Below are 288,358 nucleotides of genomic sequence, written 5' to 3' on the forward strand. Positions count from 1 at the left end.
GTACCTCCTTAGCCATGAAAGCCAGCTGGGTGACTTTAAGCCGATCACCAGGAGATGGTGAGTTCTAGTACCTCCTTAGCCATGAAAGCCAGCTGGGTGACTTTAAGCCGATCACCAGGAGATGGTGAGTTCTAGTACCTCCTTAGCCATGAAAGCCAGCTGGGTGACTTTAAGCCGATCACCAGGAGATGGTGAGTTCTAGTACCTCCTTAGCCATGAAAGCCAGCTGGGTGATTTTAAGCCGATCACCAGGAGATGGTGAGTTCTAGTACCTCCTTAACCATGAAAGCCAGCTGGGTGACTTTAAGCCGATCACCAGGAGATGGTGAGTTCTAGTACCTCCTTAGCCATGAAAGCCAGCTGGGTGATTTTAAGCCGATCACCAGGAGATGGTGAGTTCTAGTACCTCCTTAACCATGAAAGCCAGCTGGGTGATTTTAAGCCGATCACCAGGAGATGGTGAGTTCTAGTACCTCCTTAACCATGAAAGCCAGCTGGGTGATTTTAAGCCGATCACCAGGAGATGGTGAGTTCTAGTACCTCCTTAACCATGAAAGCCAGCTGGGTGACTTTAAGCCGATCACCAGGAGATGGTGAGTTCTAGTACCTTCTTAGCCATGAAAGCCAGCTGGGTGATTTTAAGCCGATCACCAGGAGATGGTGAGTTCTAGTACCTCCTTAGCCATGAAAGCCAGCTGGGTGATTTTAAGCCGATCACCAGGAGATGGTGAGTTCTAGTACCTTTTTAGCCATGAAAGCCAGCTGGGTGATTTTAAGCCGATCACCAGGAGATGGTGAGTTCTAGTACCTCCTTAGCCATGAAAGCCAGCTGGGTGATTTTAAGCCAATCACCAGGAGATGGTGAGTTCTAGTACCTCCTTAACCATGAAAGCCAGCTGGGTGACTTTAAGCCGATCACCAGGAGATGGTGAGTTCTAGTACCTCCTTAACCATGAAAGCCAGCTGGGTGACTTTAAGCCGATCACCAGGAGATGGTGAGTTCTAGTACCTCCTTAGCCATGAAAGCCAGCTGGGTGATTTTAAGCCGATCACCAGGAGATGGTGAGTTCTAGTACCTCCTTAACCATGAAAGCCAGCTGGGTGACTTTAAGCCGATCACCAGGAGATGGTGAGTTCTAGTACCTCCTTAGCCATGAAAGCCAGCTGGGTGATTTTAAGCCGATCACCAGGAGATGGTGAGTTCTAGTACCTACTTAACCATGAAAGCCAGCTGGGTGATTTTAAGCCGATCACCAGGAGATGGTGAGTTCTAGTACCTCCTTAACCATGAAAGCCAGCTGGGTGATTTTAAGCCGATCACCAGGAGATGGTGAGTTCTAGTACCTCCTTAACTATGAAAGCCAGCTGGGTGACTTTAAGCCGATCACCAGGAGATGGTGAGTTCTAGTACCTCCTTAGCCATGAAAGCCAGCTGGGTGATTTTAAGCCGATCACCAGGAGATGGTGAGTTCTAGTACCTGCTTAACCATGAAAGCCAGCTGGGTGATTTTAAGCCGATCACCAGGAGATGGTGAGTTCTAGTACCTCCTTAGCCATGAAAGCCAGCTGGGTGACTTTAGGCTAGTCCTTCTCTCTCTGCCCAATCCACCTCACAGAGTTGTTGTTGTTGTAGGGAAAATAGGAATAGGAAGGTGTGTTGGATATGTTCTGCTGCCTTGAGTTTTTTTGTAAAAATAATAAAAAGGCGGGATACAAATAAATTCATGAAAATAAAAGGAGCACAGTGGCTCGAGTGGTTAGGATGCTGGGTTGGAGATTAAAAAGCCTGGGTTCAAGACACGCTGATTAATTGTTCTCACTGTCAGGACATTTCTCCTTAATTTGAGATTGGCTTTCCTCCTTCATTAGTTTCAAGGAGAAAAACCAAATCCTCTTCAGTAAACTGAGAGAGGGAACTTGGAGGCCTAGTGGACAATCACTTACATATGAGCCAGCCGTGTGCAGCAGCTGCCAAAAAAGACAACACAATTCTAGGCTGCATAAACAGAGGGATGGAATCAAGATCACGTGAAATGTTAGTAACACTTTATAATGCCTTGCTAAGACCACACTTGGAATACTGCATCCAATTTTGGTCGCCACGATGTAAAAAAGTTGTGGAGATTCTAGAAAAGAGTGCAGAGAAGAGCAACGAAGATGATTAGGGGGCTGGAGGCTAAAACATATGAAGAACGGTTGCAGGAACTGGGTATGTCTAGTTTAATGAAAAGAAGGACCAGGGGAGACATGATAGCAGTCTTGCAATATCTCAGGGGCTGCCACAAAGAAGAGGGAGTCAAGCTATTCTCCAAAGCACCTGAGGGCAGGACAAGAAGCAATAGGTGGAAACTAATCAAAGAGAGAAGCAACCTAGAACTAAGGAGAAATTTCCTGACTGTTAGAACAATTAATCAGTGGAACAACTTGCCTCCAGAAGTTGTGAATGCTCCAATACTGAAAATTTTTAAGAAGAGATTGGACAACCATTCGTCTGAACTGTTACAGGGTTTCAGAGGTGGGTTCTAAATTTTTTTACTACCGGTTCTGTGGGTGTGGCTGATTTTGTGGGCGTGGTTTGATGGTCACGTGACAATTCTTTAGGATTTAGCAGAGGTACTGGTCTACCAGGCTTTTAACTGCTTGCAGAGCTGTACTGGTCTACCCATTTGTTCTTGGAGGCACCGGTCTACCCATTTGTTTTTTGAGCGCACTGGTCTACCACCACACTGCCTTTTAACACTGATCAGCTGTAGGGCGGCCCTTTGAAGCCCCGCGGCAAGAGTTTAAACAGTTTTTTTCCTTCTAGCCGATCAGCTGGGACTCGGGATGGGAGGCAGCGAATAGATTGGGGGCGGGGCCAAATAAAAGGTAAGAATAACACGGGGGGGGGGCGCGGGAGGACCCAGCTCCTGAACAAAGAGAACCGGTTTGGTGACGTCATATCATCACCGCTACCGGCTCAGCCGAACCGGGCCGAACCGGGAGGAACCCACCACTGCAGGTTTTCCTGCCTAAGCAGGGGGTTGGACTAGAAGACCTCCAAGGTCCCTTCCAACTCTGTTATTCCATTCCACTCCACTCCACTCCACTCCACTCCACTCCATTCCATTCCATTCCATTCCATTCTATTCTATTCTATTCTACTGTATTCTGTTCCTATTCCTATTCCATCCCATTCCATTCCAGATATTAGACAGATGCTGGAATGTGTCTTTTGTCCACGAAGATGTGCAAGCCACAGTATTCTCTGCGACACTCTGTAAGAAGCCAAAGTTGGACTCTGAAGAAGCAGGATGGGAAAACGAGGGAGGCCTTTGAATTGTGTTGATTCGTGAGATAGTGTGCAAATTCTGCAGACAGACATGGGTGCTCTTTTGGGTGTGTGTTTCTGTTGCGTTTGTCTGCGTGGGTGTTTCACCCTGCCTCCCTCCCTTCTTCTCACTTTGATCGCCCAAGGAAAAGCACAATCTTTGCACCTTTTGTCCCTCTGTGGGTTTTTACGCAGCGGCAGGGCTGAACATGTTTATCACTCCTGGAGCATCCCTGCCGCTTGGTTTATCTCTCCGAGCTTGGCGCTGAATTGGCGGATAGCTTTTCCCACCCTTCAGTCGCTTCATCCTTTCCCCCTCTGCTCCTCAGCTGACTCAGCTCGGGCGCCTTGCTGAGAGAGAACCACGTGGGAACGGGCCAGAGAAGGCCTGACTCTGCTCCCCACAGCACTTGGAAGTGTTAGACATCAACTCTTTAACTCCAGAAACTCTTCGTCTCTCATCGGGTTTTTTTTTTTTTAATATGCAAAAAGACAACCGAAAAATTAAGAGCTCACCTACAGCTCAAAGCTATATATTGGATAACCATTTGTCTGAAGTGGTGTAGGATTTCCTGCCTAAGCAGGGGGTTGGACTAGAAGATTGCTTAACGCATTGTAAGCCGCCCTGAGTCTCCGGAGAAGGGCGGCATATAAATCAAATTAAAAAAAAAAAAAAAGATCTCCAAGGCCCCTTCCAACTTTGTTGTTCTGTTCTGTTCTGTTCTGTTCTGTTCTGTTCTGTTCTGTACTGTACTGTACTGTACTGTTCTGTTCTGTTGTTCTGTTCTGTTCTACTCTACTCTACTCTACTCTACTCTACTCTATTCTATTCCCTACTCTACTCTACTCTACTCTACTCTACTCTACTCTACTCCCTATTCTATTCTACCCTACTCTACTCTACTCTACTCTACTCTACTCTATTCCGTATTCTACTCTACTCTACTCTACTCTACTCTACTCTATTCCATATTCTATTCTATTCTACTCTACTCTACTCTATTCTACTCTATTCCGTATTCTACTCTACTCTACTCTACTCTACTCTACTCTACTCTATTCCGTATTCTATTCTATTCTATTCTATTCTATTCTATTCTATTCTATTCTATTCTATTCTATTCTATTCTATTCTATTCTACTCTACTCTACTCTATTCTATTCCCTACTCTACTCTACTCTACTCTACTCTACTCTACTCCCTATTCTATTCTACCCTACTCTACTCTACTCTACTCTACTCTATTCCGTATTCTACTCTACTCTACTCTACTCTACTCTACTCTACTCTACTCTACTCTATTCCATATTCTATTCTATTCTACTCTACTCTACTCTATTCTACTCTATTCTACTCTATTCCGTATTCTACTCTACTCTACTCTACTCTACTCTACTCTATTCTGTACTGTTATTCCATTCCATTCGGTTCCATTCCATATTCTATTCTATTCTATATTCTCTTCTATCCCATCCCATCCCATTCCAATTTCCCTCACAGGTTATGCATGCAACTGAATTGTTATTTAATAACAGGAAACAAATCAAAAACGTAGCAATGGATATCAACATTCCTGTATCTCTAAATACAGGGAGTCCTTGACTTACAGCCTTTCACTTAGTGACCATTCAAAGTTATAACGGCACTGAAAAAAAGTGACTTAAACAAACGACTCGTTTGCCGACAGAAATTCGGGCCTCACTTGCCATCGTGAGTCGAGGACTACCTGTACCCTTCTGATCATTTGAGGAGGAAGGCGTGCTGAATATGTTTGCCACCTTGAATTATTTGTAAAAATAATTCCGCGCCTCCGCTGTTTTGCTTACCAGGGCTGCCTTAGCAGGTAAGCAGCTGAGCTTCAAATTACTGTATTTTGAACGCTGTGCGCAAGCGCGTTAGGCACACGCACAAAGCACGTGCTCACAGAACTGGTTATTAAACTGGTTGGAGTCCACCACTGTGTCAGCGTTCCAATTTATGATCTCCTCCAGCGCTGACATGAATGAGAGAGGGAGAAGCTTTGCTTTAATGCTGAGATGAACTTTTATCTAGTTTCCTGCTCCTTAGTAGATAGCGTTACCTGGGAGATAGAGGGAGGGGGGAATTCCTGTGAATAGAAAGTGCCTGGGACGGAGAGATGGATCTGCACGATGGCCAATGAGACATTGGGGTTGAAGAACGGAAAGGGAGGGGTTTGGAAGGAGGTGTAGTTTTGGCTGCACAAGAGTTCAGGGATGACGTTGTTTCTATTCTTAAATAAAGAAAAGATTCATTAGAGACTTTGCGTTTGAGAATGAAGTTTATTTAAGATAGCACCGAAACGTGATACACTGATTGTGACCCACCCAGAGTCCTTTGCTAAGATGAGCAGCTAAAGAAATCAATCAATCAAACAAACAAACAGGAAAGAGAAAAGAAGGACTAGATGTGACATGATAGCAGTATTCCAGTATTTGAGGGGCTGCCACAAAGAAGAGGGGGTCAACGTATTCTCCAAAGCACCAGAAGGCAGGACAAGAAGCAATGGATGGAAACTACCGTATTTTTCAGAGTATAAGACGCTCCGGATTATAAACGCACCTACCTTTTTTGGGGAGGAAAACAAGAAAAAGAAATCTGCCTCTGCCTCCCAGCAATTGTGCCTCGTTGCAGCAAACAAACAGCCTGCTTTACTTTCATTTTCAGCATAGCTTGATTAGCACAAGAAAAAATAAAATCTGCTCCCAGCAATTTACCCTCATTGCAGCAAGCAGCAGAGGCCCCAGCAAAACAGCTGAGAGCAAAAACAGCTGAGAGTTGGGAGGCCGATTCAATCAACTTGTGCTAATTAGGCTGTGCTGAAGCTGAAATGGGCTGTTTCTGCTTGCTGCAAGGAGGTAAATTTGTTGGGAGGCAGAGGCCAAAGGGTGGGGGCCAGTGGGTGGACGGGGCTACTTTCGGTGTATAAAACGCACCCAAATTTTCACCCCCTTTTAGTGGGGGGAAAGGTGCGTCTTATACTCTGAAAAATACGGTAATCAAGGAGAGAAGCAACCTGGAATTAAGAAGAAACTTCCTGACAGAACAATTAAGCAGTGGAACACCTTGCCTTCAGAAGTTGTGAGTGCTCTATCACTGGAGATTTTTAAGTCTATACCATTAAGTCTGAAATGGTATAGGGTTTCTTGCATGAGCAAGGAGTTGGACTAGAAGACGTCTGAGGTCTATTCAATCAGCTCTATTCTGATTGAAACAAATAAATTCAGCTTCTTTACATGATTCTTAAATTCTAGCATACCACTTCTGGAGGAAAGGTAGGGAAAAGAAAAGAAAAAGAAGCATTGACTTCTGAGTGCAACCTCTGTTGCAGTAGAATAAGGCATTCGCATCAAATCACAGCTTTTTGCTTTTCCATAATACTATGAACAAGTCATTTTTATAATGATAGAATAGAATAGAATAACAGAGTTGGAAGGGACCTTGGAGGTCTTCTAGTCCAACCCCCTGCCCAGGCAGGAAACCCTACACCACTTCAGACAAATGGTTATCCAACATCTTAAAAATTTCCAGTGTTGGAGCATTGACAACTTCTGGAGGCAAGTTGTTCCACTGATTAATTGTTCTAACTGTCAGGAAATTTCTCCTTAGTTCTAAGTTGTTTTTCTCCTTGATTAGTTTCCACCCATTGCTTCTTGTCCTGCCTTCAGGTGCTTTGAAGAATAGTTTGACTCCCTCTTCTTTGTGGCAGCCCCTGAGATATTGGAACACTGCTATCATGTCTCCTCTAGTCCTTCTCTTCATCAAACTAGACATACCCAGTTCCTGCAACCGTTCTTCATATGTTTTAGCCTCCAGTCCCCAAATCATCTTTGTTGCTCTTCTCTGCACACTTTCAAGAGTCTCAACATCTTTTTTACATCATGGCGACCAAAACTGAATGCAGTATTCCAAGTGTGGCCTTCCCAAGGCATTATAAAGTGGTATTAACACTTCACGTGATCTTGATTCTATCCCTCTGTTTATGAAGCCCAGAACTGTGTTGGCTTTTTTGGCAGCTGCTGCACACGGATGGCTCATATCTAAATGGTTGTCCACTAGGACTCCAAGATCCCTCTCACAGTTACTACTATTGAGCAAGGTACCACATATATGGTAGCTGTGCATTTTGTTTTTCTTCCCTAAATGTAGAACCTTGCTTTTTTCAGACTTTTTTCACTGTTGATTAGACTGATCTATCGGTCTAATCTGTAAAACCCAAAGTCAGAGTTGCATTCTTTTCCACATCAAGCAAGAAGCTCAGAAGTGGTTTCCACATGGAAACAAAAGTATTTATGTTCTTTTCTTTAATCAAAGTAGTCAATTTTGCCATTTCAGCCAACTCCATCAACTTCTGCAACCATTCGTCCATGCTAGGAATCGAAGTGTCCTTCCATTTTTGCACAGACAATAGTCTTGCTGCAGTCAACTGATTTTTTAAGCAGTCTACAAGCTTGTAAAAAAAAAACCCACCCAAAAGCCCTTGTAATCTAGCATCCTGACTCACCCTAGGGATAAGCAACTGTCTTTGGGGAACACACAAGCACAGACAGAGCAACAATCCTGCTGTCGATGACTCAGGGATAATCAAAAGCGATCAAAATAGCTTAATCTCCAGCAAATGCACCCAGATCTTTTAAAACTGCATAAATAGGTTTCCCAACTTTGCTTTTACCCTTTCAATTCCAGACTTCAGCTGTGCACTTTGTTCTCCGTCACACTTAGAAAAGCTTAGAAATACGAAAAGTTATTCAAGTTCTAGCTTTGTGCAAACTCTTGGAAGACCCAGGAAGCTGTCGGTTGGACACCAAAAAGGCAGGTCCAAAAGTGAGGACTGTGGAAAGTTTTAAAACTCCTTTAAAGGTGCAGGAAATGCGATGGTCTTAGAGATGAAGTAAACTACAAAGAAGAGGAAGTCAATTTATTTTCCAAAGCACCAGAAGGCAAGGCAAGAAGAAATGGTTGGAAACTAGCCAAGGAGAGAAGCAACTTAGAACAAAGGAGAAAGATATGAAGAACAATTGGAGGAATTTGGTATGGCTAGTCTAATGAAAAGAAGGACTAGGGGGGGCATGATAGCAGTGTTCCAATATCTGAGGGGCTGCCAGAAAGAAGAGGAGGTCAACCAGAGGTGGGTTTCAGCAGGTTCTGACCAGTTCTGGAGAACCGGTAGCGGAAATTTTGAGTAGTTCGGAAAACCGATAGTAAAAATTCTGACTGGCCCCACCCCCATCTATTCTCTGCCTCCCGAGTCCCAGCTGATCAGGAGGGAATGGAGATTTTACAGTATCCTTCCCCTGGAGTGGGTGGGAATGGAGATTTTACAGAATCCTTCCTCTGCCACGCCCACCAAGCCACGCCACACGCACCAAGCCATGCCCACAGAACCGGTAGTAAAAAAATTTGAAACCCACCACTGAGGTCAACCTATTTGTTGTGGCCCACCAGTGGCCAGCAGAGCTGGCAGCAGAGTCGGACAGTGAAGAGGTTGGGGAGGAACATGGGCCAGTCCTGGAGTCTGGGGAAGGCTCAGACGAGGGCTCTGCGTCGAGGCAGAGAGGGGGCCAAGGCCTTCGGGCAGTTATCAGCTGCCTTCGGAGCTAGACAGCAGTGAGGCAGAGGAACAGCTGGAGCCTGTTCCCGGTGTGCGCATGCGCAGAGCTGCCAAAAGAAAAGAACAGCTAAGAAATCAGGGTTGATTTGGGAGTAAGGCCACAAGTGGATGATGAATGGCCCCTCCCAGAGGGAATAAAAGAGGAGCAAAAGGGGAGTGGGCTTTCAGTTGTTCGGTTCAGGAGTGTGAAGATCTGTCCGTGAATCTCAGAGACGCTGTGCCAAGTCTTTCCTTGCACAGCACTGCGTTTGGAAAATATTTACATGGCCTCTCTCCAAGGTAGATAAGGTCTGTGGTCATAAATTCACCTTTGAAAGACTGTTTGCCAGGTCTTTGGTGAAGGTGAATGAGAGGAATTCACATCTATTTAATAAAAGGGGTTTTGTTGGGACCAGGATTCTGCTCAGTTCTTTTTGGGGAATCCTAGGTGAGAATACAATTCTCCAAAGCACCAGAAGGCAAGACAAGAAATAATGGATGGAAACTAACCAAGGAGAGAAGCAAACTAGATGTAAAGAGAAATTTCCTGACAGTTAGAACAATTAATCAGTGGAACAGCTTGCCTCCAGAAGTTGTAGGTGCTCCATCACTGGAAGCTTTTAAGAAGAGATTGGACAATCATTTGTCTGAAATGGTATAGGGACTCCTGCTTGAACAGGGGATTGGACTAGAAGATCTCCAAGATCCCTTCCAATTATGATGATGTTCTATATTTTAAGCTATTTGCCTTGGTCTGCTCTTTAGAGGGGAGCAAAGCTGTTAGGTTTAAAAGAAGGGATTTCATTGTACAATGAAAGGGACGTGGTGACTCAGTGGCTAAGATGCTCAGCTTGTCGATCGAAAGGTCGGCAGTTCAGCGGTTCGAATCCCTAGTGCCGCGTAACGGAGTGAGCTCTCATTACTTGTCCCAGTTTCTGCCAACCTAGCAGTTCGAAAGCCGGTAAAAAATGCAAGTAGAAAAATAGGGACCACATCGGTGGGAAGGTAACAGTGTTCCGTGTGCCTTTGGCATTTAGTCATGCTGGTCACATGACCACGAAGACATCTTCGGACAATGCTGGCTCTTTTTGGCTTTGATACGGAGATGAGCACCGCCCCCTAGAGTCAGGAACGACTAGCACATATGCGCGAGGGAAACTTTTACGTTTACCTTAATTGCACAATTCCATTACAGAAGGATCAAAAAGCATGGAAAAGGTCAATTCATCTCCCATTGTAAAAGTTTTGATTTCAAGAACTGTCTGAAAAGAGACAGTTGGGGCAAAATCAAGCAGACAAATAAGATAAATTTGTTTTAAACGCTCGGTCTCAAAATTCAAAGCGTTGTTGTTGTGTTCAGAGGTAACCATTCTACAGAAACAAGAGATTTCCTGCTGAGGCCAAGCATAAATTTTAATTATATGAGGTTTAACTGTATTTTAAAAAAGCAAAGAGTTCATTAACACTAAACCGTACAAGTCAATCTCACCCTTAAAACCTTGGTTGTAAAATGGAAGGAAATAAATGCAGATTCAAACATCAACATAGAATAGTTTCTAAGTGAATTTGTAGGGTTTTGGAGTTGTTGTTATTGTTTTTTTTGCATTTTGAGAATGATTTTATTCATATTTTGTTTCATATTAAAATAATTATATTAATATTAATAATTAAATTCCTTTCATTTCACTCTAAATTTCCTCAAGATTTCAACCTTATCCCCTGAGTCGGTACAAATGAATTCTTACTTTAGAACAATCCTCTGTGAAGGAATATGTAGGGTTTACTTCTGGGTAGAACCGCCATAAATTCTTGAGGAGAACACAAACAGTGCACAGGTATTCCTCAATTTACAACCATTTACTTAGTGACCATTCAAAGTTGCAACAGCATTGAAAAAGTGGGTTATGATCACTTTTTCAGACTTATGACCGTTGCAGCCTCCCCATGGTCTCGTGAATAAAATTCAGTTGCTTGACAACTGACTCATATTTATGACAGTTGCAGTGTCCCCCTCATGTGACCCCCTTTTAAGACCTTCTGACAAGCAAAGTCAAGGGGAAGCCAGATTCACTTAACAACCGTGTCACTAATTGAACAAATTCAGTGGTTCACTTAATTGTGGCAAGAAAGGTCATAACTCACTTAATAGCAACAAATTTGGGGCTCAGTTGTGGTTGTAAGTTGAGAATTACCCCTATTATGTTGAAACAAATGCTTGTACTTTTTGTTGCCCCTCTGGGTGACTCAAATGGCTAATGCTCTTGGCATTCTTTGCAGCTGTAAAAACCACAAACAGGAATAAAAAATGAAGGCAATAATACAGCGGAGAAACATGAATGAAAAATAGAAAACAGTGATGTGAGGTAGGAAAAGTGGAGATGAATTGTTTTCAGTGACGGAAAAGATTCTGTTCGATGCAATGAAGGCACCAAGCTGATCTTCTGAGGGAAAGGCATTGCAAATCAGAGAAGTGCTAAGAAAAAAGGCCTTCCTAAGATTATATTTATATATATATATATATTTGTTTTCTGAGGTTTTCGCGGGTGTTTGTATGTAGGTCTTTGGTTATTCGGGTCTTCTCCCACATAAAATTGGAAGTGTCTTGGTGACGTTTCGACGAAGTCTCATTTGTCATCTTCAGGCTGGTGTTTTTGGCTTCGTGCTTCTAGGAGCAAGCTTGTGCTCCTAGAAGCACGAAGCCTAAAACACCAGCCTGAAGATGACGAATGAAACTTCGTCGAAATGTCACCAAGACACTTCCAATTTTACGCAGGAGAAGACCCGAATAACCAAAGACCATATATATATATATATATATATATACACATTGTGCCCAGAGAGAGAAATATCTGCCTCTAGCTAGGATTGAACTCACAGCCTCCTGATTGTGAGGCAACAGCTCCACCTCTAGGCCACAGCACCATTCCTTTGCAAAGATAAAACCCCAGTACAAAAACCAATAATTCCTCACCCCCTGATGACAAGATCAAACACTTGATGGGTTCCGTACCACCCTGGGATCTCCAGGCCTGCTGGCCAAGCCATGTCTCAAGGATCTTTTTTGGAAGAGCGTCAAGGTGGGGACCAATCTTATCTCCACAGCGATGGTGTTCCACAGGAAGGGATCCACCATAGAGAAGGCCCTTCTTCTCGGTCTCACCAGATGGACTTCCTTCTCACCAGATGGACAACCAGTTCAATATGAGCCAGCAGTGTGCAGCGGCAGCCAACAAAGCCAATGCTATCCTAAATTGCATTAACAGAGGGATACAATCAAGATCAAGGGAGGTACTAATACCACTCTATAAAGCCTTAGTAAGACCACACCTAGAGTACTGCATCCAGTTTGGTCATCCCACTATAAAAAAGATCTTGAGACCACTGGTGGGTTTCAAATTTTTTTACTACCGGTTCTGTGGGTGTGGTTTGGTGGGCGTGGCATGGCTTGGTGGGCGTGGTAGGAGAAGGATTCTGTAAAAGAGCCTTGGTACTACAGGGGTTTAAGGCACCCTGTTATTAAGCTTATTAAGACCAGCTGCCTGCAATTACTGCAGGGTTCGAATCTCGCCAAGGCTCAAGGTTGACTCAGCCTTCCATCCTTTCTAAGGTAGGTGAAATGAGGACCCAGTTTGTGGGGGCAATAAGCTGACTTTGTATAAATATACAAAAGGATGAAGGCTATTGCTGAGCACATTGTAAGCCGCCCTGAGTCTTCGGAGAAGGGCGGCATATAAATCAAAAATTAAAAAAAAAAAAAAAAAAATTAAAAAAAAAAAATCTCCATTCCCTCCCCACTCCAGGGAAAGGTTACTGCAAAATCCCCATTTCCTCCCAATCAGCTGGGACTCGGAGGCAGAGAATAGATGGGAGCGGGGCCGGTCAGAGGTGGTATTTACCGGTTCTCCAAACTACTCAAAATTTCCGCTACCGGTTCTCCAGAACTGGTCAGAACCTGCTGAATATCACTTCTGGTTGAGACTCCAGAAAGAGTGCAGAGAAGAGCAACCAAGATGATGAGGGGACTGGAGACTAAAACATATGAAGAACGGTTGCAGGAACTGGGCCTGGCTAGTCTAGTGAAGAGAAGGACCAGGGGAGACATGATTGCCGTCTTCCAATACTTGAGGGGCTGCCACACAGAGGAGGGGGTCAAGCTGTTTTCCAAAGCACCTGAAGGCCAGACAAGGGACAATGGATGGAAACTGACCAAGGAGAGATTCAACCTAGAAATGAGAAGGAACTTTCTGACAGTGAGAACAATCAACCCATGGAACAGAAGTTGCCTTCGGAAGTTGTGGGAGCTTCAGTACTTGAGACTTGCAAGAAAAGATTGGACTGCCATTTGTCAGAAATGGTGTAGGGTCTCCTGCTTGATGACCTATAAGGTACCTTCCAACTCTGTTAATTCGTTATCCTTCAGAGAGGAGTCCTATAACATCCCCTGTCTTCCTGCTCTGGTGGGTCACATTGATATGGCTGGGCAAAGAACAACAGAAGATCTTGAGGCTGGAACAAGCTGAGGCCACATCTAATCTGGAACTCATGTGTCATGTGGTGGCCAAACAGATGCATCCAGAAAAGAAACAATGGTGGACAAATGGACACTCGGCCTCTTCTGCAGCTATTCCCTAGCAGCTGATCTTCAAGGCAGGCCATCTGTGGTTTTATAGGGTGTGTGTGTGTGTAAACAGCCATCAAGTTGAATAGCCTCTTCTCCAGACAACATCTGTTGCCTCTTGCTGGGAATCTTGAGATATTTCATAGCACCAATTGGTCCCATCACACACTGCAGTACTTCCTTCTGTTGTCCTGTTACTTAGCTTCCCCCCCCATTCTATCAATGCTGACCAATGCTGTAAGAAAATCCATGGAACATATTACCATCTATGGTGGACATGCCCGGCAGCAAAGAAATTTTGGACAAATATAAAGAACTGGCTAGAAAAAATAACAGACCAACCAGGGGTGGGTTCTAAATTTTTTTACTACTGGTTTTGAGGGCGTGGCTTATTTTGTGGGTGTGGCTTGATGGTCATGTGACAATTATTTAGGATTTAGCAGAGGTACTGGTCTACGAGGCTTTTAACTGCTTGCAGAGCTGTATCAATCTACCCATTTATTTTTTGCAGGCACTGGTCTACCCATTTATTTTATTTTATTTATTTGTTTTTTTAAATTTGATTTATATGCCGGCCTTCTCCGGAGACTCAGGGCGGCTTACAATGTGCTCAGCAATAGCCTTCATCCTTTTGTATATTTATACAAAGTCAGCTTATTGCCCCCACAACTGGGTCCTCAATTTACCTACCTTAGAAAGGATGGAAGGCTGAGTCAACCTTGAGCCTTGGCGAGATTCGAACCTGCAGTAATTGCAGGCAACTGGTCTTAATAACCAGCTTAATAACAGGGTGCCTTAGACCACTGTACTACCAAGGCTCTTGGCCACTGAGATCAACCAATAGAAAGAAAACTGGAAACATTTTTACTAGGAATATTCACGAGAACATACACCAAAGAAATAAAATATCTGATTTTATACATCATAACAGCGGCATAAATAACATATGCACAAAAATTGCTTAACGCATTGTAAGCTGCCCTGAGTCTCCAGAAAAGGGCGGCATATAAATCAAACCAATAAATAAATAAATAAATAAAAAATGGAAACAAGAAGAAATACCAACAGATGAAGAAGTGATAAAAAAATTTTTTAGAATGTGCTGAGATGGACAAGTTAACAAAAGTTATTAAAGAAAAGGAGGAGACAGATTATTATATAATTTGGAATAAATGGTATGAATGGCTTGAGACCAGAAATTAAAAATAACATAAACAGGGGAGAAAGCAAAATGTAAAATATATATACAATAAATATACAAAAATGTATAAAATTAAGGTTACTAGGGTTAGAAAATACATTGTAACCAAACAAAAAGGGGATAAAGAAGAAAATGAAATAATATGAGAGATATGGGGGGGAAGATATAGAAAGGAAAGAAGACCACGAAGAAAAGAGGATATATTTATATGTTGTATGTTATGTTTTTGTCATACTGTGTCATAATAAAATAATAATTTTTTTAAAAAAATGCTGACCAATACTTTGAGATCCATTATTATCAAATGAATAACACCGTATATCTGTAGAAAAGCAGGAAGAATCGGGAGAGTATATCAATGGAGGGAGGGAGGGAGACTCCAGGATGTTGGCTTGCAAGGGAGATGGATATAGAGCAGTGTTTCTCAAATTCAGTGATTTAAAGATCCGTGCACATCAACTTAAATTGATCAAATTTAAGTTGATGTGCACGTAAATCAAATTAAAAAAAAAAAAAACCTCCCAGAAATCCATGGGGTTGGGGCAGTGGTGAAATCCAATTTTTTTTCCTACCGGTTCTGTGGGCATGGCTTGATGGGCGTGGCAGGGGAAGGATACTGCAAAATCCCCATTCCTGCCCCGCTCCAGGGGAAGGATACTGCAAAATCCCCATTCCCTCCTCACTCCTGGGGGAAGGATATCGCAAAATCTCCATTCCCACCCCACTCTGGGGCCAGCCAGAGGTGATATTTGCCGGTTCTCCGAACTACTCAAAATTTCCACTGCCAGTTTTTCCGAACTGCTCAAAATTTCTGCTACGGGTTCTTCAGAACCTGTCAGAACCTGCTGGATTTCATCCCTGGGGTTGGGGGAATTCTGGGAGTTGAAGTCCATGCATCAATTAAACAGTGCTCTAGACCAGGGGTCTCCAAGCTTTGCAGCTTTAAGACTTGTGGACTTCAAGTCCCAGAACTCTTTGGGGTTGGGGGAATTCTGGGAGTTGAAGTCCATGCCTCATTAAACAGTGCTGTAGACCAGGGATCTGCAGCTTTGGCAAGTTTAAGACTTGTGGACTTCAACTCCCAGAGTTCCTCAGCCAGAACCCACCCCTGCTGCAAGCCCTGGAGTTTTAAGTTATATACCTTTGATAGAAAAGGATAAACAGCCCTGAATTTAGAAAGTCAGTCAGTCAGTCAGTCAGTCAGTCAGTCAGTCAGTCAGACAGTCTCTCACTCACTTTCTCTTGCTCACTCGCTTTACCTCTCTCTTTTTCTCTCTAACCCTCTCTTTCTCTCTCCCTCTCCTCTCTCCCTCCCTCCACCTTCTTCTTCTTCTTCCTCTTTCTCACTCTTTCTCCTTCCTTTGCACTCCCAACCACCTCCCTCCCTCTCTCTCTCCCTCCCTCTCTCTCCCCCTCCCTCCCTGAATAGCCTGATCTGAGCAGAGGCAGAGGGCTGAAATTTTTAGCTCTCTGGGGTGTGAAAAGAAAGTAGACATATGAAAGCTAGCCAAGGCTTAACAGATCTTTTTTCTTATGTTTTGGTGCCAAATATATATATATATATTATATATATATATATATATGTAAAATAGAACCTCTGAATTTTCAAAGTTTCTCAGTCAGCTTTGGTGGCCTGATCAGTAGGGTTTAGGAGGAGAATTTAGACTTGGCCAACTATAGTTGATTGAAAGGAAAGCTAATTAGCGTTGGACCTTACAACAAGAGAGAATGTCTCAGAAAGCACTTGTCGGGAAGAAATCAGCTAATCCTTTTTGGCTGTGTCATTTTAGGAATAAGAGTTCACCTGGAAGAGAGCCTAAATCCCATCATCAAGAAAGGAAATGGCGGACTGATTCTGTCGTGATTAGGAACCAACTATTAATGTCTCCAACCCAAACAATCCATGGCCCATCATAACTTCTGCATGTATTAGATAGGTCTTCCTATCTAATTATAAGCAAGGGTTGGGATCCACCCCATAAATTGGGATTCCCCTACAAGCCCCTGGCTTCAGCCTTCCCCATTGAAAGTGTTGGAAGAAATGTCCATCTGGGTTCAGTTCCAAGTGGGGAGAAAGATACTGGAAACATGGGGACTGCTTGGAAAGATGGTTTAATGGTGGACAGGACCACATGGTTTTGAGGTCCTGGGCAAAAAGGCAGATGGGTGAGAGAGAGATTTATACCCTTTGTTGGGCTTTGAATTTGAGTTTGTATTCTGATTGGTTGTCAGACTCCCATGGGGCCATGCAGGGGTAACTTTATAGGTTGTCTTTTGAGTCGCAGGCTTGGTTGAGCCTTGCTGGGTGATGCAATCTCCGCAGGTGCCATGTGGTGAGTTCTGTTGCTAGATGGGTAGAGGGCTAATCCTACCTTTGTTGGATCTTGGGTGAGGGCCTTTGCTTATGAATAGACCTAGCCGTCTCTTTATCTCTTAAGTGCTGACATCTGCTGTGGGCTATTGAGAATGTAGGGGCTATTAAGAGTGAGTCTGCTTCCTGCCTAAAAACATGTTTCTCCCTTTCTCATCCAGGGAGGTATAATATTCTGCCTTTTTAATATTTCCTAGAATATTTCATTTTCCTAAGAGAGGGGTGGGTGCTAACTTCCTACAAAAGGTATCAGGTTCCCTCCAGATGAATTGTCTAGTCTAGTGAATAGAAGGATTAGGGATGACACGAGAGCAGGCTTCCAATATTTGAGTGGCCACCCCAAAGAAGTTCCTTCCAGATGAATTGGTAAATCCTGCCTTAGCCACAAAAGGCAGCTGGGTGGCATTGGACCAATGACCAGGAGAGGGTGAGTTCTAGTCCCACCTTAGTCAGTAAAGCCAGCTGGATGACATGGCCAGGAGAGGGTGAGTTCTAGTCCCACCTTAGATATAAAAGCCAGCTGGGTGACTTTGGGCCAGTCCCTTTCTCTCAACCCGCCCCACCTCACAGACTTATTGTTGGGTGGAAAATTAGAAAGAAGAAAGAGTATTGTATTTGACTTATTTATAAAAGTAATAAAAGCAAGCAAGAAAAAAAGAACCAAAGAAAAAGAGAAAAGAAAAGAAAAAGAAAAAAAAGAAAGAGAAAGAGAAAGAAAGAAAGAGTGAAAGGTGGATTAAAGGTGGATTAAAAATCTTATCAATAAATAGAATAAATATTTAAGCCAAAAACATTCCCCTCCCTTTAGAACAGAACTGAACAGAACACAGAACAGAACAGAACAGAACAGAGTAGCAGAGTTGGAAGGGACCTTGGAGGTCTTCTAGTCCAACCCCCTGCTTAGACAGGAAACCCTATACCACTTCAGACAAATGGTTATCCAACATCTTCTTTAAAACTTCCAGTGTTGGAGCATTCACAACTTCTGGTGGCAAGTTGTTCCACTGGTTAATTGTTCTGTCAGGAGATTTCTTTGGTTCATTTCCTTTTGGTGACAAACCCATAATGTTCTTGAGGACAACCCAACAGTTGGGGTTACAAAAGTCTGGTTTCGGGGTGGGTGGGGTGGGGTTGAGGTGGGAGGGGAGACTCTTCTCACAGACCCCCCCATTTCCTTTAATTTCTGATACCAGTTGGAGAAAGGAGAAGGCCGGGAAGCCAAGCAGCCCGCCAGGGTGTCTCATCCTGCCCCACGGGGGAGGGGGGGGGCCTGGCAGGGCGGAATAGTTTCTCCTTTTGCAACAGCTGCAGGTTTAGGAGCCTTTATTCCAAGGTCTCAGCCCCAGAGAGAGAAATTTGATTCCGAATTGCAAGGAGTCTCTTGGAAATCTGTTCCAGCCAGAGATCCACTTTCAGCGGCAGAAAGGCTGCTCTGTGGAAGCTTTCTATTTGCTCTTTGTATTCGCCTGGAGAAGCTGCTGCTCCTTGAAATATGAGACACTTTTGACTGACTGACACTCTCTCTCTCTCTCTCTCTCTCTCTCTCTCCCCCTCCCAATCTCCTCCTCCTCCTCTTCTTCTTCTTCTCCTCCTCCTTTCTTCTTCCTCTTCCTCCTCCTCCTCCTCCTTCTTCTCCTCTTTGTCTTCTTCTCCCAATTCTTCCTCCTCCTCTTCTTCTTCCTCCTTTACTTTCTTCTTCCTTCCTTTCTCATTCTTTTTCTCATTCTCTTTTTCTGTCTTGTTCTGTCTTCTCCTCTCTCATTCTTTAATTCTCTTTCTCTCTCTTTCTCTCTCCCCACCCCATCTCTCTTTTTCTCTCTGTCTCATACACACACACACACACACACACACACACACACACACACACACCAGTGGTGGGTTTCAAATTTTTTTACTACCAGTTCTGTGGGCGTGGCTTGGTGGGCGTGGCTTGGTGGGCATGGCAGGGGAAGGATACTGTAAGATCTCCATTCCCTCCCCAATCCAGAGGAAGGTTATTGCAAAATCCCCATTTCCTCCCTATCAGCTGGGACTCAGGAAGCAGAGAATAGATGGGGGCGGGGCCAGGGGTGAAATGCTCCTGGTTTGGACCAGATCGCCTGATCCGGTAGCAATGGCGGCGGGTGGTTTGGAGAACCGGTAGCAAAAATCCCTGCCCCCCTCCCCATGCCCAGCTGAGCTGCACGATCATCAGAGGCTTTTTTTTTTTTTTACTTTAAAAAGCATTTTTTCTACAACTTCCGTGGAAAAAATGCTTTTACGCGTGGCTCAGCTGGGATCGTCAGAGCCTTTTCAAAGCATTTTTTTCTGCAACCTCTTCCGCGGAATACTGTATACTTGCATGGCCCTATCTTGGCTTGATATGAAGGCACAGCCCCATTCTTGGAAGGGAAATGGTTCTCTATTCACAACCACAATTTCGGGCACCTGAATTTCCATTGCTCTGCAAGGAGTCTATGGGGATTCTCCGTCATCCAGGTCGTGGTTGTCCCAAAAGTAATTTTTCAGGACGCAACTGGACTTCCTTGTTTTTTCTTTTGAAGACATTTCTCTTCTCATCCAAGAAGCTTCCTCAACTCTGGATAGTGAGGAATGGAAAGATTTATCCTCCTTGCAGACAGTAGCTGGTTGTTAGGAAATTGTTATTACCCAACTAGTTGGTCAGGAAATATATAAACCAACATTGTGTGTTTGTAACTAAATGTATTATGTAGCTTTAAAAACTGTGTTGCATCATCCTGCATCCTGATTGGCTGAGCTCTATAGCCAATGTACTTAAGGAGAGCTGAATTATGGTTTGTGTGGACACTACACCATTTTACCTGCTGATATGCTGTAACTCTATATTTGATCTCTCTGCATGATCATTGCTTGATCATGGTTATTTATTGCTTCTCTAATATTTATTGACTGTTTTTATATTGAACTGTGTTCCTGAATGAAACTAAAGAAGATCTGTTTTTATTGTATTTTTCTACAACTGGTAAGAAGACTTTATATCCCGGTCACGGCCGTCAAGAGCACTTGACGGCCGTGACCGGGAGGATTTTTCATCAGGTCCACCTGATCCGCCAGTTGCGTCCCTTATTAGATTGGGACTCCCTACACACAGTCACTCATGCCCTCGTCATCTCTCGTCTGGACTATTGTAACGCTCTCTACATGGGGCTCCCCTTGAGGTGCACTCGGAGGCTCCAACTGGTGCAGAGTGCGGCCGCGCTGGTGGTTATGGGAGCAACATGGAACTCCCATGTAACACCTCTCCTGCGCGAGCTGCACTGGCTCCCGGTGGTCTTCCGAGTGCGCTTCAAGGTTCTGGTTATCACCTTTAAAGCGCTCCATGGCTTAGGACCTGGTTATCTACGGGACCGCCTGCTACCACCAATAGCCTCCCACCGGCCAGTACGCTCCCATAGAGAGGGGCTCCTCCGGGTGCCGTCGGCCAAACAATGTCGACTGGCGGCCCCTAGGGGGAGAGCCTTCTCTGTGGGGGCACCTACGATCTGGAACGAGCTCCCCCCGGTGATACGGAGGATCCCGGATCTGCGCACCTTCCGTCGCGCGCTTAAAACATTTTTATTTCATCAAGCTGGCCTGGCCTAAATCTTCTCCCCTTTTAAATATAATTTTTAAATACAAATTTTAATCTGTTTAAATTATGGGGTATTTTAAATTCAGCCAAATTATTTAATTCGTTTCTAATCTATTTTAAATTTTTGTATCTCTGTGTTTTATCTTCTGGCTGCTCACCGCCCTGAGTCCTTCGGGAGAAGGGCGGTATAGAAATTTAATAAAATAAAATAAATAAAATAAAAATCCCTGGACTGATCTTTATCTCACTTTATATGTGTATGACTTGGAATGTTTTTCGGACTATGATTTTGCTTTTTCCCTAAAAGTAAAATATTATCAAAACCCAGTTTGTTTGTATGTGAACTGTTATTATCCACAATCATTCTCAGACGTTTTTGTGCGTAAACGCAAAGGGTACTCTGCTCAGTAACCCACAACATCGGTTATTAGCTAGAATATCCTTAACACTGGTCATTTGCATTCTTTTTTAGAGAGTCGTTGAGGCTACTTGGAGATTTTGTCTGTGTCCTCAGGGTCACATACGTAGTGCAAGTGGTTTCTGTAGTCTGCAATTTTTCTGGAAATCCGTTCATACTCTGTTAAGGATATTGTTGTTGTGTCACCAACCAGCAGAGTGTAGAGCACAGAGAAACGTTGCTGAGAGCAATGAATAAGAGATGTGCAAACTGGTTTATCAAAAGTTTATAGTGAAAACACAATCTCATAGTCTTTAAATCAATCCAAGTCTTTGCCAGTTAAATCAGTCCAGTGATACAAAAACTCTTCTTACCACACAAACAGTAGTTGGTTAGAATAACAAACTCACTCTGGTTCATTTTTCTACAACCTCTTCCGACGAAAAAATGTTTTTAAAAGTAAAAAAAAAAAGCCTCTGATGATCGCGCGGCTCAGCTAGGATCATCAGAGGCTTTTCAAAGCATTTTTTTCTGCAACCTCTTTGGCTGATCCCAGATGAGTTGCCTGATCGGCAGAGGCTTTTCAAAGCATTAGAAAAAATGCTTTGAAAAGTAAAAAAAAAAAAAAAAAAAAAAAAAGTTGGCCACGCCCACCCAGTCACATTATCCCCCCACCAAGCCACGCCCACAGAACTGGTAGTAACAAATTTTACATTTCACCCCTGTGCAAGGTAGTTGTTGGCAGCGTATCTGATGATCTTTTTTTGCCACAGTTGTTAAGTGAATCACTGCGGTTGTTAAGTGGATCATGCAGTTGTTAAGTGAATCATGTGGTTGTTAAGCAAATCCGGCTCCCTCCTCTGACTTTGCTTGTCGGAAGCTGGCTGGGAAAGTCACTGATGGTGCCCGCAAAACACAGATTTTCATTATCACATCATAACGATCTATCTGATCTGCCGAATTAGCCAACGTCGGGGGGAAAAAAATCGGCCAACTATCTTTGGATGGATTGAATGAGTTTATACATGTTTGATTATTTCTGTTTGTGTTGAATTTCTCAATTTCCTGGCTAGGGCAAAGCAATGAAAAAACTGTTGCAATGCTTTTTTCCTTTCTTTCTTTTTTTTTAATAAAGATGATTCTCAAAAAAAAAAAGCCAAGCTGATATTTTTATATTCCACAGCTACAGAAGGAATTTTTTCACCTGTTATTAATAACTGACAAATTTGGAGATGGAAATATAATTGAAACGCTGGAAAGAACCCTTCCAGAGAAAAAAGCAGAGAAGGAAGGGGGGAAAAAATCCATTTCTAATTAAAACTCTTTTTTGGAATTCCAAGGAGTCAAAATTATAATTACTGGTCCTGGAAGCTGTCCAGACATTAATAGAGTCCCTTTAACCTTGGAGAAACCTTACAGGAGATTTAAAAAAAAATATGTGCAGTTTAGACATTGGGAATTTAGATGCATTGCAGAAAGTAAAGTTTCTCTTTGAGTTTGAAGAGGGGAGAAATTTTGAACGAGTCTTGGTGCAAGGTCTAGAGTTAGAGCCAGAGGATAATATTACAAGTAATTCTCAACTTATGTCCAGTCACTTAGCAACCGTTTGAAATTACGACGGATCTCCCTGGAGCTATTTAAGATCTAGATTTGAAGCTCTGATGGTTCTCCCTCACTGGTGGCATGCTGCTGGTTTAACAACCGGTTCGGTGAGCGCACTCTTTGCGCGCGGCGCGCATGTGCCTAAGGCGCTTGCCTACAGCGCTGAAAATGGAGTATTTAGAAGCTCAGCTGCTTACCTTCCAAATCAGCAACGGTAAGTAGAACAGCGAGGGTGGGGGGAAATCAGCTGTGTTGCACGATTGAGATGAACTACAAAGCAAGAAATAAAGGACAGGATAGAGTCGGGGCGGGTAGGCGGGGCCAACTGATCATCAGAGCTACTGGTTTGTGTAAACTGGTCCGAACCGGCTGAATTCCACCTCTTTTCTCCCCGCTGTCACGTGACTGCATTTTGGGAGCTGGGCAATCACACTTTGGCAAAACTGCAAAGAAGAGCAACTAAGATGATTAAAGGCCTGGAGACTCAACCATATGAAGAATGTTTGCAGGAATTGGGTTTGGCCAGTCGAGAGAAAAGAAGGACTAGGGGGGACATGATAGAGCAGTGATGGCTAACCTTTTTGACATCACGTGCCAGGAAGGGGGGGGCGGGGGAGGTTCGCGGGCACGCGTACCCACACCCATAATTCTATGCGCCCCACCCTGCACGTGTGACTCCCCCTCCCGCTCCTAGCACGCAATGGCCCGGTAGGCCCGTTTTTCTTTCTCACCTGGCTCCAGATCCTCTCTATGCATCTGGGAAGGGCGAAAACAGCCTTCCCCACCCCCTCGGAGGCCCCCCAGAGGCCCAAAACAGTCCGTTTCCCAACTTCTGGTTAGACAGGAAGTGACTTTTTTGCTGTCCCCAGCCTCCAGAGACTCTGACGCATGTGTGCCGGAGCTGAGCTGGCGTGCCAGGCAACATGGCTCTACATGCTGCCTGTGGCATGCGTGCCATAGGTTCACCATCACGGGTATAGGACTTATGGAGGCCTTAGCTCACACTACATTGTATTTTTTAGAAGTGCGGAAATGTGAGTAAATACGTAGGTGTTAATCAGATCTTCTGTACATATAAACTGTAATTAGATAAATGTAATTTTGAGCAAGATTAAATAAAATTGCTTGCTCTGGGCTTCCTCATTGCTTTTTCTATGTTTTGGCAACTTTGAGGAGGATAAATTCCATCTTTGGAAAAAGCAACCCGAAAACGTTGCCTCTGGCTTCATCAACAGAAAAACAGTCAATGTGGTTACTGAATTAATCCATTTTCTGAGTTCGCACAATACTTTCCCCTGAATCTTGAACTAATGAAGCAGGTTGAATTCACAAGCTGCAAAAAGACCGATCAAAGATAATACCAATTTTACCATGGGCTGAAAATACAACTGCAAAACCTTTCATGGATGTTCAGGTAGACCTCGGCTTATGACCGTGATGGAGCCGAAAATTTGCTTGGCTGAGCGAGACAGTTGTTAAGTGAGTTTTGCCCCCATTTCTTGCCACAGTTGTTAAGCGAATCTGGCTTCCTCACTGAATTTGCTTGTCAGAAGGTTGGCAAAGGGGGTTGCGAAACTCCGGGACCCTGCAACCGTCCGAAAGGAGAAGGGCGGTATAGAAATTTGAATAATAAATAAATAAATAAATAAATAAATAAATAAATAAATAAATAAATATGAAAACGTCTGAATTTGGATCATGTGACCATGGGGATGCTGCAATTGCTGGAAGCGTGAAAAATGACAATAAGTCACTTTTTTCACTATTGTTGTAACTGTGAACGGTCACTAAACAAATGGTTGCAAGCAGTGATGGGATTCAGCTGGTTCAGGCCGGTTCAGGAGAACCGGTAGTTAAATGGCTGGCTGGCCCCTCCCCTCCCCGCCCCTTCCAGGAGTCCCCACGTGCCCCATTTTGGCTCCCAGGTAAGTGCAGGAAGACCTACTAGGCCCAAAATCGGGTACAGGGGGATGCGGCCCAGCCCTCCACAGCCTGTTTTTGCTCCCACGAGGCTGCAGAAAGGCCTACTAGGCCCAAAATGGGGTATGGGGGGTCCGGCGCAGCCCCCGCGCAACCTGTTTTTGCTCCCAGGAAGCTGCAGGGAGGCCTACTAGGCCCAAAACAGGGTACAGGGGGTCCAGCGCAGCCCCCCCCCACGGCCTGTTTTTGCTCCCTGGAGGTTGCAGGGAGGCCTACTAGGCCCAAAATGGGGCACGGGGGATCCGGTGCCCCTCCCCGTGGCCTGTTTTTGCTCCCAGGAGGTTGCAGAGAGGCCTACTAGGCCCAAAATGGAGTATGGGGGGTGCGGCACAGTGCGCGCCCCCCCCCGTGGCCCATTTTTGCTCCCAGGAGATTGCAGGGAGGCCTACTAGGCCAAAAATGGGGCACGGGGGGGTGACGGATCCCACTCGAGGCCTGTTTTTGCTCCCAGGGGGGTGCAGGAGGCAGAGTGCTACCTGTTACATTCCTTAGCCACAACCACCATTGCCATGCCCACCTAGCCGGTCATAAGGGCAGAGAATCGGTTGTTAAATTATTTCAATCCCACCACTGGTTGCAAGTCAAGGACTACCTATAGTTACGTAGGCCATGTTATCTGTGTGTGTGTTTTCACCTTTCTGATTCTAGGGCAATCCAAAAGATACTCAGTCTCTACCTGATCCCCATCAGCTTTCAATTCTGCTTTTCCCACAAGCTATTTATTGCTCTGGTAAAAGAACAGATCTTTTTGGTTTCACTTTGATGGTAGCTTTTCATCATAACCTTTGGGCAAAACATAAGATACTAGTATGGCTTTATTTTATGAAGTGCTTTGGATAGGAAGGCCCTGTAAAAAATGAACTCATTTTTTAAGGGAATTCCGGGGAAGGATAAAGTGAGAGTGTTTAGAAATGGCAAGGATGCAAGAGGAACATGGGTATAAGATAGGGATGTTCCCAACCATAGTTTAGTAAATCTAGAGTCACTCAGCTCAGCTTAATTGAAGTCAAGTCAGCTTACCTCAGCTCAGCTAAACTGAAGACAGCTCCACTCAAGCCAAGTCAACTCAGATCAATTCAGCTCAGCTCAGCTCAATTCAAGACAGTTTAGCTCAAGCCAAGTCAACTTAACTCAGTTCAAGCCAAGTCAGCTCAGCTCAGCTCAACTCAAGAGAGCTCAGCTCAAGCCAAGTCAGTTCAGCTCAACTCAACTCAAGAGAGCTCAGCTCAAGCCAAGTCAGTTCAGCTCAACTCAACTCAAGAGAGCTCAGCTCAGCTCAACTCAAGAGAGCTCAGCTCAAGCCAAGTCAGTTCAGCTCAACTCAACTCAAGAGAACTCAGCTCAAGCCAAGTCAGTTCAACTCAACTTAACTCAAGAGAACTCAGCTCAAGCCAAATCAACTCAACTCAGCTCAGCTCAAGTCAACTCAGGACAACTCTCAGCTCAGCTCAACTCAAGTCAGCTCAACTCAGCTTAGTTCAGCTGAATTCAATTCAACTGAACTCAACTCAGCTCAAGGAGCTCAAACCAAGTCAGCATAGCTCAGCTCAATTCTACTCAAGACAGTTTATCTCAAGCCAAGTCAATTTATCTCAGCTCAACTCAACTCAAGACAGCTCAGTTCAGTGCAGTTCAGCTCAATTCAATTAAACTCAACTCAACTCAACTCAAGTCAGCTCAACTCAGCTTAGTTCAGCTCAATTCAATTCAATTCAACTCAACTCAAGGAGCTCAAGCCAAGTCAGCTCACCTCACCTGAACTCAAGACAGTTTAGCTCAAGCCAAGTCAACTTAGCTCAGCTCAGCTCAACTCAACTCAACTCAACTCAATTCAAGAGAGCTCAACTCAGTTCATCTCAATTCATCTCAACTCAGCTCAGCTCAAGTCAACTCAGGACAACTCTCAGCTCAGCTCAAGTCAGCATAACTCAAGTCAGCTCAGCTCAAGTCAGCTCAGTTCAGTTCAGCTCAATTCAATTCAATTCAACTGAACTCAACTCAGCTCAAGGAGCTCAAACCAAGTCAGCATAGCTCAGCTCAACTCTACTCAAGACAGTTTATTTCAAGCCAAGTCAACCTATCTCAGATCAACTCAACTCAAGACAGCTCAGTTCAGTGCAGTTCAGCTCAATTCAATTCAATTCATCTCATCTCAACTCAACTCAAGGCAGCTCAAGTCAAGTCAGGTCAGGTCAGCCAATTCAGCTCAGCTCAACTCAATGCATTTCAACTCAGCTCCTCTGCCTGCCTGTGCATTCTTAAAACCAGACAAGAAAGCTACAATGTTAGCCGTAAAATTAGCTTAGTGTGGTTTAAGGAGGAAATGTGTGCGGTTAAATCAAATTGATTTGTGGAAGACAAAACAGTGGGATAAGACCACTTAAATCATGGCTGAGGGTGAGATAAAGACAGCATCACAAGCAGGGGGTTAACACTGAATTCTCCAAATTGTAGAGGCAATGTTGGAACACTGCAAGTGAGGGGAAGTCATTGCCATGTCTGGAGCCAAATCCTACTTAACAAATTGCTGTCGCAATACAGCAATTTAATCCGTGAGTATGCAAGGGCTACAGAAGACAAAATGGGTGGGAGTGGGGTCTAATTTTAACCGATCTCTGTTCCTTTGGCATTTGACTGCAGCTGCAAGCAATGTCGAGGGATCTTATTGCACAGATAGAACGATGCACAGCTGGGAAGGAAGGGAGGAAGACACAAGCGGACGGGTGTCTTAAAGAAACCCAAGAAAACTGACGCTGTCACAAGTGGGCATCTGGACTTGCCAAGAGGCTTGGGTTCCAGCAGTTGGCCACAAATGCGGGAGCGGTCTCCCCAGCTCCAGTCAAACCAGCATGTGCCATGAAGCATCAGAGGAGAGAAGCAAATGTCCCACTGCATAGGAAGCAGCTGCCAAGAAGGCTGAGAAGTTAGTATGGAATCAAGGTCATGTGAAGTGTTAGTACGTCTACCATGCTTCCCCGAAAATAAGACCCTGTCTTATATTTTTTGAACCCTGAAATAAGTGCTTGGCCTTATTTTCAGGGAGATCTTCTTATTTTGGGGCGCGTGGAGCAAGACGGGGCTCCACTTGCCGTCTTACCTGATTTCCAGTCTGTTATTTTGTTCTGTTCTGGCCCAAAGCACAGCAGTGCAATGGTGGCCCAGAGTTTAGTCTTTGCTGGAGGGGGTGTTAGAGATGCTCCTATTCAAGAAGGCCCACGGTGCCATTGGTTTGCTTGCAAAGAGAACTGCTGAAGGAACTGCAGGGAAGAAGATGGAGACAACTTTGGCCTCGTTGCCCAGCATTTGCTTGTTCCACTTTGAGTTAAAAAAAGCAAGGTCTCTTTGCAGTCAACTGTGAGTCAGTGGATTTCATGGATACCCTCAGTGACTTGGGGAAAACAGGTTGGCTGCTATTCAGCTTTGTCCATGTCAGAGGAGGGAAGATGTGGGTATTGACAATGGAGACCTTTGCCATTGAAATTGCATGAGAGAACAGGAGGGAAGCCCGAGAGGAACTCTGAAAGCCAATTGCCCCGCCCACTTTTAAAAGTAGGTGTAGCTCCGAAGAACCGCTCCCCGTTGAATGGGGCCTCATTCCTTGAACCAACACCCATGGCCTCCATTGTCAATGGGAAACTTTCCTTCATCTCTTCCTCCATCCCTATTTCTCCCTTCCTTCCTTCCTTTCTCCATCCCTCTTTCTCCTTCCTTCCTTCCTTCCTTCCTTCCTTCCTTCCTTCCTTCCTTCCTTCCTTCCTTCCTTCCTTCCTTCCTTCCTTCCTTCCTTCCTCCGTCCCTCCATCCCTCTTCCTCCTTCTTTCCTTCGTCCCTCCCTCTCCCTTTCTCCTTCCTTCTCCTTCCCACTGCCTTCTGTAGGAAGTTAGCACCCACCCGTCTCCTAGAAGAATGAAACATTCTAGGAAATATTAAAAAGGCAGAATATTATACCTCCCTGGGTGAGAAAGGGAGAAACATGTTTTTTAGGCAGGAAGCAGACTCACTCTTAATAGCTCCCACACTCTCAATAGCCCATAGCAGATGTCAGTACTTAAGAGATAAAGAGATAGCTAGGTTATTCATAAGCAAATGTTCTCACCCAAGATCCAACAAAGGTAGGATCTACCCATCTAGCAACAGAACTCACCACATGGCACCTGGGGAGATTGCATAACCCAGCAAGGCTCAACCATGGCTGAAAATAGAATAGGATAAAATAACAGAGTTGGAAGGGACCTTGGAGGTCTTCTAGTCCAACCCCCTGCTTAGGCAGGAAAACCTACACCACTTCAGACAAATGGTTATCCAATATCTTCCAATGTTGGAGCATTCACAACTTCTGGAGCAGTGGTGAAATTCAAAATTTTTTACCACTGGTTCTGTGGGTGCGGCTTGGTGGGCGTGGCAGGGGAAGGATACTGCAAAATCTCCATTCCCAACCCACTCTGGGGCCAGCCAAAGGTGATATGTGCCGGTTCTCCAAACTACTCAAAATTTCTGCTACCGATTCTCCAAAACTTGTCAGAACCTGCTGGATTTCACCCCTGTTCTGGAGGCAAGTAGTTCCATTGATTAATTGTTCTCACTGTCAGGAAATTTCTCCTTAGTTCTAAGTATAAATATAGGACTCCAAAGCTACTTAGTACAGCCTGAGTCTGTGTGGAGAGTGCAAATCACACATCAAGTTTCATTCCTTTTTCCAACCACCAGACCCCCTCCCACCTCCTACCCCCACCCCCCAAAAAAATCAGATAGAAGCAGACACAAGGAACGTTTGAGGCGACCTCTCTCTCTTCTTTCCATCCGAATAACAATGGGCATATGGAAGGCGCTGAAGACAATCAGCTTGGCAACTTCACAAAGAGCCACCTGCTTTTGCAGGCAATAAAACTACACTTTTGAGGAAAGGACATTTCTAGGAGGTCAATAAGTCACGCTGAAGGAAGGAGAAGGGTGAAGGCGAAGAGACTTTTGAGAACTTTCTGGGTGCACTTCAAAGAATCCACAATGGCCAGCTTGTAAACGAGAAGGAATTTAAACCCTTTTAACCCCCACCCCAATTATTGAACCTCCTGGACAGCCTTAGTGGAGAGAAAGAGAGAGAGAGAGAGAGAGAGAGAGAGAGAGAGAGAGAGAGAGAGAGAAGCATTTTGAGTGTTTTAGCAAAATTATATGACGGGAAATGATCACAAAGCACGGGGGTCAAATAACAAAATTAAAATTCCCCTGATTCATTTGCTTTGCCTTTGGGGCATCAAAATCTTTTTTTTTAAAGTATCCCTATGCTAACATTTAATAATTTTAATAAAATTATTAAAAATAATTTTAAAAGGCTCGAGAGATATATTTTAGAATCCACTGTAGGAACTGTTCAAAAATGAAATATAAGTAGTCCTTATGACCACAACTGAGCCTCAAATTTCTATTCCTAAACAAGGGCAGTTGTTAAATGCATTTTGCCCTGTTTCACAACATTTTTTTTGTCACGGTTATTAAGCGAATCACTGAAGCTGTTAAACAAATTTGGCTTCCCGCCCCATTAACTTTACCGATCAGAAGCCAGCTGGGAAAGTCATAAAAGGGGATCACGTGACCCCGGGATACTTCAAAGGTCATAAGTGTGAAAAACAGAAATAAGCAATGGTGGGATTCAGCCAGTTCGAACCTATTCATGAGAACCGGTTGTTAACTTTCTAAGCAGTTCGGAGAACCGGTTGTTGGAAGAAATCTCATTTTGTTTTTTTTCACTTTAGGGAGCTAATCCTGTAAGGAAGGCAGGAAGGAAATATTCTGGTGTTGTTTCTAGCCTAATCTTTATTGCCGTGCTTACAGAAACTGCCCCTGGGCTAACTCTTATTACATTGTAACAGCTAAGGCAAAGCGCCCATTGACGTGAGTGATGTTGAGTTGGCCACGCCCACATGGTCACATGACCACTGAGCCACGCCTACCCAGCTGGTCATTAGGGCAGAGAACCGGTTGTTAAATTATTTGAATCCCACCACTGGACATAAGTCACTTTTTTTCAGTGCCATTGTAACTTTGAATGGTCACTAAACAAACTGTTGTAAGGCAAGGACCACCTGTAAAAAGGAAGAAAACTCTATGATGGGAAGATACTATGGGAAGTCATTTAGATCCAAACAATCTAAGTTATTAATTAATTACCTAGGTGGGCTGGATATGGGTATTTGCAGAAGGTATGCTGCACTCATAATTGACTGAGTTAATTATGACGATGCAAATACAAGATTGGACAACCTAAATTTCAGAGCAGTTCTGGGTACAGGTGGTCCTCGAGTTACAACCAAAATTGAGACCCTCATTTATGGTGCTAAATGAGAAATTTGTTGTGAGTTTTGCTCCATTTTACAACTTTTCCCACTACATTTGTTAAGTGAATTGCTTCTGTTCTTAAATTAGTAACCTGGTTGTTAAGTGAAGCAGGTTTCCCCATTGACTTTGCTTGTCAGGAGGTCACAAAAGATTGTCACATGACCCCAGGACACTGCAACAGTCATATATGCGAGTCAGTTATCAAGTAACCGAATGTAAATCACGTGATCGTGGGGATGGTGCAATGGTCATAAGTGTGAAAAAGTCATTTGGGTGCCATTGTAACTTCAAATGGTCACTAACTGAATTGACTCTCTATTTGCTTTATGATAAAAAGATTTGATTTCAAGCTGCACTTGCATAATTGGTTAGAATTAACTGTGATTATTGTATTGTGTGAACTGAGGCTGTTTGATTCGTTTATTGTTCAATGCATTGTGTGAACCCAGAACATGGGTTAAATTCAGGAAGCAGCTTAAGTGTTGTGTTGTTGTTGTTGTTGTTGTTGTTATTCTCTTTTATTCATTAAAAATGAAACTCAGTCAACTGGACATTCAAAAATGCGTCACAAATACCATTGACTGGTGCTAATGGTTGATACGGGTTGCTGCCAGCGTCCTAGGTATCAACCAAGTACCTTCTTAAAATATATGATGTTCCGATTAGAGCAGTTTTTTGCAGTTCTGCTGGTGTTATTGCAGGAAACCGCAATTTCTTGAAGTGTTTTGTGAAATTCTTGGACATGGTACCAAGTGCCCCGATGACAATGGGTATCACTGTTACATGTTTCATCCATAGCCGTGTAGTTTCTATGGCCAGGTCGCGATATTTCATGATTTTTTCCAATTCTTTTTCTTTGACTGGTGAATAATAATAATAATAATAATAATAATAATAATAATAATAATAATAATAAGCATTAGCATCATCACTAACGTAATGAACACTGTTGTAAATATTTTGATTACTATTTCCAAAAACTATTTGTACCCAGATAACACACTGTTTAAATTGAAAATGGAATTTTTATATGTTTTATATGTTATAAAATAAAAAACTTGATGGGAAAAAAAAAGACTTGTGGACTTCAACTCCCACAATTCTGGGAGTTGAAGTCCACAAGTTAAAGTCCACAAGTCTTAAAGTTGAAAAAAAGTGTAGTGTATATGGAGTTAAAAAATAATAATACTCACTCTACACTATTTATTGCAATACCTTGCCACTGATTCAGTAAAGACAACTGAACTTTGATAACAGCCAAAACATTCAAGGTAAGATTAAAGCCATTTGCACAAATACAATGCTTGTTGCATGAAATAAAGTAACTACTAATTGGAATAGTAGCGTTTTTATTTTAGTCATTGTCCAGGACCAAAGAGCATTCAATAATAAAATTAAAGCTGGTTGATTTGATAATAATCTACATACTAAGAGAAATGTTAAAGATTGAAGATAATAGCAGAAATTTTAAAAACATGATACCAGTATTGTTAAATTTGTAAGATTATGAAAATAAGAGTGAACACAGTGCAGTATAGATTTATATAATTTGGATGTTAATGTATGAAATTATATGAAATAACTAAGATAGTTAAAAATAGTTAACATGAAATATACCATCATTATCTTATTACATTCTACACCCATAATATTGATATAGTAATTATGTAAAATCTATAAAGGCATGGTCTAAAATAAAGCAGTACTTGTATAGAAAGGAATGGCAATAATGAAAAGGCTAAATAACAAAAATAACACAAATGTAAATGAAGAAATAACAATTTATAGTAATAACAATAATAGATAAATTCTTCAATTAACCAGCCATGGACCCTTGTTCAAAAGTTTGCTATTCTGAAATTCTGGCTCTATATACACAGCAGACTAAACTAGGTCATGAAACATAAATGTGTATTTTGTGAACTAGCACAAGTGACCCACTTAACAAACCCAGAGTGGGTTAGATTTAGCTTCAAATAGACCTGGTTTTGTTTTATGAATAAATGTGTCTCTCCCATCACCCATTATTATGGATTTACAGTAGTGGACTATCCTCATTAAGGAGAGCGATGCAAAGTCCTAGAGTGGTCTAATTTTCATGGGTTGCCTCTCTGATTACTCTTTCTTTCCTTGGTAGTCTTCACTTCATTCAGGGATGAAACCCAGCTTGGTGTTGTGGTGAAGGTGCTGGACCAGTGGTCACCAACCAGTGGTCCATGGACCACTGGTGTTCCACGAGAAAATTTTGGGCCAATCACCAGGAGATGGTGAGTTCTAGTCCCGCCTTAGGCACGAACGCTGGCTGATTTTGGGCCAATCACCAGGGGGTGGTGAGTTCTAGTCCCGCCTTAGGCACGAACGCTGGCTGATTTTGGGCCAATCACCAGGGGGTGGTGAGTTCTAGTCCCGCCTTAGGCACGAACGCTGGCTGATTTTGGCCCAATCACCAGGAGGTGGTGAGTTCTAGTCCCGCCTTAGGCACGAACGCTGGCTGATTTTGGGCCAATCACCAGGAGATGGTGAGTTCTAGTCCCGCCTTAGGCACGAACGCTGGCTGATTTTGGGCCAATCACCAGGAGATGGTGAGTTCTAGTCCCGCCTTAGGCACGAACGCTGGCTGATTTTGGGCCAATCACCAGGAGATGGTGAGTTCTAGTCCTGCCTTAGGCACACAAAACCAACTGGGTAACTCAGGGATGATCATTCTCTCTCAGCCCAACCCAAAGGGTTATTGTGAGGAAAATAGAAGGCAGAAGCATTTGGTATGTGCACTACGCTTTTCATTTTATTTTTGAGTTGCACAAAAGAAAAGACAGGATATAAATCTAGTAATAAATATATTTAGTAATAAAGGCAATCATTACAATATCTATTAATAAAGGCTGCCCAGAGTTCCCTTGCAGGGGAGATGGGCAGCATAAAAATTTAATTAAAAAAGAATAAGTAAACCCCAGCTACATGGAAGGATTTAAAAGTGCAGAAAAAAGTACATATAATTTCTACTTCCAATTATATTTTTGAAAAAAAATAAAATATTATTCATCTGACAGCCTTCTTTGCAGCAAGGATAGGAAAATGGCCAGAATTAACTGTTTGTGTCATATCCGATACCAGTGATGGGAAAGTGGGATCCTGTGTGTTGTATTTATTTTTTTTTTATTTATTAATCGAACTTCTATACCGCCCTTCTCCTTTCGGACTCAGGGCGGTGATCAGCCAAAATAAAAACATTTATATATAACATTACAGTTAAAAATAGATTTAAAATAATTACATAAATTTGACCCGTAATTTAAAACTTGTCAATATAAAATCCGTATCAAAATTTTAAAACCAACTATAAAATCAAGACAGACCGGCTAACCGAAAAAAGTAAGTTTTTAGGACCCGACGAAAAGTCCGGAGGTTGGAGATCACTCGTATCTCTGGGGGTAGATTGTTCCAAAGGGTAGGTGCCACCACAGAGAAGGCTCTCCTCCTGGAGGTCGCCAGCCGACATTGTCTGGCTGACGGCACCCTGAGGAGGCCCTCTCTGTGGGAGCGAACCGGCCGGTGGGAGGCAATTGGTGGCAGAAGACGGTCCCGTAAGTACCCCGGCCCTAAGCCATGGAGCGCTTTAAAGGTGGTCACCAACACCTTGAAGCACACCCGGAAGTCCACCGGAAGCCAATGCAGCTTGCGCAGGAGAGGAGTCACATGGGAGCGCCCAGTTGCTCCCATAATCCCCCGCGCAGCCGCATTCTGCACCAGTTGGAGCCTCCGGGTGTACCCCAAGGGGAGCCCCATGTAGAGAGCATATGAGGGCAGTTTGTATGGAAGAGCCCTTAATAAGGCCATAGCTTCTTTGTACAGATAGCCCTCGACTTACAACAGTTCATTTAGCGACCAAAGTCACGACACTGGAAAAAGTGACTTATATGACAGTTTTTCACCCTTATGACCTTTGCAGCATCCCCACAGTCACGTGATCAAAATTCAGACACTCGGCAACTGACTCATAGTTATGACGGTTGCAGTGCCCCCGGGGTCATGTGATTCTCTTTTGCGACCTTCCAACGAGCAAAGTTAAGGGGGAAGCCAGATTCACTTAACAACCGTGTTACTAACTTAACAACTGTAGTGATTCAGAACTGTGGCAAGAAAGACAGTAAAATGCGGCAAAACTCACTTCACAACTATCTCGCTTAGAAAAACAGAATTTTGGCTTTAATCATGGTCATAAGTCGAGGACTGCCCTGTATGTTGCGTGAAGGCAGTTTGTGTTGAAGAACCCTTAAAGAGGCCATAACTTCTCTGTAACTCCATAACTTCTAAGAGTTTAGGCATATCCTTTCCTTTCTTGGCCTCAAACCTTTTGGTGAAATCTGGTGTAAAAAAGGATCAAGAAGTTTGTCAGCTATTCAAAGTTTGAAACTGCACAAATTTGAGGGAGTTGGGGGAAAAGAACAAAAGTTTTAGTAACAGGGACGAATAGTCCCCCCTTCCCAAATGGAGACAACCAAAATCTGGCCCTCAGGTTGGAAAACACATTACTCCTCGACTTACGACCACAATTGTTTCAGCCCAGCATTTCTTGTGGTTCAGCGAGACATTTGTTAAGCGGCTTTTGCCCCATTTTACGACCCTTCTTACCACGGTGGTTAAGTGTGAATCGGAGTCCCCATCGACTTTGTCTGTCAGAAGGTCGCAAAAAGGGGATCACATGACCCTCTCCCGGGGGAGCGGGGAACACGGGATGGACAGACATTGCAACCATCATAATGATAAGTCGGTCACCGCATGTCCGAATTTCGATCATATGACCGTGGGGATGCTGAAATGGTCCCAAGGATGAAGAAAAAAACAAAAAACCCACCTGTCCTGAGTGACACGTTTCAGGGGCCATTTGTTACTTTGAACCAGCGGTGAAATCCAATTTTTTTTACTACTGGTTCTGTGGGCATGGCTTGGTGGGTGTGACGGGGAAGGATACTGCAAAATCCCCATTCCCTCCCCACTTCAGAGACCAGCCAGAGGGGGCATTTTCAGAACCGCTCAAAATTTCCACTACCGGTTCTCCAGAACCTGTCAGAACCTGCTGGATTTCACCCCTGCTTTGAACGGTTCCTAAAACGGACTGTTGTAAGACGAGGACTACCTGTAAGGGTAAGCCCCCGCCCCATTTTTTTTTGCATCCCCATTGTTCCCCCCCCAAACCCCTTCCCAGGTTTTGCAATCCCTGCCTCCTGAGGGAATCAGTCACTCCTCTTTTCCACGCTGGCTTTTTTGTCTTCGCTTGTGGGAATGTGCTTTTCTTCCATAATCCCTTCCTCGCGGCGCCCTTTGCCACCCCACGCCCGCCCACCCCCACACGCGCGACCCCAACCCTCCCCCTCCACGCTCATTTCCCCCAAGCCACGTCTGGCCGGCCCCACGGCGGCCTCGCTTTTTTCCCACGGCGCGGCTGCTTTCGCCTCTCCTCCTCACGTCCAGGGCAACCCCTGAGGCGCACCTTTTGCGCCTCGCCCCGAGACGAGGGGACGGACGGACGACGCTACACTCCTCGCCCACACTCCCCCCCCACCCAAGACTCCTCCGCCGGCTGAGGCAGGAGTCCGGCAGCCGCTCGGCTCGCCCTTCTTTCCGCGCGGCCGCTGCGCCCTGGCGCGTCCGTCAGAGGCAAGCAGCAGCAGCTGCTGCCACCGCCGCCACCACAGGGTCTCTCGCCTCAGCGGCCTCCCGCATCTGCCGGCCTCTTATTCCCCTCCCCATCCTCCGCCTTCTCCCACTCCCACGGTGGGCGGAGCCCCCCTCCCCACAGCGCCTCCCTGATTGGCTCTCTCTCTCTCTCTCTCTTTCTCTCTCTATCCCCCACCCCCGCCAGCAGACCCGGGTGGGGAGGCCGGGGGGCGCGCGCGCGGGCGGGGGCGCGCGGGGGGCGACGCAGCAGCCCTCGCTCGACGCCGAGCCCCGGCTGTCATTGGCTGCCGTCCCCTTTGTGAGGCGAGCAGCTGCGGGCTCAGCTCCACATTTGAATGTATCGAGGGGAGCGGCGAGGAACCATTTCCATGGGCCAGCTGTCTTCCCGGAGCCTGCCGCCGCCTCCTCCTCCTCCTCCATCATCACCATCATCGCCGCCTCCACCGCCGCCGCCGCCGGAGCAGCCGAGCGCAACCTTCCCACCGTCGCCGGAGACGGCCGCCTCCAGCCGGGGCTAGCTAAGGAGGAGAAGAACCCCCCGAGCGGGCGATCAAAGCCCCTCCGGGCACCGCCTCGCCTCGCCCGCTGCTACCGCCTGCCCGCCGCCTGCCCAGGATGGTTTTGGTTCACGTCGGCTATCTTGTTCTTCCAGTGTTCTCTGTGCGAAACAGAGGTATCTCTCTCTCTCTCTCTCTCTCTCTCTTTATCGTGGCTTTGCTTGGCGAGCCTCCTCCGCAAGACCGGCGGACGGGGTTGGGCTCGGTGGGCAGCAGGGGTCGTGTGAACCGCTTTCCTTGAGGGTCAAGACGGGGAGAGAAGAGAAGGGAGATCGGGGAGGGCAGAAAAAGAAAGAAAGAAAGAAAGAGGGAGGGAGGGAGGGAGGGGGGGGAAGAGGCAGCGGACGCGTGTCTTCCTTGGCCGAGGCGAGGGGTCCCGCGGAAGGAACAATACGCCCCCTCCTCCCCATCAGTGCGAGCGGGAGAGGAAGGAAAGCAGGACAAAAGGTGGGAAGGGGGTCGGGGAGGAGGAGGAGAGCGAGCCGAGGGTGATGAAGAAGAAGATGATGAAGATGATGATGATGATGGGGTGGGTGGGTGGGTGAACATAAGTCTCCCTAATGTTGCCGGGCATTGAAAGAGAGAGAGAGATCGAGGCGGGGCAGAGGAAGGGGGAATCTAACAACAATCCCTAGATCGCTGGGGTGTGTGTGTGTGTGGGGGGGGTCGCTTTGGGGGGGGGTCTCCTTCTGGGTCGAGAAGAATGGGTAGCCCCTCCCTCTCCCCCTCCTCGGGTTAGCTCCATTTTCTCTCTCTCTCTCCCGGTGAACCCCTCCCCTCCTGCTTTCTCTCCCCCCCCACCCCCACCCCCTCCGCTTAACAATAATAGCTCCCTGCCTTGCCAGGAAGGCTCGATCCTTTCTCTAACGACCCAGATCGTTCACCAGCTTCTTAGTTTGGGAGGTGGGGGGGGAGGCGGAGTTGTTTTGGGGGAAGAGGGTCGCGAGCGGGCGTTTCTTACCTGCTTGCTCCCTTGAACCGGGAAGGGGGGGGGGTTGTTCCGTGCCAGGAATAGGGGGCGCCTCCCGAGTCCCGACGCTGGATCCGGATCTCCCCCCCTTTCGGAATCCGCCTTTGCAATGGGGTTGAAGCGTCTCTCTTACCTATCTCTCTCCCCACCCCCCACTTTCTTCCCCCCCTTGTGAACTCTGCTTAACCCCCCCCCACTTCCCCGCCCGGGAAGCTATTTTTATATTGGCTTCTCCAGCGAATTTGATTCCTTGGGAGGGGGGGCGGGAGGCGGAGGTGGGGAGGGGGTTTCCAGGCTCTGCCCCTCCTCTTTTCGTGCCGGTTATGGTTTGCTACCGAGGTGCGTTTTCTTGCCCCCCCCCCTCCCTCCCTCCCTCCCAACGCCTTCCCTCCCTGTGGAATTTCCGCCTGGCCAACCACACACACAATTTGCGCTGCTGCGCCTTTTAATCCGAGATGCACCACAGTTGCCTCCAGAAATCCTAAACCTCTGGGTTAAAGAGGGACGGCCAGCCTTGGTCTCTCTCTCTCTCTCTCTCACTCTCTTTTTTTTTAAAAAAAAATTATTATTATTATTATTCCAAGTGACTTTTAATATGGGATGTGTATCTGTGCATATTTCAACCCCCCCACCTCCTCTCCCCCCCCCCATATATTTCTCAGTTCCACCCATTTCCCCCATAAGCGACACAAAGGACTGGGAGAGGCTTTTAAATCCTCCTCCCTCCTATTTTGCTCTTTATTTTTTCCTTCTTTTTTTTCTCCCCATCCTTTTAGTTTCTTTTCCGTCCCGATCCAAAATGCATTTGGCTCTTCATCATTCTTTCCTTTCCTTCCCCACCCCCACCCCCTCCTTGAGATTTTCTGGAGTGGATCGACTGCAACCCACTCACACCAGACCTTTTAACCTTTTAAATTTAAGAAGCCAGTAGTAGATGTTGCTTTTACTGCACCCAGCCTTGGAGGCTCGTTTCCACCCAGGTGGCGGGGTGGAAGTGCAGGCACCAAACCCCTAAGTAGAAGAAAGCTTTAAATCCAGGAGCAGAATTTTGCCCCTTCTCTTCACCTGGGTTTAACTCACCTGTGTCAACCCTCTTTCCTTTCTCTGGTCTCGGCTCAAGGTGGTCCTTTTAAAGACATCCGTGTCAGCTGGAACTCTAAAGACCCCCTGCCCCAGCATTGCCACAATTCTCTGCAATTCTCTCTTTCCACAACCCCCCCCCCATCTCTGCCCTCCTCCTCCTCCTCCCCTCTCCCCCACTGTACCATGTGTAACATAACTGCTTAATTTTGCACATCGTGGCATTATGCTTTCTTGAACTGCAGCCTCCTTTAGTGTGATGATGGGACGGTGGGGGCATTTTCTGCATCGATCCAACTTGGTTGTATTTTTTTTTTTTTGGTTCCTTTTATTGGTTTGATTTATTTATTGAGTTTTTTTTTTCCCTTCATTGTGTAGATCCGTGAATGGTCCACTTTCTGCCATGTGCCCTGTAGTTCTCTGGCTCTGCATTTTAGCTCTAATTGTTGACACCTCTTCTTTAACCATTTCCTGTACCCATCTGAGGAACGCACTGGCATTTTAAGTAGAAGTATCCTCTTTCTCTTCTCTTGCAGACCCTAACAGGCAAGGGGGTGGTGGGGGTGGGAAGGGGTTGGGCAGGAAAGCAAACTTGAATTGATAAAGGCTTTTAAAACAGGGGGAGTCAATTTTTGCAATTTTGATCTTCCTCGTGTGGCTTAGAAGTGGGAGAATAAAGGCTAAAGATTAAACCCAAAGCCACTTCTTCAACTATTGGTTTGGTCAAAAATAAATAACAATGAAGGTCTAATGTGAGATATATTGGTAAAGAGATTGTGACCTTCATCACAAACATGTTTTTCCCCCCTTTTTAAAAGAAATAAATAAACAAACAAACGGGCAGGATGTAATTTCAGAACGAGTAATTGTAAAGAAAGAGGGGATAAAAATTCTGCGGTGTTCTGCTTTCTTCCTTTTTTTAATAAAAATAAAATAAATTGCTTTTGTTTTCGGAAGAGCTCTCTGCTCTTTGGGTTTTGTTTAAGTACAGAACACACCCACTGAGAAGGCATTGGGGGCATAGGATTAGCCCAGTCTCTGTGAGAGAGGATACTGACACTTAAAAACTGAAGCCCTTAAATCACCAAGCTTCTTGTGAAAAGAAAAGGAAAAAAAAATAATAATAATAGCAGACAGATCTGATTGTTCAATCATGTTTCTCTTTAGCTGTCATTGTTTTATAGATTAGGGAAAAGGAAAAAAAAAAAAAAACCAGGCCATTTTCAATATAGCTTGTAGTTTTATAACGCCATTTTTTGTATCTTCATCCTGTTTAGAGAAATACATTTGCACTGTAAATTCCTGTTCAGTGGATTCATTTTGCTTTCATTGTGGTGCTCGCTTTGATCAACAGGACACAAAATTTCTCCCGCTTCAGACCCCTATGATTGTTTCCTCTTCCCCGGGGATGGACAATAGCTTTCCAGAAATTAAAGAAATCCTGACTCTTAAAAAAAAGAAGAAGAAAGAATTGGATTTACAACATGGCCATTAAGAGCAGGCATACTGTGTCACTTGTGCCAAGCTTCATTTAAATTTATTTCCCCCCTGATAACAGGAAAGCAAGCTTTCCCGAGTGCACACAAAAGGATACCGCATCTTTGCACACCGCATATGACATATGAATGCCGCACACACACACACACACAGCCTCAGGGGTGGGGTGGGGGGCACAATAGCATCTTTTCCAACAATTGGACTTGTAATATTTTTCTCTTAGAAAGCTGGTTTCAAGGAGACCTCCTGGCTCATTTGGTCCCTTGCTTTCCAGCCCCCCCCCAAATTCAGCACCAACTATTTGACTGTCGCTCTAATTCAAACCAGTGATATTTGGGGCTCCACGGAGGCCGCATTGAGGGTGGGGTGACGCAGGGCAGGGAATCCCACCCACCCCTGGCCTAAAAGAGGCTAGAGAAAGTGGATATAACGCTTTGAGCAAAATGATTTTCCATTCAACAGGGATAACATTTCTTCCTGCTGTGCTGAATTTTTTACTTCCTGTTCTTATTTTGTGGGTAAATTTTTTTCTGTATCCAGATATTCTTTGGTTGTGTATCTCTTCCTTTTTTCTTGTACTAAAACTTGAAGCATGGTCTGTATGTTTTTTACATTACCTAGTTTTTTCCTCCTGATTGTAAAATCTCTTTTGTAGAGACATACTTGCTGAAATGTAATGTGCCATAAGCCTTATACATCTACTCATTTTTATGCTGCTTCTGTTTTGTTGCCTCTTCACACGGCATGGTCGGGGGGGGCCTCCCCGTTGCCTTTTGTATTGTGTGCATGACAACATTGTTACGACACAGTTCCACTAATACTAATATACAATCTCTCAATAAAGAACTAGTTTTCCTATATTAATCCTAGTGTGCTTTTTCTATTGCTGTTTCCCCTCATTTATCGTTGTATTCCTGCTGTTTTAGATTATTTTTCCCCCTCCCTCGCTTTCCCATTTAGCCTTACCTCCTCTCCCATTTGAGTGAATGAAAATACATTTTCCCTTTTTTTGAGGGGTGTTAACATTCTCTATCCCATGGCTGTGAGCTCTCAGCTTTCTCAATACACATCCTATATTATGATTGGGGGGAGGGGGCGTGTGTGGGTTATTTTCTCCCTGCACAGGGGTGGCTGTATCCAGGCTGAACTACGGATTTTCTATTTCTGCACATAAAAAGAACATTAAAAACACACACGTCCCAACGCCTCTTTGGGGAAAGCAAGAGTTTGGCATCCCTGTTTAAAGGTTTTCCATGTTTTATTGAGCCTCAAAGCAAGATGGGGAAGCAGATAATCAAAAGGGGGGTCAGGAAAGGAACCCGTGACATGTAGGTAGTCCTCGACTTCACCACCACGATCGAGGCCCAACATTTCTGTTCAGCGCGACCGTGGCCAAGCGAATTTTTGCTCCGTTTTGCAACCTTCCTTGGCCACGGCTGTTAAGCAAATGACCTGCAGTTGTTAAGCTAAGTAGCATGGTTGTTAAGCAAATCTGGCTTCAGAAGGTCGCAAAAGGGGATCACTTCGCCCCCCACCCCGCGCGGGACATTGCAACCGTCGTAAAAACGAACCAGTGGCCAAGGGTCTGAATTTTGATCCCGTGACCACGGGGGTTGCTGCAGCTGTAGTTGTTAAGTGGGGAAAAACGATCGTAAGTTGTTTTTCTCGGTGCCGTTGTAACTTTGGACGGTCACTAACACGGATGGTTGTAAGCCGAGGACTCCCGGTATGGAACGGACATGGAGGCATGGGCCCTTGGTTTTTCTCCCATGTCCCTGAGATTTCCTTTATAGTTTAATTGGGGGTAGCGGGGTGGGCCCAACCCTATGAAGCCATGAAGAGGGGTGGTTTTGGTGGGAGAGAAGGGCATATGTGCATGCACATTAAATGTGCATAGAGACAAACATACACGGATGATGCTGGGGAAGAAATACGCAGCTTTTGACTGGTTCTCCAAAGCCTACTGCAGAACCGATAGCTCAGATTCCTCTGGAAATGAATTCCGTCGCTTCTCCACGAGGCTCATTTCCATAAAAACAGGCGACATTCGTAGAAGAGGGGACCCTCAAATAAGGCACTTGGGGGCCCCAAGAACCTCTGGATGCTTCCATTTTTTTAAGGTTTCATTTTGCTAAATGAAATGGTGGTCCTTGACTCACAATGGGGCCCAACATTATATGTTGCTAAGTGAGAAATTCGTAAAGTGAGCTTTGCCCCCCCAGATTTACGACTTTCCTCGCCACGTTTGTTATGAGGAATTGCTGCCGTTGTTAAATGAGTAATCCGGTTGTTAAATGAATCTGGCTTTCCCCGTTGTCAGAAGGTCGCAAAAGAGGGATCGCATGACCCGGGGATGCTGCAACGGTCATAAGTGTGACAAGTGGTCACGAGTCACTTTTTTCAGTGCCGTTGTAACTTCCAATGGTCACTAAATGAACTGTCATAAGTTGAGGACAACTTGTAAAAGCTGTAGGGTATACCTTTACACCCCTAACCACCTCTCTCTCTCTTTTTTTTTCTTTCCCTTTCCCTCTCTCCTCTCTTTCTCTTTCCCCCTCTTTCCCTTTCCCCTTCTCTCTCTTTCTTTTCTTTCTTTCTTTCTCTTTCTTTCTCTTTCCCTCTCTTTCCCTTTCCCCTTCTTTCTTTGTCTTTCTTCCTTTTTTTTCTTCCTTTCTTTTTCTTTCTTTTTTCTTTTTTCTTTCTTTCTCTTTCGCTCTCTTTCCCTTCCCCTTCTCTCTCTCTTCTTTCTTTTCTTTCTTTTTCTTTCTTTCTTTTTCTTTCTTTCTCTCTCCCTCTCTTTCTTTCTTTCTTTCTTTCTTTCTTTCTTTCTTTCTTTCTTTCTTTCTTTCTTTCTTTCTTTCTTTCTTTCTTTCTCTTTCCCTCTCTTTCCCTTTCCCTCTCCTCTCTCTCAACTTCCATACAAGTGGGATCAAGAAGCCACATTCACATTAGCATCCGCTCAAATGTGCTTTGATTGACTGCCTTCCTTGGGTGCAAATTCTGGTGAGTCAAGGGGAGGCAGGCACAAACATGGTTAAATTTAGGTCAGTACTTAAAACTAGCTGCATAAATGAAGGGCTTTCTGGGGGAATCCTGGCCAGCATCTCCTATGTCAGGGACCATTGTCCTCCTGGTGGAGCACTTTTTCCATGGATCTGAGCGGTGACCGCAATTTTTTCTTATTTGACCATCCACAAGGCACTTGGCTGCCCTTTCTCCCTTCCCAAATGAAGTTTCTGCTTGCCATCTGTCTCTCACAACCCCCATGGCTTAGATCCAGTGGTGGGATTCAGCCAGTTCGCACCTATTCGGGAGAACCGGTTGTTAACTTTCTAAGCAGTTCGGAGAACCAGTTGCTGGAAGAAATCTTATTTTCTTTTTTCCCACTTTACAGGGCTAATCCTGTAAGGAAGGCAGGAAGGAAACATTCTGGTGGTGTTTCTAGCCTAATCTTTATTGCCCTTCTTACAGAAACTGCCTCTCTGGTTAACCCTTATTACATTGTAACAGCTAAGGCGAAGTGCCCATCAATGCGAATGACGTTGAGTTGGCAATGCCCACCCGGTCACATGACCACCGAGCCACGCCTACCCAGCTGGTCATAGGGGCAGAGAACCGGTTGTTAAATTATTTGAATCCCACCACTGCTTAGATCTCAGCCCAAACCAAACAGCATCATCACACATGTCAGTTTGCATGTAGTGGGCAAGAGAGAACATGCATGCCTCTGTCTGAGAATGGAGGGATCTGGTCACCTTTTGATGAGGTGTGTCTTTTTTTCCTTCTTTAGTTCCTTCTTCCTTTCCACATTCTCCCACCTCCTCTGTTTGTCTCCTCCTTCCATTCTCTCAAGAGGAATAATTTTCCTTGTGAGGGAGGGCGGGAGAACGATAAAACTATATAGCAAGCCACTCAGCCCAAACCTATTAGATCCCGGATCCTGGCCAAAAGAAAATATATAACCCTGTAGCAGCTGTTTCCCCCCTCCTCTCCGCCACCCTGCTTTGCAAGGGTTCCCGTTCAAAGAACCAGAGTTTCACGGCATCGTCACTCACGCAACCATGTCCAAATTTGGTCCCAGAGATTAATGTTCACACAGGTAAAAAAAAAAAAACTTCGATCTTTTTAATGCCTCAAAAAGTAGTTTTTCGGTGCTCTACTAAAGTCCAAAATCTTCTGGGTTAATGGGATGCCTTGCTCAATTGTTTGCTCAATCAGCTGCGTCCTCTGGTTATTGTCGCGTCTGCCTTCCAAAGCCGCCTAAGGAAGGTCCAGGCGCATCCATATCACATCGTGCCATTAAATAATCTTCATCTCATTGAGAAGGTATTCAGTTCCAGGACCTGCTGTTACCTCGGGACAGGGGTCTCCAGCATTGGCAACTTGTGGACTTCAAGTCCCAGAATTCCCCAGCTAGGTTTTCAGTCAGGGAATTCTGATCCTGGCAACTTTAGGAATAGTGGACTTCAACGCCCAAAATTCCCTGAGTTCCTTAATTGAAAACTTGGCTGGGGAATTCTGGGAGTTGAAGTCTACCAGTCCTAAAGTTGCCAGGGTCAGAATTCCCTGACTGAAAACCTGGTTTCTGGGAATTCTGGGAGTTGAAGTCCACTAGTCCTAAAGTTGCCAGGGTCAGAATTCCCTGACTGAAAACCTGGTTTCTGGGAATTCTGGGAGTTGAAGTCCACTAGTCCTAAAGTTGCCAGGGTCAGAATTCCCTGACTGAAAACCTGGTTTCTGGGAATTCTGGGAGTTGAAGTCCACTAGTCTTAAAGTTGCCAGGGTCAGAATTCCCTGACTGAAAACCTGGTTTCTGGGAATTCTGGGAGTTGAAGTCCACTTGTCCTAAAGTTGCCAGGGTCAGAATTCCCTGACTGAAAACCTGGTTTCTGGGAATTCTGGGAGTTGAAGTCCACTAGTCCTAAAGTTGCCAGGGTCAGAATTCCCTGACTGAAAACCTGGTTTCTGGGAATTCTGGGAGTTGAAGTCCACTAGTCCTAAAGTTGCCAGGGTCAGAATTCCCTGACTGAAAACCTGGTTTCTGGGAATTCTGGGAGTTGAAGTCCACTAGTCCTAAAGTTGCCAGGGTCAGAATTCCCTGACTGAAAACCTGGTTTCTGGGAATTCTGGGAGTTGAAGTCCACTTGTCCTAAAGTTGCCAGGGTCAGAATTCCCTGACTGAAAACCTGGTTTCTGGGAATTCTGGGAGTTGAAGTCCACTAGTCCTAAAGTTGCCAGGGTCAGAATTCCCTGACTGAAAACCTGGTTTCTGGGAATTCTGGGAGTTGAAGTCCACTAGTCCTAAAGTTGCCAGGGTCAGAATTCCCTGACTGAAAACCTGGTTTCTGGGAATTCTGGGAGTTGAAGTCCACTTGTCCTAAAGTTGCCAGGGTCAGAATTCCCTGACTGAAAACCTGGTTTCTGGGAATTCTGGGAGTTGAAGTCTACAAGTCTTAAAGTTGCCAAGGTTGGAGACCCCTGCCTTGGCAGATGATGAACTGATTGTCCTCCTACTGACCCCAGAACTTGTGAACACAGGTGTTCCTTCACTTAACGACCGCAAATTTCTGTGGTTAAGCAAAACCATTTTTAGGTGAATTTTGCCCCGTTTTGTGACGTTAATGAAGCATGGCTCCCCCTGTTGACTTTGCTCAGGGGTGTCAAACTCAAGGCCTGTGGGATGCGGCCCACCGGATGTTTAGATCTGGCCCGTAGGACCGCCTTGGAAACAGTGAAGGACCGGCCCGTGGTGCCTCTGCCAGTGAAAATGGACGCTCGGGAAGGCCGCGAGTGCCCCTTCCCCGAGCTCCATTTTCACTATAAGAGGTCTAGCAAAACAAGCTAAAAACAAAACACAAAAGGAGAAATTTTTCCCCTTTTGCATCTGAGCATCCAAGAAGGGACAGGAAAGGAGAAAGGGAAAGAGGAAAGACAAAAGAAAAAGAAGGAATGATGAGAAGAGAGCAAGGAAGGAAAAAGAAGGGAAGGAAGAAGACAGGAGAATGAAGGGGGAAGGAAAAAAAAGAGAAGGAAGGAAGGAAGGAGGATTGGTTGGAAGGAAGAAGGGAAGGAGGGAGAGAGGAAGGAAAGGAAGGAGGGAAGGAAGGAAGGAAGGAAGGAAGGAAGGAAGGAAGGAAGGAAGGAAGGAAGGAAGGAAATGATAATGAAAGTGAGGGGGGTCTGAGGAAAATCCTCTCTTGGCACTTTGCCACCACAGGGGCCCCCTCACGAGTGACGTCGAGCTGGCCACGCCCATCCTGGCCACGCCCCCCCCCAAAGTCAGATACAACCCTGATGCGGCCCTCAATGAAATTGAGTTTGACACCCCTGACTTTGGCTGGTCAGAAGGTCGCAATATTCCGGGACACTGCCACTGTCATAAATACGAGTCAGTTGCCAGGCGTCGGAATTCTGACCAGGTGACTACGGTGGATGCCGCAGGGGTTGTAAGTGGTGAAAGGTAAGTGTGTAAGGTCCATAAGTCACTTTTTACAGTGCCGTTGGCACTTCGAAACGGTCCCTAAAGGAACTTGTTGTAAGTCGAGGACCACCTGTGCTTTCTGAGGGAAAAAGGTATCTCGGCAGGATGCAAAGCAGAGGCGGGGGTAACCGTGGCCCTTTTGTGACTTCTGGACTTCAATTCCCAGAATTCTCGAGCCTGAGGTAAAGGATCATGCCACGTTTATCTGGATAGAGTTTCTCTAAGCCACGGTTTTCTCTCAGCCACCGGTTCTAGATTCTCTTCCACGTACTAGCCACGGATGTGAATCCTGGTTGATGAAAGGTAAAAGCAACACGGAGAGCACTGTCCCATCACCATGTTCATTATGGAAGGACAAAACCACAGACCGGTTGGAAAAATTTAAGTACCGGCAATCTTGGATTTACCACCATTCATTTAGTGACCGTTCCAAGTTGCAACGGCACTGAAAAAAGTGACTTATGGCCATCGTTCACACTTACGACCGTTGCAATCATCCACATGGTCACGTGATCAAAATTTGGATGCTTGGCCACTGAGTCATGTTTATGACGGTTGCTCTCACGGGTTCCCCTTTTGCGAACTTCGGACAAGCAAAGTCAACGGGGAAGCCAGATTCACTTCATAATTTCCCTTGCCTTTGCTTGTCCGAAGGTCACAGTGATTCGCTTAACGGCCGCAGCAAGGAAGGTCATAAAATGAGGCAAAATATCACCGAACAACTGTCTTTGTTTAGCAACAGAAATTTGGGGCTCCGCTGTGGTCGCAAGTCGAGGACTACCTGTAGGGCAAAATGTTCATGTCTTGTTTTGAAGATCGGTTATGCTAGATCGCTGGTCTGACAGCTGGAAAGGAGACCAAGCGTGCGGAAAGCTCAGTCCTTATTATATGACGGTCCCATCCCATCCCATCTTCCGCCGAAGGCCCAACCACATTTAAATCAAGGGGGATGGTTGAAAAAGCTTTATCCTATTATCGGGATAGGTTTTTAATTCTCTCTCTTTCTCTCTCTGTCTCTCTCTCTCTCCCTCTCCCTCCCTCCCTCTCTCTCTCTCTCTCTCTCTCTCTCTCTCTCTCTGCCTGACTAGGTGGCTCAGTGGCTAAGACACTGAGCTTGTCGATCAGAAAGGTCGGCAGTTCGGCGGTTCGAATCCTTAGTACAGGTCTCCTGCGTGAGCAGGGGGTTGGACTAGATGACCTCCAAAGTCCCTTCCAACTCTGTTACTGTTACCTTTCTCTCTCTCTCTTCTGTCCCACACTTCCTAATTCTAGTTAGTAATTTAAGACCAATTCTGTGCCCTTCCTCGGATTTCCTAATCTTTGCAACTTAAAGTCCTTTTTTCCCCCAGAAGCTCTACCAAGAAGGCAGAAGAATTTATTTTTTATTTTATTTTATTTTATTTTATTTTATTTTATTTTATTTTATTTTATTTTATTTTATTTTATTTTATTTTATTTTATTATTTTATTTTATTTTATTTTATTTTATTTTATTTTATTTTGTCAAGTACATATTAGATAATAAATATAAGTATAAGCATGAATTTGAATACATAAAACGAATACCATTAAAGGGAGCATTTTTGTAAACAAAATAGACCCCGATATATATCTTTTTTCCCCCTTGCCCTAAAAAAAAAAATAATCACACTGGCTTAGCAACCACATGACTTTAGGCAGAGGGAAAAATATATAGGTGACGATGCTTTAGGAATAACTCACCCTCAAGAAGATGCGGTCAAAAAAAAACAAAAATCCCCCACAACCACCCAAAAACACAGCAGCGTTGCGAAAACACAGAATCCTGGGCGAACTGTACCGTCAGGATTTCCAGAGATGTGAAAAAAGTGTCACAACAAAAAGAGATGAGCTAAGGTCTGATTGGTATCTTTTATAGCCCATTAAAGGCTTGGGAGTGTTGGCATGTTCTCAAACAATCAACATGAGTGATACAAATACAGCATTCGGTGGAATTATTTGGTGCAATATGCATAGTGATCGCATTCCCGTGGTCTTTGTGTGTGTGTGAATTACCCTTTCCGCCCCCCTCCCCCCATTTCAAAGCTGGACGTGGCTGAGGCTTCACTGGTTTTCCTTCAGATAACCACCTCCACTATTCTGACACAACGCAGGAAGTCCTCGATTTACAACAGTTCGCTTAGGGACCATTCGAAGTTATAGAACAGCCCTGAAAAAAGTGGCTTACGCAGTGGTGAAATCAATTTTTTTTTTTTTACTACCGGTCCTGTGGGTGTGGCTTGGTGGGCGTGGCAGGGGAAGGATACTGCAAAAACTCCATTCCCTCCCCACTCCTGGGGGAAGGATACTGCAAAATCCCCATTCCCATCCCACTTGGGGGCCAGCCAGAGGTGGTATTTGCCAGTTCTCCAAACTAGGGGTGAAATGCTCCCGGTTAGGACCGGATCACCTGATCCGGTAGTGATGGCGGCAGGTGATTTGAAGAACCGGTAGCAAAAATCCTGCGGGGGCCCCCCCCCAATACCCAGCTGAGCCGCGTGATCATCAGAGGCTGTTTTTTTTTTTTACTTTTAAAAGCATTTTTTCTACAACCTCTTCCACCGAAAAAATGCTTTTAAAAGTAAAAAAAAAAAAAAGCCTCTGATGATCGCACCACTCAGCTGGGATCATCAGAGGCTTTTCAAAGCATTTTTTTCTGCAACCTCTTCGGCCAAAGAGGTGGTTAAAAAGATGCTTTGAAAAGCCTCTGACGATCCCAGCTGAGTTGCCTGATCGGCAGAGGCTTTTCAAAGCATTTTTTTGCAATCTCTTCGGCGGAAGGGGTTGTAGAAAAAATGCTTTGAAAAGTAAAAAAATAAAAAAAGTTGGCCACGCCCACCTAGTCACATTACCCCCACCCCCACCAAGCCACGCCCACAGAACCGGTAGTAACAAATTTTACATTTCACCCCTGCTCCAAACTACTCATAATTTCCACTACTGGTTCTCAGAACTGCTCAAAATTTCCGCTACCAGTTCTCCAGAACCTGTCAGAACCTGTTGGATTTCACCCCTGAGCTAATGACTGTTTTTTACACTTAGGACCGCTGCAGGTCACGTGATCAAAATTCGGACAATTTGGCAACTGGCATATACTTTTAAGACAGTTGCCCTGTCCCTGGGTCATGGAATCACCTTTAAGACGCTTGGCAACGGACTCATATTTATGACGGTTGGAGCCTCCCAGGATCAACTTTTGAGACCTTCCGACCAGCAGAGTCAACGGGGGAAGCCAGATTCACTTAACAACCATGTCACTAACTTGAGGTTGTAAAATAGGGCAAAACTCACTTAACAAATGTCTTCAGTAGCAGAAAAAAAATATTTGGGGCTCAATTGTCGTTTCAGCTGTATAATTGCACCCATTGCAATGCAGATAGCTCTCAACCAGCGGTGGGTTTCCAATATTCTTACCACCAGTTTGCCGTGCGCGCCTTCTGTGCATGCTCCTGGTCTCGAAAACGTGTCTAAATAGGATGTCATAGAGCCTGGGCGATCTCTGCTACCATTTTGCCCGAATCAGTACGAACCGGTTGAATACCACCTCTTCTCTCAACATAGAACCACAATTGAACCCAAAATTCCTGTTGCTAAGCGAGACACTTGTGAAGCGAGTGTTGTCCCATTTTACGCCCTTTCTTGCCACCGTTGTTAAGTGAATCACTGCAGTCATTAAGTTAGTAACATGGTTGTTAAGTGAATCTGACTTCCCTGTTGATTTTTTGCTGGTCGCAAAAGGGGATCACGTGATCCTGGAACACTCATAAACCGTCATAAATATGAGTCAGTTGCCAACCGTCTTCATTTGATCACGTGATCCTGGGGATGCTGCAACGATCCTAAGTGTGAAAAACAGTCATAAAGTCACTTTTTTCAGTGCCACTGTAACTTCGAACAGTCGCTAAATGAACCTGTTGTAAGTCAAGGACTACCTATGTATGACATTGGCTTTAGGCCCTAATCTCCATAGGTTGAGCTTTTAACCAACATTACAAATATAAAATCGACCAACTATGCAAATATAAACCTGACAATTTAAGGGCAATGGATAGGGAGACCCATACACATATATTTATGAATGAGGGTGTAAGTTCTAAAGACTTTAGAGTGAAAAGAAATGGGTTTAATGCAGTGGTGGGTTCCTCCCGGTTCGGTCCGGTTCGGCTGAGCCGGTAGCGGTGACGATATGACGTCACCAAACCGGTTCTCCCCCCCACCCTTCCCATGTTATTCTTACCTTTTATTTGCCCCCACCCCCAATCTATTGCTGCCTCCTGAGTCCCAGTTGATGACTAGAGGGGAAAAAAACTGTTTAAACTCTTGCCGCAGGACTTCAAAGGGCCGCCCTACAGCTGATCAGTGTTAAAAGCAAACAAATGAGTCGGGTCGTAAGTGCGAGGACCTTCCAGAAATGACTCTGACCAGCTAGCCACGCCCACCTAGTCACATGACCTCCAAGCCACACCCACGAAATAAGTCACGCCCGCAGAACCGGTAGTAAAAAAATTTAGAACCCACCCCTGGTTTAATGGTTAGAGAAAGGAACTCATAGAGTGAAATCAATGCTTTTTAAAATGAATGAGCTGGAAGGGATCTTGGAGGCCATGTAGTCTAGCCCCCTGCTCAAGCAGGAGAGCCTATATGATTTCAGATAAATGATTATCTAGACTCTTCTTAAAAACAGCCAGTGATGGAGCGCTCACGATTTCTGGAGGCAAGTGGTTCCACTGGTTAATTGTCCTCACTGTTAGGAAGTTTCTCCTTAGTTCTAAGTTGCTTCTCTCCTGGATTAGTTTCCATCCATTGTTTCTTGTCCTGCCCTCAGGTGCTTTGGAGAATAATTTGTTTATCTTCATAATTAGAATAACAGAATAGCAGAGTTAGAAGGGACCTTGGAGGTCTTCTAGTCCAACCCCCTGCTTAAGCAGGAGACCCTATCCAGTGATGGCTAACCTTTTGGCTGTTGCGTGCCAAAAGCGGGGGAAGCACGAGGAGTTGCGCATGTGCAGGCCCGCACCCATAATTCAATGCCCTGCGCCCCCCCGTGCATGCACGCATGGACCCCCGCGCTCCCCCCACTTTTGGAACACGATGGCAAAAACGTTACTGGTGGGCCCGGTAGGCCCATTTTTCACCCTTCCCAGGTTCCAGAGCCTTTCCAGGAGCCTGGGGAGGGCAAAAACAGCCTCCCTCACCCCACCCCACCCCCGAGGTGCTCCAGAGGCCGGAAACGGCCCATTTCCCAACTTCTGGTAGGACCGGAAGACCCGAAAATTAGCTGGCCGGTGCACGCATACGCGCTGGAGCTGAGCTAAGGCAACGCTCACATCAGAGGTGGGTTTCAGCAGGTTCTGACCAGTTCTGGAGAACCGGTAGTGGAAATTTTGAGTAGTTCAGAGAACCAGTAGTAAAAATTCTGACTGGCCCGCCTCCAATCTATTCTCTGCCTCCCAAATCCCAGCTGATCGGAAGGAAATGGGGATTTTGCAGTAACCTTCCCCTGGAGTAGGATGGAAATGGAGATTTTACAGTATCCTTCCCCTGCCATGCCCACCAAGCCATGCCATGCCCACCAAGCCATGCCACGCCCACAAAGCCACACCCACAGAACCAGTAGTAAAAATTTTTTGAAACCCACCACTGCCTCATGTGTCCACAAATATGGCACCACGTGCCACCCGTGGCACATGTGCCATAGGTTTCCATATCACGGCTATCATTTCAGACAAATGATTATCCAATCTCTTCTTAAGTACAGTTCTTCCAGTGATGGAGCATCCACAATTTCTGGAGGCAAGTAGTTCCACCGATGAATTGTTCTAACTGTCAGAAAATTTATCCTTAGTTCTAGGTTGCTTCTCTCCTTGATTAGTTTCCATCCATTGCTTCTTATTTTGCCTTCGAGGTGCTTTGGAGAATAGGTTGACCCCCCCTCTTCTTTGTGGCAGCCCCAAATAGATGCATATTTTCACTATTTTCCCCCGAGTGTGAACTTCTTTCTTGGTGCGAAACGTAGGTGAGCTCGATGTAGGTAGGCCTTTTGAATTGTGTATTTATTTCTCGCTTGGTATGAACGATGTGGAGCTGGAAAGATTTGTGATATAAATAGATGTGGTTTTTCTGATGGATGCTTTATTTTCCCTGCTGCCAATGGAGCCTTTCCCCCCCCCACCCGCCACTGTCTCGGGGCACAACATTGTGAGGGCACAACCTCATTGTGCCCTGAACTGCAGTGGGAATTATATGATCATAGATCATTTGTGAGGAACATTTTCCATTGCTGAGTTGTAAATCATAGATACATAAATCTTATCAAGACACTCGGTTGAGTGTAGTGATCCAAGGAACAGGACTGGAGACTAGGAGACACTGAGTTCTAGTTCTGCCTTAGGCGCAGAGCCAGCGGGGTGACCTTGGGCCAGTCACTCTGTCTCAGCCCTAAGATGAAGGCAAGGGCAACCACTTGAGAAAAATAGTGCATGGATTTACCTACAGTATGTAGTAGCCAAAGTGGACTCGAAGGAGCTGTATACAGGTAACCCTCGACTTACGATCACCATAGAGTGCCAAATTTACGTTGTTAAGTGAGACATCCGATAAATTTTTGCTTAGTGCATTGTAAGCCGCCCTGAGTCTCCGGAGAAGGGCGGCATTTAAATCAAATTAAAAAAAAAAAGAATTTTGCCCCGTTTTATGACCTTTCAAGCCACCGTTGTTAAAAGCGAATCAGTGCAGTTGTTAAGTGAGTCACACGGTTGTTAAGGAAAATCTGGCTTCCCCGTCGACTTTGCTCATCAGAAGGTCACAAAAGGGGAATCACTTGATCCCGGGACGCTACAACCGTCATAACTATGAGTCAGTTGCCAAGGATCCAAATTTTAATCACGTGACCACGGGGAAGTTGCAACGGTCGTAAGTGTGAAAAACGGTCATCAGTCACTTTTTGCAGTGCCGTTGTAACTTCGAACGGTCACTAAACAGACCACAATGGAGCCCGAAATTTCCACTGTTAAGCAAGACAGCTGTCACGTAAGTTGTGTCCCATTTTATGACCTTTCCTGCCACAGTTGTTAAGTGAATCATGCAGTTGTTAAGTGAATCTGGCTTCCACCATTGACTTTATTTGTCAAAAGCCAGCTGGGAAGGAGGCAAAAGGCAATGACATGACCCCGGGACACTGCAATGACCATAAATACATGTCAGTTGCAAACTGTTTGAATTTTGATCATATGCCTTATAAGCATGCATGATCTGTCAAATCTTGCCGGAGATGAAGCTGGCAACTACTTTGTATTGCAGTAAATGCTTGAGTTGGTTGCACCCCTTGAGCCAGAGTTATGGGGGGAAAGGCAAATGATGAGATATAAAGCGGAAGTGAGGTTGTCTCTTGTAGGGAAGGAAGGAAGGAAGGAAGAAAGGAAGGGAGGGAGGGAGGAAGGGAGGAAAGGATGGAGAAGGAGGGAAGGAAGGAAGGAAAGAAAGAAAAAAGGAAAGAAAAAAGAGGGAGGGAGGAAGGAGAAAGAAAGAAAGAAAGAGAGTAATGGAGGAAAGGATGGAGAAGGAGAGAAGGAGGGAAAGAAAGAAAAAAGGAAAGAAAAAAGAAAGAAAGAGGGAGGGAAGGAGGAAGCAAGCAAGGAAAGGAGGGAAGGAAGGAAGGATAGAGAAGAAGGGAAGGAAGGAAGGGGAGGAGAGAAGGAAAGAAAGAAAAAAGAAAGAAAGGGAGGGAGGGAGCAAGCAAGAAGCAAAGAAAGGAGGAAAGGAGTAAAAGAAGGAAGGAGAGAGAAGAAGGGAAGGAAGGAAGGAAGGGGAGGAGAGAAGGAAAGAAAGAAAAAAGAAGGAAAGAAAAAAGAAAGAAAGAGGGAGGGAGGAAGCAAGCAAGGAAAGGAGGAAAGAAGGAAGATAGAGAAGGAGGAAAGGGGAGGAGAGAAGGAAGGAAAGAGAGAGAAAGAAAGAAAGAAGAGGAAAAAAGAAAGAAAGAAAAAGAAAAGAAAAGAAAGGCTCCCTCCCACCATCACTCACAAAGGGTCTTGGATTTACATTAAAAATAATAATTAGGTGATCTGCAGGTCTAGATTTAAACAGGAGTTAATAATCACCCATGGAAGGAAAAGGTAAATTCATTTCTCCATTGCAAGGAAGTGTCAGGTGAGCCGTGCTCCTCGGCTGTTAGGACATTGGCTCTCTCTCTTTTTCTGCTTTTAAATCTTTCCGTGGAAGCTGCCTTGAAGGCCTCTCCTTCGACAGCCTTTCAAAGAAAACCGGTCCTCTCTAAAATAAGGCACACGGCCAACCTAGTTAAAGCAAGATCTCAAGGAAGCGCCTGGGTTCGCAAGAGAAGTGACAGCTGCTAGGAAGAGTCCAACAAGTGCAGATGGGCTTTTTTCCAACAGAAAAGCTCTTAACGAAGTCCCCCCTCCTTGCTGTAGAAAAAAATGACTTTTGATTAAGCCAGAAGCAAGAAGATGCAAAAATTATGGCCATGCAAGGGATGCTTCGGTACCAGTGATGGGTACCATGAGCCCTAGATCCAATCTTTCATGAAATTGGGCAGCAAAACGTGAAAATTCAATGGCATCTAGTTCAGGGGTGCTATTCAGCAGGTTCTGACAGGTTCTGGAGAACCGGTAGTGGAAATTTGGAGTAGTTTGGAGAACCGGGGCAAATACCACCTCCGGATGGTCCCAGAGTGGGGAGGGAATGGGGATTTTGCAATATCCTTCCCCCAGGAGTGCGGTGGGAATGGGGATTTTGTAATGTCCTTCCCCCAGGAATGGGATGGGAATGGGGATTTTGCAATATTCTTCCCCCAGCAGTGGGGAGGGAATGGGGATTTTGCAATATCCTTCCCCCAGCAGTGGGGAGGGAATGGGGATTTTGCAATATTCTTCCCCTGCCATGCCCACCAAGCCATGCCTACCAAGCCACACCAAGCCACGCCCACAGAACCGGTAGTAAAAAAAATTGAATTCCACCACTAACCTAGTTCCTTTTTAGAAATAAGAAGCAAAATAGGGGAAGATTCCCTCATTTAGAGAGAGAGAGAGAGAGAGAGAGAGCAGTGGCATCATTTCCATATGAATAGAATAGAATAGAATAGAATAGAATAGAATAGAATAGAATAGAATAGAATAGAATAGAATAGAATAGAATAGAATAGAATAACAGAGTTGGAAGGGACCTTGGAGGTCTTCTAGTCCAACCCCCTGCTTAGGCAAGAAACCCTACACCACTTCAGACAAATGGTTATCCAACATCTTCTTAAAAATTTCCAGTATTGGAATATTAACAACTTCTGGAGGCAAGATGTTCCACGGATTAATTGTTCTAACTGTCAGGAAATTCCTCCTTAGTTCTAGGTTGCTTCTCTCCTTGATTAGTTTCCATCCGTTGCTTCTTGTCCTGCCTTCAGGTGCTTTGGAGAATAGCTTGACTCCCTCTTCTTTGGGGCAGCTCCTGAGATATTCCTGCAATCCTTTTTTCTTAAGCAGGCGCTCCTGGGTGCAAAACAAATTATTTGTTTTTGTTGTAGGAGGCAGATTAAAATACAGGTAGTCCTTGATTTACAACAGCTCATTTAGTGACCGTTCAACGTTGCAACGGCACTGAAAAAAATGACTTAGGACCGTTTTCCACACTTACGACCGTTGCAGCCTCCCCATGGTCACATGATCAAAACTCAGGTGCTTGGCAACTGACTCACATTTATGACGGTTGCAGGATCCCAGGGTCCGGTGATTCCCCTCTTGCGACCTTCTGACAAGCAAGGTGAATGGGGGAAACCAGATTCACTTAACGTCTGTGTTTCTAACTTAACCACCGCAGCATTTTCACTTAACGACGGTGGCACAAAAGGTCGTAAAAGGGCGCAAAACTCACTTAACAAATATTTTGCTTAGCGTCAGAAAGTTTGGGCTCAATTGTGTAAGTCGAGGATATATAAAATTTAAATTTTTCAAGGATCTCAAGACCTTCCACCATGGAGAGATATCACACACACACACACACACACACTCAGTCCAAAAACTGGGGTGTCAGACACTTAATTTTTGCAAGCTTAATTGTGGTGTCGACTTTACTGAAACAGGGACTTAGAAAATTGCGGTTGCTAAAGGTGTGTAAAAGATTTTGAAGGGGAAATGTCTCAACTCCCAAATGACTCAGTTTAGCCTTGGTACAGGCATTCATTCTGTCTTGGAAGGAGTCAAACTTTGACGCAGGTTCACCAGTCCCACCTAGAGCAGTTGGATTCAAGGCAGTGGTGGGTTCTTCCCAGTTCGGCCCGGTTCTCCCAAGCCGGTAGCAGTGACGATATGACATCACCAAAGCGGTTCTGCCCCCCCGCCCTCCCCGCATTATTCTTACCTTTTATTTGGCCCCACCCCCAATCTATTGCTGCCTCCTGAGTCCCAGCTGACGGCTAGAGGGAAAAAGACTGTTTAAACTCTTGCCATGGGGCTTCAAAGGGCCGCCCTACAGCTGATCAGTGTTAAAAGAAAACAAATGAGTGCCTGCAAAAATACATGAGTAGATCAGTGCCTGCAAAAATAAGTGGGTAGATCAGTGCCTGCAAAAATACATGAGTAGATCAGCGCCTGCAAAAATAAATGGGTAGATTGGTACAGCTCTGCAAGCAGTTAAAAGTCTGGTAGACCACTACCTCTGCTAAATCCTAAATAATTGTCACATGACCATCAAGCCACACCCACAAAATAAGCCACGCCCACAGAACCGGCAGTAAAAATAATTAGAACCCACCCCTGCCGGAAACGGTCTGCTTCCCGACTTACGGTGGGCCCAGAAGGCCCCAAAATCAGCTGGCCGGTATGCGCATGCATGGTGGAGCTGAGCTAGGGCAAAGTTCATGTGCCCACAGATATGGCTCCGTGTGCCACCTGTGGCATGTGTGCCATAGGTTCGCCATCATAGCCCTATACCATTTCAGACAAACGGTTATCCAATCTCTTTGTAAAAACTTCCAGTGTTGGAGCATTCACAACTTCTGGAGGCAAATCATTCCACCGATTAATTGTTCTAACTGTCAGGAAATTTCTCCTCAGTTCTAGGTTGCTTCTCTCCTTGGTTAGTTTCCACCCATTGCTTCTTGTCCTGCCCTCAGGTGCTTTGGAGAATAGCTGGACTCCCTCTTCTTTGTGGCAGCCCCTGAGATATTGGAAGACTGCTATCATGTCTCCTCTAGTCCTTCTCTTCATCAAACTAGACAGACACAGTTCCTGCAACCGTTCTTTGTATGTTTTAGCCTCCAGTCCCCTAATCATCTTTGCTGCTCTTCTCTGCACTCTTTCAAGAATCTCAACATCTTTTTTACATCATGGCGACCAAAACTGGATGCAGTATTCCAAGTGTGGCCTTACCAAGGCATTATAAAGTGTTATTAACACTTCACATGATCTTGATTCTATCCCTCTGTTTATGCAGCCCAGAACTGTGTTGGCTTTTTTGGCAGCTGCTGCACATGGCTGGCTCATATTTAAGTGATTGTCCACTAGGACTCCAAGATCCCTCTCACAATTACTACTATTGAGCAAGGTATCACATATACTGTACCTGTGCATTTGGTTTTTCTTCCCTAAATGTAGATCTTGGAGTCCTCGTGGACAATCACTTAAATATGATCTAGCCATGGGCTGCAGCTGCCAAAAAAGCCAACATAGTTCTAGGCTGCATAAACAAAGGGATATGTTTATGAAGTGTTAATACAGCTTTATAAGGCCTTGGAATACCGCATTCAGTTTTGGTCTCCACTATATATAAAAAAAGATGTTGAGAGCAGGGGTGGGTTCTAAATTTTTTTACTACCGGTTCTGTGGGCGTGGCTTATTGTGTGGATGTGGCTTGGATGTCATGTGACTAGGTGGGCGTGGCTAGCTGGTCAGATTCATTTCTGGAAGGTCCTCGCACTTACGACCAGTCCTCGCACTTAACGACCCGACTCATTTGTTTGCTTTTGACACTGATCAGCTGTAGGACGGCCCTTTGAAGCCCCACGGCAAGAGTTTAAACAGTTTTTTTCCCTCTAGTCATCAGCTGGGACTCAGGAGGCAGCAATAGATTGAGGGTGGGACCAAATAAAAGGTAAGAATAACGTGGGGGGGTGGGGAGGTGGGGAGAACCGGTTCGGTGACGTCATATCATCACCGCTACCGGCTCGGCCGAACCGGACCAAACCGGGAGGAACCCACCACTGGTTGAGAGTGTGCAGAGAAAAGCTACACAAAAAAGATCGGGGGGCTGGAGGATAAAACATGAAGAACAATTGCAGGAATTGTGGTGTGTCTCGTTTAACGAAAAGAAGGACATGATAGCAGTGACACGATAGCAATGTTCTAATATTTGAGGGGTTTCCACAAAGAAGAGAACCTATTTTCCAAAGCACCTGAAGTCAGAATGAGAAACAATGGATAGAAACTAATCAAGGAGTGGACCAACCTAGAATTAAGGAGAAATTTCACGACAGAATAAGTAGCCAGTGGAAGAGCTTGCCTTCAGAACAGTGGTGTGTTGCCCCCAGTTCAGGCCGGTTCGCAAGAACCGGTAGGTTGCGATCCCATTGCAAACCGGTAGTAAAGGTAAGTAGAACCCACCCCTGCTTCAGAAGTTGTGGGTGTGCCATCACTAGAGACTTTTTAGAAGAGACGGGGCAGCCACTTGTCTGGACCAGTATAGGGTCTCCTGCTTGAGCAGGGGGTTGGACTAGAAGACCTCCAAGGTTCCTCCCAACTCTGTTATTCTGTAATGCATAAGTCCCTGCAGTTTTCTTGCCAAAAAAACTTTCAGTAGTTTGCCATTGCTTCCTTCCTAGGGCTAAGAGAGAGGGACAGACCCAAGGCAGTGGTGGGATTCAGCCGGTTCAGGCCAGTTTGGGCAAACCGGCTGTTAAATTGCTGGCTGGGCCCTCCCCTCCCCACCCTGCCCCTTCCAGGAGTCTCCACGCACCCCGTTTTGGCTCCCAGGTAAGTGCACAGAGACCTACTAGGCCCAAAACTGGGCGCAGAGGGTGTCCCCCCGCCCCGCAGCCCGTTTTTGCTCTCAGGAAGCTGCAGAGAGGCCTACTAGGCCCAAAATGCGGTGCGGGGGGTGCGGTGCCCCCCTGCAGCCTGTTTTTGCTCACAGGGGGGTGCAGGAGGCCGAGTGCTGTCTGTCACACCCCTGGCCACGCCCACCATGGCCACACCCACCCAGCCTGTCATTAGGGTAGACCACCGGTTGTTAAATTATTTGAATCCCACCACTGGCCCAAGGTCTCCTGAAGGCAAGACAGGAAGCAATGAATGGAAACTAATCAAGGAGAAAACCAATCTAAAAATAAGGAGAAATTTCCTGACAGTGGGAACAATTAATCAGTGGAACAGCTTGCTTCCAGAAGTTGTGGGTGAACACTGGAGGTTTTACAGAAGAGATATCAACAGCCATTTGTCCAAAATGGTGCAGGGTCTCCTGCTTGAACAGGGGGTGGACTAGAAGACCTCAAAGATCCCTTCCAGCCCTGTGATTCTGTTGAAATTGGAGGAAAGTGTTGCAAAACCGGTGACAGTGAAATACATCCGCTTCCAGGAACAATGACGCTTCTAAGCAGGAAGGGACATAAGTCAGAGCAGAAACCGTAATCTGCATTAGTAAATCATTGTTAAAGAACTCTGGTGGGGAAATGATGCATTGGAAGAAAAGTGACATCATGCACATGGATTGGAAAATGTGTTAGGCAGCATTAAGAAGGTTGAAGTCGGAAAAGCAACTTTAATTACGGACTTTTCTGCTCTTCAGTTGCCCATTTGCTAATTCTAATGGCCAAGATCCCTCCTTTCCAGTTCTTCATCTGTATGATGGACATCAACTGGAAGTCCTTTCAACTGAATAGGGCATGGAGGATATATTCTATTTCAGGGGTCCCCAAACTTGGTGACTTGAAGACTTGTGGGCTTCAGCTGGCTGGGGAATTCTGGGAGTTGAAGTCCACAAGTCTTCAAGTCACCAAGTTTGGAGACCCCTGCTCCATTTCATTGGAAAGACTTCTAGTTATTTCTCCAGTTTATGGATTACTTGGGAGCATCAGGTCCCCTGTGACTTTATTTACATCACATGCTAAACCATCTCAGCTTTTTCTGGTGTTTGCTGAGCAAACCCAGCCCATGAATTTTATAAGCCACATTTTAGAGCTCAGTCAAGTTGAATCCTAACCAATTTGTGGCTTGGTCATGAAAGAGAACTTGACTTGATGGGTGAAGGTTCCCCATGAATGCTGGACTAGCTTGGCCTTCAGATGGTTCCAACAGATCTCTTTGTGGTTTCCACTGAGAAGATGGGAAACATTGAGTGGACAATCTGGTGTCCACTCAATGTTTTGAGATTATTGGTCCCAGAATTCCCAGCCAAACTCTGCTGGGTGAGAATTCTGGGCAGCACATTCTCAAATTCTTTGGTAGGACCATAAGACGAATAAGGTTGGAATAGACTGATAATGAAGTTCATTTTTGTGGCTCACTGAACTGTTTATTTTGTGCTAGATGCTACTGTATTAAGTTATGAAACTAACCCTCCTTTCATGCAGAAACAAACATCCTTTGGATTTTTAACCTATATTTGTCTGAATGATGGGAACCAACATGGTCCAAAATACAGTAGTGGCCAAAATTGTGGAAACCTTTTGGGAAAAGTATATTTTCTAAAACTAGCTAATAACACCACTTTTTTGGGGGGAGTAGTACCATAAAATTATATATCAATGGAAAGATAATTGAATCAAGAATGTAATGCAATAACTTTTATGGAGGATTTGCTATTAGAATAGCAGTTACAGTATAAAGAAGAAAAGTGAAACACGGAGAAAAAATGAGATATACAAAAATGATCACCATAGAAAAAACGAGATATGCAACAATGATCACGTCAGTTAATACTTAGCTGGGTAAGCTTTAGCATCAATTACGGCCTTACAATGTCTTCCCATGGAGTGAACCAAGTCTTTTAGTTCTGCAGCTGTTATAATGTGAAACCAAGATTGAAGGATGGCTTCTATTAACTGGGTTTTATTGCTGGGTCGCTTCTGACTAACAAGTTTCTTTAGTCGGCTAAAATTCATAGATTTTCAATTGGATTAAGGTCTGGGCTATTCCCAGGCATTCCAGCAGTGGAATAGGATTATCTTGAAACTCCAAAGAAAAGTGGTGTTATTAGCCATCATACCTCAAAAATACACTTTTCCAAAAAGGTTTCCACAATTTTGGCCACTGCTGTATGTTCTTCCTGTCTCCTGTCCACAGAAAGGGGCAAGAACGTGATTCACGAGGAAAGGCGTAGTGCAGTCTTGCAACATAAGTGAATCAGAATAGAGCTGAAAGGGAACTTGGAGGTCATGTAGTCTAGCCCCCTGCTCAAGAAGGAGAACCTATACTATTTGAGATAAGTGATTATCTAGACTCTTCTTTAAAACATCCAGTGATGGAGTGCCCACAATTTTTGGAGGCGAGCTATTCCACTGGTTATTTGTCCTCACTGTTAGGAAGTTTCTCCTTAGTTCCAGGTTGCTTCTCTCCTTGATTAGTTTCCATCCATTGTTTCTTGTCCTGCCCTCAGATGCTTTGGAGAATAATTTGGTCCCCCTCTTCTTTGTGGCAGCCTCTCAAATACTGGATGCATGACTTATATCATGTCACCCCTAATTCTTCTTTTCTTTAGGCTAGCCAAACCCAAATCCTGCAACCACTTTTCCTAGCTTTTAGTCCCCAGGCCTTTGATCATCTTAGCTGCTCTTCTCTGAACGTTTTCCAAAACCTTAACATCTTTTTCCTATTGTGGTGACCAAAACTGGATGCAGTATTCCAGAAGTGGCCTTAACTAAGGCTTTATAAAGCGGTACTAATCCTTCACGTGATTTCAATTCCACGCCTCTGTTTATACAACTAAGGATTGTATTAGCTTTTTGGATTAAAACCTTAGACCAAACTACCTGTAGAAGTGTGAGACCACAGTTGAAGAATGAATCGTTATCTGATCTGTAGATAGGAAGTGAAATGCAGAGGAAGATGGGACAAGGACCTGTTTCCCAGAAGTTCTCCAGATGTTGCCTCTGAGATGTTCTTGTGGTGATACCTGAACGGAAGCAAATTCAGCTAGGAGATAAGGAGATAAAAGCAGACTCTTGAAAAAGAGTCGAGTCTTCTTTCTGAACCAAACCAGAGATAGTCCTCAACTTATGACCACGAGCCCAAAATTTCCTTTGCAGAGTGAGATAATAATAATAATAATAATAATAATAATAATAATAATAATAATAATAATAATAATAATAATAATAATAATACTGAGCTATTAACCGGCCTCAAAGGCTGTGAATCTCACTAAAGATTAACCAATAATAAATAATAATAATAATAACTTGCAATAATGACTTATAATGACTTGCAATAATAATTAAATAATGACTTGCAAATTGAAGTTGAGGGACTGTGGAAAAAGAAATTGTGTGTTGTCCCGATTGTAATTGGAGCCCTTGGAGCAATACCCAAAGGGCTACCCCGCTATTTAGAAATTCTAAATTTGCCGGACTTGAACATTTTGACTCTACAAAAAAACCACCTTACTCGGAACAGCTTACATCCTCCGACGATACCTTAACAGTTCCTAGGTCCTTGGTTAGGACTCGAGCTGCTGAGCTATTAACCAGCATCAAAGGCTGTGAATCTCACTAAAGATTAACTAATAATAATAATAATAATAGTAATAATAGTAATAATTTTATTTCTATACCACCCTTCTCCCAAAGGACTCAGGGCGGTGTACAGCCTATTAAAAGCACAAAGACAAACAACAATTAAAATTATTTAAAATTATTAAATAATTTCGGCTCAATATTAAAACCCCCCAAAATTTAAAACATCCAATTTAAAATCATTACATTGATAGCCCGGCCTGGCGGAACAGCAGGGTCTTAAGGGCACAGCGAAATACCCTGAGGTCGGAGATCTTACGCATTTCCGGGGGCAGTTCATTCCACAGGGCTGGGGCTCCCACAGAGAAGGCCCTCCTCCTGGGGGTCGCCAGCCGACATAACTTGGCCGATGGCACCCTGAGGAGACCCTCTCTGTGGGAGCGAACTGGCCGGTGGGAGGCTACTGGTGGCAGAAGTCGGTCTCGAAGGTACCGAAGATGATTGTTAAGTGAGTTTTATATCTCGCTTAGCCACATAAATTTTGGGCTCAATGATGGTCATAAGTCAAGAACTACCTGGAAATCAGAGGTGGGGAACCATGGCCCCTTTTATGACTTGTGGACTTCAACTCCCAGAATTCCATGGTGGCTCAGGAATTCTGGGAGTTGAAGTCCACAAGTCATAAAAGAGCCGTAGTAATTTCCCTCCACAGCTGTAAATAAATACATGAATGCAAACGGAGATCTAGAGGATCTTTGAAATCCCTCCTGCGAATGTTAACGTGTAAAGGTCCTGTGAATTTAATTTGGAATAAATGCCTTAGAATTTCAAACTGACTCAGAAACACTTAAAAATAAATCAATACCTAATAATCACATCTGCCTCTGGCTCCCTGGCATTGGAGATGATTCCTTCCCTCTCCCCTTTTGATCTCTGTCACAACCCAAGCAGTAAATTATTGACTGGCTGAAGGTCATCTACTACACTTTCTGATTGAATAAAATATCATAGTTAAAAAATCCTTCAGTGCAGGCCTCCCAGTGCACTAAATAATCTATTGCAAGGGATGACTTGGAACTGTGATGGCACAGTGGTTAGAGTGCAGTATTGCAGGCAAACTCTGGCCACTGCCAGGAGTTCGATCCTGACTGGCTCAAGGTTGACTCAGCCTTCCATCCTTCTGAGGATGGTATAGTGAAGGACCCGGATTGTTGGGGGCAAGATGCTGACTCTTCAAACTGCTTAGAGAGGGCTGTAAAGGTTTATCTGTGTGAGGTTTATCTGTGAGGTTTATCTGTGTCCTCAGGGTCACCTGAGTGGTGCAAATGGGTGTGGAGCCTTTTAAGAGCCTTTTAATTTTAAGACTTGTGGACTTCATCTCCCAGAATTCCTCATCCAAGATGTCCAACCTTGGCCATTTTAAGACTTGTGGACTTCATCTCCCAGAATTCCTCATCCAAGGCGTCCAACCTTGGCCATTTTAACACTTGTGGACTTCATCTCCCAGAATTCCCCATCCAAGATGTCCAACCTTGGCCATTTTAAGACTTGTGGACTTCATCTCCCAGAATTCCCCATCCAAGATGTCCAACCTTGGCCATTTTAAGACTTGTGGACTTCATCTCCCAGAATTCCTCATCCAAGATGTCCAACCTTGGCCATTTTAAGACTTGTGGACTTCATCTCCCAGAATTCCTCATCCAAGATGTCCAACCTTGGCCATTTTAAGACTTGTGGACTTCATCTCCCAGAATTCCCCATCCAAGGTGTCCAACCTTGGCCATTTTAAGACTTGTGGACTTCATCTCCCAGAATTCCCCATCCAAGGTGTCCAACCTTGGCCATTTTAAGACTTGTGGACTTCATCTCCCAGAATTCCCCATCCAAGGTGTCCAACCTTGGCCATTTTAAGACTTGTGGACTTCATCTCCCAGAATTCCCCAGCCAGTCACAGGTCCACATGATGGCTGGGGAATTCTGGGAGTTGAAGTCCACATGTCTTAAAATGGCCAAGGTTGGACACCTCCGCCTAATACCATCTCAGACAAATGGTTGTCCAGTCTATTCCTAGTCCAACCCTTGCTCAAGGATTTCATACCAGGGGTGTCCAAATTGCCAATTTTAAGACTTGTGGACTTCAAGGCCCAGAATTCCCCAGCCAGCATGTGGACCTGTGGCTGGCTGGGGAATTCTGGGAGTTGAAGTCCACATTGCCAATTTGGACACCGTCTCAGACAAATGGTTGCCCAGTCTATCTTTGAATGCCTCCAGCAATGGAGCCACCCACAACTCCACAACAAGCCAGCTGCTCCATCATGCCCCCTGCCCATGATTTGCGATACCCTCCCTGCAGTTCTGCCAGGGAAATTTGTCAACCAAACCACCCAAGAGTAATGAAGACAGACCTCCTTGGCTTGGAGAAAGCTTAAACATAAAAGAGCCTTGGTAGTACAGTGGTTTAAAGCACCCTGTTATTAACACAGCTGCCTGCAATTACTGCAGGTTCGAATCTTACCAGGCTCAAGGTTGACTCAGCCTCCCATCCTTTCTAAGGTAGGTTAAATGAGGACCCAGTTTGTGAGGGCAATAAGCTGACTTTGTATAAATATACAAAAGTATGAAGGCTATTGCTTAACGCATTGTAAGCCGCCCTGAGTCTCCGGAGAAGGGCGGCATATAAATCAAATATATATATATATATATAGGCATGCAAACTCAGTTGCTGGCAGAAGGGCTAACAATTTCCATCGCTCTCTCAAAGTAACAGTAGTAGAGTTGGAAGGGACCTTGGAGGTCATCTAGTCCAACCCCCTGCTCACACAGGAGACTTATACTAGGGATTCGAACCGCCAACCTTTCTGATCGACGAGCTCAGCGTCTTAGCCACTGAGCCACCTAGGGAGCCATCGACATCTCCTACAAACAGCATCTCCCTTCCTGCCCCAGAGCTTCCTACCCCCGACGCTCCAGAATTTAAGAAGTTTAAAGGATCTTAAACTTCAGATCCAAGTACCCCGGGGCCCAGATCCGGCCCACAGGCCTTGAGTTTGACACCCCTGATGTAGACCATCGACCCGTTTCTCCACATCTGGCTGCTCCTAACAGCCCAAGCCCATTTCGTTTTCTCACTTGGGAGTCGAGAATCCTAAAGACTTTGCACGCCAAGGGAGGCGAGTCCCAGGTGCATTTATACGGAATGCCAATAACCGGAGCCCTTTATTAAAACAATATTTCAAAACCTCCATTAAAACGCCCTCACAAAGCTTCCCTCTTTCGGCAGGGAGAAGGAAATCACTTAGCAGCTCGAATATCCGAAGCCAAATTAGGTGGAGGATCCAGATGTTGAGTGTTTGGAAGGCAAGTTGGAAATAGTGAAATTAAATCCCTTTCTCTAACGCAACAAGAGACATGCAGTGTTCAGTATATGGTAGAATTCAGACACGAGGGGTCCTTGGTTTTAAGGAGCTGCCACAAAGAGGGTAAGGGGCTCAATCTGTTCTCTGAAGGCAGGACAAGAAGCAATGGGTGGAAACTAATCAAGGAGAGAAGCAACTTATTATTTTTTTATTTTTTATTTATTTTTATATGCCGCCCTTCTCTGGAGACTCAGGGCGGCTTACAATGTTTTAAGCAATAGCCTTCATACTTTTGTATATTTTATACAAAGTCAGCTTATTGCCCCCACAAACCGGGTCCTCATTTTACCCACCTTAGAAAGGATGGAAGGCTGAGTCGACCTTGAGCCTGGTGAGAATTGAATTCGCAGTAATTGCAGGCAGCTGGATGTTAAATGCTGCCTTAGAACTTAGAACTAAGGAGAAATTTCCTGACGGTTAGAACAATTAATCAGCGGAACTACTTGCCTCCAGAAGTTGTGAATGCTCCAACACTGGAAGGTTTTAAGAAGAGGTTGGACAACCATTTGTCTGAAACGGGATAGGGCAGTGATGGCTAACCTTTTTGCTGTCACGTGCCAAAAGCGGGAGGAGCACAGAGGGGTCACGCACATGCGTGTCCACACCCATAATTCAATGCATCCCGCTCCCGCACACGTGACCCCTCCGCACTCCCCCCAGTTTTGGCATGTAATGGCCCAGTGGGCTCAGTAGGTCCGTTTTTTGCCCTCCCCAGGCTCCAGAGGCTTTCTTCACAGCCTTCCCCATGCCCCCGGAGGCCGGAAACCGCCTATGTCCCAACTTCCGGTGGGCCCGGAAGGCCTGAAAATCAGCTGGCTGGCACATGCACGCATGCTGAAACTGAGCTAGGGCAACAATCGCGTGCCCACTGATATGGTTCCGCGTGCCACAGGTGGCACACGTGCCATAGGTTCGCCATCACCGGGTTAGGGTTTTCAACTTGAGCAGGGGGGTGGATTAGAAGACCCCACTACCATGGTTTTCTAGTCCAAGCCTGTTATTTTGGTGTTCTCTGAGGTTGGTTGTTTTCTTGCAGATGTTTCATTACCAAATTAGTTAACATCATCCGTGCAGGGCAGAATGCAAATGACCAAGCTGTCTGCAAGGAGTATAAACCCTTCCATTCCGCACCATCCAGTCAGAGCTGAAGAAGCTTCATGGATGAGAAGCGAAACATCTTCAAAAGAAAAACCAGAAAGTCCAGTTGCCTCTTGAGAAAAAAAAAACAAAACCACTTTTAGGTCAACCCAAACTGAAGGCTAAAACATATCAAGAACGGTTGCAGGAACTGGGTATGTCTAGTTTGATGAAGAGAAGGACCAGGGGTGACATGATAGCAGTCTTCCAATATCTCAGCAGCTGCCACAAAGAAGAGGGAGTCAAGCAATTCTCCAAAGCACCTGAGGGCAGGAGAAGAAGCAATGGGTGGAAACTAATCAAGGAGAGAAGCAACCTAGAACTAAGGAGAAATTTCCTGACAGTGAGAACAATTAATCAATGGCACGACTTAATAATTAATTAATTATTAATTATTAATTAATTAATAGAACTAAGGAGAAATTTCCTGACAGTGAGAACAATTAATCAGTGGAACAACTTGCCTCCAGAAGTTGTGAATGCTCCAACACTGGAAGTTTTTAATAAGAGATTGGATAACCCTTTGTCTGAAGTGGTGTAGGGTTTCCTGCCTAAGCAGGGGGTTGGACTAGAAGACCTCCAAGGTCCCTTCCAACTCTGTTATTCTGTTCTAACCATGACCTGGATGACTGAGAATCTCCATAGACATTTATCTAGGAACAACTCCTCCATTTCCTCCTCCTCCTCCTCTCTTGGTGACCCTTTTTGGCTTTTTAATCTTCCCTCTCTCTTTTAAAAGCAGGCTTTCCTGGGGGAAAAAAAAAAGAAAAGAAAAAAGGACCAGGGAGAATTTGCTGGGGCTGACCTTCACTTGCCCTTGCTCTGCGCTAAGCAATGTGCCACGAGCTCCCCGGCTCCCCTCTGGTGTCTCTTTGGTGCATTGTGTACAAGGTAGCAACGGAGGCAGCCGCGTTCTGGGGCTTTTGCTAAGGAGCAGCGGAGGCAGCAGCAGCAGCTCCGAGGTGCTCGAGCAGCCTCCTCCGATGTCCCAGCCTTCGAAAATGCACAGTGTGCAAAATCAGCATCCCTGCTTCACATGCTGCTGGGTTTTGTTTCCTCTCCAGGCAGAGAGCGGGAGAATCCTTATCTGCATTGTGGCTAAACTGCAGTTGCCACCCCTGGGCACCAGCTGTCATCCATTTTTCTTTCTTTCTTTCTTTCTTTCTTTCTTTCTTTCTTTCTTTCTTTCTTTCTTTCTTTCTTTCTTTCCTTGCTTATATCTTTCTTTCATTCATTCTCTTTTTTCTTTCTTTTCTTCTGTCTCTTTCTTTCTTCCCTTCCTTCCTTCCTTCCATCCATCAATTCTTTTTTCTTTCTTTCTTTCTCTTTCTTTCTTTCTATCTTTGTTTCTTTCTCACTCTCTCTCTTTCCTTCCTTATATCTTTCTTTCTTTCTTTCCTTCCTTCTGTCTTTCTTTCCTTCTGTCTCTTTCTTCCTTCCCTTCCTTCCATCCATCCATCCATCCTTTATTCTTTCTTTCTTTCCTTCCTTCCTTCCTTCTTTCTTTTCTTTCTTTCTCGCTCTCTCTTTCCTTATATCTTTCTTTCATTCATTCCCTTTTTTCTTTCTTTCTTTCTTTTCTTCCTTCTGTCTTTCTTTCCTTGTCTCTTTCTTTCTTCTCTTCCTTCCTTCCATCCATCCATCCATCCACCCAGCCATCCTTTCTTTTTTCTCTTTCTTTTCTTTCTTTCTTTCTTTCTTTCTTTCTTTCTTTCTTTCTTTCTTTCTTTCTTTCTTTCTTTCTTCCTTCCTTCCTTCCTTCCTTCCTTCCTTCCTTTCTTTTTTCTTTCTTTCCTCCTTCCTTCCTAACTTCTCTTTCATTTTTTCCTTCCTTCCTTTCTCTCTCCCTCTCTCCTTCCCCTTCCTTCCTTCCTTTCTTTCTCCCTCCCTCCCCTCCTTCTCTTTCCTTCCTTCCATCTTCTTCCTCCCTCCCTCTCTCTCTCCCTCTGTCCCTTCCTTCCTTCCTTCCTTCCTTCCTTCCTTCCTTCCTTCCTTCCTTCCTTCCTTTTCCTCTCTCCCACCCTCCCTCCCTCCCTCCCTCCCTCCCTCATGTGCTCTAACCCAGCCTCTAAAAATGTAAGAAAAACAATTCAGTTTCCTGATTCTGCTTGAATTCTCTCACAGAAGAAATGGATATCAATGTAATTAATACATTGACCAAGAAGGCAAGGATGGGCTTCAAAAAATTTATCAAGGGGTTCTCTGCCCGGTTGCTGGGTGGGTGTGGCCATGGTGGGCGTGGCCTAGTCAGCCTCCAGCAATATGGTGCGGGGTGGGGGTGGTTGCCCTCCCCGGGCTCCGGAGGATTTCCTCGAGCCTCTGGGAGGGTAAAAACAGCCTTCCGTCCTTTCTGAACTTCTGGTAGGCCCATTTTTTGCCCTCCCTGAGCCTCCGTGTGTGCCCTACACTTACTTGCATCCAAAATGGGCCAAGTGGTGACTCCTGGGAAGGGTGGGATGGGCAGGGACAGTCAGGAGTCAAAAGAGTCAGTGTAAGAAGTGAGTTGGGGCTGGGCAAGGGGGAAATCCAGCAGGTTCTGGAGAACCTGTTATGGAATGATGGGACCAAACAACATTCCTGGTCAGCCAGAGACAGTTTATTGCGCAGTTTCAGAATCAGATTTGTATCTGCAATTCTGAACCAAGAAGAGCTCTGATACAACTGCTTTTATACATATCCAAGACAAAGGATTTTGCGAGCACAGCAGTTTTCCATATATGGTTAAAATACATTTGTTACATTATAATTGACACTTTCTAATTACTAAATTCCTTCATTATTTTCTGGTTCATAAGATTATCTTAGCTAAACAACCTTCCTCAGTTCTGTGATTGCTGATGCGTAGATTCATGGCTGCTTTGGATAATAAGTAACTTTTTGTTTCATATGGATGTCCTTGCATCCTTGACAGCTAGGCCCCTCAGAAGATATATATTACCAAGAATGGAATTTAGCTGACTTAGTGTAATCTCTAAACAAACACATTTCTTTCTTAAAATAATGTAAATAAAGAGGGTCCTTCAGTGTTCATATAGCTGACCCTGTACTATTCCTACACTATTCACATTAAACCGGTAGTGGAAATTTTGAGTAATTTGGAGAACTGGCAAATGCCACCTCTGGCTGGCCCCAGAGTGGGGTGGGAATGGAGATTTTGCAAAATCCTTCCCCCCTGGAGTGGGGTGGGAATGGAGATTTTGCAAAATCCTTCCCCCCTGGAGTGGGGAGGGAATGGAGATTTTGTAGTATCCTTCCCCAAGGAGTGGGGAGGGAATGGGGATTTTACAGCATCTTTCCCCTGGAGTGGGGTGGGAATGGAGATTTTGCAATATCCTTCCCCTGGAGTGGGAGGAATGGGGATTTTGCAGCATCTTTCCCTGGAGTGGGGTGGGAATGGAGATTTTGCAGTATCCTTCCCCTGCCACGTCCACCAAGCCACGCCCACAGAACCGGTAGTAAAAAAACTTTGAATTTCACCACTGGTGTACGGTTTCCTGCCTGAGCAGGGGATTGGATTAGAAGACCTCTAAGATCCCTTCCAACTCTCTTGTCCCAAAGGTGCTTTTTCCAAAGACAACTGGACTTTTTGTTTTAGTTTGTTGTTGTTGTTTTTTTTGCTTCTCATCCAAGAAGCTTCTTCGGTTCAGAACGGAAGAAGCTTCTTGGATGACAAGCGAAACGTCTTCAAGGAAAAAACAAAACCCCAAAGAAGTCCAGTTGCCTTTGGAAGAAGCACCTTTGGGAGAACCCTGACCTGGATAACTGAATCTCCAAAGACATCCTTCCAACTCTGTTACTCAGTTATTCTTATTCTGAAGTCTACAAAGGAGTCCATGCAGTGGTGGGTTTTTTACTACCGGTTCTGTGGGTGTGGCTTGGTGGGCGTGGCATGGCTTGGTGGGTGTGGCAAGGGAAGGATACTGTAAAATCTCCATTCCCTCCCCACTCCAGGAGAAGGTTACTGCAAAATCCCCGTTTCCTCCTCATCAGCTGAGGACTTGGGAGGCAGAGAATAGATGGAGGCGGGGCCAGTCAGAATTTTTACTACCGGTTCTCCAAACTAGTCAAAATTTCCGCTACCGGTTCCCCAGAATTTGTCAGAACCTGCTGAAACCCACCTCTGAGTCCATGGAATAAACATGGCCAGCATGAATGAATGATCAGAACTGTCTTTTGACATCTGTGTGATGCATTTTTTTTTTTGGCTGTTTTCCTTCTATTAAATCATGTCAGATTGAGGCTTCTTGGACAAATCCCTGCAGCTTTCCTGGCAAGGTTTTTTCAGAAATGGTTTGCCATTGCCTCCTTTCTAGGGCTGAAAGAAAGTGACTGGCCAAGGCTCTCCAGCTGGCTTTGTGCCTAAGGCAGGACTAGAACCAGTGATGGGATTCAAATAATTTTAACAACCGGTTCTCTGCCCTAATGACCGTCTGGGTGGGTGTGGCCAAGGGGTGTGACAGGCATCCCCTTGGAGCAAAATGGGCAATGTGGGGGGATGTGCCACGCCCCCCCACCCTGTGCCCCGTTTTGGGCCTAGGAGGCCTCCCTGAATCCTCCTGGGAGTGAAAATGGGCTGCGGGGGAGGGACGCACCGCCCCCCTCCACCCTGTTTTGGGCCTAGGAGGCCTCCCTGTACTTACCTGGGAGCTAAAATGGGGCACGTGGGGACTCCTGGAAGGGGCGGGGCGGGAAAGGGTCAGCCAGCAATTTCACTATCGGTTTTCCCGAACCGGCTGAATCCCACCACTGACTAGTACTCAGATTCTCCTGCGTTTTTCTCTGACGCTTTAACCACTACACCAAATTGGTTCTCTCCGATGGATCTAATCCATGTTAGAAAGGGTCAGAGGTTGGATTGACCAATCATACCCGCCATTTTTTTTTGGGGGGGATGGTTTCGACCTCTTTTCATGGATGTTCCAGGGTTGACTTGTCCCATTTCCATATCTCTTTAGATTTTTTTGAAGCCACCGCTTAGGTGGAAATTTGTATGCCTTCCGAATGCAACTGTTTTCCTATGCTTTTTTAATGTTATTTTTTTACTGTTGTACCAATTACAGGGCACATGTTTTGCTAACTGAACCATTTTATACCCATTTAAAATAATAATAATAATAATAACAATATACCATAAACATGGAAAGGTGGGGCACGCTTCAAGGGAGAAGGGTCTCGGTACGTAGCTTTATCTGAAAATGCAGAATTGGTAATTTCTCCTTCAGTTCCTGAAGCCCACTGCCTCTAATCCTGGATGGGTTATATAGCCAGAAGTCCCCAACCTTTCCGATGTGGCAGACCGACAAGATGGGGGTTGGGGGAGAGGGTGAGTGTGCACAGCTCCATTTGTACAAGTGGCAGGTGCACGCAGGCACACACGCATAAATGGAGCTGCACATGCGAGCGTCCACCGCTCGTGCTCGCCAGCCACTTGTGTGGCCCGATTCCAAACAGGCCGCGGCCTGGTAGTGGGCCCCAGCCTGGGGTTGGGGACCCCCGATGTATTCTAAGGACTCAATGAATCAGAGAACGAGACCCGTCAGTTCACAGGATATGAGATACTTGATTCATATTTGCAGACCGATCATAACTCTGCACATAATGATGTGATCAGGCTCCCCTTTTCAGATGGTTTGGAGCAGGGGTGTTAAACTCAAGGCCCGGGGGCCGGATCTGGCCCATGGGGTGCTTAGATCTGGCCCGTGGGGCCACCTTGATCTGGCCCAGATCCAGCCTATGCGGTGCTTAGATCTGGCCTGCGGTGCCTCTGCCAGTGATAACGGAGCTCAGGAGGGGCACCCACGACCTTTCTGACCTCTGTTTTCGCTGGCAGAGGGTTGCAGGAAGCCGTCGCAGCCAAAAATGGAGCTGGAGAGGGCCACAGGAGGCCCTCCTGAGCTCCGTTTTCGCTGGCAGAGGGTTGCAGGAGGCTGTCGCAGCCAAAAACGGAGTTGGAGAGGGCCACAGGGGGCCCTCCTGAGCTCCATTTTCGCTGGCAGAGGGTTGCAGGAGGCTGTCACATCCAAAAACGGAGCTGGAGAGGGCCACAGGAGGCCCTCCTGAGCTTCGTTTTGGCTGGCAGAGGGTTGCAGGAGGCTGTTGCAGTCAAAAACGGAGCTGGAGAGGGCCACAGGAGGCCCCCCTGAGCTCCGTTTTCGCTGGCAGAGGGTTGCAGGAGGCTGTCACATCCAAAAACGGAGCTGGAGAGGGCCACAGGAGGCCCTCCTGAGCTCCGTTTTCGCTGGCAGAGGATTGCAGGAGGCTGTCACAGTCAAAAACGGAGCTCGAGAGGGCCACAGGCGGTCGTCCCAAGCTCCATTTTCACTGGCAGAGGATTGCAGGAGGCCGTCACAGCTGAAAACGGAGCTTAGGAGCCTATTTTCACTGGCAAAACGCTTGAGCCACCACAGGCGCCTCCGACACATGTGACATTGAGCTGGCCACACACCCCGGCCCCCATGAGGTCAAACATAACCTGATGCGGCCCTCAATGAAATCAAGTTTGACACCGCTGGTTTGGAGTGATTAGAATGCAGGATTCCAATTTATTCTGGGTCAGTCTAGTTTTTCCTCAGAAATGCCTCAAGGCATGTCAGTATTTGGGAGGTTTTTTTCGAGCCCTTCTCTTGGGCTTTGGTTTTGCCGAAGGGAATTTAGGTGAGCGATTTCAAGGAGAACATCCTTCTCTGTGACTTTAGCCCTACTTGTCATTGTGGGTGTTTTTGTTCAATACAGGTAGCCTTTGACTTACAACGATTCATTTAATGACCGTTCGAAATCAAAGTGGCGGCGAAAAAAGTGGCATTTTTCATACTTGTGACCGTTGTAGCATTCCCATGGTCACGTGGTCAAAATTTGGGCACTTGGCAACTGGCATGTACTTATGACAGTTGTCCTGTCCAAGGTCATGTAATCATCCTTCCCTGCCAACTTCTTTTTTTTTTTTTTTTAATTTATTTATTTAAAACAGTACATCAAACAAAAAAGAAATAGTCAAACAACTGCCAACTTCTGATGGGTAAAATCAATGGGGGAAAGACAGATTCGCTTCATGACCATGTGATTCATTTAACAACTACAGCGAGTAATTTAACAACTGTGGCCAAAAGATCGCAAAATGGGGCACGATTTACTTAACAACTGTCTTGCTCAGCCACAGAAATTTGGGGCTCAGTTGTGGTCATAAGTTGAGGAATTCCTGTACTTGATGAAGACATTCCTTTTCTCACAAGAATTGTTAAAATGTGCTTAATTAAGTTTTGACTGGAAGTATTTGCATATTATTTGCTATATTTGCACTGTTTTATTGCTTTATGTTTGCTATCTCTTTTAATCCCTACTTAGTGGATTTAAATTTTGCATGGATGGATGGATGGATGGATGGATGGATGGATGGATGGATGGACAGACAGGCCATCCAGCGTGACAGACAAATGACAAACAGCTTGTCTACCTCTAGGAATCTTTCCCCACAATGGCTGGTTCATACAACCTTCTTAACCTTAAATGTTGCATTTCCCCATTTTGGGCTGTGCTCTGTCTATTTCATCTTAAAGCAACTGCAGAAAATTAGCACCCACCCGTCACCTAGGAGAATGAAATATTTTAGGAAATATTAAAAAGGCAGAATATTATATGTCCCTGGATGAGAAATGGAGAAACATGCTCTTGGAAAGCAGCCCCCCAACTTTCTTAATAGCCCTCAGCAGATGTCAGCACTTAAGAGCATTGGGGTTGGACTAGAAGACCTTCAAAGTCCCTTCCAACTCTGTTATTCTGTCTGTGTTCCTTCATTGGGATATGGTTAACAGTTAGATTGTTGGTCTGATATTAATCCCAGTGTTAATCCTTGCTTATCTATGTATTGATTGCTGGCGAGGAGTTGTTTTGGTCTTTGGTTTCCTTTTTAGCTCTTCGATTGTCTCTTTTGAATGGGGTATAAACATTGTTTATCTCTGTGTGTCTGTTGATGGCTGATTTATCTTTTACACTAATCTGCTACCAACAGCAAGGATAGCGTTGCAGTAGCGTGTCGATCTAGGCCAGTGTTTGTCGACCATGACCATTATAAGCTGCGTGGACTTCAACTCCCAGAATTCCCCCGCCAGCATGAAGTCCACTCATCTTAAAATGGTCAAACTTGGGGAAAAACTGTTCTAGATTATTTCAGATTCTTGGCTGATGGAGTGGTCTCTTCTATTTAAATTTCCTGACAGTTAGAGCAATTAATCAGTGGAACAACTTGCCTCCAGAAGTTGTAAATGCTCCAACGCTGGAAGTTTTTAAGAAGAGATTAGATAACCCTTTGTCTGAAATGGTGTAGGGTTTCCTGCCTAAGTAGGGGGTTGGACTAGAAGACCTCCAAGGTCCCTTCCAACTCTGTTATTCTATTCCAGTGATGGTTAACCCTTTTGGTGCCAAGTGCCCAAAGCGCGCACAAATGCACTTGTGCCCGAACCCCCAAAATGCAATGCGAGCGCCTCTCCCCGTGCATGTGCCCCACCCGCGCATGTGCGCGCATTTCCTGTGCATGCATGCACATCTCTGCACATGTGCCCCCCAGCACATGCACCCTGCCCCTCATGCCCTGTTTTGGCTTCCAGGTTGCTGCAGGAAGTTTTCCAGGCCCAAAACGGGGCACAGAGGGGACACGTATGAACCCCCAAAATGCAATGCGAGCGCCTAATGTGCATGCACCCTGCCCACTGCTCCTGCGCATGGGTTCTGCCCCCCCCGCATGCACATGTGTGTCCCCCGCATGTGTCCCACCCCCTGAGTATGCACGGCAGGGACCCGAAGACCAGCTGGCCAGTGGAAGGCGTGCACGCATGTGCGGTCGAGCTCGGTTGGGGCGATGACTGGTGTGCCCACAGAGAGGGCTCTGTGTGTGCCACCACGTTGGCCATCAAGGTTCTATTTTATACAGAATCTAGAAAGCAGATTAGATTTCAAAATAAAAACAAAGAGAGCCTGTAGTACAGTGGACTAAGCACTGTTATTAACATCTGCTGCTTGCAATTACTGCAAGTTCAAATCTCACCAGGCTCAAGGTTGACTCAGCCTTCCATCCTTTCAAAGGTAGGTGAAATGAGGACCCAGATTGTGGAGGCAATAAACTGACTTTGTATAAATATACAAAAGTATGAAGGCTATTGCTTAACGCATTGAAGGGCAGCATATAAATTAAAGCAAAAAAAGAAAAAGAAAAAGGGGCTGTTATTGCAAATAAATAAAAATCAAGAAAGGGGGACATTTATAATCACTTGTCCTCCCCAAATTTTATTTATTTATTTATTTGTTTTATTTCGAATTTATATACCGCAGCTTCTCCCAAGGGACTCAAGGCGGTGTACAGCCAGATAAAAACATACAATACAAACATTAAAAACAATTAAAAGAATATATATTAATTTGGCCCCAGTTTAAAATGACAAACCAATTAAAAATTAAAAATATTTAAAAATATATTAAGCCAGCCAGGCTTGTTGAAAAAAGAAAGTTTTAAGGGCACGGCGGAAGGCACCGAGGTCTTGGATTCTCCTTATCTGGTTTTCCTTTTTAAGTTTTTTTTAAAAAAATCTGATTTTGGAGAAAGATATTCTCGGCTAAAAGAATGTCTCAGAATTGGAACACATCACTGTATACCTCAGTCGTGCATTAGAAACATATTAAGTAACCGTTGCTGCATTTTATAAAAAAGGGTTTAAGAGCAGAAACCAGCCTCTGAGGTCAGCTAATCATGTGCTGCGTGAGTGAGTCAGATGTTGAAGATTCAGGTAAAAACAACAGCTAAAACTGGGTGTGAACACACAATTTTTGTCTGCTTGCCAGGAAGAAAACATATATTTGAACTCGGCCTCTTGTGAATGCCTCGTCCTATGATACGGTTTGTGTCCGTATTAGTCACCAGGATTGTGTCTTACCTAGGAAAATAAAATTGATGCATGCCCTAAATTATGTGGGTATGATTGGCATCAAACCTATTGACCAATGATCCTTTCTGTTGCATTTTTAAGTCTCCGAGCCAGGCACAAATCTATTAAAATAGGTGTGAAAAAGAGCCAATCTAAAACAGTCCAGTAGAAATAAAGATATCATCGTTAAGAACAACAATGCAACCTAGCTAATAACAACAATATTTATTCAGCATTGGAAATGTGAGTGCGTGTTGCCTTATGCGCATGTGCGCACTTTTAAAAAACAGCAATATAGAACGGGATAGCTCCAGGGCGGATGGGCAGGCGAGTGGTAGGTTTCAAATTTTTTTTACTACTGGTTCTGTGGGCGTGGCTTGGTGGCAGGGGAAGGATACTGTAAAGTCTCCATTCCCTCCACAATTCAGGGGAAGGTTATTGCAAAATCCCCATTTCCTCCCGATCAGCTGGGACTCGGGAGGCAGAGAATAGATGGGGGCGGGGCCAGTCAGAATCTTTACTACCGGTTCTCCGAACTACTCAAAATTTCCGCTACCGGTTCTCCAGAACTGGTCAGAACCTGCTGAAACCCACCGCTGAGGTAGGCCCACCTGCGGGTCTCCACTACTGGTTTCCCAAACTGGTCTGAACTGGCAGCAGCCCCCTTCTCATATTTTCAGTATCTCTAGCATATGAAGAACGGTTGCAGGAATTGGGTATGTCCCAGGGGTGGGTTCTAAATTTTTTTACTACCGGTTCTGTGGGCGTGGCTTATTTTGTGGGTGTGGCTTGGAGGTCATGTGACTAGGTGGGCGTGGCTAGCTGGTCAGAGTCATTTCTGGAAGGTCCTCGCACTTACGACCAGTCCTCGCATTTACGATCCGACTCATTTGTTTGCTTTTAACACTGATCAGCTGTAGGACGGCCCTTTGAAGCCCCCGGCAAGAGTTTAAACAGTTTTTTTCCCTCTAGTCATCAGCTGGGACTCAGGAGGCAGCAATAGATTGGGGGTGGGGCCAAATAAAAGGTAAGAATAACGTGGGGGGGTGGGTGGGGGAGGGGGGGGAGAACCGGTTCGGTGATGTCATATCGTCACCGCTACCGGCTCGGCCGAACCGGACCGAACCGGGAGGAACCCACCACTGGTATGTCCAGTTTAATGAAAAGAGGACTAGTGAAAATACGACTTCACAGTGCTTTACAGCAGTGATGAAATCCAAATTTTTTTACTACTGGTTCTGTGGGTGTGGGTTGGTGGGTGTGGTGTGGCTTGGTGGGCGTGGCAGGGGAAGGATACTGCAAAATCTCCATTCCCACTCACTCCAGGGGAAAGATGCTGCAAAATCCCCATTCCCTCCCCACTCCTGGGGGGAAGGATACTGCAAAATCCCCATTCCCTCCCCACTCCTGGGAGAAGGATATTGCAAAATCTCCATTCCCTCCCCACTCCTGGGGGGAAAGATGCTGCAAAATCCCCATTCCCTCCCCACTCCTGGGGGGAAGGATACTGCAAAATCCCCATTCCCTCCCCACTCCTGGGAGAAGGATATTGCAAAATCTCCATTCCCACCCCACTCTGGGGCCAGCCAGAGGTGGCATTTGCCGGTTCTCCGAACTGCTCAAAATTTCCACTACCGGTTCTCCAGAACCTGTCAGAACCTGCTGGATTTCACCCCTGCTTTATAGCCCTCTCTAAGCGGTTTACAGAGTTTATAGCCCCCAACAATCTGAGTCCTCATATTACCCACCTCAAAAGGTTAGCATGACTGAGTCAACCTTGAGCCTGCTGGGATTCGAACTGCCGAACTGCTGGTAGCTGGCAGTCAGCAAAAATAGTCTGCAGCACTGCACTCTAACCATTGCGCACCATGGTTAAGATGGGGAAGGGGGTAGGAGTAGGTAGCGGCTGGTGGAGTGCAGGGCCACCAAAAGGAGACAGATGGGGAAGGAGAGAGGTGGGCTGGAGGGGGTTCAGTTGAAGGCAAGCATGGCAGGACAGAAAAATGGTGAGGTCCTTAGCCAACAACCACAACTGGGGTCTACCGGAATTGCTGTCGTTAACTGGTACAATCACACCATATTTCCACTAATGACCCCTTTGTGTAATAATGGAAATAATTGCCCCAGTTAGGGTTGTTAAATGAGGACTGGGGATAGCTCTCAATTTACAACCGTTTGTTTAGTGACGGTCTGAAGAAACACCAACACTCAGAAAAGTGACTTATGACCGTTTTTCACACTTACGACCATTACCGCACCCCTGTGGCCAGGTGATCAAATTTCAGATGCTTGGCAAAGGTTCATATTTATGATGGTTGCAATGGCCCGGGATCATATGATTATCTTTTGCAATCTTTTGTCATGCAAAGTCAGTGGGGACTTCCTTCCTTCCTTCCTTCCTTCCTTCCTTCCTTCCTTCCTTCCTTCCTTCCTTCCTTCCTTCCTTCCTTCTTCCCTCCCTCCCCCTTCATTTTTCTTCCTTCCTTCCTTCTCTCCTCCTCCCTTCCCCTTCATTTTTCTTCCTTCCTTCCTTCTTTCCTCCCTCCCTCCCTCCCTCCCCCTCTCTCCCTCCCTTCCCCTTCATTTTTCCTCCTTCCTCCCTTCCCCTTCATTTTTTTCCTTCCTTCCCTCCCTTCCTCCCTTCCCCTTCATCCTTCCTTCCTTCCTTCCTTCCTTCCTTCCTTCCTTCCTTCCCTCCCTCCCCCTCTCGCCCTCCTTTTCCCTTCATTTTTCCTCCTTCCTCCCTCCCTCCCCCTTCATTTTTCTTCCTTCCTTCCTTCTCTCCTCCTCCCTTCCCCTTCATTTTTCCTCCTTCCTTCCTTCCTTCCTTCCCTCCCTCCCCCTCTCTCCCTCCCTTCCCCTTCATTTTTCCTCCTTCCTCCCTTCCCCTTCATTTTTTTCCTTCCTTCCCTCCCTTCCTCCCTTCCCCTTCATTTTTCCTTCCTTCCTTCCTTCCTTCCTTCCTTCCTTCCTTCCTTCCTTCCTTCCTTCCTTCCTTCCTTCCCTCCCTCCCTCCCTCCCTCCCTTCTCCTTCATTTTTCCTCCCTCCCTCCATCCTTCCTTCCTTCTGCTTCATTTTTCTTTCCTCCCTCCCTCCTTGCCTCCCTCCCTTTTTGCTTTTAACACACCGTCTCTCAGACCAATTCATTAATTCCCTCCTCATCAGCCTTTCTTGCAGACCTCTGCAAGCAATCTCTGACTAGAACACGTCCCCTTTTCCAGGGCTGGGGAGTGCCGAGTGTTGCTGGCACCGCTTGTCTCGAGCCGTGGCGAATATAGTGCCAAAGAGATGCTTTTTCTCACTTTAGGGGGAGTTAGACGCACTGCATCTACTTAGCAGAAAATCAAAGTGACACCTCATCAGGGATGGTGGTATCTTTTTACTTGCAAACTCTGTGGCATTATGAATCACCAGGATAGGAACTGATGCCTGAACAAAGCTATTCAGACATATTTACTCCCCTCCCCAATTCACTTGTCCTTTCAAGTCCTCCGTTGGTTTTTCTTTCTCCAACCCTGGAAAATGTGAAATTCAAATTCCTGGTTTTGATTTTATTCTTTGAGAGTCTACTCTAACCAGTTTTTTTTTAAAAAAAAAAATTGATTTATATGCCGCCCTTCTCCGGAGACTCAGGGCGGCTTACAATGTGTTAAGCAATAGCCTTCATACTTTTGTATATTTATACAAAGTCAGCTTATTGCCCCCACAAACTGGGTCCTCATTTTACCTACCTTAGAAAGGATGGAAGGCTGAGTCAACCTTGAGCCTGGTAAGATTCGAACCTGCAGAAATTGCAGGCAGCTGTGTTAATAACAGGGTGCATTAAACCACTGTAATACCAAGGCTCTTTTAGTTCTTGAATGGGGCGAAGTTTTATTTGCTACCTGTGAGTAAAGGCAGGAGCAATGGGGAAATAGGTTTTGGAGATGAGCCGCGGTGGCGCAGTGGTTAGAGTGCAGTACTGCAGGCTGCTCCTACTGACTGCCGGCTGCCTGCAATTTGGCAGTTCGAATCTCACCAGGCTCAAGGTTTGACTCAGCCTTCCATCCTTCCGAGGTGGGTAAAATGAGGACCCAGATTGTTGGGGGCAAGAGGCTGACTCTGTAAACTGCTTAGAGAGGATTGTAAAGCACTGGGAAGCGGTATATAAATCTAATTGCTATTGGAGATTAATTGCACTCCACACAAGAAATGAAAGAAACCCACTCAGTGAAACCTTTTGGGAGTTCCCACTGGCTGTGATTTCCTAACTTTATGGAATTCTTTTAGGGAACAGGGTGCCACAAAATGGAAATAAATCCCAGTGCAGAATTCTACCTGCATAGGTTGTGTCACTGCACTAAATCTTTAGATCAGGGCTGTCCAACTTCGGCCATTTTAAGACGTGTGGACTTCAACTCCCAGAATTCCCCAGCCAGCCATCTTGGCTGAGGAATTCTGGGAGTTGAAGTCCGCAAATTTTAAAATTGGCTAAGATTGGACACCCCTATTTTAGACAGTGGATAAAACCAGCAGGAAGGATAGTAGTGTATGTATATTGTTAACACTGTACAGGTAGTCCTCAACTTACAACATTTGTTTAGTGACCATTCAAAGTTGCAACCACACTGAAAAAAGTGACCTGCAATCGATCTTCACACTTACAACCAACGGAACATTTCCAAAGTCACGTGATTTGGTTACTTGGCCAACCGGTATGTATTTAGGATGGTGGCAGCTTCCTGAGAAGCAAAGTCAATGGGGGGAGCCAAATTTGCTTAATGACCACATGACTCGCTTAAGAAAACCGCAGTGTTTCGCTTAACAGCTTTGGCAAAAACAGTCGTAAAATTGGGCATAGCTCATTTAACAACGGTTTTGCTTAACGACATTAATTCCGGTCTCAGCTGTGGTTGTAAGACCACCTGTGCATTCAAGCCAATAGAAGTAGTCCTCGATTTACGACCACAACGGAGCCCAAAATTTATGTTGCTAAGTGAGACCTTTGTTAAGTGAGCTTTGCCCCACTCTACGGCTTTTCTTGCCACGTTTGTTAAGTGAATCCAGTTTCCCCATTGACTTTGATCCCACATGATCCCGGGACACTATGACTGTCATAAATGCGAGTCAGTTCTCAAGCATCTGAATATAAATCACGTGGTCAAGGAGACACTGCGATGGTCATCAGCGTGGAAAATGGTCATAATTCACTTTCTTCAGTGCGGTTGTAACTTCGGAGGGTCGCTCAGCGAACTGTTGTAAGTCGAGGTCTATCTGTATCTTTCCCATCTTTCCTTAGTAGCTCATCCAACCCAGAGGTGCTATTCAGCCGGTTCTGACAGGTTCGGGAGAACCGGTAGTGGAAATTTTGAATAGTTCAGAGAAACGGCAAATACCACCTCTGGCTGGCCCCAGAGTGGGGTGGGAATGGGGATTTTGCAATATCCTTCCCCTGGAGTGGGGTGGGAATGGGGATTGATTTTTTTTAAAATTGATTTATATGCTGCCTTTCTCCGGAGACACAGGGCGGCTTACAATGCGTTAAGCAATAGCCTTCATACTTTTGTATACTTTATACAAAGTCAGCTTATTGCCCCCACAAACTGGGTCCTCATTTTACCTACCTTAGAAAGGATGGAAGGCTGAGTCAACCTTGAGCCTGGCAAGATTCGAACCTGCAGTAATTGCAGGCAGCTGGTGTTAATCACAATGCTATCAGTCTGCTGAGACACCAGGCCCCAGTATCCTTCCCCTGGAGTGGAGTGGAAATGGAGATTTTACAGTATCCTTCCCCCTGGAGTGGGATGGAAATGGGGATTTTACAGTATCCTTCCCTTGGAGTGGAGTGAAAATGGAGATTTTACAGTATCCTTCCCCTTGGAGTGGGATGGAAATGGAGATTTTGCAGTATCCTTCCCTTGGAGTGGAGTGGAAATGGAGATTTTACAGTATTCTTCCCCCTGGAGTGGGGTGGAAATGGGGATTTTACAGTATCCTTCCCCCTGGAGTGGGATGGAAATGGGGATTTTGCAGTATCCTTCCCCCTGGAGTAGGGTGGAAATGGGGATTTTGCAGTATCCTTCCCCCTGGAGTGGGATGGAAATGGAGATTTTACAGTATCCTTTCCCTGCCACGCCCACCAAGCCACACCCACAGAACCGGTAGTAAAAAAAAAAATTTAATCCCACCACTGAATTCCAACCCCTTCTCTCCCCCTCCCAAATTCCAGCTCGCCTGTTTTAAAATGGAGATTTTTTCCCCCCCTCCGGTTCAGAATATATTATCCTGCTCTTTTTAAGAGGATTTAGATTGCCAGCCTAAAGATTGATCGATTAAATCTGTATCTCCACTGAACTAGCGGTGAAGTAACCGACCCATTTTCTTGGAGATATTTCAGCCGAGACAACTGCAAAGATGAGGTGTGAAAGGATTTAAAAAAAAAAAAAAAATCAAGATGGCAGCTAGGATTATGTTTCTGATGCCAGGCCCCCTTTTTAACCCTCTTCTACACATAACTAGGGGTGGGATTCAAAAATTTAAGCAATCGGTTAAGCCCGGTTGCTGGGTGGGCATGGCTATGGTGGGCGTGGCCTACTTCGCTTCCTCCACCATGGCGGGGGAGGGGTGTTTGCCCTCCCCAGACTCTGGAGGCTTTCTTTGAGCCTCCAAGATGGTGAAAACAGCCTCCCCCGGGCTCTGGAAGCCCTCCGGAGGGTGAAAACAGGCCCGTTTTCAGACTTCTAGAACTTCTGGGAGGCCCGTTTTTCACGCTCCTAGAGCCTCTGCACAGGTGTTGCACTTACCTGGCATCCAAAACAGGCCACATGGAGACTCCTGGGAGGGGAGGGGTGGGCAGAGCGGGGCCAGCCAGTTCTTGCAACTACTGGTAAGGTGAACCAGATGTAAAATTAGCATCCCATTCACCCGAACTGGTCCGAACCGGCTGAATCCCACCCCTGCATATAACCCACAGCGAAGAAATCAGTAACAATTTCCTTGATGGTGAGATCATTGATACTTTTTAGATCAGGGGTATTCAGGCAATTTTTGGGACTTGTGGACTTCAACTCCCAGAATTCCAGGGGAATTCTGGGAGTTGAAGTCCACAAGTCCGAAAGTTGTCGAGGTTGGACATCCCTATTCTAAATAATCCGGAAACAGAGAATTAAACACAGATGTGTTAATTGGCCCAACATCAAACTGGGAGGCTGGGGTTAATTTGAGCTGGCATCCAGGATGCCCCGCTAGAAAATTCAGTGTTTGGGTTTTAAAAATATAAAGAAAACCATTTTTGAACGTCCATAGACTTTAGTGATGAACAATAGCACGGTGCCAGCTGAGTTCATTTAGGACCAAAATAAATAAATAAAGCTATAAAAGTATTTACTTTGCTTTTTTGGGCTGTTGTTATCTTGTACAACAGTTCTGTGCAATATCCCACAAATCTCTGTAGAAGTGGAGATAAGGAGCAAGTTTATTTGCAGAGAGGGAGATAGCGAGGAACATGTGAAATAGAATGATGGGGAGGAAGGGGAAAGACACCGAAGAAAGATAATTTTCTTGGATTTTTTACGATTTGTCAGTGCTTACGGGTGGTGCGTTTGTTTAGTGACGGTTCAAAGTTATAACGGTACTGAAAAAAACCTGAGTCGTGGCCGTTTTTTGCAGTTATGATGATCCCCCCCCCATGGTCACGTGATCAAAATTTACCCACTTGCCCACTTTATGACGGTTGCAGTGTCCCAATGTCATATCGTCACCGCTACCGGCTCGGCCGAACCGGACTGAACCGGGAGGAACCCTCCACTGCCCCACGCATGCCCCGCACATACGTGGCAGAGACCCAAAAATCAATTGGCTAGCGGGAGGTGCACGCGCATCCACGGCAGAGACCCGAAACAGAGCTGGGGTAACAGCGCGTGTGCTCACAGAGACACCTCTGCATGCCACCTTGGGCATGCGTGCCATCGGTTCGCCACCGCTGCCCTAGACCTAAGGTCACCGGATAATCCTTTCAATCCAGAAGTGCCTCGGTTTAAATTTAAATTCTGGGGATAACATTACGTTTTACAGTCAGGTTTTACAACAGATACAATATATAGCTGTGGTGTACAGTGGTTCGAATGCAGTAGTGTAGGATATGGCTGCCAGCAATTTGGCAGACCGAATCTCACCAGGCACAAGGTTGACTCATCCTTCCATCCTTCCGAGGTGGGTAAAACGAGGACCCAGATTGTTGGGGGAAAGAGGCTGACTCTGTAAACTGCTTAGAGTGGGCTGTAAAGCAGGGGTGAAATCCAGCAGGTTCTGGAGAACCGGTAGCGGAAATTTCGAGTAGTTCGGAGAACCGGCAAATACCACCTCTGACTGGCCCCAGAGTAGGATGGGAATGGGGATTTTGCAGTATCCTTCCCCTGGAGTGGGGTGGGAATGGAGATTTTACAGTATCCTTCCCCTGCCATGCCCACCAAGCCATGCCCACCAAGCCACACCACATCCACTAAGCCACGCCCACAGAACTGGTAGTAAAAAAAATTGGATTTCACCACTGCTGTAAAGCACTGTGAAGTGGTCTATAAGTCTATTATTATTATTATTATTGTTGTTGTTGTTGTTGTTGTTGTTGTTGTTGTTGTTGTTGTCTTCAGTGAGATTCACAGCCTTTGAGGCTGGTTAATAGCTCAGCAGCTCAAGTCCTAACCAAGGACCTAGGAACTGTTAAGGTATCGTCGGAGGATGTAAGCTGTTCCGAGTAAAGTGGTTTTTTGTAGAGTGTTCAAGTCCGGTAAATTTAGAATTTCTAAATAGCGGGGTAGCCCTTTGGGTATTGCTCCAAGGGCTCCAATTACAATCGGGACAACACACGATTTCTTTTTCCACAGTCGCTCAACTTCAATTTGCAAGTCCCGGTACTTTGTGATTTTTTTCTTGCTGCTTATCTTCAATCCGTGCATCACCAGGTATTGCAATGTCAATGAACCATACTTTTTTCTTTTCAACTATTGTTATGTCAGGTGTGTTGTGGACCAAGTGCCTCCTTATATAACAATAGTATTATTATTATTATTATTATTATTACTATTATTAATCATATTTCTATGCCCGATACTCTGGGTGGCTTACAACAATAGACAGTATACTAAATAGCATATTGCTCCCAACAATCTGGGTCCTCATTTTACCCAGCTCAGAAGGATGGAAGGCTGAGTCAACCTTGAGCCGGTGAGATTTGATCTGCTGATCTGCTGAACTAGTAGTCAGCTGAAGTAGCTGCAGTACAGCACTCTAACCACTGCGCCACCTCGGCTCTTACCGAGCTCTTACTCGGCTCTAAGTGCTATTTCTATGAGAGTGATGTGATCTTAGAGCACAGTTTGCCGGAGACTCCCTAGTTTTGCCTCTGTCCACTCCCATCACAACTCAGCAGCCAGTGGGAAAAATAGCCACTCATCTGTCTTTTTTAATGTGGGCTACGGCTGGGGAGCAGGCAGGTTTTGATAGATGGTTAGACTGGCAGGCTCGGCCATCTGTCAGTGCTCCTGTGCATTCAGAAAGAGAGAGAGTGAGTATCAGCTGATGCCAGTACATAGCCTTACTCCTCACCCGTTCTGGTGCTATTCCAGAAAACCCATAAATCCCGGTTGAAAAGGGGGCCGAAGACAGGTTTAGTGCTGTTCCGAAAGAGCCCTAAATTTGTGTTTAAAAGGAACTGTCAACAATAGTTGACAGATGTAGGAAGGGCTGGCCCTCCGAAGAGGAAACCCCATCTCTTCCTCTCCTTCCCTCCAGCTGTTGGTCAAATTGATTCGCATTTTCAAGTTCGGAATGGATGTGTGGAGACCTGGTTGGTACAGGAGAAGATTCTGGTTCAGAAAACAAACAAACAAGCAAACAGGTTCCCTTGCTGGTCAAACCAGAGTGGCCCATGTGGGCAGTGCCCAGGGGATCTGGAGAGGAGAGGAGAGGAGAGGAAGAGAATCCGAAGTAGCTATTTGGAGCTGACCTGATCCCATAGCTTAGAAGTCTCCTCAGTATATTAGCAATAGAGCCGATTATGAAATATGTCAGATAATACCCAGGATGGTTTTGGGGTTAGAGTAGACCAGCTAAGAACTGATTTAAGGCAACCTCCCCTCTTTTCTAGCACTGATGATGTTACCTAGTTGGGTCATGAAACATCTGCAAGAAAACAACCAAGCTCAGAGAGCACCAAGGACCCCTATAGTCCTCCTCCTCCTCTTCCTCCTCTCGACAAACCTCACTCTCTTCTAGCACAGATGAGGTTACCTAGTTGGGTCATGAAACATCTGCAAGAAAACAACCAAGCTCAGAGAGCACCAAGGACCCTACAGTCTACCACAACCACTTCCTCCTCCTCCTCCTCCTCCTCCTCCTCCTCCTCCTCCTCCTCCTCCTCTCCATGAACCCCACTCCCTTCTAGCACTGATGTTACCTAGTTGAGTCATGAAACATCTGCAAGAAAACAACCAAGCTCAGAGAGCACCAAGGATCCCACGGTCCTCCGCTACCACTACCACCTCCTCCTCCTCCTCCTCCTCCTCCTCCTCCTCCTCCTCTCCACAAACCCCACTCCCTTCTAGCACTGATGTTACCTAGTTGAGTCATAAAACATCTGCAAGAAAACAACCAAGCTCAGAGAGCACCAAGGACCCTACAGTCTACCACAACCACTTCCTCCTCCTCCTCCTCCTCCTCCTCCTCCTCCTCCTCCTCCTCCTCCTCCTCTCCATGAACCCCACTCCCTTCTAGCACTTATGTTACCTAGTTGGGTCATGAAACATCTGCAAGAAAACAACCAAGCTCAGAGAGCACCAAGGACCCTACAATCTACCACAACCACTTCCTCCTCCTCCTCTTCCTCCTCCTCCTCCTCCTCCTCCTCCTCCTCCTCCTCCTCCTCCTCCTCCTCCTCCTCCTCTCCATGAACCCCACTCCCTTCTAGCACTGATGTTACCTAGTTGGGTCATGAAACATCTGCAAGAAAACAACCAAGCTCAGAGAGCACCAAGGATCCCACGGTCCTCCGCTACCACTACCACCACCACCTCCTCCTCCTCCTCCTCCTCCTCCTCCTCCTCCTCCTCCTCCTCCTCCTCCTCCTCTCCACAAACCCCACTCCCTTCAAGGACTGATGACATTACCTAGTTGGGTCATGTTATGTCTGTAGGAATACAACCAAGTCTCTGAGAGCACCAGAGACCTCACTGTGCAAGCCTGAGCTATAAATATCCTCTTCTTTGACTTAAAACGGTCTCTGCTATGGGTTGTAGATCAAATGAAAGTGATGTCATGAGCACCCATCACCAAAAAGAGACTGCTGCGGCATGTTTGTGCCACCATGAAATAGACTTGAGGAGAAACACTTGTTGGTGGTTGGGGATTGATTATTTGTTTCTACTCGCAGTCCATTATAATCTTGATAACCACATCCAGGGCTGTAATTTGAAAGCATCTATCTTCTTTCTCATCGTTTTTCACTGTTCAGCATTCATTTTCATACATTATCACCAGGAACAGGATTGCTTTGATTCCTCTGATCCTTGTTGTCATTGAAATATCCTTGTCATTCATGTTCTTGTTTAAGCTTCTTTTTGTTCTTTTTCTTAAGATTAATACTCTCTTTAGCACTCTGTCCATTTTTATCTGTTTATCTTGAGCCCAGAAAACAATGCTAACTAACTTCACTTCCTCACCAACCTCTCCCTAAGTTCTGAGCAGGCTGGCTAATTAGATTACCTTGCCGTCTTAATATTTAATATTATCCTGTTTTGTTTTTTTTTTTTTTTTGGCTTTCCATTTTTAGTTTCCCAGGCTGAGGTATTTCCCTCCCCCCCTCTTTCTGTCTAACAAAGTGGTATTGTTTGCACATCTCAAATTATTAGCATGTTGACCTCCGATTTTGTTTTCGGCTGTCATTTCTTCCAATTCTGCCAGTCTTGCTGTGTTAAATTAAATATGCATCGTCTTGGTTTCTTTTGTATTTTTGAAACCACTCTGCTTCTCCAAATTCAGTACCACGACCGTAAGCAAAACATGGAGAGTTAGCGCAATTTGTTTTCTTTCTACCAACTTACATTAATCTGGCACCATTTATAATGCAAGAACAGAGCACAATGTCTGCTCTATGTACTGCATAAATTGCTAAGTGTTTGTAGTAACTACCTTGGCTTGTCTTGCACGTTGGCAAAAAAAATAAAAAAAATATCAAAACATAAAATACAAATTAGATGGACATGACCTTGTAGATGACCCTCACTCTGTCAAGGACCTTGGAGTACTCATTTCCAAAGGTCTACCCTGTTTCCCCGAAAATAAGACATCCCTTGATAACAAGCCCAATCGGGCTTTTGAACGCATGCGCTAAAATAAGCCTCCCCCTGAAAATAAGCCTTCCCAAAAAATATTTAAACACATAACTGGAAATCAGGTAAGATGGCAAAAGGAGCCCCATCTTGCTCCACATGCCCCAAAATAATAAGATCTCCCCAAAAATAAAGCCAAGCGCTTATTTTGGGGTTCAAAAAAAATATAAGACAGGGTCTTATTTTGGGGGAAACACAGTAAGTGCCGGAGCCCACTGTAATAACATTGCCAAAAAGGCATTAAGAATTGTTAACCTACTCTTGCATAGCTTCCTTTCTGGTAATATTGTACTACTAACTAGAGCATACAAAACATTTGCTAGACCAATTCTTGAATACAGTTCATCTGTCTGGAACCCGAACTGCATATCAGACATAAATACAATTGAGCGAGTCCAGAGATATTTTATGAGAAAAGTCCTCCGTTCCTCTACCCACAATAAAATACCTTATGCCACCAGACTTCAAATTTTGGGCTTAGACAATTTAGAACTACACCGACTTCGGTCTGACCTAAGCATAGTACATAAAATTATCTGTCACAACATCCTTCCTGTCTTCAGCTTCAACCACAACAATACACGAGCAAATAATAGATACAAACTCAAGGTAAACCACTCCAAATTCGATTGCAGAAAATATGACTTCAGTAACAGAGTGGTCAATGCCTGGAATGCACTACCTGACTCTGTAGTTTCTTCCCCAAACCCCCAAAACTTTAACATTAAACTGTCTACTGTGGACCTCACCCCATTCCTAAGAGGTCTGTAAGGGGTGTGCATAAGTGCACCTGCGTGCCTACCATCCCTGTCCTAATATTCCTTTTTACTTACTCTTTTCATGTATTCAAATTATGTTTATACTTTTACCTGTTATCTTATATATGCATGACAAATAAATAAAATTAATTAAATAAATAAATAAATAAATAAATAAATAAATAAATAAATAAATAAAATGTAGTAACTCCGTTGATAGCATGGTGACCAAGGATATCCTCAGGGGGATCCAAAAATAGTCAAGATAGCAACTATGGCCACTCGATTAAAACCCCAACCATTTCTCCATGTGAAGAGGTAGAACATCAATCACATAATTGCAGCTGCATTCTTGATTTTGATTGCCCTGCAGATGGTGTCAGGGACAAGAATATATGTCCCTGGGCAACTCCCTGAGTACTCATGTTCTCAGGCCTGACCTTTAGATCTAGAAAAATCCTTTCCTTCTTTCCTTTCCTTTCCTTTCCTTTCCTTTCCTTTCCTTTCCTTTCCTTTCCTTTCCTTTCCTTTCCTTTCCTTTCCTTTCCTTTCCTTTCCTTCCCTTTCCTTCCCTTCCCTTCTTCACCCATTTATCCCCTTCCCTTTCCTTCTTCACCCATTTATCCCCTTCCCTTCCCTTCATTTCCCTCCCCTTCCCTCTCCCTTGTTTTATCTTCCTTTCCTTTCCTTTCCTTTCCTTACCTTTCCTTTCCTTTCCTTTCCTTTCCTTTCCTTTCCTTTCCTTTCCTTTCCTCCCCTCTCCTCCCCTCCCCTCCCCTCCCCTCCCCTTCTTTTTAATAAGCAGGATATATATTGCAAGACAAAGTACATTTTTCTCACATCGTATCAGAAAGGCGCCATAGGGATGATAAGAGAGAATTTTGGAAGATGTGGTGGAATGTAGTCTGGATTCCCAGGAGGGTGGGGCTGCATTCCAGAGAAAAAAGAGACAGTGAAGTTTAGATAGTTTGTGTGAGAGAAAGAGGATGTAAACAGCTCCGCCTTAATAGTTCCCTGAGTATATGATTAGATTCTGATCAATGTGTGTCATGATCGGAGACGCTCACGAGGCAGCTGTATTTCTGACTAGGTAAAACTGGCATTGTAGCAGGGGTGAAATGCTACCGGTTTGGACCGGTTCTCCCGAACTGGTAGTAAAAAATGCTACCAGTTCGGGTGAACTGGTATTTCTGAGGATCAGCTGGGCGATAATCAGCTGTGACGCGCGATTTATATTAGCTAGAATCGTCGGATTTCCTGCTTCCTAGCAAAGCTCACGCTCAGTTTCAGACTCACAGAACCGGTAGCAGACTTCAGAGGATTTCACCCCTGCATTGCAACCATTTTGGTGAACATCGACCCCACAAGTCTTTCAAAATTCAAATGGGGCCCCAGCCTCCCCCAAGCCCCCACAAGAGCCGTAACCTGAATTAGACAATTGTGTTACATAGAAAACTTCCTAGAAATAGTTCCATGTGTGTCCTCACCTTTACTCCTCTCTACACCCCCGAATCTATAATTTATGGCTAAGGGGAAAAATATAACAAAGCAGAAATTTTCCCAGAATAGTAAAACGGTTGTTTCTTGCCAACGTTCTCATAGAAGCTAAGCATCCTCATCATCTGTTATTTCATGATTACATCTTACTTTTGTAAGAACTTTTGTCAAACGTGGCAGCATTTTAAGAAGGGTGCCCTCATTTCTTCTCCGAATCTTGGCCATATAACTCTTTCCTGTGCTATTAAAGAAATCCTGCCAAGTCTACTTTCAGCTGACAATTGCATACAAACACCTGCTTGTTTTCCAGATGTTTTGCTCACCTGAAATGGCCGGTGCACCCAGCTGGTTATAAAAATGGGGGGATGAGTCACCTCTGATTCAGTTTGCTGTAGAATCCAGCGGGTGGGCGATCAAGAGCTTCCTGTTAAACCATAATATGCTTAATTTTAATTTTATTCATTTCAGTGTATTTGTTTTGATCCCGCCTTTACAATTTTTATAAGTAACTCAAGGCAGCGAACATACCTAATCCGCCTCTTATTTTCCTACACAACAACAACAACCCTGTGAGTTGAGTTGGGCTGAGAGAAAGTGACTGGTTCAGTCAGCAGCTGTATTTCATGCCTGAGGTGGGACCACAACTCGGCATCTCCTGGTGACTAGCCAGCTTTCATGCATAAGGTACAACTAGAACTCGCAGTCTCCTGGTGACTGGTCCAACATCACCTAGCCAGCTTGTTGTGGCTCCGTTACCTGAGCCTGTGTCATTGGCAGGAGAGGACTCCGAGAGTGAAGGAGAGGAGTTGGCAAGGCCTCCCTCTCCAGGACCCTCCTCTCTGGCAATGCCTTCGGTGCCCGCTGAAAGGCAAGAGATTGGGCCGGGGCCAAGCACGTCCACGCAGCCACAGGTGGACAGTGATGAGAGTAATGAGTCTTGGCTGGATCCACGCCAGCGTCGTAGAGATAAGCGCGTGCAACAAAAGAAAAGGTGTGCCCGAGATTAGGCTGGACCACACCCCACAGGGTATAAAAGGGAGCGTGGTGGCCAGTCAAGCCTTGAGCTGAACAAAGCTGAAAGCTTCCATGCCATTCTGCATTGCCGGACTTTTTGCTATAGACTTTGCTGGATTATATTTGGACTTGATTTACTCTGTAATTATTGAACATTTTACTTTGATGTACCAGAAGCGGAGAGAAGTTATCTGTTCCCTTCGTAAGTAATAAACTCTTGGCAGGCAGCCACTAGGTTGCTGCCAAGTTCCGTTATCATAAGGAAAAGGATTTTATCGGCTGGTTTGGTTTTTAACTCTTGGACGTCTGTTGGTGTGTGTGCGTGTGGGACGGGGACAGAACACAGCTTTCTTGTCTAAGGCGGGACTAGAACTCACAGTCTCCTAGTGGTTGGCTCAAAGTCACTCAGCATTCTTTCATTCCTAGAATAACAGAGTTGGAAGGGATCTTGGAGGCAGGGGTAAAATCCAACATGTTCTGACAGGTTCTGGAGAACCGGTAGCGGAAATTTTGAGTAGTTCGGAGAACCGGCAAATACCACCTCTGGCTGGTCCCAGAGTGGGGAGGGAATGGGATTTTGCAGTATCCTACCCCTGTCACGCCTACCAAGCCACACCTACCAAGCTACACCACGCCCACCAAGCCACGCCCACAGAACCGCTAGTAAAAAAAATTTGGATTTCACCACTGGGCAAAACTCACTTCACAAATGTTTCACTTAACGACAGAACTGTTGGGCTCAGTGGTGGTCGTAAGTTGAGGGTTACCTGTATTTGAATCTGGAAATTTAGTACATATATGAAATGACCGTGAATTTTGGTTTCCACATTTGGAAAACAAGCTAGAAAACTTTTTATCAAAGCCAAAAATAATCAGAGGGCCCAAACTTCTTCCAAATAAAAGCTCGAATGTTTGTGACACTTTCTCTTAGAAAAAGGGTGACAGAGAAAAGGGGTGATCAAAGTCTATAAAATCCAGTCTGACATGAGAAAGTGACAGAGAAAGGTTTATCTCAGTCTTTTGAGAGCCGAGGACCAGGAGTCATTCAGGGAAGTTGCCTGGAAGAAGATTTAGAACAGACAAATAAAAACGTTTCTTCCCATGACACACAATTAACCTGTGAATTCATTACTGCAAAACACCGGTGATGGCCATTAACCTGGACGATCTTAAAAGAGGACTACATTAATTGATGGTGTTTAGATCCTTCAAGGCCCAATTGCCTTGAAGATTCAATGTTACCTTCAAAATTACTTGATTTTTTTTCAAAAAAAAAAAAAAAAGTAAGATCCTTATTTATCCTTATTGGAAAGAGCCTGTAGTACAGTATACTAAGCCTGTAGTACAGTGGACTAAGCACTGTTATTAACATCTGCTGCTTGCAATTACTGCAAGTTCAAATCTCACCAGGCTCAAGGTTGACTCAGCCTTCCATCCTATCAAAGGTAGGTGAAATGAGGACCCAGATTGTGGGGGCAATAAGATGACTTTGTATAAATATACAAAAGTATGCCGCCCTTCTCCGGAGACTCAGGGCGGCTTACAATGTGTTAAGCAATAGCCTTCATACTTTTGTTTTTTTTAAAAAATAAAATTGATTGGCCACTCATTTTACCAGGACTGATCTTCAAGTAAAGACTAAATATGGATATGATGCTTCTGATAACATCCGCACCCCAATTTGCCTGATAAAACTTAGTGTGAAGAAATTGTGTTTCTCTCAGTTGTAGAATCCAAATTTTTTTACTACCGGTTCTGTGGGCGTGGCTTGGTGGGCATGGCAGGGGAAGGATACTGCAAAATCTCCATTCCCACCCCACTCCAGGGGAAGGATATTGCAAAATCTCCATTCCCACACCATTCTGGGGCGAGCCAGAGGTGGCATTTACTGGTTCTCCGAACTACTCAAAATTTCTGCTACCGATTCTCCGAACTGCTCAAAATTTGCGCTACCGGTTCTCCAGAACCTGTCAGAACCTGCTGGATTTCACCCCTGGTTTCTCCCCATCTTTGGATGAGATTCATAAGCACGTGCCAGTCGGTTGTGTACATTAGAGGGAGCTTTGATAATTCACTTATTCTAAAACAGAAGATCTTTCTGTACTGATAGCAACATACTTGACAGGATGTCCACCAACGAGACAAAGAGATGCAATTAAGGACAATCAATTTATCTAGTTCTTGACTGTTGCAATATTTTCAGGATCAGACTCAATAAGATCAACAAGAGTTAAAGATTTAACTATATATTCTTTTATTTACATTAGGCATTCTATATTCACTGAATATTCACAGATAGAAGCAAGGAAAATGGTGTAGGTAGCTCCTTATATATACAATGGGTGGAGCTATATGTGGGAGTGGTGAATTATGAATACATTAAGTAGTGAAGAATAAGTTAACCCCTGATACCCTGTCTGTACACTATTTACACATTGGAGAATAAGGCATTTACATCTGACAAATCCCCCTCTAAATGCCGTTTCGTTATACAACACCAGTTACATTCAGATTCAGGACAATACAAAATATACAACTTAGAGGTTAAGTATTTATGCTGTTTAGAAGGTAAAGGCTTTGTTAATATATCAGCTAATTGTTCTGAAGTGTCGCAATGCACTGCTTTAATAAATCCATCCTGAGATAATTGTCTCACATGTTTAAATTTTATATCTATATGTCTGGACCTTTGTCCAATGGCATCAGATCTAGATATTTCAATGGCTGCTTTATTGTCTTCATGCATAACAAAAGGTAGAACAGGTTTTTTCCAGACATTTGAAATTAAATCATTAAACCATACAAGGTTATTCGCGGCTTTGGATAAACAAACATATTCCGCTTCTGTTGTTGAAGTAGCCACTAGTTCTTGTTTACCAGTGTACCAGTAAACTGGACAGTCATTTAAGAGAAATACATAACCAGATGTGCTTTTTCTGCATGAGGTGTCTCCAGCCCAATCTGCATCTGCATAACACGTAAGCTTTGGTTCTTTAATATCATTAGGTTCTAACATTAAACAAAAGTCTAGTGTACTTTTTAAATATCTTAAAATTCTTTTAACAGCTTCCCAGTGGTACATTGTTGGTTTGCTGACATGCCTAGATAATAAATTTAGAGGTAAAGCGATGTCTGGTCTAGTCCAATTAGATATGTAAAGGAGTGAACCTATGATTGACCTATAGAATGTATTGTCCTTGAACTCGGGAGAAGATTCATCAGAATTCCTTAGAAAGTCAGTTTGCATAGGGGTATCACAAGGTTTGGCATTGCTTAAGTTGCATTTATTTAAAAGATCTATGATCTTATCTCTCTGGGTAAGTTTGAATCCCCTTTTTGTCTTATTAATTTGGACACCAAGGTATTTGTTTACCTTGCCTAAAGATTTCAATGAGAAATGTTCATTTAGTTTAGTTACAAAAGTTTCTCTTCTTTCTTTATGTTTTCCTATGTATAAAATGTCATCCACATAAATCAATACAAATTCAATGTAATCATCACCCCTCTTGACAAAGAAACAATTATCAGCAGTGGTAGCGTTGAAGTCCATGGTCTTAAGTACTTTTACTAAACAATCATACCAACGTTTACCAGATTGTTTTAGCCCGTATAAACTCTTGTTTAACAACCAAGTCTCATTTCTGTTAGTGTATGGACTATGAGGTGCTCTCACGTATATTTCTTTATCTAATTTTGCGTGTAGGTACGCAGTCTGTATGTCATATTGGAATACATCTAGATTGAGTGCTGAAGCTACCACTAGAGCTGTTTTGACACTCTCTGTTCTTACAGTGGGGGAATACGTGTCAGTATAGTCCTCTGGATATTTCTGTGCATAACCCTGTGCAACCAATCTAGCTTTGTATAGAGTATTTCCTCCCTCTAAATTCTTAATTTTATATATCCATCTGGTACCAATAATTGTCTTATCTTTAGGTGCAGATGCAGGTGTAAACACATTTAGTCCTTGTAAACTTTCCATCTCTTTCTTCATTGCTAATTCCCATTTTTCTTTTTCTTCGTGAGGAAGTTTTAACACTTCCTCGTATGTATTGGGTGTTGTTGGTTCACCATTCATGTGCATTACATAATCCTTGTATTTATTTGGCATTTGATTTCTGGTGTTTCTAATGATTTTCTCGGGTTTACTATCGTTATCATGCAAATATCTTGCTTCCTTTTTTGTTAGTGTGTCTGTCTTTATTTTGAGTTGGCTATTTGTCCAAGTTTTGGTTTTGTTTTTATATTTGTTGATGTTTTGTTTTTCTATAGTCCCTTTCTCATGAGATTTTGTATCTTCATGTTTATTTGGGAATATCTCATTAAGATGTAATGCTTGTTAGCTTGTTCATGGAACACAGCTGTTCTGGAGACTATAAATTTGTTGTTACTATCAATGAATCTGTATCCTTTAGTGCCAGTCTCATATCCCATAAATCTGAGTCTCCTGGACACATTTTCTCCCTTTCTTCTTAATTGTTTAGGTATGTGTACGTCAGCTGTGACTCCAAATATATGCATGTGTGCTAATTTTGGTTTTCTATTATACATCACTTCATATGGTGTCTTATTTATAATGCTGGACCATGTTCTATTTTGTGTGTAATTTGAATAATGTAAGGCTTCTGACCAGAATTGTTTGCTTAAGCCAGCATCTTCCAATGTGCATCTAATCATGGTTTGTAATGTGGAATTTTTTCTCTCTGCAATCCCGTTTTGGAACGGAGAAAATGGACTAGATGTGTAATGTAACATTCCTTTGTCTTTTAACCATTGTGAGAATTCTTTAGACATGAATTCGCACCCTCTGTCTGTCATAATTTGTTTTATTTTGATGTTGTGTTGTGTTTCTATGCGTTTGTAAAATTCTTTAAATTTTTGAAATGTTTCATCTTTGTGTTTTAATGTGTAAACAAATCCATAGCGGCTATAATCATCCACTATTGTCAGGAAGTAACGTTTCCTATAGGTGATTGATGGAGTTAATGGACCAACTAAGTCCATGTGTACTAAATCAAAAATTTTGTTAGTTGATCTGGTAGATTTTCTTGGCCTGGGACTAGTTTTTAGTTTTGTAGATTTACATACTGAGCATTCCAGATAATTTTCACAATTTTTTATTTTAACACCTTCTGCGTGTTCAGTCATTTTTTGCACTACAGGAAAACTGGCATGTCCTAACTTCCTATGCAATATGTGAGCACATTCATCATGAATTGGTTTACCTATCTTTGGCTTCTTATCGTTGTGTGCATCTGTGTGATCATGAGATATTTTACATTCATCATTGTCACTGTTGCTAACATTCTCATCATCTATTTCAATACAATCTTCCATATTTGAATCAATGTTATGTAACCATTTTTCTTTTGTTATTAGGTAAGGTAGTCCTCCTTTAGTCACCACAGTGCCTACATTTATTTTATTCTTTTCCAAAGTTGCCTTTCCTTTTGAAAAGACAATGTTAATGTCAGAATCTCTGCTTAGTTTTATGGCACTTAATATGTTATGAGGTATTTCAGGTATTAGTAATACCCCCTCTATTTTTCCTAAACCAGGCAAGGTTACATTTCCTCTACCTAATACTTGAACCTTTTCTTGGTTAGCTACCTTAATTACAAATTTATCTTCTGCAAATGAAGACAATATACTTTTGTTATTAGTGGTGTGATTAGTTGCTCCAGAATCAATAAGCCAATTATTGTTCTCACTTTGTTGTGTGTTAGTGTTGTCTTGTTTATTTAATCCATTCAGTGAACCAGACTTTCTATCCTTTGAATTGTCTCTGCCCCCTCTATTCTCTCTGTGATTTGGTGGGCTCCTATATTATGCCTTTCTATGGAAGACTGTCTATAATCGTATTTGTTTCTGTATTCTGATCTATATCTTTCTTTTAAGAATTTTGGGCAATCTCTTCTATTGTGTTCCCTGGATCCACAATTATGACATTTAAATGTTCCACTATATTTTTCTTGGAAAGCTACTTTCCTATATGGTTTATGTTCTGTGTGATTGTTAGAACGATTCCTTCTAGAATTATCTTCTGTTATCAATTTGTTAGATAGACTTTCTATGGATAAATACCCTAGATTGATTGTGTCTAAATGTGACATAAAATTGTCCCATGATGGATCAAGTGAGTTGATAATTACACTTTTCATTGTTTGGTCTGAAATCACCTCCCCCCTCAAATGCAGTTCAGCTCTTATTTTGTTCAAAGATATTAAATGTTCACTTATGGAAACCCCTGGTTTTATCCTAGATGAAAAGAAGTCTTTAGATATCCTTGTGGTGGTAGCTACACTGTCACTGTGAAACAAATTAAACATGCATTGAATAATTTCTGAAACAGTCAAATTTGGCTTAATGCTGTGATACATTGCAGGAGACACACTAGATATTATTAAGAAAAAAGCTCTATGGTGTAAACAATCTATTTTTAGTGTCCAAGGTCTTTTTGGGGGACTAGTGATAAAAAACAGTAAGTTTTCCTTCATAAAGACAACCTGGAGCTGTTGATACCATTCTTGTAAATTAATGCCATCAACCCTTAGTTTTGGGAAGTCACTGGGTAAATTTCCGACATTATTGGGTCCATTACTTACAACCTGAGGTAGTCCGTGGTCTCGTAAATGCAGAAAATTGCAGAACGGCGTGGGGATGCTCGCTACGAGTCTGCATGATCTTCTCTCCTGTTCATGTCTTCCCGGATCGTCAGTGTAGTTTCGCGCATGCGCGTTGCTCATTTCTTCTTCGGCGTCGTCGTGGAAGGTTCTCCTCATTGCGGCTTGCTCGCTCTGCTCTTCTTCAGATGAGTCGGTCTCTGGTTCGACTTTGGGGGTTCTGGTGACGGTGGCTGTTCTTCCTCTTCCATTGAGAGCGTTGGTGCTTGCTTCGGTCTGCGGCGTAGGGCGGTATCGGCAGGGCTCTCTGGGTTCCGGCGTCAGCGCTCTAGTAGTCAGGATGGGAGCGGGCAGGTCTTGAGGCATTGGCTTGCTCGTTCGCTTTTTTGGTGTCTTTTTAGTTATTTTCAGTTTTGGCCCAAATGCAGCAAAGAGCGTTTTCATCGCTGATTTTATTTGGCGTTTCGTTGGATCTTCCTCGTTTTCTGGTTCTGATTCTTCTGAGGTGTTTGAATCTTCCTTTTCGTTCTCGTTGTCTGATAATATTTTTCGCGCCAGAAATTTTGAATTGAGCTTGCTGATTGGTTCTGCTTCGTTCACCTTGGAGGCCGGTTGAAACCAAGATGGCCGCCATTCAAATTTTTGCGCGGGATCATCGTTTTTCTTTTTTGTAATGATTTTCTCCGCAGTCATATTACTCACTATTTTTGGATCTTTGGGTTTTTCATTGGTGATGTTTTTCTCTCTCGCTGCTCCGCTGTTCTTTTAGCATATCTTGGAGGTTCGCGATGAGGCTTTCATCATTATTCTGGCTTTTTAATAGTTTTAATATCTCTGACCTGAGTTCGTTATTTTCTATTTCGATTTCCTCCTGGTCATCAATTATTTCTTCGTCTTCAGTGGTGTATTCTTCGGATTCTCTCGAAATTGCATTCGTGGATTCGTTGATTATTTCTTGTTCCGTTTCCATTTCTTTGCTGTAGGCCCTGGTGTTGGGCCTATCTTTCTTAGACATTTTAAAGTTTTTTATTGAGTCAATTAACCATCCTCTGCTACCAGTTTGTTGCAATATTTTCAGGATCAGACTCAATAAGATCAACAAGAGTTAAAGATTTAACTATATATTCTTTTATTTACATTAGGCATTCTATATTCACTGAATATTCACAGATAGAAGCAAGGAAAATGGTGTAGGTAGCTCCTTATATATACAATGGGTGGAGCTATATGTGGGAGTGGTGAATTATGAATACATTAAGTAGTGAAGAATAAGTTAACCCCTGATACCCTGTCTGTACACTATTTACACATTGGAGAATAAGGCATTTACATCTGACATTGACGTTACAGAATTTCAAAGGGCAGCAGGAAGGTGTCAAGAGCCTGTCAGTCAAGGTGCTCCTTTCTGTTTCTTGGCTGAGGGAACTAGCACTGTCCAAAGATATTTTCCGTGGTCATGTGGCCAGCATGGCTATACACCAAAGGGCACGGAATGCTATTACCTTCTACTTGGATTTTTAGAATAAGATTAACAGAATAACAGTTGGAAGGGACCTTGGAGGTCTTCTAGTCCAACCCCCTGCTCAAGCAGGAAACCCTATACCATTTCAGACGAATGGTTGTCCAGTCTCTTCTTAAAAACCTCCAGTGTTGGAGCATTCACAACTTCTGGAATCAAGTCCTTCGATTGATGAATTGTTCTAATAGTCAGGAAATTTCTCCTTAGTTCTAGACGTCTATGGAGATTCTCAATCATCCAAGTCATGGTTTTCACAAAGGTGCTTTCTTCAGAGCTGAAGAAGCTTCTTGGATGAGAAGCAAAACGTCTTCAAAGAAAAACCAGAAAGTCCAGTTGCCTCTTGAGAGAAAAAGCACCTTTGGGACGTCCTTAGTTCTAGGTTGGTTCTCTCCTTGGTTAGTTTCCATCCATTGCTTCTTGTCCTGCCTTCGGATGCTTTGGAGAATAGGTTGACCATCTCCCCCTTTTCTTTGGGGCAGTCCCTCAGATAGTGGAAAACTGCTATCTTGTCACCCCTAGTCCTTCTTTTCATTAAACCAGACATACCCAGTTCCTGTAATCGTTCTTCATGTGTTTTAGCTTCCAGTCCCCTAATCATCTTTGTTGCTTTCAAGCTTTTGAAAACTTTTGCAAAAAGAAAAGAAAAGAAAAGAATTATATGCTTTCAAACTGCTAGATGGGCAGGAGCTGAGGCAAGGAAGACAGTGGGCCTCAAATTCAGGCAGTCAGCTGACAAGCTCACCATCTTTAACCATTGAGCTATAACGCTGCCTCGATGAACACACTACCCACTAATAAATAGTGCACTGCGTTATTTAAGGCAAGGTGGGACAATGAATTTGCTGCATTTCCCAGACACAGTTCATGTGAAAAATCAGTTCATGTGTTGGGATTCATTGTTGGAATGTATTTCTATGCAACAACTACAGTCATACTCAACCAGTAGATGGCAGTATTTACAAGTTTGGATCTATGGTATATACTCTATGATCTTTTGTTCTGTGTAGAGTATCCTGTTTCCTGTTACAGTTGTATAGTTGAGCAGTAAAGCACATGGTGACTGTTCTCTTCATTTGCTCTGTGGTACTTTAGATAAGCAGAATTTCTAACACACAGTTGCAGCTTGAGATGTCGAACCCGTGCAGGCAAAACAGAATCTTTATGCAGCTCAAGCAACTGGATCATTTGGGATCAGCCCAGATGTAGCTGGGCATCCATTCAAATATCTGTATATATAACTCATTTAAAAAAAGCTCTATTTTTATATCCAATATATATAAACACCTAAACTAAAGAGAAGAGATTGAACCAGTAGTTTGGGTTCCAGGTTGCTAGAAGACATTTTGTTGAGTAAAATGGCCTCAGGACCTTCAAAGTTGACATTGGTCACCACAAACGTAGAGGCAACCCAATTAGAAGCCAGATCAGGTTTTGAAGTCGGTACAATTTTACAGTTGCTTGAGCATTGAATTTACTGCTGAAGATCAATGCCACTATTTCAATCAATAATTGAAAGAGTTCCAGGATAGTGGCATAATTAGGAACCAATTTCGAACACTATCCACAGGATGTCAGGAAGAAATAACACTTCGCCGTGCTTTAATTTTTACGATGGTCTCTACCCTCTTAGGACCTCATTTAATCACCTCGGTTGAAATGGCATAATTCAGACCCGCAATTTCCAGGATATCAAAAATGAACTTTGTTTTCGTTCAAAATGTAGTTCCTGAAATCTTTTTTTTTTTTGGGTCTGTCACAAACTCCTTTCATTCAATAAGCCTCAGGAATATTCTTAAGACCAAATGTCTCTCTGCCATTGTTGAAATGGAATATCAGTTGCAAGTATTGCAGAGGTGGGTTTCAGCAGGTTCTGACTAGCTCAAGGTTGACTCAGCCTTCCATCCTTCTGAGGTGGATAAAATGAGGACCCAGATTGTTGAGGGCAATAGGCTGACTCTGTAAACCGCTTAGAGAGGGCTGTAAAAGCACTTATGTAGCGGTATATAAGTCTAAGGGCTATTGCTATTTTCATATTGCAGCAAACACTCATACTTTTTCAGTGTTGTTGTGGGCATAAGACGATTGTGCCCCCCCGGAAAAAGATTGGGGCTTATTGCTGCAATTGTAGCAGTTAAGACACCATAATGTTTTCTGGAATAGGTCTCTAATCCATTGTGATAACGTTGGTTATCAGTTCCTTGGAATGCCGTATGTAGTGGACGCTTATCAAATCTTTTAGCTTCCACTCAGTGAATTGCTTGTTTTAGAAAAGTGTCTACTGCCAATTCTCTCTTCCAGACGCTGTGATTTCTCTCTAGGGCCTCTTCATACAACCAGCCCTTACTAAGTGCCTTTTCTAGGATTACACCCTTTGCTGCAAATATTTGCCCCCTAAAGCCTTAGGAAAGGACTGTCCCACAAATGGATCCTATTTCATTGCCAGTTTCTAGGTTTTCATTGTCTTATGATTCAGCCAGTTTGCTAGACAATAAACAAAGATCCACCCTTTCCCCAAATTTATTCCTCCTCTTAAAAATTACAAGTCACTTGGTATTTTTATAGCGTGCAATACGTATTGTGGCTTTTGCACTGGGTATGGTATGGAATGGAACAGAGTAGAGTAGAGTAGAGTAGAGTAGAGTAGAGTAGAGTAGAGTAGAGTAGAGTAGAGTAGAGTAGAATAGAATAGAATAGAATAGAATAGAATAGAATAGAATAGAAAATATCGAACAGCACCAGAGGTGGGATTCAGCCGGTTCAGGCGAACCGGTAGTGGTGATTGTGGGAGGCTTTACCCACCCGCCTGGACGTAATGCATGAGCAATGCACATGCGCGGAACGCCATGAGCATGCGCAGAGGAGGCATGTGTGAGCGTAGCAAGCGCATGAGCACTCACATTTGTGAACCAGTAGGGAAGGTAAATGAATCCCACCTCTGAACAGAACGGAACAGAACAGAACAGAATAGAATATATGGAGTGGAGTGGAGTGGAGTGGGGTGGGGTGGGGTGGGGTGGGATGGGAAGGGAAGGGAAGGGAAGGGAAGGGAAGGAAAGGAAAGGAAAGGAAAGGAAAGGAAAGGAAAGGAAAGGAAAGGAAAGGAAAGGAAAGGAAAGGAAAAGAAAAGAAAAGAAAAGAAAAGAAAAGAAAAGAAAAGAAAATGTGGAACAGAATGGAACAGAACAGAGTAGAATATATGGAATGGAATTGAATGGAGTGGAGTAGAATAGAATAGAATAGAATAGAATAGAATAGAATAGAATAGAATAGAATAGAATAGAATAGAATAGAATAGAATAGAATAGAATAGAATAGAATAGAATTCTTTGTTGGCCAAGTCTGATTGGACGCACAAGGAATTTGTCTCCGGTGCATAAGCTCTCAGTGTGCATATAAGCATGGTCATAGCCATCATAAAATACATTCATCTTAAATCATAAGATACAACACTTAGTGATAGTCATAGGATCCTAAATAAGCAATCAACATAAATCATACTAGGATACTAAATAAAACAATATAAATCCTAAAGATATAAGCAACAAAGTTATACTCATAAGTAGAAAAGGAGATAGATAATAAGAAAGATGAGAAGAATAATAGTAATACAGCCTTACTAAATAATTGGACAGTGTTGTGGGAATTGGTTGTTTAGGAGAGGATGGCATGGGGGGTGGGAACTGTCCTTGTGTCTAGTTCTTTTGGCTGCAATGCCCAATATCTGCATTATCTTCTTCTTTGGGCGGCTGCTGTTATTTTTCAACCCACCTGATGCCCAGAAATGTATTAGAGAGGGCTTACGTTTGTCTGCTTTTCTTTAAGAAGGGATGGAGAGCAGATTTTAAGCCTCTGGCTATCTCCTAAAGTGAATCTAAATGGGGGATAAAAAACATTTATGCCTCTTGCAACAGTTCTTAGGGGAAAAACAAGGACCGCAGTAAGCGTAGAGTTTGAAATGATTAAATCATCAATGCTGTCACCATTTGTACATTTCACCACTGGAGCTTCTACTGTGCTAAGGGCTAGGGGTTGAAATTTAGTCCTTCTCTTTTGTAATTTTCCAGAGGGAAGGATAGGATAGGATAGAATAGAATGGAATGGAATGGAATGGAATGGAATGGAATGGAATGGAATGGAATAGAATAGAATAACAGAGTTGGAAGGGACCTTGGAGGTCTTCTAGTCCAACCCCCTGCTCAGGCAGGAAACCCTCTACCATTTCAAACAAATGGTTATCCAACATCTTCTTAAAAACTTCCAGTGTTGGAGCATTCACAGCTTCTGGAGGCAAGTTTTTCCACTGATTAATTTTTCTTAACAGTCAGGAAATTTCTCCTTGTTCTAAGTTGCTTCTCTCCTTGATGAGTTTCCACCCATTGCCTCTTGCCCTGCCCTCGGGTGCTTTGGAGAATAGCTTGACTCCCTTATTTTTTTTTTTTTTAGCTTTCAATTGGCTAAATCAGGATGTCTCCAAACTTGCCAACTTAAAGATTTGTGGACTTCAACAAAACCTCGCTGAGGAATTCTGGGAGTTGAAGTCCCCGAGTCTTAAGTGTTGCCAAGTTTGGAGAGCTCTGAACTAAACGACTGGCAATTTTTTTATTTGCTCCTTGTTTACATTTACATGCCACAACTCCAATGGTTTAAAGTTTAAGATAAACACCCCAGGCAGATGGATTTCAGTCCTTGAACCTTTGGGTTAAGGAGAAGTCTCGTTCTCACAGCAACCTTTGACGTCCATTAAAATAATGTTACCTTATACACACAAAGTGGTTTTAACCAGTGAGAAAGAAACACATCCTCTGTGAGACTTCCCAGCAAGAAGCTCCATCAATTCTTGTTTCCAGCTGAGCACATTTATTAAAGGATGGAGCAGGGAGAAGAGGTCAGAATGGATCAATTGCTTTTAAAATAGAATTAACTAGCCAAGACATTGCCACCAGAGCACCGAATTCACTCACCAAAGCAGTATGTAGAAAGATAATGTGAGGAGGGCTCTTTGCATTTACTCAGAGACAAAGAAAGACATCATAAACAAAGGTATTTTTTTAATAGAAGAGACTATTTGTGGCTCAGGAATGAACTTTGGGGTCCTTGATGATGCTTTCTGAGTTTAGTTGTTTTAGAAGATAGAAGCAGTGGTGGGATTCAGCCGGTTCGGGCTGGTTCGGGCTGGTTCGGGAGAACCGGTTGTTAAATTTCTGGCTGGCCCCTTCCCTCCCCACCCCTTCTAGGAGTCCCTGCCCATGGCCTGTTTTTGCCCCCAGGAGGCTTCAGGGAGGCCTACTAGGCCCAAAACGGGCATGGGGGAGTGTGGCCCGGCCCCCCTGCGGCCCGATTTTGCTCCGAGGAGGCTGCAGGGAGACCTACTAGGCTCAAAATGGGGTGCGAGGGGGTGGACAACCCCCCACAGCCCATTTTTGCTCCCAGGGGGGTGCAGGAGGCCAAGTGCTGCCTGTCACACCCCTGGCCATTGCCCACCATGACCACACCCACCCAGCCGGTCATTAGGGCAAAGAACCGGTTGCTCAATTATTTGAATCCCACTCCTGGATAGAAGATAGAATCATAGGACTGGAAGGGACCTTGGAGGTCTTCTAGTCTAACCCCCTGCTCAAGGCAGGAGACTTTATATCAATGGTTCTCTTGTCTATTTTTGAAACCTCCAGTGATGGAGCACTCACAACTCCAGGAGACAAACACTGATTAATTGTTCTCCCTGCCAGAAAATTTCTCCTCACTTCTAGGTTGGATCTCTCTCTCTCTCTCTCTCTGACTACCCATTACTTCTTCTCCTGCTCTTTGGTGCTTTGGAGAATAAGTCAGTTTCCTCTTTGTGACGGAACATGTGGACTTCAACTCCCAGAATTTCCCAGCCAGCCATCTAGCTGGGGTATACTAGGACACACATCTTCAAACAGCCAAGATTGAGAAACACTGGATTAGACAGTATTGTCCCCTACCAGGGGTGAAATCCAGCAGGTTCTGACAGGTTCTGGTGAACTGGTAGCGGAAACTTTGAGCAGTTCGGAGAACTGGCAAATGCCACTTCTGGCTGGCTCCAGAGTGGGGTGGGAATGGGGATTTTGCAGTATCCTTCCCCTGGAGTGGGGTGGGAATGGAGATTATGTAGTATTCTTCCCCTGCCACGCCCACCAAGTCCCGCTCACCAAGCCCCGCCCACAGAACTGGTAGTAAAAAAATTTGGATATCAACACTGCCCCCTACTAATGGTTTAACTCAGGGTAAAGCACATTCATGAGCTTAAGAAAAATGTAACAGAGTAACAGAGTTGGAAGGGACCTTACAGGTGTTCTAATCCTACCCTTGTTCAAGCAAGAAACCCTATACCATTTCAGAGAAATTGTTGTCCAATCTCTTCTTAAGAACCTCCAGTAATGGAGCACCCACAACTTCTGGAGGCAAGTTGTTCCACTGATTAATTGTTCTAACTGTCAGGAAATTTCTCCTTAGTTCTAGGTTGCTTCTCTCCTTGATGAGTTTCCACCCGTTGCTTCTTGTCCTACCCTCAGGTGCTTTGGAGAATAGCTGGACTCCCTCTTCTTTGGGGCAGCCCCTGAGATATTGGAAGACTGCTATCATGTCTCCCCTAGTCCTACTTTTCATTAAACTAGACATACCCAATTCCAGCAACCATTCTTCCTTTGTTTTAGCCTCCAGGTACAATAAAGTTGTTCGTTTATGTTTGTTTATTAAATTTCTATACCGCCCTTCTCCCGAAGGACTCAGGGCGGTGAACAGCCACAAGATAAAAACACATAAATACAAAAATTTAAAATAAAATAAAAACGAATTAAATAATTTGGCTGAACAAATTTAAAATACCCCATAATTTAAAAACAAATTAAAATTTACATTTAAAAAGGGGAGAGGATTTAGGCCAGGCCAACTTGATGAAATAAAAAAGTCTTAAGCGCGCGACGGAAGGTGCGCAGATCCGGGATCCTCCGTATCTCTGGGGGGAGCTCGTTCCAGATCGTAGGTGCCCCCACAGAGAAGGCTCTCCCCCCAGGGGCCGCCAGTCGACATTGTTTGGCCGACGGCACCCGGAGGAGCCCCTCTCTATGGGAGCGTACTGGCCGGTGGGAGGCTATTGGTGGTAGCAGGTGGTCCCGTAGATAACCAGGTCCTAAGCCATGGAGCGCTTTAAAGGTGATAACCAAAACCTTGAAGCGCACTCGGAAAACCACCGGGAGCCAGTGCAGCTCGCGCAGGAGAGGTGTTACATGGGAACTAATCATGTAGAAGTAATCATCTTTGTTGCTCTTCTCTGCACTCTTTCTAGAGTCTCCACATCTTTTTTTTTTTATATCGTGGCTGACCAAACCAAATAATAACTTCTGCATCTCAATGTCTTTTAAAAGTAGCCAGATCTGAAATGGATTTCCTATCCCGTGCGTTACTCCGTAAAGAAAATAAAAAGGAAGATAAAGGGGATGGGGTGAGATGAGGTGCACCCAGCCAGGCTTTTCCGCGTATATTCTTAATCCATCACATGTTGTGCTTTGGATTGTCACTTTTTATTTTTGGCACCGAAATAAATATTAGCTCAGGAGCTGTGCCAGGAATTCTTAAATGATGTGCAGTATGTTCCTGCGATATTAGCCGTGTGATGACAGGCAAAATTGATTCTCTGCGGCATCCCCAAAATTGGAGGTGTGACAGAAGCTGAAAGGAAGCCCACCTGTTGGATTTCCACCTGATACATCGCTACAGGTTGTCTCCGACTTACAACCACTCGTTTAGTGACCGTTTGAAGTCACAGTGGCACTGAAAACAGTCACGGTTTTTCTTAAATCTTTATACTTACTATTTATTGTGCTGCAGAACTATATGGATGGTCCTCGACTTAGAACTGTTTGACTGTTGAAGTTACAATGGTACCAAAAAAAGTGACTTATGACCAGGGGTGAAATGTAAAATTTGTTACTACCGGTTCTGTGGGCGTGGCTTGGTGGGGGGGGTAATGTGACTGGGTGGGTGTGGCCAACTTTTTTTTAAAAAAAAAACTTTTCAAAGCATTTTTTCTAATGCTTTGAAAAGCCTCTGCCGATCAGGCAACTCAGCTGAGATCGTCAGAGACTTTTCAAAGCATTTTTTTTACCACCTCTTCGGCCAAGAGGTTGCAGAAAAAAATGCTTTGAAAAGCCTCTGACGATCCCAGCTGAGCCGCGTGATCATCAGAGGCTTTTTTTTTTTTTTTACTTTTAAAAGCATTTTTTCATCAGAAGAGGTTGTAGGAAAAAATGCTTTTAAAAGTAAAAAAAAAAAAGTCTCTGATGATCGCGCGGCTCAGCTGGGCATGGGGGGGGGGCAGGGATTTTTGCTACCGGTTCTCCGAACCACCCGCCGCCATCACTACCGGATCGAGCGATCCGGTCTGAACCAGGAGCATTTCACCCCTTCTTATGACCATTTTTCACACTTCGGACCATTGCCGCATCCCTGTGGTCCCTTTATAAAAACTCAGGCATTTGGCAATTGACTCAAATTTATGACGCTTGCATTGTCCTGGAATAATGTGATCCCCATTGGTAACCTTCCCAGCCGGCTTATGACAAACAAAGGTATGGTGAGACAGATTTATTTAATGACCACATGATTCGCTTAACAACTGCAGCGATTAGCTTAACCGCGGTGGCAAGAAAGGTCATGAAATGGGGTATAACTCACTGAATAACTGCCCAAAGCCTCTCAATGTGGGGGAGATGGGTAGTTAAGAAGTTTGATAGCAAATAAGTACAGTAGTGGCCAAAATTGTGGAAACCTTTTGGGGAAAGTGTATTTTCTAAAACTAGCTAATAACACCACTTTTTTTTTGGAGTAGTACCATAAAATGATATATCAATGGAAAGATGCTTTAATCAAGAATGTAATGCAATAACTTCTATGAAGGATTTGCTATTAGAATAGCAGTTACAGTGTAAAGAAGAAAAGTGAAACATGTAGAAAAAATGAGATATACAAAAATGATCACCATAGAAAAAACGAGATATGCCAAAATGATCCCCATGTCAGTTAATACTTAGTTGGGTGACCTTTAGCATGAATTACGGCCTTACAACGTCTTCCCATGGAGCGAATCAAGTCTTTTAGTTCTGCAGCTGTTATCATGTGAAACCAAGATTGAATGATGGCTTCTATTAAACGGGTTTTATCGCTTCTGACTAACAAGTTTCTTTAGTTGGCTCCATAGATTTTCCATTTGGTTAAGGTCTGGGCTATTCCCAGGCCATTCCAGCATTGGAATAGGATTATCTTGAAACTCCAAAAAACCCCCTAAAGATAAAGAGCCTGGTGGCGCAGTGGACTAAGTGCTGTTAAAGTAGCACTTAGTTGCCAGCTGCCTGCAATTACTGCAAGTTCAAATCCCACCAGGCTCAAGGTTGACTCAGCCTTCCATCCTTTCGAGGTAGGTAAAATGAGGACCCGGATTGTGGGGGCAATAAACTGACTTTGTATAAAAAAGAACACCGCTTAGGGGGGTCCGAAAGCCCTACTACGCAGGTACATACAAAAGTATGAAGGCTATTGTTTAATGCATTGTAAGCTGCCCTCAGTCTCCGGAGAAGGGCAGCATATAAATCGAACTAATAAATAAATAATAAATAAATAAACCCTGGTGTTATTAGACATCATACCTCAAAAATACACTTTTCCCAAAAGGTTTCCACAATTTTGGCCGCTACTGTAAATAAATAACAACTGTCTTGCGTAGTAACAGAAGTGTTGGGCTCAAATGTGGTCATAACTTGAAGACTACCTGCACAGGTCAGAGAAGGAGGAAAAATATTCCCTGCCCATCCACTGCAGGCCCACAGAGTTTGAAGGCATCAACTATCACCTCTGTCTTGACTTTGGTGGGAAATCTTTTCAGGATTCTGTCTATCTCTCTTGATTCGTTGGAAATATTTTCAAAATGGCTCCTTCTGCTGATGTTTCCTTTCGAAGCCTGCCATAATGTTCGTTCATTTGACCGGAGACGAATGAGGTCATTCTGAAGACGAAGCTGCCACCCCACCCCCACCCCGTTGTAAAACTGCTAACCTTAAATTGGAACTGCCTGTGTGGTCTGCCCAGAAAGACAAGACATTCAAAAAAGCATGACTAAATTCAGCCCAGGGGATTTAGAAACGGAGATAACAAAGTCAGTTTGGTTGAGAGATGGGCAGGGAGAGTTTCCAAAAGACTGCAAAGACGACAGCGTTAGGCGTTGCCCCGAAAACAAAAAACACAATGGAAACATGTCCGTGGTAGTTGATGACTTCATTTATTTATTTATTTTTATTTTATTTTATTAAATTTCTATACCGCCCTTCTCCCGAAGGACTCAGGGCGGTGAACAGCCAGAAGATAAAACACAGAAATACAAAATTTAAAATAAGCATTGATTTGAGCATCAAAGCTGGTGTGATTCGTTATGAATGCAAACTTCTGGTAGATGGTCAGGAAAAAAGGAGGCTATGCTAGAAGAGCCACTAAGGGTGAGGAAAGCAACTTTGTTTTTTTTTTTTTCAAAAAAGTTTTTTTTTATAAACAAACAAACATACAATACATAATCAATCCATCAGTGTATCGTCTGAGTACATCTTTTGTGTCTTCTCCCTACACGTCGATCATTTCTCATAACTTGATAGTTGTCATTTCCTTTGTTATAAAATTTCTCCCACTTTTTTTTTTTTTTTTTGCTTTAATTTATATGCTGCCCTTCTCCGGAGACTCAGGGTGGCTTACAATGTGCTAAGCAATAGCCTTCATACTTTTGTATATTTATACAAAGTCAGCTTATTGTCCCCACAATCTGGGTCCTCATTTCACCTACCTTTGAAAGGATGGAAGGCTGAGTCAACCTTGAGCCTGGTGAGATTTGAACTTGCAATAATTGCAAGTAGCAGATGTTAATAACAGTGCTTTAGTCCACTGTACTACAGGCTCTTGCACTATGACTCTATGTATATCTCTTCTCCAGCCAATAATAAAATTGTCCCAAAATCTGATAATATTCCGATTCTTCTCTTTCTTTAAGTATCAAAGTCAGTCTATTCATTTCTGCACAATCCAATATTTTCTTAATTATTTCTTCCTCCATAGAAGAATTTTCTCTGCTTTCCGACTTTGCACAAATACTATCCTCGCTGGAGTTAACACATGTACGATCAAGTATATATTTTCCTTACTAAATTTCTCTGGTAAGATACCCAATAGGAACAGTCTATGTGTTTAAATCTATGCGTTGTTGTAGCATTACTTCTAACCATCGCCGAAGAGGTTGTAGAAAAAATGGTTTTAAAAGTTAAAAAAAAAAAATTGGCCGCGCCCACCCAGTCACATTACCACCCGCCACTAAGCCACGCCCACAGAACTGGTAGTAACAAATTTTAGATTTCTCCATTGGATGGACCCAAAAAACAGTTTTGCATTTGAAATAACTGTCTTGTGCTCAAATTGGGACATTTCAAGTTTAAAATCACATTTTTGAGGCCGTCATGCTAAGCAGCGAGTGACAGACATCCCTTATTCCGGCAAGTGAACGAGGTGATAAGAAGTCTTTTTAACAGTTTACTCTTCTTTCTGATAGATTAGAAAAATAGGTTAGGCTAGACATCTTAGATAACACTGTTTGAGTCAAACAGATGCTGGATTTTCGAAGTATTGGTCTACAACAATATACAAGCAGAACAGCGCAGGGTGTTAGCAGATAAGGGCCCTGGAAAGTATTTTTAGATCCACACAGCACATATTCCAGCCTGAACAAAAATCTGTCGGAGAAACTTCCAAATTTTACCAGGGATAATTCTTGGCTGACCCAAAGATTTACAATACTCGACTTAGTCCTCAAGTTAGGACCACAATGGAGTCCAGACTTTCTGTTGTTCTGTGAGACATTTGTTAAGTGAATTATGCCCCATTTTATGACCTTTCTTAGAATAGAATAGAATAGAATAGAATAGAATAGAATAGAATAGAATAGAATAGAATAGAATAGAACAGAACAGAACAGAACAGAACAGAACAGAACAGAGACCTTGAAGGTCTTCTAGTCCAACCCCCTGCCCAGGCAGGAAACTCTACACCACTTCAGACAAATGGTTATCCAACATCTTCTTAAAAACTTCCAGTGTTGGAGCATTCACAACTTCTGGAGGCAAGTTGTTCCACTGATTAATTGTTCTAACTGTCAAGAAATTTCTCCTTAGTTCTAGGTTGCTTCTCTCCATGATTAGTTTCCATCCATTGCTTCTTGTTCTACCCTCAGGTGTCCTGGAGAATAGCTTGGCTCCCTCTTCTTTGTGGCAGCCTCTGAGATATTGGAAGACTGCTATCATGTCTCCCCTAGTCCTTCTTTTCATTAAACTAGACATGCCCAGTTCCTGCAACCGTTCTTCATGTTTTAGCCTCCAGTCCCCTCATCATCTTGGTTGCTCTTCTCTGCACTCTTTCTAGAGTCTCCACATCTTTTTTACATCGTGGAGACTGAAAGAGGATGCAGTATTCTAAGTGTGGCCTTACCAAGACCTTATAAAGCCTGGTAATCTTGATTCTATCCCTCTGGAATCCCTTCTTGCCACCGTGTATATTGTTTAGTGCAGGGGTGGGTTCTAATTTTTTTTACTACCAGTTCTGTGGGCGTGACTTATTTTGTGGGTGTGGCTTGGAGGTCATGTGACTAGGTGGGCGAGGCTAGCTGGTCAGAGTCATTTCTGGAAGGTCCTTGCACTTACGACCTGACTCATTTGTTTGCTTTTAACACTGATCAGCTGTAAGGCGGCCCTTTGAAGCCCCACGGCAAGAGTTTAAACAGTTTTTTTCCCTCTAGTCATCAGCTGGGACTCAGGAGGCAGAAATAGATTGGGGGTGGGACCAAATAAAAGGTAAGAATAACGTGGGTGGGCGGGCGGGGTGGGGGAGAACCGGTTCGGTGACATCATATCGTCACCGCTACTGGCTCGGCCGAACCAGACCGAACCAGGAGGAACCCACCACTGGTGTAGTGTATATTGGAGGTGGTAGCCCTTTGTGAGCTGTATACAACGAAATTTCATTTTAACGTATGCTGATTAGTGTACATTCAAAGTGTGAGGTAATTTCCGGGACACTGCAACCGTCATAAATATGGGTTAGTTGCCAAGCAATTTTGATCCTGTGACCCCGGGGGTTGCTGCAACAGTGGTAAGTGTGAAAAACGGTCGTAAGTCACTTTTTTCAGTCCCGTTGTCACTTCAAAGGGTCTCTAAATGGACTGCTATAAGTTGAGGACTACCTGTACTTGAAGGGCTGTCACATAGACGAGAAGGTTGAGTTATTCTCTAGGGCACCAGAGGACAGGAGAGAGAAGAAATCATGGGTGGAAGTTTGCCAAAGAGAGGGACAACTTAGCAATGAGGAGAAATTTTCTGACAGTGAGAACCATTAATCAATGGCTCCTGGAGTTGTAGATGCTCCATCACCAGAGGTTTTGAAAATGAGTCTGGATAGCCATTTGGCTGGGTTGGTATAAGGCTCTTGCCTTGAGCAAGGGGTTAGACTGGAAGACCTCTGAAGTCCCTTCCAGCCCTAGAATTCTGTGATTTCTAGTTAAGTCTTGATGCAGGAGGCTAACCTTGGAATTTCTGTGTCCTGGTCTTCTCCTCTAGAGCAGGGGTGTCAAACTCAATTTCATTGAGGGCTGCATCAGGGTTGTGGTTGACCTCGGGGGGCTGGTGGGCATGGCTGACTGGGTGGGCGTAGCGATGCCACCCCCCATACTGCTGGTGTCAGCGTTCCAAGTAACACCCCCAACCAAGTAAGACTCCGAGGCAGGCAATTCCTCACTTCCATTTTATTAGAGATGTCATATTGTAAGCTGACCAATCGTCCTCCTTTCGGGAGGACAGTCCTTCTTTTGTAAGTTCTGTCCTCTCCTGAAAAGTGCCCTCCTACATGTCCTCCTTTTCAATATTTGAAGACAAATCTGTAAATCTCCGTATTCGATCGATGCCGATCCGATCCGTTGCGTGCGATGTGACGTATTTGTATTTGACATGACGATTCGTTAAGGCTCGGTACAGTGCGGCGAGATGGAATTATGAGATGCATGCGCTCTGCACAGGATAATTGTTTTGAGAGAGTGCGCCGCGCGCAAGTGGCTTTGTTTACTTCTTACCGAAACACGACACGGCACACACATGTGCATTAGACTCACTTTGTTTCTTTTATTTACGATATTTTTTTACTTCGATTTATTTGTGTCCTTCTCATTGTAAAAAAGCTGGCCACCTTACATATTGGCACATCTGGGAAAACCCAAATCTGAAAGCCCCATGGGTTTTCCCCACCCAAAGAAAAGTTAAGGTCCCTTCTCCTGCAAGCCACATGTCCATCACATGGTCCAATCAATCCACTGTCCCAACTGGAGATGTTTCCCAGTCATGCCTCTCCAGGTGCAGGCTGAACGTCCTTGACTCCCACAGAAAAGAACGTTGTTATGGCTATCTATCTCTACCCAGTCCATGCAATCCCCCTCCCAGTTTCCCACAGCAGGCCTATGCGCTAAATATGGCAGCCCTGAAGATCGAAAGAGAAAGATGGCCTCCAGGGCTGACAGCTGGCATGTTTCCTCTTCGCACTGGCTAGACCAGGCCGAAGCCATGCTGGCCCGATCTTTCCTCTTCGCATTGGCTAGACTAGGACGAAGCCATGCTGGCCCAATCTTTCCTCTTCGCATTGGGTAGACCGGGCCGAAGCCAGGCTGGCCTGATCTTTCCTTTTCACGTTGGGTAAACCAGGACGGCCCCGCGGGCTGGATCCGACCACATCGCGGGCCAGATTCGGCCCACGGGCCTTGTGTTTGACACCCCTGCTCTAGAGTGACGTCCAGATGATGGGCCAGAAGCTCAGTCCTTCTTTGGAGAGTATCAAGTGGAACATAAAGGCTGCTTACAGTGAAAGCTGACAGCTGTGGAAGCCCACTTCCCGCTGTTATTGCTGTATCCAATTGTTAAATTTGACATCAAGGTGACGGTGCGATGCTTCCATCACGGTTTGCTCTCGAAACGGGAGATAAACAGCCAGCGGAAAAGTCACCAAGTAGCTGTTCTAAGTCCTTGCTAAATACCCCGTTTGGATCTTTCCTTCCTCCATGAAAACCAGCAGTGACACTAAATTAGAGATTCTTGCAATTGCGCTCAAACGTCTAAGTAGAGCAGGCAGAGGAAATTGGACGCGAACGCGTGAGCTTTTAGCGAAGTTGGTGTCGTTAATTGGAGGGATACAGGGCTGATCAGCTGAAATTCCCCAGGTGAAAAGCAAGGGAAGCTTTGCCAAAATTGGACTGTCATTGCACCGTGATTGTTTAGTCCCAGGAGACAATCAGGAGGGACATGACTTTGCAAGTTTTCGGGGGCGAGGAGGGGGGTGAGTAAAGGGCTGTGTCAAAACCCATTGGGCTGCAGGATTGTTATAAATGGGCAGGCAGGTACAGAATGACTCATTAGGGAAGAGAAAAACAAAAAGAAGAGAGAGAGAGAGAAAGAATGAGTGAGAGAAAGAAAGAAAGGAAGGAAGGAAGAAAGGAAGGAAAGAAAGAAAAAGAAAAGAAGGAAGGAAGGAAGGAAGGAAGGAAGGAAAGAAAAGTAGAGGGTTGTGTCAAAATCCATTGGGCTACTGGATTGTTATAAATGGCCGGGCAGATACAAAATGGCTCATTAGGGAAGAGAAAAACAAAAAGAAAGAAAGAAAAAGAGAGAGAGAAAAAGAAAGAGAGAAAGAAAGAAAGAAAGAAAGAAAGAAAGAAAGAAAGAAAGAAAGAAAGAAAGAAAGAAAGAAAGAAAGAAAGAAAGAAAGAAGGGGGAAGGGGAAGGAAGGAATCAATTATTATGCTACAGAAATTAAATACATGTAATATGGTAATAAAATATAGCTACAGTTTACCAATATCATTCAATATATTCTCTCTTTCCTTACCTTTGTGCCCTTGTAAATCATCCACATGTCCAGCAGCTCTATATCGTGCCATAAACATAGGTTTTTGCTTTTAAAAAATATCCTCTCTCACTTTCAGGAGTTCTCCAATTCCATCTAACAGTTTCATAGCCTTCTCTTTCTTCTTGACTCATTCACTCATCTTTTAAAGATGTTCTTTGTATCTTATTGATTTTCTTCATATCATCAAATCATAGCTTCTTTCACATTGGTCCCTTCCTTCCTTCCTTCCTTCCCTCCCTCCCTCCCTCCCTCCCTCCCTCCCTCCCTTCTTTCCTTCCATCATCTATCTATCTATCTATCTATCTATCTATCTATCTATCTATCTATCTATCTATCTATCTATCTATCTATCTATCTTCCTTCCTTCCTTCCTTCCTTCCTTCCTTCCTTCCTTCCTTCCTTCCTCCCTCCCTCCCTTCCTTCCTTTCCCACCTGCCTACCTGCCTTCCTGCCTCCCTCCCTCCTATCCATCCACCCATCCATTTTATAGAATAGAATAGAATAGAATAGAATAGAATAGAATAGAATAGAATAGAATAGAATAGAATAGAAAACATGGAGTAGAATAGAATGGAATGGAATGAATAGAATAGAATAGAATAGAATAGAATAGAATAGAATAGAATAGAATAGAATAGAATAGAATTCTTTATTGGCCAAGTGCGATTGGACACACAAAGAATTTGTCTTAGGTGTATATGCTCTCAGTGTACATAAGGAGAATAAAATACATTCATCAAGAATAAAAAGATACAACACTTAGTGATAGTCAAAGTTACTAATAAGCTATCAAATCGTATTAGGAAACAAAAACAATATAATTGAAAGATACAAGCAACATGGTTATAGTAATAAGTGGGACGAGATAGATACTAGTAAGGAAGAGAAGAATAATAGTAATACAGTCTTAGTAAATTATTTGACAGTGTTGTGGGAATTAGTTGTTAAGCAGAATGGAAAAACTGTCGGGAAAAACCATTCGGGAAAAAACTGTTCTTGTGTCTAGTTGTTCTGGTATGCATTGCCCTATAGCGTCGTTTTGAGGGTAGGAGTTGAAACAGTTTATGTCCAGGATGCGAGGGGTCTGTAGATATTTTCACAGCCTTCTTTTTGACTCATGCAGTATACAGGTCCTCAATGGAAGGCAGGTTGGTAGCCATTATTTTTTCTGCAGTTCTAATTATCCTCTGAAGTCTGTGTCTGTCTTGTTGGGTTGCAGAGCCAAACCAGACAGTTACAGAGGTGCAGATGACAGATTCAATAATTCCTCTGTAGAACTGAATCAGCAGCTTCTTGGGCAGTTTGAGCTTTCTGAGTTTCTGCAGAAAGAACATTCTTTGTTGAGCTTTTTTGATGATGTTTTTGATGTTAGGTGTCCGTTTTAAGTCTTGAAATATAATAGAACCTAGTAGAGTAGAAAGGACTCTGTTGATACTGTGTTGTCTAGTATTGTAAGAGGTGGTAGAATAGAAGGTTTTCTTCTAAAATCCAACAACAATTTATTTATTTATTTATTTATTGGTTCGATTTATATGCCGCCCTTTTCCGGAGACTCAGGGCAGCTTACAATGCGTTAAGCAATAGCCTTCATACTTTTGTATATACTTGCTTAGTAGGGCTTTCGCCCCCCCCCAAAGCGGTGTTCTTTTTTATACAAAGTCAGCTTATTGCCCCCACAAACTGGGTCCTCATTTTTACCTACCTCGAAAGGATGGAAGGCTGAGTCAACCTTGAGCCTGGTGAGATTTGAACTTGCAGTAATTGCAGGCAGCTGGTGCTACTTAACAGTGCTTTAGTCTGCTGTGCCACCAAGGCTCTTTCATTTCTACAGTTTTGAGTGTATTTAGTTCAAGATTGTTCCAGTTGCACCACAAGGTTAGTTGTTCAACCTCCCGTCTGTCATGCAGATTCATCGTTGTCTTGAATGAGACCAATCACTGTTGTATCATCTGCAAACTTCGGTATTTTAACAGAGGGATCTTTTGAGATGCAGTCACTGGTGCATAGAGAGAAGTGAAGTGGAGAGAGCATACAGCTCTGGGGGGGCTCCTGTGCTAATTGTGCAGGTATGTGATGTGATTTTGCCTAACTTCACCTGCTGCTTCCTGTCTGTAAGGAAGCTTATGATTCCATTTACAAGCATGGTCAGGTACAGCTAGCTGATTTAGTTTAGTTAGAAGAATATCTGGAATGATGGTGTTGAATGCTGAAGTAAAGTCTACAAAGAGGACCCTTGCGTAGGTCTTTGGAGATTCAAGATGTTGTAGGATGTAGTGCAGAACCATATTAACAGCATCATCTGTGGATCTATTTGCTTGGTAGGCAAATTGCAAGGGGTCTAATAGCGGATCTGTGATGGTTTTCAAGTGGGACAGCACTAGCCTTTCAAAGGTTTTTTTGTTGTGGCTCCGTTGCCTGAGCCTGGGCTATCGACAGATGCAGACTCTGAGAGTGAGGGAGAGGAGTTGGCAAGGCCTCCCTTTCCAGGACCCTCCTCTCTGGCAATGCCTCCGGAGGACACCGAAGGCCAAACGATAGGCTCAGAGCCAAGCACGTCCCCGCAGCCACAGGTGGACAGCAATGAAGAAGATAAGTGCTGGCTGGACCCGCGACAGAGGCGCAGGGAGAAGCGTGCGCAGCAGAGGGGAAGGCGTGCCAGAGATTAGCTGAGTCACTCGACCACACCCCACAGAGTATAAATGTGGGTGTGGTGGCCGGTTCAGTTTGTGACGAGCAAAAACTGGAAATACTCCATGATCTCTGTGTTACTGGACTTTGCCTGCTTTATCGAAGTGCATTTGGATTAATCCTTGTATTGTTGACACTCTGCCTGTTTTATCGGAATGCTGGCAGTCTAATCTTTGTTTTGTGTGAGTAAAGTCTGAATTAGCAGCAAGCCACTGGGTTGCTGCCAGCTTTATCTTCAAAGAGTTTTGTCGTGTGGCTTATTAACTCCGGGCCGTCTGTGGGGGTGCGTGTGGGGTACGGGGACAGAACATTTTCATGACTTCAGACGTTAGAGCAACCGGTCTGAAGTCATTCAGTTCCTTGATGGAGGTTTTCCTTGGCACTGGGATGATAGTAGAGCATTTGAAACAGGAAGGAACATAGCACATCTCTAGTGATTTATTAAAGATTTATTTATTATATGCCACCCACTTACCATAAGACTCCAAGCAGATAACAGAAGCCTAAAAACAGCCATTAATTAACCAGAGAAATAAGAAGGCCACATTCAAACATATAAAATAAACTCACAGCTGGCAACTAATTGCAGCTTATATAGACATACACTTTCATACACGTGTTGTGGGTACTTATCAGAGGGGCAAGGTTTTCACCGTAAGGTTGCCCGCCATCTTGCAGATTTGAAACCCTGCTGCCCCAGAAAAGCCCCAAAATCTCTATAGTTATAGTTATAGTTTATTATATTTATATACCGCCCCCTCTCCCGAGGGACTCGGGGTGGTGAACATCCAGCAAATAAAATACACAGATACAAAATTTAAAACAGTATTAAAATCCAATTAAATCAATTTGGCCCATAGTTGAAAACCCTATATTAAAACCCCTAATTTTTTAAAAACAATTCTTTTTAAAAAGAGTAGGTCAGGCCAGCCCGGCTTGTCGGGCAGTTCGGAAAGCCCGAAGGTCAGGGATCTGCCGTATCTCTGGGGGCAACTCGTTCCAGATGGTGGGTGCCCCCACAGAGAAGGCTCTCCCCCTGGAGGCCGCCAGCCAGCATTGTCTGGCCGACGGCACCCTGAGGAGGCCCTCTCTGTGGGAGCATACTGGTCGGTGGGAGGCTACTGGTGGCAGAAGACAGTCTTGTAAGTACCCGGGTCCTAAGCCATGGAGCGCTCTAAAGGTGGTAACCAGTACCTTGAAGCACACCCGGAAGACCACCGGGAGTCAGTGCAGCTCGCGCAGGAGAGGTGTTACATCTAAGCAGGACAGCTTCAGGCCCCCTTCCCAATAGGGATTCCACCATTCAATAATGGTCAGGAACTCGGGGTTCGGGACAGGTGGTGATACCTGTTCTGTGATGGCAACCCAGAGCGGACATCTTCTATCAGTGATTATTTGCTCAGCACCAAAAATTATCTTCATTTTGGCATCAAATGAAATGTGATTTCTTCCTGGGAGGGAGTTTCAAACTGTTTCACCTGCAACTTGTTTTGCTGCTCTCGTTCGCCGCGATTTACTGCTTTGCTGACAAAACTACATTCCTCAAATTAGAAAACCAAAAAATAAAATAAAATGGAAAGATGTAGCAACAGCAATAGCACTTAGAGTTATATACCTCTTCACAGTGCTTTTACAGCCCTCTCGAAGCAGTTTACAGAGCCAGCATGTTGCCCCCAACCATCTGGGTCCTCATTTTACCCACCTCGGAAGGATGGAAGGCTGAGTCAACCTTGAGTCTGGTGAGATTCGATCTGCCAAACTGCTGGCAATCGGTGATCAGCAGAAGTAGCCTCCAGTAAAAGATAAAGGTAAAGGTTCCCCTCGCACATATGTGCTTGTCATTCCTGACTCTAGGGGGCGGTGCTCATCTCCATTTCAAAGCTGAAGAGCCAGCGCTGTCCGAAGACGTCTCCGTGGTCATGTGGCCGGCATGACTCAACGCCAAAGGCTCACGGAACGCCGTTACCTTCCCACCAAAGGTGGTCCCTATTTTTCTACTTGCATTTTTTACGTGCTTTCGAACTGCTAGGTTGGCAGAAGGTGGGACAAGTAACGGGAGCTCATCCCATTACACGACACTAGGGATTCGAACCGCTGAACTGCCGACCTTTCGATCGACAAGCTCAGCATCTTAGCCACTGAGCCATTGCATCCCTTATGTACTGATGGGTTGTGACATAATTAAAAAAAAAAACTTAGATAGACCAACTGTTTATTGATTTATCTTATGAAATAGTTCCTGTAGCGGCCCTTCTTACTGCTAACTCTGGGTGGCTACCAATGAATTAAACCCCCCAAAACGGCACAACAGCATAAACGTATTAAACAAGGAATCATAACAACAATTAGTATAGCAGAGATCCTCCCATCTTGAAGTCAACAATGAACAAACAAGCATCATATAAATCAGCTCACATAGCTCACCAGAGCCTGAGAACCTGAGAGAAGTACCAAAGTTTTAACACCTTCTGCAAAGACAATAGAATTGGTGGTGGCTTCTTTGGGTGAGTGCATGTCAAACCTTCACCCCCCATGTCAATGCATGCTCTTGAAAGAACTCACTGGAGTGGAAGAATAGTTTTCTTCTAATGGTCATGGAGGAACTTTGGGTAAAACATCTGTTTTGTACACACAAGGTGCCAGATTTAGCCCATGAATTCTCCAAAGAAAACAATATTGTCCAAAATGTTGGAAGGGACCTGGGAGGTCTTCTAATCCAACCTTTTAGCTCTTCTTCTTCTTCTTCTTCTTCTTCTTCTTCTTCTTCTTCTTCTTCTTCTTCTTCTTCTTCTTCTTCTTCTTCTTCTTCTTCTTCTTCTTCTTCTTCTTCTTCTTCTTCTTCTTCTTCTTCTTCTTCTTCTTCTTCTTCTTCTCCTCCTCCTCCTCCTCCTCCTCCTCTTCCTCCTCCTCCTCCTCCTCCTCCTCCTCCTCCTCCTTCTAGAATAGAGCTGGAAGGGACCTTGGCAGTTTTATAGTCCAACTCCCTACTCAAGCAGAATACCCCATAGCATTCCAGTCAAATGGCTATCTAATCTCTTCTTAGAAACCTCCAGTATTGGAGCACCCACAACTTCTGGAGGAAAGTAATTCCACTGTTTAATTGTTCTCGCTGTCAGGAAATTTATCCTTAGTTCTAGATTGCTTCTATCCTTCATTAGTTTCCATCCATTGCTTCTTGTCCTGCCTTCAGGTGCTTTGGAGAATAGGTTGTCCCCTTCCTCTCGTTGATGATTCTTCTTCAGATGTTGCGAAATGGGATGTAGTGGCTAGATTTTTATTTGGATAGATAGATAGATAGATAGATAGATAGATGATAGATAGATAGATAGATAGATAGATAGATAGATAGATAGATAGGATAACTATTGACATTTTTTGTCAATCAGATAGAATAGGACAGAACAGAACAGAACAGAACAGAACAGGAATAGAATTCTTTATTGGCCAAGTGTGATTGGACACACAAGGAATTTGTCTTGGTGCATATGCTCTCAGTGTACATAAAAGAAAAAAGATAGATATGATTGCTGGATAAACGGATGGATGGATATGATGAGTGGATGGGTGAGTGGGTATAGATAGATAAATGGATGAAATCCAAAAATTTTTTACTACCGGTTCTGTGGGCATGGCTTGGTGGGCGTGGCAGGGGAAGGATACTTCAAAATCTCCATTCCCACCCCACTCCAGGGGAAGGATACTTCAAAATCCCCATTCCCACCCCACTCTGGGGCCAGACAGAGGTGGTATTTGCCGGTTCTCCGAACTACTCAAAATTTCCGCTACCGGTTCTCCAGAACCTGTTAGAACCTGCTGGATTTCACCCCTGGATAGATAGATAGATAGATAGATAGATAGATAGATAGATAGATAGATAGATAGATAGATAGATAGATAGATAGATAGATAGATGATAGATAGATAGATAGATAGATAGATAGATAGATAGATGATAGATAGATAGGATAAGATAACTTTATTGACATTTTTTGTCAGATAGAATAGAATAGAATAGAATAGAATAGAATAGAATAGAATAGAATAGAATAGAATAGAACAGAATACTGTAGATAAATGGATGGATAGATAGATAGATAAATAGATGGATAGATAGATGATAGACAAGGGATGAATGGATAATGAGACAGAGAGACAGATCGATAGATATGACAGGTGGGTGGATTCTGTTCTTTCAGTCACTTGAATCAAAGAACGCTTTACACTGCGTTAGAAACTTTCCCACTATTCCGATGACTGCTTTGGTGACTATTTTAGCAGCTCCTTGGTACATTTTAACATGTTTTATTGTGTTTTAATTTTCAGAACTTTAGTGAGGTTTTTTTTTTTTTTAACTGTGCTGTAAACTGCATTAGGAAAACGGGAGAGAACGCAGATGATGACAGCCAAAGAGGAGGAGGAAATATTTTCCGTTCCTTATTTCTTTAGCTGTAGCGAGAGTGATACCCTTAGGAGTAGGAGTAGCAGCTATTCTTTATCGATCGGCAGCGGATGGGCTTTAGAGATGGCTTGTGAGAGTGTGTGTCGTCTCACAGATCTCTTCCAGAGTTGAGCCATTCGGCTGATGATGGCCAGCAGAGCGAATAGAAGTTATCTATTGCTTCTTGACTCTCTCCTGCTGAGCACCAGGTACCCTGGTGAGAGTTCCTGGAGGCATGACTGGCTAAAGTTTCAGAGACAAGGACTCTGTCATCTATCATGAGTTAATTATGAGCTTCCCGACCATTGTCAGAAGAGGCCTGGGTTGATCTGCTAGAGCTAATGAGTTTGCCTTGCGCTGCCTGCCGGGATCTCGGGAGTTGCCAGCAGCTGTTCAAACCTCTCCGGAAAAATACCCACACCAGCAGAAAAATGGAAAAGCTTCCTGTGGGAAGTACAGGGAACGATAGTTGTTTGTTAAGTCCTCGACTTACAACCATTTGTTGAGTGACCGTTCAAAGTTACATGTTCTCAAAGAGCCACGGCGGCGGAGTGGTTAAAGTGCTGTATTGCAAGGCTAACTCTGCCCACTGGCAGGAGTTCGATCCTGACCGGTTGATTCAGTCTTCCATCTTTCCGAGGTCGGTAAAATGAGGAGCCAGGTGGTTGGGGGACAATATGCTGACTCTGTAAACCGCTTAGAATAGAATAGAATAGAATAGAATAGAATAGAATAGAATGGAATGGAATGGAATGGAATGGAGTGGAGTGGAGTGGAGTGGAGTGGAGTGGAGTGGAGTGGAGTGGAATGGAATGAATTAGAATTAGAATTAGAATTAGAATTAGAATTAGAATTAGAATTAGAATTAGAATTAGAATTGGAGTGGAGTGGAGTGGAGTGGAGTGGAGTGGAGTGGAGTGGAGTGGTGTGGAGTGGAGTGGAATGGAATGGAAAGGAGTGGAATGGAATAGAATAGAATTATAATTATAATTATAATTATAATTATAATTATAATTATTTTATTTATTTATTTATTATTGCGATTTATATGCCACCTTTCTCCCTAGGGACTCAAGGCGGCTTACAAAATGACAAATTCCAATACAAATCACAATGAAATAAAATTAAAATCAGCAACCCTATTAAAAACAGTTTAAAATTATGACAGTGTATCCCCAAACAGATCAGTTGAGTTGACGAAAGAGCCATATCTTCAGCTCGCGACGGAAGGAAAGAAGGTCGGAGGTCGGTGGGCAATCCATTCCAGAGGTTCGGGGCTCCCACAGAGAACGCCCTCCTCCTGGGCGCCGTCAGCCGACATTGTTTGGCCGACAGCACCCTGAGGAGGCCGACTCTGTGAGAGCGCACAGGATGGTGGGAGAGCGGCTGGAGATGGTCGTGCAAGTATCCCGGGCCTAAGCCATGAAGGGCTTTATAGGTGAGCACCAGCACCTTGAAATGTATCCGGAGCGCCACCGGCAGCCAGTGCAGCTCACGCAGGAGAGGTATTACAGGGGAATATCTAGACGCCCCCGTAACTACCCGCGCGGCTGCGTTCTGAACTAGCTGGAGCCTCCGGACGCATCCCAAGTGCAGCCCCATGTACAGGGTGTTACAGTAGTCCAACCTAGAGGTAACAAGGGCATGAGTGACCGTGGCGAGGGCATCCCGGTCTAGAAAAGGGCGCAACTTAGGGGCGCAAATTCTAATTAGAATTAGAATTAGAATTAGAATTGAGTGGAGTGGAGTGGAGTGGAGTGGAATTAGAATTAGAATTGTGGGGCCAGCCAGGAGTGGGATTTGGGGGTTCTCTGAACTGCACAGAATCTTAGCTAGAGGCTCTCCCGAACCCCTGCGAACCCCCAGCAGCCCCACCCCTGGTTATACCCTTTGCCTGTCCTATTCTGCTTCCGAGCAGCTTCAGCAGATGTCCGGGGCAGAATCCTGAGGCCGACCATACCATTAGGGAAAGTCAAGCATCTTCTTCAGGCCAGCAGGTCCTGGAGGACATGCATAATGGGCTGGAAGGACATAACTCTAGTCATTTTTATAGCCAGCAGGATATCCCCTCGGCTGGCTTGCTAATCTCAAATGTCAAGGACACTTCCCAATCACCCACTCAGAGACCTGTGAATAATGATAGGTTATAAATTATGCAGTCCACAAATCACCGAATTGTGGAGTTGGGAGGGACCACAAGGGACCCACAAGGGATCCAGCATCGGCGACTTGCGAGAGAAATTCAGTTGAGTTGTCTTGAAGAGGTGGCGGTTTAGCCTCTTCTTCAAAATCATCGCATGCTTAATCTTTCGCTTTGGATTAAAAAAAAATTGTTTTTCTGAAATATAAAAATGTATGTAGCCACAGCCAATTCGTACATAGGTGACTCTTTTATTTTTGCTGCCCCGTTGCTGGGTGGGCGTGGCCATGGAGGGCGTGGCCTAGTTGGCTACCCACACCACGGGGGGGGGGGGCATTTTTCACCCTCCCCAGGCTCCGGAGGCTTTTGTTGAGCCTCCGGGAGGGCGAAAACTGCTTTCCCCGGGGTCCGAAGGCCCTCCGGACGCCAGAAACAGGCCCGTTTCCAGACTTCCAGAACTTCTGGGAGGCCCGTTTTTTGCTCTCCCCAGGCTCCGGAGGCTTCCCCAACTCCTGGGGTAAGGATATTGCAAAATCTCCATTCCCACCCCACTCTGAGGCCAGCCAGAAGTGGTATTTGCCGTTTCTCTAAACTACTCAAAATTTCCACTGCTGGTTCTCCGAACTGCTGAAAATTCCTGCTACTGGTTCTCCAGAACCTGTCAGAACCTGCTGGATTTCACCCTTGAGTCAAGCTATTCTCCAAAGCCCCCGAAGGCAGGACAAGAAGCAATGGGTGGAAACTAATCAAGGAGAGAAGCAACCTAGAAATAAGGAGAAATTTCCTGACAGTTAGGGTTAGGTTAGGGTTAGGGAGAAGGAAATCATTTAGCAGCTCAAATATCCGAAGCCAAATTAGGTAGAGGATCCAGATATTGATTGGTAGGCAAGTTGGGGGAAGGAAACAGTGAAATTAAATTCCTTTCTGTACACAACGAGAGACAGGCAATATTCTGTACATGGTAGTAATCAGACATGAGGGGTCTTTGGTTCTAAGGAGCTGCCACAAAGAGGGTAAGGGGCTCAACCTGTCTTTCAAAGCACCTGAAGGCAGAACATGAAGCAATGGGTGGAAACTCATCAAGGAGAGAAGCAACCTAGAACTAAGGAGAAATTTCCTGACAGTTAGAACAATTAATCTGTGGAACAACTTGTCTCCAGAAGTTGTGGGTGCTCCAATGCTGGAAGTTTTTAAGAAGATGTTGGATAACCATTTGTCTGAAGTGGTGTAGGGTTTCCTGCCTGGGCAGGGGGTTGGACTAGAAGACCTCCAAGGTCCCTTCCAACTCTGTTATTCTGTTATTTTGTTGTTTTCAGGGCCTGTCAGAAGAAAACAGCCAAGTGAGGGCAGGGGAATTCTGGGAATTGAAGTCCGCAAGTCTTAAAGTTGCCAAAGTTGCTGTAGTCAATTATAAGATTACATCTTTTCCAAGATTGGTGCTTTTTATATATATAAAAAGGAGGCAATCTTCTAGCTGGTTCTTGTAGCGAATCTGTCACTTTTTATCAGAGTCCTTCCTAATGGGGTGCAGCAGGAGAAAACACGGGACTATTCAGCTTGGAGTCAGAAACAATTGCCTGTTATCAGTGCGGTGATAAGCGCCGGACTGAACTGGAGCTGCCGGTTCCCTCAGGACCGACTTCTCCCATCTCTCGTCTGAGCCGAAAGAAGACAAATTTAGATGTTTTGCCGTCACCTGCTGAGTCAGAATGTCACGGAGTCTTTCCAGGGCCTGGGCCCACTTGGGGGGACTCTTGGGATGGACGCGCAACACAGAAATAGGAACAGCCGGTCTCTAGACAAAGACCCAGGCCCACAATACAGGGATACACAGACTTTGGCCAAAACTGAGTCCAGCGGCAGGTTTTAAAACCTGTCGCTACCGGTTTGCTTGTGGGCACTCGCGTGCTCGCGGGTACGATGCTTCTGCACAGAAGCATCCGGGCAGGTAGGCGGAGCCTCCCACCACCGCCGCTACTGGTTTGTCCGATCCGGGGCGAACCGGTAGCAACCCACCACTGGCTGATTCCCTGAAATACAGGGTAAATAGCGAAATCACTGTGAGATTTCAAAGGAAGCTGGACTTCCAGAGATTTCCCAGGTGATGTCTGTGCATCTGTCTGCATCTGTTGAGAATGGACACTGTCTCTCTATCTTCTTTCTTCTATCCACTTTCCCCTGTTACAGATGTTAATCTTTCCAATCCCTGGAATGAAGGAATGAATGTCCATCTGTCCGTCTGTTTGTCTGTCTGTCTGTCTGTCTGTCTCTCTCCCTCTTTTTCTCATATATCATGTCATCTACCTACCTACCTACCTACCTACCTACCTACCTACCTACCTACGTCTGTCTGTCTCTCTCCCTCTTTTTCTCTTATATCATGTCATCTACCTACCTACCTACCAACCTACCTACCAACCTACCTACCTACGTCTGTCTGTCTGTCTCTCTCCCTCTTTTTCTCTTATATCATGTCATCTACCTACCTACCAACCTACCTACCAACCTACCTACCTACGTCTGTCTGTCCGTCTCTGTCTGGCTATCTATCTATCTATCTATCTATCTATCTATCTATCTATCTATCTATCTATCTATCTCTATATCTGTCTGTCTGTCTATCTACCTACCTACCTATATCTGTCTGTCTGCCTGTCTATCTATCTGCCTATCTATCTATCTATCTATCTATCTATCTACCTACATCTATCTGTCTGTCTATCAATCTATCATCTATATCTATCTTTCTATCATCTACCTACCTACCTACCTACCTACCTACCTACCTACCTACCTACATCTGTCTGTCTGTCTGTCTGTCTGCCTGCCTGCCTGCCTGCCTGCCTGCCTGCCTGCCTGCCTATCTATCTATCTATCTATCTATCTATCTATCTATCTATCTATCTATCTATCTATCTATCTATCTATCTACTTACCTACCTACCTACCTACCTACCTACCTTCCTACATCTGTCTGTCTGTCTGTCTACCTACCTACCTACCTACCTACCTACATCTGTCTGTCTGTCTGTCTGCCTGCCTGCCTGCCTGCCTGCCTGCCTGCCTATCTATCTAACTATCTATCTATCTATCTATCTATCTATCTATCTATCTATCTATCTATCTATCTATCTATCTATCTATCTATCTATCTATCTACTTACCTACCTACCTACCTACCTTCCTACATCTGTCTGTCTGTCTGTCTGTCTACCTACCTACCTTCCTATTTGAGGCAGATGCTTATGGTTCTCCATGTTTTATATCTCAGATCCCTCCCTGAGAGCAGCTTTCTTCCGAGTCGGAAAGATCGCTTCTCATCAGTCATGCATCCAAAGGCAGCCAGCAGGAGCGCATTTGACATTCAATGCCCAATTAGAGCTCTCTTCTGCTAGCACTTTTTTTGACATGCACCTGAAGGTTTCCTCCGTGCTCCATTTCCCAGAGCTTCAGGCTTCAAGGAGGACTGAGTTTCAAAGAAGAAATCTTGCTCCACATGGAGGAAAGAAAGAGAGAGGATGTTCTGAAAGTAGCTTGGATCCATCTGGTTCTGTAAATTTTTATGCAGATAATAGAATAGGACAGAACAGAACAGAACAGAACAGAATAAAATAGAAAATATGGAATGGAATGGAATGGAATGGAATAGAATAAATGGAATGGAATGGAATAGAGTAGAGTAGAGTAGAATAGAATAGAATAGAATAGAATAGAATAGAATAGAATAGAATAGAATAGAATAGAATAGAATAGAATAGAATAGAATAGAAAATATGGAATGGAACGGAACGGAACGGAACGGAACGGAACGGAATGGAATGGAATGGAATGGAATAGAATAGAATAGAATAGAATAGAATAGAATAGAATTCTTTATTGGCCAAATGTGATTGGACACACAAGGAACTTGTCTCCGGTGCATAAGCTCTCAGTGTACATACAAGCAATAAGTGATAAATCATGATCATAGTAAAAATACATTCATCATAAATAGTAAATATAGTAAAAATACATTCATCATAAATCATAACACTTAGTGATGGTCATAGGATGCTAGATAAGCAATCAACATAAATCATCCTAGGAAACTAAAGAAAACAATATAAATCCTAAAGATATAAGCAACAAAGTTATACTCATAAGTAGAAAAGGAGATAGGAGATAGAAAGATGAGAAGAAGAATAGTAATACAGCCTTACTAGATAGTTTGACAGGTTGTGGGAATTGGTTGTTTAGCAGAGGGACGGCATGGCGGGAAAAAACTGTCCTTGTGTTTTTGTTCTTCTGGCGTGCAATGCCCTATAGCGTTGTTTTGAGGGTAGATGTCAGGGGTGAAATCCAGCAGGTTCTGACAGGTTCTGGAAAACCGGTAGCGGAAATTTTGAGTAGGTCGGAGAACCGGCAAATAACACCTCTGGCTGCCCCCAGAGTGGGGTGGGAATGAAGATTTTGCAATATCCTTCCCCCAGGAGTGGAGAGGGAATGGGGATTTTGTAGTATCCTTCCCCTGCCACGCCCACCAAGCCACACCACGCCCACCAAGCCACACCCACAGAACCGGTAGTAAAAAAAAATTGAATTTCACCACCGTTTCTGTCCAGGATGTGAGAGGTTTTAGATGTTTGGTTCCACCCAATTGAGGACAGATAGCAATTAGCCAGCTCTTTTTCTTGCTCCTTGTATGCTTCCTCTCAAAAAAATTTCACCGGTAGTCCTCAACTTACAACAGTTCACTTAGTGACCATTTGAAGTTACAATGCCACTGAAAAAAGAGGGAGTGATGACCATTTTTCACACTTATGACCGTTGCAGCATCCCCAGGGTCACGTGATTGACTTTCGGATGCTGACTCACAACTGACTCGCATTTATGACTGTCGCAGTGTCCCTGGGTCATGGGCTCCCCCATTGCAACCTTCCGACAAGCAAAGTCAATGGGAAAAACCAGATTCACTTAACAACGATGGCAGGAAAATGAGGCAAAACTCACTTAGCACGTTTTTTCACTTGGCAGCATAAATTTTGGGCTCAATTGTGGTCGTAGGTTGAGGACTACCTCTATTCCTGGGGAGAGGAAATACATATGGATAAAATTACAGGTAGTTCTCAAGTTACAACCCCAACTGAGCCCCAGATTTTTGTGTGAGAACCGGTAAGCATCTCCGGTGTCTGCCATTTTGTGAGAGCGCCCACAACTTCCTCTCAACGTTTGAGCTAGCAAATACATGGGGGAAGAACGAACACTTCAATATCTCATTTCACTAAGTGAAATGTTGAACAAAAGTAAGTAAAAACACCTTTGTCTTCAAAACTAATATTATTTTCTACCACATTTGGTGTGTTGTTGTCTCTTGTTGTTGTTGTCTACTGTTATTGTTTTATAGAGGCACATTTATTTCAATAAAGCCCATGTATTGGCTATGAGCCCGATAGACTTACAAGGTTAATAGCATGAATTACCAACCCAGGACCTGATTAATGACCTATTTCCTGGCACTCAACGGAGGAATTCTCCGCAGTTTACACAAACCTTGTAAAATTGCCAAAGATTAAGACAAGACAGATAATTGGGTTGTTTGTACATCCACCGCATTGTAGATCCTTCCTCCGGTCTGGTTCATGAAAGCAATCAAGGCTCTCTTGAACCATCAACAACGGATAGCTTCCAATCAATCACCATAGAGCTGGAAGCAGGGGTGAAATCCAACATTTTTTCCCTACCGGTTCTGTGGGCGTGGCTTGGTGGGCATTGCAGGGGAAGGATACTGCAAAATCTCCATTCCCACCCCACTCCAGGGGAAGGATATTGCAAAATCTCCATTCCCACCCCATTCTGGGGCCAGCCAGTTCTCCGAACTGCTCAAAATTTCTGCTACCGGTTCTCCAGAACCTGTCAGAACCTGCTGGATTTCACCCCTGGCTGGAAAGGACCTTGGAGGTCTTCTACTCCAAGCAGGAAACCCTATACCTGTGATGGCGAACCTATGGCACGCGTTACCAGAGGTGGCACGCAGCGCCCTCTCTGTGGGCACACACTGGGAATAGGCTGACGCTGTTCTTCTGCCTCGCTGATGTCAGACTCCGGAGACTCCGGAGGCAGCAAAGAACTCCCAGATGGCCCTGGCCCCATCTCTGCCTCCGACGCAGAGCCCTCGTCCGAGCCTTCCCCAGACTCCAGGACTGGCCCACGTTCCTCCCCAACCTCCTCACTGTCCGAATCTGCTGCCAGCTCTGCTGGCTGCTGGCGGGCCACAACATATTCATTTAGTGACTGAAGTTACAACGGCGCTGGAAAAAAAAAGACTTACGAGCATTGCAGCTTCCCCAATGGTCACGTGATCAAAATTTGGATGCGTGGCAGCTGGCAAGTATTTATGACGGTTGCAGTGTCCCGGGGTCATGCGTGATCCCCTTTTGCGACCTTCTTACCATGCACAGTCAATGGAGAAGCCGGATTCACTTAACAACCGTGTGACTAACTTAGCAACTGCAGGGATTCACTTAACAATTGTAGCAAGAAAGGTCATAAAAGGGGGCAAAATTCACTTAACAACCGTCTCGTTTAGCCATGGAAATATTCCGTTGTGGTCATAAGTCAAGGACTACCTGAATGGAATTAGGGGTTTGAGGGGGTCGCATGGAGAACCCCCTTTTTCTGTAGATAAACAAACAGACTGAGCAAAAGAGAGAATTACCCAATTTATCTAATGTACTCCACGGTTTCTGAATTAATTGTAGGCGTGCACAGCACACAGAACCTTAAACTCACAATGTGGCAAGGGACAAAGCCACAACCTGTCTCACACCCAGTGTTGTGCTTCCTGCAAATCCAGCGGCTTAATCAAGGCTTAGTTAAGCATACATCGGCAGTTGACCTTCTTTTCTTCTTCTTTTTTTTTTAGTGAACTGGGGTAAGAAAAAAGTATTTCTCGTGGATCTCAGTGGAAGCGAAATGATGCATTTCCCTAAAATTAACTGTCCTGTGACAGATGGCCAGGGGAGGGGGGAGGATGGTTCCCTAAACAATATGCAGTGGAGGCAAATTCCTTGTGTGTCCAATCACTCTTGGCTATTCTGTTTCTGTTCTGTTCTGTTCTGTTCTGTTCTGTTCTGTTCTGTTCTGTTCTCTGTTCCATTCCGTTCCTGTTTCTCTTCTCTTCTCTTCTCTTCTCTTCTCTTCTCTCCTCTCCTCTCCTCTCTTCTCTCCTTCCCTTCCCTTCCCTTCCCTTCATTGTTCTGTTCTGTTCTGTTCTCCATTCCGTTCCTGTTTCTCTTCTCTTCTCTTCTCTTCTCTTCTCTCCTCTCCTCTCCTCTCCTCTCCTCTCCTCTCCTCTCCTCTCCTCTCTTCTCTCCTTCCCTTCCCTTCCCTTCCCTTCCCTTCCCTTCCCTTCCCTTCATTGTTCTGTTCTGTTCTGTTCTCCATTCCGTTCCTGTTTCTCTTCTCTTCTCTTCTTTTCTCTTCTCTTCTCTTCTCTTCTCTTCTCTTCTCTTCTCTTCTCTTCTCTTCTCTTCTCTTCTCTCCTTCCCTTCCCTTCCCTTCCCTAATCCCTTCCCTTCCCTAATCCCTTCCCTTCCCTTCATTGTTCTGTTCTGTTCTGTTCTCCATTCCGTTCCTGTTTCTCTTCTCTTCTCTTCTCTTCTCTTCTCTTCTCTTCTCTTCTCTTCTCTTCTCTTCTCTTCTCTTCTCTTCTCTTCCTTTCCCTTTCCCTTTCCCTTTCCCTTTCCTTCCCTTTCCTCCCTTTCCCTTCCCTAATCCATTCCATTCCATTCCATTCCATTCCATTCCTTGTTCTGTTCTGTTCCGTTCCGTTCCGTTCCGTTCCGTTCCGTTCCACTCCACTCCATTCCATTCCATTCCATTCCATTCCGTTTGGAAATATGACATTTTCAAAAGTGCATTTTAGAACATTTGCATCTTTTGAAAAGGGACACACAAGAAGGAAGAGCAAATGTTTTAAAAAAGCCAATGCTAAAGAATTTAAAAACTAAATGTTAAAGAAAGCAGTGACCAAATGTTTGGGTTTAGGAGGAAATAATTAATTTTTTTTTATTATTTTTTTGCATAAGACAATGAATGCAGAGTTCTCAGATTTTTGGAAATTGCAAAATGACGGACAGCACTAAGTATGACGGTATCTGTAGCTCGGGGTTGAACTGTGGGGTCCTTGGTGCTCTCTGAGCTTGGTGGCCACACTGCTGGCGCTGATGATGTTACTTAGTACGGTAATGAAAAGTCTGCAAGAAAACCACTACATTCAGAGAGCACCAAGGATGCCACCAGTCCACAAAGGGCCTTCGCTATGAAACAGGGAATGAGGTGGGATCCCACTGGGCTCAGTTGTTGCCACAACTGATGTTGTGAAACCAGGGGTGGGCTGCTGGGAGTTCGCAGGGGTTCAGGAGAATCTCTAGCTAAGATTCTGTGCAGTTCGGAGAACCCCCAAATCCCACTCCTGGCTGGCCGGACCCATCCTGCCCCTCCCAGGAGTCCCCACGTGGCTCATTTTGGTAAGTGCAGGGCGCACGTGGAGGTTCAGCGAGGGTGAAAAACGGACTTATCAGAAGTTCAGGAAGACCTGAAACGGGCCGTTTCCAGCCTCCAGAGGGCCTCCAGAGGGCCTCCAGAGCCTGGGGAGGCCCATTTTCGCCCTCCCGGAGGCTCAAGAAAATCCTCCGGAGCCCAGGGAAGGCAAAAACATCCTCCCCTCCCGCTGTGGTGCAGGAGGCCAACTAGGCCACGCCCACCATGGCCACGCCCACCCAGCAATCAGGCAGAGAACCCCTTGCTGCCTGCTGTTGGAAGTGCAGTTACAGCAATGGAACCTATTTTCACCAATGGTGGACCTGCCCGCAGGCGGTTAAATATTGGAAAAAAAATATGGCAATGGATTTTGGAAATTACACAGATTAATTTGGAATTAAGGCCCGAGATTTTCCTATTGGGGGCAAAACCTTTGAATGTTAAATCAGATATATGGTTCTCGTTGATTCACATTATCGCTGCAGCAAGATTAGCGTATGCGCAGGAGTGGAAAAATCAATACTTACCGTTGGATTTGAAAACAATATATAAAATTAATGAGTGTGCGGAATCAGATAGATTAACTAGATTGATCAATGGTAAAAAAGATTCAGAATTTTATAACAGTTGGAAATTATGGTACGATTGGGTCCAGAAAAGGTGGGATAGAATAGATATATGATGATGTATATATATGATGGCAAATATGTATGTATAAAGGAATGACTTTATATTTATGGACAATGTAATCACATTCTACCATGGTGGCAGGATTGTATATTTTATTTGTGTATTGGTGTATAGAATATATTAATAAAAATTATTTAAAAAAAAAAAAAGAACCCCTTGCTAAAATTTTTGAAGCCCACCCCTGTGGGAAACCCATGTTAACAAGCAGAGTTGCCCTGATCTCGGACACAACCCTCGGTTGCGCTCACAAGCTTCACCGAGTAGCTCGCGAAGAGAGGCGAATGAAAACTCGCCTTTTGAATTAAAATTGGTTGAAAGAATAACTTAACAGTCAAGGCACTGAGTCTTAGTGCTAATTTTTTGTTATTTGCGTCTCCTGCAAAAAAAAAACAAAACCTCTCTTCATCTCTCTTTCTCACACACACACACATTCACACATCCCTGCTCTATCTCTCTCACTCACTCGCACGCTTGCATTGTGATACAGGAGAGCGATAGTCTTTAACTTACGACGGATTGCTTACTGGGCCATTCAAAGTTAGGAGTTAGGACCCAGGTTTGAAATTGTGATGTCTGTCCCTCCCGGCCCTTGTATTCCCACAATTGGATTTGTGGTGCTTTGCTGCAACCAGATCACACTTATACCTATTTGCGCTGCCCTCGCTGACCACAATTTGTGATGTTTTTGCCGGAAATAGGTTTCCAGCAAGAATCACCCTATAACGAATAAGGGGTTCATTTAACGACTGCTGTGTTTGCTTAATGGCTGATGCAATAAAAAGGTCATAAAATGAGTCTTGGTAGCGCAGTGGTTAGAATGCACTGCTGCAGGGTACTTCTGCTGACTGCCGGCTGCCTGTAGTTCGGCAGTTCGAATCTCACCAGGCTCAAGGTTGACTCAGCCTTCCATCCTTCCGAGGTGGGTAAAAGGAGGACCCAAATTGTTGGGGGCAAGAGGCTGACTCTATAAACTGCTTAGAGAGGGCTGTAAATCCCTGTGAAGCAGTATATAAGTCTAAGTGATATTGCTATTCTTAAAGAAGAATACAATGGTTAGAATGTGGTTAGAAAGCAGCATTGCAGACTAACTCTACTCACTGTCAGGAGTTCGATCCTGACCAGCTTAAGGTTGACTCAGCCTTCCATCCTTCTGAGGTAGGTAAAATGAGGACCCAGATTGTTGGGGGCAATAGGCTGACTCTGTAAACCGCTTAGAGAGAGGGCTGTAAATCCCTGTGAAGCGGTATATAAGTCTAAGGGCTATTGCTATTGCCCTCCCTCTCTTCCTTCTTTGCCGTGGTGGTACAGTGGTTAGAATGCAGTACTGCAGGCCAACTCTGACCACTGTCTGGAGTTCAATCCTGACCGGCTCAAGGTTGACTCAGTCTTCCATCCTTCTGAGGTGGGTAAAAGGAGGAGCCAGATTGTTGGGGGCAAGAGGCTGACTTTGTAAATCGTTGTAAAAACACTGTGAAACGGTATGTAAGTCTAAGTGCTATTGCTATAAAATCAGGCATGGTCATGGAGTGGCCCTCTTTATGACCATCATGGCTTATGACTGAAATTGTATGCTCAATTACAGTCCTAAGTCGAGGACTACCTGTATTACGATGCGATCTCATTCACTTTGCCAGGACAGAGAATCACTTATGATGGAATCACAGGGGGAGGATGAGACCCACAAGGATCATCTAATCCAACCCTTTTTCAGTCTTACAACGGGCCAGAAAAACTAGTTCAACCATACAAGAGGTGTGGTTGAACAACCTGTTAAAATCTTTCAAAATCAAAGACCTCCAATCTCTGTAGATTTGTCCACTATTGTACAGGTAGTCCTCAACTCACAGTTATTGGCTGGCTGGGGAATTCTGGGAGTTGAAGTCCACTAGTCCTAAAGTTGCCAGGATCAGAATTCCCTGATTGAAAACCTGCTTTCTGGGAATTCTGAGAGTTGAAGTCCACTTGTCCTAAAGTTGCCAGGTTTAGAATTCCTTAATTGATTGTCTGTGTAGTTATTTTTATTGTTTTACCATTTTTATTGTCTTAATTTCTGTAAGACGCCCCGAATCCCTCGGGAGAAGGGCGGGATATAAATATAATAAAATAAACAAAATAAATAAATAATTGAAAACCTGGCTAGGGAATTCTGGGAGTTGAAGTCCACTAGTCCTAAAGTTGCCAGGATCAGAATTCCCTGATTGAAAACCTGGCTGGGGAATTCTGGGAGTTGAAGTCCACTAGTCCTAAAGTTGCCAGAGTTGGAGTTCTGTGACTGAAAACCTGGCTGGGGAATTCTGGGAGTTGAAGTCCACTTGTCCTAAAGATGCCAAGTTGATTGATGAGAGTTAGGCCCCTCTAGACAAGACAAAACACCTCCGAGACATTTTCTCTCTCAACCTCTCCTCTCTCGTGAGGCCAAGATTTCGGAGTGGGGCCTCCATGGCCTCCGGTGGATTTACCTGACCTTCCTCCCTTGCTTTCTAAGTGGAACTCCTTTGCTTGCCTTCCAGGTGCTCCTTTTCAAAGGTCTCAGCATCCTCATGCTACCTCCTGCCGGCACTTCCACCTTGCCCCCCAGCCTCAGATCTCAGCAGACTTCCCCCTGCCTCATGCCGTCCAGCCTCACCTCACAGCCGCTCACCAGCACAATAGCCCGCTTCACTCGTCGCTGCCAACTTTACCTACCCTGCCATTCCAGGATGTGACGGGACCTCCGTTCCTACCTCAAGCCCTTCACCAGCAATATCTTCTCCAGCAGCGGCTCCTTGAAGCTCAACACCGCAGGTTCATATCCCATCCCAGGTGAGGCCACCTTGGGATCCTCCTGGCTTGGGGAGGGGGGACAGGTGCCAGTACAGGTAGTCCTCGACTTAGAACAGTTCGTTTAGTGACTGTTTACTACTTCACTGTGTAGTGTAAACAGTAGACTGTTGTAGTATGGGTACTACACTAAACCGTTCGTTTAGTGAAGTAACAACAAGGAACTGATGCCAGTTTTTGACATTTTTGACCACTGCAGCATCTCCATGGTCACGTGATCAAAATTCAGATGATTGACATGTATTTACGACGGTTGCAGTGTCCCGGGGTCGCATGATCCCCTTTTATGACCTTCTGATAAGCAAAGTCAACGGGGAAGCCCAATTCACCTAACAACCTTGTCACTAACTTAACAACTGTAGAGATTCACTTAACAATCGTGGCAAGAAAAGTCATTATGGGGCGGGCAAAATTCACTTAACAACTGTCTCGCTTAGCACCAGAAGCTTTGGGTTCAACAATTATGGTTGTAAGTTGAGGACTAGCTGTTCAAACCCTATTGGCTGAGATAGGCACAGACGATGGAGAGAGGGAGGTGGGTTTAGAAAGGGTCTTTTGGGGGCTGAAAACCAAAGGCCAATTGGGAAGAGAGTTGGAAGCTTCTCCTGGTAAGTTGTGGGTCTATGCCATGATCGTAAATGGAGATTTTGACAATGCCCTTAAGGCACCTTTGCCTCTCACCTGAAAAAAATAAATAACAACATTGGACAAATATATATGAGCACAGAAACCAACAAGAATTATGGATTTATGATTAATGATTGTAACTATGATTTATGATCTATGACCTATCATTTTGTTGTTTGTATGTACCCCGAGTGCTTATGCACTGGAGACAAATTCCTTGGGCGTCCAATCACACTTGGCCAATAAAGAATTCTATTCTATTCTATTCTATTCTATTCTATTCTATTCTATTCTATTCTATTCTATTCTATTCTATTCTATTCTATTCTATTCTATTCTATTATTTTCTATTCCATTCCATTCCATTCCATTCCATTCCATTCCATTCCATTCCATATTTTCTATTCTATTCTATTCTATTCTATTCTATTCTATTCTATTCTATTCTATTCTATTCTATTCTATTCTATTCTATTCCATTCCATTCCATTCCACTCCATTCCATTCCATATTTTCTATTCTATTCTATTCTATTCTATTCTATTCTATTCTATTCTATTCTATTCTATTCTATTCTATTCTATTCCATTCCATTCCATTCCATTCCATTCCATTCCCTCTACTCCACTCGACTCCACTCCACTCCATTCCATTTCATTCCATATTTTCTATTCTATTCTATTCTATTCTATTCTATTCTATTCTATTCTATTCTATTCTATTCTATTCTATTCTATTCTATTCTATTCCATTCCATTCCATTCCATTCCATTCCATTCCATTCCATTCCCTCTACTCCACTCGACTCCACTCCACTCCATTCCATTTCTGTTCTGTTCATCTGTTCTGTTCTGTTCCGTTCCGTTCCATTCCATTCCGTTCCGCTCCGCTCCGCTCCGCTCCGCTCCGCTCCGTTCCGCTCCATTCCACTCCGTTCCGCTCCACTCCATTCTATTTTCCCTTCCCTTCCTTTCCCTTCCATTCTAATCTTCGATCACATCCCATCTTATCCTATCCTATCCTACTTTGCAGTATTAGCATAAGATGTCCCTTGTGTCCCTTGTGGGATGACATCATGTTGCATATGACATCCCCTATCCTTTCGACTCACCTTGCAGAGACCCATCCCATGATGTGGGGGAGGGGAGAAGGTGACGTTACATAAGTCCAGAATGTCATCATGCCTTCTATTACGCCCCCATGGACAGACCAACAATCTTGATTTCGCTCTCTACCCATGAGATTTCTCTACTCTGATCCAAACAGGATGTTCTCCAAGTGATGTGGAATTTAGATCTGTGTGAGAAGACGCAGAGAGCGAGCAATGTCTACTCATACTTCTCCCTCTCTCTTGCAGGCGGACTCAGGAGCCCATGTCTGTCCAACCTCATCGGTTACATCCAAGCTTTGAATTTGGCCATCAACTGCAGACTCCCCGCACCGTGGCGCCCCAGCCTAGATATTTAGCGGAAGGAACAGACTGGTAACTGGTTCCTTACTCACAAGGATTGAAAAATACCATAAATAGCAATGGCACTTAGACTTATAAACCCTTTCACAGTGCTTTACAGCCCTCTCTAAGCGGTTTACGAGCCTTGGTAGTACAGTGGTCTAAAGCACCCTGTTATTAACACAGCTGCCTGCAATTACTGCAGGTTCGAATCTTACCAGGCTCAAGGTTGACTCAGCCTTCCATCCTTTCTAAGGTAGGTTAAATGAGGACCCAGTTTGTGGGGGCAATAAGCTGACTTTGTATAAATATACAAAAGTATGAAGGCTATTGCTTAACGCATTGTAAGCCGCCCTGAGTCTCCGGAGAAGGGCGGCATATAAATCAATTTTTTTTTTAAAAAAAAGTCAGCCTATTGCCCCCCAACAATCTGAGTCCTCATTTTACCCACCTCGGAAGGATGGAAGGCTGAGTCAACCTTGAGCTAGTCAGGATCGAACTCCAGACAGTGGGCTGAGTTGGCCTGCAGTACTGCATTCTAACCACTGCACCACCATGGTGCAGCAAGGAAGGAAGGAAGGAAGGAAGGAAGGAAGGAAGGAAGGAATAGCAATAGCACTTAGACTTATATACTGCTTTACCGTGCTTTTACAGCCCTCTCTAAGTGGTATACAGAGTCAGCATCTTGCCCCCAACAATCTGGGTCCTCATTTTACCCACCTCGGAAGGATGGAAGGCTGAGTCAACCTTGAGCTAGTCGGGATTGAACTCCAGACAGTGGGCTGAGTTGGCCTGCAGTACTGCATTCTAACCACTGCACCACCATGGTGCAGCAAGGAAGGAAGGAAGGAAGGAAGGAAGGAAGGAAGGAAGGAAGGAAGGAAGGAAGGAAGGAAGGAAGGAAGGAAGGAAGGAATAGCAATAGCACTTAGACTTATATACTGCTTTACCGTGCTTTTACAGCCCTCTCTAAGTGGTATACAGAGTCAGCGTCTTGCCCCCAACAATCTGGGTCCTCATTTTACCCACCTCGGAAGGATGGAAGGCTGAGTCAACCTTGAGCTAGTCGGGATTGAACTCCAGACAGTGGGCTGAGTTGGCCTGCAGTACTGCATTCTAACCACTGCACCACCATGGTGCAGCAAGGAAGGAAGGAAGGAAGGAAGGAAGGAAGGAAGGAAGGAAGGAAGGAAGGAAGGAAGGAAGGAAGGAAGGAATAGCAATAGCACTTAGACTTATATACTGCTTTACCGTGCTTTTACAGCCCTCTCTAAGTGGTATACAGAGTCAGCATCTTGCCCCCAACAATCTGGGTCCTCATTTTACCCACCTCGGAAGGATGGAAGGCTGAGTCAACCTTGAGCTAGTCGGGATTGAACTCCAGACAGTGGGCTGAGTTGGCCTGCAGTACTGCATTCTAACCACTGCACCACCATGGTGCAGCAAGGAAGGAAGGAAGGAAGGAAGGAAGGAAGGAAGGAAGGAAGGAAGGAAGGAAGGAAGGAAGGAATAGCAATAGCACTTAGACTTATATACTGCTTTACCGTGCTTTTACAGCCCTCTCTAAGTGGTATACAGAGTCAGCGTCTTGCTCCCAACAGTCTGGGTCCTCATTTTACCGACCTCGGAAAGATGGAAGGCTGAGTCAATCTTGAGCTGGTCAGGATCGAACTTCAGGCAGTGGGCAGTGAGTTAGCCTGCGCCGCCACGGTTCTCTCTACCATGAGTTGGTTGCTTCCTTTAGGACTGAAAGATGTTTTAAAGTTGCCTTTCAACCTTCCTCCAAGTTCTGCATATTTTCCTAGAGTGAACCATTGCATTTTAACTTCCCAGAGACTGGTGGGAGGAGTTGCTGGTTGTGAGTGGGGGAGGCTTAGAGGGAGGTGGGCGTGGCAGGGGAAGGAGACTGCAAAATCCCTATTCCCATCCCACTCCTGGGGAAGGATGTTGCAAAATCCCCTTTCCCTTCCCACTCCTAGAGGAAGGATGTTGCAAAATCCCCTTTCCCTTCCCACTCCTAGAGGAAGGATATTGCAAAATCTCCATTCCCACCACACTCCAGGGGAAGGATACTGCAAAATCCCCATTCCCACCCCACTCCTGGGGAAGGATATTGCAAAATCCCCTTTCCCTTCCCACTCCTAGAGGAAGGATATTGCAAAATCTCCATTCCCACCCCACTCCAGGGGAAGGATATTGCAAAATCTCCATTCCCACCCCACTCCAGGGGAAGGATACTGCAAAATCCCCATTCCCACCCCACTCCAAGGGAAGGATGCTGCAAAATCCCCTTTCCCTCTACACTCCAGGGGAAGGATGCTGCAAAATCCCCATTCCCACCCCACTCTGGGGCCAGCCAGAGGTGGTATTTGCTAGTTCTCCAAACTTCTCAAAATTTCCGCTACCGGTTCTCCGGAACCTGTCAGAACCTGCTGGATTTCACCCCTGCCTTCCACGCAAGCACTTTGCTCGCGCACGTGCCTTCCACACGTGCGCACTGCCTCAAAAACATCCCTAAATAGGGTGGCATAGAGCTGTGGCGGGTAGGCTGGCCCACCCACAATTTCCGCTACCGGTTCGGGAGAACCGGTCCAAACTGGCTGAATGCCACCTCTGGACGTGGGCCTGAAAGCTTTCCAATGCAGGAAAAGCTGTGTGTCCTCTAGTTGTCCCTCAATCCATCCTTCTTCCCTTTTTCATTGTGGGAAAGTTAGAGCGACTTTATCGAAGGCGTTGAATTTGGAAGCCGTTGAAGGACAGGGCTTTCATTCAAAGTGAGATGCTTATTCATAACTGTAACTTCCTGTCCTGGCCTCTTATCTGTTGTTCCCTGCCTTTTTTTTTCCCCCCCTTCAATTTCCGCAACCTTTTATTATCCCCGTTCCAAGTCCCTGACAGTAAAACAAATTAATATATATATATATATCTTCAGCTGAATCTTGGATATGGAATAAATGTTGATATGTTTTAGAAGCCAAAGCTTAGACGGAGCTGAGATTTGCTAAATAGAGGCTGAAAGCGGCCAAAAAAAAATTCCTCTCTCAAATAGGTTGCAAATAAAAAGAAGAGAACTGGGATTTCAGCTCTGCAGTGAAGAAGGCAAAATACTAAGAGGTTACAAGGAGGAGGCAAAATTTGGTTGTCTCCCATCATTCCAAAGTGGGTCCCACCAGGATGTTTGAAGGACACAATTAAGGGGAACTTAAGTACAGGTAGTCCTCGACTTATAACAGTTCATGTAGTGTCCGTTTGATGTTGCAAGGGCACTGGAAAAAATGATTTATGACTGTTTCTCACTCCACGGTTGCAGCATCCCCATGGACACTGTTTGAAAATGTGGATGCTTGGCAACTGACTCATATTTATGACGGTTGCAATGCCCTGGGGGGGTCGTATGATCCCCTTTTGTGACCTTCGGCAACGGGGAAGTGCGGCAATTCATTTAACAACTTTTGTCGGAAAATGTCGTAAAACGGGGCAAAATTCACTTAATAACTGTCTCACTTAGCAACAGACATTTTGAGCTGAATTGTAGCCGCACGTCAAGGACTTTCTGTACCTCCTGGAGGAGATAGGAGAGTGACAACCAGTGCTGGGTTTCAAAATGTTTTACTACCAGTTCTGTGGGTGTGGCTTGGTGGGCGTGGCTTGGTGGGTGTGGCAGGGAAAGGATACTGTAAAATCTCCATTCCCACCCCACTCCAGGGGAAGGTTACTGCAAAATCCCCATTTCCTCCCAATCAGCTGGAACCTGGGAGGCAGAGAATAGATGGGGGCGGGGCCAATCAGAATTTTTACTACCGGTTCTCCGAACTACTCAAAATTTCCGCTACCGGTTCTCCAGAACTGGTCAGAACCTGCTGAAACCCACCTCTGGTGACAACATATGTATGATGACGTCCTAGCAAGGTTATGACTTACAGGATGTATTTGCATCAGGCATCCTAATTAAGTATGCAGTCATGCAATTTGCTTGTATGTCATGTTAATGTTAGGTTCAAGAAGCTAAGAACCAGGATAAGAATCTGAATTACTAATGGGTCACAATGAATTGGTGACAGATAAGTCAATGGACTTCAAGAGGAGCTTGACTTAGGTCTCTATGGGACCGTAGAGACTCTAAATTGATGATGACAAGTAACGGGAGCTCACTCCGTTACGCGGCGCTAGGGATTCGAACCACCGAATTGCTGACCTTCTGATCGACAAGCTCAGTGTCTTTATTTTTTTTTTTAATTGAAAAATTTTAAAATATTTTTACAAACAAATTTCCCCCCCCTTCCTCCCCCCACCCATTCCCTCCCCCCCTCGCCGACTTCCCAGAGCAAAATACAGGGTATAGCATTCAGCAAACATAATCAAACATAAACAAGCTAACTATAACCTCTTAACTCCCCCTCACATTTTAACTCCCCCATACATACCAAAATATAGGAATATAAAAATTCACCTAAATTCATTCATAAGCTATTTGCAACTTTTTAGTCCCATATTTTTTTTTAATATAATCAATCCATCTTCTCCATTCCAATATGTATCTTTCATTCGAGCGATCCTTCAAACATGCAGAGATTTTAGCCATCTCCGCCCAATTAGCTACTTTTAATGTCCATTCTTCAATGGTAGGTACGTCTTCCTTCTTCCAATACTGCGCCACTAAAAGTCTGGCTGCAGTTATTAAGTTCAAAATGAAATTAGTCTCTATAACCTTACAGACTGTAATTATACCCAATAAAAACAACTGTGGAGTAAATTTTATCTTCTTTTAAAGAATATTTTGTATAATCCACCATATCTTATCCAACAAGCTCAGTGTCTTAGCCACTGAGCCTAATATGGAACTAGAACTCTCCATCTCTGGGTGATTGTCCCAAAGTCAACCAACCAGCTTTCATGCTAGAGTAGAGTAGAGTAGAGTAGAGTAGAGTAGAGTAGAGTAGAGTAGAGTAGAGTAGAGTAGAGTAGAGTAATAGAACAGAACAGAACAGAACAGGACAGAAGAGTTATTCTATAGCAGGAAGGTACTTTGGAGATTTTCTAGCCCAACCCTCTGCTCAGGCAGGAAACCCTATACCGTTTTAGACAAATGGATGTCCAGTCTCTTCTTAAAAGCCTCCAATGTTGGAGCACCCACAAAGAAGAGGGAGTCAAGCTATTCTCCAAAGCACCTGAAGGCAGGACAAGAAGCAACGGATGGAAACTAATCAAGGAGAGAAGCAACCTAGAACTAAGGAGGAATTTCTTGACAGTGAGAACAATTAATCAGTGGAACAACTTGCCTGCAGAAATTGTGGTTGCTCCAACACTGGAAGTTTTAAAGAAGAGATTGGATGGCCATTTGTCTGAAGTGGTGTAGGGTTTCCTGCATGAGCATGGAGTTGGACTAGAACAGGGGTCTCCACCCTTGGCAACTTTAAGACTTGTAGATTTCAACTTCCAGAATTTTGGGTGCTGAAGTCCACAAGTCTTAAAGTTGCCAAGGTTGAAGACTCCTGGACTAGAAGACTTCCAAGGTCCCTTCCAACTCTGTTATTCTATTTGTGATTTATTTGTGAATTTTAACTAAACATTTGATGAACTTTTCCGTGGCATTCTGAATAGTAACCAAGATAATTGAAATCTGAGTGACAAAATTTTTTTTAGTGGCTACATAATTGGCTTGGAAAACATCATCAAGTTGAAGGCTCAGTTCTAGAATCAAAACACGCCAATCATTTTATTGAATGAGGGGATGGAATAGGGGATACTTATCAGATCCTTGGATGACACAAAATAGGAATAGCTAATACTCTGGAATATTCAAATTCCATGATGATGTAGAGCTATAGGAGGAAAATAGTATCATTTACCAAAATAAATGCAGAATTCTTCGTTTAGGAGTGGGAAATTTAATGCACAGGTGTGGAACGGAGAACCTCCTGCCTTGGAACAAGTGACTGTAAAAAAAGATCTTGGAATTATAGTAGATTGCAAAGTGAAAATGACCTGTGTGAAATGGCTATAAAACAGACAGAAATATAACTTTCAGACTATGGGAAGTAATTATTTTACTTTATTCTGCATTGACCATACAAATCTTGAGTCCGGTTCTGGATAGCCTAGTTTAAAAAATTTCTCCAAAGGTGCGGTAAAGGGCAATGAGTGAGGACTAGACACTTAAATTCTATGCGAAAACGAATAGAATGGAATGGAATGGAATAGAATAGAATAGAATAGAATAGAATAGAATAGAATTCTCCTCCTCCTCCCTCCCTCCCTCTCTTTAAACTGCTGGAAGGAAGGAAGGAAGCCGCCTTCTTGGCTTTGTCATTGGCTAAAAATAAATCATTATTGGTGCCTGTTTCTGGCAGTATCCCATATCCTCCTCTAATGTTCTATCTTGCTTTCTTTCTCCATCTTTTAATATGATGTTCTTTATTCTATCTATCTATCTATCTATCTATCTATCTATCTATCTATCTATCTATCTATCTATCCATCTACCTACCTATCTACCTACTTACCTCTGTCTGTGTCTGTCTGTCTGTCTGTCTGTCTGTCTGTCTGTCTGTCTGTCTGTCTGTCTGTCTATCTATCTATCTATCTATCTATCTATCTATCTATCCATCTACCTACCTATCTACCTACTTACCTCTGTCTGTGTCTGTCTGTCTGTCTGTCTGTCTGTCTGTCTGTCTGTCTGTCTGTCTGTCTGTCTGTCTGTCTATCTATCTATCTATCTATCTATCTATCTATCTATCCATCTACCTACCTACCTATCTACCTACTTACCTCTGTCTGTGTCTGACTGTCTGTCTGTCTGTCTGTCTGTCTGTCTATCTGTCTGTCTGTCTGTCTATCTATCTATCTATCTATCTATCTATCTATCTATCTATCTATCTATCTATCTATCTATCTATCTATCTGCCTGCCTGCCTGCCTACCTACCTACCTACCTACCTACCTACCTACCTACTTACCTCTGTCTCTATCTATCTATCTATCTATCTATCTATCTATCTATCTATCTATCTATCTATCTATCTATCTATCATCTATTTATCTATCTATCTATCTATCTATCTATCTATCTATCTATCTATCTATCTATCCATCTACCTACCTACCTACCTACCTACCTCTGTCTGTGTCTGTTTATCTATCTATCTATCTATCTATCTATCTATCTATCTATCTATCTATCTATCTATCTATCTATCTATCTATCATCTGTCTGTCTAAGCTAAAAATCATATAGCTTTGCATGCATGTAGGTAGGTATATATGTGTGCGTACATGACTTTTTATAGGTTAAGTAGCCTCAACATGCATAGCACCCTAAAAGCCGTATAACATTTCACAGTTGGTTCCCTGCCCTGCCCCCCCAAAGGTTGGCCCTGTCCATTTTGATAAGGGAGAAAGCAAGGCAAGGTTGAAGGAAGGAGGTTTCTTTTCTGCATATTGTTTACCTCCAGATTTTGAATTCCTCATTTCTGCCTAGAAATGAAATGCCTTTATATTGACATTACTGTCAAATCTGCAAAGTCCTGGGGCCTCGATTGCAGAATTCTGTGAAGATGGCCAGGTCCGCCTTCTCGGGATCATGGAGAGCAAAGCTGGGTTTGCCCTTTTTACCCTTTTCCTTCTCCTCTCCTGCTGCTGCTTTCAAACTTCCTGGGGTTAATTGTACCTAACAGCCACACGCTGAATCTGCTCTTGGGATGACTCACTTCGCTTCGGGGCTCTTGTTCCTTCCACACAGAAAAACAGAACGACATTCACTCCCGTATTAGCAACGGGGGTTGAACTGAACTGTACCACCTTAGAGACCAGGAAATACTTTTTATGAAAAGCCCGAGTGATGATCTTGAGTGGGTGGCTGTGAAAGCCTTGGAAGATGCGTGTGGCCATTCTAAGGGAGGGTGAGGAATGGATGGTTTGAGTGGGGATTGCCCTCCATCCTTCTCAGTTGGCTGGGGTTGCCCTTTGTAGAGTTGGACCCCCCCCCCAAGTGTTTCCTGAGGAGTGGTTTAAAGATGTAACAGCACTGGAAGAGTCAGTAATAGAAGAGTGAGAAAAAATGACTGGCTTGAAACCATCAGGCGGGAAGGAAGGAAGGAAGGAAGGAAGGAAGGAAGGAAGGAAGGAAGGAAGGAAGGAGGATAAAAATCAATGATTTTTTTAAAAAAATCAAAAAAATCAGATTTTTTTGATTTAAATCGGATTTTTTGATTTAAATCGGATTTTTTTGATTTTTATCGAATTTATTTTAATAAAAATCTTTTGGGGTAAAAATCTATCGTAAGATAGTTTTCTATTTAAGATACATAAATAATTTAGTTTATTCAGCATGAAATGGAGCTTAGTTATGTAGCATGAGGCTGTATATTCTGCAACACTGGGACTATCGGTGAGTCAACAGTGGGTCAAAGGAGTAGCAGAGATGACAGTTGCTCTTTAAAAATTATGATTTAAATCGAGTTGATTTAAATCAAGCCTTTTTACTAGTGATTTAAATCATGATTTAAATTGTGATTTAAATCAACTCGATTTAAATCAGATCCACCCTGGAAGGAAGGAAGGAAGGAAGGAAGGAAGAAAAAGGGAAGGAAGGAAAGAAGGGAGGGAGGGAAGGAGAGAAGGGAGGGAGGGAAGGAGGAGAAAAAAGGGAGGGAGGGAGGGAAGAAGGGAAGGGAGGAAGAAAGAAAGGAAGGAAGGAAAAGGGAAGGAAGAAAAGAAGGGAGGGAGGGAAGAAGGGAAGGGAGGGAGGGAAGGAGGAGAAAGAAGGAAGGAAGGAAAGAAAAGGGAGGGAGGGCAAGAAGGAATGAAGGCAGAAAGAAAAGGGAAGGAAGGAAAGAAGGGAGGGAGGGAGGGAAGGAGGACAAAGAAGGAAGGAAGGAAGGTAGGTAGGTAGGTAGGAAGGAAGGAAGAAAAAGGGAGGGAGGGTGGTAAGGAAGGAAGGAATGAAAAGGGAAGGAAGGAAAGAAAGGGGAGGGAGGGAGGGAAGGAAGGAGGAGAAGGAAGGCAGGCAGGCAGGAAAAGGGAGGGAGGGTGGTAAGGAAGGAAGGAAAAAGGAAGGAAGGAAAGAAAGAAGGGAGGGAAGGAGGGAAGGAGGAGAAAGAAGGAAGGAAAGGGAGGGAAGGTGGGAAGGAAGGAAGAAAGAGGAAGAAAGAAAAAGGGAAGGAAAGAAGGGAGGGAGGGAGAGAAAAAGGGAAGGGAGGGAGGGAGGGAAGGAGAAAGAAGGAAGGAAGGAAAAGGGAGGGAGGGAGGGGAGGAGAAGGAAGGAAGATAGGAAGTAAGGAAAAGGGAGGGAAGGCGGGAAGGAAGGAAGATAGGAAGGAAAAGGAAAAAGAATAGAAGGGAGGGAAGGAGGGAGTAAAGAAGGGAAGGGAGGAAGAGAGGGAGGGAGGGAAGGAGGAGAAAGAAGGAAGGAAGGGGAAGGGAGGGAGGGAGGGAAGGAAGGAAAAGGGAAGGAAAGAAGAAAGGAAGGGAGGAAGGAAGGAAAGAAGGAAGGAGTTATTTTTGTTTGTCTCTTCTATGCTCTTCGTATACTCTCTCCCCTTTCTCCTCTTCCACTCTTAATTCTTTCAGCTCCCCAAAAGTCCCTATAGGAGGAATCACTCCGAGACAGCTATATGGAAAGTGGGGTCAATCTCAAAATTTGGGCGGGGGGCAAAGATCTGCAGAACTGCTTAAAAATCCCTGATGTCCCCTCAAGTCCAAACAGGTTGAAAATACCATCCTTTTCAGGATCGCATACACACATGCTATGTATGGGTTTTGAAGTTGCTCTCCAGATCCTTTCCAATAGAAGCAAAATGGTGGCAGCTGGAAAAATAATAAGCTAAAAGGGAATATTTGCACAAGCCGGGACTTTATGTTAAAAAATGTGCTTCTTCCTCTGGAAAAAAAAAAAAACATCTCTTTTGTCATCTGTTTATTTATCCCATTGCAATTAGCCTAAGGCAGTTTTTCTCAACCTTGGTAGCTTGAAGATGGGTGGACTTCAACTCCCAGAATCCCCCAGCCAGCAGCGCTGGCTGGGGGATTCTGGGAGTTGAAGTCCACCCATCTTCAAGCTTCCAAGATTGAGAAACACTGGCCTAAGGGGCCTGCTTTTCGGTAGACATCTCTGTGTGTACTTGTGTTGTATAAACAAACACACACAGACAGATACACAATGCACCCTTGTTAAACCGATCGCGGGAAGCTTTTTCTTTCAGAGAAAATATTATCGCACTTCGAAATGTTGAAAGGTCGTGCATCAAACAAGGAAGAAAATAATTAGAAGAAAAGGACAACCGATTCGTACATTTCATGCAATTTGTATAATAAATGGTCTACGAGGCCCGAACTTTTGGTACACCCCGCCTACGTATGAAATATTTTTGCTGCGTCCTAATGAATAATTCAGCTGAAGGTGAATTTGTGCCACGATCCCAGAATTAATTTATCAGCCACTCAACAAAAACAGCAACACCACTGAACAACAAAACAGATGCTTTAAGTGATCTGTTCTCAGTGTGGGATTTTTAGAATCTTTTGGGGGTTTTTTTTGCCTACATGGAAGACCCGTATTTGTTGTTGTTAGTTGCGAAGTCATGTCCGACCCATCGCGACCCCATGGACAATGTTCCTCCAGGCCTTCCTGTCCTCTACCATCCTCTGGAGTCCATTTAAGCTCACGCCGACTGCTTCAGTGACTCCATCCAGCCACCTCGTTCTCTGCCGTCCCGTTCTTCTTTTGCCCTCCATCGTTCCCAGCATTAGGCTTCTCATCTCCAGTGAGTCCTTCCTTCTCATTAGGTGGCCAAAGTATTTGAGTTTCATTTTCAGGATCTGGCCTTCTAAAGAGCAGCCAGGGTTGATCTCCTCTAGGACCGACCGGTTTGATGGACTTGCAGTCCAAGGGACTCGCAGGAGTCTTCTCCAGCACCAGAGTTCAAAGGCCTCAATTCTTTGGCGCTCAGCCTTTCTTATGGTCCAACTTTCACAGCCATACATTGCAACTGAGAAAACCATCGCCTTGACTATACGCACGTTTGTTGGCAGGGTGATGTCTCTGCTTTTTAGAATGCTGTCTAGATTTGCCGTGGCTTTCCTCCCCAGGAGCAAGCGTCTTTTTTTTTTTAAAAAAAAAATTTGATTTATATGCCGCCCTTCTCCGGAGGCTCAGGGCGGCTTACAATGCGTTAAGCAATAGCTTTCCTACTTTTGTATATTTTATACAAAGTCAGCTTATTGCCCCCACAAACTGGGTCCTCAATTTGCCTACCTTAGAAAGGATGGAAGGCTGAGTCAACCTTGAGCCTGGGGAGATTCGAACTTGCAATAATTGCAGACAGCTAAATGTTAATAACAGGCTTTTAGTCTGTTGAGCTATCCAGGCTCCTTTTAATTTCTTGGCTGCAGTCCCCATCTTGCGGTGATCTTGGAGCCCAGGAAAATAAAATCTGTCACTACCTCCATTTCTTCCCCATCTATTTGCCACGAATTGAGAGGGCTGGATGCCATGATCTTAGTTTTTTTTAAAATGTTGAGTTTGAAGCCAACTTTTGCACTCTCCTTCTTCACCCGCATCAAGAGGCTCTTTAGTTCCTCTTCGCTTTCTGCCATTAGACCAGTATTAAAGATCTGATAAAGAAGATAATGTCAGGATCGATCATCCAGATCTATACATATAAAGTTCAGATTAGCTACTTTATTGCTGAATGCCTATTTTACAGGAATCTTCCCAAAGGGGGCAGCTTTCATCTGGGAAAGACCAGATAAAGCTCAAAGGCATTCAGAGGGGGCCATTTCTGTTTCCGTAATTAATTCATCATAATCCCCTGTTTGAGCCCTTCTGCAGACACGATTGCTGTCCAACAGGTGTATTCTAGTTCAAAGTTTCCTAAAATGTGAGATATTATTCAATTGATATATATAATATAATAACAGAGTTGGAAGGGATCTTGGAGGTCTTCTAGTCCAACCCCCTGCTTAGGCAGGAAACCTTACACCACTTCAGACAAATGGTTATCCAACATCTTCTTAAAAACTTCCAGTGTTGGAGCATTCACAACTTCTGGACGCAAGTTGTTCCACTGATCAATTGTTCTAACTGTCAGGAAATTTCTCCTTAATTCTAAGTTGCTTCTCTCCTTGGTTAGTTTGCATCCGTTGCTTCTTGTCCTTCCTTCAGGTGCTTTGGAGAATCGCTTGACTCCCTCTTCTCTGTGGCAGCCCCTGAGATATTGGAACACTGATATCATGTCTCCCCTAGTCCTTCTTTTCATTAAACTAGACATACCCAGTTCCTGTAACCGTGATATGCTGTCCATCTCATTCTGAGGCTCTTGTAAGTGACTCGGGTCATCTTAAAACGCAGTAAAAATATAAATATAATAACAGCTATAAAATTAATTTAAAATTCCAAGAGCTAAATACAGACTGAAAAACAAAACAAAAACCCCACGGTATTCTTGGGGAGATACAGACAGAATCCAAGAGAGGGCTGAAGATTTTTAATCTTTGTGTCTTTATTAAAAAAATAAATAAATTCTTTGCATTGTTTTCATTGTTCATTGATGCTCGCTTTGGTGTTTGAAATTTTTTTCAGGATAGGTATGCCCATTAAGATTACCCTCAGGGAATTATAACAGCAAAACAAATTAGAAATGTCCCTAAAACTTCCTCCAACTTTGAATCTTTTGACTTCCTGTTCGACTTTGATATAGGATGATCACCATGTGGTGACTTTTCCCTGTTGTCCTCCAGGATCTATTAACAGCTAGGCCTTGGCAATGCAGGCAATGCAGGAAATGAATGTAGGTATTTTGACAAGGGAATATTGTCTAAAGGATGGGATGATTACGCTGTCCATTTTATTGAGCCCTGATTTTGATTTTTGTCCTTCTAGGGATCTGAGTGTCGATGCCGGTCTCAATCACAACCAATTCCAGGTCAGGCCAGTTCCTCAACATTATCAGCATTATTTGGCTCCACAAAGAATGCATCATTTTCCCCAGAATACATCCTCAACACAGATGGTAAGTCAAGGGGGTAGGTTAGCAGAAGCAGTTTGATGTCAGCAGGGGTGAAATCCAAATTTTTTCCCTACCGGTTCTGTGGGCGTGGCTTGGTGAACATGGCAGGGGAAGGATACTGCAAAATCTCCATTCCCACCCCACTCCAGGGGAAGAATACTGCAAAATCTCCATTCCCTCCCCACTCCTGGGAGAAGGATACTGCAAAATATCCATTACCACCCCACTCTGGGGCCAGTCAGAGGTGGTATTTGCCAGTTCTCCGAACTACTCAAAATTTCCGCTATCGGTTCTCCAGAACCTGTCAGAACCTGCTGGATTTCACCCCTGGATGTCAGAAATAATGTCCGCTGCGCTAAAATCTTCAAAAGTCCATCACTTGCAAGGGAAAAGATTGTATTCCAATGAAATGATTCCATTCTCGTGCCAAACTGTCTGAAAAATGATATCAATCCCAAAATATAATCCTGCTCTAATTCAGGTACTGGTCTAATTCATGGCCTTATTCAATTTCGGTTCCAAATTTGACTCCAAATGGCTTAAAATGAATGCTTTCGGTCATTGCCGTATTTCTCAGAATTCCAGAAATGCAGAATTTGATAGTTCTCAGTCCTCCTCTGACATATAAGGAGCATCTCATTGGCAAACATTCCCTTAAGAGAGGGAATGTAGCAGAAACTGGTGCACAAGAATCCCAGCGACCACCAGAGGGCAGTAAAGAGAAGTAAATCTCCTCTGTGCAAAGCCCCACCTAGTGGTTCTTGAGAGGATTGCAGCGGAGAAGAAAGCACCTTCTCTCAAAATCTCAGTGCGACGTCTTTCTTTTCCTTGTTTGGTTTTTCCACCCTTTTTTCCCCCCACTCAGTATGATGGGATGAAAGACAAGGAAATGTAGACCCTCTTATACATGATCCATGACCAGGACTTCCACTAGAGAGCAGGAGCTGAGAGGTCCAGGCAGAGTTATGGTCCAGGAAGTCAAGGGGACGCCAGGGGGCAACTGAAGCTCTGATTGTTATATACCAAATAAGGAGTGAGCTATAGGTTTCACTAAAGTTCGCCAAAATGGCGGGAAAATACTTAAAGCTCATTGGTCAAGCCGTCTGACAGCTCCCTATAAAAGGGCACGCTGCCAGACAAGCAGGTTGTTGGGTTGTACTGGTCTACTAATAAAGAGCTGTTGTTGCTGAAAGAGCTGTGTCCGTCTCTTCCATCTTCCGATCGAACACTGATCTTGTTTTATATCTGTCTTGTTCACTTTTTGGATTACATCCCCAGGTATCCTTCTCAGGAGCCCTGGGAAAGGGGCCTCACCGTCTTCCTCAAAAGGGAACATTTCTATCAGGGAGAAAGAACTATTAGAGGAATTATTTGTCCTTGGACATAGCGTGTGAATCCAGAGTTGGTTTTAGCAATTCAGTTTTGACTGTTTGGTCTGAATGATTGACTAGGATTCCTTCCTTCCTTCCTTCCTTCCTTCCTTCCTTCCTTCCTTCCTTCCTTCCTTCCTTCCTTCCTCCCTCCCTCGCTCCCTCCCTCCCTCCCTCCCTCCCTCTCATCCTTCTTCCTCCCTCCCTCTCATCCTTCTTCCTCCCTCCCTCCCATCCTTCTTCCTCCCTCCCTCTCATCCTTCTTCCTCCCTCCCTCCCTCCCATCCTTCTTCCTCCCTCCCTCCCATCCTTCTTCCTCCCTCCCTCCCTCCCTCCCATCCTTCTTCCTCCCTCCCTCCCATCCTTCTTCCTCCCTCCCTCCCTCCCTCCCATCCTTCTTCCTCCCTCCCTCCCATCCTTCTTCCTCCCTCCCTCCCTCCCATCCTTCTTCCTCCCTCCCTCCCTCCCTCCCATCCTTCTTCCTCCCTCCCTCCCATCCTTCTTCCTCCCTCCCTCCCTCCCATCCTTCTTCCTCCCTCCCTCCCATCCTTCTTCCTCCCTCCCTCCCTCCCTCCCATCCTTCTTCCTCCCTCCCTCCCATCCTTCACCCAAACCGATCCGAACCAGCTGAATATCACCTCTGCTTCCATCCCTTCCTCCCTCTCTCCTATCCTCCTTCCTCCCCCCTTCCTCCCTCCCTCTCCTCCTTCTTCTTCTTTCCTTCCTTCCTCTGTCCCTCGTTCCCTCCCATTCCTCCCTCCCTCCCGTCCTTCTTCCTCCCCCTCCCTCCCATCCTTCTTCCTTGCTCCCTCCCTAGCTCCGTCCCTTCCATCCAGCGTATTATATCCATCACATATTCTTACCACCAGTTTGCCGCATGCACGCCTTCCACACATGCGCCCAGCCTTCTGCGCATGCGCCAGGCCTAAAAAACATGGCTAAATAGGACGCCATTACACCGGGGCGGGTGGGCAGGCCTGGGCCCGCCTTCAGTTGCTGCTACCGGTTCGCCCAAACCAGCTGAATATCACCTCTGCTTCCATCCCTTCCTCCCTCTCTCCTATCCTCCTTCCTCCCCTCTTCCTCCCTCCCTCTCATCCTTCTTCTTTCCTTCCCTCTGTCCCTCGTTCCCTCCCATTCCTCCCTCTCCTGTCCTTCTTCCTCCCCCTCCCTTCCTTCCTCCGCCCCTGTCTCCCTCGCTCCCTCCCTTCCATCCTTCTTGTTCCTTCCTTCCTTGCTCCATCGCTCGCTCCCTCCCTTCCATACTTTCTTCCTTCTCTCCTATCCTCCTTCCTCCCCCTTCCATCCTTCCTTCCTTCCTTTTCAAGGGAGGGATATTCTTTTCAACTTTCTGATCTACACTAGACCTATCCCATTTCCCAGACTTTAAAAAGACTTGGGAAAAAAAAGGAAACTTTAAAAAAAGAAAGAAGTTATAAAGTTTCACCACACATTTTGAGCTTTTCCTGCCTCAGAATGAGGAATGAGAAGAAACGGCACTCATTTTTGTCAGTGTGATTAGAAATGGTTTCAGAGTCAGCCAAATTGGGTGAGCCCTGGAGTTTGGGCAGCTCCTCAAAGTGTTTAGTGAATGACCCTTTTCAGAGGCTATCTGATGTTCCCTGAAGCCGAGGAGAAGAAAGCCAACCCCTCAAAGATGCTTCTCTTCATCACTTCACAGGTTGTCCACGAAATCAGAAATTACCCCCAGTTTCAGCTGCTTGCTCTTCAGGGACTGAATCCAAATCGGCACGCATCTGCCGTGCGAGAAAGTCATGAGGTGAGTCCCCAAAAGGCTTTTTTTTTTTGCATCTCTTGGGTGACTGCCCCTTAATCACATGTTTTAGTGCAGGGGCGTTCAAACGTGACCACTTTAAGACTTGTGGGCTTCAACTCCCAGAATTCCCCAGCCAGAATTCCGGGAGTTAAAGTCCACAAGTCTTAAAGTTGCCAAAGTTGAATACCCCTCATCTAAATACATCACAGTGGTGAGTTCCTCCCGGTTCGGTCCGGTTCGGCCGAGCCGGTAGCGGTGACGATATGATGTCACCGAACCGGTTCTGCCCCCCGCCCCCCAACCCTCACCCCCCGCATTATTCTTACCTTTTATTTGGTCCCACTCCCAATCTATTGCTGCCTCCTGAGTCCCAGCTGATGACCAGAGGGAAAAAAACTGTTTAAACTCTTGCCGCGGGGCTTCAAAGGGCCGCCCTACAGCTGATCAGTGTTAAAAGCAAACAAATGAGTCGGGTCGTAAGTGCGAGGACTGGTCGTAAGTGTGAGGACCTTCCAGAAATGACTCTGACCAGCTAGCCACGCCCACCTAGTCACATGACCTCCAAGCCACACCCACAAAATAAGCCACGCCCACAGAACCGGTAGTAAAAAAATTTAGAACCCACCCCTGATACACCACTTCAAACATGGCTTCTCCTCAACGGGTTCGACTACAGCTCCCAGAATTCCAAGCTGTTGGTTTGCTCTTTGGATTCCCAGGCTGGAGAAAGAAACCAAAATAACATTGCTTTGTGGGGGCGGGGGGGGAGTCAAGAGGTCTGCATGAAATGATGAGATTTCTGATGAAGGGCATATTCTTTCCCCTTAATGGGCTTTGGATGAAAAAGAATTTTTTTGGGGTGGGGCCGTGGGGGATAGGGGTGTCAGATGGAAAAGTCACAGAAATAACTGGCTAAACAAGACTATTGTAGACAGAAACTCTAGGCTTCCCAAAAGCACGAAGCCCACTCCTCGCCCCGATAAAACCCCTTTTATTTAGTTTAAATAAAATTCCTCTCCAGCAAAGTCCCGGCCAACGGTCTTTCCAGAGATTTCACAACTACAGAGTTTTATCAGGCTTAGAGAGCTGCCAGGCCAGGGGTGAAATGCTCCCGGTTTGGACCGGATCACCTGATCCGGTAGCGATGGAGTCGGGTGGTTTGGAGAACCGGTAGCAAAAATCCCTGCCCCCCCCACTATGCCCAGCTGAGCCGCACGATCATCAGAGGCTTTTTTTTTTTTTTTTTACTTTTAAAAGCATTTTTTCTACAACCTCTTCTGATGAAAAAATGCTTTTAAAAGTAAAAAAAAGCCTTTGATGATCGCGTGGCTCAGCTGGGATCATCAGAGGCTTTTCAAAGCATTTTTTTTTGCAACCTCTTGGCCGAAGAGGTGGTAAAAAAAAAATGCTTTGAAAAGTCTCTGGCAACTCCCAGCTGAGTTCCCTGATCGGCAGAGAGGTATTTTTTAAAATGTCTCTCTGACGATCCCAGGTGAGTTCCTGATCGCAGAGAGGCTTTTCAAAGCATTAGAAAAAAATGCTTTGAAAAGTTTTGTTTTTTTTAAAGTTGGCCACGCCCACCCAGTCACATTACCCACAGAACCGGTAGTAACAGATTTTACATTTCACCCCTGTGCCAGGCTGATAAAAACGCCAAGCTGGAGCAGACAATACTTGGCAAGAAGTCACGAACAGATCTTCACTCTACTGAATTGAACTAATTGTCTCCTGCAAACTCCCCTCCCCTTTCGCTCCTCTTTATTCCCTATGGGAGGGGCCATTCACCGTCCACCTGTGGCTTTACTCCTGAGTCGACCCTTGTTTCTTAGCTGTTCCCTTCTCCTGAAAACTCTGCGCATGCACACACTGGGAACAGACTCCAGCTGTTTTTCTGCCCCACTGATGTCTGACTCCGAAGGCAGCTGAAAACTCCGAAGGCAGCTGATGCCCTGGCCCCCTCTCTGCCTCCGACGCAGAGCCCACATCAGAGCCTTCCCCAGACTCCAGGACTGGCCCATGTTCCTCCCCAACCTCCTCACTGTCTGAGTCTGCCGCCAGATCTGCTGGCCACTGACGTGCCACAACAAACTCTTTGACACTCTTTCATTTCTATCGTTTTTGATCCAGGAGTTGTTGCAACTAGAAGACAGGTTGGGAAGTGTGAGTAGAGGAGCTGTGCAAAACACCATCGAACGGTTCACTTTCCCACACAAATACAAGAAGGTAAGCGTTGAAAGAGAGGCCGATGTGACGTCCCAAACAGAGATCGGCCAGCAGCCTTATAAATGTAACTTTAAAACTCGCCATGTTTTGTTTTTCACTTGATTCGGTCCAAAGCCATCAACTTTCCATTGTTCTTTAAATTTAAATAGTGTTTGCATTCATTATTCTCTTAATGATTCCCTCAATGTTTCCTTTCCTTCACATCTTTGCATGTAGGCATATTTCCCAGGGAGATATAGGGACTCTGCAGTGGGGTTCAGACCGGTTCGAGTGAACCAGTAGTTCTGACCAGTGGTTGGGCCTTCCCACCTGCTCTGGCGCTATCACATCCTATATAATTGCTGGTTTTTTGATGTCGTGTGTATGCATGGAAGGCCCGCACGGACATTTTTGGTTCTGGGAGAACTGGTTGTTAAAGTATGTGATGCCCACCTCTGGGGTTCTGCTACAATGACTTTACTTTATTATTAAACTTAAGTAGCAATAGCACTTAGACTTATATACCGCTTCAAAGGGCTTTACCGCCCACTCTAAGTGGTTAACAGTGTCAGCATATTGGCCCCAACAATTTTGGTCCTCATTTTACTGACCTCGGAAGGATGGAAGGCTGAGTCAACCTTGAGCTGATCAGGATCGAACTCCAGATTGTGGGTAGAGTTCGCCTGCAATACTGCATTCTAACCACTGTGCCACCCAGACAACTAATAGCAACAGCGCTTAGACTTATATACAGCTTCAAAGTGCTTTACAGCCCTCGCTAAGTAGTTTACAGAGTCGGCCTATGGCCCCCAACAATCTGGGTCCTCATTTTACTGTCCTCGGAAGGATGGAAGGCTGAGTCAACCTTGAGTCAGTCAGGATCGAACTCCTGGCAGTGGGCAGAGTTAGCCTGCAATATAGCATTTTAATCTATGAATCACCACAGGCAGTGGTGGGATTTAAATAATTTAACAACTGGTTCTCTGCCCTAATCACCAGCTGGGTAGGCGTGGCTCGGTGGTCATGTGACTGTGTGGGCATGGCCAACTCAACATCACTCACGTCAATGGGTTCTTTACATTAGCTGTTACAATGTAATAAGGGTTAACCAGAGAGGCAGTTTCTGTAAGCAGGGCAATAAAGATTAGGCTAGAAACACCACCAGAATGTTTCTTTCCTTACATGATTAGCCATGTAAAGTGGAAAAAAACAAAAGGAGATTTCTTCCAACAACCAGTTCTCTGAACTGCTTAGAAAGTTAACAACCGGTTCTCTTGAACAGGTGCGAACTGGCTGAATCCCACCACTGACCACAAGGTTTAAGTACATGAAATCATTTAGATATTGTACAACAGAAATTTCAAATATATTGCAGGTAGTCCTTCACTTACAACCACAGTTGAGCCCCAAGTTTCCATCGCTAAGCGAGACAATTGTTAAGTGAGTTTTGCCCCATTTTGCGACCTTTCTTGCCCCCGTTGTTAAGTGAATCCCTGCAGTTGTTAAGTTAGTAACACGGTTGTTAAGTGAATCTGGCTTCCCCATTGACTTTACTCATCCGGAGGTCGCAAAAGGGGATCACACGACCCCACGACATTGTAACTGTCATAAATATGAGTCAGTTGCCAAGCATTCAAATTTTGATCACGTGATCCTGGGCATGCTGCAACGGTTGTACGTGTGAAAAATGGTCATAAGTCACTCTTTTCAATGCGGTTGTAATTTCAAATGGTCACCGAAAAAATGGTTAGTAAATCAAGGCCTATCTGTACCTATACAATGTTCATTTTTCTTTGATAACGAATAAGCGTGGGACATAGATTAATTCTATTTATCCATTATTCATAAAGCTATACTTAAATGGTTAGAAAATTAGCTTCGGCGAAATCCAATTTTTTTCCCCCTTCACCTTTTCCATTAGAATTATTTGCAAACATTGCTGAATCCAGACTGATATCGAAAGATTAATTGCTGACTTCCAAACGCTGGTTGTAAGTTGTTTAGGAAAGAGTAGCAAAAAAGTAAGCTGTTTTTTGAATGCGGCAGTTTTTCATTTGCTCCTTCAAAACCAGATAACAAGCGTTATCTAAGGGCCAGTGTAACTTCTTGCTTCATTATTTTCCCTGCTTCAATTAAAACGTCTTTCTCTAAACTTTTGCATTTTCACCCAAAAACACCTTGTTGGTAAATATGTTCCAAATGGGCTACATGCTTGCCAATACTTTGAGTCTGTTATTAATACACCGTGCTCCTACATAAATTCACTTTAATGAACTTTCCCTTATTTTAATTGATATTGATTTAAGCACCATTTCTCTCCCTGCAGAAGTCCCAAAATTATTAATTTTTTTAAATTTATTTATTTGTCAAGCATACTGTACATAAGATAACAGGTAAAAAGTATAAACATAATTTGAATACATGAAAAGTGTAAGCTATATTTGTTTTCCAAGCCATTTTAAAATCCTCTAGACTAGAGCAAGCTTTCTCAACCTTGGCCACGTTATAAGATACGTGGACTTCAGTTGCCAGCATGGGGCACGACATCTTAACATTCTCAAAACTGAGGAAAAACTGCTTGAGGGAACTATAGACATATCGAGAAAAATCTTGTAGGCCTCAGGATTGAATTGGGGTTTTCTCCATAGGACATCGGCTAGTAGATTTTTTTCCCCCCCGGGATGTACTTCAGCTCAAATTTAAACCGTCTGAAGTACTGTGTCCAGCTTTGGCTATGCCAAAGCTATGACTTTTAAGGCATATAAAAAGGAACAGAACTTCAGTGATATGGCCAGCTGCCATCTTGATTTGGTTGATCTCCCCAATGGGAAGATCATTTATATATTATTAATACCATTGAAGGGCCTAAACAATTTTTTGTCTGTCTGTCTTTCTTTCTTTCTTTCTTTCTTTCTTTCTTTCTTTCTTTCTTTCTTTCTTTCTTTCTTTCTTTCTTCTTTCTTTCCTTCTTTCTTTCTTTTTCTTTCTTTCCTTCCTTCCTTCCTTCCCTCCCTCTTCCCTTCCATCCTTCCCTCCCTCCCTTCTTCCTTCCTCCCTTCTTCCTTCCCTCCCTCCCTCTTGCTTTCTTTCTCTCTCTCTTTTTCTTTCCTTCCTTCCTTTCTCTCTCCCTCCCTTCCTTCTCCATCTCCCCCTCTCCTTCTTTCCTCCCTCCCTCCCTCTTGTTTTCTTTCTCTCTCTCTCTCTTTTTCTTTCCTTCCTTCCTTTCTCTCTCCCTCCCTTCCTTCTCCATCTCCCCCTCTCCTTCTTTCCTCCCTCCCTCCCTCTTGTTTTCTTTCTCTCTCTCTTTCTTTTTCTTTCCTTCCTTCCTTTCTCTCTCCCTCCCTTCCTTCTCCATCTCCCCCTCTCCTTCTTTCCTCCCTCCCTCCCTCCTTCGCTACCTCTTCCTTCCTTCCTTCCTTCCTTCTTTCCCTTTTCTTTCCTTCCTTCCCCTTTCTACCTTCCTTCCTTTCTCTCTCCCTCCCTCCCCCCTCCCTCCTTCCTTCACTCCCTCCCTTCCTTTTCTAGCTGTCACTTCCTCCCCCCTCCTTCCCTCCCTTATCCATCCATCCATCCATCCATCCATCCATCCATCCATCCATCCATCCAACCATCCATCTGTCTGCCCTGCCTGTCAATCCATTCCACACTGGGTTCCTTTGAATTCTGAAGGGGAGAGAAAAATTGTCTTTTTGTTCCAGTGGTGGATTTCAAATTTTTTTACTACCAGCTCTGTATGTGTGGCTTGGTGGACGTGGCATGGCTTGGTGGGTGTGGCAGGGGAAGGTTACTGCAAAATCCCCATTCCCTCCCGATCAGCTGGGACTCGGGAGGCAGAGAATAGATGGGGGCGGGGCCAGTCAGAATTTTTACTACCGGTTCTCCGAACTACTCAAAATTTCCGCTACCGGTTCTCCAGAACTGGTCAGAACCCGATGAAACCTACTTCTGATTTGTTCCTTCTGATGATATCTGCAAAACTGGGCTATTTAGAAAGTCGGGGAAAGCTAACAGCTTGCTCAGACCAGAAGGGAATTAAAAAAAAAAAAAAAAACCTTCTTAAGATTTCAATGTCTCTTAAAAGTGCAGCCTTCCAGAGACTCAGCGGACATCTTTAGCAGGGAATCCATGAAAGTGTGCACTGAGAATGCTTCTTGCTGGGGGGAGGCAAGGTGCATCCGTTATCCACCCTTCCCCTATGAAATGGTAGAATTGCAAATTAGAACTCTCCGTGGAAATTCTTCTCCAACCACCTAATACACTGGGACCGTAATTGTGAACCTCTCCACCTTGCTACTCTTCATTTGTTGAGTAGCATTTGTTGTGACACTGGTGTCTTTTGTGTGACTTTGCCGACAGCGATGGCCGCAGGAAGACAAAACAGAAAAGGAAGAAGGAGAAGAGTCAGATACGGATGAGAAATGCACAATCTGTCTCTCCATGCTTGAAGACGGCGAGGATGTGAGGTATCATTTATTCTGACAGGAACTCTGGGCATGGCGAGTCTTTTATTTTGTTGTCCTCTGATTGGGCAGCGAGTCCTTAATTCTTGCTTTACAGGTTCATAGTTTCTCTTAGTTGCCCTTCATTCAGATATTCACTCCCTCAGGCCAGTGGTGAAATGTAAAATTTGTTACTACCGGTTCTGTGGGCGTGGCTTGGTGAGGGGTAATGTGACTGGGTGGGCATGGCCATCTTTTTTTTTTTTTTTACTTTTAAAAGCATTTTTTCTACAACCTCTTGAAGAGGTTGTAAAAAAATGCTTTTAAAAGGCTCTGACGATCCCAGTTGAGTTGCCTGATCGTCAGAGGCTTTTTTTTTCTTTTAAAAGGCTCTGACGATCCCAGCTGAGTTGCCTGATTGTCAGAGGCTTTATTTTCTTTTAAAAGCATTTTTTCTACAACCTCTTCAGTGGAAGAGGTTGTAAAAAAATGCATTTAAAAGAAAAAAAAGCCTCTGACGATCAGGCAAAACAGCTGGGATCGTCAGAGCCCTTTAAAAGCAATTTTTTACAACCTCTTCAAAGAGGTTGTAGAAAAAATGCTTTTAAAAAGCTCTGACGATCCCAGCTGAACCGTGCGATCATCAGAGGCTTTTTTTTTTTAACTTTTAAAAGCATTTTTATGGCCGAAAAAATGCTTTTAAAAATAATTTTAAAAAGCCTCTGATGAACAGGCAACTCAACTGGGCATGGAGGTGGGGGGGGGAGGCAGGGATTTTTGCTACCGGTTCTTCGAACCACCCACCGCCATCGCTACCGGATTGGGCGATCCGGTCTGAACCGGGAGCATTTCACCTGTGCCTCAGGCTGATATTTGTGACTGGAGCTGTTGGCAAGGTTGTATATAGCTTGACACAGAGGGTCTACGATACGTTGCCATGGCCGACTCACCGCAGCCCAACTCACTGCGGGACACTAATTACACTAATATGGAAGAAATAGTTGAATAGAATCATTAAAGGACACCAATTTTTTTTAAAAAAAAATTTAAATAATTCAATTGAATTGTTGAATTGTCCCATAAAGAATTGTCCAGCGGCGAGTTGTCCCATTCTGGACAAGGAAGTCTAAAAGTTTTCTCCTATTCTTGAACATAAAAGTTAAAATACAGAATTTGAATTCCTGTCCTGAACATAAAAATGCAGGCTTGATAAATTGGTAGGGGAGGAAGAGGAGGAGGAAAAGAGAGAAGGAGACAGTGGTGAAATCCAATTTTTTTTACTACCGGTTCTGTGGGCATGGCTTGGTGGGTGTGGCTTGGTGGGCGTGGCAGGGGAAGGATACTGCAAAATCTCCATTCCCACCCCACTCTGGGACCAGCCAGAGGTGGTATTTGCCGGTTCTCTGAACTACTCAAAATTTCCACTACTGGTTCTCCAGAACCTGTCAGAACCTGCTGGATTTCACCCCTGGAAGGAGAAGGAGGAGGAGGAAGAGGAGGGGGAGGAGGGGGAGGAGGAGGAGATGAAGAAGAAGAAGAGAAGAAGAAGAAGAAGAAGAAAAGAAGAAGGAAAGGAAGGAAGAAAGAAAGAAGAAAGAAAGAAAGGAAAGAAAGAAGAAAGAAAGAAAGAAAGAAAGAAAGAAAGAAAGAAAGAAAGAAAGAAAGAAAGAAAGAAAGAAAGAAAGAAAAAGAGAGACAGTTCTTGGCTTATGACCATGATTGGAACCAGAATTTCCATTACTAACCAAGGCAGTTGTTAAATGAGCCGTGCCTTACTTTACAACCTTTTTTTGATTTAAACAAATCACTGCAATTGTTAAGTGAATCAAGTTGTCATTAAGCAAATCGGGCTTTCCCCCATTAATTATAATTAGAATTCCGTCACAAAATCCTTGGGCAATGGATGGAAACTCATCAAGGAGAGAAGCAACCTAGAATTTCCTGACAATGAGAACAATTAATCAGTGGAACAACTTGCCTCCAGAAGTTGTGAATGCTCCAACACTGGAAGTTTTTAAGAAGAGGTTGGATAACCCTTTGTCTGACGTGATGTAGGGTTTCCTGCCTAAGCAGGGGGTTGGACTAGAGGACCTCCAAGGTCCCTTCCAACTCTATTATTCTATTCTATTCTATTCTATTCTATTCTATTCTATTCTATTCTATTCTATTCTATTCTATTCTATTCTACTCTACTCTACTCTACTCTACTCTACTCTACTCTACTCTACTCTACTCTACTCTACTCTACTCTACTCTATTCTATTCTATTCTATTCTATTCTATTCTATTCTATTCTATTCTATTCCAAGGAGTGCTACAGTGGAGAAAAAGAAAAAATTCTCCTTAGTTCTAGCTTGGTTCTCTCTTTGATTAGCTTCCCTCCATTGCTTCTTGTCCTGCCTTCTGGTGCTCTAGAGATTAAATTAAATCAAATTTTTAAAAAATGATCTCGTCTGAATGTTTTCATTCAGGTGCATTTTCCCGAGATAGAGTCACGTAGGTAGAACAATTCAGCATCTTCTTGAACAGCGTTTCTATCACTTTGGGGGTATCTGCTCATCTAAGATTCAAACACCCGAAGTTGCTATATTTCACGCACTTCGTTTTATGAATATTTCTGGCTCTTGCAATCCCCGGTTACACTATCACCAGATATCAGGGTCAAAGTTAAGGCAAGTGATAGAAATTTCTCTCTGTCAAATTTGTTGCCAAGCCCTTATACAAATTCCTTTTTATTTCACTGTCTATACTTTTTTTTAAAAAAAAAAGATGAATGCATCCTAAGGGGGGAAAAATAATACCTGAGTTAAAAACTGCCATCTTTAACGATCCAGATATTCATCCGACTTGGTTTTTCTGCTTTTAACAAAACAAAACGAAACCCTCAAGTGATATTTTACCACGAGATACTTTTCAACAGGGTGGATTTGATTTAAATCGAGTTGATTTAAATCACAATTTAAAACATGATTTAAATCACTAGTAAGAGGGCTTGATTTAAATCAACTCCATTTAAATTATAATTTTTAAGGAGCAACTGTCATCTCTGCTACTCCTTTGACCCACTGTTGACTCACCGATAGTCCCAGTGTTGCAGAATATACAGCCTCATGCTACATAACTCAGCTCCATTTCATGCTGAATCAACTAAATTATTTATGTATCTTAAATAGAAAACTATCTTACGATAGATTTTTACCCCAAAAGTTTTTTATTAAAATAAATTTGATAAAAATAAAAAAAAATCCGATTTAAATCAAAAAAATCCAATTTAAATCAAAAAAATCTGATTTTTTTGATTTTTTTAAAAAAAATCATTGATTTTTATCCACCCTGTTTTTCAATAGTACTAATAGCTTGTTGAGAGCAACAGCTCTTAACACTGCAGCTTTATAAGTAACTAAGCAATGGCTTCTCCAGACTGGGTTACATGCAATAAGATTGCACGCAGCTAAGATTCCAGTTATTTGGATAATGTCCTTGGGGTTTTGGGGGGGTGGGTGGGTGGGATTGTTGCACTTACAGTCTTAGGAACAGATTTCCAGGCCAGCTAATGTCTGGTTCCATTTTTAAATTAAAAATAATGGAAATTTGCTAGACCAGCTCCATAGTCAGTCAGCAAAAGCCAACACTGTCTACAAAACTGGCCAAGAGATCTTTTTTATCTAGATCTGAATGTTTAATAGGATTGCTGTCCTTCGATCAAAACTCCGTTCTTTAAAGATTAGAAGTGTAGGAGAAAGAAAAAGAAAGTCTGGAGGTAGAGTTAAGAGAGTTATCAGCCTGGAGCAGGGGTGAAATGCTCCCGGTTTGGACCGGATCGCTCGATCCGGTAGCAATGGCGGCAGGTGGTTCAGAGAACCAGTAGCAAAAATTTCTGCCCCCCCCCATTGCCCAGCTGAGCCACACACTCATCAGAGGCTTTTTTTTAATTTTTAAAAACATTTTTTCTACAACCTTTTCGGCTGAAGAGGTTGTAGAAAAAATGCACATTACCTCCCCACCAAGCCACACCCACAGAACCAGTATTAACAGATTTTACATTTCACCACTGCCCTCTACTAAATCTCCCCTCCTACAGTCCCATGACCATAACAAGACCATGAAGTCATAGTGCCAAGTTTTGATAAAAACTTCAGACTGTGGTTTATTAGTGGGGATCGTATGCATGAAACCTAGCCCTGGTTACTATGGAAATGCGGTCATTATTGTCCTGGCAGCCTGCAAGAGATTTGGTTATCCCCTTGCTAAATAGGGGATGTTTTTTTTATGCTATGGTTTGTAGCTAGAAATAAAGATTAAAATCCTTTTATTTACTGGAGTATTTATTGGCTTTGGATCGAAACGAAGCAACTGCATGGACACCTGATCGCTGCCTTGACACATGGCAAACAACAGTATCTCAGTCTGTTACACAGTAGATCTTATTTTGTAGTGGGGGGGGGGAGGTCATTGGTTCCTTCTAAGATTGGTTTGTTTCATTACCCAACTGGGTCAAATTAGAAGGAAGGGGAAGGGGAAGGGGAAGGGGAAGAGGAAAGGAAAGGAAAGGAAAGGAAAGGAAAGGAAAGGAAAGGAAAGGAAAGGAAAGAAGGAAAGGAAAGGAAAAGAGATGAAGGGAAGGGAAGGACAGGAAAGGAAAGGAAAGGAAAGGAAAGGAACGGAAAAGAGATGAAGGGAAGGGAAGGGAAAGGAAAGGAAGGGAATGGAAGGGCAGGGCAGGGCAGGGCAGGGCAGGGCAGGACAGGACTGGAAAGGAAAGGAAAGGAAAGGAAAGGAAAGGAAAGGAAAGGAAAGGAAAGGAAAGGAAAGGAAAGGAAAAGAGATGAAGGGAAGGGAAGGGAAGGGAAAGGAAGGGAAGGGCAGGGCAGGGCAGGGCAGGGCAGGACAGGACTGGAAAGGAAAGGAAAGGAAAGGAAAGGAAAGGAAAGGAAAGGAAAGGAAAGGACAGGACAGGACAGGACAGGACAGGACAGGACAGGACAGGACAGGAAAGGAAAGGAAAGGAAGGGAAGGGAAGGGAAGGGAAGGGAAGGGAAGGACAGGACAGGACAGGACTGGAAAGGAAAGGAAAGGAAAGGAAAGGAAAGGAAAGGAAAGGAAAGGAAAGGAAAGGAAAGGAAAGGAAAAGAGATGAAGGGAAGGGAAGGACAGGAAAGGAAAGGAAAGGAAAGGAAAGGAACGGAAAAGAGATGAAGGGAAGGGAAGGGAAAGGAAAGGAAGGGAATGGAAGGGCAGGGCAGGGCAGGGCAGGGCAGGACAGGACTGGAAAGGAAAGGAAAGGAAAGGAAAGGAAAGGAAAGGAAAGGAAAGGAAAGGAAAAGAGATGAAGGGAAGGGAAGGGAAGGGAAAGGAAGGGAAGGGCAGGGCAGGGCAGGGCAGGGCAGGGCAGGACAGGACTGGAAAGGAAAGGAAAGGAAAGGAAAGGAAAGGAAAGGAAAGGAAAGGAAAGGAAAGAAGGAAAGGACAGGACAGGACAGGACAGGACAGGACAGGAAAGGAAAGGAAAGGAAGGGAAGGGAAGGGAAGGGAAGGGAAGGGAAGGGAAGGGAAGGGAAGGACAGGACAGGACAGGACAGGACAGGACTGGAAAGGAAAGGAAAGGAAAGGAAAGGAAAGGAAAGGAAAGGAAAGGAAAGGAAAGGAACGGAAAAGAGATGAAGGGAAGGGAAGGGAAAGGAAGGGAAGGGAAGGGAAGGGCAGGGCAGGGCAGGACAGGACTGGAAAGGAAAGGAAAGGAAAGGAAAGGAAAGGAAAGGAAAGGAAAGGAAAGGAAAGGAAAGGAAAGGACGGGACGGGAAGGGAAGGGAAGGGAAGGGAAGGGAAGGGAAGGGAAGGGAAGGACAGGACAGGACAGGACAGGACTGGAAAGGAAAGGAAAGGAAAGGAAAGGAAAGGAAAGGAAAGGAAAGGGAAAGGGAAAGGGAAAGGGAAAGGGAAAGGGAAAGGGAAGGAAGGAAGGAAGGAAGGAAGGAAGGAAGGAAAAGAAGGTTATTACCTAATTAGGTTATTACCTAACAAAAGATCTGCAAGAAAACAACCAAGTTCAGAGAGCACCGAAGGCCCCTCATTTCAACCCTGGGCTGCAAACAGTCTCCTTTTATAGATCTTATGTTAATGTTCGGCCATTGCATCCGATGAAGACCAAATCTGGCTTCCCTGCGGAATAACGGAGATTTTTCTTCTTCTGTCTTCCAGGCGATTGCCGTGTATGCATCTCTTTCACCAAGTGTGTGTCGACCAGTGGCTGGCAACCAGTAAGAAATGCCCCATCTGCCGAGTGGACATTGAAACACAACTCGGATCGGACAGCTGAAATGAACCGCCATGCGGGGTGTGCGTGTGGGGGCAGCGGGTGGAGCTGCCCCCCGCTCCCCCGCTCTCTTTTCGTGGTCCTTACGGGACCTTTGCCGCAAAATGTTTTGCCTTCTGAGCCATTTGAGTGTTGTTGTGTTTTTTGAAGAAAGCCTGCAAAGCACATTCACAGATTATTTAATTCAATCAATCGATCAATAAAAAAAAAAAAAAGAGGAGGACAAGAGGAGGAAGAAGAAGAGGAAGGGCGACGACGATGACGAAGATGATTTGAGGGTTAAAATATCTAAGCGTTAGGGAGGGATCCGAGCTGCATGCGTGGGCCGACGTGCAGAGGGAACACGGCTCGAACGCCCGGCGGGAAGCGCTAGTTGTGAAAAATGAAGGTACTTAGTTGGCCTAATGTTGGCCTTCCAATCCTACTTCTCAAAAGGGTTGTATATATATATATACCTCTTGAATAAGTAGACATGCATTAGGGGTTCCTTAGCTATTTCTTACGGAGGTTGTCAGAGCATGTGCGCTTCAAGGATGTTGTATTTTGATGCCCCGTTAGCTTGTGATGGAAATGTCGCTGTTATATAATCTGCACCAAACACTGCATTGGGGGGGTAGGGTGTTTTTTTTTTTTTTGTTTTGTTTTGTTTTTTACAGTTTCGTTTTACCTTCTTTTTTGAGTTTTTGGGTTTGGCTGAAACATGGTGAGAAGAAAATATATTTCGCGAATGAACGTGTCCCGGGATAATGTTGCAAGAATCCAGTCCGGGTCAGTCACCCGGGACCAGAGTTTTAATCTTCCGAGCTTTCGGACTCGTGCTACACTGCCATCCTCTCTATTGGAATATGGGCCACTCTGTGAGTCGTATTTATGTGGTGCCTTCCTATTGGCTGATTGATGGCTGGCAATTGGCTGTTATTTTCTTGTGTTGCCAAGCTCCTAAGTATTTGATAAGCCGGTGATAAATCAGCATTCCTGTTGACTGACCAAGGGCCCATTATCCAGGCTTCAATTATTTCTCTGGCTATTTTTGTCCCTGCTCGACCAACAATCATAGTAGCTGCGAAACTGAATGCATTGCGAGTTTTGAGTTTAACTGAGTTCACTGCCAATGTGAGGCTACCAATGAGTTCGGGTCTCCTCGTCCTAAGCACTGTTCTTACAATCTGGTGGTTAGCTTTTTCCCCGTCAGACCTACATAGTCATAGAAACAATCTATGCAGGGAATTTATTCCCAGAGAAGCCTTGGAAAAGGGCCCTTTGTCAGTCAACAGGAGTGCTGATTTAACACCACCTTAGGAGCTGTGGGCTTGGCAGCACAAGAAAACAACAGCTAATCACTGGTCATCAACACACGAATCAACCAATTGAAGGCACCGCATAAATACAACTCATAGAATAGCCCGAAACACATATTTCAGCAGAGGGAAGCTACCTGAAGATGAGCTCCAGCACAAGTCCGAAAACCCAGAGGATTAAACCACTGGTCCAGGGGTGGTATTCACTTACCTTCGCTACCGGTTCGCAAATGTGAGCGCACGCACCTCCGCACGTGCGCAGAGCATCAAAAACGGGACGTGATGACGTCCGAGTGGGTGGGTGGAGCCTCCCTCAACTGCCGCTACCAATTTACCCGAACCGGCTGAATACCACCACTGCTCTGGTCCTGGTGACCGACCCAGATTAAATCTTGCAAAATATATTTCCCTCTAAGGAAAGGGGGAGGGGGGCTACTATTCTCTCTTTCCATTGGTGAGAAGAGAAAATACTGTATTGTTTTCGTTCAAAAACTGTCCCCCTCCCCAACCTTCCCTGAGCAGCGTTTACTCACGTGGGATCAAGTTTTGTGACGAGAGGGGGAGTTTGACGAAAAGGCAGAAATAGAGAATTGGAAAGAAATTGGAGGAGAGAATAAGAATGGGAGATTTTCTTCCTTGTAGATATGCTGGCGCTGGATACTTTATTTAGAGCGCGACATTAGGACAATGCTTGCTTCCATTTTGATTTCTCAGAACCCGTTCTCAGAAAGGAGGGGGCAAGTAATTATTTCAATCCATCTCTTTCTTAAATATTCTTCTTCCTCATAAAGTGTTGTTTGTAACTTCTGGCCATGTCCACAGACCACGGACTGAAGTCCATGAGTTATGGGCTGGGTCACACATCACTCTAAACCAGGGGTATCCAACCTTGACAACTTTAAAACCTATGGACTTCAACTCCCAGAATTCCCCAGCCAACCATGTTTGCCTGGGGAATTCTGGGAGTTGAAGTCCTCCACTCTTAAAATCGCCAAGCTTGGACAACCCTTTCTCTAAACCAACTTTCCTCAATCAAGCACTGGAAATTTGGGGACCGTCAATCCCAATTTAATGTTGGGTGATGCCACTGTAAGCCATAATTGGGTTTTTTTTTTTTGTGTAGTGATGAACCTAGCTACTGTGGTTGGTCAACCAAGGTTTATGGCTTAGCATGAGATGTGCACCTGACCGATTGTAGCTTAGTCAGTGGACTGTGGTGAAACAAATCGTGGCTCAGCATGATGTATGAACACATAATGTACCCATTGGCCATCTCTTAATAACCAGATAACAGCCAAAAAAGGGCTCTTTTTTTGCATATTCATGACAAGCAAAAGGAAATTTAAATTACTGGATGAGCTATGTAGACTTTTAACACGCTTTTGAGGCTTTAGTCATAGTTTCTTCTATTGAATGAAAACTAGTTGGAAGATAAGTCTTGACTATCATCATCTTCTTTTAATGACCCCAGTTTGCGGGATGGAGTCTGGGCAACTGAATGGAGCTAGCAGAGTGTTTTAATGGCCGGATGCCTTTCCTGTCCCCACGGTGGAGTTTTGTCCAGCAGATATATATATACTCATTGTGCCCAGAGAGAGAAATATCTGCCTCTACCTAGGATCAAACTCACAGCCTCCTGATTGTGAGGGGAGAGCTCCACCTCTAGGCCACAGAACCACTCCAAGATAAGTCTGACTATGTTCCATCAAATTGTAGATGACTCTTAAGTGACCACATAGGTAGACTCTTCCAGGATGATCTGTCCCTGAGGTGGCTTTTTAGAACTTCTAGCAGTGAACTCACTGCCACTGTAATTGAATCTTTCTGATAGACCATGGACAATGAATAAGCACAATGCCAGTTTTCCACCACTTCAAGAGATTGAACCTTAACACCATATCCACCCTGCTTTTCTTCTTATCGTAAACTCCTTGACTTGCTCAAAGTGAAGCTGGAAAGAGTTTCTCGAATCTCCTGATCTTCCAGTGACGTTCTCCTTTCTTGAGATCTTTCTTCCTCTTCTCTTCCAGATACAGGCAGTCCTCGATTTACGACCACAACTGAGCCCAAAATGTTCTTGTTTCTAAGTGAGACATTTGTTAAATGAATTTTGCAACAATTTTGCTGTTGTAAGTCGAGGAGTACCTGTATCTATAACAGGACACTGGTGATTATATGGTGATCTGAGGAATGTTTAGAAAAAGCATTCAGAGGATGAGTGACCCAAAATCGAGAGGGGACTCTCTCCGCGTTGATTTCTAAGGTGTAACGTAGAAATGCGAGGGAAAACCAAAAGATAGCTCACTGGGAAATCTTTGCCACAAAGAGTTTGGACAATCTGAGCATTTTGGAAAGAGAGGAGGTGTCGGATCATTAAGGAATGGTTGAATAATGCTTGAGAAAAAAGTCTTAAGGAATATAAAGTTGAACAGTATTCTGTAGTGGCTCTAGAAACCTGAGAATGATTGCACAAGGGTAGTTATTGTTAATAATTTTAGTATGGTTTTGAATCCTAATAACGGCATAATCGAGATTATCTGGATAAATTGCAGCAGGAGATGGTATGAAGTCGAGCATCTTGGTTCACACACAGTGGTTTGGTAGCTCAGATTGTGGGCGCATAGCCTAATAAACAAAGCTGGAACACAACGAATCAGCAGTTGAGAGGTTCCGGTGATATTTAGTCCTGCTTGTCTCTTGCCAAACAGACCAATCGCATTGAACTTCATTTACTGTATAACCCCCCCCCCAAGAGACCTGTCTACTGTCTGATGCATACAAGCCATGTTAAAGCCACGATGAGGCTAGATTGATTCCAGCATCATGTGTTGGGTAAACTTGGCGATTTTATTTTGTAAGCCACGGTTTGTGATGTAGCATCTTGGACAAACCTACCCAATTGTGGTTGACTTGATCAACCATTGTGAAAACCAATCACCGTGTTGCTGTGTTTTATGAACCAGGTCAGTGTGTAGCACCAGGCCCTACAAAACATGAGTTTACCCCTGGCTAAAACAGTTTTGCATGAGTATCTAGAATTCTTTTTAAGGAGATTCTGGACAGTTCCTTGGGAGTCAAACGAAGGACTCACATATATTTGTAAATTAAGCTTCTTCCTGCCTCTATCATCTAGATCTATCATCTAGATCATTATCATCTAGATCAGACCTTCAACTCAGCTATAACAAACTGTGGTTCAATTCATATAAACAGTTTTATGTGAAAATGAAACATACAGTGGTACCTCGGTACTCATGGTTAATTCGTTCTGGGAGTGCGATGAGTACCAAAATGATGAGTACCAAATTTTCCCCATAAAGAATAATGTAGTGAATCACAAGGCAGCTGACACCAACAAGTTCTAGTTTGTGTGTCGAGTACCAAACAATGAGTACCAGGACAAGATTTTCAGATCAAAATGCGCATAGTACCAAATTTGGTGAGTTTCAAAACAGTTGAGTACCGAGGTACCATTGTATATAGATTTCTGCCCCTGTCCAGTTTTATCATCAAAGTGGCTAAACTTGGCTAAAACGGCTTTAGGTATTCATTTCCTTCAAGGGTTCCAAGTGGTAGCACCAGACACCGATGCTCAGGAAAAGCCACTACAATATCAGGTGCATTGTGACATCGTTGTGCAAAGAGTGCTCCAAATTTCGTACTTTGCGTAATTTGCTCTAAGATATCGTGGTGTGATTCACCCCACTGCCCTCTTGCTCCCCAACCCAACAACACCCACATAACCAGACTTTCTCCAAAGCTGAGAAGAACCTTAGCTCTGTTCTCTTCCTAGGTCATTTCCACATCAACACTCTACAACAGGGGTGTCAAACCTAAGGCTCGCAGGCTCAGGCGACAGTAAGTCTGGGCGTACTGCCAAGAACCTTTAGCTGTTACAATGTAATAACGGTTAACCCAGAGACAGTTTCTGTAAGCACGGCAATAAAGATTAGGCTAGAAACAACACCAGAATGTTTCCTTCCTGCCTTCCTTATAGGATTAGTCCTGTAAAGTGAAAAAAAATAAAATAAAAGGAGATTTCTTCCAACAACCGGTTCTCTGAACTGCGTAGAAAGTTAACAACTGGTTCTAGTGAATAGGTGACAACCGATTGAATCCCATCACTGCACGCGGCCCTCCCAAGCTCCGTTTTCACTGGCAGAGCGCTCAGGCCACCACAGGCTCCCCCGACATGAATGACATCGAGCTGGCCATGCCCACCCTGGCCACGCCCACCCAACACCCCAAGATCAAACACAACCCAATGAAATCAAGTGTGACATCCCTGCTCTACAACGGGTTCCCAACTCCTGGGCCGTGGCCCATTCAAAACCAGGCTGAGGAACCTCCACTTGTATGTGTAATGGGCAGTTCCATTTATGTGAGCAGCAGACATGTGTGCCCACCTCTTGTGCAAGTAGAGCTGCGCATGCACTCGTCCACCATTTGTGCAGAACCATCCCCTCTCCCCTCCCATACCAGTTTGCAAAGCCGGAACGATTAGAGATTGCTGCTCTACAAGACTTCCTATCTCTGTAGTTCATTCTATTAATTGCCAGGCTGGACCATTAAAAAATGCAGATGGGGTACAGGGCCCCTCACAAACACACCAAGACTTTTCTTTGTTTCCCATTGTAGTGACTGTGTAGGTGACAATAGCAACCCCAAAATTATCCCGGTAGGAACTGAGCATTGCTTTTCACTCTTATGGCCATTGCACCATCCCCATGATCATATGGTCAACATTTGGACACTTGGCAACTGACTCACATTCATGACAGTTGTAGTGTCCTGGGGGGGACATGTGCCCCCCTTTTTGGACCTTTTTGAGAAGCAAAGTCAATGTAAAAGCCAAATTCACTTAACAACCATAGTGCTCATTTAACAACTGCAAGTGATTCACTTAGCCACTGTGGTAAGAAAGGCTGTAAAAGAGGACAAAGCTCACTTAACAACTGTCTGGCTTACCAGTGGAAAATTTGGGTCAATTGTGGTTGCAAGTTGAGGACTACCTGTAGCTGTGCAACAGTATACAGAGTGCAAATAAAAACTCCTTGTAGAAAACTAGATACTGGGCAGAAAAATCTTGTGTTGTTGTTAGTTGCAAAGTCGTGTCCGACCCATCGCGACCCCATGGACGACTTTCCTCCAGGCCTTCCTGTCCTCTACCATCCTCTGGAGTCCATTTAAGCTCACTCCGACTGCTTCAGTGACTCCATCCAGCCACCTCGTTCTCTGCCGTCCCCTTCTTCTTTTGCCCTCCATCGTTCCCAGCATTAGGCTTCTCATCTCCAGTGAGTCCTTCCTTCTCATTAGGTGGCCAAAGTATTTGAGTTTCATCTTCAGGATCTGGCTTTCGAAAGAGCAGTCAGGGTTGATCTCCTCTAGGACTGACCGGTTTGATGGCCTTGCAGTCCAAGGGACTTGCAGGAGTCTTCTCCAGCACCAGAGTTCAAAGGCCTCAATTCTTTGGCACTCAGCCAAAGTTTGATTCCATTTATTGTTGTCTTCGCATAGGAATCAGACCTGCCAGTATTTAAGCCTCTAAATAGAAACGATCCTTGGCTCCATTTGTTGAGAAAGATATAATTTTATTAGAAGTCAAGTATCTTGCAGTAATGCATAGCCAGAACTGAGCATCACACGCCAAGTTCAACTGGCTAAGTTCAACTTTTCCCTCCCTTAAATGCCTCCCATCGCTGACCACCCCCTGATGAGCAATCAGGTTCAAGCAGGATGTTTTATTTTTATAGTTATAATGTACACTGAAGATGGCATTTAATTTCGTTGTACGAGGTGCAATGACAATAAAGTAAACTTAAAGTTTTCGGAACACTCCCTTCAAATGTAGGTTGGTATGCAGCTGCTTTCTTCTCCCAGCTGGGTGACCTTGAAGCAGCTCCTTGGGCAGATACAGAAGTTACTTCCGCTTTCCCTCCTCTTCTCCACACACATACACACACACCCCAAATTCATGGCAGATTGTCACCGTGTAATAGCGAAAGACACAAGCAAGCATAAGGTGGCAGCTGACAATAGGTTTTTGTGTTCGACCAGAGAAAGGTTGATTTTTTTTTTACTTCTTTCTTCATCTTTTTATTTGCTAAGAATAGGCATCTGTTCTTTTCTTAAGTGTGACTTTTTACACTACGTTAAGAAGTAACGATATCAACTCACAGCTTTCTTTCCTCTTGAGATTAGTACTTTTCTTTGAATTGTTTCCTTGACGCGTTAGGATCAAGAAATTGGAAAAAAGTTGCATGCTTTTTGATTAAAAAAAAACAAATAATCCGATATTATGGATTAAAGTTCGTATCCAGAATTAACACGGTACAGGTAATCCTCGATTTACAACCACAGTTGGGGTCAAAAATTTCTGTTGTCAAGCAAAGTGGTTGTTAAGGGAGTTGCCTCCAATTTTACGACCTTTTATCCCCAAGGTTGTTAAGGTGTAGTTTTTAAGTGAATTTTGCAATTGTTAATTAAATCCAGTGTCCATTGAATTTGCTTGTTGGAAGCTGGCTGGGAAGGGGGTCACCGGTGGAGATCACATGACCTCCAGATGCTACAACTACAATGGTAGTACATGCAGGCTGCCATGTACCTAAATTTTGATCAGGTGTAAGTGTTTTTTCTCTGGTGGGACCAATCTATCTCGGCAACCTGGTCTACCCAATTGTGGGATGGAGCATACTGCTTCTGCTTCCGCTTTTGCCTTTCAGCCCCAATCTGCGGGCCTTCGCAGGCAGTCGCTTTCGCGACAAACTATTTTTGTGTTAAATTTATGTTTTACCAACAAAGAAATAAAGGGAGATTAGTACAGATCTATTTCAAGCGATTTAGCTCTCAGCAGCTAGCAATATCCTTCTGGGATTCGTTCTTCCTTCTGGGACGTAGCCTCAGTTCGAAACCCAGTAGGGTATGGCTAGCTCAAGGCCCGTGGGCTGGATCCGCCCCACGAGGTACTTAGATCTGGCCCTTAGGGCCGCCCTGAAAACAGCGAAGAATCGGCCCCCAGTGGTTCTACCAGAGAACATGGGCTCCCGAGCTCCGTTTTCGGCTGCCACGACCTCCTGCAGCCCTCTGCCAGTGAAAACGGAGCTTGGGAGCCTGTTTTTGCTGGCAGAAGCACTGGGGGCCAGTCCTTCTGTCTCCGTTTTCACTGGCAGAGGGTTGCAGGAGGCTGGGACAGCTGAAAACGGAGCTTGGGAGCCTGTTTTTGCTGGCAGAAGCACTGTGGGCCAGTCCTTCTGTCTCCGTTTTCACTGGCAGAGGGTTGCAGGAGGCTGGGATAGCTGAAAACGGAGCTTGGGAGCCTGTTTTTGCTGGCAGAAGCACTGTGGGCCAGTCCTTCTGTCTCTGTTTTCACTGGCAGAGGGTTGCAGGAGGCTGGGACAGCTGAAAACGGAGCTTGGGAGCCCGTTCTACTGACGGAGCTCTTGGGCTACCACAGGCGCCCCCGACAAGAGTGACATTGAGGTGGCCACATGGGTCATACCCACCCCGGCCCCCAAAGGTCAAACGCGACCCTGATTCGGCCCTCAATGAAATCGGGCTAGCTGATGAGAGCTAAATAGCTTGAAATAGATCTATCCTAGCCTCCCTTTATTTCTTTGTCGGTAAAACATAAATTTTTGATCAGGTGGGTTTTTTTCCGATGCTGCTGTAACTTCAAACAAGTGCTTGTGAGTCGAGGACTACCTGTAATCATTTCACAATGCTTTCACAATGATGGTGAGCAACACACCCATGTCACGGTGGCTTTGTCACGTCGAGGCTCGGCTTTTTCTCCTCCTAAGCCAGGAAGCAAGATGCTGAAACCCAACTTCAGAAGTGCTGGTTAAGCTTGGATTAAAGCAGATTTATAGAATCACAAGCAGAACCATTTATCCCACTCCTGCCCAAATCTTTGTGCATATACAGGAAGTTCTCGGGTTAAGGTTGCGTCGTCTTGGTGATCAGGTTTTGGATGCTAGGATAGTTTGCTAATACTGTGCCATCTGGAAGAATCCTCATTTTGTTACAGTTGAGGACATCTCTTCAGTTCACTTTCTCTTCTTCCCTTCCCCTTTTAAGATGTAGATCCGGAGTGTCCAACCTTGGCTACTTTTAAGAGAGCTGTGGTGGCGCAGTGGTTAGAGTGCAGTACTGCGGGCTACTTCTGCTGCCTGCAATTTGGCAGTTCAAATCTCACCATGCTCAAGGTTGACTCAGCCTTCCATCCTTCCGAGGTGGGTAAAAGGAGGACCCAGATTGTTGGGGGCAACAGACTGACTCTGTAAAACTGCTTAGAGAGAGAGCTGCAAAGCACTGCAAAGCGGTATATAAGTCTTAAGTGCTATTGCTAAGACCTGTAGACTTCAACTCCCAGAATCCCAGAATTCCCATGCTGGCATCTCCAATCAGTATGGGAATTCTGGGAGTTGAAGTCCACCGGTCTTAAAAGTGGCCAAGGTTGGACACCGTTGACGTAGATCATTGGAAGGTAGCCATTGCTGATTCTGACTGCTTTCTGCGCCCTCATGTTATGGATCCAAGATGGCGATACTCGCTTCTTCTTGTGAAGTGTTCATCCTCATCCTAGTTTATAAACTCCGATCAAAAAGTATTTTGATATTAGCAGCTTTTTTTTCTTTTTTTTAATGTAGACTTTCTAAAAATCTACATTACTGCCCTCCCCATGCACGGAGAGGAGATGAGAAGCCTCCTCAAATTGTTGGAAGATTCGGGACGGGTGGCATGCCAGTAAATTTAAAAACCGAAGCCCCCCCCCCAAATAAGAGCTTTTTAATCGCTTCTCTCATGTGTTGCATCTGAAACAGCTCAGATGCGCTAGAAATTCCGGATCACATCAATTGAGGGGCTAAAAGCAGCTTTCCAATTTATCAGCCAGGATTGTTTTCTTTCTTTCTTTCTTTCTTTTTTCTTTTTTTTAAAAAAATGCAAACTGCAGGAGGAGTGTGTGCGTGCATGCGTGCATGTATGTATGTGTGTGTGTATAAATACTGGAACCAACAGAAGGCTTTAACCCTTCCTGTATTGCCGTGCCGTGGAGGTTAATCTGAATTTCCCCGCAATTACTCAGCATTGCATTGGGTGGAGAGCAAATGCCAGCTTCCAAAGAGATCACAGCTGCAGAGGAGAAGGCTTCCATCCTTCCTTCCTTCCTGCATAGGGGACAATTTGCAAAAAAAAAAAAGAGAGAGAGAGAGAGAGAGAGAAGTCCTTGTGATGTTTGACATTTTGTCTGCTGTCTCCCTGCCGTTTCCCAGGGCGTTCAGACGCACTCTCCACGCAATAAATCTGTATACAACGGCCCTTGTCACAAGACAGGAAGGCCATGGTTTTCTTGGAAAATCAAAAGAAAGAAAGAAAGAAAGAAAGAAAGAAAGAAAGAAAGAAAGAAAGAAAGAAAGAAAGAAAGAAAGAAAGAAAGAAAAGATGATGAATGGGGAAAACCCAGGCGGATTTGGGCCACACCAACGAAAGGCACCCAGGCGGTTAGGAAGGCGCTTAAAGCTTCTAATCCAGGCGATGAAACATGTGCGTGAAACGTTGGTCTGCGTGTTCTGTTTTTCTCTCCGTGTGCGTCCACATCCACACACTTGTGCACGTAACGGATCAATAATAAGCACAGCTTTTTCTTTTTTTAAAAAAAAATAATAATACGGCGACGCAGAGCACCCGTTTCTCACAGATTTGGGAGTTGCGAATGTGTGAAGTGTGCTAAGCGAAAACTTGTGGGTCCCACGTCAGACAGTGTCACGTGTGAATGGGGACACTGAATGTTCTTTTTTTTAAAAAAAAATACATATCTAGAAACAACAGCAACAACAACAAAAATTAGTTTACAGGGTTTTGTGAGTTTAAATGCCTTATATTTAACAATCATAATTTATGACTAACTTGTAGATATTTGTGGATTCTTATTTAATTATTTTTATAGTTGGGTTGGATTTTTTCCTTTGGCATTTTTAATTATAATTTATTTATTTAGAAACGAATACTAATTTTTTTAATTGCTCCTCTATTACCTCATTATATATATATATATATATTTTGGCATAGTTTCTGGGAATGGAATGCTTTTGCATGCGTTGGTACTTTTGAAGAATGATCAAACTGGTGGTGGACACATTTACCATTTCAAAAAGAAAACAAACGAAAAAAAATTATTCAGGGTATGTGATGACAAACTGTATTACTTGTGGTGCTGTTACCTTGGAGACATTCCATACAAAAAGAAAAAAAAATGCAAACCTTTGATTCTGTATGCTGTGACATAGTGGAAATTTTGCAATATAGTGGCCGTGTTTTAGCATACACAAACACACACACATTAAAAGCATATATATATATATATATATATAAAATATAGATATATATGAATATTATTTGCACTCATCAAGTGGTGATGATCCACTCACTAGCAATCTTTTCTTTTCTTTTCTTTTCTTTTGTATTGAGGGAAAAGTTGCAGTCCTCCAAACCATTTATCGGAAATGGTGTAGGATCTCCTGTTTGGGCATTGGGGTTGGACTAGATGACCTACAAGTTCCCTTCCAACTCTGTTAATCTATCTTGAAACCGAAGGAAAGCGTTTCAGTCTGAAAGCTTTGGAATTAAATTTACCCCAAACTCTGTTCTTTCCTCTGAGGAGTCGTTCACAAAAGCCAAGGCTTCCATAATGCAAAATTCACGCATAGCCATGGTGTGGTATGCCATAGAAGAGGGGAAAAAAAATCTTAGTTCACTGCACCAGATCGTACTGGAAATCCAAGTTTACTGGGGCAAATGGTTTCCTAAGACTCTGGATGCGCCCGAGGAAAATTTAAAGGGGAAAAAAAAAATTAGTCCTTGCACAAAATATGAATCCAATCGCTTTCATGGTATACAGCCCATGAATGCTCTTCAGCAGGGGTGTCGAACTCGTGGCCCGTGGGCCAGATGTGTCACACGCTGGCCACGCCCACCCCATTTAGCGAAGGGGGTGGGGAAGTCACGATACATCACCTGCAGTGGTGGGATTCAAGTAATTTAACAACCGGTTCTCTGCCCTAATGATTTCTTCCAACAACCAGTTTGCCAAAGTGCTCAGAAAGTTAACAACCGGTTCGCCCGAAGTGGGGCGAACCGGCTGAATCCCACCACTGATCACCTGACGACAACAACGTGACGTCACGAGTTTGACACCCCTGTGAGTCTTCATGGGCTTCAGCTGCCTCAGCCTGGAAAGTAAGTAAGTTGAGTCTGCTTTAAGAAACCCCATTCAGCAAAATTAATGCAACTCTTTTTAAAGGAGCGACCCCTTTTATTTTCCAGGGTTACAAGGAAGTTGGAGAACTTTAGCTTAATCTCCGGGGATGAGTAGCACAGATGGGTTTCCTTGGGCTGCTCAAATGAGATCTGAAGGACTTTTTCTAAGTGATGCTCAAGCCTCCTGATGTGGCTGGATTTATGTCCCAGATCCTTCATCAGGCGGTAGAGATTGATTGGAGTAATGTATAGAATCTAGTCATCGTCTCCAACTTGGGTCCCCATCAAGGATCTGCCGCTTTCATTTCCTCAAAGCTAAATGCTCTTGTCCAGTTGGCTTGCTGAGGGCCACACTCCAACAGCGAGTAAAGCTGTAGGACTTCCCGCATTGGGAGGGAAAGAATGACAGGCGTTTTGAAACGTGACATGGATTCCTTAAGCAACGGTACCCGTTTTGATCTGACCCTAATTTTTTTTGAAATTCCTCAATGGGTGTGGGGAACCCTTATGCAAGCTTCAAGAAGGCATGCCTTTTCCCATTGTTGATACGATCAGAGCTTTTATCACACCATCCATCAATTAAACGGAAGAAGATGGTGTTTGTTTGGGAAGCAGAAGTATTGGCATTTATGGCTCCTACCGAGATCGACTTGCAGCGAGAAAGAATACCCAAATTCCTCCACTCTTAACTCATCTGCAACTTCCGCATCGCAACATTGTGCATGGAAGAGACAATGTCTTAATGCAGAGGTGTCCAACCTTGGCCACTTTTAAGACTTGTGGACTTCAACTCCCAGAATTCCCCAGCCAGCCAGTCATGGCTGGCTGGGGAATTCTGGGAGTTGAAGTCCACAAGTCTTGGAATGGCTATGGTGGGACACCCCTGAGCTGAAATTAGTAACCTTATCCGTTCCTTCCAGTGGGATATCATCATCTCTTCCTTATTGTTATTGTAAATTCTACAGTTTCTAGCATCTTGTGCTAGAGCAACACAACAATTGGTTTTTGAGTCCCTTCAGTGGGATGGAGGGTCTTATAAATCAAATACATAATTCCTCATCAATACTTATGCTTCCGAGAGGGACGCCAGGGACTTGAATTTAGCAACATCTGGAGATCGTGTGATAAAATGATCCGTCCATGCAAACGACTTTCACTGGGGAAAGACATTTAGCTCCAGCTTTCTCAACTGCAGGATCTCCAAAGATGTTGGGACTTCATCTTGGGCAAAATTTCCAGCCATAATTCCTGGAGGTGAGGATAAATCAGGGAAATGGTTAATTGAGAAGGCTGGGGTTTTGTTTCGCCACAGACATTTCCAGAGCTCGAATTGCACACACCGTGAGATGGCTAGCCTTTGCATTCTTCCAAAATGAAAATATCTATCTCCTCTTTTGAAGACTTTTGTGCTATTCTGTGACGCACCACATCGACAACTTAAAGCTGAGTTGAATAAAGTTGAAAAGAAAGGGAACTAATGAGAGATGTGCAATGTCAAAGACAATTATAGCTGACTAACCGATTTCTCAAATATATTTCTTTAACAAGTTATCACCTCCAACCAAGGGGATACCCTTGCTTTACAGAAGGGGCATTAATATTCTCAATTACAGTCCAAATCCTCCTCATTTCCCTTAATGACAAAGAAAAGTGACTGGATCATTCACTCTTTCTCTCTCTCTCTCTCTCTCTCTCTTTTTTTTTTTTGTACTCCTACTGCTGTTTTGTTGTGCTGTGCAACATTTTGCTACATAGACTATTTTATAGGCGAAAGCTAGAAATATTTATTATTCCTATTAAAGCAATAGTGCATTCGGAGAAAAATTAAAGAGACATTAGAAATTGTGTAAATGCTTAGATTCACTTTTGGTGGATTTTTTTGTACTTTATTTATAACTAATAAAATGAGTTGCATTGCTAACTACTTCCTCGGGGTCCTTAATGATATTGCGAACCAGCGAAGGGCTGGGTTTGCTGAGAAGAGGCGCTGATCACAAGAGCATTTAGATTTATATATCGCTTCATAGTGTTTTATAGTCAGGGTTTGGCTGTGGGGGTTCGCAGGGGTTCGGGAGAACCTCTAGCTAAGATTCTGTGCAGTTCGGAGAACCCCCAAATCCCACTCCTGGCTGGCCCCGCCCACCCTGCCCCTCCCCTCCCCTCCCAGGAGTCCCCATGCGGCCTGTTTTGGATGCAGGTAAGTGCAGTGTGTGCGCAGAGGGCGAAAAATGGGCCTACCAGGAGTTTGGGAAGGCCGGAAACGAGCCCGTTTCTGGCCTCTAGAGGGCCTCCAGAGCCTGGGGATGCTATTTTTGCCCTCCTGGTGGCTCGAGGAAAGCCTCCGGAGCCCAGGGAGGGCAAAAACACCCCTCCCGCCATGGTGCAGGAGGCTGACTAGGCCACACCCACCATTATTATTATTATTTATTGAATTTGTATACCGCCCTACTCCCGAAGGACTCAGGGCGGTGAACAGCCAAATAAAATACATATAATTACAAATGTTAAAAAACCATTAAAATACAATTAAATAATTGGCCCGGAAACTAAATTTAAAACACCCCAAGTTCCTAAGACAAATTTAAAATTTAAAATTTTTTAAAGTTATTTAAAAAGTTTAAAAGAGAGGTTAGGCCAGGCCGGCCTGCTGAAAAAGAAATGTTTTGATGGCACGGCGGAAAGCGCACAGGTCTGGGATCCTCCGTATCTCTGGGGGGAGCTCGTTCCAGATGGCGGGTGCCCCCACAGAGAAGGCTCTCCCCCTGGGGGCCGCCAGTAGACATTGTTTGGCCGATGGCACCCTGAGGAGCCCCTCTCTATGGCAGCGTACTGGTCGGTGAGAGGCTACTGGTGGCAGAAGGCACCATGGCCATGCCCAGCCAGTAACCAGGCAGAGAACCCCTTGCTAAAATTTTTGAACCCTATCCCCTGTTTACAGCACTCTCTGAGTGGTTTACAATGTCAACATATTGCCCCCGAGAATCTGGGTCCTCATTTGAACGACCTTGGAAGGATGGAAGACTGAAGTTAACCTTCAGCTGGTGAGGATCGAACGGCTGGCAGTCGGCAGAGTTAGCCTGCAATACTGCACTTTAACCACGGTGTCACCAGAGTTCTTACATCAGATCTATTTGAAACAGCCATCTGCTCAACCTTTCCGGCTCTGCGAACCGGCATCAGCTGGGGCGGTGGGTAGTAGAGTGGATGATTTCGCTTGCACAAAGACAACGCACTTTGTGCGTTCGCCCAGCGCTTGTACGGCCCGGTTCCCAACAGGCCTCAGCCTTGTAGCAGGCTGCAGCCCTGGGGTTGAGGACTCCTGTCCTAGACAGCATCCCCTCCGGTCATTTCAACATTACATTACATCCGTGTTTCTCAACCTTGGAAGCTTGAAGATGGGTGGACTTCAACTCCCAGAATCCCCCAGCCAGCGCTGCTGGCTGGGGGATTCTGGGAGCTGAAGTCCCCCCATCTTCAAGCTACCAAGGTTGAGAAACACTGCATTACTTCGAGCATTTTCTGGCTATTTTGGATTTTGTAGCTATCACTAAAAAGCTGCAAGGAAAGTACTATGGAGCAGATGGGCCCTGAGAAATGTTAAGAGGTATTTCTTTTTTCCTCTACTCACTAACCTCCTCAAATCCTGACAGCAAATCATAACAATACTTTCATTTTTCAGAAACGTAACCGTATCTTCTATCCAATGGAGACCTGACGAACCATTAAATACCATGGGTAGGTGGATGGATGGATGGATGGATGGATTGAAAATCTAATTTTTTTAGGGCTGTCCACTCAGCTACAAAGGGATGCGGTGGCTCAGTGGCTAAGATGCTAATCGAAAGGTCGGCAGTTCAGTGGTTCGAATCCCTAACGTCACGTAACGGGGTGAGCTCCCGTTCCTTGTCCCAGCTTCTGCCAACCTAGCAGTTTGAAAACACGTAAAAAATGCAAGTAGAAAAACAGGGACCGCCTTTGGCGGGAAGGTAACAGCGTTCCGTGCGCCTTTGGCGTTTAGTCATGCCGGCCACATGACCACGGAGACGTCTTCGGACAGCGCTGGCTCTTCGGCTTTGAAACGGAGGTGAGCACCGTTCCCTAGAGTCGGGAATGATTAGCAGATATGTGCGAGGGGAACCTTTACCTTTACCTTTTTACTCATCTACAACTTCGTTTACAAAGTTTGCCAGACTTGATATTCCACAATGTGACCGTCAAAAGTTTCCCCATTTAAAGATTCCGAAACGTGCAGTTTGGCAAGATATTCTCGGAATTCTCTGCTTATTTAAAGCAGGGGTCTCCAACCTTGGCAACTTTAAGCCTGGAGGATTTCAACTCCCAGAATTCCTGGAATTCTCAAATTCCTGGAATTCTGGGAGTTGAAATCCTCCTGGCTTAAAGTCGCCAAGGTTGGAGACCCCTGATTTAAAGTATTCATATCCCACACTGCAACTAGAGGTTGACAAAACAGCTTCCGTCCGAGCCAATAGAAGGAGCACAGCTGGTGCCATTTGATGGCAATGTGAAATAATTAATTTCAGAATCTCTTGTTATTCATCGCTTGGTGCCCCCTTCCTCTTTCCAAGATGAAAGTATCCAGAATGCAAAATTCCTGCTCTAACTGGGAAAGCATTTGTCATCCGTTGTGGTGAAATGGATTCAGAGCGAAAAGGACAAAAAAGAACCATCACCAGAGCCAGCTGGTCAACTCACAGAAAGCATGGTGAGGTGAGCATCAGGGGTGGGATTCAACCGGTTCGGGCAAACTTGTAGTTACGGCCAGTGGCTTGGCCCGCCCCGGCGCCATCCTGTCTTACACAATCGGCGTGTTTTTGATACAGTGCATTTGTGTATAAGGCACACGCTCAAGCGAAGCTATCCCATCCTTTGTTGTAGCTCCGTTACCTGAGCCTGTGTCATCGGCAGGAGAGGACTCCGAGAGTGAAGGAGAGGAGTTGGCAAGGCCTCCTTCTCCAGGACCCTCCTCTCTGGCAATGCCTTCAGTGTCCGCCGAAGGGCAAGAGATAGGGCCGGGGCCAAGCACGTCCACGCAGCCACAGGTGGACAGTGATGAGGGTAATGAGTCTTGGCTGGATCTTCGACAGCGTCGGAGAGATAAGCGCGCGCAACAGAAGAGAAGGCATGCCAGAGATTAGGCTGAGTCACTGGACCACACCCCACAGGGTATAAAAGGGAGCGTGGTGGCCAGTCAAGCCTTGTGACGAACAAAGCTGAAAGCTTCCACGCCATTCTGCATTGCCGGACTTTTGCTACAGACTTTGCTGGATTATATTTGGATTTAAGTTACTCTGTAATTATTGAACATTTTACTTTGATGTACCAGAAGCGGAGTGAAGTTATCTCTTCGTGAGTAATAAACTCTTGGCAGGAAGCCACTAGGTTGCTGCCAAGTTGCGTTATCATAAGGAAAAGGATTTTGTCGGCTGGTTTGGTTTTTAACTCTTGGATGTCTGTTGGTGTGTGTGCGTGTGGGATGGGGACAGAACACCCTATACAATTGCCATGTTGTTGACGCAGCGTGCATGTGCACAAGGTACATGCACGCACATTTTCGATTCTGGGTGAATTGGTTGTTAAATTATGTGATGCCCATCTCTGGTGAGCATATTACTTTTGAATACATGGGTAGTCCTCGACTTACAACAGTTCATTTAGTGACCGTTCAAAGCTACAACGGGCACTGAAAAAAGTGACTTATGACCGTTGTTCACACTTACAACCACTGCAGTATCCCTATGGCCACATGAACAAAATTCAGGACACTTGGCAACTGACTCATCTTTATGATGGTTTCAGTGTCCTGGGGAGTGGTGGTGGTCATGTGATTCCCCTTTTGAGACCTTCTGATGGGCAAAGTCAATGGGGAAGCCAGATTCACTTAACAACCCTGTGACTCCCTTAACCACGGCAGTGATTCACTTAACACCGTAAGGCCCTGAAGACATTTTTATTTCAGCAAGCCGGCCTGGCCTGAATAGGTTTTAGGGGTTTTTTAATTGTATTGCTAGGGGTTTTAAATTGGGGCGGCCGTTTAATTTAATTTATTTTTAATTATTTTAACTTTTATATTGTATGTTATTTTAATTCTCGGCTGTTCACCGCCCTGAGTCCCTTCGGGGAGAAGGGCGGGATATAAATTTAATAAATAAAATAAATAAATAAATAAATAAACACGTGTGGCAAGAAAGGTCGTAAAATGGGGCAAAATTCACAGGACGACTGTCTCGCTTAGCAACAGAAAAGTTGGGCTCAATTGTGGCCGTATATCGAGGACTACCCGTATCCAAAAAGAAAGCAGGGTGCAAACAGAAGGAACAAATTATAGTACGATAGGATGACGCGATAGCAGTAGTCCAGTATTCGAGGAGCTACCCCAAAGAAGAGGGAGTCAAGCTATTCTGCAAAGCCCCTGAAGACAGGACAAGAAGCAATGGATGGAAACTAATCAAGGAGAGAAGCAATCTAGAACTAAGGAGAAATTTCCTGACAGTGAGAACAATTCATCAGTGGAACAACTTGCCTCCAGAAGTTGTGAATGCTCCAACACTGGAGGTTTTTAAGAAGAGATTGTCTCAAATGGTATAGGGCAGTGATGGCTAACCTTTTTGCCGTCGTGTGCCAAAAGCGGGGGTAGAGGGGGGGGATTGTGCGCGTGTGTGCCCACACCCATAATTCAATGTGCCCTGTCCCCCCACACATGAGCGTGTGACCCCCCACTCTCCCCCCCACACTTTTGGCACATGATGGCACGGTGGGCCCGGTAGGCCCATTTTTTTGCCCTCCCCAGGATCCAGAGCCTTTCTAGGAGCCTGAGGAGGGCAAAAACAGCCTTCCCCATTCTCCCAGAGGCCCTCCGGAAGCCCAGAAATGGCCCGTTTCCCGACTTCCAGTGGGCCAGAAAGGCCCGAAAATCAGCTGACCAGCGTGCACATGCGTGCTGGACTGAGGTAGGGCAATGCTCGTGTGCCCACAGATATGGTTCCGTGTGCCACCTGTGGCACCCGTGGGTATAGGGTCTCCTGTTTAAGCAGGGGGTTGGACTAGAAGACCTCCAAGGTCCATTCCAGCTCTATTCTATTCTAAAGTTGCTGTTAACTTCTGGGAAACAGTTCTCTCCATACCTCTTCTGATCGACTGATTGCAGTTAGCCTTGGCAAGGGGATTCTCATTGTGGCAAACATTTAGGGCGAGTGTAAAATCATGCCAGTGGAATGCCAGAGGGACCAACTTCCTCCACGTTGCTAGAGAATCTGCCTTTGACTCAAGAATGCAGCAAACGATGGCCTCTCGGCAGCCAATGGCTCCATGCCTGAGCCTTTGAGGCTGTGCATTTGCCAAGAATGTGCTCGCTTAAAATGAATATATGTAAATCCTGCCTTGGAAAAGTCACAAGAGAACTTTATTGCTTCTTGGCGTTGGTTGTTCTAGTAACGGGAATGAGTGCGAGGAAAGGCTGGGGGAAGTCAGGTTTTAATGCCGCGGGAATTGCAAATCTGCAGAGGTCCCTTGGTAACATCTGGCTGTCAGAAGTGGGTTTCACATTAGGTTACTACTGGTTTGCCTCGCGCGCTCACACTCGCTTCGTGCATACATGTGCCCGGTTCGCACGTGCGCCTGCCTTTCATGCATGCGCCCAGCTTTCCGTGCATGTGCTTTGCTCACGTGTGCACCTTCTGTGCGTGCACAAAAAAAAGGAAGCTCAGGCCATTGTGCAGCGATAAGGTCTCAAACGCTCAATCTACCGGTTTGCCCCACGCGGACATGCTTGCTTTGTGCGCATGTGTGCCCTGTTCATGCACACGCCTGCCTTCCGCTGCACTTTGCTCACACGCACGCCTTCCGTGCAATGCGCCTGGCTTTAAAAAAGTGCCTAAATAGGATGGCATAGAGCTGGGGCAGGTTGCTGGGCCCACCCACGATTTCCACTACCGGTTCGGGCAAACTGGTCCGAACCGGCTGAATACCATCTCTGTCAGCTTTGGAAGCCATATTAGGCCAGAAGCTTCCCTGTTGCAACCTTCTCATCTGTGGGAAAGTAGGAGGAGGGATTTAGTAGAGGGGTTGTCTGTAGACATAATAGCATTCTTCCTATCGGTCAAGGTCAGGGCGATCCTGCATCTGGAGAAGGAGTGGACGGAGTGCTTCCCCAGGAGTGGGGAGGGAATGGAGATTTTGCAATATCCTTCCCCTGGAGTAGGGAGGGAATGGGGATTTTGCAGTATTCTTCTCCTGCCACGCCTACCAAGCTATACCACACCCACCAAGCCACACCCACAAAACCGGTAGTAAAAAAAAATTGGATTTCACCACTGCCATAACCATGGTGTGGGCAGGAGTCTGGCTACGATCCAGCTGTTTCCTGTTTTGGGAGCATATTTTTTTCCCCACTTAATTGGAAGCAGCCAATTCTAATCATCCTGTTTACAATTCTGGCTGGGGTGATCGATTCTTCTTTGGGAACTCCGTGAAGTGTATAATAAAATGCCACACATGTTTCAAGGAGAGATTTATTAGTTTTTAAGAAAAGGTGTAAGCCTGGGAAAACGAAAATGGCTTCACAGCTTGCGGTGGAAATGTTTTCAGTCGGAAAAATGGCTGTCCTTTCATGTAAGTTTTATACACATATCTGTAGTTATAACTGTACAGGTGGTCCCCGAATTACGTAGTTCATTTAGTGACTATTCAAAGTTTCAGTGGCACCGAAAAAAGTGACTTATTACTGTTTTTTTTTTTTAAAAAAATTGATTTATATGCCGCCCTTCTCCGGAGACTCAGGGCGGCTTACAATGCGTTAAGCAATAGCCTTCATCCTTTTGTATATTTATACAAAGTCAGCTTATTGCCCCCACAAACTGGGTCCTCATTTCACCTACCTTAGAAAGGATGGAAGGCTGAGTCAACCTTGAGCCTGGCGAGATTCGAACTTGCAGTAATTGCAGGCAGCTGGTCTTAATAACAGGGTGCTGTAGACCACTGTACTATCAAGGTTCTTTAAGTTTTACACTCTTACAAATATTGTACCACCTTGCCAGTGGTGGGATTCAAAATTTTTTACTACCGGTTCTGTGGGCGTGGCTTGGTGGGCATGGCAGGGAAAGGATACTGTAAAATCTCCATTCCCTCCCCACTCCAGGGGAAGGATACTGCAAAATCCCCATTTCCTCCCAATCAGCTGGGACTCAGGAGGCAGAGAATAGATGGGGGCGGGGCCAGCCGGAGGTGGTATTTGCCGGTACTCCGAACTAAGAATTTCCACTACTGGCTCTCCAGAATTGGTCAGAACCTGCTGAAACCTACCTCTGCACCCTGCTGGTCACATGATCAAAATTTGGACGCTTGGCAACTGACTCATATTTATGACGGTTGCAGTGTCCCGGGGTCACGTGATTCCCTTTTGCGACCTTCTGACATGCAAAGTCAATAAGGAAGCCAGATTCACTTAACAACCCTATTCCTAACTGGACGACCGCACGGGTTCACTTAACAACCGTGAGAAGAAACCGTTGCAAAATGGGACGAAACTCACTTAACAACTGTCTCGCTTAGCCATGGAAATTTTGGGCTCAGTTGTGGTCGTACGTCGAGGACTACCTGTATTCATTTATCCGCACATTATCCCCCAAAAAATTATTAGCCAAAAACGGAGCACTTTTAGAACAGCGATCTTGTACAAAAAACAAAAAACATTCAGCAAATCATCATAAATTTCAGGTAAGTCTATTTAAGAGCTGATGGGAGTTGTAATATTTTTTTCTGGGTGTGGGAGAAATGACGTTTTGGAATGGAACGAAGATTTTGCTAAAAAAAAAAAAAAAGAGGATCCGATTTTGAAAAATAGGAAATTGCCAAAACCCTGTATGATCCAAGGCCTGCAAAGCGGCCTTACAGGATTAAGTTAGATTTACATCAACCCAGGGGTGGGTTCACCGGTTCTGTGGGCGTGGCTTATTTTGTGGGTGTGGTTTGATGGTCAAGTGACAATTCTATAGGATTTAGCAGAGTTATTGGTCTACCAGGCTTTTAACTGCTTGCAGAGCTGTACTGGTCTACCCATTTGTTCTTGGAGGCACCGGTCTACTCATTTGTTTTTGCAGGCATCGGTCTACTCATGTATTTTTGCAGACACTGGTCTACCCATTTATTTTTGCAGGCACCGGTCTACTCATATATTTTTGCAGGCATCGGTCTACCCATTTATTTTTGCAGGCACCGGTCTACTCATGTATTTTTGCAGACACTGGTCTACCCATTTATTTTTGCAGGCACCAGTCTACTCATCTATTTTTGCAGGCATCGGTCTACCCATTTATTTTTGCAGGCACCGGTCTACTCATTTATTTTTGCAGGCACCGATCTACTCATTTGTTTTTGCAGGCACCGATCTACCCATTTATTTTTGCAGGCACCGGTCTACTCATGTATTTTTGCAGACACTGGTCTACCCATTTATTTTTGCAGGCACCGGTCTACTCATTTGTTTTTGCAGGCACCGGTCTACTCATTTGTTTTTGGAGGCAGTGGTCTACCGCCAAACTGCCTTTTACCACTGATCAGCTGTAGGGCGGCCCTTTGAAGCCCCACGGCAAGAGTTTAAACAGTTTTTCTTATAGCCCATCAGCTGGGACTCAGAGCAATAGATTGGGGGTGGGGCCAAATAAAAGGTAAGAATAACGCAGGGGGGGCGGAGGGGGGCAGAACCGGTTTGGTGACATCATATCATCACCACTACCAGCTCGGCGGAACCGGGCCGAACGGGGAGGAACCTACCACTGCATCAAACCCCCAAGTTGTTTTGGTTCTGAAATTTAATTTGTTGAAGAAAGCATTCCAGACTGAAAATTCGCCTGCCAGATGGTGCAAAAACCAATTTTGGAAAATTACATCCTGCAAAGTATAGCATGATAGATAGTAATAGTCCAGTATTTGAGGGGCTGCCACAAAGAGGAGGGGGGTCAATTTATTCTCCAAAGCATCTGAAGGCAGGATAAGAAGCAATGGGTGGAAACTAATCAAGGAGAGGAGCAACCTAGAACTAAGGAGAAACTTCCCAACAGTGAGGACAATTAACCAGGGAAACAGCTTTGCCTCCAGAAGTTGTGGGGGCTCCATCACTGGAGGTTTTGAAGAAGAGATTGGACAATCCTTTGTATGAAATGGCATAGGTTCTCCTGCTTGAGCAGGGAATGGACTAGAAGACCTCCAAGGTCCTTTCCAGCTCTATTCTAAACAGATTAACAGTCAGGAGGGACCTTATAGGTCAGTAATGGCTAACCTTTTTGCCATCGCGTGCCAGGAAGCGAGGGGGCGGGGGAGGTTTGTGTGCATGCATACCCACACCCATAATTCTATGCACCCCACCCCACACATGTGACCCCCCTCTTCCCCCTGATCCTAGCACGTGATGGCCCGGTAGGCCCGTTTTTCTTTCTCACCTGGCTCCAGATCCTCTCTAAGCATCTGGGGAGGGCGAAAACAGCCTTCCCCACCTCCTCAGAGCCCCTCCCGGAGGCCCGAAACAGTCCAACTTCTGGTTGGACAGGAAGTTACTTTTTTGCTGTCCCCAGCCTCCAGAGACTCCGACGCATGCACGCCGGAGCTGAGCTGGCGTGCCAGGCGACATGGCTCTGCGTGCCACCTGTGGCACGCGTGCCATAGGTTCGCCATCACGGTTATAGGTCATCTAGTCCAACACCCCCCCTCTCAAGCAGGAGACCCTACACCACTTCTGACAAATGGCAGTCCATTTAGTTCTATTCTAAAGTTGCCATTAACTTCTGGGAAACAATTCCCTCCATGTTAATTGGTCCCCTTTATTCTTATCCAACCATTTCCCGCATGGAAAGTTGGTCGTTATGCCCGTAGCTGAGTTGGTGATCTCGACCCGTTCCACCAGCCATCCGGGAGACAGTCCGCTGCTGTCGTGCTCGACGCGAACTTTCTTCAACTCTCCGAGTTCGAGAATTTCCAGGTAAAACCGATCGGTGCTGCCCCGTTCAAAGAGATTGCGGAATTTCTGCTTTAAACGCCGCTTGCCCGAATCCCCGTTCACCCCAAATATGGTAATGTGGACGTTGGCATCGGTGCCAGATCCTTTTTGAGAGCCTGTCACGACAATCGCTTCGTATCTGACGGGCACCAGACTCCGAGCTTTGCTGGCAAAGCTTTCGATCACCTTGGCACACTCAAACACCTTGTAGTCTCCTCTCTTGGCGCGGAGTGGAATTTTTGCATTACATTTGAAGAAATACCTGCCGGAAGACGAAAGCAGAGTCCTGGATTTGAAAGGATTTGTGCGTTACCCTCCCATCCCCAAAAATTAAAATATTTGCTGCAGAATGCTTGTTTTTCTTTGTGGCAAAGAAGAACCGACTTTCTCTAACGAGTATTGTGCCAGCTTTGCCTAAATCCTTTCTGATTGAATGCTTGTTACCCTTTTGTTTAAATTCCTTCTGGTGGCAAAATTCCACATCATTTTTAGGCCCGGAAAAGCCACTTAATTGGCTTCAAAAATCTTTCCCTCCACAACTCCTCTCCTTAATGACTGCAACTTTTTTTCCACCCTTTTTTCTGCCACTCCAATCTTTTGAATCATTCTGCAAAAAAAAAAAAAAAAAATCCCTAACGTGATGTTTGCTGGAAAAGAGAGATAATATTTTATGATGTGCCGCTTAGGATGAATTAAGGTTTTGGGTTGGCCGTGAGAAATAACCTGGATGGAGAGTTTCACCCTGACTTTAATGGTAAACTGGATACTCTCTTACCCCCAAATTTTATTTATTTATTTATTATTTATTAGTTTGATTTATATGCCGCCCTTCTCCGGAGACTCAGGACGGCTTACAATGCTTTTAAGCAATAGCCTTCATACTTTTGTTTATACCTGCCTAGTAGGGCTTTTGCCCACCCCCCAAGCGGTGTTCTATTTTATACAAAGTCAGCTTATTGCCCCCACAAACCGGGTCCTCATTTTACCTACCTTGAAAGGATGGAAGGCTGAGTCAACCTTGAGCCTGGTGAGATTTGAACTCGCAGTAATTACAGGCAGCTGGCAGATAAATACTACTTTAACAGTAGTTTAGTCCACTGTGCAACCAGGGTCCTAATCCACCTGGGTTTCATGCTGCTAACTTGCCACAGTCAATTTCAACGTTTCAAGTTTTCAACGTTTTAAACTTTTGGGCCACAGTTATATGATTCTTTTAATAATTTTAAATTTTGTATTGATGTCTTTTAGTTCTGGCTGTGCACCGCCCTGAGTCCACTAGGAGAAGGGCGGGATATAAATTGAATAAATAAATAAATTAAATAAATAAATAAATTTGCCATGGCCAACTCACCATGGCCAACTGCAGTTAGCAACACTGTTGTTAAGTGAATCTGGCTTCCTCGTTGCTTGTCAGAAGGTTGCAAAAAGGGATCCCATGACCCTGAGACACTGCCAACTGTCATAAATGTGAGTTAGTTGCCAAGTGGCCAAATTTGGACCACGGGGATGCTGCAATGGTCTTACGAGTGAAAAACGGGCATAAGTCACTTTTTCCAGTGCTGTTGTAACTTTGCATGGTTGCTAAGAGAATTGGTGCAAGTTGAGGACTCCCGGTGCAGCAGTTAGGACCATAAACCTTTGAGTGCCACAAACCAACATTACAAACCGTGGCTGACTGTCTGTGTCGTTCGTGCATCTTTTCATTACGAGGCACTTACTTACTTGTTGCCAAGTTCCATCTCTGTAATGACGACTTCCTGAACATGCCAATATACGTCCGGTTTCGCCCTCAGTCTCTTCCCATCTTTCGGACAGTGACCAACACAAACGGCGGCGATATCATCAACGTTTTTTGAAGAAAACTGGAATACATCCGATGCTCCTCTGCGGATTGCCCCCCCCCCAAAGCTTTAATTGTTAAGGAGCAGACCAACAATCGCTAATGGATGGGAAGTCATAAGTTAACGGGCAATAGTTTGCAATAATAATGCAGCATATGATACAGCCAGTTTTGCCTAGTTTCTTGCCTGGCAAGAAACCATTGTGAGTTCTAGTCCCGCCTTAGGCATGATAGTCAGCTGGGTGACTTTGGGCCAGTCACCAGGAGACTGTGAGTTCTAATCCCACCCGAGGCATAAAAGACAGTTGGGCGACTTTGGGGCAATCACTAGGAGACTGTGAGTTCTAGTCCCACTTTAGGCATAAAAGATGGCTGGGTGACTTTGGGCCAATTACCAGGAGACTGTGAGTTCTAGTCCCACTTTAGGTATGAAAGCCAGCTGGGTGACTTTGGGCCAATTACCAGGAGACTGTGAGTTCTAGTCCCAACTGAGGCACGAAAGCTAGCTTTGGGCCAATTACCAGGAGACTGTGAGTTCTAGTCCCACTTTAGGCATAAAAGATAGCTGGGTGACCTTGGGCCAATTACCAGGAGACTGTGAGTTCTAGTCCCACCTTAGGCATGAAAGCCAGCTGGGTGACCTTGGGCCAATTACCAGGAGACTGTGAGTTCTAGTCCCACCTTAGGCATGAAAGCCAGCTGGGTGACCTTGGGCCAATTACCAGGAGACTGTGAGTTCTAGTCCCACCTTAGGCATGAAAGCCAGCTGGGTGACCTTGGGCCAATCACCAGGAGACTGTGAGTTCTAGTCCCAACTGAGGCACGAAAGCTAGCTTTGGGCCAATCCCTCACTCACTCTCTCTCAACTCAACCACTTCACAGAGTTATTGTTCTGGGGAAAATAGGTGGAAGATGGTATGTGAGTTGCCACGAGTTATTTATATAAATAAATACTTTTTTTTTAGAGCTTACAAACTGTCCAACACAAATTTATATAGCCATGTATCTTTAAATCATCTCTAGAATGTTCCAGGAAGGACTTATCCACATATAATATTAATTTATAGATGAAAACCCGTATTTTCAATTTGTCTGAAAGATTTCCTGACTTATTTCTTATTAAAAGGCATAAATTATAATCTGTGTTCACAAGAAAGCCAACATTTCTCAATGCACAGGTCACGGAGATAATGCAGGTTCTCTGAACACTTATGAGAAACATTTCAATCAATGAATTAACATAGATCATGTTGCACATCTAAACATCCAATTCTTTTAAAGGGAGAAGAAAGGAATGTATTTATTTGGAGATTAGAGAACTAAGATACATTGGTTTAGGAAAGGCGTTCCCTAAATGTGGCCAATAATGAACGCATCTTATAACGATATGTCTTTATAAATACAGCGCTTATTTTTAAAGTGAGCAGTAGACGCTGCTGAACAATGCATTCATTAAGGGCAATCTTTTCATCAGCCCAAAGTTTGCTGATTATAATCATTCAATTTTATAATGAAGGAAGAGTTCAGGTCACTATAATTATGGTATTACAATAACATACCTTAAAAATCTTCTCTTTCTGGAGGAGTTCTCCAGAAGGAACTCCTTGGAACGTCCTCTCTTGCCTTCAAAAATAATGGATACGTTTTCCTTGGTCTCCGAATCCTCCTTATTGCTGGTAATGGTGAGGATCTCATAAGCTTGGAAGTTCAGAGAAAGCACTAAGTTAAGGCTAAGCATCTTAGTTTAGCATTTCCCATTCCACGTTTCATAGTTCAAGAGCATCTTGAGGTTTTTAAGAAGAGAATTGGGCATGTCTAATTCAGAGGTTGGCAACCTGCAGCTCTGAAGCCGCATGTGGCTCTTTCATCCCTCTGCTGCGGCTCCCTGTTGCCAGTCGGCTCCCCAATTGATAGGGCTTTCAGTTAGGACAGGTGGAGGAAAAAGGATGCAGCGCTAGGAGACTCTATGGTGGGGGAACCGGACTTCCAATCCGCTCCAGAATTGGACGGGGGGCTTCCGCTTAGGACCTTTGTGGCTCTTTGAGTATTTAAGGTTGCCGACCCCTGGTCTACTTTAATGAAAAGAAGGACTAGGGGAGACATGATAGCAGTCTTCCAGTATCTGAGGGGCGGCCACAAAGAAGAGGGAGTCAAGCTATTCTCCAAAGCACCTGAGGGTAGGACAAGAAGCAATGGGTGGAAACTGATCAAGGAGAGAAGCAACTTAGAACTAAAGAGAAATTTCCTGACAGTTGGAACAATTAATCAGAGGAACAGCTTGCGTCCAGAAGTTGTGAATGCTCCAATACTGGAAGTTTTTAAGAAGAGTTTGGACAACATTTGCTTGAAATGGTATAAGGTTTCCTGCCTAAGAAGGGGGTTGGACTAGAAGACCTCCAAGTTCCCTTCCCACTCTGTCATTCTAATTCTAATTCCACTATAGATTGGATGATTGTCTGAAATGGTATGGGTCTCCTGTTTGAGCAGTGGATTAGACTTAAAGTCTTCCAAGATCCTTTCCAACACTGTTATTCTGCATTCTGCTTGGTACACAAGTCCCAATTTTGATCCTTGATGTCCCCCCCAGAGGGTTGGACTAGAGGACCTCCAAGGTCCCTTCCAGCCCTCTGAAACTATGATCTCCAAGAAAAGTGGGAAAACCTGGGAGAACTAGTCTACCAATCTTTCCTTCTAAGAGTTACTCAGTAGTTACTCTCCACTTATGACAGCTTCTTAACTTTCTTCCCCTGTCATTCCCTGTTTATTTACAGAAGTGCTTCACTGATGCAGGACTGATAGTTAAAAACGTCAACTTCAGCAGCTTGAATCTCTTTCGTTTAGTCAAACTATAGCATTCATGGGAGAAAGTCCTGGATGAACTTCCAAATGTCTGCTATCCAGGAATATATGAAATTTAAAACTCAAAACACATAGCGTTGAATTAATCCAGGAGTGGGATTCAGCCGGTTCGGACCGGTTCAGGCGAACTGAATGTTAATTTTAATCTGGTTCACTGAACCGGTAGTTGCAAGGACTGGCTGACCCCGGCCACCTTGCCCCTCCCTCCCAGGAGTCTCCACGCAGCCCGTTTTGGATGACAGGTAAGTGCAGGACCTGTGTGGAGGCTCTGGGAGGGCGAAAAACGGGCCTACCAGTAGTTCCGGAAGTCCGGAAATGGGCCCATTTCTGGCCTCCGGAGGGCCTCTGGAGTCCGTGGGAGGCTGTTTTTGCCCTCCTGGAGGCTCGAGGAAAGCCTCCGGAGCCTGGGGAGGGCGAAAAACAGGCCTACCGGAAGTTCAAAAACGAGCCTGTTTCCGGCCTCTGGAGGGCCTCCAGAGCACGGGGGAGGCCGTTTTCGCCCTCCATAGGCTTGAGGAAAGCTTCCAGAGCCTGGAGAGGGTGGAAACATCCCCACGTGGTGCGAGAGGCCAAGTAGGCCACGCCCACCCAGCAACAAGGCAGAGAACCGGTTGCTAAAATTTCTGAATCTCACCCCTGAATTAATCTTTTGATCAGCTATCATGAGATTTATTCAGTTGCTTTCTCTAAATCTCTAAAAGTAAGATTAAGACATCTGTATTTTTTCTCTCTCTAGGCTTTCATAAGATTAGCTTACCCGACCATGCACTAAAAAAATCCTCTTTTTCAGTTTTTTTTTTTAAGCCCTGACGTCCAGAAGACATTTCAGACAAGGAGAGTCAGTGTCATGGTCTCATTTATCCCATTTCCCCCCAGCGTGTCTGCTCGTGGAAGTGACAGGAATATGGCCTGAGAACTTCAGCGTTTGAGGAGATGGCTAACAAAAATGCTATAAGCTGAAAAGGCCATTTTGCAGTGATATCTCATCTCATTCCTCCCAGAATAACAGAGTTGGAAGGGACCTTGGAGGTCTTCTAGTCCAACCCCCTGCTCAGGTAGCATGCTCTATACTACTCCAGTCCAATCTCTTCTTAAAAACCTCCGGTGATGGAGTATCGTTCCACTAATTAATTGTTCTGTCAGGAAATTTATCCTTAGTTTTGTTGTGGCTCCGTTACCTGAGCCTGTGTCATCGGCAGGAGAGGACTCTGAGAATGAAGGAGAGGAGTTGGCAAGGCCTCCCTCTCCAGGACCCTCCTCTCTGGTAATGCCTTTGGTGTCCGCCGAAGGTCAAGAGATAGGCCCGGGGCCAAGCACGTCCACGCAGCCACAGGTGGATAGTAATGAGGGAGATGAGTCTTGGCTGGATCCTCGGCAGCGTCGCAGAGATAAGCGCGCACAATAGAAGAAGAGACATGTCAGAGATTAAGCTGAGTCACTGGACCACACCCCACAGGGTATAAAAGGGGGTGAGATAGCCATTCAGACTCTGTGACGGACAAAACTAACTAAATTTTTTTATTTTTATTTTTTTTATTTTGATTTATATGCCGCCCTTCTCCGGAGACTCAGGGCGGCTTACAGTGCGTTAAGCAATAGCCTTCATACTTTTGTATATTTATACAAAGTCAGCTTATTGCTCCCACAAACTGGGTCCTCATTTAACCTACCTTAGAAAGGATGGAAGGCTGAGTCAACCTTGAGCCTTGGAGAGATTCGAACCAGCAGTAAATTGCAGGCAGCTGTGTTAATAACAGGGTGCTTTAAACCACTGTAGTACCAAGGCTCTTGATATATAATAACTACTATCGAGTCACATTGCATCTTTGGAAACAACATTATCTGCCTTGGATTTAATTACGGACTGGACTTGACAATTCTTGAACTGTGTGTATCTTGTTTATGAGTAAAGTCTTGGCAAGCAGCTACTGGGTTGCTGCCAATCCTCTTATCGAAAGAATTGGTTGTCTGCCAGTTTATTTAACCCCCAGCTGGCTGTTTGTGTGTGTGTGTGAGACGGGGACAGAACAAGTTTTAGGTTGCTTCTCTTCTTGATTAGTTTCCATCTGTTGCTTCTTGTCCTGCCTTCAGGTGCTTTGGAGAATAGCTTGACTCCCTCTTCTTTGTGGCATCCCCTGAGATATTGGAACACTGCTATCATGTCTCCTCTAGTCCTTCTTTTCATCAAACTAGACATACCCAGTTCCTGCAACCGTTCTTCATATGTTTTAACCTCCAGTCCCCTGATCATCTTTGTTGCTCTTCTCTGCACTCTTTCTAGAGTCTCAACATCTTTTTTACATTGTGGAGACCAAACCTGGATGCAATATTCCAAGTGTGGCCTTACCAAGACATTATAAATTGGTATTAACTCTTCACGTGATCTTGATTCCATCCCTCTGTTAAAGCAACTTAGAATTGTGTTGGCTTTTCTGGCAGGTGCTGCACACGGCTGGCCTCATATTTAAATGGTTGTCCACTAGGACTCCAAGATCCCTCTCACTATTACTACTATTGAGCCAGGTACCACCTACTATACCTATATACCATTTGGTTTTTCTTCCATGTTGTTCAACTTACAGGTTCGTTCTTTCAATTCCAAAATGTCATTATTGGCACAAGCCAGTTCCCGGATAATCTGGCCGTCATCTTCATCTTTCGCAAGCCAGCGGTCACACTGGAAACGGAAAATTTTGTCCATAAGGGAGTCTTCAATATCAATATATTCCAGATGCCAGCCTGGTGCGATTCCTGTTAGAACGGAAGAGTCTTATTAATTTGGCAGATGAAGTAATTTGTTTAATACTAATGTCAGTCATCGAATTATGACCCCAAGGGGGTTGAAAAATCTATAGACAGTCCTTGATTTAGGACAGTGATGGCTAACCTTTTCCGAACTGTGCCCGAATGCAATGCGCGTGCGTCAGGGGTGAAATGCTCCCGGTTTGGACTGGATCGCCTGATCTGGTAGCGATGGAGGCGGGTGGTTCGGAGAACCGGTAGCAAAAAAATCCCTGCCCCCTCCCATGCCCAGCTGAGCCGCACAATCATCAGAGGCTTTTTTTTTACTTTTAAAAGCATTTTTTCTACAACCTCTTCGGCCGAAAAAAATGCTTTTAAAAGTAAAAAAAAAAAGCCTCTGATGATCGCGCGGCTCAGCTGGGATCATCAAAGGCTTTTAAAATAAAAAAACCCTTTTTTTCTTTTAAATGCCTCTGATGATCCAAGCTGAGTTTTTAAAAAAGCCTCTGCCGAGCAGGCAACTCAGTTTGGATCGTCAGAGGCATTTAAAAGAAAAAAAAGCCTCTGCCTATCAGGCAACTCAGCTGGGATCATCAGAGGCTTTTGAAAGCATTTTTTAACAACCTCTTCACCTCCCCCTGCACACTTTCCGCCCCCACGTGCATGCAAGTGTGGCCCCCTGCACGTTCCTTGCCCCCCCGTGCATGCACAGCAAAAACCCGAAGACAAGCTGGCCAGTGGGAGGCGCGTGCATGCGTGGCGGAGTTGAATTGGGCGATGGCTCGTGTGCCCACAGGGAGGGCACTACATGCCTCTTCTGGCACGTGTGCCATAGGTTCCCCATCATGGATTTAGAACCACAATTGAGCCTAAACATTCCTGCCTGTGCTAAGCGAGACGGTGGTGAAGTAAGTTTTGCCCCATTTTACGACCTTTCTTGCCATAGTTGTTAAGTGAAACAACTGCACTTGTTAAGTTAGTAACATGGTTGTTAAGTGAATCTGGCTTCGCCATTGACTCTGCTTCTCAGGAGGTCACAAAAGGGGATGACATGACCCTGGGTCACTGCAACCGTCATAAATATGAGTCACTTGCCAAGCGTCTGGATTTGGATCCCCCAGGGGGAATGCTGCAGTGTGAAAAATGGTCCTAAGTCATTTTTTTCAGTGCCATTGTAACTTTGAACTGTCACTAAATGAACGCTTGTAAGTTGAGGACTACTTGTATCTAGAGATAACTAGGACAAGACAGGTCCATTTTCAGTGGTGGGGTTCAAATTTTTTACTACTGGTTCTGTGGGTGTGGCTTGGTGGGCGTGGCATGGCTTGGTGGGCATGGCTTGGTGGGCGTAGCAGGGGAAGGATAGTGTAAAATCTCCATTCCCTCCCCACTCCAGGGGAAGGTTACTGCAAAATCTCCATTCCCTCCCCACTCCAGGGGAAGGATATTGCAAAATCTCCATTCCCTCCCCACTCCAGGGGAAGGATATTGCAAAATCTCCATTCCCTCCCCACTCCAGGAGAAGGTTACTGCAAAATCCCCATTTCCTCCCGATCAGCTGGGACCTGGGAGGCAGAGAGTCAGAATTTTTACTACCGGTTCTCCGAACTACTCACAATTTCCGCTACCAGTTCTCCAGAACTGGTCAGAACCTGCTGAAACCCACCTCTGTCCATTTTCAATCAGAAGGCAAACCGGGGAGTGTTTTTCTCACCACTTCTAACTTTTGTTACTCAGATGAAGTAGTACCCAAACGAGTAATATGGAAATGTCGGCTCGCTGGGCTAGAGAAGGCAAACTCTGGTTGATGGGTCTTTTCAAAATTTATTTTCAAAATAAACTCCGATGCCTATCCTTTCGAAGCAGTTATCCGAAATCAACTGCCCTGTCAATTTGTACCATACCGACTCTTGTACTCTGGCACAGCGATGCATTTAAAAGTCTCTTCGCTTGGTATTGAGCAATTTATTTATAAGAGAAGCTCGTAGACACAACACAGACAGATTAGTTGCTTTTATTTCACACACACACACACACGTATACAAAAATAGAAATACGTGCAGATCTGCTTGCACAATGTAGAACACAACAGAGAGGGAGAGGAAAAGGAAAAGAAAAAGGAAGAGGGAGGGGGAGGGGAGGGGGAGAGAGAGAAAGGGAGAGGGAAAGGAAGAGGGGGATGGGAGGGAGAGAGGGGGAGAGGGCTAGGGAGAAGGAGAGGGGGAGAGGGAGAGGGAAAGGAAGAGGGAGAGGGAGAGGGAGGAGGAGGGGGAGAGAGAGAAAGGGAGAGGGAAAGGAAGAGGGGGATGGGAGAAGGAGAGGGGGAGGGGGAAAGGGAGTGGGAGAGGGAAAGGGAAAGGAAGAGGAAGAGGGAGATGGGGAGGGAGAGGGAGAGGGAGAGGGAGAAAGAGGGGAAGGGTGGGGGAGAGAGAGGGGAGGAGGAAAGGGCTAGGGAGCGGGAGACAGAGAGGAGAGAGAGAGAGAGAGAGAGAGAGAAAGAGTGAGGGAGAGAGAGGGGAGGAGGAGAGGGCCAGGGAGAGGGGGAGAGAGAGTGAGGGAGAGGGAGAGAGAAAGAGGAAAGAGGGAGAGAGAGAAAGGGAAAGGGAGAGGAAAAGGGAAAAAGAGGAGGAGGGCAGGGGAGAGAGAGGGGAGGAGGAGAGGGCTAGAGCTAGGGAGAGAGAGAGGGGAGAGAGAGAGAAAGAGAGGGAAAGGAAGAGGAAGAGAGAGAGGGGGAGGGAGAGAGGGAGGGAGGGAGAAAGAAGGGAAGGGTGAGGGAGAGAGGGAAGGAGGAGAGGGCTAGAGCTAGGGAGAGAGGGGGAGAGAGAGAGAAAGAGAGGGAAAGGAAGAGGAAGAGAGAGGGGGAGGGAGGGAGGGAGAAAGAGGGGAAGGGTGAGGCAGAGAGAGAGAAGGAGGAGAGGGCTAGGGGAGAGAGAGGGAGGGAGAGGGAGAGAGAAAGAGGGAGAGAGGGGAAAGGGAAAGAAAAAGGGAGAGGGAAAGGGAGAAAGAGGAGGAGACCAGGGGAGAGAGAGGGGAGGAGAAGAGGGCTAGAGCTAGGGAGAGGGAGAGAGAGAGTGATGAGAAAGAGAAAGAGGGAGAGAGGGAGAGGGAGAGGGAGGGGGAGAGGGAAATAGGGATGGGGAAGAGAGGTGGGGAGAGGGCTAAGGAGAGGGAGAGAAGGAGAGTGGGGAGAGAGAGGGATGGATTTAAATTCTAGGCATCCAACTCTATCATTCCATGGTTCCAATTTCTCAAAACACTCTGCTTGTCTGCTCAAAAAAGATTGCTTACACCTAGAAAAGACGCAAATAGTGCAGAGAGAATATTTGTCTTAATAGAAGGCACAGCATAGCCGCCCACTAGTGTTCGTGTAATACACTGAACTAGTTAACAGCATCATTAACACTAACATGTTGTTAGTCTCTCTAACCCCCGTACCTTTTACTTTAAACTGTCTATTGTAGACCTTTCATGTTTCTTAAGAGATCCGTCAAGGGGGCGTGCGTAAGCGCAGCAGGGTGCCTACCGTCCCTGTCCTACTGTCCCCATTTATATGTAATCATTCTATGTATTTATGGCTATGTTTTGCCTATTTATATCCTTTTATTTTGTGCCAAAAAATTTTTTTCATGTGTCCATGTCTATATATAATTTATAATATTATATAATATTATAATATAATATACTGAAGATGAAACTCAAAGACTTTGGCCACCTAATGAGAAGGAAGGACTCCCTGGAGAAGAACCTAATGCTGGGAACGATGGAGGGCAAAAGAAGAAGGGGACGGCAGAGAACGAGGTGGCTGGATGGAGTCACCGAAGCAGTCGGCGTGAGCTTAAATGGACTCCAGAGGATGGTAGAGGACAGGAAGGCCTGGAGGAACATTGCCCATGGGGTCGCGATGGGTCGGACACGACTTCGCAACTAATATCAGCAATGTATGACTGTGAGAGTTGGACTGTAAGGAAGGCTGAGTGCCAAAGAACTGAGAACCGAGGTGGTGCAGTGGTTAAAGTGCTGTATTGCAGCTACTTCAGCTGACTGCTAGTTCAGCAGATCAGCAGATCAAATCTCACTGGCTCAAGGTTGACTCAGCCTTCCATCCTTCCGAGGTGGGTAAAATGAGGACCCAGATTGTTGGGGGCAATATGCTATTTTAGTATACTGTCGATTGTTGTAAGCCGCCCAGAGTCCTCGGAGAGTGGGCGGCATAGAAATATGATTAATAAAAAAATAATTAAAAAAAACTGATGCTTTCAAATTGTGGTGTTGGAGAAGACTCTTCCAATCAGTCGATCCTAAAGGAAATCAACCCTGACTGTCTTTTGGAAGGAGAGATCCTGAAGCTGAAGCTTGAATACTTTGGCCACCTAATGAGACGAGAGGACTCCTTGGAGAAGACCCTGATGTTGGGGAAGATGGAAGGCCAAAAGAGAAGGGGATGCAAAGAACGTGAATTTGGGCAAACTCAGGGTGACTCAGTGGAAGCCTGGTATGCTGTGGTCCATGAGGCCACGAAGAATCAGACACGATTTAGCAACTTAACAAACACAACAATAATAATTCAGGAACTAGGTTAAGGATGTTATATGACTGTATCTATTGTGTGATATTCAAGGAGAGAATCAACCTAGAACCAAGGAGAAATTTTCTGACAAGCAATGATACGACTTGCCTCCAGAAATTGTAGGTGCTCCATCTCTGGAGGTTTTTAAGATGGGATTGGATGGTTTAGAGTCTCCTGCTTGAGCAGAGGATTGGACTAGAAGACCTCCAAGGTCCATTCCTACTCTGATATTCTGTTATAATGAGGTACAGTAGTGGCCAAAATTGTGGAAGCCTTTTGGGGAAAGTGTATTTTTGAAGTTTGATGGCTAATTCACCAAAACAAATTCTTTGACCGATTCCCCTTCTGCTTGATTTCTCTGGTGGAAATCGAATCGGTTAGCCAGAGGAGTGCTCACTGGGGTGTAATGGTCCTGGAGAACTTCTTGCAGCTCGGACCAAGGCATCTGCTCGATATCGAGTGGTGCCACGAGGTCCATGGCCATCTCTAGGACCTCCGAGCCACAGTGCGCCAGGAAAAGTGCCCTCTTTCTGCTGTCGTCTAGATCGGTGAAGCCACTTCCCGCCAGGAACTGCCTGAAGCGAACCATGAAGGACTTCCATTTCTCTAGGCTCGGGTTGAATGGAGCCATCGAGATTTGTGGTCCGGACATGGTTGTGACTTAGCTCAGTGCTTCAGCTCTTTTGGTCGAGATGGCAGTTGGGTCGCTGCTCTTCATTGGTTCTTCTCTAGTCCTTCGTCGCCAGTGTTAGATCGGCGCTGGAAAGAAACGCGACTCAGCTGCTGTCCGTTCAGCACTCTTTATTAGAACATAGTAATGCCGGCATAGACTGCCGGCAATGGCTCCTGAGCCTCCTTATATTCTGTTCGGGCCAGCCAGCTGGCCAATGACAGTTGTTCAAACTTCTCGCCGGTGGAAGTAACCAATCCCCCAGCAGATGTCCTTATAAGGACATAACACTAATGACACCACTTTTTTTTTTTTGACTTTCAAGATAATCCTATTCCACTGCTGGAATGGCCTGGGAATAGCCCAGATCTTAACCCAATTGAAAATCTATGGAGCCAGCTAAAGAAACTTGTTAGTCAGAAGCAATCCAGCAATAACCCAACATCTTGGTGGCCTGGAAACATTTCCCATCAGCTCAATCTGAATGGGTAAATGAGTGAGATGTCAGAGCTCCGAGGCAGCTGCAATTGTTTTATTCCAAATATCCTGGAATAATGGGACTGTTATGGGACTTAGTTATGAGACTGTAGATATGTTACTTGTTTATGTGATTTTCTATGTTCCCTTTTATCTGTTCTCTTTCTGGGACTAACGTCTCTTCTGCAGGAGGGCCGAATGTCAGCCTCCGCTTCTATATTGCTTGCTTGCTACGGCTGCCATTGTGATGGGGGGAGGGGGGAGCTGTCTGGGTAGTTGGGTCGCTCAAGTTGCTGGACAAGGTTACGTCCCCTTTTGCCTGGGCTCTGGTAACTACTGGAGCAGCCAGCTGTTTTGAGGGGACAACCGGGCGAATCACTTCCGCCCGAGCAGTATTGTATTGAGGTAGCCTCGAAAGAGCATCTTGGTGTATTGAGGTAGCCTCGAAAGAGCATCTTTATTATTTATTTATTTATTACAGCAATCATTCAATTTTGGTTTCATGTGATAACAGCTGCAGAACTAAAAGACTTGGTTCACTCCATGGGAAGACGTTGTAAGGTTGTAATTCATGCTAAAGGTTACCCAACTAAGTATTAACTGACATGGTGATCATTTTTGTATATCTCGTTTTTTCTACATGTTTCACTTTTCCTTTTTATACTGTAACTGCTATTCTAATAGCAAATCCTTCCTAAAAGTTATTGCATTACATTCTTGATTCAATTATCTTTCCATTGATATACAATTTTATGGTACTATTCCCCAAAAAAAGTGGTGTTATCCAACTCCCCGAAATGTTGGAAATGCAAGACTGGCTACGGAACATACTATCATCAATGGTAGACCTGCACGATGGCACAAAAATTCTGGAAGAAAATCAAAACTTGCATAGTAGAAATAACTCAGAATCTAATAGAGGGGAAACCGGAACAATTTCTGTTAGGAATTTCAATAGACAATTATACTAAAGAAATACAGTACCTTAGATTGCATATATTGACTGCAGCATGTATTGGAAGAAGGAAACACTACCAACGGAAGAGAATTTAATTAAAAAAAATTTAGAATGTGCAGAATTAGATAAATTAACTAAAGAAATTAAGGGGAAAGAAGAATCAAAGTATTATAAGGTTTGGAGTAGATGGTATGAATGGTTGAAACATAAGGAAATAAGTTAAATGAATGAAGAAAGGAGGGGGGAAATGTATATGAACCTTTGTTAGTAAAGAAGAAATAATATAAAGTAGAAAATGAACATCGAATAAGTTTATACTTAAATATTTGTAAATATTGATGTATAGAAAGAGCAGACTGCTGTGTATAGCTGAAAAGAAAAGTGATATTTTTCTTTTTTGTGTTATTTTTTGTTGTATGTATATGTTTGATTTTTAATGTGTTTTTAATGTGTTTAAAATAAAAAACTTTTTAAAAAAGTGGTGTTATTAGCTAGTTTTAGAAAATACACTTTTCCCAAAAGGTTTCCACAATTTTGGCCACTACTGTATAGGTAGAGCGAAAGCAGGAATCATATTTAACACATAGACAGATGCTGGCTTGACAGCGACACTTATGAGGTCTGCATGGCATGGCAATTAAGTGCTAGATAGCTAGCTTAATTATTGTACTCAGGGTCTGCTCATCAAGTGAAGGGCCACACGGCTCAGTTCTGGATCCTGAACTTTTTAATCTGTTGATTAATGAAGTGAATGAGAAGGTGGAGGACATGCTCATCAAAACTGCAGATGGCACAAAATTTAGGAGGGACAGCAAATGCCTTGGAATACTGAAATCCATCAAGAGAGAACAGAAGGGACAATAATAACAGGATTAAATTTACCAGAGACAAATGCAAAATTCTTCATTTTAGAAAAGGGCAACAAATGCATAGATATGGAGTGAAAGGATTTCTGGCTGGGCAAAAATACTTGTGAAAAAGTAGGCTGAAAAGATAATTATTTACAGATTTTTTTACAAAAAGAGCCATATGGTGTAGCTACAAAAAAAAAGAAGAAAAGGAAATGCAATTTTAGGCTTCAACGGAAACATAATTTGCAAAGTACAGGAAGGAATACTTCCTTTATAAAAAAAAATTTTTTCCCCCTACTGTGTCCCACTCTGGGTGCCAGAAAAAGCTACATCAGGTTCAAAAAAGGATAATAGAGATAGCCAGGGTCCTTAAATTAAAACGTCCTATGAAATTAAGGGCACAGAGACTAAAATATATGAAGAATGGTTGCAGGAATTCCGTATAGTTAGTCTAGAGAAAAGAAGGACTAGGGAGTGACATAGCAGTATCCAGGGGTGAAATCCAGCAGGTTCTAACAGGTTCTGGAGAACTGGTAGTGGAAATTTTGAGTAGTTTGGAGAACTGGCAAATACCACTTCTGGCTGGCCCCAGAGTGGGGCGGGAATGGGGATTTTGCAATATCCTTCCCCTGCCACCCCCACCAAGCCACGCCCACAGAACCGTTAGGGAAAAATTTTGGATTTCATCCCTGGCAGTATCCCAATATTTGAGGGGCTGCCACAGAGAAGAGAGGGCCGTTCTATTTTCCAAAGCACCAGAAGGCAAAACCAGAAACAATGGATGGAAACTAATCAAGGAGAGAAACAACCTGGAATTAAGGAGAAACTTCCTAATAGTGAGAATAATTAGCCAGTGGAATGACTTCAGAAATTGTGGGTGCTCCAACACTGGAGGTTTTTAAAGAAGAGATTGGACATCCAGTTGTCTGAAATGGTATAGGGTGTCCTGCTTGAGCAGTGGGCTGGACTAGAAGACCTCCAAGGTCCCTTCCAGCTCTACTCCAATTGATTGATTGAAAAGACTTTGAAAGAATCGGTAATAACAGAATAACAGGTAATGTGTATGCAAGAACTGATCTCTATCACTCCTGAATGCACGATACAGAATAATGGATTACGAGCAGGGGTGGGATTCAGCCGGGTTGGACCGGTTCAAGCGAACCGGTAGTTCCGACAATCAGCTGGCTCCACCCACCCGCACCAGCCCTCTCCTGTCCTATCCTGCCTTCTTTCTGGCTCAGCTGATTTGTGTGGCACAGCTGATTTCTGCGCCTCCGCTGTTCTAATTACCGGGGCTGCCTTAGAAGGTGAGCAGCTGAGCTTCAAATTGCGGTATTTTGAACGCTGCGCGCAAGTGAGTTAGGCATGCGTGCAAAGCATGCGCTCGCAGAACCGGGTGTTAAACCGGTTGTAGCCAGTGGTGAAATCCAATTTTTTTTACTACTGGTTCTGTGGGCGTGGCTTGGTGGATGTGGCGTGGCTTGGTGGGTATGGCTTGGTGGGCATGGCAGGGGAAGGATACTGTAAAATCTTCATTCCCATCCCACTCCAGGGGAAGGATACGGCAAAATCCCCATTCCCTCCCCACTCTGGGGCCAGCCAGAGGTGGTATTTGCCGGTTCTCTGAACTATTCAAAATTTCCACTACCGGTTCTCCAAACTGCTCAAAATTTCCACTACTGGTTCTCTGAACTGCTCAAAATTTCCGCTACTGGTTCTCTGAACTACTCAAAATTTCCACTACCGGTTCTCTGAACTGCTCAAAATTTCCGCTACTGGTTCTCTGAACTGCTCAAAATTTCCACTACTGGTTCTCTGAACTACTCAAAATTTCTGCTACCAGTTCTCTGAACTACTCAAAATTTCCACTACCAGTTCTCCAAACTGCTCAAAATTTCCGCTACTGGTTCTCTGAACTGCTCAAAATTTCCACTACTGGTTCTCTGAACTACTCAAAATTTCTGCTACCAGTTCTCTGAACTACTCAAAATTTCCACTACCGGTTCTCTGAACTACTCAAAATTTCCACTACCGGTTCTCTGAACTACTCAAAATTTCTGCTACCAGTTCTCTGAAGTACTCAAAATTTCTGCTACCAGTTCTCCAAACAGCTCAAAATTTCCGCTACCAGTTCTCCAGAACCTGTCAGAACCTGCTGGATTTCATCCCTGGTTGTAGCCCACCACTGATTACAAGAAAGAGGTTTCAACTGAATATTAGGAAAAAATTGGGTTACGGTATGAGGAGCTGGATGGTAGAATCTATTCCCAAGAGAAGTGTTGGCCAACTTTTCATGCAAAGTCTTCAGTCAGATGGTAGACAGCTGTCACTCAGTGCTGCTTCAGTGTTCAGTGACTGACAGGTCTACAACTCAAGGCTTTGAGAGGCTGTCCCTTAAAATTAATATAAATCAATTTTTTTAAAAAAATTGAACCCTAACTGCGGACTTTACCTTTGTTGTCGTGCCAGATACGCACTTTGCAGAGATCCCCGAGACTGAAGATGTCAGGAAAATAGAAAACATCCAGCTGGTTCTTTTCAAACTTGTTGGACTTGTTCGATTCCTTCAAAGCCAAGATTCCACTGTCCCCGTTCTCGCCCCAAATAATCATGGACACATTGGCATCGGTTCCAGCACCTGCAGGGAAGCAGTGAGGGAAACGGCTATCAGAAGAAATCTATGGAGCTTCTCCATCATCCAGGTGGTCCCAGAGATGCTTTTTCAAAAGACAACTGGAAGTTCTTTTTTTAAAAAAGTTTATTTATTTATTTTTTTATTTTTTAACAAGCATATCAATGTGTGAACAGTGTGGCACTGGGTGTCATAGAATAGAATAGAGTAGAGTAGAGTAGAGTAGAGTAGAGTAGAGTAGAGTAGAGTAGAGTAGAGTAGAGTAGAGTAGAATAGAATAGAATAGAATAGAATAGAATAGAATAGAATTGAATTGAATTGAATTGAATTGAATTGAATTGAATTGAATTGAATTAGAATTCTTTATTGGCCAAGTGTGATTGGACACACAAGGAATTTGTCTTTGGTGCATACACTCTTAGTGTACATAAAAGAAAAGATACATTCATCAAGAATCATAAGGTACAACACTTAATGATAGTCATAGGAAAACAGTCTTTATAAATCTTAAGGATACCAGCAACAAGGTTACAGTCATGCAGTCATAAGTGGGAGGAGATGGGTGATAGGAACAATGAGAAGATTAATAGTAATGCAGACTCAGTAACTAGTTTGTCTAATATACATTCTAATATATACATAATAAATATATAAATGTAATAATAAATATACATTCTAATACAAATAAAACTAGTAGAATTAATCATAGTTATTACATTCAGTCAACTTCAATATATTTCTAATGATGATACACATTTATATTAAGTTGCAGTCTGTCATTATTCAATTATTCCATGCTTTCCCTTGTTACGGCTTTCATTTTATTATATAAAAGTGTATACACTAATATTCCCCCTTCTCTAATTTCTATCTCTTATTCTACCTTTTAATCATGTCATGTAATGGACATTTTCTTTCTATCTTACCTAACTTCTAGTCATGCCACCTACCTGAAAAAAAGGAAAGAAAGAGAGAGAAAAGGAAAAGGAAATCAGAACAGCAAAAAAGAGAAATCATCTATCCATCGTCTCTTGCCCGCTTCAATACTTCAATTGCTATGCTTTTTTTTTTTTTTTTTTGGCTTGCCTCCCATATTCCTCTCTTGGATCTTTATCTCTGTCTGCATCTGCTTCTTGGCTGTTCAATCTAGGTATACCTAGATTGAATAGTAACTGGAAGTTCTTAGGGTCCCCCCCCCCGCTTGAAATGAAGCTTCTTGGAATGAGAAGTGAAACCTTTTCAAAGGGGGAAAAAACCCCCCAAGAAAGTCCAGTTGCCTTTTGGAAAAGCATCTTTGGGGCATCAGAAGCTGTTCATGCTGGATGAGGGAGCTGCAAGTCAATAGATAGAAATAAATAGGATGGGATTCTCATTTAATGTAGAATCCACAAAGGTTTTAAGCACCGTCTAGTTGCCCATGGTGGACTGTCGATGTAATTCTTGTCTGTTAAGTAATGTTGAAGGCAACTCTGTCCATTTCAGCAGTAGATTGGACAAGTAAGTCTCCGTAAGAGAAGAAGATTCCCCAGCCAACCCTACATGAAACAGATATTGAGGGCCTTGCTAGCTACATGTGAATTTAGACCGGACAGCAGTTTTCCTCCTGGTTCAAGATCTGTCCAGTCTATTAGCTTCAGCAGAGGTGAAACTGAAAAAGCTGCTGTCCAAAGGCGGCAGATCACAATTAAGTTATCTTCCTATTGATTTTTTTCCCTGCTGCTCAGCAACATCCCTGGAGCAGCTTTACAGATATAAAGGATGATAGCAATCATCTATCCTCTGCCATTACAGGTCCATCCAACCAGAATTATGGTTTATGAATGTAAATCTCCTCCTCCTCCTCCTCTTCTCCTCCTTTTCCTCCTCCTCCTTCTGTTCTTGTTGTTCTTGTTGTTCTTCTCCTCCTCCTCCTCTTCTTCTCTTCCTCCTCCTCCTCCTCCTCTTCTTGTTCTTGTTCTCCTCCTCCTCCTCCCCTTCCCCCCTCCTCCTCCTCCCCCTCCTCCTCCTCCTTCTCTTCTTCTTCTTCTTCTTCTTCTTCTTCTTCTTCTTCTTCTTCTTCTTCTTCTTCTTCTTCTTCTTCTTCTTCTTCTTCTTCTTCTTCTTCTTCTTCTTCTTCTTCTCCTCCTCCTCCTTCTCCTCCTCCTCCTCCTCCTCCTCCTCCTCCTCCTCCTCTTCCTCCTTTTCTCCTCCACCTCTTCTTCCTCGCCCTCCTCCTCCTCTCCCCCACTGCAAAATCCCACTGTACAGTTTCATAAATTATTATGAAGTCCCCATTCCTATTTCCAGAAATAGCCGATCATTTGTTTCTGAGGAGCTGAGAAATAGGGCAGGAAGGGTACAGCTAAGAAAACAACAGCTTAACTTAAGTAAGCATCAGGAATGAATGGAGTTAAAAGCTGCGTTTGCAGAACATGGTTAATTAAGCAACAAATGAAACAACTTTCTGGATTCTTACAGGATCTAAAATTAAAGTAATTTTAACTGGAATGTTATAAAGGCACAAAATTAAACTAAAACTGGAACATTATAAATGCATTTGCTGAAAGTAACTATAGCCCAAGGAAGAAGAGGGGATTTAATGCTTGAGGAGAGAATCTCGGCCTTTTCAGCCACTTTCAATTTTTATATCATTTGATAAGCACTGTCAATATTTGAGATTAATATCTGCCAATATTTCAACTTGAGCTGGAGCAAAAAATATCCTCCAACCCATCCAGAGGATTTAAGAGAAAAATCCCTGAAGAATTTCAATCTCTCTCAGGTACTGAGATCTCCTCCAAAGCTTGGGTTTTAAATTGAGCCAAATTATTTAATAATTTTAAATTATTTTAATTGATGTTTGTCTTGTGCTTTTAATAGGCTGTACACCGCCCTGAGTCCTTCGGGAGAAGGACGGTATAGAAATAAAATTATTCTTATTCTTTATTCTTATATATCCTCAGTTTTATATCTGGTTTTGTCTAAAACAAAATTAGAACACTTGGAATAAAACCTAAGGTGCCCCCAAAGCATTTTGATAAATTTCTCAAGGGCTGTTTGCATTTTCCAAAGATCATGCTGATTTTGCTTCTAAAAGCTAATACACAGGTAGTCCTTGACTGATGACCACAACTGAGTCCAAAATTTCTGTTTTTAAGTGAGACAGGAGTTTTGCCCTATTTTACGACCTTTCTTGCTACAGTTGTTAAGTGAAACACTGCAGTTGTTAATTCACATGGTTGTTAAGTGACACTGGCTTCCCCTTGGACTTTGCACATCTGGCAGAACCAGATGTCCTGTAAATCGAGGACTACCTGTAACCTGCAGTGGCAACAGAATTGTGGACGAGAGTCTTGAGTTCCCGGGTATTTTCAATATGAACGCACCTCCGATATTGCTGGTTTTCACCTGAATAACATACGTGGTGTCTTCCATCATCAGCTCGTCGTTGATCATCGCTGCAAGCTCACACTCGAGGGTCAGGTTGTCCCCCCACTGCTTGGAGAGCCAGTCGCTGTAGGTAAACGTGGCAACCTCTTGAGTGGACAAATTCTTCATTGTCACCTAGGGAAAAACCCACCAAAGCGAATGAATTCAGGCTGCAGACGAAACTACGTAACCAAGATAATAAAGCAAGATGGAGGCTAAAACATATGAAGAACGGTTGCAGGAACTGGGTATGTCTAGTTTAATGAAAAGAAGGACTAGGGGAGACAGGATAGCAGTCTTCCAATATCTCAGGGGCTGCCACAAAGAAGAGGGAGTCAAGCTATTCTCCAAAGCACCTGAAGGCAGGACAAGAAGCAATGGGTGGAAACTAATCATGGAGAGAAGCAACTTAGAACTAAGGAGAAATTTCCTGACAGTGAGAACAATTAATCAGTGGAACAACTTGCCTCCTGAAGTTGTGACTGCTCCAACACTGGAAGTTTTTAAGAAGATGTTGGATGACCATTTGTCTGAAGTGGTGTAGGGTTTCCTGCCTAAGCAGGGGGTTGGACTAGAAGACCTCCAAGTTCCCTTCCCACTCTGTTATTCTCTTCTGTTCTGTTTTGTGGCAAGGAAGTACTCTCTAAGAAAATGAGGATACAGGTACTCCTCAACTTAACAACCATTCATTTAGTGAACGTTCAAAGTTACACTGAAAGCAGTGACTTATGACCATTTTTCACACTTACGACCTTTGCAACATCCCCATGGTCATGTGATCAAAATTCAGATGCTTGTCAACTGGCATGTATTTATGACGGTTGCAGCTTCCTGGGATCACGAGATCACTTTTTGCGACCTTCTCACAAGCAAAGTCAACGAGGAAGCCAGATTCCCTTAACAACCGTGGCAAGCAAGGCTGTAAAATGGGGTTAAATTCACTTAACAACCGTCTTGTTGGAAATTTTGGGCTCAATTGTGGTCGTAAATCGAGGACTACCTGTATTGTCATGGACCTGAAACCAGGAAAGCTCAGATTGGTGTTTCATGTATCTGCTGTCAGGTTTCGAGGTCGTCTCAAATAAATTGCATTTCAAACAAAGTCTTTGATGAAAAACTCCCATTTATTAAGCACGACATTCTAACTCCGACTCCATTGTAGCCAACACTGACTTCCTGACCCAAAACCCTCCCTTTCCTTTCCCCACTCCTCTGCACTCATTGGCCATCTTCCAAGTCACTCTACCCCTAATCTACTGCTCCAGCTCAAAGGAATTTCCCCCCTCCCATCCCATCTCCTAGGGGATATTATCTCCAGGGAAAATAAGTAGGTGAAAAGTCAAACATCCCTTTCCAGACGCCTCCGCTTCTCCTTCTTATGTCAGCACTAGAGTAAATGCAGCTTGAAGTGCTGACATCTGCCTAGCAACCAGAATGATCAGGCCGAAGCTTTAATTGGCTTCCCTATCTTTACTTAGTACTGGTTGTGCACCATCTGTGCACTACCCCCACAATGACGTCCCTGTGTCTATGTTCTGATGTGCCCCCACTCGGAATTGATGTGAGGCCAGATCAGTTTTCACGCTACGCTTTCGAAACCTACCGAGATACGATTTGGAGTGTGGGTATTTTCATTGGTTTGGGAGGAGCTGTCGTACTCCAGAATCTCATGGGTATAGGTCAGTGATGGTGAACCTTTTTGCTGTCGCGTGCCAAAAGTGGGGGGAGAGCAGAGGGATCGTGCGTGTGCGTGCCCACATCCATAATTCAATGCCCATTCATGCCCTGCCCTCCCGCGCCCGTGCGCACGCTTCCCCCACACTCCCCCCGCTTTTGGCATGTGATGGCACAGTGGGCCCGTTTTTCACTCTCCCCAGGCTCCAGAGACTTTCTAGGAGCCTGGGGAGGGCAAAAACAGCCTTCCTCAACTCCCCTGGAGGCTCTCTGGAGGCCAGAAACAGCCCATTTCCCGACTTCCGGTGGGCCCGGAAGGCCCGAAAATCAGCTGGCCGGCAGGCACATGTGTGCTGGAGCTGAGCTAGGGCAACGCTCATGTGCCCTCAGATATGGCTCCGCGTGCCACCTGTGGCACCCATACCATAGGTTCGCCATCACAGGTATAGGTCATGGATGAGGAACCAGTGGCCCGTTGCTGTTCTGAGCCGGCTCCCAAACACGACCTTTGTGGTTTATTTGTCAAACATATATAAGATAACAGGTAAAGGTATAAACATAATTTGAATACATGAAAAGAGTAAGAGTAAAAAGGAATAGGCACGCAGGTACACTTATGCACGCCCCTTACAGACCTCTTAGGAATGGGGTGTGGTCAACAGTAGTTATGTAAGGTCCCAAAATACCCTTGAGTCACCAGAATGCCAAAGAGAGAGACTCAAGACGAGGCTTGCAAAAAAAGCAGATTTTATTTATGGCCAAAAACAAAATACTGGGTGGAACTATATCCAGAACATACAGATACAATACATGCGAGGAGATAGCCACCCCTTGGGGAAGGTATGGCGTCCTTTTATACCCTCAGAGACGTCAGCTTAGTACCCAATTCTGGCCTCCTAATTTAGGTTTGTGTATTCCTTGTTGCCCTGCAAGGGGGAATAGAAACTTCCCAATTAGTTTTATCTTAAGCATTTCTTTGTTTACTCAATTGGCCACTTAGCCCCTTGGCTCTGGAACACAGGAATTTATCCAGATCAAACATAAATTAGGGCTGAGGTGTAAATTATCCCTTTGTTGATGGCTGTAGTTTCAACTAAGATACGTACCATGCTTTTAGATAGCACAGAAAAAAGATTGATATGAGTTCAGGTCAAATGGCAGGGACATATGTTTGACAAATACCAGATACATTACAGAGGCCTAATAACAGAATATTATATTACAGAATATTATTGTATTTCCTGTAACAAACAGAATGTTTGTTACAGGAGATACAAATATAAAGGCATAATATATGTGATACAAATACAAAGGCATATATGTATTACAGGAACCTAATGGTTACAGAATCTAGTATACCAGTATATCATATTCTAGTATTATTTATTATATCCTTATTATTGTTTCCCTTCAGTCAGTTTAAGGTTAAAGTTTTGGGGATTTGGGGAAGAAACTACAGAATCAGGTAGTGCATTCCAGGCATTGACCACTCTGTTACTGAAGTCATATTTTCTGCAATCGAGTTTGGAGCGGTTTACCTTGAGTTTGTATCTATTATTTGCTCGTGTATTGTTGTGGTTGAAGCTGAAGTAGTCATTGACAGGTAGGACATTGTGGCAGATAATTTTATGTACTATGCTTAGGTCAGACCAAAGTCGGCGTAGTTCTAAGTCGAGGACTACCTGTATTCTTAAGGCCCAAAATCAAGACTTCACTTAAGTTCTCCCTCCTGTTGATAAAATGCAGTCCTTTCTGGCCTTCCAGTTCCAACCTGCTTAAGATAATAATGTTCTCACTTCCCTTTGTCCTAGATGACAAGAACTTCATATGAAATGGTATCTAGCTGCACAAGAACCCTCACGATTTTACAATTAGAAGATATCTCTGCAGCAGTACTAGCTGTGTTCTCCTTACTCTTCTGGTATCTGTGTCCCTCTCAAGGGGGTCTTTGAAAGTCAGGATGTCAAGTTTCCGAAAGATGGCATTCACTTCAGTTCTCCCTCCCTCCTGCTCATGGTAATTTGAAAGCTTTGCAAGTTGACATCGGATATTTAAAGGTCAGATGGATAAAACAAGTATGAGCCATGGTGGCGCAGTGGTTAGAATGCAGTACTGCAGGCTGCTCCTGCTGACTGCCGGCTGCCTGGAATTTGACAGTTCAAATCTCACCAGGCTCAAGGTTGACTCAGCCTTCCATCCTTCTGAGATCGGTAAAATGAGGACCCAGGTTGTTGGGGGCAATAAGCTGACTCTGTCAACCGCTTAGAGAGGGCTGTAAAAGCACTGTGAAGCGGTATATAAGTCTAAGTGCTATATATTGCATCATCTTCTATATTTGAGGGGATGTCACAGAGAAGAGGGGGTTAACATATTCTCCGAAGCACTAGAAGGCAAGACAAGAAGGAATGGATGGAAACTAATCAAGAACAGAAGCAACCTAGAACTAAGGAGAAATTTCCTGAGAGTTAGAACAATGACCCAGTGGAACAGCTTGCCTCCAAAAGTTGTGGGTGCTCCATCAATGGAGGTTTTCAAGAAGAGATTGGACAACCATTTGTCTGAAATCTTATAGAGTTTTCTGCTTGAGCAGGGGGTTGGACTAGAACAGGAGTGTCAAACTCAAGGTCAGGGGTCAGATCTGGCCCACGGGGTGCTTAGATCTGGGCAGCGGGGCTGCCGTGGCAACAGCGAAGGACCGGCCTGCGTTGCCTCTGCCAGTAAAAACAGAGCTTGGGAGGGCTGCGCATGGGCCTCCTAGGCTCTGTTTTTGGCTGCGACGGCCTCCTGCAGCGCTCTGCCAATGAAAGCAGAGCTCGGGGAGGCTCCATTTTCGGAGGCCATCACAGCCGAAAACAGAGCTTCAATGAGTGATGCCAAGGTGGCCATGCCCACCCTGGCTGTGCCCACCCTGGACATGCCCATCCTGGCCACATCAGGCCCCCAGGTGAAACACAACTCTGATGTGGCCCTCTATGAAATCAAGTTTGGACTAGAAGACCTCCAAGGTCCCTTCTAACCAGTGGTGGGTTGCTCCCGGTTCTGTCCAGTTCTATAGAACCGGTAGTAAAACCGGCGGGAGGCTCCGCCCACCCGGCACGATGTCATCATTGGTGATTTGCGCATATGCAGAAGAACGGGCGCACACGAACAAAGCAAGCACGCGCGGGCGATCCCGCTGCGAACTGGTAGTAAAGGTAAATGGAACCCAACCTGCTTCTAACTGTTATTCTATCATATCAGGCTGGCACCACTGGACTTAAAATGGAAGAGACAGAAGGGCTGATTACTTTTCCTTTCTACCTTCTGCAACTGTCTCCAGATTTCTTCCTTTCCCTCTTTTTATTGATCTCAGTGAATCAGATATAATTTAAGTGAGCTCCTGCACAGACATTTCCAGATGAGAGAGAGAGAGAAAGAGAAGGAGGAGGAGGAGGAGGAGGAGGAGGAGGAGGAGGAGGAGGAGGAGGAGGAGGAGGAGGAGGAGGAAGGGAGGGAGGGAGAGAGAGAAGGAGGGAGGGAGGGAGGGAGAGAGAGAGAGAAGGAGGGAGGAAGGGAGGGAGAGAGAGAGAGAGAGAGAGAAGAAGAAGGAGGAGGAGGAGGAGGGAGGGAGGGAGAGAGAAGGAGGGAGGGAGGGAGGGAGAGAGAGAGAAGAAGAAGGAGGAGGAGGAGGAGGGAAGGAGGGAGAGAGAGAGAGAAGGAGGGAGGGAGGGAGGGAGAGAGAGAGAGAGAGAGAAGAAGGAGGAGGAGGAGGAGGGAGGGAGAGAGAGAGAGAGAGAGGAAGGAGGAGGAGGAGGAGGGAGGGAGGGAGGGAGGGAGGGAGAGAGAGAAGGAAGGAGGGAGGGAGGGAGAGAGAGAGAGAGAAGAAGAAGAAGGAGGAGGAGGAGGAGGAGGGAGAGAGAGAAGGAGGGAGGGAGGGAGAGAGAGAGAGAGAGAAGAAGGAGGAGGAGGAGGAGGGAAGGAGAGAGAGAGAGAAGAAGAAGGAGGAGGAGGAGGAGGAGGGAGGGAGGGAGACAGAGAAGGAGGGAGGGAGGGAGAGAGAGAGAGAGAAGAAGAAGGAGGAGGAGAAGGAGGGAGGGAGGGAGAGAGAGAGAGAGAAGAAGAAGGAGGAGGAGGGAGGGAGGGAGGGAGGGAGAGAGAGAAGGAGGGAGGGAGGGAGGGAGAGAGAGAGAGAGAAGAAGAAGGAGGAGGAGGAGGAGGGAGGGAGGGAGAGAGAGAGAAGGAAGGAGGGAGGGAGGGAGGGAGAGAGAGAAGAAGGAGGAGGAGGAGGAGGGAGAGAGAGAGAGAGAAGAAGAAGGAGGAGGAGGAGGAGGAGGAGGGAGGGAGGGAGAGAGAGAAGGAGGGAGGGAGGGAGAGAGAGAGAGAGAGAGAAGAAGGAGGAGGAGGAGGGAGGGAGAGAGAGAGAAGAAGGAGGAGGAGGAGGAGGAGGGAGGGAGGGAGACAGAGAAGGAGGGAGGGAGGGAGAGAGAGAGAGAAGAAGAAGAAGGAGGAGGGACGGAGGGAGAGAGAGAGAGAGCGAAGGAGGGAGGGAGGGAGGGAGAGAGAGAGAGAAAGAGAAGAAGGAGGAGGAGGAGGAGGAGGGAGGGAGGGAGAGAGAGAAGGAGGGAGGGAGGGAGAGAGAGAGAGAAAGAGAGAAGAAGGAGGAGGAGGAGGAGGAGGGAGGGAGAGAGAGAGAAGAAGAAGGAGGAGGAGGAGGAGGGAGGGAGGGAGACAGAGAAGGAGGGAGGGAGGGAGAGAGAGAGAGAGAAGAAGAAGAAGGAGGAGGGACGGAGGGAGAGAGAGAGAGAGCGAAGGAGGGAGGGAGGGAGGGAGAGAGAGAAGGAGGGAGGGAGGGAGGGAGGGAGGGAGAGAGAGGGGGGAATGTTTTCAATTCTGCAAATCTTTCCTTTTCAACCAACATGTTTCTGTTTGGTTCTCTTTAAAGTGTTAGGAAAGAAAGGATGCAAAAGTTTCTCTGGGAAAGTTAAATGAGGGCAAAGTCATCCCTCAGAAAGATCTTTTTCTCAAATGTTGCATTAAAGACCACTAGAATATTCCAATATATCAGAGGTGGGTTTCAGCAGGTTCTGACCAGTTCTGGAGAACCAGTAGTGGAAATTTTGAGTAGTTCGGTAGTAAAAATTCTGACTGGCCCCGCCCCCATCTATTCTCTGCCTCCCGAGTCCCAGCTGATCGGGAGGGAATGGAGATTTTACAGTATCCTTCCCCTGCCACGCCCACCATGCCGTGCCCACCAAGCCACGCCCACAGAACCGGTAGTAAAAAAAAATTGAATCCCACCACTGGATATGGTGAACTCAGAAAAGGAAACTTCAGAAGAACATAAACAAATACTTCCATATTTCTTCCAAGGAAAAACATGTAAGATAGATCCATTGAGTTATTGGCACCTCGCTGGCATTCTTCATACGATTAGAGGATTACAGTTTAGGAAAACTAAGATTTCCAAACAAAATTGCTTAATACTGATCTGCACACAGAGCCCAGCTGGAAAAGAGATTCTTTTCATTCATGCATTCGTTTCTTGGACAGCTCTGTATCTTCACTGCATTTACGATGGGTAAAAAACAACGGCCAAGAGAGTTTTCAATACAGGTAATCCTCCACTTACGACCACAATTGAGCCCAAAATTTATGTGGCTAAGCGAGACACTAGCTAAGTGAGTTTTGCCCCATTTTTTTTTTTTTTTTTGCTACAGGTGTTAAGTGAATCACTGCAAGTTGTTAAGTTAGAAACGGTTGTTAAATGAATCTGGCTTCCCCATTGCCTTTGCTTGTCAGAAGGCCGCAAAAGAGATCACATGACCATGGGACATTGCAACCGTCATAAATATGAGTCAGTGGCCAAGCATCTGAATTTTATTCACGTGACCATGGGGATGCTGCAACGGTCATAAGTGTGAAAAACGGTCATAATTCACTTTTTTTCAGCGCCATTGTAATTTTGAATAGTCACTAAATGAACTGTTGTCCCGAAGGTGCTTTTTTTCAAAAGGCAATTGGACTTCCTGTGTTTGTCCTTGAAGACGTTTCGCTTCTCATTCAAGAAGCTTCTTCAGTCATTCAAGAAGCTTCTGAAGATCAATCAAAATTGAAGAAGCTGTTGTGGTCCGCCAGGAGCCTGTGGAGCTGTCAGCGGAGTCGGACAGTGAGGAGGTTGGGGAGGACCATGGGTCAGTCCTGGAGTCAGGGGAAGGCTCAGACGAGGGCTCTGCATCGGAGGCAAAGATGGGGCCAGGGCCATCTGGGAGTTATGCGCGGACTCCGGAGCCTCCAGAGTCGGATATCAGAGAGGCAGAGGAACAGGAGGAGCCTGTTCCTAGTGCGTGCATGCGCAGAGCTGCCAGAAGGCAAGAACAGTTAAAACTAAAGGGACGACTCAGGAGTAAGGCCTGGAGGTGATTGGCCTCTCCCATAAGGCTTAAAAGAGGAGCAAAGACACGTGGGCCCTTTGCAGGAAAGCAACATTGTTAATTCTGTTCCCAGTCGGCATCTCTGTTTGATTCTGGACTCCGTGTGGCTTTGCCAAGTAGGTCTTTGGCAGTGTGTCAAGGGAGATAAAGGTTGGTGATTATCCCGAAGGACTTCTCCTGAAGGACTTTTTGCAACTAATTGGGACTCAGCTGTGAATGAACATAATTCACAGCTGTTGCAATAAAAGAGGTTTTGGGGACTACTCGTGTGTTTTAATGACTCAAGAAGCCTAGGTCACAACAGAAGCTTCTTGGATGAGAAGCAAAACATCTTCAAGGAAAAACAATGTTCAGTTGCTTTTTTGACAAAGGTGCTTTTTGAAAAGGCAACTAGACTTTCTGGTTTTTCTTTGAAGACATTGCGCTTCTCATCCAAGCAGCTTCTTCAGCTCTGACTGGATGGTGTGCAATTCCCCACCATCCAGTCCGAGCGGAAGAAGCTTCTTGGATGAGAAGTGCAATGTCTTCAAGGAAAAATCAAGGAAGTCCAGTTGCGTTTTGAAAAAGCACCTTTGGGACAATCATGACCTGGATGGCTGAGAATCTCCACAGACGCTTAAATGAAACTGTTGTAAGTTGAGGTCTACATGTAGGTACCGGGCACCTCAAAATGGAAGAGAAAGCGGGTGGGGTTTTGTGTGTGTGTGTGTGTGTGTGTGTGAGAGAGAGAGAGAGAGAGAGAGAGAGATAGATTGTGTGTATGCATGCATTTTCCTGTCTGCGTAAATGCAGTTCTAAAAGAAAAATGATTGGTTAACAAAAGTGCAAATGAACTGAGTTTAAATTATCCTTTCAAGAATTGCAGACATTCAAAACTGCTTTGGACATCTACCACCACCAAATATGGAACATTCTGTAGAAAGTTAGCACCCACCCCTCTCCTAGAAGAATGAAATATTTTGAGAAATATTTAAAAAACAGAATATTGTATTTCCCTGGATGAGAAATTAAGAAACATGTTTTTTTAGAGGGAGAAAGCAGACCCCACCTTTCTTAATAGCAGATGTCAGCTCTTAAGAGATAAAGAGCTTGTTGAGATCTAGGTAGTTCTATTCATAGGCAAAAAATCCCCTGCAGCAAAGGTAGGGTTAGCCCTCAGCCACAACAGGAATTGCCCAACAAGCCCCTTCATTGCATCAGACCAAACTTCAACCAAACCTAGCTCAGACAAACTCCTACGATTTGTACATGGCACTATGGGAGTCTGACAACAACCAATAGAAAACATATTCTTACACAGGAACAGGAAGCTCAAGTTCAAAGCCCAAGAGAAGTATAAAAATCCCTCACTCTCAACTCCATGTGGTCAACTGCTCAGAATCACATGTGCTTGATGGTTCTGCTTCATCAATAAATGGACCTTCTTTCCAATCAGCCTCCAGCCTCCATTTTGTCTTCAGTGCCTTTCTCCCGGCTTGGAACAGAACCTGGATATTTCTTCTAACAATTCTTTTGAAAAGTCCATAGTAACTACATTTTCCTGAAGAAGACTCCCCCTCCACACACACACACACTCAAAAATGTGGATTTGTGATGGATACCAGGTGCCCTGGCACACTGCCACCGTGCTTTTCTCATAGCGCCTAATAGCAGCGTGTCCATTGAGGGAAATTATATGTTACACTTGGCTTTCTTTTTCTTTTTGACAGACCTCCTTGGTCTTCCTTTCTGCCAAGATAAGGGAGGGAAAAAAAGAGGAAACATTATCAAAACGCATCCCCTTGCCAAGAAGAGAAGAGAAATTTCTCATGCCTGTTCCAAGTCTTCAACCACAATAAACGGAATATATTTAGATGGCCTCGGAAGGAGGAGCCCACTGGAATGAGGAGCACGGATCACTTCGATGGTGTGATTAAAACACTCGTACATCTTCAGCATAACAGATGGAGCCAGGACAGATCCATTTCCTGTCTCACCAGCCAGAAAAAAGAAAATTGTTCTATTGTCTGTGTCTAATTTTTTTTTATCTTCAGGAACTGGAAGCCCTGGAAGCCATCTTTGACTTTGGATCTTCAGGGCTGCCACATTTAGTGCTGTGGGAAACTGGGAGGAGGGGATTGTATGGAGTTGGAGAGATATCTAGCCATAATAACATTCCTTTCTCTGGGAGTCAAGGACATCCTGCCCTACACCTGGAGTGGTGTGACTGGGAGGCATCTCCAGTTGGGACGATGCATTGATGGGACCATGTGATGGACGTGTGGGTGCTGGGCAGGGACTTGGACTTTCCTTTGGGTGGGGAAAACCTGGAAGCTTTCAGATTCGGGTTTTCCCAGATGTGCCAATATGACATCTCTAATAAAATGGAACTTTGAGGAACTTCTAACCTCGGAGTCTTCTTTCATTGGGGGTGTTATTTGGAACCCTGACAGCTGCATATGTCTGTGGAGATTCTCAGTCATCCAGCACATGGTTGTCCCAAAGATGCTTTTTTTCAAGAGGCAACTAGACATTTTGGTTTTTCTTTGAAGACATTTCACTTCTCATTCAAGAAGCTGAATGAAATCCTTCCATTTCTCACCAGCCAGTCAGAACTGAGGAAGCTTCTTGGATGAGAGGCAAAATGTCTTCAATGCACCTTTGGGTCAAGGCTACATAGATACTGGCTCCTCCTTCCATTTTCCTCACAACAACAACAACACCCTCACTGTGAAAGAGTGAGGGACTTTGTTGTGACTCCGACCCCCGAGCCCGTCTTATCGGAGGGAGAAGACTCTGAAAGTGAAGGAGAGGAGTTGGCAAGGCCTCCCTCTCCAGGACCCTCCTCTCTGGCAATGCCTCAGGTGTCTTCCGAAGGAGAAGAGATAGGCCAGGAGCCAGGCATCTCTGAGCAGCCGCAGTTAAGACAGCGACGGAGATAAGTCTTGGCTGTATCCCCGCCAGCGTCGGAAAGACAAGCGCACACAGCAGAGAAGGAGGCGTGCCAGAGATTAAGCTGAGTCACTGGACCACACCCCACAGTGGATAAAAGGGGGTGTGGTGGCCATTCAGGCTTTGTGACGGACAAAACTGAACAGCTAGCAAGTCATACTGTGTTTCTGGAACTTCGTTATCTGCCTTCCTTGGATTTATTATGGACTGGATTTGACAATTCTTTGGCTTTGTGAATTTATTTTGGTTTATCTGATGGAGGAGGAAAACCTCCTTTTGTGAGTAAAGTTTTTGGCAAGCAGCTACTGGGTTGCTGCCAATTCTGTTATCAAAGGAAATTATTGGCTGCAAGTTTATTTTAACTCTTGGTCGACTGCTGGTGTGCGTGTGTGAGACAGGGACAAAACAGACTTGGCCTCAAAGTAACTGAGGGAGTTTCCGTGACTGAATGCAGATAAACCTCCAAGTGGCCTCAATGACTCTCAGAGGGAGTAATAACAACCAGAGGACTGCAAAGAATATAAATCCTTCCATCCTCCACTATCCAGTCAGAACTGAAGAAGCTTCTTGGATGAGAAGCGAAATATCTTTAGGAAAAAAACAAGAAAGTCCAGTTGCCTTTTGAAAAAAACACCTTTGGGACAACCACGTCGACCTAGATGACTGAGAATCTCCACAGACATCTGAAACTAAGTTTCCCCAATCCAAGTCTAGCATCTTCCGTACTACACATACATACATACATATATCTATGCATACACATTCATAATGAACTCGGTCTTGGAAATCTTTGCCAGATGAATAACTGAAGGACATTTTCTTTTTCTTACATGTACATTCCACAGATAACCTTTTGAGAAGAGGGGGATTTGGAGAATTCAGGCCTGAAAGTTTTTGTGTCCTTGTTTATTTACTTATTTAATTTACACACGACCTGACTCCAGCTTAGATCAGTTTGGTACTAGGTCAACTATGTTCATTGATGGACTTATTTATGTCCCATTATTGTACAGGAGCTCAAAGTGATGTACACGATCGTCCCTCTTCCTATTTGTCCCCACAGTAGCTGGTAGAAGTAGCAGTAAGATAGAACATGGAAATCTACCATCAACAAAGAAATGGGTGTCAGCAGTAATCCTTCTGTCAGGTTTCGATGCTATCTCAAAATAAATGAATTTCCAAACTGCCGATCTTTGAGGAAATTTTCTCTTTATTGAGCATAGTGATCTGTCCCTGGCTCTTTCGCGGTCAGCACTGACCTTTTGCCCCCCAATCCCTCCCTTTCCGATCCCCAATTCTCTGCATCTCATTGGCTCTCTTCCAAGTCACTCTCCTCATCCCATCTCCGTCAGATCACAAGAATGTCCCCCCCTCCTCCCATCTCTGAGGAAACAGAATCTTCAAAGGAATTAAGTAGGCAAATGTTCAAGCTTCTCCTCTCCTTTTCATATGCCAGCGCTGGAACGCTGACATCTTCCCTCCCCTAAATTCATTTCCAGGGTAGAGGGGAGAGAGGTATGTGGAGAGGAAGGAAGGAAAGAAAAAGAAAAAGAAAGACAGAAGGAAAGGAGGAAAGAAGGAAAGGAGGAAAGGAGAAAAAGGAAAGAAGGAAAGTGTCAACCCTAAAGCTGACCTGGCCGAAGCCATCTTGGAGCTTCAGTGTTGCCACACTGGAGCGAGGGATAGGGAGCGGGGGACTAGAGATAGCTGGTGTTATGTAGCCAAAATAACATACTTTCCCCTGGGAACCAAGGACGTCCTCACACCTGGCTGGAGGAAGGAGGGGTGATGTCACCAGACCTGCCATGGTTGTGATCTGTCCCCGTCCACACACACACACACAAACACAGCCAGCCGAGGGTTAAGGAATCACTTGGCACACACCCAGGTCTTTATCTCCAACTTGGCAGCGATATACACACCGTCTGCCAAGTGCTTTTATTTCCACAGAAACAGAAAGATAATATACTCAGCGTACAAGAGTCCAACAGAAAATAATATTCCTCTCAGCAGTTTCAAACGATGCTTTAGTGACTATCCAAGGTTTATTTTTGTTCGTCACAGGGATCACTGGCCACCACCCTCTATTATATAGTCTCTGGGGTGTGGTCCAGTGACTCAGTTCTAATCCCTAGCACGCCTCCTGAGCTGCTGCAATCATTTATCACGCCTTCAGAGGCGTGCGTCCAGGAATGATGTCTCTCCTTCACTCTCATCCGAGACACCTGTCTCCCTGCTAATCTCCTCTCCCTTGGCCAGCACCTGAGACAGTGCCAGAGGGGAGGGGCCTGGAGAGGGAGGCCTGGCTGACTCCTCTTCCTCATGCTCGGAGCTTTCTTCCTCCGATGGGATAGGCTCAGAGGGCGGGGCCACAACATACGTGCCAATCTGATATATCCAATAAAGCCATTCTTTGAGGAATTCACCTGCCTCGGAGTTTTGCTTGCAATGGATCTATTACTTGGAACCCTGACAGAAAGAAGGAAAGAAAGGGGGAGGAGGAGGAGAAGGACTGTGGGGTCCTTGGTGCTCTCTGTGGTTGGTGGTTTTCTTACAGATGTTTCATTATCAAACTAAGTAACATCATCAGTGCTAGAAGGGAGTGGGGTTTGTGGAGTGAAAGGAGGAGGAATGTGGGATCTTTGGTATTCTCTAAGATGGGTGGGGGTTTTTTGCAGATGTTTTATTATCCAATAGTAATAAGGGACGCGGTGGCTCAGTGGCTAAGACGCTGAGCTTGTCGATTGAAAGGTCGGTGGTTCAGCGGTTCGAATCCCTAGTGCCGCGTAACGGGGTGAGCTCCCGTTACTTGTCCCAGCTTCTGCCAACCGAGCAGTTTGAAAGCACGTAAAAAATGCAAGTAGAAAAATAGGGACCACCTTTGGTAGGAAGGAAACAGCGTTCCGTGCGCCTTTGGTGTTTAGTCATGCCGGCCACATGACCACGGAGACGTCTTCGGACAGCGCTGGCTCTTCGGCTTTGAAATGGAGATGAGCACCGCCCCCTAGAGTCGGGAACGACTAGCACATATGTGCGAGGGGAACCTTTACCTTTACTTTTAAGGTAACATCATCAGTGGTAGAAGGATTAAAGAATGGATATGCTACCTGTTCCAGAAACCAGTCAGGGCGGCATCCTCTTCCGTCTGTCCTTATTCGCATCTTCTTGAGTGGCGCAATATCTGGAATTTCTAGGATAAAAGTATCCTTTTGGCCAATTTCAAATCTGGAAGAGAAGAGAGATTTGTTCAGAACTTTTGGTGCCTGGCTTGTCATCTGACAGGACATCAACCAGATGCTTTTAAGTACATGGGATTTAAGTACCGAAATTCCTCAGATACAGCCTGGCCACATTGGAAAAAGTTGGAGTACAACATAGGATAATCACTTCCATCTGGGGGGATTAACATGTATTTTAGCACGCTTTTATTCAGATATTTTATTGTTGTGTCCTACGGAGATAGGGCGGCATATAAATAAAATAAAATAAAATAAATGTTGTTCCCCCGAAAAAATAAAAAGTGTGCGCATCTTTGTCATTTGTCTACGTCAATTTATTTCCACAGCTTCTTTTTTTAAAAGATGTAGCATCTAGCCAGATGTGAAATCTAAGTAAGGTTGGTCTTGGTTAGTACTTAGAGATAATCAAGACATCCCAAATTTGGTAGAGTGCGCAGTCAACCCCCATCTCTTTATGGGAAACCAGTTCTGCACGGTTTCCAAAACCTCTCAGGCAGGTGGTGAAATCCAGTAGGTTCTGACAGGCTCTGGAGAACCGGTAGCGGAAATTTTGAGCAGTTCGGAGAACTGGCAAATACTGGCTGGCCCCAGAGTGGGGTGGGAACGGAGATCTTGCAATATCCTTACCAGTGGTGGGTTCCTCCCGGTTTGGTCTGGTTTGGCCGAGCTGGTAGCGGTGACGATATGATGTCACCGAACCGGTTCTCCCCCCCCCGCCTTCCCACCCCTCCCACCCACCCACATTATTCTTACCTTTTATTTGGTCCCACCCCCAATCTATTGCTGCCTCCTGAGTCCCAGCTGATGACTAGAGGGAAAAAAACTGTTTAAACTCTTGCCGTGGGGCTTCAAAGGGCCGTCCTGCAGCTGATCAGTGTTAAAAGCAAACAAAGGAGTCGGGTCGTAAGTGCGAGGACTGGTTGTAAGTGCGAGGACCTTCCAGAAATGACTCTGACCAGCTAGCCACGCCCACGTTAAAAGTACCTCTGCTAAATCCTAAATAATTGTCACATGACCTCCAAGCCACACCCACAAAATAAGCCAAGCCCACAGAACCGGTAGTAAAAAAATTTAGAACCCACCCCTGATCCTTACCCCAGGAGTGGGGAAGGAATGGGGATTTTGCAGTATCCTTCCCCTGGAATGGGGAGGGAATGGGGATTTTGCAGTATCCTTCCCCTGCCAAGCCACGCCCACAGAACTGGTAGTAAAAAAATTTGGATTTCACCACTGGGCTATGAGGATATTAACCAGAGGCTGTTATCCTCAAGTCATGAATTGGACAGCAAGAAGGGTTAAGTTTAACCCTTAACACACCAGAACATAAATCTGAAGAAAAGTCTAATAAAAGGGAGAGAGAGAGAGAGAGAGAGAGAGAGAGAGAGAGAGAGAGAGAGAGAGAGAGAGAGAATATACACTTGGAAGCCACACTCATTCCTCCAGATACTTAGTTCCCCTGGCTGTTTTTCCCTCATGTCCACTTATCAATATTTGTGTTGCTGGAGCTATTTCACAGCTAATGCTGATTTAAATTAAATTGCCTTATTATCTGAGACAGTTTAAAAAGATGTTCTGGTTGAATGCATAGATCACCTTGCACTAACACTTAAAGGGAGGTAAGATTTACTACCTTTCTCTCTTTGCTCCCAGTCTGAAGGTGAATAAACCATCTTTTGCTACCTCAACAATTCCCAAACGGCAAGCGTGTTTGGGGGTTAAATTTAGAGCCGCTGTGCAAAAGCCTTATAATTTACTAGCGGCCACTCAATTTCAGCTTAGTAAAAAAACCGGATTGTTAAAACAGAGGAACACCTTGGGCAAAAATACAGATGGTTAGAAAAGATAATAGGGAATAGTCTTGCCAGGTGTCCACTATTTGAGCGGACAGTCCACTTTTTCCACATTATGTTCACTATTTTTTTTCACAAAACAGTGGACATTTTTTTTTTATTCAAAAGCTTTATGATGAAATGGTACGTAATCTAAAGCTGTACAGTCTAAGAGAATAAGGATAGGAGAATCGCGTCTTTTTTTTCATAAGTTAGAATGAGACAAAAAATACGATGAGCAGTTTTTTGGAATGAAAGTTTTATTTGCCTTACGTAAAAAACATTTGCCTGAGAATGCCGTGCAAAAGTTCAAGAAAGAAGCCATCAACGTGTATCAAAGAGCCATTGCGTACCTAGAAAAGTAATATAATTTCACCAATTCAGTATATGAGATGCTAAGTTGTTTCAATCTAATTGATCGCAATAATCCTCCAACTTTAGAAGAAATGATGAACATCTGGTTATTATCACCATGGAGAGAAGAACTTCCACCCAACACTCTCTTCGATGAAATTTCTGCCTTAGAAGAAGTTTATGTTCATCTGCAGGGCGATTCATCCCTTGATAAGTGGACGTACTTTTTCAAGAAAGAGCCAGCTCCGAGTTTACTGAAACTGTTCCAGTACTGTGCATCAATTCCGGTATCAAATGCAAAATGTTGAACGAATTTTCAGCATCATGGGAAATTTGTGGACTGACGAACGTAACCGACTGCTTGTACCATCAATTCGAAGTGAACTTTGTATATTTTTTAATATTTCTCAACATTGTACTGAAATTAAAGAATTATTCCTTAAACACAAAGAATTGATCAAAGCTGCGCAGTCAAATAAAAAATACACACGACAGCAAAGTAAAATGTAATTTAATATTTTACATATTATTATAATATATTTGATGTTTTGAATTTTAAGTAAAGTTTTGAAGTGATTATTTTAATACGTGTTAAAATGTTTGTAAGAAAATATATAATTTAATTGTAAAAATGCAGACCTGGCAACCCTAATAGGGAAGCATGGAAATTTTAAACCTGAATTGTTTTTTTGTAATTACGGATGATATCAGAAAAATTTGATAAGAAAAGTATGTAGGATTACATGTCTTAACAGCAGCGAGGATTATCTTCGCATAATATTGGAAAGATGAAGAAACACCGCAAGATGAAGAGATAATTAAGAAGATACTAGACTGTGCAGAAATGAATCGATTGACATTGAAAATTAAGCAGAAAGAAGACACAGAATAATCAAACATGGAATCGATTTTACCAGTGACTGGGAAAAAAGGGGTGGAGATTAAGAACATAACCAGAATTATTAAGCAAATTAAACAATACGATGTTTATCAAGCACTAAGAAATGTAATTAATAGAAAAATAATAAAAAATATTTTTTTAAAAAAGAGGAACACCTTTTTTCCAGGGGTGAAATCCAGCAGTTCTTACAGGTTCTAGAGAACTGGTAGTGGAAATTTTGAGTACTTTGGAGAACCGGTAGCGGAAATTCTGAGTAGTTCAGAGAACCAGCGAATACCACTTCTGGCTGGCAGTGGGGTGGGAATGGAGATTTTGCAATATCCTTCCCCCAGGAATGGGGAGGGAATGGGGATTTTGCAGTATCCTTCCCCTGCCACGCCCACCAAGCCACAACACGTCCACCAAGCCACGCCCACAGAACCGGTAGTAAAAAAATTTGAATTTCACCGCTGCATTTTTTCCCCTAAGGATTCGGCAAGGAAGATCTCAGGAAATCTGTGAAGTCAAAGGAAGATTTGGCAGAACTTCCAATGACTTGCAGAGACGGAATCAGTTCATGGAAACCAAAGATGCATATAGGTAGCTTAATATGTATATTAAGTTACATACGTTATGAAGACTCTTTGTCAATTTTAATGTTTTTAAGTTTCAAGTTCCAATGTTTTAAGGTTTTTAACCTTTTAATTGTTATTTATGGCATCATAATAGATATTATGAAAAGAAGGACTAGGGGTGACATGATAGCAGTGTTCTAGAATCTCAGGGGCTGCCACAAAGAAGAGGGAGTCAAGCTATTCTCCAAAGTGCCTGAAGGCAGGACAAGAAGCAATGGGTGGAAACTCATCAAGGAGAGAAGCAACCTAGAACTAAGGAGGAATTGAGGGATCCTTGGTGCTCTCTGAGCTTGCTTGTTTTACCCAACTAAGGTAATGCTAGTCACTGACAATGTTACTTAGTTTGGGTAGTGAAATATTAATACAGGAGTATTGTTCTGTCCCCGTCCCACACGCACACACACCAATAGACGTTCAAGAGTTAAAGACCAAACCAGCCGGCAAAATCCTTTTCCTTATGATAACGGAACTTGGCAACAACCTAGTGGCTGCCTGCCAAGAGTTTATTACTTACGAAGAGGAGAGATAACTTCTCCCCGCTTCTGGTACATCAAAGGAAACAGCTCAATAATTACAGAGTCAATCAAGTCCAGAGATAATCCAGCAAAGTCTATAGCAAAAAGTCCGGCAATGCAGAATGGCGTGGAAGCTTTCAGCTTTGTTCATCACAAGGTTTGACTGGCCACCACGCTCCCTTTTATATCCTGTGGGGTGTGGTCCAGTGACTCAGCCTAATCTCAGGCACGCCCTTTCTTCTGTTGCGTGCGCTTATCTCTGCAACGCTGGCGTGGATCCAGCCAAGACTCATTACCCTCATCACTGTCCACCTGTGGCTGCGTGGATGTGCTTGGCCCCGGCCCTATCTCTTGCCCTTCAGCGGACACCGAAGGCATTGCCAGAGAGGAGGGTCCTGGAGAGGGAAGCCTTGCCAACTCCTCCCCTTCACTCTCTGAGTCCTCTCCTGACGATGACACAGGCTCCGGTAACGGAGCCACAACACAACCAGAGTCCTTGATACGGAAATGGGTGGCATGTAAATTTAATAAATAAATGTATAAATAAGGCTAAAACTGAGTTTGCTGCACAACAGTCTTTGTGCTCAATTCATGCAACCATTGTTTGTTTGTTTGTTTGTTTCTTTAATTGAATCACTCTGCAAAGTGATCGTGCATCTCTGCAGCATGTTTGACCCACTAAGAAAAATGCATTTGAAATTTTTTTTGGAGAGGGGGGCTTTTGTTATGCTTTGGTGTTTGAGGGTTGGGGGGAAGCTCTTAGTATTTTTATTAGGCTTAATGCTTATTTTAGGACTTGCACAACAATATTCGTGTTTTTGCACTTCAGCATAACAGGAACCTCTGTCGCTGATTTGTAGCAATCATGCCATCAAAATTTGGCAGCGTAATCAGGAGTTTGCATATAACGGAATTATAGTTCGGAGTTATTTCTTTGGTGTTTTTAAATCAGCATGGATTCCCAGTGATTGCCCGCACGACTCCCTATATATTTTTTTCGGCAATATGTTGGAAGTGCTTCGCCATTGCCTCCTTCCTAGGGTTGAGAGAAAATGACCAGCCCAAGGTCACCCAGTTGGCTTTATGCCCAAGGTAGGGCTAGAACTCATGAGCTCCTGGTTCCTAGCCTGATGCCTTAACCACTACACCTGTTGTGGCCTGTACGCGGCCTGTGCAGCTAGTAGCTGATTCAGACAGCAAGGAGGCTGGTGTGGTGCTGCGCCAGCAGCCTGTGCAGCTGGCACTCGAGTCGGACAATGAGGAGGCTGGAGAAGATGTGGTGCCAGAGGCAGGGATTCAGCCAGGGCCTTCAGAACCTGCAGAAGCTCCCATAAGTGAAGAGGAAGAAGAGGAGGAGCCTCTTCTCAATGCACGGGTGTGCAGAGCTGCCAAAAGGCAGGAGTGGCTCCTCAGGAGGAGGTCTCCTTGAGAGTAAGGCTTGGGGCTAATTGGCCACTCCCTTAGCCTATTTAAGGAGGAACGCCGACTGAAGTAATTTGCAGGGAACAACTTTGTTCATATACCTTCGTGTCTTGTCTTGCTTATCTTATCAGCTTTCTGCAAATTGCTTCTGGGCATTCTGCCAACCACAGTAAGCTTTCAGTATTATTCTTTGAATTCTTGGCGGCTGTTAATGCAATTAATTAACAGCCGTTGTTGTAAAAGACTCGTTTATTCAGTAAACTAAGGTTTGAACGGAGTTTGTGTGTGCTGCATTCTTTGGGGTCCGTAGCTGGGACAGAACAACACCAAACTCTGTCTCAGTTTGGGATTAAAGCACAAATGGAATCTCCAGTAACTTTTTCCTAGTTCAGCCTCTTGCTTTTAAATTAAGATTAAATAACACAGGAAGAAAAAGACTTCACTTCGCTAGAGACTCCGGAGATCCACAATCAATCAGACTAGACAACAAAGGGGGGAAAGTGACAAACAAGTGACAAGACAAAAGACAATGTTTCTCTTTTCCCCCCCTGAGAAAACAGAGTTTAAGGATTCCTGATTTTTCCAAGCCCCCATCTCCACCCCCAAAAACCTCCACTGGTTTAGGATTTAACAATTATTGGAAGAAATATCCAGGCCCAGGTCCAATCCGGGAGAACGGTACCAGAGACAAAATGGAGGCCATTTGGAAAGAGGGACCATTTATTGATGAAGCAGAACCACCAAGCATCTGTGATTATGGGCAGCTGATCACATGGAGTTGAGAGTCGGTGGCTTTTCTACCTTCTTTTGGGCTTTGAACTTGAGTTTCCTGTTCCTGTGCAAGAACATCTTTCTACTGGCTGTTGTAGGGGTCATAGCTGGCTCTGTAGGTTGTCTGAGATAGGTTTGGTTGAAGTTTGGAGGGTGAGGCAATGATCCTTAGGAGACTGTGCGATGTAATGAGGTCTGTCTTAGTGGGTTAATCCTATTATGTCTTGAAGGGTCATGTCTTAATCCCATCATCCTGGAGCTGAAGGTCTTTTGTTTTGTAGATATCTGCTGAGGGCTATTAAGAAAGGTGGGGGCCTATGAATAGAGCTACCTAGATCTCAACAAGCTCTTTATCTCTTAAGAGCTGACATCTGCTATTAAGAAAGGTGGGGTCTGCTTTCTCCCTCTAAAAAAACACGTTTCTTAATTTCTCATCCAGGGAAATACAATATTCTGTTTTTTTAATATTTCTCAAAATAGTTCATTCTTCTAGGAGAGGGGTGGGTGCTAATTTTCTACACAATGAAGATTCCCCACCCCCCAGACTTAATTCCAATATTGACTTTCTCTAAGATCTTTGGACTTGAGTTTTCTTAATGGTTTCTCATCCAATTATTAATCACGTTCTCTCCTGCTTAGCTTTATTCCAGAGAAGCCAAAATTGGGGCTACCAGCTAACTGGGCTACCTTGTGGCCTTATCTGCTTCTATGGTATTGCTGCCTGTCACTGATAGGATAGAACAAGTACAGATGGTCCCTGACTTACAACAGTTCGTTTAGTGACAGTGCAAAATTACAAGGGCACTGACAAAGGTGAATTATATGACCATTTTTCACACATACAACCGTTGCAGTATCTCCCTGGTCATGTGATCAAAATTCGGACACTTGGCAACTGACACGTATTTATGACGGTTGCAGTGTCCCAAGGTCACGTGATCCCCTTTTGTGACCTTTTGACAAGCAAAGCCAATGGGGGGGAGCCAGATTCACTTAACAACTGGATTACTGATTTAAGAAGTGCAGGGATTCACTTAACAATGGTGGCAAGAAAGGCTGGGACAAAACTCACTTAACAACCATCTTGCTTAGCAACATAAATTTGGGGCTCAATTGTAGTCATAAGTCCAGGACTACTTGCACGAGGCTGAAAAATTGTTTGGCATTGTTTTTCCTGATAGTTCTCACGGAATGAATGAGAATTTTCTTCTAGTGATTGTGGGCCTTGATGGCAGGAAACTGTATTGGAAGGGAAAGGAAACATCTGAGGAATTATATGGCAGGTTTTAGCACAACACAGGTAAATTTGAAGTCACCTTCCATGACCTAAAAAAGGTAAGGGTTAATTTTCCCCTCGCACATATGACTCTGACTCTAAGGGGTGGTACTCATCTCCGTGACTCTAGGGGGCGGTGCTCATCTCTGTTTCAAAGCCGAAGAGCCAGCGCTATCCGAAGATGTCTCTGTGGTCATGTGGCTGGCATAACTAAACACCAAAGGCGCATGGAACGCTGTTACCTTCCCACCAAAGGTTGTCCCTATTTTTCTACTTGCATTTTTTACATGCTTTTGAATTGCTAGTGTAGGAAGTTAGCACCCACCCCTTTCCTGGAAGAGTGAAATATTTTAGGAAATATGAAAAAGGCAGAATATTATATTTCCTTGGATGAGAAATGGATAAGCATATTTTGAAGCAGCTCCCATCTTCCTGCCCCCACCCTTTGTCAATGGGCCATTAAGGCCTGGGCCAGTCTATTCTACATAACAAAGATCTGCCTCCTTCAGGCAGAGCCATAGTAGGAATTGCCAAAGATCCAACAAAGATAAGATTAGCCCTCTACACAATAGCAGCAGAAACTCACCACATGTGACCTGGGAAGCACATGTGACCATCAGCCAGCAAGGCCCCCACCCCCTGGGAGTCTGACAACCAATCAGGATACTCTTTCGGGGCCCCAAGAAATGCAGACCCAGAGAGAGCATAAAAACCCGAGGATTTACTGTATCTGCCCCCCTTTTCTGTTCAGGAACTCAAGCCATGTGATCCTGTCCACCATTAAACCATCTTACCAAGCAGTCTCCATGTTTCCAGTGTCTGTTTCCCCACTTGGAGCAGAACCCAGAAGGATGTTTCTTCCAATACTAGGTTGGCAGAAGCTGGGACAAGTAAGGGGAGCTCACCCCGTTACGCTGCACTAGGGATTCGAACTGCTGAACTGCAGACCTTTCGATCAACAAGCTCAGCGTCTTAGCCACTGAGCCACCATGTCCATGGGCTACTCCTCTCCAAATACCTTGAATCAAGAGAGCCAGTTGGAAGGGGCCAACCTAGCTGGAGAGTGAGATGGTGATGTTTGCTGCTGAAGTGCCTGTTACCTGTTTCCAATTTTTTCCAGCTGAATCTCTTCTGAACACCCACTCGATCCAAATAATGTGAAAAAAATGCCGGTGTCCGTCCCAGCCTCTGACAAATCTCCAGTCTCCACAGTCACTTCATAGAGAATCTGCAGAAAATACAAGTTCACGTTTAGCAACCAAAAAAACAAAAACAAAAAAACACCAACCACCCAGGTTTTAAAAACTAAAATAGAACCACCCCACAAATGCCAAGAGACCAAGCCACCATCTTTTAAAATAGGATGGGTCAGATAGGGAATCATGGAGTCATTGATTGGCTTTACAATGTAAAATGGGCTTCTGCTTATATACTGTAGCTGGGTATCTGTCTAGGTGCGGTAGAGGAGAATGTATCAACTCTGAAGATGAAAATAATTTCTGCATTGCAAAACATGTTTTGGAATCAGCTGACAAATTGGACTTCTTTTCCATTCCTCTGACTTTTCATATTCTCCCTCCCTCTTCTCTTCTCTTCTCTTCTCTTCTCTTCTCTTCTCTTCTCTTCTCTTCTCTTCTCTTCTCTCCTCTCCTCTCCTCTCCTCTCCTCTCCTCTCCTCTCCTCTCCTCTCCTCTCCTTTCCTCTCCTCCATTCCCCTCCTCTCCTCCCCTCCCCTCTCCTCTTCTCTCTCTCCTCTCTCTCTCTGTCAGAAAAAGAGAGAGAGAGAGGAAGGCAGAGGCGGAGGGAGGGAGGGAGGGAGAGAGGTTAGTCTTACTGAAAGACCTTCTAATTCTCATTTGAAGCAAACATGTTGCAGGTAGTCCTCAACTTACAACCACTTTTAGAACTTAGAATAACTTTATTTTCACTTTGAATGTACATTGGTTGGCATACAGTAAAATGAAATTTCATTGCATACAGCTCTCAAAGGGTCACTGCCGCCAATGTACACTACATAAACAGGACTAAATAAATAAATACAAAATTGTGCATATACCCACCTATATTATATGACACAGAGAAACAATGCAGTCTAGTTCGAATGTATATGTCAACTTGCAAAGCTTTCAAGTTGCCATGCGCAGGAGGGAGGGAGAACTGAAGTGAATTCCATACATTCTTTCTGACTGCAATCAGAAGGAGGGTGTTAGGTTTCACAGCCAGCCAAAGTGGATAATTGGAGAATGTGATTTATGACATGGCCAGGGAGGAGGGGAGAGACAGGGTCATAGGGGGACGTAAATCTGCATGGGATCAGTCCTGACTGCATCCCAGTATTGCCGGAATGTTGCTCCAAATAAATGACTATATTTTCTTTGAAGTTTGGATCATGGCTCATGAATTAATTAGGGCATCTTTTGGAAACTTGACAGTATACATGTACCTGATGAGAGAAACGAACTTTGCAAATTTATCAGATGGATGGCATGACTAACCTTTAAGCCAATATTGATGCAATCTGCATCCAGGATGTTGAAGACACGCGATGTGAGGCCATCTCCCCTATCCTGAGCCAGCCAGCATTTGCAAACAAAAGTGTATATCACACCCTTAGTTGGCACCGTGACACTGAATTCATCCAAGAGCCAGGAGCTTTCTGGCGTAGCCCCATCATGGCCAATCTAGGAGAGATAGGAACAGATTACCAACTTGGTCATAATGAACATCGGTGAGATTCCTTAAAGATCTAACAGGAAAGAATTAAAACTGGGGTTAACTGAAAAGAGCAAAGAATTCTATTATAGGAAGACTTGAATACTGGGCAGTGGGGAAATCCAAATTTTTTTACTACCGGTTCTGTGGGCATGGCTTGGTGGCGGTTGCAGGGAAGGATACTGCAAAGTCTCCATTCCACCCCTCTCTGGGGCCAGCCAGAGGTGGTATTTGCCGGTTCTCCGAACTGCTCAAAATTTCCGCTACCGGTTCTCCAGAACCTGTTAGAACCTGCTGGATTTCACCCCTGATACTGGGCCCTATCCAACAAAATGAAATTCAATGGAGAGAAAAGTGAGGTCTAACACTTAGCCAAAAACCCCCCAAATGTACAGGTACAGATTAGGTGAAACCTGGCTCAATAATGGTAACTGTGAAAGGATCTTGGAGTGCTAGTAGACAATCACATAAATATGAGGCAGCAGCATGCGGCAGCCAGAAAAGCATCTCAGGTGTATCAGCCTGGCAAACTGTTAGTAATTTAGCTTCTTCTCCCAGAATTCAGCATGTATCACCATTAAATTACCATTTTGTTTTTTATTTTGTTTTTTATTTTTTACACAAACAGATAATACATCAGTCCTTCTGTGTGTCATCTCGGTGTTTCGTCAGCGACTTCCTCTTCCTTTTGTTACTCCTCCTATCTTCATTTCTTCCTTAATAATTTCCATTTCTCTGTTACAACATTTCCCCCACAATACAATACATTTAATATGACATTCTCCTATTTAATTATTAATATCTTTATCTATAGCTCTTCTCTAATCAATCGTAAAATTTTCCCCCATATCTTAAAATATTCCGTATCCTCTCTTTCTTTGATCATCAAAGTTGATCTATTCATTTCTGCACAATCTAAGATTTTTTTAAAATTACTTCCCCTTCCAAAGGGATTTTCTCTGCTTTCCATCTTTCCGCAAATACTATCCTCGCTGCAGTTATTACATGTATAATCAAGTATATATTTTCTTTACTAATTTTTTCTGGTAGGATACCCAATAGGAACAGCTCAGGTTTTAAATCAATACTGTATGTTGTTGGATCATTTCTTCTAACCTTGTTTTAATTCTGCTCCAATAGTCTCTAGCTTCTGGACATGTCCATCACATATGATAGTAAGATCCTGGTATTTGATGGCATTTCCAACATTTAGCTGATTTATCTTTAAACATTTTTCCGGAGGCATATGCCACCATTGAATTACTTGAAAGATTAATCATTGGTGTATTCTTATCAGTACAATTAGGTACCCCAATCACTTCAAGGAAACCATTCCCAGTCAGTTCTAATAAACTGCTTCTGTAAATAAGGAATGGTTGCAGGGGTAGTATTACTTTCCCTACCGGTTCGCAAATGTGAGTGCACGCACATGTGCACAGTCTTCTGTGCATGTGTTTTATTCGTGCGTGTCTTCCGCACATGCACCCGGCCTCAAAAACGTGCCTAAATAGGACGGCATAGAGGCAGGGCGGTGGGGGTGGGCCCATCGGCGATTTCCGCAACCGGTTCGTGCGAACCGATCCAAACTGGCTGAATACCACCTCTGAATGGTTGTAAATCCTATTGAAAGCAAAAGTTCATTATTATCAAAAGCGCTATTGCCTTTTTCATGCCTAATGAAAAGATTACTGCTCCGTCTGGTTTTCAACATTTGAATAAGCTTTTTTTTTTTCCTTCAGGAAACCACTTTATTTAAAGCTAGGAGCTCACATCTGTCTCCCATCCTGCATGGTTGTTTTTTTTTTTTAAATGATGACTTGATTGTTTCAATCAGACCAGCTATGGAAGGGTATTATTTTCCTGCTAATACCTGCACAGCTGCAAAAAATTAGAGATAATCACCTGGGAAAAATGCTGATGCTCAAATTCTTGAACTGTGGCAGAAATAAACCATATATATGTATAATATATATATTATATGCATATTCTTTCTAGCCAGGTTCCACCTACGTAAGCTAAGTTGTTCCATATATATATATATATATATTATACATAATAAACCAAAATATATATAATATTTTAGCAGTTCTGTCTCTGGAACCTATCCTTTTTTCTTTGCCCGGGCTTTGTGAGTCTACCTTGAAATGTCTTGCTTTTTCCTAACCTATTTTATAAGAGGTGGGCAGACTGCATTGTTGTTTTTTTAAAAAAATACTCATTATTATTATTATTTTTGTAGCTTCTAGGTCTTGCTCTGTGCTGCTAAATGACAGCAACACAGTTTCCTGCCATTCTGAGTTACCAAATACAGAAAAAATTGTACTGTAAGCTAAAGCTAAAATATATCTTACGCAGTTGAAGGATTAAAAAATAAGGGAAAGAAAAGTCGACGTGCAAATGGAATACAGGCAGTCCTTGACTTACGACCTCAACGGAGCCCAAAATTTCAGTCGCTAAGTGAGACGTATGTTAAGTGAATTTTGCCCCATTTTACGACCTTTCTTGCCACAGTTGTTAAGTGAATCATTGTTGTTGTTAAGTTAGTAACACGGTTGCTAAGTGAATCTGGCTTCCCCAAGTCAGAAGGTCGCAAAAGGTGATCCCAGATCACCTGTAACTGTTTTAAATATGAGTCAGTTGCCAAGCATCTGAATTTTCATTACAGGACCATGGGGATGCTGCAATAGTTATAATAACAATAGCAATAGCAGATTTATATACCGCTTCACAGTGCTTTACAGCCAGCAGTGAAATGCACTTACCTTCGCTACTGGTTCGGAAACGTGAGCACGCTCAATACACTCGTGTGTGCCTCTTCTGCATATGCACAGAGGGTAAAAAATGGGACGTAATGATGTTCCAGCGGGTGGGTGGAGCCTCCTGGTGTCGGCTCTACCAGTTCGCGCGAGCCAGATAGTTCCAGCCGGATTTCACCGCTGTTTACAACCCTCCCTAAGCAGTTTACAGAGTTAGCCTATTGCCCCCAACAATCTGGCTCCTCATTTTACCCACTTCGGAAGGATGGAAGACTGAGTCAACCTTGAGCTGTCAGGATCGAACTGCCAAACTGCCGGCAGCCGGCAGTCAGCCGAAGTAGCCTGCAGTAAGGTATTCTAACCAGTGCACCACCGCAGCTCTTAAAGCGTGAAAAATGGCCGTAAGCCACTTTTTCCAGTACTTTTGTAACTTCAAGCAGTCATTAAACGAATGGTTATAAGTGGAGGACGAACCGTATAGTTCTGCAGCACACTAAATGGTAAGTATAAAGATGAAGAAAAATAGCACTTCAAGTTGGTTTTAAGCTCAGCAGCCTGATTTTATTTTACTTCGTGCTATTTTTAGAAATGGTGAGATCTTAGCATGCCCTAGATTCTGGAAGTCAATATCCAAAAATCCTTCATTTTGACTAAATGACCCAAAAGAGCAGGTTGAGGCCCAGACTGAGGCAGAACTCTTGAAAGCTTTTACCGTGGACTTTCCAGACCTAAATCTTTCCACCGAGCTGGATAAATTATATTTTACAACAGAAGGTGAAATGTTCCTTGAATCAAGGAAGTCACTAATCCACTTGGAATAATGTCAAACTTCGGGGCTGAATCGCTTGTTAGTCTGAAAAAGCTGGCACGTCAAACTCCTGTCAGCTACACAAGAAAGCGTTAACATTCTCCCCTGAGGTTTTATAATGAAATATATTTACATGTAAACCAAAATCTGTTTTTATTTTATTTTATTTTTTTGCTAACCCTGTTTAGCCTTGTCAGGCTGTAAAACAGTCAGGCAGAGTTTAATTAAATTGAAGCAAAGTCTACTTTTTCTGGGTCTGAGGATTAGGTAAGGCAAAACACAGTTTTGCTGTTTTAAATCCTGCCTCCAAAGATGCACCTAATTGGTAAAGGAAGCAGAATTTGTGTGTAAGGATGAGTTATGGTTATGTAACACAAGCAGAGTCTATTTCTTAAATTCCCATGAAGGAAGAGGAGGAAGAGGAGGAGGGAGAGGGGGAGGGGAGGAGGAGGAGGAGAAGAAGAATGGTGATAAGTGTGAAAAACGGTCATAAGTTACTTTATTCAGTACCGTAGTAATTTTGAACAATCACTAAAGGAATGGTTGTAAGTGTCAGATGTAAATGCCTTATTCTCTAATGTGTAAATAATATATGAACGGGGTATCAGGGGTTAACTTATTCTTCACTTCTTAATGTATTCATAATTCACCACTCCCACTTATAGCTCCACCCATTGTATATATAAGGAGCCACCTACACCCTTTTCCTTGCTTCTATCTGTGAATATTCAGTGAATATAGAATGCCTATTGTAAATAAAAGGAAATATATTTAAACCTTTAACTCTTACTAATATTATTGAGTCTGATCCTGAAAATATTGCAACAAGCTGGTAGCAGAGGATGGTTAATTGACTCAATAAAAAATTTAAAAATGTCTAAGAAAGATAGGCCCAACACCAGGCCCTACAGCAAAGAAATGGAAACAGAACAAGAAATAATCAACGAATCCACAAACGCAATTTCGAGAGAATCCGAAGAATACACCACTGAAGACGAAGAAATAATAGATGAAATTGATGACCAGAAGGAAATCGAAATAGAGAATAACGAACTCAGGTCAGAGATATTAAAACTATTAAAGAGCCAGAAGAATGATGAAAGCCTCATCGCGAAACTCCAAGATATGCTGAAGAACAGCGGAGCAGCGAGAGAAAAAAACATCACTAATGAAAAGTCTAAAGACCCAAAAATAGTGAGTGATATGACTGCAGAGAAAGTCATTACGAAGAAGAAAAACGGTGATCCCGCGCAAAATTTTGAATGGCAGCCATCTTGGTTTCAACAGGCCTCCAGGGTGAGCGAAGCAGAGCCAATCAAAATGCTCAATTCAAAATTTCTGGCGCGAAAAACGTTATCAAACAACGAAAATGAAAAAGAAGATTCAAACTCCTCAGAAGAATCAGAATCAGAAAGTGAAGATGATTCAACAAACTCCCAAATAAAATCAGCAATGAAAACGCTTTTTGCTGCATTTGGGCCAAAACTAAAAATTAACAAACAGCTACCGAAGAAGCGAGCGAGCAAGCCGATGCCTCAAGACCTGCCCGCTCCCATCCTGACTACGAGGACGCCGACGCCCGAACCCAGAGAGCCCTGCCGGTACCGCCCTACGCCACAGACCGAAGCAAGCATCAAAGCCCTCAGGGGAAGAGGAAGAGCAGCCGCCGTCGTCAAGACTCCCAAAATCGAACCAGAGACCGATTCATCTGAAGAGGAGCAGAACGAGCGAGCCACAATGGAGAGAACCTTCCACGACGACTCCAAAGAAGAAATGGACAACGCGCATGCGCAAAACTACGCAGACGGTCCGGGAAGACATGAACTGGCGAGGAGACCATGCAGACTCGTTGCGAGCATCCCCATGCCGTTTTGCAATTTTCTACACTTGCGAGACCACGGACTACCTCAGGTTGTAAGTAATGGACACAATAATGTCGGAAATTTACCCAGTGACTTCCCAAAGCTAAGGGTTGATGGCGTTAATTTGCAAGAATGGTATCAACAGCTCCAGGTTGTCTTTATGAAGGAAAACTTATTATTTTTTATCACTAGTCCCCCAAAAAGACCTTGGACTCTAAAAATAGATTGTTTACACCATAGAGCATTTTTCTTAATAATATCTAGTGTATCTCCTGCAATGTATCATAGCATTAAGCCAAATCTGACTGTTTCAGAAATCATTCAATGCATGTTTAATTTGTTTCACAGTGACAGTGTAGCTACCACCACAAGGATGTCTAAAGATTTCTTTTCATCTAGGGTAAAACCAGGGGTTTCCATAAGTGAGCATTTAATATATTTAAACAAAATAAGAGCTGAGTTGCATTTGAGGGGGGAGGTGATTTCAGACCAAACAATGAAAAGTGTTATTATCAACTCACTTGATTCATCATGGGACAATTTTATGTCACATTTAGACAGTATCAATCTAGGATATTTATCCATAGAAAGTCTATCCAATAAATTGATAGCAGAAGATAATTCAAGAAGGAATCGTTCTAGAAATCACACAGAACACAAACCATATAGGAAAGTAGCTTTCCAAGAAAAATATAATGAAACATTTAAATGCCACAATTGTGGATCCAGGGAACACAATAGAAGAGACTGTCCCAAAATTTCAAGAGAAAGGCACAGGTCAGAATATAGAAACAAATACAATTATAGACAGTCTTCCATAGATAGACATAGACATAGGAGCCCACCAAATTACAAAGAGAATAGAGGGGGCAGAGATAATTCAAAGGATAGAAAATCTGGCTCACTGAACGGGCTAAATAAACAAGACAACACTAACATACAGCAAAATGAGAACAATAATTGGCTTATTGATTCTGGAGCAACTAATCACACCACTAATAACAAAAATATATTGTCTTCATTTGCAGAAGATAAATTTGTAATAAAGGTAGCTAACCAAGAAAAGGTGCAAGTATTAGGTAGAGGGAATGTAACCTTGCCTGGTCTAGGAAAAATAGAGGGGGTATTGCTAATACCTGAGATACCTCACAACATACTAAGTGCTATAAAACTAAGTAGAGATTCTGACATTAACATTGTTTTTTCAAAAGGAAAAGCAATTTTGGAGAAGAATAAAATAAATATAGGCACAGTGATGATTAAAGGAGGCCTACCTTATCTGATAACTAAGGAAAAATGGTTGCATAACATTGACTCAAATATGGAAGATTGTATTGAAGTAGATGATGAAAATATTAGCAATAGTGACAATGATGAGTGTAAAACATCTCATGATCACAAAGATGCACACAATGAAAAAAAACCAAAAATAGGTAAGCCAATTCATGATGAGTGTGCTCACATCTTACATAGGAAGTTAGGACATGCCAGTTTTCCTGTAGTACAAAAAATGACTGAACACGCAGAAGGTGTTAAAATAAAAAATTGTGAAAACTATTTGGAATGCTCAGTATGTAAATCTACAAAACTAAAAACTAGCTCCAGGCCAAGAAAATCTACTAGATCAACTAACAAAATTTTTGATTTAGTACACATGGACTTAGTTGGTCCATTAACTCCATCAATCACTTATAGAAAACGTTACTTCCTGACAATAGTGGACGATTATAGCCGCTATGGGTTTGTTTATACATTAAAACACAAAGATGAAACATTTCAAAAATTTAAAGAATTTTACAAACGCATAGAAACACAACACAACATCAAAATAAAACAAATTATGACAGATAGGGGATGCGAATTCATGTCTAAAGAATTCTCCCAATGGTTAAAAGACAAAGGAATGTTACATTACACATCTAGTCCATTTTCTGCGTTCCAGAACGGGATTGCAGAGAGGAAAAATTCCACATTACAAACCATGATTAGATGCACATTGGAAGATGCTGGCTTAAGCAAACAATTCTGGTCAGAAGCCTTACATTATTCAAATTACACACAAAATAGAACATGGTCCAGCATTGTAAATAAGACACCATATGAAGTGATGTATAATAGAAAACCAAAATTAGCACACATGCATATATTTGGAGTCACTGCAGACGTACACATACCTAAACAATTAAGAAGAAAGGGAGAAAACGTATCCAGAAGACTCAGATTTATGGGATACGAGACCGGTACTAAAGGGTACAGATTCATTGATAACAATAACAAATTTATAGTCTCCAGAACAGCTGTGTTCCATGAACAGGCTAACTGGTCTAAATTACATCTTAATGAAATATTTCCAAATAAATATAAAGGTACAAAATCTCATGAAGAAGAGATCATAGAAAAGCAAAATATCAACAAAAATAAGAACAAAACCAAAATTTGGACAAATAGCCAACACAAAATTAAGACAGACACATTAACAAAAAAGGAAGCAAGATATTTGCATGATAACGATAGTAAACCTGAGAAAACCATTAGAAACACCAGAAATCAAATGCCAAATAAATACAAGGATTACATAATGCATATGGATGGTGAGCCAACAACACCCAATACATATGAGGAAGTGTTAAAACTCCCTCGTGAAGAAAAGGAAAAATGGGAATTAGCGATGAAAAAAGAGATGGAAAGTTTACAAGGATTAAATGTATTCACACCTGCAATTGCACCTAAGGATAAAACAATTATTGGTACCAGGTGGATATATAAAATTAAGAACTTAGAGGGAGGCAATACTCTATACAAAGCTAGACTAGTTGCACAAGGTTATGCACAGAAATATCCGGAGGACTATACTGACACGTATTCCCCCACAGTAAGAACAGAGAGTGTCAAAACAGCTCTAGTGGTAGCATCAGCACTCAACCTTGATGTATTTCAATACGACATACAGACTGCGTATCTACACGCTAAACTAGGTAAAGAAATATACGTAAATATACGTACTAGGTAAAGAAATATACAAACAAAAATGAAATTTGGTTGTTAAACAAGAGTTTATACGGGTTAAAACAATCTGGTAAACGATGGTATGATTGTTTAGTGAAAGTACTTAGAACCATGGACTTCAACGCTACAACTGCTGATAACTGTTTTTTTGTCAAAAAGGATGATGATTACATTGAATTTGTATTGATTTATGTGGATGACATTCTATACATAGGAAAACATAAAGAGAGAAGAGAAACCTTTGTAACCAAACTAAATGAACATTTCTCGTTAAAATCTCTAGGTAAAGTAAACAAATATCTTGGTGTCCAAATTAATAAGACTAGAAGGGGATTCAAACTTACTCAGAGAGATAAGATTGTAGAGCTTTTAAACAAATGCAATTTAAACAATGCCAAACCTTGTGATACTCCTATGCAAACTGATTTTCTAAGAAATACTGATGAATCTTCCCCCGAATTCAAGGATAACACATTTTATAGATCAATCATAGGTTCACTTCTTTATATATCTAATTGGACTAGACCAGATATCGCCTTACCACTCAATCTATTATCCAGACATGTCAGCAAACCAACAATGTATCACTGGGAAGCTGTTAAAAGAATTTTAAGATATCTGAAAAGTACACTAGACTTTTGCTTAATATTAGAACCTAAAGACAATAAAGAGCCAAAGCTTACATGTTATGCAGATGCAGACTGGGCTGGAGACACCTCATGTAGAAAAAGTACATCTGGTTATATATTTCTCTTAAATGACTGTCCAGTTTACTGGTACACTGGTAAACAAGAACTAGTGGCCACTTCAACGACAGAAGCGGAATATGTTTGTTTATCCAAAGCTGCAAATAACCTTGTATGGTTTAATGATTTAATTTCAGATGTTTGGAAAAAACCTGTTTTGCCTTTTGTTATGCATGAAGATAATAAAGCAGCCATTGAAATATCTAGATCTGATGCCATTGGACAAAGGTCTAGACATATAGATATAAAATTTAAACATGTGAGACAATTATCTCAGGATGGATTTATTAAAGCAGTGCATTGTGATACCTCAGAACCGTTAGCTGACATATTGACAAAGCCTTTACCTTCTAAGCAACACAAATATTTAACTTCTAAGTTGTATGTATTGTATTGTCCTGAATCTGAGTGTAATTGGTGTTGTATAACGAATCGGCATTTAGAGGGGGATTTGTCAGATGTAAATGCCTTATTCTCTAATGTGTAAATAATATATGAACGGGGTATCAGGGGTTAACTTATTCTTCACTTCTTAATGTATTCATAATTCACCACTCCCACTTATAGCTCCACCCATTGTATATATAAGGAGCCACCTACACCCTTTTCCTTGCTTCTATCTGTGAATATTCAGTGAATATAGAATGCCTATTGTAAATAAAAGGAAATATATTTAAACCTTTAACTCTTACTAATATTATTGAGTCTGATCCTGAAAATATTGCAACAGTAAGCAGTGGTGGGATTCAGCCGGTTCGGGTGAACCGGTAGTTAAATTGCTGGCTGGCTCCACCCCTTCCCACCCACCCCTTCCAGGAGTCCCCACATGCCCTGTTTTTGCTCCCAGGAGGCTTCAAGGAGGCCTCCTAGGCCCAAAACAGGGAGCGGGAGGGGGGGCGGTGTGTCTCCTCCCCCGGCCTGTTTTTGCCTCCCAGGGGGGTGCAGGAGGCCGAGTGCTGCCTGTCACACCCTCTGGCCATGCCCACTATGGTCACACCTACCCAGCCGGTCATTAGGGCAGGGAACCGGATGTTAAATTATTTGAATCCCACCACTGGTTGTAAGTCACAAACTCTCTGTATGTTGCTCTCTACTACAGGAATCCCCAACCCCAGGCTGCAGCCTACTACAGGGCCACAGCCTGTTGGAAAACGGGCTGCATGAGTGATGGGCAAGCACATACGCAAAGCTCCACTCACACAAGCGGTGGGCCCTTGTGCTTGCACTCTACTCGCGCAAGCTTCAGTCCACCAATGGAGCTGTGCACGTGTGGGTACACCTGCCACTCACTTGGCCCCCTACCTCGTTCAGCCAGGCCACCAAGGTTGGGGATCGCTGATCTACTATCTAAGGATAAATGGTGGAAGAAACCAATATTAAGTGGCACCTTTCTTGCAAGTTTTGCTGATTATAATTTTTTTTTTTTTTAATTTGATTTATATGCCGCCCTTCTCCGGAGACTCAGGGCGGCTTACAGTGCGTTAAGCAATAGCCTTCATACTTTTGTATATTTATACAAAGTCAGCTTATTGCCCCCACAAACTGGGTCCTCATTTAACCTACCTTAGAAAGGATGGAAGGCTGAGTCAACCTTGAGCCTTGGAGAGATTCGAACCAGCAGAAAATTGCAGGCAGCTGTGTTAATAACAGGGTGCTTTAAACCACTGTAGTACCAAGGCTCTTTTAATTGAAGCACACACACCATTTTCTCTGGTCCAAAAGTGCATATTTGCGTTTTTGGGTGCACACTCTGTACAGGGAAGCATGCTATAAAGATTAGGTGGAACAGGAGCGAGACATAATTTGAATTAAATTATTAATTACTTATGTTTAGATTAATAGAGGTAATTAGATTACTCCCCGTGTATTTGATCATTGCTACATTCTTTTATGTAAAATATGATTATTTAATGGTAATTTGTGGATTGATTCAGAGCAATACCTCCAGAGTTTGGGAGTGGGAGGGGGGGTGTCTCCATTTATGGACCCTTGCAACAAACCATTTTGAGGAAAAGACGAATAGGAGCTTCGAGATGAGGCAAGAGACGGTTTGTGTAAAGGATGTCCTTTCAATCCTTTGTTACATAAATATTCCTGCCCTGTGATTTCTGATCACTGCACATTGCTTATGAGCCATGATTAATGCCCTCCTGTAAGAGGTGTCTCAAGAGAAGCTGTGAAGACAATTTCCATGTTGAGCAAGAAAATTATACATGAAGTGTTTCTCACCGTGGGCCATTTATGAATTTTTTTTGTCAAAGGTCCCCTTTTTTTCCCCTTCAAAACAACAACAAGAAAGAAAATGGAAAAAAGAATGATGGAAGGAGCAGTGCCTCATGCAAAACACAAACCTGCAGCAAAATTATTTTCAACAAGGCCATTAAAGGACTTTAGAGCCCTGGTAGCGCAGTGGACTAAAGCGCTGTTATTAACATCAGCTGCCTGCAATTACTGCGAGTTCAAATCTCACCAGGCTCAAGGTTGACTCAGCCTTCCATCCTTCCGAAGTAGGTAAAATGAGGACCCGGATTGTGGGGGCAATAAGCTGACTTTGTATAAAATATACAAAAGTATGAAGGCTATTGCTTAACGCATTGTAAGCCGCCCTGAGTCTCCGGAGAAGGGTGGCATATAAATCAAATTTTTTAAAAAAAATAGTTTATAGCAGTGATTCTCAATCTTGGCAACTCTGTGGGGACTTCAACTTCCAGAATTGGCTGGCTGGGGAATTCTGGGATTTGAAGTCCGCACATCTTAAAGCTGCCAAGTTGAGAAACACTGAATTATAGCAGAAACTGGCTTTCCCTAATCTCCATTTGATTTGGGATAGCATCCCTCAGGATTATCTTTCTGATCTCTTTAAGAGTTACTTCTGTTCCGATTAGATCATTTTGGGGTGTTCGCAGAATACAGAATAATAGAATTGGAAGGAAATTGGAGGTCTTCTAGTCCAACCCCAATGTTCAACCCCAATGTTCACCCCTACACCAGGGGTGGGTTCTAAATTTTTTTACTACCGCTTCTGTGGGTGTGGCTTATTTTGTGGGCGTGGCTTGTGGGGGTGGTAATGTGACTGGGTGGGCTGGTCAACTTTTTTTTTTTTAACTTTTAAAAGCATTTTTTCTACAACCTTAAGAGGTTGCAGGAAAAAATGCTTTTAAAAGCCTCTGATGATCAGGCAACTCAGCTGGAATCACCAGAGGCTTTTAAAGGCATTTTTTTCCCTACAACCTCTTCGTCCGAAGAGGTTGCAGAAAAAAATGCTTTTAGAAGCCTCCGACAATCCCAGCTGAGCCGCGCGATCATCAGAGGCTTTTCTTTTTTACTTTTAAAAGCATTTTTTTGGCCGAAGATGTTGTAGAAAAAATGCTTTTAAAAGATTAAAAAAAAAGCCTCTGATGAGGTGGGGGGGTAAGCGAGCGGCGACCAGGCCAGGAGCTGGTTCGGGTGCATGGCCAGCCAATGTTATTACCAGTTCTCCGAACTACTACAAATTTTTACTACCGGTTCTTGCGAACCAGTGCGAACCGGGAGCAACCCACCACTGCCCTACACCAGGGGTCTCCAACACCTAGGCTTTGGAACGGCACTAGTCTGTGGCCTGTTAGGAACTGGGCTGCACAGTTGAGTGGCAGGAGGGCAGGAGAGCATGCACAAGATTTAGGTTGTGTGATCACACACATACACACCAGTGGTGAGTTTCTCCTGGTTCGGTCCAGTTCGGCCGAGCTGGTAGCGGTGACGATATGACGTCACCGAACCGGTTCTCCCATTCCTGCCCTCCCACCCCCCACCCACGTTATTCTTACCTTTTATTTGGTCCCACCCCCAATCTATTGCTGCCTCCTGAGTCCCAGCTGATGACTAGAGGGAAAAAACCTGTTTAAACTCTTGCCGTGGGGCTTCAAAGGGCCGCCCTACAGCTGATCAGTATTAAAAGCAAACAAATGAGTCGGGTTGTAAGTGCAAGGACCTTCCAGAAATGACTCTGACCAGCTAGCCACGCCCACCTAGTCACATGACCTCCAAGCTACACCCACAAAATAAGCCATGCCCACAGAACCGGTAGTAAAAAAAATTAGAACCCACCCCTGACACACACACACACCCAATCCATGGAAAAATTGTCTTCCATGAAACTGGTCCCTGGTGCCAAAAAGATTGGGGGCCACTGTCCTACAACATTCTGAACAAATGGCTTTCCAGTTTCTTCTTAAAAACCTCCAGTATTGGAGTTGTTCTGACTTAAGCTCCCTTAAAAAGCAGGAAGCAAAGTCTTGGTCCCAGCAAAACCCCTTTTATTTACACGACTGTGAATTACTTTCATTCACAGTCAGCAAGACTTGTCCAAACAGTCTTTCAGAGGAATATTTATCAACACAGACCTTATCTCGCTTGGAAAGCTGCCAGATAACTAGTTTCCAAATGCAGGGCAAGGCAAAACTTGGCACAGAGTCTCTTAAAGTCACGAATAGAACTTTCCAGTCTTGAAACGACCAAATGAACAAATTGCAAAAGGCCCCTCCCCGTTCGCTCCTCTTTTGTTTCCTATGGGAGGGGCCAATCACCTCCAAGCTGTGGCTTTACTCCTAAGTCGACCCTGCTTTCTTAGTTGTTCTTGTCTTCTGGCAGTTCTGCGCATGCACACACTGGGAACAGGCTCCAGTTGTTCCTCTGCCTCACTGCTGTCTAGCTCCCTCTCTGCCTCCAACACAGAGCCCACGTCTGAGCTTTCCCCAGCCCCCAGGACTGGCCCAAGTTCCTCCCCAACCTCCCCACTGTCCGACTCCACTGGCCGCCAGCGGGTCACAACAAGAGTACCCATAACTTCTGGAGACAAACCGTTCCACTGATTAATTGTGGGGTCGTGTGGAAATTTGATGAGTTCCCCTATATGTAGAATCTTACTTTTATCACCATTGAATTTCATTTTGTTAGATAGCACCAAATGTTCAAGTCTGTCAAGTTCCTTCCGTATTTTAAGGCTACCTTCTGCAGTATTGGCTATTCCTGCCAGCTTAGTGTCATCTGCAGATTTGGTGAGTTCCCCATCTATCCCCTCATCCAAATCATTGATGAAGATGTTGAAGAGTACTGGGTCTAAGGCAAAAAATTGGGGTACCCCATTGTTTACTTTCCTTCATGTAGATGTAGTCCGGTTAATGACTGTATGCTGAGTGTGGTTGGTCAGCGAGTTACGAATCCATCTGATGGTGATGCTCTCTATCCCACATTTTTATCAAGAAGTAGGTTGTGGTCTACTTTATCGAATGCCTTACTGAAGTCCAAGTGTCCACACCATATCCCTGATCCATTAATTTAGTCACTTTATAGCTTCCTCTGGCACCATCTGTTTTTGACAAATCCGTGTTGGCTTCTAGTTGTAGTTTTGCTTGTTTCTAGGTGTTCGCAGTTCTGTTGCTTGATTATTTTTTTCTAGAATCTTCTCTATAAACCCAACTTCCCCAAAGACTATCCTGCCTCTTCTAGTAATACCACAGCACCAGTGGTGAAATCCATTTTTTTTTTACTGCCAGTTCTGTGGGCGTGGCATGGCTTGATAGGCGTGGCTTGGTGGGCATGGCAGGGGAGGGATACTGTAAAATCTCCATTCCCATCCCACTCCAGGGGAAGGATACTGCAAAATCCCCATTCCCTCCCCACTCCTGGGGGAAGGATATTGCAAAATCTCCATTCCCTCCCCACTCTGGGGCCAGCCAGAGGTGGTATTTGCCAGTTCTCCAAACTACTCAAAATTTCCACTACCAGTTCTCTGAACTGCTCAAAATTTCCGCTACCGGTTCTCCAGAACCTGTCAGAACCTGCTGGATTTCACCCTTGCACAGCACCAATATCCTACCCACCAGTGGTGGGATTCAAATAATTTAACAACCGGTTCTCTGCCCTAATGACTGGCTGGGTGCGCGTAGCCATGGTGGGCATGGCCAGGGAGTGTAGCAGGCAGCACTCGGCCTCCTGCACCCCCCCGGAAGCAAAAACAGGCCGTGTGGGGGATGCACCGCCCCCCCGTGCCCCATTTTGGGTCTAGTAGGCCTCCCTGCAGCCTCCTGGGAGCAAAAACGAGCTGTGGGAGCCCCCTGCACCCCACCCCCCGTGCCCCATTTTGGGCCTAGTAGGCCTCCCTGCACTTACTGGGAGCCAAAATGGGGTGCGTGGGAACTCCTGGAAGGGGAGGGGAGGGGCCAGCCAGCAATTTAACTACTGGTTCGCCCGAACCAGCCTGAACTGGCTGAATCCCACCACTGCTACCCACTGTGTCCCTTGCTCGACCAAATAATGAAACAACAACAAAAAATATTCACTTAGAAAAAAAAACCTCCAGTGATAGAGCACCCACAACGTCTGGAGGCCTGTAATTTCTTCGTCTCTTTTTAAGCAAAGTTGAGCTTAAGGAATTAACCGATCACTCTTTCTGACCTCACTTGTCAGTCCTACGGCATACCTCAATTTTTCTGACTTCGCCAATGTCTACTCCCATAACAGAGAATTTCTCCACAGAAGACTCCGCAAATTGGGTCTTTCCTTCCGTGAGATCGAGCCACATGTGGCCGGTAGACTTTTCCTGAGGACCTATGATGATTATGAAAACTCGGCTGCTGGTGCTTGAGTCGTGTTCTTTCCCAGTAATCAGGAGGATGTGGTAAGGAATGACTGGAAAGAAAGACAGTCACATCAGGCAAATGAGATTGATACAGAGTTCACCAAGGTCTCCATTTTAATTCCTGCTCTCTAGTTAACACTAGGGTAAAGGACGTTAGGCCCCGAGGTTGTAGAGGTAGTCCTCAACTTACAACCATTCATTGAGCGACCCATTTCAAGTTACAACAGCACTGACAAAAGTGACTGAGGACTGTTTTTCACACTTACGACCGTTGTAGCATCCCTGTGGTCACATGATCAAAAAATTTGCAACTGGTTCATATTTTATGATGGTTGCAGGGTCACGGGATCCCCTCTGGTGACTTTCTCATGAGCAAAGCCAATGGGGAAGCCAGATTCACTTAACAACCATGTTACTAACGTAGGGATTGCTGCGATTCACTTAATCACGGTGGCGAGAAAGGTCGTAAAATGGGGCAGAGCTCACTTAACCACTGTCTTGCTTAGCAATGGAAATGTTGGGCTCAATTGTGGTCGTAAGTCGAGGACTACCTGTACGAGACCATTGGCGCACCTTCTGGCAGCCACAATTGCTGGAAGCTAGTAGCATGGCTTCCTTCCGTTCTATGGTTAAAGCACAGACAAAAGCTATAGAATAAGAGTAACAGAGTTGGAAGGGACCTTGGAGGTCTTTTAGTCCAACCCCCTGCCCAAGCAGGAGACCCTACACCATTTTTGACAGACGGCAGCCCAGTCTCTTCTTGAAAGCTTCCAGTTAGGATTGATCCCAACATAGGAAACAAACAAAAATGGCAGGAAACCGCAGTTCTGCCCCCATATTGTTATCTGTATGACTTTCCCATGTTTTGTTCCTCTGGCATTTACTGGGACTTTGTCCTCCCCAATCATGTTTAGCATAGCATGAAGCTACTAAAATCAGAATGGGACAATTTGCCATGGCCAACTCACCACGAGACAACTAGCTACGATCAACTGGCTGTGGGACAACTCTCCACCGAACAATTTAACAATGTTATTTTAATTGTAAATTGTAATTGTAAATTATGTAAATTTAATTGTTAAATGTAATTACTTAAAATAAATTTAAAAAATATTTTAATTTTTGTCATTCATGTTTCATTTTGTCTCTCCTTTTCAATCCTTTCTTTAATGATTCTATTCCACCATTTCTTCTATATTAAGTGTAACTCTTGTCCCACAGCGAGGTGTCCGATGGCAAGTTGGCCATGGCAAGTTGGCTGAGGCCAGTTGGCCTTAGTGAGTTGACTGAGGCAAGTTGGCCATGGTGAGTTGGCTGAGGCCAGTTGGCCATGGTGAGTTGACTGAAGCAAGTTGGCCATGGTGAGTTGGCTGAGGCCAGTTGGCCATGGTGAGTTGACTGAAGCAAGTTGGCCATGGTGAGTTGGCTGAGGCCAGTTGGCCATGGTGAGTTGGCCATGGGGAGTTGGCTGAGGCCAGTTGGCCATAGTGAGTTGACTGAAACAAGTTGGCCATGGTGAGTTGGCCATGGTGAGCTGGCTGTGGCGAATTGTCAAAGACCTACTAAAATGTGTGTGAAACAGTCTAGATCAGTGTTTTTATAAACTTGGCAACTTTAAAATGTGTGTCTATGGAGATTCTCAGTCATCCAGGTCAAAGTTATCCCAAAGGTGCTTTTTCATGAGGCAACTGGACTTTCTGTTTTTTTTCTTTGAAGTCGTTTTGCTTCTCATCTATGAAGCTTCTTCAGCTCTGACTGGATGGTGGGGAATGGAAGGATTTAAACTCCTTGCACTCAGCTGGTCATTTGCATTTTTTAAAGAGAGTTGTTGAGACCACTTGGAGGTTGATCTGTGTCCTCAGGGTCACCTGAGTGGTGCAAATGGATGTGGAGCCTTCTTGGAACTTTGTCCATATTTTGGACAGAGAGGACCGCTGGTTTGAAAGAGGGGTTAAAGAAGCCATCTATGTCAAAATTGAACAGCCCTCTCTCAACAAAGTGGGGGGGGGATACGACACCACCTATCTCCAGTCTACAACACAGTCCTTTCAGCAGTTCTAAGAAGGCTCCTGTCAGGGTTCCAAGTAATACACCTATAGCAAAGAGAACTCCGAGGCAGGCAAATTCCCCAAAGAACAATTTATTAGGACATATCACTTCAGTGCTGACAGCTCCACACCCATTTGCACCACTCAGGTGACCCTGACGACACAGACAAACCTCCAGGTGGCCTCAATGACTCTCTAAAAATAATGCAAATGTGCAGCTGACTGCAAGGAGTATAAATCCTTCCATTCCCCACCATCCAGTCAGAGCTGAAGAATTTCCTTGGATGAGAAGCAAAACGTCTTCAAAGGAAAACAAGAAAGTTTAAGATGTGTGGACTTCAACTCTTAGAATCCTCCAGCCAGCATGCCAAGTTTTTAAAAAAATCTGATCTAGACATAGATCCATAACTTCAGTAAGATACAATAGAGACAGGGGTTCTGGGGGTTCACAGGGGAGAACCTCTAGCTAAGATTATGTGCAGTTTGGGAAACCCCAAAATCCCACTCCTGACTGGCCCCACCCACCCTGCCCCTCCCAGGAGTCCCCACGTATCCTGTTTTGCATACAGGTAAGTGCAGGGTGCGCGTGGAGGCTCAGGGAGGGTGAAAACGGGCCTACCAGAAGTTCAGGAAGGCCGGAAACAGGCTCGTTTCTGGCCTCCAGAGGGCCTCCGGAGCCTGAGGCGGCCATTTTCACCCTCCCGGAGGCTCGAGAAAAGCCTCCGGAGCATGAGGAGGGAAAACCACCACCCCGCCCGCCATGGTGCAGGAGGCCGACTAGGCCACGCCCACCATGGCCACACCCACCCATCAATCGGGTAGGGAACCCCTTGCTAAAATTTTTGAAGCCCACTCCTGAATAGAGTGGTTTTGCTGAATCTGGGTACAAGCCTGGAACGATCTTATATCCTGCTTTCTCCACACAGTATTACTTTCTTACGTGACCCATCGAGCGCAGAGCTGTTGGTCTTCTTGTCCTTTAGATTGGCGTTGTCGTCTTGGTTCAGGGATGCATTTCCTACGCTCAGGCAGCCAGGATCATAGTTCTAATAAGACAGCACAAATACATGAAGGAACACCAATACTTGCCCCTGTTTCCTTCCTGAATCAGGAGATATTTCCCACCTCCGAAGAATATTTTATTGCTGAATTTATTTTTTGGGACTGGAAGGAATTTCTTTTTCAAAATCTCGTTCGGCCACAGGCTTACAAAGTGACCTTAAACAATTGTATGTTTAATGAAAAGAATATTTAATGAAAAGAAGGATTAGGGGAGACATGATAGCAGTGTTCCAATATCTCAGGAGCTGCCACAAAGAAGAGGGAGTCAAGCTATTCTCCAAAGCACCTGAAGGCAGGACAAGAAGCAATGGATGGAAACTAACCCAGGAGAGAAGCAACTTAGAACTAAGGAGAAATTTCCTAAAGGTGAGAACCATCAACCAATGGAACAGCTTGACTTCAGAAGTTGTGATGGGTGCTCCATCTCTGGAGGCTTTCAAAAAGAGACTGAACAAACATTTGTCTGAAATGGTATAGGGCCGTGATGGCGAACCAATGGCACGCGTGCCACAGGTAGCACGCGGAGCCATATTAGTGGGCACGCCAGCTCAGCTCTGGGGTGCATGTGCGCACCGGACAGCTGATTTTCAGGCCTTCTGGGCCCACCAGAAGTAGGGAAACAGGCTGTTTCCTGCCTCTGGAGGGCCTGGTGGGGGGTGGGGAAGGCCCGTTTTTCTTTCTTACCTGGCTCCAGATCCTTTCTATGGATCTGGGAAGGACGAAAACAGCCCCACTCCCTCGGAGGCCCTATGGAGGCCGAAAGGGCCCATTTCCCTACTCCCGGTGGGACAGGGAGTGATGTTTTTTCCTGTCCCCAGCCTCCAGAGACTCCTAGAGAAGCTCCTACAGACTCCTAGAGAGGCTCGTACAGACTCCTAGAGAGGTTCTGGAGGCTGGAGACAGCAAAAAACATCACTTTCTGTCCCACCGAGAGTTGGGAAATGGGCCCTTTCAGCCTCCGTAGGGCCTCCGAGGGAGTGGGAAAGGCTGTTTTCGACCTTCCCAGATGCATAGAAAGGATCTGGAATCAGGTAAGAAAGAAAAATGGGCCTACCAGGCTATCATGTGCCAGGAGCGAGGGTGGATGGGGTTGCGTGCGCATGCGCGTGGGCATGGGCGACCCTCCCCCCCACCCCCCTCTCCTGGCACGCGATGGCAAAAAGGTTAGCCATCATTGGTATAGGGTTTCCTATTTGAGCAGGAGGTTGGATTAGAAGACTACCAAGGTCACTCCCAACTCTGTTATCATATGTTCTATGCCTATGCAGATTCTCGGTCATCTGGACCACAGTTATCCCAAAGGTGCTTTTTCAAGAGGCAAGTGGACTTTCTTGTTTTTCTCTAAAAATGTTTCGCTTCTCATCCAAGAAGCTGCAGAAGTGGATGAGCAGCAAAACGTCTTCAAAGGAAAACAAAGTCTACAAGTTCTATATTCTAATTCCAAATGTAACAACTAGGTACTTTCTATTTGTTCGAGCACCTGATTGACCAAGAACAGGTGTCAGCAATCTGTGGCTCCGGAGCCGCATGCCTTGGGACTTCTGCTGTGGCTCTGTCGGGTGATCCCACCACTGGCTGGCCCCGGCCCTTGCCCTCCCCTCCCAGTCACTTCTCACCTGGCCTGAGAAGGTAAGGGCGACGGCGGATAATGGAGAAGTGGCCGGGGCAGAGACAGAGAGATACAGAGAGAGAGGTAGGGAGAGAGGGGGAAGGGAGGGTGAGAGAGATGTCAAAAGGGTTTTGTGGTTCCCTGTGTTTTTTAACAACTGGTTCTCTGCCCTAATGACCGGCTGGGTAGGCGTGGCTAGGGGGGTGTCATGTGACTGGTAGAAGTGAGTGACGTTGAGTTGGCCACACCCACCCAGGTTTTGTGGCTCCTGGTGTTTTCTTTTCTGTGGGAAACGGGTCCAAATGGCTCTTTGAGTGTTTAAGGTTGCAGACCCCTGACCAATACCTTACCTTTCTATTCAAAGTAGTGATTTTGGGCACCACCCTTAATAAATTAATCACTGATATACCACCTGATTCCACCCAGTTCAGCTCCATTGAACCGCTTCACGGTTCAACATAAAACAAAATTAAAACCAGCATTTTAGCACCACTCTCTAACCAGACACAGCCTCTCTGCAGCTTTGCTGCTCGGCCTCCTCCTGCAATCTTAAATCTTTCTTCCGTGAAAAATGTCCTGTTTCCTGTCACTCCACGACTCCATCCATTCTGTGACAAATGTCCTGTTTCCAATTCCTTCCCATCACATGCAGGAGTGAAAAAAAACAAGCTTTTGGAATCCCCAACCAGGGGGAAAAAAAAAAAGAAGAAGAGCTAACTGGAATGCAAAATACAATATGTGGATTAATTAACAGGCTCAAAATTAATAGGCAACATTCAGCCTTTTGCCCGGGAAAACTCTGTATGGCAGTTGAGAAAAATGGGTCGATTTGCAAGGATTTATTTTATAAGGCAAAGTAATGTTTTAATTGCACATTAACAGGGAAACACGTGTATATTAACATAGGGGCAAATGGGAAGACTTCAGAGACAAGTCAGGTGGTGTTGTATTTAATACCAGTATCTGAGAAGAATCCAGTGGGAGCTGGCTTACTGAGTTGCAATTATTCATTGCCTTTAAAAGGGGAGGAAGTTAATTAAGCTTCATCAGAATAGTTGCAGGATTTGGCTAGTCTAGAGAAAAGAAGGACTTGGGGAGACATGATAGCAGTATTCCAGCATTTGAGTATTTGAGGGGCTGCCACAAAGAGGAGGGGGCCAATTTCCAAAGCACCTGAAGGCAGGACAAGAAGCAATGGATGGAAACTAATCAAGGAGAGAAGCAACTTGGAATTAAGGAGAAACTTCCTAACAGGGAGGACAATTAATCTTTAACTTAACAATGAAGTCTCTTCTTAAAAACCTCCAGTGATGAAGCACCCACAACTTCTGAAGGCAAGCTGTTCCATTGGTTAATTGTCCTAAGTGTTAGGAAGTTTCTCCTTAATTCCAGGTTGCTTCTAATTTTAGTAGCTCAGTTTTTGAGCCAACGAACAGATAGGTAGAACTAATATGGACACAGTTGCAGATATAAGCATAGGGCTGCAGCCAGCCAATAATTTTATTTTCTAAGGCCCATGTAGAAGCCTATTTTCCAAAGCAAATCAGAAGGCAAGGCAAGACACAATGGATGGAAACTAACCAAGAGGAGAACAGGAGCCTGAGTGGCGTAGGAGGCTAATGCCTCCTACTAAGGCAGCATTTAACATCCAGCTGCCTGCAATTACTGCGAGTTCAATTCTCACCAGGCTCAAGGTCGACTCAGCCTTCCATCCTTTCTAAGGTGGGTAAAATGAGGACCCGGTTTGTGGGGGCAATAAGCTGACTTTGTATAAAATATACAAAAGTATGAAGGCTATTGCTTAACACCTTGTAAGCCGCCCTGAGTCTCCGGAGAAGGGCGGCATATAAAAATAAATAAATAAAATAAATAAAAGAAGCAGCCTAGAACTAAGGAGAAATTTCCTGGCAGTTAAAACAATCATTCAGTGGAACCGCTTGCCTCCAGAAGTTGTGGGTGCTCCATCATTGAAGGCTTTTAAGAAGAGAGGACAGCTACTTGTCTGGCATGGTGTAGGGCAGCGATGGCTAACCTTGTTGCCGTCGTGTGCCAAAAGCGGGGGGAGTGCGGGTGGTCGTGTGCATGCATGCCCCACCCATAATTCAATGTGTCCCGCATGAACGCGCGACCCCTGCACACCCCTGCTTTTGGCACGCAATGGCACGGTGGGCCCAGTAGGCCCATTTTTTTGCCCTCCCCAGGCTCCAGGGCCTTTCTTGTAGCCTGAGGAGGGCGAAAACAGCCTTTCCCACCACCCCAGGAGGCTGGAAATGGCCCATTTCCCAACTTCTGGTGGGCCCGGAAGGCTAGAAAATCAGCTGGTGCGCTGGAGCTGAGCTAGGGCAACTCTCGCGTGCCCACAGATATGGCTCTACGTGCCACAGGTGGCACGCGTGCCATAGGTTCGCCATCACGGGTGTACGATCTCCTACTTAAGCAGGGGGTTGGACTACAAGACCTCCAAGGTCCCTTCTAACCAGTGGTGGGATTCAATTGGTGTAACAACCGGTTCGCTGACCACGTGCTTTGCATGTGCAGTGGGCTTGTAAACAGCACCAAAACGTACCTTCTACTGCAGCCCCAGTGAGTAAAAACAGCTGAGCCGCAGCAATCCGCTCTGTCGCGCCGATCAGCTGGGTTTCAAACAAAGGAAATATAGGTCGGTATAGCTCAGGAGCGGGTGGGCGGGCCCAGCTGATCGTCGGAGCAAACTGGTTCACTCTCAGCTGATCATCGGAGCTACCGAACCGGCTGAATCCCACCCCTGCTTCTAACTCTGTTATTCTGTTAAACTGAAGCTGGCTTTTTGCTTGACGTATGCCATTGTCTCCCTGTTTCCCCCTACCCCCAATAAAGTTTAAAATAAATAAACAAACAAACATCAAATTTGGCACATACTACAACATGCACTCTTGATGTTGATAGGCCTCAAGTTGTCCCCACTCCCCTCCACTTCAAAAAAAAAAAGGGGGTGACGGAAATGCCTTTAAAGGACATTATTTTCTTCTCTCTTTTCAACCTTAATTATATCCAAGAAGGTGACTTTGATTTTTGATATAAACTTGCTTTTCCAAACCAGAACGGCTTCTCCTTCCATTCCGGAAACTCAAGTGCTCCATCAAAAGCGCCATGTCTTAAATTTCATTTTCCCTGGGACCCCACTGAAGGACTGATAGGCTGAAGATAAAAATACAATTTTTCAAGAGAGTCAAAAGTACATCGTTTGCGAAATATCTGACTTCCCATATGTTTTTCTCTATCGCAAGCCTGCTTGCATCAGAAACCCAGAACTTAGCTGCAGCTGTATTTTTACCAGACGAGAAAGGGTCCTTCAAAGATTATTTTTAACAGATGTTGAGATTAATTGCCAAAAATAAGAAGATAAAATTCCCTGGCTCTGGGTTATAACAAAATAGATCCAGCTGGTTGATCAGAACCAAGAAAACTTCAAGATTGGTACTTCTGTGAATCTCCTGAAGTTTCTAAAGCCAGATAGTCCTCGATTTGTAACAGTTCATTTAATGACCTTTTGAAGTTACAATGGCACTGAAAAAAGGTGATTTATGACCGTTGCAGCATCCCCATGGTCATGTGATCAAAATTCAATCGCTTGGCAACTGACTCATACTTAGGACAGTTGGAGTGTCCCATTGCGACCTTCTGAGAAGTAAAGTCAATGGGGAAGCCAGATTCACTTAACAACCATGTTACTAGTTTAACAGCTGCAGCGATTCACTTAACAACTATGGCAAGAAAGGTCGTAAAATGTTTAAAAATGTCTCTCTTAGCAAAATAAACGTCTGTCCCAGTGGTGATCATAAGTTGAGGACTACCTGTACTGCAATATTTCATAGATTTTTCATCCAGTTGTGCTACCTGGCTACATATTGGCTGAGTTTGCATATTATTCTAAATCCTAAATCCTGGCTAAGAAGTATAGTTGCTGTGTTCACACAACAAGCTATCCCCACTTAATGCAATGACTGATTCTGTCTTATGTATGATGGACACTGAAGATGGCATTTAATTTCATTGTACGAGGTGCAGTGACAATAAAGTAAACTAACTAACTAACCCTTCCAAAGGCTCCGTAGTTGGCTCTCCCAGGCTCTCCCTCAACCTCCTCCTCGTCTGACTCGTCTGCTAGCTCTGCTGGCAGCCGACGGGCCATAACAAATTCTAACCACACACTTACAGCTGATTACCATAGCTTACCATAGTATCTTGTGTAAATGATTCCACCATGAATGCTCATCTCTCTTTTAATCTACCTTTGATTCTCTGGGTGTTTCTTCTCTTCCTCTAAAATTTAGGAAAGCCGGAAAGCCTTTTAATATCAAGATTTACTTTTTCCCAAAAGATTCGCTCAATGCTTAGGTCCTCCTTTTTGACTGAAATGGTTATAGGGCCATGATGGTGAACCTATGGCACACGTGCCGGAAGTGGAACGCAGAGCCATCTCTCCGGGCATGCCAGCCGTCGCCTGTTGCTCTTCTGGTTCCAGCACGCACATGTGTGCCGGCTAGCTGATCTTCGATGCACATGCTCGCCAGAAACCGGAAGACCACGTGACCGGCATCCATGTGCACTCCGGAAATGCGGAAGCTCAGCTTCCTGGTGCACACATGAGCACTGAGGAATTGCTCTTCCGGTTCCGGTGCCACCGCAGGTGCGCGCCTGAGAGGTGCTCTTCCGGTTTCTGGTGCTCCCCCACGCATATGCTCGCACTCCCGTTTCAGCACTTGATGCCGAAAAGGTTTGCCAACACTGGTACAGGGTCTCCTGCTTGAGTAGGGGGTAGGACTAGAAGAGCTCCAAGGTCCCTTCCAACTCTGTTATTCTGTATTCTCTCCAATACTTTATAATCATTTATTAAGTATTGAAGCTTTCTCACAGCTTAACGCACCCAATTTATCTTCATTTTCTAAGAACCCTTCAATCAATCAAAATAGACATGGAAGGGATCTTTGAGTTCTTCTAGTCCAGAGGTCGGTAATCTGCAGCTCTGGAGCCACATGTGGCTCTTTCATCCCTCTGCTGCAGCTCCCTGTTGCTGGTCGGCACCACAATTTTGAGAGGAGTTTCCAGTTGGGGGGGGGAAGCATGGCGTGCCAGGAGGAGACTCTATGGCAAGAGGTGGGAATTTCCGGTTGGCTCCACAATTGATAGGGCTTTTGGTTAGGACAGGTAGAGGAAAAAGGACACCGCACTAGGAGGAGACACCGCACTAGGAGGACTTCCGGTCAGCTCCAGAATTGAACGGGGGGCTTCTGGTTAGGACCTTTGTGGCTCTTTGAGGGTTTAAGGTTGCGGACCCCTGTTCTAGTCCAACCCCCTGCTCAAGCAGGAGTCCCTATACCATTTCAGACAAGTGACTATCCTGTCTCTTCTTAAAAACCTCCAGTGGTGAAGCACTCACAACTTCTGAAGGCAAGTTGTTCCACTGGTTAATTGTTCTCATTGTTAAGAAGTTTCTCCTTAATTCCAGGTTGCTTCTCTCCTTGATTAGTTTCCAACCATTGTTTCTTGTCCTGCCCTCTGGTGTTTTGGAAAATAAATTGACCCCTCCCCCCTCCTCTTTGTGACAATCCATCTCTCTTTTAATCTACCTTTGACTCTCTGGGAAAAAATTGTGTTCTTCTCTCCCTCTAAAATTTAGGAAAGGTAGAAAGCCTTTTAATATCAAGGTTTACTTTTTCCCAAAGGATTCGCTCAATGCTCAGATCTTCCTTTTTCCTTGACAGCCAACGTTCACACTCAAATAGGTAGACACTGTCGGTGGCATCGTTCAGGACCTCAACTTTCTCCAAGTACCAGTCTGGCCTTGGCAGAGTGTTGTCGTGGCGTATCTTGATTTTACAGATGGTTCCAAGGTCGACAGCTTCCATTGTGAAGATGTCTTCCTGTGGGAGATGGAAGATAAATTCTTGGTTGGTCTTTAAAAGAGCATTAGCTATACAAACAGAACGACAGAGTTGGAAGGGAGCTTGGAGGTCTTCTAACCCAACCCTCTTGTCAACCCTGAAGCTGATCTGACGGAGGCCATTTTGAGGCTTTGGTGTTGCCACACCGGAGCTGAGGGATAGGGAGAGGGGAATAGAGATAGAAGGGGCTTGGAGTCGAAACAAAATACTTTCTCCTGGGAACCAAGGACATTCCCACAGGTGGCCGGGGAGAGGAGGAGCAATGTCGCCTGACAACTGGATGAGACCTTGATTGGACTGTGTGACTGACTGCTAGGGAAAAGGGAGGAACTTTTACTTTTAATTAGGTGAAAACCGCGGGAGTATTCAGAGTCAGTTTTCACCAGCTTATGCCAATATGATATATCCAATAAACCAATTATTTGAGGAACCAATTCTTACCTCAGAGCTCTGTTTATTCAGCACGGAAATGGCATTGGTCGCTCTGGTGAATGATCTCTGGCGGGCCCAGGATGGAGGTTGTTCCTCCATCCTGGTCCTACTTGACCTCTCAGCGGCTTTCGATATCATCGACCATAGAATCTCACTGCAACGACTTGGGGGTAGGAGGCACTGTTTTACAGTGGTTCTCCTCCTACCTCTCAGGTTGTTCACAGTTTGTATGGGTGGGGTGGCAGAGGTCCACCCCAAGGCCCCTAACCTGTGGGGTGCCTCAGGGGTCAGTTCTCTCCCCCCTACTCTTTAACATCTATATGAAGCTGCTGGGTGAGATCATTCGTGGTTTCGGGGTGAGGTATCTGTCAGCATTCTGATGCTGCCATAAAAAGGAGGAGACGAGGCTTGACTTTTCACCTACTTATTTTCTCTGTAGATAATATCCCCTAGGAGATGGGATGGGGGGGGACATTCCTGTGGGTTGAGGTCAGAAGCTAGGGAGACTGACTTGGAAGATGGCCAATGAGAAGATGAGAATTGGGGAATGGAAAGAGAAGGGTTTGGGGGTAAGAGGGTTAGTATTGGCTACGACGAAGTCGGGGCCAGATCTGTCATACTCAATACATGGAATACTTCAGCAAAGATTAATTGTTTGGGAGAGCAATTTATTTGAGATGGCATCAAAACCTGACAGTATCATCAATATGCTGATGATACTCAGTTATATATCTCCACCCCGGGCCACCCCGGGGATGCCCTTTCCATGATGTCCCACTGCCTGGAGGTGGTACGGGCCTGGGTGGGTAGGAACAGGCTAAGACTGAACCCCTCCAAGACTGAGTGGCTATGGATGCCAGCGTCTCATGTTCTAGAAGTCCCTTCACTTTCGATGTGGGGGGGGGAAGTGCAACTTAAGTGTCCTCCTGGATTCCCAGCTGTCTTTGGAAGACCATCTTACGGCCGTGACCAGGGGGGCTTTCGCCCAGGTTCAACGTGAGCAAAACCCACGTTGAAAGAAGATTGGGCATTTCTCCTCTCAGGGAGACTTGGGTTCAAATCCACCATCAGCAATGGAAACTTACTGGGTGACTTTGGACCATTCAAAGTCCCTTAAGCACAACCTTCACCCCTCAGGTGGTTGTTTAACCTGGAGGAGGGAATTCTACATAGGATACCTTAATGTCAGAGTGAGTACAGCTTTACTATGTGAGACAACCCAGGAGCAATAACAGCAAACAGAGGTTTGTGATAAATAGTGGTTTTTATCTGCAAGAGAATATATATTATACATACATGTACTATAGGCAGAAGTCAAACAATCAGTAAATTACAGCAAGGAAGAACATACGGCAAGAGAGAGATGCCCTAACAGGGCCTCTTCTTATTATATAGGCTCTTAAAGGGATAACAGCAAAAAACCTTGCTGACTCATTCCCATCATTGCATTACTGCATCATCATAGCAGCTGGTCAGCTCTTAAATCACTACCCTGACACTTAAAAATCCTGAAAGAAAAGTGAGATGTAAAATGCAGGAATTAACGACACTGTTTGGAAACCAGCACTGCAGCCAGGAAAAGAAGACCATTTCCCCAGTACCTGTCCTCTTTCAAACTTGTTAGTATTTGTTTCAGACTTCCTTAGTTTTCTCTCACCGGTGTCGCCCAAGTCTCCGTAGATGGTTAGGAACACATTCGCATCTGTTCCGGCGCCGTAAATATCACCCGTGAAAACAGAGACTTTGTACGAATAGACTGGAGAAGGGTGAAAAGATATTAAAAGGCTCACAACTAAGGAAGAGAGGGAGGGAGGAAAGGATCAGGGGAAAAAAACAACAACTCCAGGCACTCCAATATCTCAGGGGCTGCCACAAAGAAGAGGGAGAAAAGCTATTTTCCAAAGCACCTGAGGGCAGGACAAGAAGCAATGGGTGGAAGCTAACCAAAGAGAGATTCAACCTAGAGCTAAGGAGAAATTCCCTGACAGTGAGAACAATTAATCAGTGGAACAACTTGCCTCCAGAAGTTGTGAATGCTCCAACACTGGACGTTTTTAAGATGTTAGATAACCATTTGTCTGAAGTGGTGTAGGGTTTCCTGCCTAAGCAGGGGGTTGGACTAGAAGATCTCCAAGGTCCCTTGCAACTCCTATTCTATTCTATTCTATTCTATTCTATTCTATTCTATTCTATTCTATTCTATTCTATTCTATTCTATTCTATTCTATCCTATCCTATCCTATCCTATCCTATTCTACTCTATTCTATTCTATTCTATTTATATGAACATTAATCTTATCATATCTAGCCAAGTTTAATATGGTTAAAGTACAATTTGAAGGGGCTACCCTTGAAAAGTGTTCGGAGACTACAGTTGGTCCAGAACGCAGCCGCGCGAGCTATCATGGGTGCACCTAGATACACCCACATTACACCAATTCTCCGTGAGCTGCACTGGCTCCCTATTGGTCTCCGGGCACAATTCAAGGTGTTGGTTATTACCTTTAAAGCCCTACATGGCTCAGGGCCAGGTTATCTTCGAGACCACCTTCTACCACCCAGCGACCGGTAAGATCCCACAGAGTTGGTCTCCTCCGGGTCCCGTCAGCTAAACAATGCCGGCTGGTGGGCCTGCGGGGGAGGGCCTTCTCTGTGGCTGCCCCGGCTCTCTGGAACCAGTTACCTCCTGAGGTCCGGACTGCCCGCATCCAATTGGCCTTCTGAAAAGCGGTGAAGACCTGGCTTTTCCGGCAGGCCTGGGGCCGTTGATCTCGCTGTTGCGATCTTGTGAGATCTGGCCATAAATGGTATGAATGGGTTTTAATATTTTAATTTTTAAATGTTTTTATGATGGTTTTTTAAAAATGTATTGTAAGCCGCCCTGAGTCTCCGGAGAAAGGCGGCATATAAATTAAACTAATAAATAAATAAATAAATAAATAAATAGTAAAACAGAATGATTGCAGCTCCCTTTTCCGCACCCCTCGTACAATCTGCTCCATTCCTCCCAATTAGTTATAATCTGTATTTTTATTGCAATTTTATTGTGATTTTACACACACACACACACACACACACACACACACACACAGAGAGTTTTATTTTGACGTTCTAAGCTGCCTAGGGTTCCTAGGCAATAAATCCTAGTGAATAAATTTAATAAATGAATTTAAAAATAAAGAGACGATGGCTAAGGAATACATGGAGAAAGTCTCTAATCGGATGTTTTCTCATACATTCCGTGCAAGAGCTTGCTCATCATATCCTGCATAATATGCTGGAAGGAAGGAAAATACCAATTGCAAGTTGCGGAAATATCGCAACGGTGCTTTTCCAAAAGGCCATCGAACTTCCTTGTTGTTGTTTTTAATCATTTCTCATTCAAGAAGATTCTTCCGTTCATTTCCGTCCATTTCGTTCAGTTCAGAACAACTTCAATGATTTGCTTAACATCCATGGCAAAAAAAAAAAAAAAAAAGGAGGCTTAAAATGGGCCACGGTGCACTTAACAACTGTCTTGCTTAGCGATGGAAATTTTGGGCTCAATTGTGGTCATAAGTCCAGGGCTGTCTGTATTGGGCGATCGGAATGCCGTCATCTTTTTCGTCGTTGCTCTTAAGCAACTTGTTTTTATGGTGCTTTTGCCTTTGGGAATTTTGTACAGCCATCAGTCCATGAATCTGTCCAACCCCCTTTGATTATGTGTATTCATCAGGGGTGAAATCTAAAATTTGTTACTACTGGTTCTGTGGGTGTGGCTTGGGGGGTAATGTGACTGGGTGGGCGTGGCCAATTTTTTATTATTTTTAAAACCATTTTTTACATGTAAAACCATGTAAAAAAAATGCTTTCAAAAGGCTCTGATAATCCCAGCTGAGTTGCCTGATCGGCAGGCAACTCAGCTGGGATTGTCAGAGCTTGGCTCGTCAGAGCCATTTAAAAGAAAAAAAAAAGGCTCTGATGATCGGGAGGCTCAGCTGGGCATGGGGGAGCAGGGGCAGGGATTTTTGCTACCGGTTTTATTTTTATTTTTTTATTTTATCTCGAATTTATATACCGCACCTTCTCCCGAGGGACTCAGGGCGGTGTACAGCCAGATAAAAACATACAATGTAAACATTAAAAAGTTAGAAGGATATATATTAATTTGGCCCCAATTTAAGATAACAGACCAATTAAAAATTAAAAAATATTAAAAAATATGTTAAGCCAGCCCGGCTTGCTGAAAAAAGAAAGTTTTAAGGGCACGGCGGAAGGCACCAAGGTCTTGGATCCTCCTTATCTCCGGGGGCAGCTGATTCCAGAGGGTAGGTGCCCCCACAGAGAAGGCTCTCCCCCTGGGGGTCGCCAGCCGACATTGTTTGTCTGATGGTACCCCGAGGAGGCCCTCTCTGTGGGAGCGCACAGGTCGGTGGGAGGTCGTCTGTAGCAGCAGGCGGTCTCGAAGATTCGGTTTGGTTCTCCGAACTGCCCGCCACCATCGCTACCTACTCGCCCGAGCCGGTCCAAACCGGGAGCATTTCACCCCTGGTATTCATTAGTGCTCTCTTATAAAAATGACATAGTAAGGATCAATAAAAGGGAATATTGTAGCTCAAGGTTGAACTGTGGAGTCTTTGATGCTCTCTGAATTTGGTGGTTTTCTTGCAGATGTTTCTTTACCAGGATATCTATGGGACCGCCTTCTGCCACCAACAGCCTCCCACCGACCAGTTCGCTCCCACAGAGAGGGACTCCTCAGGGTGCCGTCGGCCAAGTTATGTCGGCTGGCGACACCCAGGGGGAGGGCCTTCTCTGTGGGAGCTCCTGCCCTCTGGAATGAATTGCCTCCGGATATTCGTAACATCTCTGACCTCCGGGTTTTTCGCTGTGCCCTCAAGACCCTACTGTTCCGACAGGCGGGGCTGTCAAATTGAATGATTTTAAATTGGGTTTTAATTTTGGGTTTTTAAAATTCGGCCAAAACTATTTAATGATTTTAATTAATTTTAACTAGGATATTGTATATTTGTATATTTGTATTTTAATTCTGGCTGTACACCGCCCTGAGTCCTTTGGGAGAATGGGTGGTATATAAATAAAATTATTATTATTGGTTAATCTTTAGTGAGATTCACAGCCTTTTTTTAAAAAAAATTTGATTTATATGCCGCCCTTTTCCGGAGACTCAGGATGGCTTACAATGCGTTAAGCAATAGCCTTCATCCTTTTGTATATTTATACAAAGTCAGCTTATTGCCCCCACAAACTGGGTCCTCATTTAACCTACCTTAGAAAGGATGGAAGGCTGAGTCAACCTTGAACCTGGTAAGATTCGAACCTGCAGTAATTGCAGGCAGCTGGTCTTAATAACAGGGTGCATTAAACCACTGTACTACCAAGGCTCCTTTGAGGCTGGTTAATAGCTCAGCAGCTCGAGTCCTAACCAAGGACCTAGGAACTGTTAAGGTATTGTCGGAGGATGTAAGCTGTTCCGAGTAAGGTGTTTTTTTGTAGAGTCAAAATGTTCAAGTCTGGCAAATTTAGAATTTCTAAATAGCGAGGTAGCTATTACTATTATTACTATTACTATTAATACTATTATTATTATTATTATTATTATTATTATTATTATTATTATTATTATTATTATTATTATTATTACCCAACTAGGTAACATCAGCAGAGCTAGAAGGGAGGAGGAAGAGGAGGAGGAAGAGGAGGAGAACTGTGAGGTCTTTGGTGCTCTCTGAGCTTGGTTATTTTCTTGCAGACATTTCATTACCCAACTAGGTAACATCATCAGTGCTAAGAATACTAACATACATACAGATTGGACTTTAGGTAAATAAACTAAGCACTGATAATGTTACCTAGTTGAGTAATGAAATATCTGCAAGAAAACAACCAAGCTCAGAGAGCACCAAGGACCCCACAGTCCTCCTCGCCCCCCACAAACCCCACTCCCTTCTAGTACTGATGATGTAACCTAGTTGGATAATGAAATGCCTGCAAGGAAACAACCGAGCTCAGAGAGCACCAAGGACACCACACTCCTCCAGTCCTCCTCTTCCTCCTCCCCACAAACCCTCCTCCTTTCTAGTACTGATAGTGAAATGTTTTCAGGAAAACAACTAAGCTCAGAGACCAAGGACCCCTTATAAAACAGTAAAGCAGGGGTGAAATGCTCCCAGTTCGGACCGGATCGTCCGATCCGGTAGCGATGGCGGCGGGTGGTTTGGAGAACTGGTAGCAAAAATCCCTGCGCTCCCCCCACCATGCCCAGCTGAGCCACACGATCATCAGAGCCTTTTTTTTTACTTTTTAAAAGCATTTTTCCTACAACCTCTTCCGACGAAAAAATGCTTTTAAAAGAAAAAAAAAAGCCTCTGATGATCGTGTGGCTCAGCTGGGATCGTCAGAGGCTTTTCAAAGCATTTTTTTCTGCAACCTCTTGGCCGAAGAGGTGGTAAAAAAAAATGCTTTGAAAAGTCTCTGGCAACTCCCAGCTGAGTTTCCTGATCGGCAGAGAGGTATTTTTTTAAAAGCCTCTCTGACAATCCCAGCTGAGTTGCCTGATCGGCAGAGGCTTTTCAAAGAATTAGAAAAAATGCTTTGAAAAGTTTTTTTTTAAAAAAAAGTTGGCCATGCCCACCCAGTCACATTACCACCACCACCCACCAAGCCACACCCACAGAACCAGTAGTAACAAATTTTAGATTTCACCCCTGCAGTAAAGAATGCAGTCTACGAGAGTGGCTGACATGAGCTAAGTGTTTTTGTTGCTGTTTTTGTTGCTGTCGTTTTTATAAACAGGTAGTTGTTCTTTCTGCTCCTCAACCAGGAGTGAAATCCAGCAGGTTCTGACAGATTCTGGAGAACCGGTAGCGGAAATTTTGAGCAGTTCGGAGAACCGGCAAATACCACCTCTGGCTGGCCCCAGAGTGGGGTGGGAATGGAGATTTTGCAATATCCTTCCCCCAGGAATGGGGAGGGAATGGGGATTTTGCAGGATCCTTCCCCTGGAGTGGGATGGGAATGGAGATTTTGCAATATCCTTTCCCCCAGGAGTGGGGAGGGAATGGGGATTTTGCAATATCCTTCCCCTGGAGTGGAGTGGGAATGGAGATTTTGCAATATCCTTCCCCCAGGAGTGGGGAGGGAATGGGGATTTTGCAGGATCCTTCCCCTGGAGTGGGGTGAGAATGGAGATTTTGCAATATCCTTTCCCCCAGGAGTGGGGAGGGAATGGGGATTTTGCAATATCCTTCCCCTAGAGTGGAGTGGGAATGGAGATTTTGCAATATCCTTCCCCCAGGAATGGGGAGGGAATGGGGATTTTGCAATATCCTTCCCCTGGAGTGGAGTGGGAATGGAGATTTTGCAATATCCTTCCCCTAGAGTGGAGTGGGAATGGAGATTTTGCAATATCCTTCCCCCAGGAATGGGGAGGGAATGGGGATTTTGCAGGATCCTTCCCCTGGAGTGGGGTGAGAATGGAGATTTTGCAATATCCTTCCCCCAGGAGTGGGGTGGGAATGTAGATTTTGCAGTATCCTTCCCCTGCCTTGCCCACCAAACATATATATATCTGTTGAGAACCTCTTCAAAGATGACTCATAATCAAATAAATAACCTCAAAGGAAATAGGCATCTCTTCTCAATACTTCCACTTAAGGCTGGGTCCCCATTAACAGCATGTTAATACAGAGTTTGTTTTAACTGTAAGTTATTAAATAACCTCGTAGAAGAGCCGCTTAGACTTGTCTAGGGAGCTGCCAAGAGTCAACATTGACTGAAAGCTCACACCTGCATATAAAAGAACTCAGTCTGACAAATAAGAAAAAGATTCGCGCAAATTCTGATCTGTATTCTTATTTCTTTTTTTAATCTGCTGTTGCTATGCATCTTCATAATACCGTTAAAAACGTTGGGTATCAGAATAAACCAGGAATAAGTCAGGAAGCTGCAGACAAATTTATGTGTGTCTTTTTCTACCACACACATAGCTGCAATCATCCAGTCATTCGCACATTGTGATTTGCTCCCTAAAACTATGGTTTATTTCCATCTCCTTTATGGGTCATTCTAAGCCAAGAACATACAAATCACATTATAGTTTGGTTTCTATTTTTAGGGAGCGAAGGATTTGCATACCATTATGTGCCAAATTTGGTTCTCTGTGGATTCAGTGATGAAATGCTGTCCACGTAGAACAAACAGAAAACAACAACAACACAAGTTTATCACTGCTAGCAAAGAGTCATACCAGGGGTGAAATCCAGCAGGTTCTGACAGGTTCTGGAGAACCGGTAGCGGAAATTTTGAGTAGTTCCAAGAACCAGCAAACACCACCTCGGGCTGGCCCCAGAGTGGGGTGGGAATGGAGATTTTGCAGGATCCTTCCCCTGGAGTGGGGTGGGAATGGAGATTTTGCAATATCCTTCCCCCAGGAGTGGGGAGGGAATGGGGATTATGCAGGATCCTTCCCCTAGAGTGGGGTGGGAATGGAGATTTTGCAAAATCCTTCCCCCAGGAGTGGGGAGGGAATGGGGATTTTGCAATATCCTTCCCCTGGAGTGGGGTGGGAATGGAGATTTTGCAGTATCCTTCCCCTGCCATACATATCAAGCCACACCCACAGAACCAGTAGTTAAAAAAAAAAACTGGATTTCACCACTGAGTCATACTATTGGTTTTGATGGAAAAATTAGTCTACGTCTTTATAAAGCGTAACAAAATAACAGAGTCGGAAGGGACCTTGGAGGTCTTCTAGTCCAACCCCCTGCTTAAACAGGAAACCATATACAATTTCAGACAAATGGTTGTCCAATCACTTCTTAAAGACCTCCAGTATTGGAGCGCCCACAATTTCTGGAGGCAAGTTGTTCCACTGGTCGATTGCTCTCACTGTCGGGAAATTTCTCTTAGTTCTAGGTTGCTTCTCTCCTTGGTAAGTTTCCATCCCCCGTTGTTTTTTGTCCTGCCTTCGGGTGCTTTGGAGAATAGCTTGAAACCCCCCCTCCTCTCTGTGTCAACCCCTCAAATATTGGAACATTGGTATCATGTCACACATACCCTCTATCTTTCTTTTCATTAAACTAGACATCCCCAATTCCTGCAACTGTTGCTCATATGTTTTAGCCTCCAGCCCCCTAATCATCTTTGTTGCTCTTCTCTGCACTCTTTCTAGAGTCTCCATATCTTTTTTACATCATGGCGACCAAAACTGGATGCAGGATTCCAAGTGTGGCCTTACCAAGGCATTATAAAGTCATACTAACACTTCACGTGATCTTGGCATAATTATTTATTTATTTATTTATTTATTTATTTATTTATTTATTATTTAGTCTTATATGCCGCCCTATCTCCGAAAGATAGGGCGGCATATAAGAAAGGGCGGCTCACAACAATAAAACACACAAAATTCAATTTTTTTTTTTAAAAAAAACCCAATAAAACTATAAAAACCATTAAAATCCCCTCTAAAACCCCTTCAGTCTAAGCCGGCCAGGCGGAATAACCATGTTTTAAGGTCACGGCAGAAAGAGCGAAGGTCAGGGGCCACCTGGAGGCCCAGGGGGAGCTGATTCCACAGGGTAGGTGCGCCCACAGAGAAGGCCCGCTTGTTGTGGCTCTGTTATCTGAGCCTGTGTCATCGGCAGGAGAGGACTCCGAGAGTGAAGGAGAGGAGTTGGCAAGGCCTCCCTCTCCAGGACCCTCCTCTCTGGCAATGCCTTCGGTGTCCGCCGAAGGGCAAGAGATAGGGCCGGGGCCAAGCACGTCCACGCAGCCACAGATGGACAGTGATGAGGGTAATGAGTCTTGGCTGGATCCACGCCAGCGTCGCAGAGATAAGCACACGCAACAGAAGAAAAGGCGTGCCCGAGATTAGGCTGAGTCACTGGACCACACCCCACAGGATATAAAAGGGAGCGTGGTGGCCAGTCAAACCTTGTGACAAACAAAGCTGAAAGCTTCCACGCCATTCTGCATTGCCGGACTTTTTGCTATAGACTTTGCTGGATTATCTCTGGACTTGATTGACTTCGTAATTATTGAGCTGTTTCTTTTGATGTACCAGGAGTGGGGAGAAGTTATCTCTCCTCTTCGTAAATAATAAACTCTTGGCAGGCAGCCACTAGGTTGTTGCCAAGTTCCGTTATCATAAGGAAAAGGATTTTGCTGGCTGGTTTGGTCTTTAACTCTTGAACGTCTGTTGGTGTGTGTGGTTGGGGACAGAATACATTGTCTGGCCGATGGCACCCCAAGGAGGCTCTCCCTGTGGGAACACACAGGGCAATGGGGAGCAGTCGCTGGCCGCAGATCGTCCGCCAAATACCCCGGGCCTAAGCCATGTAGGGCTTTATAGGTGATCACCAGCATCTCATAATAGCTGAGAATACAGTTGATCTAAGACCGGGAAGTTGACTTACTTTCCAGTGAGTCATCAATTTCTTCATCAATCTGCTTCAGAGTGCCATCTTTCATTAGTTTTTCAGTAAAAATTCTGGATGGAACCAGTTCCTTCATAATTTCCCCATCGTCTTCAGATTTCGCCAGCCATTTTTCACATGGAAATGTGGTTTTCTCAGAACCCTGAAATCACAATATTTTTTTAAAAAAAAGACAACTATCTTTAGTAGTGAAATCTTTGCAACCCTCAGGATTTATTCGTTCCTAAGGTGAAAGGACAGTGCAACAAATAGAACAGCATGAATAAATTCTATTTATTTCTAAAATGTGCGAGGCCTTTTCTTTGGTGACACTCAGCGGGCTAGCAGCTTGTGGTGAGGGAAACACTTGGCTAGCTTCAGATTTTGTGTTCAGTTGTATTCAGGGGTGGGCTTCAAAAATTTTAGCAAGGGGTTCTCTGCCCGGGTGGGCGTGGCCATGGTGGGCATGGCCTGGTTGGCCTCCTGCACCACAGTGTGGGGGGAGCGTTTTTGCCCTCCCCAGGCTCCGGAGGCTTTTCTCGAGCCTCTGGGAGGGCGGAAATTTATTTATTTATTTGTTTGTTTGTTTTAATTTGTATACCGCCCTTCTCCAGCAGGACTCAGGGCAGTGAACAGCCAGAATAAAAACAGAACATACAAAATTTAAAAACAGTTTTAAAAATAATTAAATATTTTTGGCCACAATTTAAAACAACCCAATTAAAATCAATTCAATTTAACCGAAACAGTGGGATCAAGCCAGGCCAAAATGGCCTCCCCCGGCTCCAGAGGCCCTATGGAGACCAGAAACGGGCCCGTTTCCGGCCTTCCCGAACTACTTCCAGTAGGCCCGTTTTTCACCCTCCCCGAGCCTCCACATGCGCCCTGCATTTACCTGCATCCAAAACGTCCCACGTGGGGACTCCTGGGAGGGGAGGGGAGGGCGGAGCCAGCCAGGAGTGGGATTTTGGGGTTCTCCGAACTGCACAGAATCTTAGCAAGAGGTTCTCCCGAACTCCTGTGAACCCCCAGCAGCCTACTCCTGGTTGTATTGTACTTTTTTGGGATTTTAGAAGAGCACGTGCAAAAGGCCCAATGTACTTTGCAAAACATTGTTGCTTAGTATGATACGTAAAGAAAATTCATAGTTGCTTGTTCAGTAAAGCATGGTAATTCAGAAACAGTTTCTAATTCACATTTAAAAATAATATACAGGTGACTGTTTAGCAGTGGTGGGTTCCTTCTGGTTCGGTCCGGTTCGGCCGAGCCGGTAGCAGTGACGATATGACGTCACCAAACCGGTTCTCCCCCCCCGCCCTTCCACCCCCCCACCCCCACGTTATTCTTACCTTTTATTTGGTCCCACCCCCAATCTATTGCTGCCTCCTGAGTCCCAGCTGATGACTAGAGGGAAAAAAACTGTTTAAACTCTTGCCGTGGGGCTTCAAAGGGCCGTCCTACAGCTGATCAGTGTTAAAAGCAAACAAATGAGTCGGGTCGTAAGTGTGAGGACTGGTCATAAGTGCGAGGACCTTCCAGAAATGACTCTGACCAGCTAGCCACGCCCACCTGGTCACATGACCTCCAAGCCACACCCACAAAATAAGCCACGCCCACAGAACCGGTAATAAAAAAATTTAGAACCCACCCCTGGGTAAAACCTTCAGAAACAGTTTCCAATTCACATTTGAAAATAATATACAGGTGACTGTTTAGTGACTGTTCAAAATTACAATGGCACTGAAAAAAGCAACTTACGACCATTTTTCACACTTATAACCGTTGCAGCAATCCCCCATAGTCATGTGATCAAAATTTCGAAACTTGACAACTGATTCGTGTTTCTGACGGTCGCAGTGTCCCAGGATCACGTAATCTCCTTTTGTGACCTTCTGACAAGCAAAATCAATGGGGAAGCCAGATTCATTTAACAACCGGATGACTAATTTAACAATGGCAGTGATTCGCTTAATAACCGTGGCAAGAAAGGTCGTAAAATGGGGCAAAACTCACTTAACAACTGTCTTGCTTAGCAACAGAAATTTTGAGCTCAATCGTCATAAATTGAGGATTATCTCTACAGGGAGGTCCCAATTAGTACGGTTAAGAATCCCACAAAATGGTTGCATTATTTGAATTTTGACAATTCTAAGTGATATTTCTTTGGAAAAATAGGGTGTTTGGTTCAGCACAATAAAAATATGGCAATTAAAATGCTTACAGATAATCGTTATATGTTTATTAATGAAGTACCCATATAACACTAAAAGAGGATAAACCATATCCAAAACATATCTATTGTCTACTGTCTTCAATTTACGACCACAATTGAGCCCGGCATTTCTGTTGCTAAAGTGAAACGTTTGTCCCATTTTATGACTCTTCTTGCCACAGTTGTTAAGTGAATCACTGCACCTGTTAGATTAGTAACCCGGTTGTTAAGTGACTTTGCTTGTCAGAAGGTCACAAAAATGTGATCGCATGGCCCCGTCATAAATATGAGCCAGTTGCCAAGCATCTGAATTTTCATCTTGTGACCACGGGGATGCTGCAATGGTCATAAGTGTGAAAAATGGTCATAAATCACTTTTTGGTGCTGTTGTAACTATAAATGGTCTGTTGTAAGTCTACCTGTATTCTGCTCTTGTACTTCAAAATTAACATCTTTACTGAGCTTTTCTTGAACAGAACTTTCCTTGTCTCCATATTGCACAAATGATGATTAATGTCTAACATCCCATTCTGAACTGTGTATGCATTAGAAAATATCCCGTGTATGCTAGCCTTATAATTGAATTTTAGCTTATATTAAACACGGCCTGTTATCAACTTATACACTACGCTAAACAGAAGTTCATACTATTAAACCTGCGCTGATTATGACTTATGTGTACAATAAATACAACATCAGTCGCAAACATCATTTGGTTATAATTTCAGTAGGATATTAAAGAGAGAGAAAATTGGTCACAGCTAAGGCTGGGAAATTCTGACTGCTCATCAGCAGGCATGAAAAGGATAAAAGATGAATCTATAAAGTTGTTCTCCAATTTCTGCTATTCCCAAATCATCCCACATATCTTGTTTTCTCTAGCTGGTAGGAATCCAGATGATTCATAGGGGAGAGATCCCACGATCCTGTCAGCTGTTAAAACATGAGGTCTGTCTAGTTTAATGAAAAGAAGGACTAGGGGAGACATGATAGCAGTCTTCCAATATCTCAGGGGCTGCTACAGAGAAGAGAGAGTCAAACTATTCTCCAAAGCACCTGAGGGCAGGACAAGAAGCAATGGGTGGAAACCAATCAAGGAGAGAAGCAACCTAGAACTAAGGAGAAATTTCCTGATAGTTAGAACAATTCATCAGTGGAACAACTTGCCTCCAGAAGTTGTGAATGCTCCAACACTGGAAGATTTTAAGAAGATGTTGGATCACCATTTGTTTGAAATGGTATAGGGCCGAACATATGGCACACATGCCACAGGTGGCACACGGAGCCATATCTGTGGGCATGTGAGTGCTGCCCTAGCTCAGCTCCAGCATGTGCCGGCCAGGTGATTTTCGGGCCTTTTGGGCCCATTGGAAGTCGGGAAATGGATCGTTTCCTGCCTCCGGAGGGCCTCTGGGGGGTGGGGAAGGCTGTTTTCACCCTCTCCAGGCTCCAAGAAAGCCTCTGGGTGAAAAATGGGTGAAAAATGGGTCTTCCGGGCCCACCAGTAACCTTTCTGCCATTGCGTGCCAAAAGCGGGGGGTGTCGCACACACATGTGTGGGGGTGCGGAGCGCAGGGGGCATTGAATTATAGGTATGGGCACGCACGCGACCCCCCCCCAGCTCCCCCCGCTTTTGGCACGCAACAGGTTAGCCTGTGGAATGAGCTACCTCCTGGAATACGACTGATCCCGGACCTCCGCGCTTTCCGAAAGGCCCTGAAGACTTATTTATTCCAACAAGCTGGCCTAGCTTAAATGGTTTTAATGGGGTTTTTAAATTTTAGATTTTATTGATTCTGGGTTTTAAATTGGGAACTTTTCGATTTTGCAGATTTGGGCTTTTAAATTGGAAATGCCGATGATTTAATTTATTTTAGTTTTTTCTTAACTTTTGTACGATATGTGTTTTAAGTTTGGCTGTCCACCGCCCTGAGTCCCCCTGGGGAGAAGGACAGTATATAAGTTGAATGAATGAATGAATGAATGAATGAATGAATGAATGAATGAATGAATGAATGAATAAATAAATAAATAAATAAATAAATAAATAAATAAATCACTGGTATAGGGTTTCCTGCCTGAGCAGGCGGGATGGACTAGAAGATCTCTAGGGTCCCTTCGAACTCTGCTATTCTGTTATCATCTCCGGGACTAGGGAATACATGATATTACTATGGAGCATTTCCATTCTGAGAGGTGAGCTTGTTCTCCTCTAGGAAATATTGGTGATTTCTTCCGTCCGAATCACCATGTCCCCGCTCCAGATTTTTTCCCCCCTTCTTGTGTGTTTGATCTGAATAAAGCAGGAGCTGCTCAGATGCTCCAGTAGGCTTCTCTCTGCAGCCATATTCATTACGACCGAGGCAATGCAATTAGTGGCATAGAGAAATGTGGCTTTAGCCCTCTGTAGTTGAGGCGGTTTCTCCTGCCAGATGCTTTCAATTTAATCTGACCTCATCTCTCCCCACACACACACATATACACACAGACACATTGACATGTCTGTTCACAATCTAATCAGGTAGCACAATTTTCAGAGGCCTTGGCAGCTGAACGCTATATCATGACCGGGTGTAATTTCCTGTGGCGTGATTATGACACCATTGTGCAGCCTTGGGCTTGTCTCTCTCTCTCTTCCACCCTTCCGTTGCATGCTTAAATCAGGGAGTTCAGACAGATTAGGCGTAGCTAATAGCAACATTCGGTTTCATCCTGTTTAATGAGGTTTTTCAGTGAAAGAGTCTGGCAGGAGGGGCGCAGAGGAAACGCTGGTCGGCTTGTGGCCACGAGCAGCTGTCCAGGGTCCTGAAATTAATCTGTCCACAAGGGAAGACATCATCGGTTTCCAGATACAGGACTCTTTATTACTTCTAATCATGGGAGAGCAGAATAATAAGAGTTGGAAGGGACCCTGGAGGTCTTGTAGTCCAACCCCTTGCTCAAGCAGGAGACCCCATACAATTTCAAGGCAAATGGTTGTCCAATCTCATCTTAAAAATCTCCAGTGTTGGAGCACCCTCAGCTTCCGAAGGCAAGCCATTCCACCGACTAATTTTTTTTTTTTTTGCTTTGATTTATATGCCGCCCTTCTCCGGAGACTCAGGGCGGCTTACAATGCGTTAAGCAATAGCCTTCATACTTTTATATATTTATACAAAGTCAGTTTATTGTCCCCACAATCTGAGTCCTCATTTTGCCTACCTTTGAAAGGATGGAAGGCTGAGTCAACCTTGAGCCTGGTGAGATTTGAACTTGCAGTAATTGCAAGCAGCAGATGTTAATAACAGTGCTTTAGTCCACTCTACTACAGGCTCTAATTGTTCTCACTGTCAGGAAAAGTCTAGCTTGTTTCTCTCCTGGATTACTTTCCATCCATTGCTTCTTATCCTGCCTTCAGGTACTTTGGAAAATAGGCTGACTCCCTCCACCTGGCTCAATAGTAGTAACTGCAAGTGGGATCCTGGAGTCCTAGTGGACAATAACTTGCATATGAGCCAGCAGTGGCTGCAACCGCCAAAAAAGCCAATACAGTCCTAGGCTGCATAAATAGAGGGATAGAATGAAGATCACGTGAAGTGTTAATACTACTTTATAATGCCTTGGTAAGGCCACACTTGGAATACCGTATCCAGTTTTGATCGCCACGATGTAAAAAAAGATGTTGAGACTCTAGAACAGGGGTCTGCAACCTTAAATACTCAAAGAGCCATTTGGACCCGTTTCCCACAGAAAAGAGAACACTGGGAGCCACAAAACCTGGGTGGGTGCGGCCAACTTGATGTCACTCACTTCCACCGGTCACATGACCCCCCCTAGCCACACCTACCCAGCCAGTCATTAGGGCAGAGAACCAACTGCCCCCAGAGATAAGGAGAATCCAAGACCTCGGTGCCTTCCGCCGTGCCCTTAAAACCTTCTTTTTCCAGCAAGCCGGGCTGGCCTAACACTTTTAAAAATGTTTTTAATTGTCTGTTATTGTTTTTAATCATGGGGCCAAATTTATATATATCTTTTTAATTGTATTTTAATGTTTGTAGTTAATTTTTTTATCAGGGCGGTATACAAATTTAAAAATAAATAAATAAATAAACCAGTTGTTAAAAAACACTGGGAACCACAAAATCCTTTTGACATCTCTCTCTCTCTCCCTTCCCTCCTCCCCTCCTCCCTCTCTCTGTATCTCTCTGTCTCTGCCCTGGCTGCTTCTCCATCCCCCGCCGTAGCCCTTATCTTCTCAGGCCAAGCAAGGAGTGACTGGGAGGGGAGGGAGAGGGGCAGGGCCAGCCAGTGGTGGGATCATGTCACCAAAGAGCCACATGCGGCTCCGGAGCCGTAGGTTGCTAACTCCTGCTCTAGAAAGAGTGCAGAGAAGAGCAACAAAGATGATTATGGGGCTGGAGGCTAAAACATATAAAGAATGGTTGCTGGAATTGGGTATGCCTAGTTTAATGAAAAGAAAGACTAGGGGTGAGATGATAGCAATGTTCCAATATTTAAGGGGCTGCCACAAAGAAGAGGGGATCAACCTGTTTCCCAAAGCACCTGAAGGCAGGACAAGAAGCAACGGATGGAAACCGTTAGGATATGGTTTGAGCCTAACAAGTTGTCCAGGCAATATATGTGTTCTGTAACTTTAATATGAATATGTATTGTGTGACTTTAAGGTTTTACTGCTGATTCATTGTAATGCTGAGTCATGCTGTAATTAGTTGGGAACGTATTTAAGAAAGGTACTGTAAAGTATTCAGTTGATGATAAGCTACCATTGTGTGTGGAGTTGCGATCATTGTGCTATCATCGGTTGGATGGATCTGCTACCATTGTGGTTTGTGAACCAGAGTGAGTTTGTTATTCTAACCAACTACTGTTTGTGTGGTAAGAAGATTTTTGTGTCACTGGACTGATTTAACTGGCAAAGACTTGGATTGATTTATTATTATTATTATTATTATTCAAATTTCTATACCGCCCTTCTCCTTTCGGACTCAGGGCGGTGAACAGCCAAAATAAAAACATTTATACATAAATACGATTAAAAATAGATTTAAAATAATTAAATTTGGCCCATAGTTTAAAATTTATCAATTTAAAATCCATATCAAAATTTAAAACCAACCATAAAATCATAAAATCAAGAGAGACCGGCTAACTGAAAGAGATGAGTTTTTAGGGCCCGACGAAAGGTCCGGAGGTCGGAGATCACTCGTATCTCTGGGGGTAGATTGTTCCAAAGGGTAGGTGCCACCACAGAGAAGGCTCTCCTCCTGGGGGTCACCAGCCGGCATTGTCTAGCCGACGGCACCCTGAGGAGGCCCTCTCTGTGGGAGCGAACTGGCCGGTGGGAGGCAATTGGTGGCAGAAGGCGGTCCCGTAAGTACCCCGGCCCTAAGCCATGGAGCACTTTAAAGGTGGTCACCAACACCTTGAAGCGCACCCGGAAGTCCACCGGAAGCCAATGCAGCTCACGCAGGAGAGGAGTCACATGGGAGCGCCCAGTCACTCCCATAATCCCCCGCGCGGCCGCATTCTGCACCAGTTGGAGCCTCCGGGTGTACCCCAAGGGGAGCCCCATGTAGAGAGCGTTACAATAGTCCAGACGAGAAGTGACGAGTGCTTGAGTGACTGTGCGTAGGGAGTCCCGATCCAGAAAGGGGCGCAACTGGCGTATCAGGCAAACCTGATAAAAAGCCCCCCTGGCCACGGCCGTCAGATGCCCTTCTAAGGACAGCCGTGCATCCAGGAGGACGCCCAAGTTGCGGGCCCTTTCCGTGGGGGCCAATGATTCACCCCCAATAACCAGCGATGGCGTCAGCTGGCTATACCGGGACGCCGGCAGCCACAGCCACTCGGTCTTGGAAGGGTTGAGTCGAAGCCTGTTTCTCCCCATCCAGACCCGCACGGCCTCCAGGCACTGGGACATCACTTCCAAGGCATCGTTGGGATGGTCTGGGGTGGAGATGTACAGCTGAGTATCATCAGCGTACTGATGGAACTCCACCCCAAAACCACGGATGATCTCACCCAGCGGCTTCACATAAATGTTGAACAGGAGGGGCGAGAGGACCGACCCTTGTGGCACCCCACAAACAAGGCGCCTCGGGGTCGACCGCTGCCCCCCTGTCAACACGGATTGCGACCGGTCGGAGAGATAGGAGGAGAACCACCGCAAAACGGTGCCCCCCACTCCCAGTCCCTCCAGCCGGCGCAACATGATACCATGGTCGATGGTATCAAAAGCCGCTGAGAGGTCTAACAGGACCAGGATAGAGGAGTAACCCCTATCCCGAGCCCTCCAGAGATCATCCACCAACGCGACCAATGCCGTTTCCGTGCTGTACCCAGGTCTGAAACCAGACTGGAGCGGATCCAAATAGACAGCTTCATCCAGGTACTGTGGAAGCTGTCGCGCCACCACACTCTCAACAACCTTCGCAATAAAGCGAAGGTTGGAGACTGGACGATAGTTAGCCAAAACAGCCGGATCCAGGGATGGCTTCTTGAGGAGAGGCCTCACCACCGCCTCTTTCAAGGCGGCCGGCAGGACACCCTCACTCAAAGAAGCGTTGATAATTCCCTGGAGCCAGCCTCGTGTAACCTCCCGGGAAGCCAGCACCAACCAGGAGGGACACGGGTCCAATAAACATGTGGTGGCGTTCAGCCATCCCAAGATCCTGTCCACGTCCTCGGGAGCCACAGGATCGAACTCCTCCCAGATAACATTCTCAAGGCCTGCCTCAGTCATCTCGTCTGAACTAACCCAGTCAGTGGCCAAGTTTTCCCGAATCTGAGTTATTTTATCATCCAGATACTGTACAAAATCCTCAGCTCGGCCCTTAAAGATTATGAGATTGTTTTTTCACTATAAAGTAAACTTTGCATAGTTAAGGGTTTTTCAGTGGGTGAGACAAAATTGATATTGTATATGGTGACAGCAGCTAGGTTACTGATTGGTCAATATTGGAAAAGGGATGTTTTGCCTACTATTGAAGAATGGACTTTGAAGGTGGCCAGTTTTGCAGAAATGGCGAAGATATCAGCATACTTAAAAGACCGGACTCAAGAGACTTATGCATGGGAGTGGAAGAAATGGATAGACTATGTGCAGAACAAATACCAAACTAGGAAGTACCAGATAGTTTTTACTTGAATGTTGTGTAGAAATGTATAGTATATGGGGGGGAGAATAGTTCAATGTTGTGTAGAAATGTATAGTATATAGGGGGTAGAATAGTTCAATGTTATGTAGAAATGTATAGTATATAGGGGGGGAGAATAGAAGGGCGGTAAAGTATGATATAATAATATGATTTAGCTGAATGTTGTGTAGAAATGTATAGTATACAGGGGGTAGAATAGTTCAATGTCATGTAGAAATGTATAGTACACAGGGGGTAGAATAGATGTGTGGTAAGATATGATGACACAATATGATTTGGATTTGGATTTCACCTTGGGGAAGTCATGGGAGGAGGGGAGGGTTAGGGAGGGTTAGGGAAGGAAAGGGGGGGGAAATGGGGAAAAATTTGTATTTGTAAAACTTTTTCAATAAAAAAAAAGTAAACTTTTGATAAACCAGTTTGCACATCTATTATTCATTGCTCTCAGTAACATTTCTCTGGGCTCTACACTCTGCTGGTTGGTAACACAACAACAATATCCTTAACAGAAACTAATCAAGGGGAGAACCAACCTAGAACTAAGGAGAAATTTCCTGACAGAACAACTAATCAGTGGAATGACTTGTCTCCAGTCACTGCTAGAGGTTTTTAAGAAGAGATTGGACAACCATTTCTCTGAAATGGTATAGGTTTCCTGCTTGAGCAGGGGATTGGACTAGAAGACCTCTAAGGTCCCTTCCAACTCTGTTATTCTCTGTTGAGCAGCCCCTCAAATATTGGATGGCTGCTATCATGTCACTCCTAGTCCTTCTTTTCTCCAAGCTGGCCATACCCAATTCCTGCTTCCGTTCTTCATAT

The 288,358-nt window shown here is 44.4% G+C and overlaps 2 protein-coding genes across 3 annotated transcripts in view; one reads left to right on the top strand and one right to left on the bottom strand.

Moving 5' to 3' along the window:
* Nucleotides 1-36,883: 36,883 nt before the first annotated feature.
* ARK2C (arkadia (RNF111) C-terminal like ring finger ubiquitin ligase 2C) lies at nucleotides 36,884-170,784 on the top strand. 2 transcript variants are annotated; one of them, XM_087885510.1, is made up of 8 exons: nucleotides 36,884-37,365; nucleotides 139,170-139,461; nucleotides 141,464-141,589; nucleotides 154,437-154,566; nucleotides 157,615-157,713; nucleotides 159,838-159,933; nucleotides 164,269-164,375; nucleotides 170,550-170,784. In XM_087885510.1, exons 1-8 carry the CDS (start codon nucleotides 37,308-37,310, stop codon nucleotides 170,665-170,667), a joined length of 1,026 nt encoding a protein of 341 aa, XP_087741636.1. In that variant the 5' UTR covers nucleotides 36,884-37,307; the 3' UTR covers nucleotides 170,668-170,784. The 2 variants fall into 2 exon arrangements, with proteins under 2 accessions (XP_087741636.1, XP_087741637.1); XM_087885511.1 differs by having other exon boundaries at nucleotides 37,020-37,365; nucleotides 139,170-139,443.
* Nucleotides 170,785-194,026: 23,242 nt separating this feature from the next.
* LOXHD1 (lipoxygenase homology PLAT domains 1) overlaps nucleotides 194,027-288,358 on the bottom strand; it is a 257,303-nt gene continuing 162,971 nt past the window's right edge. Inside the window, exons 29-42 of the mRNA XM_087885022.1 lie at nucleotides 278,171-278,333; nucleotides 269,354-269,508; nucleotides 267,090-267,299; nucleotides 259,666-259,771; nucleotides 256,519-256,727; nucleotides 240,661-240,846; nucleotides 239,266-239,393; nucleotides 230,352-230,469; nucleotides 216,187-216,364; nucleotides 212,642-212,827; nucleotides 202,505-202,675; nucleotides 198,625-198,763; nucleotides 196,948-197,109; nucleotides 194,027-195,487 (exon numbers count right to left, since the gene is read on the bottom strand). Of these exons, the coding sequence (XP_087741148.1) occupies nucleotides 195,007-195,487; nucleotides 196,948-197,109; nucleotides 198,625-198,763; nucleotides 202,505-202,675; nucleotides 212,642-212,827; nucleotides 216,187-216,364; nucleotides 230,352-230,469; nucleotides 239,266-239,393; nucleotides 240,661-240,846; nucleotides 256,519-256,727; nucleotides 259,666-259,771; nucleotides 267,090-267,299; nucleotides 269,354-269,508; nucleotides 278,171-278,333 (2,592 nt within the window). The 3' untranslated portion in view covers nucleotides 194,027-195,006. The remainder of the gene's footprint in view (nucleotides 195,488-196,947; nucleotides 197,110-198,624; nucleotides 198,764-202,504; nucleotides 202,676-212,641; nucleotides 212,828-216,186; nucleotides 216,365-230,351; nucleotides 230,470-239,265; nucleotides 239,394-240,660; nucleotides 240,847-256,518; nucleotides 256,728-259,665; nucleotides 259,772-267,089; nucleotides 267,300-269,353; nucleotides 269,509-278,170; nucleotides 278,334-288,358) is intronic.

Source organism: Pantherophis guttatus, chromosome 2 (assembly GCF_059756535.1).
Source record: "Pantherophis guttatus breed Tessera chromosome 2, ASM5975653v1, whole genome shotgun sequence".
Classification (NCBI taxonomy): Eukaryota; Metazoa; Chordata; class Lepidosauria; order Squamata; family Colubridae; genus Pantherophis; species Pantherophis guttatus.

Bases quoted from the DNA above. Each gene is read 5' to 3' on its own strand.
- ARK2C (XM_087885510.1), top strand. From the start codon at position 37,308: ATGGTTTTGGTTCACGTCGGCTATCTTGTTCTTCCAGTGTTCTCTGTG. The intron at 154,567-157,614 runs GTAAGTCAAGGG...ATCACTTCACAG, and splicing joins ATACATCCTCAACACAGATG to GTTGTCCACGAAATCAGAAA. The intron at 164,376-170,549 runs GTATCATTTATT...TCTGTCTTCCAG, and splicing joins GAAGACGGCGAGGATGTGAG to GCGATTGCCGTGTATGCATC.